The sequence below is a fragment of the Pipra filicauda genome, unplaced genomic scaffold (assembly GCF_003945595.2).
Source record: "Pipra filicauda isolate LSUMZ 115617 unplaced genomic scaffold, ASM394559v2 scaffold7_size6619720_pilon, whole genome shotgun sequence".
Classification (NCBI taxonomy): domain Eukaryota; kingdom Metazoa; phylum Chordata; class Aves; order Passeriformes; family Pipridae; genus Pipra; species Pipra filicauda.
The window spans coordinates 4,491,777-4,780,134 of record NW_024104976.1 but is presented as its reverse complement, the minus strand read 5'-3'; the positions used below and the strand labels follow the sequence as shown (position 1 = coordinate 4,780,134).

General features: G+C 38.8%; 3 protein-coding genes and 1 long non-coding RNA gene across 17 annotated transcripts; 1 reads left to right on the top strand and 3 right to left on the bottom strand.

The window, feature by feature from the left end:
• Positions 1 to 10,347: 10,347 nt before the first annotated feature.
• Positions 10,348 to 66,128, bottom strand: CGNL1 (cingulin like 1). The gene is given in 20 exon segments (XM_039390111.1): positions 10,348 to 12,555; positions 13,192 to 13,355; positions 14,077 to 14,185; positions 14,741 to 14,865; positions 15,960 to 16,043; positions 21,757 to 21,846; positions 22,661 to 22,822; positions 23,846 to 24,016; positions 24,661 to 24,813; positions 28,231 to 28,335; positions 28,639 to 28,845; positions 42,930 to 43,142; positions 43,938 to 44,073; positions 44,551 to 44,699; positions 45,089 to 45,126; positions 45,228 to 45,290; positions 46,574 to 46,695; positions 47,625 to 47,719; positions 48,272 to 49,871; positions 65,905 to 66,128. Coding segments are annotated over 19 exon segments (3,921 nt in total). The 5' UTR covers positions 49,859 to 49,871; positions 65,905 to 66,128; the 3' UTR covers positions 10,348 to 12,407.
• Positions 66,129 to 68,848: 2,720 nt separating this feature from the next.
• On the top strand, positions 68,849 to 91,559 carry LOC113996165. The gene is made up of 3 exons (XR_003543647.2): positions 68,849 to 68,965; positions 90,590 to 90,701; positions 90,918 to 91,559. It is a non-coding gene; the product is annotated as an uncharacterized LOC113996165 (long non-coding RNA).
• Positions 91,560 to 102,243: 10,684 nt separating this feature from the next.
• On the bottom strand, positions 102,244 to 264,243 carry TCF12 (transcription factor 12). 14 transcript variants are annotated; one of them, XM_027736942.2, is made up of 22 exons: positions 264,225 to 264,243; positions 262,488 to 262,587; positions 261,616 to 261,688; positions 221,021 to 221,094; positions 219,084 to 219,152; positions 208,331 to 208,433; positions 172,846 to 172,910; positions 157,126 to 157,261; positions 153,752 to 153,804; positions 132,515 to 132,620; positions 131,236 to 131,375; positions 130,767 to 130,911; positions 129,194 to 129,258; positions 124,938 to 125,016; positions 120,245 to 120,318; positions 119,249 to 119,320; positions 118,314 to 118,520; positions 111,627 to 111,741; positions 110,626 to 110,797; positions 109,110 to 109,342; positions 105,734 to 105,887; positions 102,244 to 104,533 (listed from the first exon to the last, which is right to left on the bottom strand). In XM_027736942.2, the coding sequence occupies exons 2-21, from the start codon at positions 262,560 to 262,562 to the stop codon at positions 105,745 to 105,747; spliced, it is 2,199 nt and encodes a 732-aa protein (XP_027592743.1). In that variant the 5' UTR covers positions 262,563 to 262,587; positions 264,225 to 264,243; the 3' UTR covers positions 102,244 to 104,533; positions 105,734 to 105,744. The 14 variants fall into 14 exon arrangements, with proteins under 14 accessions (XP_027592743.1, XP_027592744.1, XP_027592747.1 ...); XM_027736943.2 differs by lacking the exon at positions 264,225 to 264,243 and adding an exon at positions 263,626 to 263,738; XM_027736946.2 differs by lacking the exon at positions 264,225 to 264,243 and adding an exon at positions 262,950 to 263,022.
• A 1,336-nt stretch (positions 264,244 to 265,579) lies between these two features.
• Positions 265,580 to 269,949, bottom strand: LOC120325010. Its single transcript, XM_039390083.1, has 4 exons — positions 269,805 to 269,949; positions 269,271 to 269,391; positions 268,354 to 268,834; positions 265,580 to 265,843 (listed from the first exon to the last, which is right to left on the bottom strand). Exons 1-4 carry the CDS (start codon positions 269,947 to 269,949, stop codon positions 265,673 to 265,675), a joined length of 918 nt encoding a protein of 305 aa, XP_039246017.1. The 3' UTR covers positions 265,580 to 265,672.
• Between the last annotated feature and the right edge of the window lie 18,409 nt (positions 269,950 to 288,358).

Here is a 288,358-nt window from a genome sequence, read left to right as displayed (position 1 = left end):
TCTTGCAGCCCATTGCCTGTCTGCACACGTAGCTGGAACACAGAGCTGGGCATAAAAGTTGGTTAGTGTAAGTGAAAGATCTCATTCTATTATTTATCTCCTTCCTACATAGTAAAAAGAAGTTTATTAGAAGTCATGTAAAAAGAAAATAAGGTGGAAGGAGAGGTATTTTAACTATAAAATATCAGGGCGTGCTGACTCTTGAAATAAGGGGACCTTCATCAGGAAAACTTTGGTCCCTCCAGTTCAAAAAAAACATTCTAGCAGATGTATCTGTATCTACAGTATAATGAAATTTTCTTCTCCTGTCACCAAGAACTGCCTTATTTCCTTTGTGTGCAAGTCATTACAATAATAGAAAAAAGTAAAGTCATAATCAATACAGGAGATAATGTTGGGTCTACTGGAGTAAAGTTATTAGGAGGGAGTGTAGGAAGGGCTAAATAGTTATGAGTACTTAATAATAGCTCAGCCACAATGACTAATTACTTAGGGGGATGCCCCTCTAGGGATAAACCCAATCCTAGGAAGGAAATGGTTTACACACCTCACCTCTCACAGACCTGGTCACACACTATCTGTGAATCTGCATGGCCACTCCCCAGATTTCCCATGTGTCATTCTCCAGGATGCTGCAGACTACAAGGAGAATGCTTTTCCTTCACCTGCATGTGGTGCATCATCCAGTCAGCAAGAATGCAGCCAAGAGCAGCCTGGTTCTGTGTCCTAATCACAGAGCAACAGATGTGAACTATTCCAGATGTGAACTATTCCAGGAAAGCACTTCCAGTACTGCAGACTTTGAAATACATCAAACCTCCACCAGTGACTTGGACCAGTGGAGCAGGATTTCCTGACAATCTGTCTGCCTGTTGATAATGTGTAATCTAAATAAACCTGTGACTTTTGAGTGACAAAGACTGGTCAAAAAAGGAAATAAACCAGTTTACAAGATCACTCATAATTCAGAAATTAAAGTTTCTATGATGAAATTAAATTGTTTTTGCAGTGGAACTATTTCCATCAGGTTTCTCTCTCCAGAGAAAACCACAACAAAAAGCAGTGAGTGCTTGATCAAAAGATCTATTCAATTCCACTGGGTTTTGACTTATTTCATAAATTTATTCTAATCAGGAGATTTGGATGGCAGAAGTCTCTGTAAAATTATTCTTCTTTCATTATTCTGCTTTCCCTACATTTCATTATGTGCCTAAAATTTAGAGCACCTGACAAAACCAGGTGCCAAACAAGAACAGAAAGACACCAAAAATCACTAAAAGACAATTGCCCTACTTGTCCTCTCATTTTTCACTGCATCTGTCTGATCATAACTGAGGAGTAAACAGAGATGCTCTGGATATTAATGTGGGTTAATAGAATTAAAGTAGCACAAAGGAACTGTCTTACTGCTTTTTATAATTAACCTGGAGATCCATTGCTGCTGCAGGTCACTGAATGAAGTTATTAGGACTGAAGGAAGAGACTGATACACAGGGATGGGGACACAGGATCAGGTTTGGGTCAGACAGAATGGTGGGGTAGCTGCCATGAAATCAGCCTGAGCTGTCACTTCACCTCATGGCCAGTGACAATTTGAGAGAGATTGACAGTGGTCTCCTGGGACACAACTGACAGTAGACAGGGGGGGAAGGAAAGGAGGGGATTTGCCTTCCTATGGGGCCCTGGGAATTAGCCACTGCTGAAAACAGAATGTTAGACCATCACTCTGCCCCTGGAAATTTTTATATTTTTACCTTTTAGAGAAATATTTACACAATGATTAGCACAGTAACACAAGATCCAATCTTCCTCCCTCTAAAGTCAATAGGAAAATTCCCAGTAATTTCTACAAACATTACACAGAGGCTATAATATATTAATAGCATGCACTGGGTACATTGAAAATACCTGATGGTTGTTCATTTTCTAGCTTGTTTTATTTTAGTAAACTATCTGGGGGAGTAACACTTTAGAAATCTTCAATCCACTGTCCTAGTACACTCAGTGTACTTTTGCTAAAGCATTAGAATGAAAAGTACACCAAAATATTCTGACAGATATCAAACCCTTAATGAGGGACTTTGGTACATTTCCCACTTCTCATATGACTGGAGTTAAGCAGTCTCTATGAATTTTAGGGTTCTCCTGTGTTCACACACATTTAGTTTTTTGATGAATTAACAAAAGAGAAAACACTTAGACAAAAGGAGCCCATAGAATTAAAACACCAGACAAAAAATGCTAAAGTGCCCTCCAGAATTGTATTCCTGCTGAACATTTCTGTCCCTGTCCTTAGGAAGACAATGTTGAAGCAGATTTCTCAATGGAATATTGTTTTCCTCTCCTTGGCTTAGGCAAAGGACATTGGCCAACGTGGGCGTAAATTGCAAAGGAAGATGAGCACAACTAGAACACTTTCTGCATCCTACCCAGTCAGTCAAAACTTCCTGTTTAATAGTCTGCTTCTTCTGCATAAATCTCATCTAGCCATCAACAGAATCTCACCCTCAGATTTGGAATCATTTCAGTATAAAGGTGATTCTCTGAAAACAGAGGAAGGATCTAGAAACAAAATGACTTGAAACATATTTGGATATTTGGCTGAAGTTTTGACCCTGACGGGAACGTGACATTAACTTCCATGTCTCCTAGCTGGATGTTTGCAGTGCAGAACAACCACACAAACAGATGAACACCAGCATAAAGATACCTGAAATAAGATGGGGGTTTTCTGGAACATTGCCACTGGCCCATGTTCACAGATTTCTGGAGTGCATATTGTCAACCACCCACACCTAGCTTTAAGATTGTTTGGAAGTTGTTTCTGTATTGCCAAAACAGCATTGCTGGCATAGCTCACATGTCTTTTGCTTGTTTCCCCCATCTACAGAACCTAAACAATTTCTTCATTTTTCACCTTTTGTGGCTGATGTTTATTAATTTTCTGTTAATGCCACAGGTGTTTGGCAGAGTTCCCACAGATCCCATCAAATTCTCTGGAAAGTTTTCAGCCTATGCTTGGTTTGCTCTTTGTCTGACAGTGCCAGAAACAGCTGGTGTAACCTCTAGGTCAGATTCCTTGCCTATCTTTAGGTTACCATGTTTGGGTGTCAGCAACCACTTTGCAACAGCAACATAAAGGGTATAATTTACTGACTCACCTTGTTTGTAGATACAACCTGAATTCCACTGTTTCGGTAGCCACATACAGTCTAGACACTTATAGATGCTTTGGCTGAATTTTTATCTGTCTTTTGGTAATTAACATCTGATCATTTTAATGTAAAACCCTCCAAAAAGATGGGGTTCCATTGGGCTAGAACAGTGTGATTTTGTACACAGGTTGGTAATAGAAAGTGGGGAACCTGTAGAAATTGTGGTCCTGTTAACCTGTAAAATTTTACAGATTCCTGAGGACATAGCTAGTGTAGGCCACCAGTAAATAAGCTACACACATTTCCACATCTTGTCAAGTCAGATGAAAAAAGGGAAACTCCTGAGAAAGATCCCAAGAAGTAGGAGCACTCCAGTCCCTTAAAGAAAGCGTGAACAAACCTGTTCATACTTTCCTTGTACTGCTGACATCTTCATAGGCCAGTGCCTGAAGTTAGGTGGAATGAACCCAGGTCTCAAGTAATGTTGAAAATAATTTGTTTGAGATTACATTAAAAAGTTGAGGCAAAAGACAATTCGAATGCCAGTAAATACTTTCTGTCAAAACACAATCTAGCCATAGTCATGGACTACCTCATGTTGCCTCTCAGACTCGGTGTTTTGCAGAGTAGTAAAAATGCCCAGGCTGCACAAGAGCTGCTGTCTGTCTTCTCTGCCAGTGGCCAGAATTTCCTGCTTCAGAAGGATATGTAAGAACTGCACAGGAGGTAGATGTTAATTATCCTCCCACTGCCTCCAAACATCTCCCTGGTTTTCTAATTGTTAGAGACTGGTTTATTTCCTGAACTATAGGTTTAGTAACTCCAGTCAGCACATTTTCATGAATAATGGGTATTCTTACCAGCTATGAACTTCTGTATTTCGATAAACTATCAGCACCACAGTGTATGAAAAAGTACCAATTTTGAGTCTCATTGCTCCCTTCTGGTGATTGTCCCTTGTTACAGTTACAGAACAGTAAAGAGTAGGTATATTCTGTGCTTTTTCTGTCCTTCGGAAATTAATTTCTTCAGACTCAAACCCACTCAATTTTCTGTGCTCTTGCAGAGTCATGCAAAAGTACCTGAGTACTTAGAGCAGCAGCACTTTTATAGGAGAGCACCATCCCCTTTCTCACATCAGTCACTTTGTGCACCTTAACATCTTGAATGCTGTTTTGACTGTGGTTCTATACTGAAAAGACTACTTCTTGAATGGAAACCTGGCTGTTCTGTATTGTATTTAAATCCAGAGAGGATTAAATAATTTCCCCTCTCTTGCAAGAAACTTATGCTCTGGCCGGAGCTTAATCTCTCAGGATTCCAGAGTTTTGAGATCCCCTTTAGCTTGTCAATCTCTCTTTTAGGTTGGTTTATAGTTGAACTCCCCTTGCAGCATCACAATTGGTTCCACACCAATTGCTGCCCGGGAAAACAAGACAAAAGGTGCATTATTACTAGGGCATAATGTACCCAAGCCAGCAGGGAGTTTGCAACACCTCAGCAGCAATGACAGCCACTGCAGGACTGCCAGGCTGCTTAGCAGTGCAGAGGGATGAATTCTGACATCCTCACTGGACTGAAGGATGCCAGCGACAAAGCAAGGCAGTGAGCAATTTTATCCTGCCCATGGGAAGTGACCAACAGCTTCACAGATATAAGCGTGAGATTGTTCACAACAAACCGCTGCATTTTGGTGAAGTGCTTAGAGCAGCGGTATCCAGCCGGTGTGGCGAGGGCACGGCGTCATCAAGCGCAATTTCCGATGTACGAGAACACCCCAGACGGGGACCAGACCCGCAGCTGGGGCCGGGACGCAGCACAGCCGCGCTCTGCTGCCTCCTGCGGGCCGCGCTGCCCCCGCATCTCCCGGGCATCTCAGCCCCGACTGAAGTTTAAGATTTTCAAACCTGACACACTTACCTGCACCTCTGCAGGGCTGCTGTGCCATCAGCTGGGCTTTGCTTCACTGGCAGGCATCACCTTCACGAGGTGACAGGTCTGATGGAAAGCCAGTTTTGTCTTTGAAAAAATACTTTGATGGGTCTTTAAATGGAACCTGTTTCGTTAAAAAAACCCCAAATATTCAAGTTTGAGAGCATTTTGAGTTGGTTCATTATATTTGTACAAATTTACAGCTACCTTTCTCCTGCAGAGAATGTGAAGGACTCCAGATTACTGAGTAGGGGTTTTCCAATGCTACTACAGCTCATTTTCTCCATAGGAAGCAGCAACAGCAACAAGGGCAGAAGAGGAAGGAGGTTGATCAAGCAGAGTGAAGTTTTCCTTCTGCTATCCCCACTCTGTATCAATAGCACCACTGTGGTACATTCATACAGAAGGCTTATCAAGCTCACACCTACAAAGGTTCCTATCCCCTCATACAAGTAGCTGTTGCAGTGGCCCTATATATTTCTCATTCTTTTCTCTGCTGATCCCACAGTGCTTATTAAATTCCATCTGAATTTCCTAGCCAAAGGATGCCAGGCAAACTGAAGAGAAGAATCTCCTGAGCACTGTAGGAGGCTCAGACAGCTGTAGGCATCCTTACAAATATTTATCCTCATGCAGCATCACAGACAGCCCCACACAGACCATGGTTCCACTGTGACTCGGTAATACTTAAGAAGTTCACAGCTGGGAGAGACATTTTGATCTAAATTGCAGATTTGATCTTATCTTTAGAATAGCTGGATACCACATACAATATGTACTGAAATAGCAAGGCACAGTGGGCTGTGTTTCAAGTAAACATAGCCTGATTCAGGAAGCTTCCCTTCTTTGGTTGGCTCATTTACAGCTTTTACATAGTTTCATTTGACTTAATTTATTCTTTTCCTTCCCAATTTTCATAGCCATTCTACCTGTTACACCATAAACCCTTTTCTTCTTTGGAGAACCCCAAATTTGAAGCTCCCTGTAAAGCAAGGAAATGTAGACTTCAGGTTGTTGTTCTGCAGGAAAGACTCCACAGAGCCTGCTGGTTACTGCAGAGCCTGCAGAAGACCTTCAATCTCAGATGTATGGCAGGTAAAACAGCTCCTTGCTTGGAAAGCATTGCAGCATGTCACAGACTGCAGGGCAAAGGATAAACAGAGCAGAGAAAGCACAGAAATCAGATTCACTGTAAAAATCAGATCCCTGCCATTTCTTCCTAACATTTTTATCCAGGAAGTTTCAATGCAGACATAGTATCAAGTTTTCAAGGTCTAGTGCTCCATGTTTCTAGGCATGTTGACAAAAGTACGAGGAGGTCAAGGACTGAAACAGCAGCTCAAACAGATTAAAAACTAGAATCCTCCTGCTTCTCTGTGTTCTATTTCCAACTATTAGACCACCCTATCTTCTCTAGATGGTTCAGCTTCCCTTATTTTCCTTTTGGGAAAGTGTTTATAAAAGACAAATTAATAGGCTTGTTAGGACTCGGCCAAAAAACTTTTTCACACAGCAGATAAGCAAGAAAATGCTGGAACTCAGATCAAAGTGGTCTGCGCTGGGAAGGATTTACAGTCCCCACAGTGTGACCCCAGCCACTGAATTTGTGTATCAACTTTAAACAGCTGGGATTGTGTTTTCAGGCAGGAACCAAATCAGCTGATACAGCACTCCCAGAGATTCACACCCATCTCTCTCTGCCTTCAGAATGTGTGCACATCTATTTGCGCTTACATGCTCTAGTCACGAATGCCCAGTGAGTCCTTTTTCTTTAAACAGAATTTGCTATGACTTAACCAAAAGACTTGAAGAACAAAATTAAAAGTATACAAATCTCAATCTCATCTGTAGTACAGAAATCACATGCTGGCAGCCTCAGCCAAGTTCCAGGCCTCAGTCCTCAACTCCCAGGAAAAGGCCAGGCTGGGATGAGAACAGCCAGCTCTGTGGGTGTGAGGGGTGAACTTCCAGGCCCCAGCCCAGCCCTGCTGTGCACAGTGGAACTGCTTTCCAGAAAAGTAAATTTTACTTCCGGCACAGACTGAGTTTTCCCAGGGATGAATCCTAAACAGTCTCATCTCTCTTTCCACTCCAAGGTCATAAAAGTAAACACTTCTTTTAACAAAAAGCCAAATCCAATGGAAAACACAGAACTACACACATAATTTCTTTCTGGAAAAAATATAAGATAAAATATAAGTCACACAAAATAGATGCCTCTGATACTGGCAGACACTGAAATATCCAAAGTTGGAAGATTCTGAAAGCATTTCTGCAAAACAGAACTACTCCTGCTGCCCAGGGATATGCAGCTCATCAGTCTCCATTACCAGTGCATCCACAGAAATACCAGAAACATATGCTGCTCCTTTTCTACCACTGTCATTTGTCTCAGCTGGACTCTCTTGAGAATCTTTGCTGCAAATACACACAGGAAATAGGCATTTCCTCACACTACTTTCATATGCACTGCTTCAATGTGCTCCTTACCATCCTGATCTTGAACCTCTACTGTCTTTCCCTGGAAATAAAATCTTATATTGATCCCAGCTCAAGGTAGGTATCTGTATGTTTATGATGGTTTAAGCAACTCTTTAAGAAGAGTGAAGGGATGGTCGAAATCAAAATTAACCAGAACTAGATCATGGGTTGATCTTGCCTGCTGTCTGTATTTTTCCCTTACTTCATATTATGACTTTTGGCAGGGTCCACCCTAGCCAGACTGCATGCAACCAAAGTGAAAGGAGTGCTTGAAACTAGTGAAAATAGCTTTGTAACCTAATATATGAAGCCCTGTTTAGAAAGCCCATTCTGCTGAAGAAGCAGAAGTGCAGAGAAGGCACAGCAAAACTCAGGTTACCCATAATGAGTCCCTTCCCTGCATTCACAATGGACTGTTCCTACAGTTTCCTACTGACAACTCTGAGAGCTTAAACTTTCATTATATATTTGTGCCCCAAATTCAAGTAAAATTTTTTAATTGCCTATTCTTCTGCTAATGGCAAGCTTCAGGATCTAAGCAAAACACCAAATTGTTATTAGAAGTGGAGAAAACAGCAAATGTTCCTGTTTACATAAAACACAGTCTCTGCTTATGTCACCTGAGGTTCACTGGTACCAACCACTGAAGGGCCAAACTGACTACTGGACTTGACCTTGTCTGCTGAACTTTACTCTCCTTCTTAAGGCTTTCCTTTCTTACACATTAAAAGAAACACTGAGAATAAAAAAAAAAAAAAAACAAACAAAAAAACCAACCAACCAAACAAAAAAGCCAACCTTTCCATTAATTTCTGTACCTTTTTCCTCAATAGCCCACTGCTCATGATTAAATTTTGAAACAACAATGAAACTTCCCCCACTATAGTACAGTCAGGTCAGAGGGTTAAATATGTGACCTAGTCAGAACCTTATGCAAAAAAAAAGAAAAAAAGAAATTAAATGTGTTAGAAACCCTGGAAATCTCTAAGGAATGTTCCTCTTTTGGCAAAGTCTTTGAACATTTTGCAGTTGGTAGAAATTAAGCAGCTGAAATGCGTAGCTCTACTCACAGGATAGGAAGCTCCAGTAAGCTAAAAGAATCAACATCTAATTACTAAAATATGCTGTGTGATCCAGGAAAGGCTTAAAAGCTATTGCACTGTGTAGCTCACTCTGCAAAGCACACAGCTGGTCTGTAAAAAATAAGGAAAACACATGGCTTCTGGAACAGTTTAGAAAATTATCTGTAAATCAGAACAGATTATTTAATCAGGAAATGGGAAAGAATCAAGTTGAGAAGAAAGAGGATAAATCAGAGGAATACACAGATTAGTCAACAATTTATAGTCTATTCACCAAGAGACTACATTGTGAGGGGGGAACCTGTGTGGTGATTAAACAATAAAAAGCACAGTGCTGAACTAATGAGGTATTTGCATATATAGGGCTTTCCTTAAATGAAGAGCAGGGAAGCAGGTAGGGGACAGCAAGAAGACAACAACTTTTCCTTTTCTGTTTTTCCTCCGGGCACTAACAAAAGATATGATGTCTGAAAGACCTTAATGCTTTTATGAATAGGGATGCTTACCAAACTCAAGGGCATTAAAATGCATTATTATGATGAATATCCTTAATTTCATTACTTGGACAGTGAGCGAAGAGTCTATGGAGGACAGCAGGATTTTGTTCACTCGATTGTTTAACATTCATATATTTTGCATTGTATAGCAATTGCCATGGAAAGATCTTGGAGCACTTGCCCAATGCTGGTGTTTTAAAACATCAAAACACTCTTGGAGAAGTTAACTTGTATTCTCTTATCTACAAAAGAAGGCTCAGGAAACCAAGGCCATTAATTCCATAGAGGACAAAAAGTTCATTGTTCACTGCAGATTAATGAGAGAGAAGCATCCACTATAAAAGTCATCAGGTTAGGCTTATAGAAAACGTGATTTAGCTTGGGTCTGTTTGTTTAAGAGATATTATAGTACCATGGAAGAAATCTGAAGGACTCTACAGCTCAGAATTCAAGCCACGTCTCTGTAATCCACCAGAAACTTTGATGTTTATACAAACTTCTGGGGACTGGATGTCTCACAGCCATGTTTCCTTACATATTCTCCCTCTTGCTTCCTTTTATGGGTCAAGAGCTTCTTCTGAAATTCATTCAAAAACAGATTACCTGAAAATATCAGGAAAATTTTTCTAAACTAAACCTTGACTTAAGATGAGTTTTGATAAAAATAAATAGGAGATGAACAAATCAGATGTCCTTAAACTACTATCAATCTTGTTTGTGGCAATCAAGATGATTTTGCCATCCCCAAAGCCAGCATGTATCGGGAAACAGAGCTACCAACTGGTTTGTGAATGAGTTGAAATACTGAGTGTCTTAAGATTTTCTTTGATTTTAGTCATATGATTTGAGACTCTAAAGAGGAAATGCCATTTCCAAGTCTAAATGAACAAACTGAAGATGAGTTTTTTCTGAAAAAACGGGTGGGGAGGGATGTGTAACAAGAAAGGTCTCTCCCAGTAAGAGTCTGCAAATAAACAATCTGTCTCTCTCCTTCTAAGCTCAGATGAGGAGTCTTCTAGATGTTACACCTGCCACCTCTTTACAAGTTACAAAGAAAGCAGCCATCCAAAGAGAAGAAAATGCAGAAACTTGTTCAGAGCATCAGTATTTCCTGGGTAATTATTTTCTTGTTATTTTTTAAACACATTCATCTTCTATATGAAATTCGATTGTCATATCAAGCTATATGCACACACAAGGTAGAACTGAGAGAGCTGACTGTTTATTTTAAGTGAATTTTAGTTTACAGTTTAGTGTAACTGGAGGTAGATGCAATATTAAGTGATTTTCTTCCAGTGGTTTGAAATAAGAGTCATCTATGAACATTGTAGGATAAAGTTCTGGGGGCTGGAATCAGTTGTTTAAAGATAAGTCTACATAAACATGCAAATAAAACAAGAACATGTAAATCACAGGACGTTCTCTGATGATTGTCAGTACAGTGTAGTGCAGGTCTTCTTGGACAAAAGGCTGTTTCAGTGTTGTCAAAACAGTAAAGCTACTGCAAAAAACACACGTTGTTTGCTACTTGAACACATACAAAATACAGAGACAGTATTACAACTACGCCGTTCATATTATTTCCCATATAATTCAAATGATCAAACTCAAGTTGAAGGGAATTCCATGGCAAAAGAGTCTGTGATCTGCTATGCACGAATACATTTCTGATCCCGCAGGCAGGAGTTTCCTTCCACGTAAGTGCATGAAAAGGGATCCTGCCATTGTCAGGAGTTTTGCCCTAACCCAGTCTATCAGCCTCACTTTCAGAGCTGTTAAATTTGCTCTCTTCAGTGGATTCCTTTGTGGGAATACTGGAGGCTCCCAGTGACTTCAGTTCAAAGTATTTTTTACAATTACACTATTTCTTGACTGAATCAGTGAAGAAGTGCTCACTAACCTGCTCACTAACCTGTGACAAATACTAAAAAATGGACAAGACCTAACTATTGTAGTAGTGCCCCTTCCTTAGAATCCTAGATTTGCAAAGGAGCAAAACCAGTCTAGTGTGATATAAGTGGCAAAAAAAATATTTTTAGCAACAAAATGGAAAATGTTTATAAAATAAAATCTTCAATGCTCTTTCTTTTAAAATTCCCACAAAGTTTGTTGAATAGATGGATTGCCCAAAATACTTCTGTAAACTGAAATACTAATATATATCTGCAAATATGACCACACACTGCAATATATCACAAATAGATGCTCAATAAAAACCAGGTTACATGTTTTGTGTTTCCCTGGTGCAATTTCTTGCAAGCAAGCATAAAATTTTGGTATCAATTACTGAACAGATTTAAACATGTATTTAATTCAAAGACCACAACTAATTTTACTGAAACGAGGGGGACTCTTTAAAAACTTGAAGATAAGACTGTCCCAATGTCCTCAAATCAGCAGGCTGCTGATTTAACATTCTGCCTCTGGTAGGACTGACTTCCTTTCAGGAAATGAAAGATACCAAGTAATAACTGACATCATTCTCACCCTTCCCTACGAAGAACAGAAAGCCTCCCAAATGAAGTTGATGAGGAAGTTGCAGGCAGGCCTCTCTCATCATGCAGACGTGCTGGTCCTTTTAAAGTCAACAGGCAGGATTAACATTTGACCTCTAATATACAGAACATACAATAAAACTTGCACTGGTTTTTAAAATGTACTTCCTGGCCCAGGAACTGTGAATCTGCTCTGTAATGCACAAAAAGTATTCATTTTCATTTGTTTTCCTCTTACTGAAAACTCAAATATAGCATTCAATATAAATTTAAGGACTTTACATATCAAACTGATTTATATAATATTAGAAACTTTACAAAATAGTACTAAAGTAGTCAATAAAAAGATCAAGTTTAAAATATTTACATTTTATACATCATTTCCCCCTACTTACAATTATTAAATAATCTTCTGTGGTTTCCTTAATTTTAGGGAAAAGCTTTTAATAACTAAAAACTAATTTTGAATTACTTTCAAATGGCTTTTTACTTAAACAGAATTTTAGCAAAATCCCATTTCCAATATGAAACATTATCCCTGTGTTTTCAGTAGCTGTTATATACATCTTGTGTTTTATAGCTGTTTTATAAAGCAATCCTATAATAAACAGTGGAGATCTAAATAAGAAAATGGCACAGTATGGATGGAAACATTATATTCCCAACTCTTAAATCCCTTTATGTCATTTGGCTTCTAGAACATCCAGATTCTTGATAATTTATGTTATTCTTCCAGTACTTTCAAGGAATTACATCATTACTTATTTAGATTTTTGTGTCATCATCTTTTGAAAAGTTATTTCCTGAAGGTACTTCACAGAGACTGTCACCATCTGTGCTGAAATCATCATCATCATCGTCGTCGTCATCATCATCAGAATCAGCCAACACTTTACTTGGTGACTTCTTCAGTCTACTAAAACAAAAATACAGATCTTTGCTATTAAAACAGCACATCTACATGCACAACATTTATACAAAGCTTAAAACATCGACTGGTAGGATTTATGTTTTTAAAGGATGCCAAAGAAACTTGTGCTTCAACAGGGATAGTTTTTCATGGAGTACACCTTACATGAAAGGAACGTGCAAGAGTGTGAAGAGCAAGCAACCACATTTTCAAGCCCCTCTAACTAAAGGGACAGACAGGGGAAACCAAAAACTTTGCACACTGGGATGTTCAAAGACAGCTAAGGAAAACTAACACAGGATAACTGTACACCTCAGCCACTAGCAGGAAATTTTTATTACTACAAACAATACCAGTGTCAAGTCCCACATTTTTTCCATTTTATATGCCCTGCCTCAATGACTTTATTCAGCAGGGAGACCCTGGAAATGTTGGGACACCTAGAGCACACTAGAAAGAGTCAGAGAACATCTGCAGAGAAAGGAAATGCAGAAGAGTTTCACAGGTCTGTGTCTTAAACTCTGCCTGCTTACAACAAATGTGTAGAGGAAGCCCTCAGTTTATGGACTACAGGAGCAAGAGGTCAAACTTGTGAGGGGTGGTGTGATACACAACTGTAGGTCTGACAAGCCATCCTACCTTAACTCTTTCTTTGCAGTGTTCAGCTGTCCTTGCAACTGTTCATTTATGTCCAGTTGCTCTTCAAGTTCTCTCTGAAGTTTCTTTTTCGCGCTCTCCAATCTATCTATTTCTTCTTCAGCTTCTTCCACTTGACGTTTCATTGCTTTCAAACGCAAACTCAACTGAAATATTTACATGTCAGCTGATTAGAGGACTGTTTTAATTAAAGGAATTTTATTCTTCCAGCATCTATGAGAGGGAGAATAAAGATAAAACTGTGCCAGTGTAGTGACACTGTAATCCTCTGCTTCAGAAATATCTGAAAGTCAGCATTAGACTTCAAGAGAAATGATGGGATACCATTTTTTTTCTTAAAGATAATCTTAACAGATGTCTGCAATTTGAAACAAACTGTTCATTCTCTGGGCAGAACATTACTGTTTGACTCACGGGCTGAAACAAGTCAAGTTTTAAGCAAGGAATCAACAAAGACCATAGGAATGGTAGAGCATATTGGTATTAGAACATCAATGTATGCTTAATACTTATAGCCTATATTTAACAGTAAACAACTTGTTTCTTTAAACAAAATGTTATAGTGGCAAAACAGAACATATTATTTGTTGGTGTATTTATAGGATCAATTACTGTCTGTTATCTGCTTTATATCTTAAAATAATTATAGCATTGCTTCTACAAGTGCTTTCTTTTCCTAATTTCCAAAATTAATAACCATTTAGTACCAGACAAAAGCACATGATGACAACGGCAACTGCGAATCTCACTCAGTGGGAGTTCACAAACAACAGAGTAATCAGCATCTACCTACATTCTTCTCATCTCTCTTATACATGATGATTTATGTTAGTAGGATTAGTATCAGATATTGGCATATTAGTCTACCTGGTCCTTCTGATCAGTCAGTGACAGATGTTCATCATCTACTTGCAACATTAACTCCTTCACTTTTCTCTCAAGTCTGCGGTTACTTAGTTGGAAATTTGCTCTATCCCTAGAAAACAAACAAACAAAAGACATGTTTGTTAAAAAGGAACTGAAATACTTCCAATCATGATATAATTCCTTAGCAATCTTCTAAGAATCAAATAACTACTAATGGTTGGTCCCTACTTTGATTTACTGATTCCATGCAACATATTAAGAACTTTGTTCAAAAGTATGAAGGACTAAGTAGAATTTCTTCTGTCACCAGAGCAACATTTAGAAACAAAAATTAGAGACAAGATTAGAGAATGAAGTGAACATGCAAGCAGAAGTGTTATAATACAGTTAATATTTCTAAGTCTATGACTGATATTAGCCATTGATAAGACAAGGAGCTATGGAACCACGTTACAGTGCCCACTTTTAAATTTATAAGACAACTTCTACTGTGCTTTCAGTCAAAAAGAAAATTTGCAATGCTTTTATGAAACAGTAACCATTTTAATTTTGTGCTTGTGAGGAAAAAAAAATTTCAAGTTAATTGTAATAGAGACTTAATATTAGCAAGAGGACATAATAAAAACATAAACACACATGTTTTGATCTTAACAACTAGTTTCACCTTTCCTCATTTGCAAGTCGCTCTTCCAGCTCTGTGATCCTTGCTTCCATTTGAGCAACAAGTCCCTCTTTACTGGACCGGTAAGAACCCTCCAGGTGAAGGATTCGGCTCTTCAGGTCTTTGTTCTAGGGTTGGAACACACTTGATTACTACTTATATACTCCAATTAACACATATCACCTTAACAAAAAATTAATTTCTTCAGGAAAACATAAGGTGATCACTATATTTTTAGTTCAGTAAACGTGGAAAAAGAATGTGAGATTTTACAGTTTACTACAAACAGATTTTCTATGACTGTGCCTTATCAAAAAGAATTTAGTGTTCAGCTTCAGTTAGGTTTTAAGATTAAATGGAGCCTTGAATTTCAGAGAGTTGCAAGCCCCTTCCAACAGTATTTTTTAATATGCCAATTTTTTTTTCAAATACTCTGTCAGATCTGTCTTATGCTCCACACAATTCTTTTGTCAAATTCTGTGTTCTTCTGTAACTCCCTGGTGTATGGCTACAACAAGCAGACAAAGAAATTACATCCAATATCGTTTTACTCTATCAAAGTACACCTACTACATAAATAGTTTGAAAAAGATTTGTAAAAGCAGAGGTTTTTGCTCAGATTCACACTTCCATTTTTCTGAGGCCCGGTAATTTAGGTTTTCAATGAGGACCTAATGAAAGAGTTGCCAGGAAAAAAAAAAAAAAAAAGGCAAAAAAAGAGTAACATGAGAAATAGAAAATAAAGCTCTTTGTTACAGAACTTCAAACCATGAATTCAGGTTTCAAAAAGGACTATGATAAAAAAGCCAGAACTAAAGTATAAGAATGTACCTAGTATATACCAGTAGGTGGCATTCTTTTTTCTCAAACGATTTGAGATTAATTTCACATAACCTAAGGCACCAAATTAGGTGTGTGGTAAAAATATGTTCTCTAAATTCCCACTACAATCTGTTTTACATTCTTGTGCTTGTCAACAATACTATGACTTGCTAAGATAGCTTTCCTCTGGATCTCAGCTAAGGGCCACGATAGTAATCCTGCTTTCAAAGATCACTGAGCTGCAGAAAACTTCTCTACTCCTATGGGAGAAAACGCTCAACTAAAATCACAATTGCTTGAAATTGTATCTCCAACAGTGTTCCAGAAACACAGTTAAGACTTTACAGACTTTACAGCTCTTCTGAAAGCGGTCAAAGGATTTACAGCCAGATATAGTCACCTGTCTTTCCAACGAAATTTTGTCACACTCCAAGTCTTGCTTTATAGCTCTTTCCTGAAGCAGCTCTGTCCTCATTTGTTCAATCTATCATAGAAAGAAAAGAGAAATTTTAATAAAAGATTTCATTTACATTTATCTATATGATACTTTGTGTATGTATATATATAATGTAGGCATACCTAAGCAATGAGAAGAAATGCCCTTTCTCAGAATTCAAGACATCCACATGATTTCAGATGAGCTTTACAGTTACAATCTTGAACAAAATTTTCCACTTCAGGGAGTTGATGTTATTCCCAGTACTTACCCTAGGCATTTTACAGTCACAGTGGATATTGTTGATGTTCAATATACATGTTCTGGAGCAAGGAACCGAACTCTAAACTGCTGCACGAGAGATATAGCATGTGGCAGGACAGAGTTCTGCATCACATCAGACTTCAAACACCTTTCACAAGTGTTGTCTCCACACTTAAATCTGAACCTCTGAAATGACATCTTACCTTTAAGCTGCTGACTAGTCTAAATAAAGTTTCACTTTATTAAACACAAACTTGTAGCTGCAGAGAAGTGCCCAGAACTCAGTGAAACACTCTACAGACAATTGTAGTTTACTATATGAATGAGAACAGTAAAATCTCTTTTTCAACAGACTCTGTTGCATAATGGACATGAACATTTCTCCCCTCCTCTGATCAGTGTTATGTCTGTCATACTGGGAGCACCAACTTCTAAGTTTGGGGAAGGGGATGTTTTTGCCTGTCTTGTTAAAAAACAACTTTTGCTCCAGTTTCTGTAAATATTTCAGTTGCATATTCAATAACCACAAGAAAGATGTTAAAAACTACCTGATCCATCCAGAGTCAATGTAAGAATGCAGCATGAGTTTGTTTCATCTCACTATTGGACTTGACCGGAAAAAAAATATTAAATTTGAGGCTCAAAGAGAAACTCTCAACTGCTCAACAGCTGCTACTGAAACTTTAGAGCTGAAGGAAAAATCTGCAGTGCTGAAATACTTCTGTTGCCTCTCATTTCCGCTGAGACCCTCGAGTCTTCACAAAGACCCTCAAGTCCTTGCAGGCACAGCAAATGTTACCACAGCGTTTGTGCTATTTCCTGCACAGTGTTTATGATGCTGAATCACCTGGGGAACACAGTGAACATCTCTGCCAATCACTGTACCTGCAAAAACACTGATAAAGATTGCAGTGGCCACAGCATTCTTCCCTGCTCTACATCAGCTACATATGAACTTGCATAAACACACCATCCCAGCTAGGCAGCTCTAAGTTACACATTTATCTCAGTAAAGGTCTTACCAAAGTCATTGGGAATTCTTGCATTAAAAAAAAAATCCAAAAGCAATGCTAAGAATGTGAAGGTCAAAAAAGTGCAGCACATCAAAATTTACCTTAGGCCTTTTTTTTAACCACATTATAATATTAAAAGATATATTTTTAGTTAATCACGTGTTTAAAGGAAATAATTTACACTGTTTCTGTAGCTTTGAAATTAATATATGAATACAAACCACAGTAGCAATGCATGCAGTTGCATATGTTATGTCACACTATGGTTTCAGAAGAGTAGAAGGCATTTCTGAAAACTAAGGTCAGAACAGCTACTAGAATACAAATGTTAGCTCATGGCTGTGTTCTCAACAGCCAGGTAATTTCTCAAAAGCTCTCACTGTCACACAGAAAGCTAATAATCACAAAATTTTATACATTATATAGTAAAATTTTATTTTATATGTTAAAATATTATTTTATAGACACAAATTAAAATCACGCATTTGTACAATGGCTGCATTTATTCATTAAATAGGTGAAAAAAATTTATAATGTGAGGGATTACCTAGAATTTATTCTGCTGTAATTGCTTTAGCCATCAAGACAGACACAGAAAGAAATAAAGCAAAATTTGTGGTAAAATGAATGACTAATTAAAAATGTAACTGCTAACTGAAGAAAGGGGTTTTGTTTTATGTAGGAACTTGCTTAATGGACCACTCCAAAGTTCCACTGTGCTCAAAGGCTGTGACAAATTTGTGCAACCTTCCCAAGATTCAAATTAAGGAATTATTTAGAGGACAATTATTATATTTCCAAGATGGCTGCTACTGTTGTTGGACACCTCTTGGTAAACACAACCTCACAGAATAATAGGAGAGAGAAAAAGTGCTGTATGTGATCAGGCTCAGACAGCTACGTGCAAATATATACGGGAGGTTGTAAAAAGAGAAGGACAGCAGGACACAATTCTTGCTGTTTTCACTTATCTCCTCCCATTTTTTCAATAGTAGACTCATAATTAACAGGCACAAAGCAAAAAAAAAGCAGCTGTCTGCCAAAATGTGCTCAGTCTCACTTATTTCCCAGCAGTGAGAAGAACACACCAGTGTCACAGTACATACTCCATGTACACACCATGTAGAACTCTGCTTCATGTTCTACCTTTCCTGTATCTAATATATTTTAATTACAATAAAAGAACAAACTATTTCTGCAGCTTAAATTATCACAGCTGGATTTGAAGAATGCTAACAACAAAAAAAATGAGAAAAACAACAGTATCAGATTTTAGAAAGCTTTATCAGACATACCAGCATTTTGTGCCAGCTTTAGGATTAGAAGCAGCTGTTGAGTTCATTATTAGAGAAAGCAATTTGATTTCTAATAATGTTTTAGATGCTGTCACTATTGTTTACCATCTTGCACTAGGTTTACAGCCTATGTTTCTTAATTCCTAAGTAAAGTAATATACATATATATATGTATATATATGTGTGTGTGTGCCTATATAGACACCTACATACACAGTTTCCAAGTATGTGACCAAAACCCCCAATGTTTAACAAACAAGTTAAAGCCAAACAAACCCCTTTGATACTTCATAATTGAAAAGTAGCCTTCATATCCACATTTTCACTTGCTTGCTTCCCACACCTGGAGCCAGCTCAAGAGCAGGTATACAGCTCTCCATTGGGAACACTTCACCAAAAGGAAGTGAACGATGCAGTCAGCACAATTTTATCCTTTCTCATTTATTGTAAAGTTATCATGAAAACTAATTAGTCCCTTTTTCACACTTATTGGAAACAACTCTGAAGTTAATAGACTCATGTTTGCATTTTCACAGAATACAGGAACTGATGAAGGAACGTTAAGCACTTTTCAATTATGTTAGCAAAAACAAAATGGCAAGAGGCACTTCATTTCTCTTGTTTGTAGGAAAAGAATCCATCATGTAGTAAAATGTGTCCTGTCCCTGCTCACTTTTGACTCAAAGAGCAGCTGAGCACTCAGGCTTTCCATATGTGTGTGTGTGTGTTGATCATTTTGGTCTTTCTACAGTTACTAATACCTTATCATTTTAAAACTAATAGGATATGACCCACTTTTCCCTGTTTCCACTTTGCTGTGGAACCTCCTGAGAATGCAGAGGAGATGAGAACAGTGTCTCATGCAACCATCCAGATTCAAAAGGGTGTTTAAATTAAAAAAGAATAACATTTTGTGGTAAATGAAATGTGAACTGTTAGTCCTGCCAATGTTTATTCGAACATTCAGCTTTATGTAAAATAGAAGAGGTTGTATAAATTTGTTTTTACTGGAAATTTGAGTATTATAGTTCATTATTGGTATGCTAAAATAACACATTTATAATAATAATTTGAAAAATGTACAGAAATACAGATATTACCAAAACAAATCCATTATAGTTTCTCATGTCATTATAAATGCTTAGCAGACCCTGAAATACTCTTTAGTAATTTGACTACTTAGTCATTCTGGCATAAAATCAAAACAAAGCAACCTTTGTAACTCATGTGTGAAATGAGAAACTCCAGACCTCAAAATAAACACATTTTTTACCCATTATGTAACATTTTGGTCACCAAACTGTATTTTTGGTTTCCATTCAGTTAGCAAATTAACTTACTATAGTTGTAGTGCAGCTGTAACTAAAGTTCTTTTATCCCAGGTTTACAAGACAGGCACAGACTCCAGTATTAAAGGCTTCCTGATTTAACAATGGCATAACCCCATATTATGATGGTCCTTTACATTCTACTTCACCCACTGCCTTGGGCTCTGTACAATATCAGTGCAACAATAGCAAAAAGTCTGTATCAGAGTCAAACAGAATCTCAGTAACCTGAGTCCAAACAAAGCAGTGATGGTGCCTCGGTGCTTCAAGGATGTGTGAAAAGAAAGCTGAGCTCTAACTCACTTTAAATTCCCCAGCTGCCTCAGTGGAACACACAATTGCATCAAAAAGGCACAGAAACTAAGATTTTACTTTCTGTTCTCCCTCTGAAGCTAAAGCTATTCAAAAGAATGTCTGCAGTTCTTTTTTTTTTTTTCTGGAGAAAGAAAGAGAAATGAAAACAGATTATTGTTGTGCCTCAATGTTAATTGTCTCCTGGACTTCTAGGAAATTCCTGTGAGCTCTAGCACTTCATGCAGAGTTACATGAAGTTCATGTAGCAGTAAACATGCTGTAATGAGTTATGCAGCAGTTTCACATCTTTCAGAATGCACAACTAAGGCAAGGAACATTGTCTAGACCATGATATTCCAAGGCAGACACATCACTGTATTCCTTTTCGTGAACTAATAAAAAACTTGCATAATCCTGACTACTCAGCCATAGGTGCTCTGGCTACTTCTGCAGTAATCAGGCCCTATACTCTACTTTTCTGGTTTATTATAAATCTTTGTTACAAGACCTATAATTCCTATGTCAGTTCTTTCAGAAATCTCAAATAATACTAATAAGGATCTCCTAATTCTCTTAACACTTAGTGATTTCCAACTCAAAGGTCTCATCTGCAATACCCTCCCTCTATTTCACCCCACCTGCACATTCACTGGCCTTACAGAAGACAGAAGCAAAATATTTCTTTATTTGAATATAAAGGAATATATATATATATATTTGAGGGCATACCTGGTGTACTTTTTATCTTGATTGAGGCCTCATCATACAATCTCCACAACTTCTCTACTTATACAGTCAAAATCCTTTTTGTTACTTGTTTGAATTACTATGATAGTTGCTGAGCTAAGTGAGACCTATCACTTTATCTTCACATTTTCTGCCCCATTAGACACAACCTCATTAATAAATCCTTCTTCCCTTCTTTCTGGACTATTGAACATAACATTTCTGGAACAAAAGGTTGATGTTTTTATGTGGAAAATGCTTTCCAACTATCTTACCTTCAATATACCTTAATCAGTTTTTACACTTGTAATGAAAACAAAGCTCTCTCTCTGGTCTAGCATCCTCAGTTCAGCTGATTTCACTCATTAATTCCACAGTTTCCTAAGCTCCTCCTCCTTCTTTGAAATCAAGACTCTATTATGCTGAATTACTTACCAGTAAGAGTAAAATCATGATCTTTCAATTTAAAAGACTCTTCACAACAGCCTTTCTCTGACAGCCTCAGCACCAAAACTGAGCCTGAAACAGCATCATCTCTGCATGCATCAATGATTACCTGATGAAGCTCATCAAGAATATTAGAGTATGATAATAGTCTTCAGGCTTTATATACATTCTGTGTCTGTTTTCCAATTAGGAAAACATGAAAAAATTGGTCTGTGATGACGTGAAGGAGCATATTTACTTGTAATGGGAACTTGGGGGTTTTGGGTTTTCATACTCTTTTTAAGTATAGCAGATAAGTCCTATGCTAATCATTATTGAGTTGATCAATATTGATTGTGACCCTAATAATACCTTTTCATAGAACCATCATACAAAAGGAAACTTGTTCAAGTACCTGTTCTCTGCATCTGCTGATCCTCTCAGACAACAAATCTGAATTAGTCTTTTCTTCATCAAGCTCAAGTTCCAGGTTAGACAACTTGTCCTAAGTGGAACAAAGAAAAGTAATTTCAACATACTACTTCCCATCCTCTTCAGATTGCTATTCCTTAAACTTCAGGACTCAAACTATTGGAAAGACTAGGCCTGAAAACTGAAATGCCTCTTAAAACATGTGCAGAATCTACCAAAAAAGATGGCAGGTAGAGAAGCCTTTAAAGTGAATTTGTCTGACAGAAGTAAAATAGACACTTTGCTTCCTTTTTTTAATCACTCCCACCAATTTCAAGAAAATAAGAGAAATTCTGTAATGTTTCTAGAGACTGTTTCTGAGTGTCTAAATTACATTATACATTTGGAAGACAATTTTCTTTTCACATGAGTACAATGCTACAGAGGTGTTTGTTTATAAAAGTCAAGTGGCAGCCTAGTTGAAGTGAACAGTTAAAAAGCTGACCCTGTAACCAGGTGGTCAAAATCCTGATGTTATCCAGACTCCTGAAATGAACTGATATCAGATGCTAAATAGAACTTACACTTCGAAATACTCTTAAAGTTCTCAGCGATGGGCCTATGAATGAAATGAATGCAAATTTGCCTGATAAACTCCAGATAAAATTAATTAAAAAGAAGTCAATTAAAATGAGAAAAGAACAGCTGTAATTTCGAACACATCATGCTACAACAGATATGCTAACAGATCACCTTTAGAATACTCCAGAATAATTCCTGCTGTAATACTACGTGGCTTTTCAACAACATCAAGCTATTTTGAGTCTTCCCTGGCAGAAACCATATGAAATACCAGTATTATTTTAATTTCTTCAAATAAGAAACAAACCCTTAAGGATGTCTTTTACCTCCATTAGTTTGATTTGTCTTGCCCGATCGTCTTTTAAGTGGTGTTTGGCTTCCAGTTCATACTCCAAGCTCTTCACAGTCTGTTCCAGCAACTGAGTTTTTGTTATTGCCTCATCCTGAGCTCTCTGGTGGTCCCTCAAGTTTTCTTCCATGAGACGCATCTGAAAGAGATTATGGTCATATATTTTATACTGTACTTTCTATAAATAAGTGATGTCAGTAAAAAGGACTTACTGCAAACACTATAGATCTGGAAGCTTGACAGGAATTGCATTGAGTTCTGGGCTTTTCACAGTAATTTTTGTTTTATCCACATGATGGCACCAAGAAAATAAACTTGGATGAAATATCAGCTCCAAAGAGATGCTTCATACCACAGGTTTTACACTGACAATTCTCCACAGTGGATTTCTTAAAATTTATTTGTTTTTATCAAGTTATAGCAAGCGAAAATGTTGCCTAAATGTTGTCTAACCATTTTCTAATGGTTATTTGGAACTTCTGCAATATTATTCCTTTTCTTTTCAGACTCTGAACACTTTAGCTTTTAAATAACTACGTAGCTCATATATATGCTTGATGCACTTTGATGACATCATTTTACTAATGACATAATTGCGTTTATATATGTATGTGTATGTACGTATATACATATATATGTATTAGTGTAACTATTAGATACAGTGGGCTATCTGCTGAAGACAAAAATTTCCTATTCAACAACAGCATGTCCTCAGCAAAATTATCCAAAACCTTCACAGTACTTTAAAAAAATATATAATGAGTGAGAGAGGGTTTAAGTGAAACCATGACCACTCCTTGCACATGTAACTTGTAATATGTATATAACATAGGATGAGAGCTTTTTTTCTTCAACATATAGTTTTCCATTTTCTTCCTTTGTTTAGTCAGTTATTATTTTAGTGATGAAGCTAAAATAATGTGATAGTGAATATTTGTCAGACACTGCCTAGATCTGTCACAAACAGGAAAGCCCATTTCCCTGGCAGCAATAACACACTGATCACCACCATGAAAAATGAAACTCAAGAGCACTGACTGAGATCCTCTCTCATGATGAGGTGCACAAAAGCATGATAGCAAACATTCTTTATCTTGAAAACTATCTGAACTGAATTCTAGGTCAAAGGTTAGAATTTGTCACTGAACTTATGAGTCATTACCTCATCTTGCATCCTTATGGTCATCAGGCGGGATTTTTCTACCTCCAGGTTCTTCTCCTTTAATTGCCTCTGCAGATCTGCAAATTCCCTGCGATTTTTCTCCTTGTATTCATCAAGCTGGCTCTGAAGCTCCAGAGCTGATGTTCTTGAGATCTCTACCATTTCAGACATCTGGGAAAAAAGTACATATAATTTTTTTCCTAACATAGTGTTACAAAAGGTTCTGTCATGTTTGATACATCAAAAGGTTTTTTCCTCCAGCTTCAATATTCAGCTCAGTATTTCCAGACAGAAAAATTATCAATTATGACATATTTTCCTAAATAAATTAATTTCTATGCAGAAGTGTGAAAACACAAAACCAGAAAGGCTATTTTCTAATAGTATGCATGGCAAGACTATTCTCTTTCTGTCTGGCAGCAGTTCTTCCAGCTGAGTGATGCAATGAACTGCATGGTCACACTTCAGTGTGTCAATATTAGTTGTAGGGTTTACACACACATGGCACAGTAAGTCTGATGCAAAAGCCTTTTGAGAATCAGCTCTGAAATATCAATGACATTAGAACTGATCTGAGATCTTGTTTAAGCAGAACTGTTTTACAATGCTATTCTGAGATACTGGTGTTCCAATCACTGTTCCAGCCCTGAAAACTTTCATTGAGAGCCTCTAGGTTAAAGAAACTAATAGTAAACTTTGCATTTCACCTTCTTTTGTACATTTCCAAATAAATAATTCTTTGCAATTTGTCAGTTCATTTGCTTCTGTCTGTCAGACATTCAGATTCCTGCAGCCTCTCTGGAGTGAACTCATACCTCCTCCTGTAACTTCTCAACAGTCTTGTTTAGTTGCCATCGTTCATTCTCCATTTCATTCTTTATCTGCTTTAACTGTTCCTTCTGCTGAGTTTCATCCTTTAATTGCTGAGTTAACTGTTGCCTTTCCTGTGAAATACAACGGGTGTTCTCCTGCAGGAAATTAAAACATATATATAATGAACTGAATAATATATAATGTAGACCCTCTGCAGATTCCTTAAAGGAATCTTACTTAACACTCTGTGCAGCAGTAATACCAGCAGGCTGCTGTGACATTAAGACAAATTTAAGGGTTTTTTTTTAAAAGAAGGTTATGGAGCTACAGTTTGCTAGTCAGTATTTATTATTTTAGTGATGCAGTGCTTTATCCTTCCTATAAATTCCTTAAACATTGTTGCAACATTTGTAGGACCAATTTCATTATTCTGTTACAAGCAAAGCATACATTCCTCTGCAGCTGCACACCAGCCAGGAAATCCCATCTCCTCTACAAGATCCAATATCCATTCCAAGTTTCACATTTTCCTACATGCTCCTTGAAAAGTTTTCTCAATAACCACCTGTTTTTCTAGGTGAAAACAAACAATCCAAAAAATCCCCACCACACACACCCAAAACCTCTACGACAACAACAAAACAAAAACCCAAATCTGTTCCTATGATGAGTGAGAAGTAACTAGTGGTGTTTTTCCCCATTGCTGTGCTTCTGTAGCACCCAGAAGCCCTTATCAAGATGATGATAAAGAGAACTTTACAGCTGTCAGCACACAAATCCCCTTCCTGAGAGAACTTTTGCAGCTAATGTTCAAACCAGACCTCAATGTTGTGCATTAAATTTTGAATGACCTGCAGAGCTATCCAGTGTGCTCACCTACCAGGGGGCTCCCAGTGTCTCTGCTATCACAGGCAGGATGTCTGAGAGCTTATCACCCTCCTACCTCTACATAACACCTGTCACTAGTTTGTTCCAACACAGGCATGATGGCATGGTTCACATGCACAGCTATTCTCTTTGGAAAAGTGTATAATAGCTAATGGTTCTCTTGGCTTGATGACTTCTACTTGGTTGGAAATGGTCGTTTTCTTACCCCACCATTCTGCACGAGCTCCTCCACATCTATTTAAAAGGTGCCCATATTATGATAGTATTATTTACCCAGTAACTATGCCATAGAATCGCTTATTCTTCAAATAGCGAAATTACCATTTAAAGCATAAAGAGTTCCTTGTTGTTTTGCTAAAATCTAGCCAGCAGAAACTTGATAACATAGGTAAAGGGTAAAAATATTCCTCACGAAAACCGAGCATTGCAAAAGAAATTATCTTTGTTTTAATAAAAATCCTGCATTACAACAGATACTACTTCATTCTTGTACTATTACTCAGGGGAAATAACATGTCCTATGTAGTTTCTCACCAACAGTAATTAGGATATTGGACTGCCCTTTGCTAGATTAGCTGATAAATGAGAAAAATACTGATAAAATTAGCATTCCTACTTTAACTTTAATATTTGAGAAACACTAATATATCATGCTAGAAACAACTGAACTTCAACTTACAGTGCTCTGCAACTCTCATTCTAGTGCCTACCATTATTTACCACAATGAAAACAGAAATTTCATGTTCTTCCACCCATGGAAAGGATCCCATGTTCTGAACATTTAATTTAAAAAGCACAGATTACTTGGCTCTGCCATCAATCATGTTGGTATAACTGATATTTTTTAAAAATATGACCATATATGCTATGGTCAAGGGGCATAATAATTATTTCCTTTCCCAAGAGAGTTCTCAAGAAACTTCAGAAAGTCTTCTCAGTGGTGCAAAACTGTTAAGATGTATTTCATTTCATGAAACACTGCACTACGTGGAGGAGGCTACTCTAACCAGAGGTTATAACACAACATGAAACTATACAAAATTACTCCTGGCTTGACCATCCATAAAGAAAATTTCAGTATAAAGCACTAACACAAACTGGCTGTAAGAATGAAGTGTATGTCAGGTTTAACTTTTCTGAATAGAAATCTGGAATGGAGGAGGAATAGATTTGGCCATGTTTAAAGTAACTGTTACAGTTCTCTTGGTATTGTCAGTCTTTCTTATGCTAATCCACCATTAAAAGTAATTTGTGTTATGTAAAAAGCAAGATGGGACAGTCGGGAATTAAATTTCCACTGTGATAAACATTATTATTGTGCCAAAATTTGTCGTCTAAATTGTCAATGGTAACACAAGGCCAAATCAACCTACTGCACAACAGTATTCATTAGAACAAGCAAACTCTAAAGACAGAAAGGCTGAATTGTTCTAAACAAAAGGGACCACTGATTACATCCTGAAGTCCATTAGTGCTCATATCCGGTGCACAAGAGTGTAGAATCAGAAAGAGGATTAAATTTAGTGTTTCCCACTTTAGATGTAAGTTGTGAATAAAATGACAAGACTGACTCTTCTATCTGTCACCTTTCCCAGAATTCTTGAATTTGGAGACCCTGCCTGGAGGCAGCATTATTTGGCACAATGCCCTGAAGGATGCAGAAAAACAGGAAGGAAAGAACACACTTTTCAAGCATCTTGACCCAAAGCTAATCAAGATGCAGGAGATGCATGTGCTGCATTGATTCATGTTACACAGGAAGGGCAAGTCAGACTGTGACAGAAGGGAAGTGTGCTCAGTGCAGGGCAGTGAAGAGCAATGGGCCACCTGTAGGGCTTGTGGAACCACCAGCAACACATACAAGCAAAGGAGGGGTATCAGTGAGGTGATAAAACACTTCTTGATGTAGTTACAAGGAACATCAGCTTTAAAACATCATTTTGTAGAAACAAAACTTAGATACCCATATTATTAAAATCCTAGAAGCACATTCAATTTTAAAGACATAGGAGTATTTTCTTCTTGTTTTTATTTTTTTTCTTTTTACTATAATGAACTGAACCATGAGACCATGCTAGTTAACACAGTCTTCCCTTGGTTTTTAGTCCACTTAGAGACAAATTTCATTTTCAGAACAATAAAGTAACATTTATGTTGAAGACAACAAGGGAAAACATCTGTTCAACTAAAAAAGGGTCACTAGCAATGTACGTGTTGCTCACTTTTGAGTCTGACTTGTTTGACAGAAACACTTAAAAACTCAGCTTCTAGACTAAGATAATTCTAAACTGATACCACTGAAATCGATGCTTGTTTGGGACATGTAAAAGGTGAATTACAGAGAAGGAAAATTAGGTTTGTAACTTTTGCAGATACAGAACACGATGCCAGTAAGAACAGTTTTAAGAGGCTGCAAATCCTAGTGATATGTGTTAAATTTCTCTGGGTTAGCGATGACATATTTCAGTTCCCTGCAGCATTTGCAAATATGACAGGTTTATAAAAATACAGAAGCCAATTTCCTGATATATGTGTATTGCCAATATTTTTGTTTATGTTCGAGCACAGCTTTTTATTCTTTTACATGTAAATCACACAACCTGAGTTGCATGATCATTCAAAATAATAAAACATGTTTATAAAACCTCAAAATTTAAATATTCCTAATTGTTCTTGTTCTTACCTGCATATCTTCTAGTTGGCTTTCCAAAGCCAATTTTAACGCTACCAATTCTTTTGCCTCCTTCTCAGCGCATTTCAAAGCTTCTTCCAATTGTTGCTTCTCCTCCTGTAATGATTCAATTTAATATTTTCAGAAATAGTGACAAGTAAATTGAGCTATAAAGTCTCTTCACTCTGGCCTATCACTATCTCCCCAGTTGCAAGCTGTGACTTGTTCCTAATCTGGTTTGCACTGGGGAAATCTTTCCTATATATGTCAGCAAACTGCATCCTGCTTCTTATAACCTGCTGGTTTTCCTTCCCCTTCCCGATGGCATTATCCATCCTCCTCTTTGTCAGTTTTTACTCTACAGTGAATCCACTGCAAACAGGAAGAAGACTACTTAAGGGGCTTGTTTTCTTAACTTACCTCATATGTCTTTAATTTTTCCTTCGCTGAATTTTCTTCTCCTTTCATATTATCAATTTGTTTGTGCAACTCCTCAATTTTACTCTCTAACTCAGTAACTTTTCTCTTCAACTGCTCGTTTTCCTCAGTCAGCTCCTTGACTCGATTTTCTATACTATTTCTCTCCTCTTGTGCAGCATTTCTTTCACCTTCAAGGACAGCAGCACTCTAGAGAAAACAAATTATGTCATGTTAAAAAAAAGAAATAACTGGTGCTGTTTTCCAACAGAAGTTTCATAAAGCACCACAGCAAATATAGCTAGAATATAACATTAAATATCAGTGAAGACTTTTACATTTAGCTTTTGTTTTTCCTCAGGCATATCTACAGATAAAGTATATACAACACCATTATCAAATCCCATTTTTAGGTAATTCCAAGTGATCTAAAAAACTTAAAGACACCAAAAGCCATAAGGACCTGTAAGGAAGTACCTATTTATCAAGAGTTTCTTCCACAGCAACACAAAATTAAAGCAGCCTCACCCCACTGCTGATTCCAAGAACTAACATACAACACACTACATCCATGCAGCTGTGTGTGGGGCTGCAGAGTAAATGACAGATAAATCTAAAGAGGTCTTGATGCTGAAAGAAAAGAGGGGAAACAAAAAAAAGGAGAGGTGGCACAATTGGAATAAAAAGCCCCAGTGGATTTCAAAACATGGTCCCACAAAGAGCTGGGCCAGCACAGAAGAGCAGCAGAGACTGGCAGTACCTCCCAGTGGTACTGGTACAGCTCTACCTGCAGATCAGGCAGCCCATGCCTGGGCTGTGCTTAGTCAGCAGTTCTGCTGGGGCTTCAGTTCCTGCCTGAGGGTGGAAGGAGTTCAACTTGTATTCAAAAAGATACATCTTGCATTTTTCAGAAACTCAAATCAATATATAGCACAAACAAATTATAATAAAATTGTAATAAACTACTCATCATAATTTAGCACATGTGGCAATAGATTTTTAAATTTTTTTTCAGGGCAACTGGCTGCAGGATGTAACTTTTCAGAGCTAATACTCACCTTACCACTTACCCTTTAAACACTCTACCATTTATTGTTGAGACCACGAGTGGAAGTATGTGCCTGTACTGTTATACTGTCTATACTGTTATAACACAGACCAGGTATGTACTTACAAACATGTGGAGTAAAGAGCTGGAAGGATTTAATCTTTGCTCTTCACTGACTTCTCATTCAGAATCCCATCCAAAGAAAATAGAAGAACCCAGGATATTTGTGGTTCTTGCTCCTGGGCATTCAGAGTCTGACACAAAGCAATGCTCTGTACAAAGATCTGGTTCTGATGTGCAGGCCCACTGCCCTTTATACTAAGCCCTTAAACAACAGTAAGAACACCAGAACAGACTCAGGCTAGACCAGTATCCTCTCTTGTGGCCACAGCTGATGCTTACAGGCAAAGAGAGGAAGAACAACTATGGGACAAGCCTTTCCCCATTACACACTCTCAGCTCTCACTAGTTTTCCTCCAGGAACGTATCATCCATTAATTTCTCTAATCCCTTTCAAATCCATTTATACCTTTCACGTCTACATTATCTGGTAACAATAGGTAATTGCACATTAACTACTGAAGCATAACATTTTTGCACGTGAAATAGTGTTTATCTGGGTGAAAACAAAAGAAATTCTACCAAACTACTCAGTAAGAAACTGTTTTGTGAAATATTTTATAAAAGCATGAAAGTCACTTTTCAGTTACACTATTTTTGATTGTTGCTCCTGATTTTCCCTTCCCTGTGCCCAAAAGGAATAAGCAAAGTTATATAAAAGGGTGTTTACAAAGAGTGCCCTCACTAGATTGTTTTCTAGCAAGCAACAGCTTTAAAATCATGCAAATTAGTTTGATAAAGCGGTAACTCAGAAAACACTCAGACTGTCTACAGGGTCAATGAACTTATTATACAAAAACTGGCAGCATAAGCAGGCTGACAAGTTCTGGTCTTTTGAAAACACTGAAAAAACTTGTTCCTCTAAGTACACGACTGGTTAAAAGCTCTGAAATAAATCTGTTGATGCTTTAAGTTTTCACATACTGAAACTTCAATAGCATTTATATATTCCTTTAATTTTTGCTTCCTTCATGCAGCGAAGTTTTACTAATTAGCAAGCACTCCACCGGTGGCTCCTTTTAGTCTCATTTCCCCCTTCTGGAGCTGAGTGAAAGCAGCTGAGGCACGCTGGGGAGTTCAGGGAAAGGAATGTTGATTTGTCTGTTCTTTTTCATCCAACCGCCTACTCGGGGCTGCACAGTGAGACAGGATTGCAGCAGCCCCACACTGTACCTGAGGATTCCACTACTTCACCTGCCATGCTTTGCTCTGCTTTCCCAACACAGGAGACGTTGTTTCCTTAGAAGTGGATGCACACACACACACACACACAAAAGCAAATAATCCAACAACTCCCCAGACCTACACACATAAATATACACAGAAGTAGCATCCATCTCTATATATGATTTAACTAAAGAGGCTCAAAATTAAGTTCAGACTGCACTGATGCAATCACATCTAGAGATCTGCTCCTGCTTTTTGCTGTATGTATCTTAGGATACAGCCCCTAAAATGAAACTTAACTGTTCCTTGCTCTCCTTTTTCACTGTGTATTTCAGTAAGTAAGCAAGAAGCTACATGAATATATATGAGAGGTAGAGAGGTATAAAGGGCAAGTTGTGAGTACTATCTTTATTAACCTAATGTAAAATCCTGGAAATAAATTGGGTATATAAATAAAATCTGCCTGAAGTTCCAGCTGCTTGAGTGACCAGCACTTTACCAGCAGATCTTCACAGGTCTCTAATGACCTTGGCACCATTACAAGGGTTGCACCTTCCCATGAACGAACTGTTCCCAAACAAATTTTCTAACATAATAAGTAAAAAAAATTCCTTTCTTTTACCTGAACGAGGTAAGTCTTCAAAAATACCAACAATAAATATATACACACACATATACTTTTTTGAGATGGTAGAAAACCTCTGTTGGTATATATGGGGAGCTGTGCTGTGTTGTAGTTGGAGAGTGAGCATTTTTCCTACTTCTGGGGAGAGTAGGAGGAATTTTTTTCACAAGTGCTTTCACTGTACACTATTGTTTCAACATCTTTTCAACTTGTTTCAGATACGACTGAAAAGAAACACAGGAGTATCTATCCTATCAGTTTACCTTACACAACTGTACTTGAGGTAGGAAAGATCACCCCGAGGATATTGTTCAGGAGCGTGATAAACAAAAAAATACACAAGTATCTTCAATTTGATAGTGAAGTTTAAATAAAGTCGAGCCACACAAATACAATTTAGATGTTCTTTGTGTAGAAAAAGTACATAAAGCATCACTTCTGCAAAAGAGTCAAATTACACAGCTGGGTCTAGATTGAAAAAAGCTTATGTCCATTTTCCCCCGTGTACTGAGAATTTCATGCAGAGCTTTTCACTGGCATGCCATACCCTATAGCATATTGGCACAGGAAGTTTGGGTATAAAAAGTCTCCACAATTCTTCCCTTCTTGTATTCTCCACTGTTAATCTCATGTTACCTTCTGCTTCCCCTCCAGGCCTGCTCTTAGGAAGACATGTGAGCATGACAGGAAAGAGCCTGGGTATCACTGGAGAGGATACACAAAGAAAACAAGCCCTGAAATGCAGTTCTGACAGACCTTGTAGCAACACCATTAGGGGAGAACCTGGTGGAGAGAGATCCCTATCCATATATTGAACAGTTACATAAGGGTCAGGCCAGCAGCCATCACATCATACATGGGCACTGATGAAGCAGAAAAAGCTTGTTGTGCCCTTTGCCCATGGAACCACAGAGGCAGTGTGCCCAACCAGTCCCACACAGCTAGAAGGCAGTATTACTCACACAGAGACCATAGGCTGAATTTACCACTCGGTCATTAGAGATGGCTCACTGTATTCTGCAGAAAATGTCCCTATTGAAGTGTGGCTGTAGAAGATATGAAAACCACTGCACTGAAATTACAGAGAAATTATTACATACATTGATAAAGTTTGAATGGCAATTGCTGCACTTCATAGGCTAAAACAAAGTGGGGACAGCAAGGGCAGTTTAAGCTGCCCAACAGTACAGCCCAGCAGAGTTCTGTACAGCAGGATTTGGAACAGCCAGCAGTGATCCTGCTCTGTGCTTCTGTCTGCATGAGCAGGGAGGCTGCCACTGAAAATTCAGGGACTGGCTCACAATTCAAACAAGGAGTTGAAGGCTGTTTGCAAAAGCATTCAATTAGAGTGGGTTAGAGTGATGATGAAAGCAGAAGGATAACTGAACACTACAGAGCTCCTAAGTACAAATGAGTTAAAAACCAGACAGGAGAACACACAGGTAGAGATTGTGCTGTGGATCCACAACCCTCAGTCCACATGGGACTTATTTGTAATGGTGCTGTACATAAACAACACGAGTTAACTGAAGGTCCTTAATGACACTGCATCAATTAATGACTCCTGTCAGTGCCCATTCATAAATCCCTTACATTTATTTATTTGGGGATGTTGGAAAAGTTTTGGCAAATATTTTAACTAAGTTTATATCATTTAACCCATGGTAACAGAGCCGGGTGAAGGTCACAAAGTAATGATTGAAGTTAAATATGAAACATTAACAAACCTTGTTAATATAAGAACTTCAGAGAATTGTGGATCAACTTCACAGAGTTTAAAAGAGATTATGAACATAAACACATAACAGAGCACATATCAGACAAAACTGGTTAAACAAGATTCTTGACCTGGAATGAAATACTGTATATTCAGATATATTTGCCATACAGAAGAAAAAAAAAAAAACCAAACAAAAAAAACCCCAACCAACAAAAAACCAACCAAACAAACAAAGAAAAAACAACCCAAATAAACAAAACAAACAAAAAACCCAACCTGCAAAAACCCAACCTTCTTGAAAAACAGGAGAAGAGGGAGGGAATTGTATCAAACATTGAAGTGAGCTCTTTGGATCTTAAAATTAACATAACTAAATTCCAATATTGCAGTTTCTTCCCTATGATATATAAAACATGCTTATTTCTTTTTACTCCCACTTACTAGTTGTGACAGCATGTTTTAGTAAACCAACATTTTACTATTACTATTCACTGCATTGTATTACAGAATTATATTTATGTAAGGTAAATACCCTATAGCATTTTTCTTGTTGTGTTTGTTTATTTGCATTTGCTTTGTCTTTCCTTTCAATCTGTCTGTCCTCACTGCCTTCCAGAGCATCCAGTGCCCTCTATTCCCTACATTTAGCCTGCTTCACATTCAGATACCCATCTCCTCAATCTCTGAAGGAGTAATACCTTCCTCTTAATAACCACATCCTTTGCAGACTTCTTAAACAAACTGATACCACCTTTTCATTTATTATTTTTGAATAAATGAAATATTTTATTATGCTTTCTCAAATTTTATCATGTTTAAACTCATGATTTAAGACTGAGCAAGCCTTATAAGCAAAATTAAGCTACAGAGATTAGGTAGAAGGAGCTGGAAATGGGTAGCATATTTCTGGAAAAAGTTGAGAATAATAAAAAAAAGCTTGTCCAGAAGAAAGAAAATATAGCTGTGATGAGAAAGTCCCACTATACAAAGTCCTCTGTGACTGACTGAAGATAACCTTCTGCATTCTCATGTTGTCACTGTGCCACAGTACACATTCTTGTCTCTGCCACAGATCTCCTGAGGCAAGTCACTCAGCCCAAACTTTCCAGAGGGGTTCAATAACTGCATGTTCCTTAATTTCCCTGGTGCTTGATTTGAGACACTGGGGTTTGGTTTCCAAAGACTTGAGTGCACAGTTGCAACTAAGTCAGCAAAAACTGTACCCTGAATACATCAAGGACTATATAATGGCTAACATGGTGTTAACCAAGGCACTTCAGTTTGAACATGCACAAATAAAGGATCCTTTTAACATTAATGTCTCTACCTCTTCATTTCCTATACTTCGTACAGGGCTAACATGCCTCATAAGCTGGCAGCTATGCTGGGAAAACAAATCAGAGTTTGTGAAAAAAATCTTTCTTCAGAAGAAGTTTTTGGTAGTATGTACTGAATCCAAGAACTGATCAAAGTTTGAAAAACATTGAAAAATGAAATATTTTAACATTGTGTTTAAGTGAGTACAAGCTACATTTAACTCAGAACAGATGAGAAGTGAGAATGCATGCACATATACATATATATATGCACACAGACAGATATATATCTCTGTATTGTTTGATTTGCTATGTACACCTGATCTATAATGTTTTACCTAGCATAGGTCTGCTTCTCTGAGCCCACAATCACAGCTGCTGGAGTTTATATGCATGTGGCATTTGGCTTTCAGTTTTAGGCCTAAAGAAGTTCCCCTCCATAAGGGAACTTCAGCAGTGAAATTCATTTCCCTCACTTCCCATACTGCTCCTTTTAGGTGTTTTGCCTAACAAGAAATTAATCTAATAAAGTCTGGGTTTGTGTCCTTGTATATTGTTATAATGTGTTCAGAAGAATTTTAAAACATATTAAATTTGGTCAAGACCAAGTTTAAATAAAACAGTAAATATTGTTCCTCAGCAAATATATTTATATACTATTCTACTCTCAACTTTGGTGCAAGCAGTGAACAGATTTAAAGAATTGAAGATAAGGCTCAGATAGTCCAACAGGCATGAAAATCAAACAAAATCCTCGAGATGCAAATAAAATGTTCTATTTCAACTTGAATACAGGAAAAAAATACTCCTGGATAGGAATGCAGAAAATGTTCTGTGGCTCCACACCTTTTTTTTTTTACCACACCCTCCACCCTGGCGAAGACATGAGTGTGGTTGTGTAACTTATCATTAAAAAATGGTTTGGGCTGACTGCAGTGCTTCAGCTCATGGAACATCCCTTTGGCAGTGACTTCAGGATGCAGGAGTGTCCTTTTACAAAATACAGGAAGAGCTAAAGTGTGTGGGAGCTAAGTATCTCATTCACAGCATGTCAGAATCATTAAATTTTGGCAAAATCCAATGTTTATCAGGCACAACTTGGAAATTTTTTCTAAAATGTTTTAAATTTCCTTTCAGAATCAAGCTCAATAGAGTAAAACTAGTTCAACTAATTAACTGTTTGTTCTTTAACAGCCATACTTGAAGTACAAATCTAAAGGATAAATCTCCATTCAAAATGAGCTAGAGCACAAACCAGAGCATTTTAATGGAAGTAAAGGCTTTGAAATATTCTTTTCATATTGGTATCAAAGTAAATGCCATGATAATCTTCCAAAATCTTCTGAAAGAAAGGGAATGGTGTTGCTGCTCACTTCATTCTATTACTGGTGTAGAAGACTAATATCAAGGATGATACTGGCTGCTGAAACCAGCTCTAATGATCCACGGGCCACCTTTTTAGGTTCATGCTGGACAGTTGTTTAACTTCTCCAACTACACGTAAAAGGTTTCATGTGGCTTCAAGGATTCAGATCTACCCATCTCAGCTCCCTCTGATGATCTAGAGGGGGCAGCAGTGATGGGGATATCAAATCCCTTTCTATTGTCTTTTCCCCTCCTTTTTGTATACAAACAAAACAGTTTCTACAAGACAACTAGACACTGATTTCCCTAGGTAACATGTAAAAAAAACCCCAAACCATTCTACACCCAAGGACTGACACCCAAGGGAAAGAGACAAACATGGAGAGCCTCAACACAGGGACAACCCTTTAACTGCAATCATTATTAGCTCTTCTGTAAAGGCAGCTTATTTTGCTACAGTCATCTACTTTTCCAAGCTCATGAATGTAAATAACAGGTCTTTATTTCTGTTTGTAGTTCCAGTATTTTTACCCACCGTGCACCTTTAGGCAACTCTTCCAACCTCAGATACTATTTCTTAAAGCAGTTGAAAGCCCTAGGATGAATAACACAGTAACACTGGATACTACAGGTAATAAAATCTCCTATCTCTACAAAAGGAATATGTGAACTCCACAAAAGCAAACTGGAGTGTCAGGCTACCAACCCAACCAGAACCAGCCTTTGCCCCCCCACCACTTCAAAAAAAGGGGTAAAAAACATTAAAAAAACACCCCAAGCTTCTTGAAAAGAGAAATGGTCCAAATAGCCTTACCTACTGTTTTCCTACTTTACACTCATTATATTAATTCTTCCCATCATCTCAAAATGAGGCCTAGCCAACTTTAAGACATGGCTATGCCTTTGAAGTTGACTATTATTAGTTACCTATTAAAAGGGTCAGTGGTTTTTTTGTCTCTCAGTGATGTATGCTGCAACCAGTTTAAATTCTCAGTTGTATTTCAAGAGATTATTCAGTAAACAACTACACAAATTTACAAGCAATTCAGACTGTCTTTCATTTCAGCTAGAGCCATTCTATTAACTGGTTAAAAATTCACTTGTGACAGTTTAGAGAAAAGACTTGGTTTTTTCCAAGGTCATTTTTGCTGATCAAAATGGTATCATATCCTTAATATTATGTCCAAAATGATTTAGGTTTTCATTTGTGAGAGGTAATAAAAGATTTAAATGCCTACATTTTAAGACTAAGAATGCACTCCTTTTTTACACAGAGCACATTAAACAAAACTTTCCAATTTAGGCATGACCATACATTTACACAGTTATACAATCCAGAACCAGGCAAATATTAACCTCTCTCAGCCAGTACTTATATCAATGTCACATTATCCCCCTGGCTATGTATCATGACATACTCAGACTGGCTTATATCAACAGTTTTTTCAAGGTCAGAAGTTGTTGCAAAGACGAGAGTAAAATATTAACTAATTCTGTGTTCACATTGTTCCCTACTGTTTGACACAGTCAAATACTTTGCATACATCTACAAATAAACATATACTTTCACAGGAAAAACTAACTGAATACATATACTGTCTTCTGCTGATAAGGATTAGAGATCCTCCTGAAAAGGATTAGAGATCCTCCTGATGGCATTGAAGAAGGACCTGACTGTACAGGCTCTTGCCAAATTTCAGATACACAAAAAAAACCCCACCAACAACCCCCCCTTCCCAACCCAGACTAACTGAACTAGTCCCAGCAGAGCAAGGTTCACAGCAGGGAAATTACTATTACAGATAAAACAGAATGATTTTTTTAATTATTGTCGAGATGTGGTCCAATCCAACTCAAATACAACTTTGCAGGACAGTTTTGCTCAGAGGTTTTCTTGACTCTACAGACAGTATAAAAATAGTTTCATGGTACTGTCTGCATCCAAACACACAAATGTACCCACTAAATAAATGGAGGAGTAAATTGCACAGAAAAGAAAGACCAGGGCAGGTAAAACTTAAAAGACACAGTCACCAAGTTACATCTTCAGTGCACTTGGGAGGCACATTTTATATTGTTGTTGACAACACAGCTAATACTCCAAAATTTGTTTGGTACTTCATTTAATGGGTGCCTAAAAACACACATGATGCTATTACCAAACAATTTCCTTTCCACACACAGAATACAGACACTTAAAGCAAAACAAATCAAATCTGTCTCCCAAATTTTCCATATATACTTCTAAACTATGTGTTTCCAATAACAATGCCCATTTAAGGAGTGCCTGCAGCCTTCCCTCCACCATCACACTTCTGTCTGCACACCCTCCCTCTCTTTCCCCCACTCCATCTGTGTTTGTACCACACTGAAAATCAATCAGAGCTGTACCAGGCTTTTAGAAGGCTGGTAAAAGAGGACAGAAAATGCAAGGAGGAGAGTGTTATGTCGTGAAAGATGAAACACTGACTTGGACCAGTCACTCCACCATTTGACTCTGTACAGTTTGGATCAGTTACCAACCGGCTCCTACCACTGACACCAAACCAGTGTTTTGTCAGCAAAGGCTGCCCCAGGCAAGCAGAGGAAAGAAAATACCCACCAGAGGCATCTGAAAACCTGGCTCATCTTCTCTAAATCTTTTCCAATTGTTGTGTATCTTGCTTGAGATGAACAGACTAGTCTCAGAGGATTCAGGATGCAGATTCAGAGGAGTTACAGATGTATGGATACAAGGGCATAACAATGTTCTTACGTCCAAATAATTCTTATCATATAATTTGTTTCTTTTACTGCTATCAAGACTATGGGTTTTTAGTGTGATTTATTATAATCCCAAAATTTCACCTTAGCATGGCAAGAAGTAGCTGGGATTCTACTGGGTTTTTTCATATATATAATTTTACAGCTATATACATTAGATCTGTGTATCACTTCCAGTACCAAAATGTCTCTGCAGTGCTCCACAGTTATATCTTCACTTCCCACTGAGGAACTTGGTTTGTAAAGCATTATTCCAAAATACGGTCTCAGAATATACTAAATTATGTTTCATTTTACATTTAAACCATGTATTCCATCCACTACTACAAAAAAGGCAGACACAGTATATATCAGAATCATTTACAATGGTTAAGTTTTTGTTAAGCTTCTGCTCCGTGAGGGAGATTTTTATTAGCTTTGAGGAAGAAGTATAATATTATCAGGCTGGGTAGAAAAAGATTGAATAGTTACTTTCATTTCAAAGGTCTTTACAGCTCTGTGCTAGATTCACCTAAATTCACAAGATGGGAAAACCCAAACCCCAAGCTTCCTATCATTTATAATACTCAAAATTCCATATTATGTTCCTATCTTAAAGGAATACACTTTTAGTTCATAACATGTGCAGAAGGCAACCACTGCCTTTTGCTGTTCCTGCACTTGCTGTGGTAAAATTCCTTCTTCTCTTTCATCATATCCCATGGCTAACACATACATGTCAGCTAAAGGCCATGTGACTACAAGCTTCCTGGCATTCTTCAATGTGTTGATAAACTAATCAGCTCCGAGCTCTGAGTGTCTGTTTTACCCTGCTGAGAACAAGGTCAGACGTACGACAAACGCTGGCTAAACCCGCCAAGGTCAGGCCTAAACAAGCCTCTTCAAAAGGTGATGATTACAGCTTCTTCTGAACAGCAGAATTTGGGCAGACTGCTGCTCAAAATACACACACAGGTTTGAAGTGCTGTGCATTTGCAACTGCCCTCTTGAGCTGATACAATTGCACTGGAATTTGAACAGCACTGGTTGCAATAGGCTATAACCTTTTACCTGCAGTATTACCTTCCAAAAGCTGTTTCCAAATTTTACTGAAACAGTGGCACTTCATCTACACTGACAGAGCACTCATGGTTAAGGTAGTACAATTCTGGACTGTTGTGTTGTAGAGTCAGATTAAATAACAGAAATTTTTTGTACTACATTAAAAACTGGAGGGGATCCATATTTATTTCTGTTCTAGCATTGTGATTATGAAGAATTCCATTCTTAATCATAAAGACCTTCATTTCTTAATTTATTATTAAATTATTATCCCACAGCTATGTTCTGGAAGTTTTACTATTGTTAAATGGAAATAGTCTGATCCCAGTCTTAATAAACGAGAAATGATGTCAAGAATAATCGCAGCCATCTCAAGACCACCACGAGCAAAAAACATAACACAAAAGTAAGTTTAAAAGGTAAACTGTAGCAGAGAAAGTTAATATCTTGATATCTGTGACTTTATGTAAAAATCTTTATTACAAAAACCAAAAAACAAACGACAATAAAAACCCAACCAAACCCCCCAGCCCAGCACCAGAGCAGTGAGCATGAGAACAGAATCATACATGACAAACAACCCTGCCCTGTTCTTCTACCAGATAACCTTGAGAACGTTTCTAACATTGCTGCAAAACAGATCTATGTGGCATTCTACCCACACAGACCAAAGGCACTCTACATTACTTGCCAACCTACCTGATGTCTCCAGCAGCTGAAAACTCTGTTCATTTAACACTGGCATAAAAACTACTTCCTTTCTCTCTGCAAAATTTTCCTTAACAGCCTATACACATCACAAAACACCTTTATTCACTGTACCAATTTGGATGATCTAGAAGCAATAAGTACTAACACTTTGTACATACAGATTCCACATAACCTGATCTATCCAACATCAGTATCCACATTCTGTGTGTGACACACCTCTATTACAGCATTTACACACCTGTTTTCCTCACCACATACAACAGAACGGCCCTTTCCACTCATCTTTGATGTAAATTTCTTGTATCCTACCATCCAGTATGAACCTTTCCAGCTTGCAATAATATTAAAAAAAATAAATTTAGCAGGTCAAGCAGCTTCCATTGTATAGAACATGATTTTCACACACTCTGTTGGGTATTTCAGAGGAATTATAAACCCAATCATTAACATCCCAGCAGATCACACAGTTAACTTACTGCAGAGATTGGTTATATTTTCCTGACAGAAGATATATCAAACTCAACAACTGATCTCAGCCAGCAGGCATAAAGATAATGCTGTGCTTAAAAAAAACCCAATCATTAAGAGTATAAAAACTAGCAAGATTTAAACCAAGAAAAAAAAACCACCTTACAATTAAGCATGTTTTACTTTAAATAAAAACAAAAATCACTTGCATTAAAATTATAAGAGAACTGGTGCTTAGGGCAACATTAATCAAATAAATTTCACTTTTAAACATCTTATTAAATTTACTATTAAATTTACTATTAGACTATGTCCTGCAAGTAAATAAATGCTATTTATAACTAATCTCTAAGCCACAGCACCCCAATCATAGAGCCATTTCCCAGACTGTGGTATTGTTATGCTGAACAGACTACTCTTTCATTTCTTGTCAGTCGTAATTACAGCTCCATAATTGAAATACAGTAAATTACCAGGCACTAACTTTGAAAGATGGTTCATTGAGGTTGAGCTGTCACTACAATTACTGTATAATAAAAAATGATCATTTAAATGTTCTACTTTTCTCTCAAAGAAAAAAATTAATTCAATTCAAGCAGCTCAGACGAGTCAAATATCTTCATGATGATGTAAACAAAGAGAAACACATTTAAGCAAAGTGAGCAATCTCAAGCACAAGTCCCAGGCTGCATAAACAGCTCAGCATACATAAAGTTTTCTGACCTCTGAAGAAAATTGCATGTTTAAAAACAACCCTTTAAGAGGATAATCTTTAACAGAATTCAGTCCTAAAATATCTATCCAGCATCTTCCACATGTGCTTCTATTTTACTCATAAAGCATATAAAGCTTTGGAAACCTCTTTCAAGTTTCAAGCTTAATTTTAACTCAGTTCTACGTTACGTTTCAGGTCACAACTAGTAGGATAACTACAACTCACCTAAGCCCAGTGAGGAGTAACAGACATGAATTAGAATGGACATTTCTAAGCAGAAAACTGGGCCTATAGTTCTGACTTCTATTGGTCAAGCACAGTTTGCCTGCAAAAATTTTCTCAAACATGTGACAGAAATAAAAAGAGGGAAGGGAAAAGATACAAATAGCTATCACTGTAAAAATAATGCTCAAAATTTTATGAGAATATCCCCTTACCAAAAGAAAATTTTTCAATGTATTTGTAGCTGCTGTCTCTGCAAAGACAACTTCACAAAGGACGTCTTTTGGAAACCAGTAACAGATAAGCACATGTGAAACCTGTTCCTATTCTCCCCCTCACACAGACTTCCTGCTGATGCTGGAAGAGGCAATTCCTTCAGTTCTGTTTTCTTCCTGTCTGATTCAAAACACCCAAATCCCTGCTGTTTCCCTTGTGCTGGAACTCCTTTGACCATTCGGTAAACAAACTAAGTTCAATAAATGAAAAGGACACAAAATAAAACAAAAACCCCACACTAGTACTAAGCAGTTGAATGGGCAAGATGGGACAATGTAATCAGGGAACAGGATGTGACACAAGGAGCTGAAGGGAGGAATAGTGGGCTGCAGAGAACTGCTAGAAGTTCCAAAACTATAATTTCAACAGCATCACTGGCCAAGCACACTGAGGCTCTTCAGGGCATCCTCAAGGTTTTGGTGATTCCGTTTAACCCAAGACAAGCAAACGGTCCTCTGTACTACACTCCCATCTATTCTCTCTCAAAGTTTGCAATTAAGCACACGTAGTCAATAACTGCTTGAAGAAAGGGCCACAACTTCAGCTGCAACAATCAACCAAAACATCAGATGAGTGTATGAAATAAAACTTATTCTCAGCAGCTAAGAATCCCCAGCCCAAATCTTTTCCTATTTATTTTGCTAAGAAAATAGCAGTATCTGAAAGTATCTAGTGTATGACATCTGAGAGAGGTAAGATTTTTCCCTGTAGAGATTAACTGTAATCACTTTTCTTACCTCTGTTGCTTTCTCCAGGCTCTGTCGTAGATCGAGCAATTCTTTATCGTGTTGCTCCTTAACTTTGTCCATCTCCATGTCATGGCTGGATACTTCTTCTTTAAGTGCTCCTTTTAAAGCTGTAAGCTCTCTCTCTCTCTTTCTCAAGATCTCTTCCTGTTGATCTTTTGCTATTAATACTTCTTGCAGATCCTGCTTCATTTGCATCAGCTCCTGAAGCCCAAAATTAAAACACAACCGTGTGACACATAGGGATGTTCTGTCTGTATTTCACAGAAAGAAAGCATATAAGCTCCCCAAGGCCAACTTCGTTTACTATGACTGACATATGTTTTATAGTAAGCTAAAAATTTACTAAACCCTAGGATTATGAGAAGCTGATGTTTTATGTAATGGGTCAACATATCTGATGCTGTAAAACTATCAAAAGACTTTGATGGTGTATGTTAAGCCATCGGTAAATAAAGGAGTCAAACAGAGGCTGCAATTTAACAGCTCCCTAAGTCCTACTTTCAGTAGCAAAAAGGTAGATAAGAACAAAGACAAAACATTCTTTCTCACATGGCAAGAGAAGCAAACCCAATGATAATTCTTTGTTTTATTTTCTGCTGAAAGAATAAAGTTGCTTCTTCAAGTGCTGAAGACAAAACAAGTGCTTCCCAACTGAGTTCACGTGTTCACACCCTTCCTCCTCCTCCCACCACGTTCACCCTAGAAGGCATTTCCCCTCCCCAAATTGCTGGGAAGGAAGTGGGTAGTCAGTAAATCTGAAGACTAAAGACACATGCATATAAACACAGAATAAAAACAACAACAACAATCAAAAATGTACAGCTTCAAGAATTATCTGATTTGGTATTTCTCAAGCTGTGAATAATTGCACCTCCAAAACCCACGTAGGCTTCCTCCTCTGCCCCTGAACCATCAATAGAAAGTCAACAATTTAGAGACTGCTTTGGTGCAATTCTTCTGATTTTTTTATTCTCCTTCTGGTACTTTATAACTAACCTCAATCAGAATCTCTTTCTCCCCTTGATCAGTATGTTTTGCATTATCCAGTTCATCATGCATCTCAGAGAGCTGGTCCTGAAGATCTCTGATCTCAGACTGGTGCTGTTCCTGCTCCATCTTCACTTGAAAAAGCCTCATCAGTAAAAATCAGACAGGTTTTTTTAATTTGTAGAAATACTAATTTGTTCATTCAAGTACTAAAAAGACATATGTGTCTACTCCCACAAGAGAACGGGATACAATGAGACAGAAAAATTAAATGTCAGAGGGGTAAAACTGAGAAATCTAAGTAGGTATTTAAGTGGGAAGTTTATTTTATTTCAAACTTGGTCATTCAAGTGTTTCCACATTTCAAAGACTTGAACTGTATATCATGACTGTGAAATATTAAAAGCATTCTGCACTAAAAGGACGACTATAATTCAGCAATCTTTCTTTTCCTTCCAGATATTCTAAAAACATGCCACTTTTTAATGGTAGAAACACTTGCTATGATAACAAATGCACTCATCTGATTCCACTGAATATCTTGCAGACACAGGTACTTTTAATCTAAAAGGTTTAAGGAAAGGTACAAACCCCAATGACAACTTCTCTAGAATTAACTCACTCCTCCAGGTTTTGCCTGAGGTCCTTCTCATTTTCCTCCAGCTGCTTTTTCAAGGCTTCCTTCTCACGTACACTTTCATCAAGCTGCAGCTGAAGATCTTTCAGGCTTGCTCGTGTAGCATCTCTCTCTTCTTTGGAATTCTGCTGATTCTGAATTTTGCACACCAAAAGTTATGCAAGGTAATAGCAGCTACATGAGTAACACAGTTTGACTCTCAGCCCACGTCTGTCTTGCTGCAATTAACTGATTAACATTTAGCTCTGCAGATACCCAAGATATTTTATGTGCAATTGCTTAACAGTTTTGTTCATTTCTCCAAACTCCTTCCCAAAAACTGAGAAGAAAGACATTTGTTAAAAAAGCATAACAGCGCTGTGAGCAACCACACTTCAAATAAAAAGTCTTCTGAAAAAGCAAAGGTACATCTGGATTAGGAAAAACATGAAGCAAAAGAGATTCAGCTGGTTGATCAGTCATCACTTATTTAGGAAAGCATATTTGAAATAGTCAAAAGCTTTATAACAACAAAGTGCTGTACCCTAATTTCCAGATCCAGAAATCCATGCTTTTACTTTTCTAATTAGTCAAAAAGACACTTTAACAATCAAAGCTGCTGTCACCCTGATTTTCAACCAATGATCTTCACTTTTGTTGAAGAATTACATATCTTCACAAACCTTTGACCTAAATTTCAAGTTCTGCTTTTTATTCAAGCAATGCTTTTACTTCAACTGAAGAAGCTAAACCTACAATTAAACAGAGACATTTATTCCCACAAATGCAAGACATTCTTTTTTTTAAATCTAAAGCAAAGCTACAAGCAGGACTAATAAAGTGTAGCATCAACTGTCTGAGCTCACCAGGGACTTTTCCTATGGGTCAGGCCCGGCTAAGATTTTCAAAGAAACCATGATTTGATTCTCATAAAAATTTCTGGATAACTGCTCAAAGCAAGTTGTCAGTAAAACAGGAAATACACAAACCTAAAGAAAAATTCAAATTAGGCAACATATGAAACAATTCACAAGTACGTGGGCCCAAATTTGACTGAGATATTTCTAATTATGCAAAATGGACATCAAAGGAATTCATGCTCATGTGTCAACAGATTTTCAAATACATTTTTTAGGTAATTTTTAAGGATGTGTTTTGCAAAAGAAAAAAAAAAAAGCTGTAGTTAATAACAACAGCTACATGAGTCTCTCATTCCACATCTGTCTCACTGCAATTAACACATTAACATTCATCTGTGCAGATACCTAAGAAATTCTATGTGCATGTGCCTAACATTTTTATTCACTACTCCGAACTCCTCAAACACTAAGAAAGAGATGTCTTAAAAAGGGTAACTGTGCTGTGAGCAACTACACTTAAAATAGACTTCTGAAAAAGCACAGGTATATGTGGATTAAAAAGAATATGAAGCAAAATAGATTTTCATTGTGACTAATTAAAGCCCAGAATAAAATAATAAACAATAAGGATTTAATCATTCTCATGCCATCACTGCAACAATTGGGCATTTCTTCAGTTGGCTTTAGAACTGATAAAAAAATGTACCATTTAGCAGGAACCAAAAACTTTTCAGTAGGCAGACTGCCAAATGCTGTTGTTGTAATGTGACTTTTGTACAATATCCTAGACTACTGCTTTTCTAAATTACAAATTAAAATACTCTCTCCACTTAGATATCTATTTACAGCACTATAAGGAGAAGATGCTCCACCACTATTTTTTAAAGTTAAGCAGAGTAGCTTCTTCTTTGATCTGACAACTTATTATGTTCATGTTCAAGTTTGCATCTCTCTCCTTCCAAAATGCAGAAAAAAAATGTAGATGGTTTCATGGTAGACTTCTTTACATTCTTTTTTAATTTTTAGCAAATAGATTTTCCATAAGTCACCTCAGTGCATGATCAAAACTAAGCTATACTCCTGAGGGGCCACAAGAACAGCCTGGTTGAAGTCAGTAAGGGGAATTCAAATTTTTCAAGCCCTATCTGAATACTGCAGCACTTTGAAACAAGCCAAAGCAAATTAAAAATTCTTTACCTGTGTCTTTCCAGCAGCTCTTGACTTTAAAGTCTGAATTTTCTCAAAAACTAAGTTGACTTTCCTCTTTGTTGCATCATCATTATCAGGACTTCTAAAACAGACAGTAGAAGTAAGCAACGATATGATCAAAGTTACTATTTTGTTAACAACACAAATTCAGAGTGCCCAAACTACTGAAAATCACCACAAAACCCCCAAACTAATATGAACCAATCAGAAATTATCTTAACTACGATTTATTAAAACCTTTAAGGAGAGGAATTAAAAATTTATATCCCAAATGTTTTCTGAAAAGGCAACCAAAAAAAAGATCACTGAGCTCTTTAATTGCAACTCTCTTCTGTAAGGCTGTAGCTGTGGCAAGACAGATAGTCAGCATATATATATATTATTCAAACATACCGAAATTACAAGTAATTAGTACTAGGTTTTTCAAGTCCTGACTTCTGCACCATGAAATAGCATTTCAAACAGCTCCCAGATCCTGCTACAACAGGAATGCAAAGAAACTTCAATGCATTTTATGTTTTTAATTAATTTCTCCTTCATCTTTCAATAAGTTATCAGTAGAAAATACCAAGTAAAAGAGTTACAGGTGGACAAAGGATTAAATGCACAGCAACAAGAGAGCTGCTGTCAAACTTTAAGATACAACATTTTTTGTTGCTGTTTAAAAAACCCAAAGGTTTAAACTCCCATAAGGTACCATTTGAATTCTGCATTAACCTCTATATCATAAGTTTAACTCCAGAAGTATTTAAAAGACCAAGCATATTCCAATTCACAAGTTTCAAGTACATTTAATCATATCCTGCACAATACCTTCTGTAAGTCCTCATAGCCTGGGTATTTTGAGATCCTGTAACGCCTTAGAGGACACAGCTGAGATACAGAATTATCAGACAGACATTTCATTTAGTTACACCTTTGACTTCACTGTTCCACATTTTAAATGCAGTAGAAAATAAACATTGAGGAAATACAGTCTCCTCTCCAAAAGTTTTACTAATGTTTACTAACCCTTCCTTAAGGTAATTGTAAAGTATCTGTTTAGCAGTCTCTTCATTCGTTTGCTGTGCGAGATCTTGCTGGCCTTTTAAGAGATCAGGAGTTGCCTAAAAGGACAAGAAAAAATGCCAAAAGATACAATCCTATGAAAGCTGGAAATACAACCTGTACAACTGAACTTCTCCATTCTATTCTATTATGAAAACATTCATGTATTGTGGACCTCAAGTTCTCAAAGATCCACTGGAGTTTTGGCTTACTGCAAAAAGAAACCACACTCCACACCAAAAGAAAAGAAACAAACTTAATTTTGTGTAGTTACATATATTTCCGTACTCTATTTTTGTGCATTTTTGCTTACATATATTTCCATACTCTATTTTTGTGCATTTTTGAATCATCATAATATCATTTACAAAAATCTGCTTTGGCCCCACCATATTGCTTCACCCACACAAGAATAAGTTGCTTTACAAACCATGTTTTCTACACTTACAACAACAATAATTTTTATATTTACATTTCTCCAGAACAATCCCACTTGGAAGTACGCTGTGATGGGAGTTTGTTCTCGTGAAGACCAGAATACCCAACTAACAACATGACAGTTTTCATACATGAGAGTGCAAACGACAGCTTAAAGAAAAATTCAAAGTTACCTGAATATTAGGGACAGATGAACATGTTCTCACAGAAATCTTCTTGGCCCCTGAATCAGGGGAAATTGTGATTCGGTTTGGCAACAATAAAGTGGAAGTTACTGTTCTACCTTCCTCCCTCTTACTCTGCCCTGGGAGTGTAGATGACCTACACACCGAGCTCTCAGTATCGGCTCCATTTTGTTTGTGGTGCTGCAAAGAGCTGAAATTGTTGCTGTCAGTGTCTTTGACAGGCATTTGCAGTTTTCCAACACTTCGAGCAGAAATCTTCATCTCTTTGGAAAGTGACCTCTGATCCCTGGATAACTGCTTGCGAAGGCAAACTTTAGATGGTCTCAGCAAGTGCTCAGTTGACTTGCCCAAGTTTTTACTGAATTCACCTAAATAATCTGAATTTACATCAAGACCTGACGACAAGGCACTATCAACACTTCTTGATCTTTTACGATCATCTGGATGAATTCTATTCCTTTTTCCTGACCTGCCTCTCCTGTGAGGATCAACCTTCTTATCAAACTTTTCGATTAGCTGATCTACTCCTGGAAGGGACCCGGTGTCAATATCACGACCAGTTCCCGGCAAAAACGGAATGTATCTCCTGTTTTCGTGCCGATTGACGTTGTCTGCGTAGATGGCGTACTCCTGGTCATCCAGCAAGAACCTGTACAAGGAATTTGCAGAAGTGGGAGTAGCCGAGGAGGACGACGATCGCCGTGAGTCATCCAAGACCAGCCCAGTTGAATCTTGCCTGCGGAAGGGAAGCACATCTGGTCTAGGTTTTCTTGTCTCTGGATAAGAAGTGGGACTGACACACGGGGATCCTCCTGCAGGTGAAAACGGCTCTGAAACACCCACATCGCTGGGGCTGATCTTGCTACTGGGACAGTCCAACAACTGCTTATTTTGATCTTCTACTGACCTATTCAAATGTATCTTTTTTGAACTTGCTTTGGTTGGCTCTGCATGGTATGTATTTGTTTTCTGTAGGGACACTACTTTAGAGGAGGAAACCCAAGGCTTTGCTTCAGTTTTTTCATCTGCAAAAGACTTAGATTTACTGCACACAGAAGATTGGTAATTATCCAAGTTCAAGTTATTTTTTTCGGGATCATAAGGCTGTAAAAGTTCAGGATGTCTTTGAAAGTTCAACAAACTGGAGGATTTCATTGCTTCATCTTTAAAATTTGACATTCCACTTTCCTTTTCATCTACATTGGTTATCTTCAGTTTTTTAAGCATGGAAGGTTGCATGTGCTGTATTCCAGTAAATTTTGTGTGTTCGTTGATTTTATCCTCCAACTTAGAAGCAGTAATGGAGTCTGTGGCTGGCTTGTTTACAGTCTGAGAAACGACCTGCTGCTCTTTTCCAAAAGGAGGAGGATTTTCTGATAAACATCCTTCTGTATTGTTTAGTACTATGTAAGGATGTCCATCGATTCCTTGGACTCTAATACTGACACCATAAGACCCCGTCCTCAAATTCTGTGCACTTTTAGTTTTTTGAGTCTCCTCACTCGTGAGTTCAAGAGTGACTTCATAGTCTGGCTGCACGTGCTTAAACCCAGCAAAATATGGCTCCATGTCCATCAGAGGATTATAGCTGAATAGGAGAAAAATTACAAAATTGTCATTGCTTTAAATAATTTAATTATTTCATTAATTACTTTATTCACTATTCAATGTGACTATGAAGACTAATGGCAATATGCAGAGAAATCAATGGCCAAGGTAAGCAAAGCCCAAAGCAAATGTTGTGATACAAAGACAAATGTCTGACTGACAGATTCCAGGATCAACATAATGTTATTTTATCATGGCAAATGTTACCTTCACAGAGTTGGTGCTGGTTGCTTTGGAATCAAGTGACTTCAAATATAAGGAACTCTGGTTCAGTCTTCTGAGTCAAAGCAGCTTTTACTTTGGGTATCTCCACTACACTTACTGAAAGACCGTACCCTTCACAAATAATGATCATTTCATAGCCAGCAGTTAGTACCAGCCACATTAACCTTTAAACATAAGCCCGGGAGAGCAAAACACAACCAGGCAGTTTTAAGTTATGAGTTTCAGGTAACTAAAGCACTACAAGGAAAATCAATATCCTCAGTCCTCTGAGTTGTGCTTTTATGTACTTGGGTTTCAACGTTTGTTTCTAATGACATCTGAAAATAAACTTTTTCATTATCTCGTTGTCATCCCTAAGAATAAACTTAAAATGGATTAATTTAACAACCTCCCAATTGTAACCTTGTTCCAGAAAACTCCAGTTGCTATCCTAAAACAAGGTACTTTCCTGAGCAACAAAAATGGAAAAATACTGCCAGTATTTCCAAGGTTGATAGTATCATTTTCAGAAGCATTGTTAACTCCAGTCTAAATGTACCAAAACTGTTTCAGTTCTAGAAAACAATAAATTAAACCCTACCTGTGTTTTTAATGTTAAATGCCATTCTTTCTTTCTCTAAGAGCTGGGTTTGCAGGGAGTGTTAGTTTACTGTCTGATGCATATTATGAGCCAAGTGTCTACAGGCAGTGACAGTAAGAGCTGTGTCTATAAAAGAATGGAACACAAGACTGTCAGACTGATGCAAAACCTGGAGGAATAAACTTTTGAACTGAGCTGGAGAGTTGAGTAACCCCTGAAGCCTGACAAAACCAAGATCTCTAACCAACAGTGAGTAATCATCAAGAGGAGACCGAAACAAGAGGATGTCTCATGGCAAAACAAACCTCTGCAGCCAGTTTCATTCTCCGTTTATCTTGGCATGAACCACCTCCCTCAGATATTTGTCAACAGCAGAATTCTCATTTTTTCCCGATAGGGAATGAAAAAGTTTGGCTCAATATTCAGAGTATACCAGTTTCCACCCAGTTCTTCCTTCTAGCAGGACAATTCCCCTCAAAAACCTCTTCTTCTCTCTAAAAACCAACTCCAGCTCCCCCTCAACAGCAGGCTTACTTCATCCCAAGGAATCAGCATATATTTCTCTAAATACAATGCTAGATATCAAGTGATTATTTTCATGAGGAAAAAAGCAGTATCATTGTCGAAGTCTTCCTCAGCTATTAAAAGATTCAGTGAACTAGCTAAATTCCAAAACTAAATCAGGGGTTAAATTCACTTCTTAAAGTGAAGTAAACGGACACTATGAATTTGATCTACATTTAAGAACTCCTGGGGTAGGAAGAGAAACAGAAAAAGTGAAGAGACAAAGAAGGTTAAGGAAAGTGGAAAAATGAAGGAGTAAAAACAACAGAAGGAAACAGCAAGGACCAATACACTTCACGATCTCAGGCCTCTATTCTATGTATTTCTCCATACTTTTTTACCTTCTTTTCTGAATACTCACAACATCACACATTAATTAAGCTGAGACAAATATAACAAAGTAGATTCTAATCACCCAGAGTCAATGAAGACATTTCCATCAATGTAGAGGGGTTTTGACCAGGGTACTGAACTGAAATCAAGCTTCTGAACTGCACTGATGGTGACTAAGAATTCAAGGAAGGGAAAAGAGAGAGCACTGTGCAGAGTTCTAACTTAGAATATACACTGCAAAGGGACCAATCTAAGGACTGGATGCTGAGGCAGGAAGGAAACCAGGCTCTCCACTCTGGTCTTTAAACTGTCCAGCTACATTCATCCATGTCTCAAAGTTTCTTTGTTTGCTCAAGGCAACAAAAAGGAGATACTTTTAAAATTTCAAAAGTTGTTCTCAAATAAAGTAAGCATTTTGAAGCCCTTATGCTTTCCATTTTTATATTGCTGTTATATTACACAATGTTGATCTGAAGTTACTTCTCTGGGTATGTAATGAAATAATAGAAATTTAAATATTTTCCAGTCTTAGCAAAATAAAAATTACAAAGTAAAGTTTCTCAGACTTCTACATCAAATCAGCATGATGTCTAGGGAGCAAAAGACATGATTTTGTAATTGAAAATTACTAACAAAGAGACTTCAAACAGCCTGTGAAAAAAAGCAACAAAATACCACAACTTCTAAAGAGCAAGCATTTAAATTCTCAATTAATGTTATCAGAAAATACAAATTATTCAGAACTCTACTTGAAAAAATCTGGTTTGCAGAACAGTGTGCTGATACTACTCTGAGTAAGTTAAAATCACAGATGGCATATTTGCATGTGACCATGGCAGTGAAAGAAACCCCCTGATTTATACATAGTTGGTGGCACATCTGCAGAAGGTGAATATGTGAACATCTTTAAAAAAGGCTCTCCAGTTAGTGATTCCAGCAAGACTAGAAATGCCACTAAGACAAACTGCTTAGTGTATGAAACTTAACACTACACCTTCAAGCTATATATTAGTATAGATTAGCAGACCTATAAAGAGAGTAAAGTTCATCTGAATTTGCCATTAATGGTAACAATTAAAAAATACAAGAAAAAGGGGTCAATAAAAATAAACATAAAAGTTAAAAAAAGGGATTTACATCAAGCAGCATAAAGAACAGACAAGCAATAAATTACAATATGTCATATGCAGGGTGACTGCAGAAGCAGTGCTTTCAAACACGTTGCAATGTTGCTAAAAATATTAAAGAAGTAGAAAAAAAAACCCAACCCCAAACACCATCAAAAACAACCACAAAACACCAAATCCCCTACTACATAGTGGAAACAATATTTAGGTTAATAATCTGCCTTAAATTAACCGTTAATATGCTCCATTTGTCTCTAAAACCATAAAGAAGTATGTGTATTTGTCTTCTTCACGTGCATTATATACAATGAAACTCTGAATTTTACTGTAAAAAAGGATTAACCAACAATTTTTTTAAATAAAACATTTTATCTTTATGTAACTGTGGAAAAAATATATATATATGAATTCCCATTACATCAACAAGAAAGCAGCACAGATGACCCTACTGTTTAAATAGTGAAGGCTTTACTTCGAATCCCTATTTTACAGGATGTCAAGCTGCAGTGGATAACACTCACATGAACTACAGAACATCAAAAAGTTGTTTTACAACACACAAAACCATTGCAAACATTTTCAACTTAAAAATAAAAGCCTTACTGGCTTTCCTCATGCACAGCCTTTCTGAGGAAATCCCTCAAGTATGTTAATTGATTAATTACAGTCGCAGTCCCGTTTCCACACACACGTTGGTCAGCTGGAATCTCCGGCTTTGGCAGGGTTCCAGCAGCACATGAGGGTGGGAGCACTGAGGCTGCTCCTCTCCCATCTGTCTGCCCCACTCCTCTGCTGGATGTCAGCGGGGCAGAAATGCAAAGCTCTGAAAGCTCCGGTGGCTGGGTACACACCTCTGCCAGGGAACGCTCAGGTAAAGGCAACCAGCCCCCTGCTCCATCCCACGGCTTCTGACACAGGGCAGGGGGCACAGCTGGGGGCCCTGACAGCCACAGCTGCCCCCTTTTAATCTTCTCTAAGTCTGCTGAAGCCCTCAAATGTTATGACAAAACAGCTTGTTTAGTCTTAAGCTTATGAGAAGAGATTAGATATTTAAACAGTATTTGGGAAGATATTTTCCCTGTTTGTGGGGCTCCTTATTAATTATTTTAAAAGAAAATATTTTTTTTTAAATAGAGGGTGATATAAATCCTAATTCCAGGTTTTCTACAAAACTAATACTTTAAATTTTAAATATAACTTGCTAGTCATTTTATTTGCTGTCTCAGAGTTTAAAAATACAACTTTCAGAAAACACAAGGAAAGTCTGAAGCTAAAGACTTTTACCTAAAGTCTTAATTAGGTAAAAGACTATCATTCTATTATATTATAAAATCAGTTCTTATCTCCTATCTGTGAAGCAAGTATCATTACAACATCATATAAAAATTAATTGGGACTTAAGAAATGACTACTTCAATAATTTTTTTTTTAAATATTCTACTTGCTAAAACAACAGGGAATATAGTCAAGGCCACACAATCACCAGTATCTTGCAGAGATTAAAAGTTCTACGCAGTTTAGAACCATATAAGTATATTGACACCTTCTGATTGGTATCTTCACATGCTCTTCATACCAAGCTACATTTTTTTTGAGCCATAAAGTTTCTCCTGAAAACTTGCAAACAGTTCAGAAAACAAAGAGCCAGATTTTCTACAGTTGCACCATAGAAACTTAAAGAGCTGGATTTACTGATCATCATTTAAAGCAAATCCAAAAGAACACTAATAAAGATGAAGGAAACATAGTCAAGCACAAAGAAAGCAAGTTGACTCCACAAGGTAACACATGAAGTTTTACTGAGACCACTGAAGCGTATTGACTGTGTGTCCCAGATAAGTTATTTTATTCAAAAGTTCAACAAAAGAGTAATTTTCAATCAAACATAGCCTTGGAAAATGTCAAGAGCTGAAAAAAACTTGCGTAATGAGTTTATCAGATTCAGGCTGAGCCTGCAGGCCCAAGTCTTTGGATCTACACAGGCCCTTTCTCCCTCTGACACCACGAGAACCATGTGTAGTCCCTGTGTGGTCACACCTCCTTTCACCAGGCTACAGGCTCAAGTTCCTTAAACAGTTGCCAATATGTTGGTTTGAGATGCTTCACTGGATGTATATTACCAACTGACTCTAAAAATATAGGCCTTAACACACTATCCCCAAACCCTAAAGTTGCAGCACCCCCTTATCTCAGCTTGGACAACCCTCCCTGCTCCTTTCGCGAGCCCCCAGCGTGCAGCCACAGCTTTACTGATCCGGCAAAAAAAGGAGCAGTTTTCTATCAGATCAGCAAGAAAGGCAGCAGGGAATGATGGGATCCCCTATTTTGTCAGCAGCATGGCCTTGGACTGCTTGAGGCCATCAGAAAATTTCAAGCTGAATTTGTGTTTTAACTCCATTTTCAGGGATAGAAACCTTTCAAAACTTCTACAAACAAAGACACCTGTCACTCAAAGCTCTTCAGGCCTTTCAGTTTTGGGATTTCCTCCTAAAATAAGACTTCAAAAAGGTGTTAAACCATTCATTTTAAATACAGGCCTCAGTAGATATGGAAGTCCCATATTTTATCATTACTCAGAAAAGGTTTCATTTTTCTGAACAACTCCTTTTTGCCAAAAATGATGGCATTTTTGTTTATAAAGAGAACTTGTCAGCAGAGGTTCTCATGTCTGAAAATCCAATACTCTGCATATTCTTCCGTAGCATTTTGTTCTTCAGTGGTGATACGATACTTTACAAAGAACCACAGGAGATGAACACTGAAGGTTTAACAGGCAAAAAGCATTTTTTTTTTCAAATTCCTTTAAAACATTTTCTTTCACAGCTATTTTACAGTTAGCTAACAGCAGCTATGTGAGACCTGCCTACAAAAAAAGAAAGTCTCTGTCATCTGGAACCCTGACTGCTCTCCCTGACAACATGAGCAGAAAAGAGTGCTTTTGAGAAACACACTCCTGTGCCAGACTTGTCTGTTCCCTTCTTAGCATTACAGCATCACAGAGGCATGGAATGTCTCCACTCATCCATTTCAGTTCTTCTTTAGCCAAATCTGCAAGAGAGATTTATCCAAAAAAATTGCCTTCCCAATCCTGTTAATGCCAAACTCTGCATGTGAAGCTTCTCTTCTGTATCCTGCCCACGCACCCTCACCACAAAGCCTCCAACACATCTGTCCCACCTTCTGCTCCAGCCTGAGACCAACCAGCTGCACTGCACACACAGGCAGAGGTGCTGACCAGCATGTGGGGGGATACACTATCCCACCAACAGACACGTTCCTTGACCTCCCTAAAGAGCCACAGACCCCTTACAGGTATTGCCTCACACCATACGTAGGCTCCTTTTGTACACAAGCAGCAAGGGAATATGGAAGAATAAAATGACATTTGGTTCCATGTCATTTATTTCCAAATTTTCTTCCCACAAGAAAAAAAAATAAGTCACTGCCCATATTATTTAATCGGTGTTTTTTTTGAAAAGTGGGATGTAACAGTTTATGGATGTTTACTCCAGATTTTCCACATGCACAGCAAAATGCCAGGAAGGCACTATAAAATTTGTCCTCCGGCCTTACGTAACATTGAGCTTGCCCTCCAAACTAAATAATGGATTCTCTGTGCAGCTGAATATTCAGAAAGTATCAGCAATATCACACAAAGTGGGTGTGAGGGCAATAATAAATGACAGAGCTATGGAAAAAGGACAGGAAATAACTTTAGGAGAGAACAGGATGGAAAACTTACATACTGTGAGGGTAAAGAAAAGGAATTGGACAGGATAACTCATGGAAAGACCAAAACTGCAATGTTTTTATACTTGATGGAACACAGTTTCGCAAACATGCCTTGCAAGTAGGAGGGGAAACTTCCTCATTGTCAATCCTACCTAAAATTTGCTTCTGCACAAGACAAACGGGCCTGGGTTGCTGTCCCTTTCATGCCATATGGAAGACAGCTCTGGGGTACCTGATAAGTTTATTTGATCTACTGCTCACAGGGGAGCAGAAGGCAGAAAAGTGAAATTTTAAAGTTCTACATACGAGACTGTAAAAAAAGTCAGTGAAAGTCATTGAAGAGCAAACTGACAATATCCAGCAACAGAAAGATACCTGAAACAACAATTTTACCATCTTTTAAACAGATTCCTTATCCCCACTGAAGATTTTTTTCCTACTTCAGGCATATTGTTTTGTGTATATAAAATTATATTTGTATCATATCTGGCAGTCACTCTCCACAATTATTAGAAAGAAAATTATGACAGTTACAATATACAATGAAACTTCCACATAATTTATTTTTTCCCCTGTACTGTCTGTAAACTGCCACTCCCTGTCTAGTGGTCAAAATTCAAAACTTTCAAAAGGCCTAACAAAGGATTTTCTATAATACAGTGTCATAGTATATCTGCAGGCACTAATGGGGAAAAAAATTACTCAGAGAGATTTCTTTTATTATTGGTCAGCTGTTCTGATGTCAGCATCAAAGACCTAACTAAAACATCTACAAATGAAGAACTGGAAAAAAGACTGCTGAGTTTTCAAATATTCATTCCCTTTTAAACCAGCCCAAAAGCTTCATGTCCCACCTCTTCTTCCTGCTTGTCAGAAGGAAAGAGACTGTGAAAAATCTTATACTTCAATAAAATCAGGAGTAACTGGGAACCTAAGCCACATGGCATATATTTTTCAAAACTCCATATACCAGTGTTACACTGCAAAGACTTATGCTTGGTATCACACACACACAAAATACCAAATCAAGGTAGCTCTTCAGCATCCAAGACAGGGCTGCCCTGTTATTATAGGTAGAATCACCCTTACACAGCTCATACAAAGCTAGCAGATTTTATATTCTTTAAAAAATACTACATATAAATGAATGTACAAGCTATTTTTAAACTTAGTACTAGATCCCATCCAGCACCTCAGACACAGTCCCTCTGTGCATCTCTATGACCAACTGGTGCAGTGCAAAGAGAAAAGGCCCAGCTGTGACCTGCTGCCTTCCACTCTGGCCCCAGGACTGCAAACCCAACCTGCAAACCCAACCTGCACTGCTCTGCCACCACACTCACACCCCCGGCCAGGCCAAGGCGTGCACAGGGCCCAGGGGGAAAAGCAAATGCTGCAGGCCCACACCCCCACGCTGCAAGTGGGTCACTCAACCCTCCCTTTGAAAGCAGGAATTCCAGCCTCCACACCAGAAGCCGTGGAGGTCTGTGCTGTGCCTTCCGTAAACTCAACGTGAGTTTTTTTCCTTCGGCCAAGTTGTGATTAACCATGGTAGTCATACACCTTTGGGTGCATAATGGAAAATGAGGTCCAGCCACGAACACCGACCCACAGAAGGAAGCACTCCATCACAGTAATGCATTTTTGTAGGAAGTATTTCAACGCTTCTGAATCAATTACTTTCATTTCTATTCTGTGAAAAATACCATTCTCTGTTCTGATTTCACGTGGCAGACTAGGGATGAGAAGTAAGAACTTCCTGCAGGATGAAAATTCAAAATAATGCTTTTCTTCCCTTAGGTATTAGTGGAAACAAACAGCCATGCTTCAGTTAGCATGGATTACAGATATTATTTTATCAATTTCTCCTGAAACACAGTATAGCAAAGAGCACAATCTTTGGGTTTGCTGCCTTACAGCTTCAGTTCTGCCCAAATACTAAACAACATTATTCAGACACGCAGCCAATAAAATAGAACATCAGCAGCCACCTTTCCAAGGACAGGAAGAGGATTGTATTTAATAAAGACTGTCTGTGGAGAGAGCTATTAAAAGCACTTAGAGCAAAAGATACTGTTCACTTGCTTACAACATGGTTCATACTCCCTCTGGCTGAAAATTGTTGTGTGTAAGGAAGTCTCAGTGCCTAAAATGTAAAACATCTTGTTAGTCCTATGAAAGTATGTGACAGATCAGCCAAGTACTGGAGCTGTGTGACATGCAGCAGGTTTTGTTGGCTTATTTATTGCTTGGGGTTTGTTTTTTTTTCAAAATTAAAATCTGCTTCAATGGCTGTAAGTCAACAACAAGATATTTTGGCAGATCCTCAGGTCTCATAAATTGTCAAAGTTTTATTGAAAACAAGGACATAATATATAGATCCAATTTTCTTTATCTGCTATGTATGAATGCATGTAGCAATTTTACAGGATTTATCCCCAAAGGAAATAACACATGACCTACTAACCTTGCTTACTGAGTGGAAATTAAAGCCTTAATTTTTGCTAATGATGAAAATACTAAGAAACCCCCAAATTTCTCATGGAATATTCTAAACTATATTATATATACTGCATCATATATACTTTGTATCGTTATTAAAAAGCTCTCTTTTTCTTTATTGAAATAGTTTGTTTCCAGATTCTCCCAAATCATAAGCAAAACGGAATCAGAGACAAAAAAAAGGCAACATTAAAAGTATACTAAAATAGAAGTCAACCTGTATCTGAAATATAGTTCTAAGAAACTAATTCATGTTATCTGTAGTGACCAGTCCCAGGTCCTGTATATTGTGACCCAAGTTAAGTCACTGGAGGGAGATGGAGAGTTACATTTGTTTATTAATAGTTACTTTGGTACAAGCTCTATGTGGACACAAATACCTGTGTTATATCCTTGTGCCGTGATACTGTTTCATCTCCCAGACAGGCTCAGATACACCTCTATAAGTTCTTTTTTGCCACTAAAAGGAAGTCCAATTACTGGGGTTATCTACTTGCCCTTTAAGTATCTCGACAGTAGTGCACTACAATTAACATTCATAAACTTCAAATACAAAATGTAAGTGAACACCAAAACCTTATAAACACTTATCACAGAGTTAATTATATACACGTGAGACAACCACGCTCAGTTTTCCTTCATTTTTATGAACTTGCAAAGGAGAAGGTTAAAACCAAGAAAAAAAGAGTAATAAAGTCACCAAGAGGATATTTTATTTTATATACTTTCTCTTAGTTCATCAAATTCTAAATGTTCCTATCTGTTGAAGTATTGACAGAAACAACAGCTGAGTGACACAAGAACACTTACTCATTCTAAAAGCAGTTTGTGATTTCAAAGACAATAGCTGGTTTGTATCCAAACATCTGACAGGATTACACTCACTCCACAAGAGATTCTATGTTGATTCACTACATTTTCCTCCCATTGTCAGTGTTAGAAACTGTATTTTGTTCCAAAGGAAATTATCTTCATACATCCCAATAATATCATTATTGTTTCAATCGAAGAGAGTATCCTGTTCATATTTTTAGAGGCTTGAGCAAAAAAATCTCAAGTTTGTTAAGAGTCTCTTAAAAAGCCCTTCTCAAAGAAATGAAGACAGAGTTAGGGCAACTTTGGTTAAAAAGTTTTGCAAGTGCTTCAAAACCACAAATTTACTTGTAATACTATCTAACATAAACAGATCAATAAATAATAAAAGGTTCCTTACCCCAAAAATTATTCCTTCACCTTAAATGTGGCATTTCATTGGACTTTCTTCTCACTATTCCCACCCCGAAATATAATCTTGTCTACAGGAATTACAGTTACAGCAACACAACAGATGCAATCAGCATAACCCTGATTATACATGCATAAGTTATTCCTAAATAAAATTAATGAGGAACTGTATGAGCTCAACTGCTTGCAAAGAGCAAGGTCTCACCTATATGAAGAGACACAGAACCCGGTTAATCCCTATGGAGATGCCAGTATTCAAGTACAAAAACGACATGTAAAAGAGGCTGCAGGAGTCATATTTACACAGCCAACATAAGGCCACAGCTTCATGTGTATTCAAGCTAGTTATGCCTCCCACTTTTCTATTGTTAAACTTTGTCTTAATTACATTGTATTCTTTAAACTCTTGGCTTCACACCCATCTGGTTTCTTTCAACTAACTCAACCATGCGTTTTCCAACTTAAATATGCAGCCAGGACTGCAGGCCCTGAGCCCAGGCACCACCAGACAAGATGATATCATCACACTCTGTCTGAGACACGAGCTGAGGAGAGGAGAGGCTGCAAAACTCCAGAGGAAAGGAGCTTCCCAGTGTGCTGCACTGCAGCGCCACGAGCTGCAGCACTCAGAAGGGCTTCCAAAGCCTCTGAGGTCAGCGTTGCCTGGTGTGGGCCCTGCCTGCACGCTGAGCACAGGTTTAACCAGCTCCCACTTCTCACCTTCACACTGGAATAGCGTTAATTACTGGGGGGAAATGAGAGAGGTAGGGCTGCTTCTTTATGAAGCTTGAAGTGTTTGTGGAATTATAATGTAACATTACATGCCATTGTTCTTCTAAATAAAGGCTGCTACTGCCAAACATTTGCTCCCTGCGTATAACAGCTAATGGTGGGCAAATGAGCGTATGTGGGATACCCCAACCCATTACCAATTTCAACAAGGCCTCAAAATATTCTGAGCTTAACTCACATCACTGAAAACATTCCCCATCTCTCTGTAAAAGCTTAAATTTTCCCCACCACGTCCACCTTTTGCTTTCTGATGAAACAGAACACAAATAACTACCCACTTCTACGTGTGTTTATGCACCTGAAAAACATCTGCCATTCTAATAAACTTCAGTAGCTCTCAGAGATCTTTCAATAGAATTTAAAATGAGGTTAAAACATTCCTAATGGCTGGTAAATACTTATCAGGCTTCTGCAAGTGTCTCTGAGAGTTTATGTACACACGCACAGAAATACATAAGCACATATGTAAATACGTAAGCATGGGCAGCTCAGACAATGCATCTCCTTTTCATACTGTATTTAGTTTCCACATCCACATTTTGGCTCCTTTTAAACAGTGTGTGTAATGTACATGCAACTAAAGTATTATGAAGTGCTGCAAATGCCTGGAGTAAAAATCTTGTCATGCTCAGACTCAGAGAGTCACGGAGCTATTTGAATGGTAATGACTCTTGCACGCCTGGGGACCCTCACAAAAAAGGACCATTGTGGTAATAATTGAGGCATCTCCCAGTCTTACCAATCTCCCTGATGTTTTTTTGAAGGCTAAGTGCTTTCTGAGATGTTCCTCCAATCACATTTATTCCTCATCACTCTCTGTCTTCACCAAAATCAAGTAGAACTTGAAAAGGTTCTTATAGAACACTGATTTTAAATCTCATACTGTCAACCTGGTTAATGAATCTCATAAACACAAAAGATGAACCAATTTAATTTAAAACAGTTAATTTGCCTAAAAATTTAGAGGCATTCACATGTTTGGCTATGGATTTTGTCATCCGCTCTATTTCACATAAAATGGAAGGTTATAAGCCTACATTTGGATAAACTCCTTCAAGGAGGCTGCCAGCTCTGTTGGCAAAGATGCTACAAGACCACAACAAATACACTGCACTCTAATCCCAAACAGTGGTGACTCCATGACTACCACTCCACTAAATCTTCAGTACATACATTCCTAACATGTTCATTTCTCAGGTTTGAACATTAAATTTTCACATTTGGCTATACTGAAATGTATTACCATTTTAATCTAACACCACTCAGAGAGTCAAGGTCAAAGCAGTTTCTGAAATGTGTTAATGTTTCCAGATAAACATGCCTGGAATAAACATTCCATGAACACGTAAAGCACTTTCCCTCACACAATAACCCGGTAATGGAGTGTTCTCAGTGGGCAGATTCTCTATTCTGCCAATTAAAAATAGAAATAGCAAAAAAAAACACCAACCCTTTTTGGGGTTTTTGCACATCCTACCAACACAACATTTTTAAAAAAGTTGTAAAACTATCAAACCTAAGTTCAGGATGCTGAAGTCTGTACCATCTTCCTCAGTATGCAGTTTGTTGAGACCCGGCAACAAAACAGGAGGAATTCTAACATCTTCACTTCATCCTGGCCATTCAAGTCGGTCGTTAATCTCGATACTGTAAATAGGCAATTCTTTGCAAAGCCTGGCTCTGAATGGTCTCTCTGAACTGATCAGGTAGATGATAACCTCCTCCTACCACTAAAAAAGGAAGGAGAAGGGAGACAGACAGAAGAAAGAATAAACACAAATCTCTTTAGCCTGCTTTATCTGAACACATGAGCAGTAGGCAGCAGGTAGATGCAACATTTCTGCTGACATTCAGAGTTGCACTCAAAGGGTGCAGAAGTGTAAAAAATGCCCCATTATTTTATTGTTCATTGCCATTTCTCAGAAATCTCTTTGTATCACTGATCCTGACCAGATTCTTGCCGGTTCCCTCCTAACAACACAGGTGGATGCTGCCACAGGCTGAACATTGCTTTGCATAATCAGAGTCATGTGCTTGATATTAATATGCACATTTTCAGGTTACCTCCATAATAGAAAGGCCATATGATAATGACATTATCACCACTATGACTTCAAAAAGCACAAATGGTAAAACAGCAGACTACAGAATGAAACTGGGATGGTCTACTTTTTATTTCTGACATTGGCAGAATTATTTGGCCTCAAAGTACCTAAGTAGCTATTTTTAAATAATAACCTGCCCGCCATGGTCCAGGCTGAATAACTCCTTGCACACATGTTCATCCTGAATTGCTCCATGACAAAAGATTTAAAAATTCACATTTGAGGTCATGCCATTTCACCTACACATTTCAGATGACACTGCAGAACCCAGACAAACCAGTTTCACCAATACTCCCAGAAAGATCAACTTCCTATTACACAATGTAAACCAGAAGAAGGAACTGTCACCAATTCTTTCCTGCACCTTTGTCATCCTCCTTACACAGGATATACCTGTGTATTTTTGCAGCGAATTAAATTCCACATCCCCTACACGTACCTTCCCAGGGCAACCTAAGTGCATTTTGAGACATTTTACTACTGACAGGGAGATCCAATGATGCAATTAACAGAAACTAAAATCAGCTGGTTTACTTGGAGGCAGTTCAGGCAGCCTAAGCAGTCATCCCATTCATTAGATTTAAAAGCAAAATGCAACTAAGTCAGATACTGAGAACGAAAAAACCCCAAGCCAGTTGTGTGGAGCAGATAGGCTCTTTAGAATATTCCTGCAAATTCTGTAACCAAAGAGGTTAGCAATGATAAGGCCTGGTTTTTCATTACTGTCCTAACACTAGTTATGTTTGCTAAAATAATCCCTTCTAGTGTGTATTTGCATTGTAGTGGGATTTAGAAACAGTTAATGTCAGCTGCAACTCAAGGTGTATGTAAACCAACTAGGAATACTTTTCCTATGATTAACATATTTCAGAAACACCTCTAAATTGTAAATACATACACATAAAAATATCAGTCCCTTTGCAGTATACTTCATTTGAAGCAATGCATTTTTTATCTCATTTTAATTATAAAAATACCCATGACTATTAAACTGGAAAACTATCTGCTACTAACAATTACCTCCTCTTACGTGAAAGATTATCTTAATAACCTCAGAAAATTTTAATAAAAATTTGAAGCATTGCTTTCTTATTTTACAGAGTTTTCTGTTTAAAAAGTGTAGCTGTGTCTCAAAAAGAATAACATACATTAAAAAGCAGTGTAATTGCCTTTCATTACATGACAAACTTCATCTCCTTTGTAAAACATGCTGCTTATTACACTGTTAATGGTATGCTCCAATACTGTATGAAAAACTTTCATTCCTATTTATAATATTTTTCCAAAAGAAAGGACCCAAATTCAAACTAACACTATAATTATTTTTTAAAAAAAAAGCTTACAGCAACTTGGTACGCTTTTACATTAATCAGCAGTAACCACATCTGGCTTAGTACACACTGTGAGCATAAGCAGTTTTATTCTGGGTCTAACATGAGAAAAAAAACGAGACAATTCAACAACTGACACTTCTAGAAAATATAATTGCAAGTCAAACAAGTTCTTACAAAGCACCTTTAAAAAGTAAAGAGTGGTTTGGTTTTGCCATTTTAATTATATTTTTATACAGGTTTTAAAGTTCTGTTAAAGCCAGCTATGAAAGAGATTTATAACTATGAGACGTGACAGTTGTCAGCATAAGCGTCAGACACCAAATCCATCAAATTCCCACGGATGTGCCACAAATCAGGATATTCCAGGGGCTTTCTGATTCACCTACAGGATTCACTTTTATGAGTCCAAGCAAGTTAAACATAGTGTAGATGTTCAGAAAAATAGAACAACTTTCAAGAATAGGTTTCTACTATTTCTATTTTGACAATTATTCAATGTACATGGCAGTAATTTAAAAAAAAATACTTACATGCTAAAAACAGGAGAAAGATAAAAGCTGCAACAACTATTCTTCTGTCAACTGCAAACGTTCATGCAAACTCACCACAAAAGTTATATCGCAGCACTGATCTCCCCATAAAGTTGTCATCAAATGGGAAGGATATAAATTATATCAGATGCAAAGTTAATTGGGAAGAAGAACAAATGGCAGAACTGCCGTTCTAAGCTTTTCCCATGAAGAAGGGAACACACACAACGCGGACACACCCTTTCGCAAAAAATAAAAAAATAAAAGAAAAAAAGAAAAAAAGAAAAACAAACGCTAATTTGCGGAATAAAAGGCAGATGAAGAAGTCAAGAGTGCCCTGAGCCCAGGAATGCCAGGAATCCCCGGAGGAATGCGTGCGGGCAGGCGGTCCTGGCGCCCCGCGGGGGCTCCGGCCGCGCCCGCCCACCTGGAACCCGGGGCGGGCAGCAGCACCTCCAGCTGCGGCTCCGGGGCAGCCGCTCGGGGGGAGAACCCCGCTCCTGACAGCCCCCAGTAGAAACGAAGGCAGACTCGGGTCTTACCGGAGTCCGCTCTCCTCGCAGCGCCCTCTCCCCTCCGCCGCTCAGCCCGCCCGCCCCGGGGCGGCCCCGCCGCCGCTTCGCCAGCACAGCCCCGAGGAGCGCCCGGGGGAAGCGCTGCCCCGGCGCTGCTCCAGCCGCTCTCCGGGCGTGCGGGGACAGCCGCGCTGGTGCCTCCTCGCCCCCGGGAGGGCCCGGCGCCCTCGGCCTTTGGGAATGCGCGTGTTTAACGGAGCAGAGGGAAGCAGCGATCCGGGGCGCCTCAGGAGCCGCCCCCACAGCCGAGGGCGGCAGTCCCGCGCGGCCACCGACCCCGTGCCCGCCGCGCTCCCGTCACAGCCCCGTGCCCGCCCGGCCCCGGCGGGGAGAGCCGGGCGACGCCGTGCCCCCCTCAGCCCCCAGACCGCCCGCCGCCGCTCTCCTCACCCGTCCCGGGCCGCGTCTCTCGCTCTCCCTCAGGGAGATCCGCACCAACTCCGTGCCACTCTCCCCGCCAGCCGCGCTCGCCGCCGGAGCCGAGAGCGGACTGCCCGCCCCTCCAGCGGGGGAGGGGGCGCCGGGGCCGGGCCGGGGAGGAGCCAGGCGGGGGACACTCCCGCAGGTGAGTCCGGGGCTTCCTCTTGCTTTGTTGCCCGCCCGCGGCCTTTTCTTTGCGTGAGTGGGAGTGCGGCGCGCCGGGACCTCCCCGACAGACACCTATAGCCCGCAAAGGGAGGGGAGGGCGCCCCGCGCCTCCTCAGCTCGGGCTGCGGCGAACCGCGCCGGGACGGAGCGGGGTGACCGCAACAACCCGCCGAGGAAGAAACCCGCGCGCTGTCGGTGGAGGCCGCCTGACAGCCGGGTTTGTTTTCCCTCGCCGTGCGGAGGCGGCTGGCGGGGTTCCCGCCGCGGCGGGAAGGGCTGAGGCAGCACAGGGACGGGGCAGGGCGGGCGCGGCGCTGGCCGTGAGGAGGAGGAGGAGGAGGAGGAGGAGGTGAAGGTGAGGGAAGCGCTGAGGGAGCCCGGCTGGAGCGAACGGGGCAGTGCTCCCAGAGCGGCGTCACGGGCACCCCTGGGCACACCTAGGCTGCCTTCAGCACTCTGGGTGATTTCCACAGTGTCTTCAGCTAGACTGGAAATATCACAAGGTGATTCAAAAATATTCTACACGTGTAGTGAGAACTGAAGTGCTGCCGTACTGCAGCATCTCTCTCCCCTTATCCATGAGAGAAGGAAAGGAAGGTGCTAAGGACTTGTGGTTTACAAGTGTTATCCAAAAAAAAATACAGTGTCTACAACCACGTCACAAGAATTGGGCCTCATATAATTTTTTTCCATGCTCACAAATCTGTTCTCAAGCTCTGAACCACATAAACCAAAGGGCACTGTCAGAAAAAAGGTTACAGTGTATGTACAGGGAAACAAACACAACAAAATATGATAGATCCCTATCTACAACAGAAAAATGCAGTGAACATGAGAAGGAAGAATTTAATATATGACCCATGAAAGCCATATCAGAGATGTTCTATACGAGGAGTAGGGATAGGCAAACATCCTCTTTTCAAAGCTGGTAGCGCTGGAGGTCACTGCTCAAATTTCTGTCAGAGCTGCTCTGCTACCTGCTACATGTCTGTCAAAACAAGCCCAATTAGCAAACACGTGTGTGTATGTATATATATGGAATTGTATATAATTTTATAGATATTCTGTAAAGAATGCCCCTGTCTTAGTTAGAATGTATAAACAGAAGAGGTCTGACTAGATAAGGAGCTGTTCCAAATAAAACATCAATATTAACACTGCTGGGGCACTGTATCCAGTTTTGGGTTCTATGCTGGGAAAAAATACATCAGAAAACTAAGTGCATTCTAAGAATTTTAAGGACATGTATTTCAGTAGTATTCCAAGTCAGTATTTCATAAGGATCTATTGACTGCTGCAAGAAACAGTCAAAAGCAAAACAGAGAGACAGAGAAGAGTGCCTGACAGCAATTGCTTGTGATAAAATACTATACTGATGGTTAAGCAGTAGAAAGAACTCTAAACTGTGGGAATTGGACAAATTATAAACAGTTCTAGAGAGGAAACCAGTGAGTTGTTTGCAGACATATGGCATATGTTTGCTAACAGGAGGGAAGTATTAGGTGTGACGGTCTATAAAGACTTCTGTTGTGGAAATATGCACCTCTATGTAATGTATTAAGTTGATTCTCCCTCAAAATGGTTGTTGGGAGGAAAGTCATAGATGTGCGGATTTTTCTGGCCCTTGGTAATGACTTGTCTTGTCAAAAAAACATTCATGAGACAGAACAGCCCAAACTTGTGCTGCCATCTTGATTTTTTATATACTTTGACATTTAACATTTGCTTTTCATATGCATTTTTTCACATAAGCAGTCCATAACTAGTCTTGGAGCTGTTTAAGTAAAAGATGTAAGTTAAGTAAAAATGTGTAATGTTTAAGTGAAAGTTTGCTTAGCTCCTCTCACTGTAGTTTTCAGAAAGCACATGAAGGTCATACCCCCCCAACTGATAAAACTGGGAAACAACGAATGGAAAATAAAGTAATTAAACTTTTTTTTTCTCAGTTACTACGTGAGTTATGTGGCAAAGTTTCAGTTGAACTCACAGACATTTGTATATATGACTGTATTTTATTCCAATTAAAGTGTTAAGAAACATGCTGACACTTTGTTCAGCCTCATATTGTAGTTTTGTAACATGTGAAGGAATTGCACTAAATAGAAAACAAAATGCTTCATTAAAGAGGTGTATACACCTGTAATTTTCAGGTTATTGTTAGAGATTAATTAAAACAGTGTTAATAAGTGATGCTGTACAGTAATACATTTCCATTGCATTTAGAAACAAACCAGAAAAAAAATAAGATTCAATTCTTGCTAAAACAACCAGGCTATGATGACTACTGGTAATTATTATATAGCCTATAATTATTTTTTTTCATGATGTACCTCTCAGATAACAGCTCGAGAGACAATTCAGTTGCTATCTGGTATACTCAGCATTAAATTGCTCAGAAAACTGTTCTTTTGCTTGGTGTTGAGTTTCAGAAAAAATGTTTCATATGGTAATTAAGCCAGGGCATTTTTCTTTCTTTTTTTTTAACTTTCATTTACTTTTTTTTTTTTTTTTAATTAAAGGGGGAAGGAAGGGGAAAATGTGGGACCAGCACAATTGCTAAAACTCTTGTATTGGCTGTGAGCATCCGAGACTGGAAAGGAGAATTTTGACTGGATTTTGACTCAAAGCTCTATCCTACACTTGGATAGAGGAAAGTTTACTTTGAGCCTTTGAACATTTAATTTTTCATTAAAACTGTAGTTTAAATCAAACATTTTGTCAAACCGTTTCTTACAGATCTTTGGTACGTTCTGAACCTGAGTTTTACAAGTACTTGATGTACTAATGCTACAAACAGGAGGACTGTTCCCTAAGAGCCACAGTCCAGCTGGAATACTGCAGGAGTACAAGGTTATCCAGTGAGGTAAGAATTTTTGCAGGAATGTATACAAACCCAGCAATAAGCTAAAATTGCACTGAGGACAGAGTTAGGTCATACACAGAATATCATCTCAGTGCAGGCTGCATTTCCTTTCCCACCCCTCATCCACTTATTTTTCTTTTCCTCGCCTGTAAATTAAGGTTTTGGTCCTTGTTTCCAAGACTGGCTCGACACTGTGATTAATGTTTCTCTGTCCAGGCAGTGTATTATCAGGCAGTTGGGAAAGACAATACAAAATGGAGTTTGCAGCTAAAGCAAAACCAAACAGTAATGCCCAGCAGTTTGTGCTGTAGATTAATTCCAGCTGCTCCAGCACACCTCGGGAACTGAACAGCACTCCTAAATTCAGCTCTCCCCTTGCACTGAGTTAGACTGTGGTGAAAGCTTGGCCTCTTAGTGCAGCGCTTGGCTCCTAGCAAGATGCATCTCTCTCTCTCTGCTATTCCACTACACGTTAAATTGAATTTTGACACTTTATTATAGTCCCTGATTTCCTTTCAGGAAAGGATCTAATCCAATAATCACAGTGGAAAGTAGGAAAAAAAAAAGTCTTTCTCAAGGTATATAATTTCATTGAAACACTGCTTCTGACTCATGTTTTACAATACATGTTGCAAATTTTCTTTATTATAAAAGATTATAGATGTCTCTTGCTTAAGAAATAATGGTTATCCCTGTTATTACTGTATTCAGTAAGCTGTTGAACAGACATTTTTATCTATTTCTTCTTTCAAGAAGCAACCTTCAAAATTCAGGTTTTCTTTCTAGTCTCTACTGTTATTTTTACTGACTTGTTTCTCAAAACATTTTGTCTTAAGCAGACTATTTACAGAGTTGATTCTAAAATTATATCTGTAAAATTGGATCTGTATCGCAACCATTTTAATAAATGTAAAGCACTTTAGAGTTATATGAGCATGGGAAAGTACCCTTTTATAAAAACCAGACCACTTTGGCTATCCCAGAACACCAAGGAACAGTTCTATTTTAAATATTAAATTTACTGTGGTAAAAATTTACTTTCAGAGAGAGATATGGGGTATTTGAAGAAATGTCATTGTACACTCTTATCAGATGCTTTTTAATGTGTGATCTCTGGTTGTTCCTCAAAAGACAACTAACCAAAAAAGGAGGCCCTTCATTTTCCACCTTGCTTGTATTTTTCCCCATCTTTTCACAGTGGTTTTTCTCTCTCTCCTCTCTCTTTCTCTCCTCTGTCTCTTCCTCCCTCCCTCTTTCTTTCTTTTTGGGGGTAGCCCATCTTTTACACTTCTCCCATGTCCAGCTGTCAAACCCTGGGTACTGCTGACAGAACCCAGGGCACGGGGTTCCCTCTGTCTCTAACCCAAGCACACAATGTGCTCTAAACCAGCCTGAATAATCCCCCCCATCAGGCCTAGCCATATATTCCAGAACATATTGACATGGCAGGAGAGTAAGGCATGGCAAATAAAATGTATAAAGGGACAGACTGAATTGTAAACCAAGAGATTCATATTTTCTTCAACAGTGGAAAATACCTGGGGTTTACTTTATACGAGCTAATGCATGATAAGGAAAGAGTTAGGAGATGAAGATTTAAATTGAAACTTCTGTAGAATTTAAATTCATTTTAGTGAGCTCAAGTTTACAGATACTCCTCCTGCTGAATGTAATGGTACGATTATTAACCTTACTTTTGTAGAAATCAAGAGTAAGATACAATATTCAAAGGTGCAAAGTGAGATGAAGAGAAGGTACCACTGACTTTAACAGCTGTTGAGGGGAAAATGTACACAACACAAAGTTTGATCACAAATAATATGATACTTTCAATATTCATTTAACAAATAATACATTGTCTAGTAATTAATTGAATAATTAATCTTGATATGAACTTTAGTTAAAGATTTTGGACACTGTTCTATAACTAACCATGGCAAGGCTTTCTGAGCTCCCATTCTTCTCCTTGGACAACTTTTGGCTGTATCCACGTTTCTTCCCTCACCTTAATGACACAGTCTTGCTCCCACTAGTCTTATTCAAGTAATCTTAGCAATGACAAAAGGAGGTTTTTTCCAAGAAGAGCCTGCAGAAATCCTAGGTACTACCAAGTGCATCTACATTAAACTTCCAGGTCCCATTGTAGCTGTTACCTGCTCTGCTGTGGTCCATGTGGCTCTCCTTGGGAAGTCCATTCTCCTGGGATTTGGCTGTGCCCTGTCTGCAGGAACAAACTGATGTTTTAAGGGTAGCATAGTCCCAGCCTCTATTTCCACAAAAACATAAAGTTAGTGATTTGTTGGCATTGTCAATGTATTTATTTGAAGAAAGATTAAAGGGTGCATTGTTGCAGTCATTGCAGATTTAAACTCAGTCATTTATCACAGAAATAGTAATGTAGTAAATGAAATGGCTTCTATGTTCTTTATGCACATAGCTCTTAAGAACTACTACTTTTTTCTAGTTTTTAATAATGCCCTCAGTATTAGAACATTGTAGAGCTCCATGCACATATAGATCTATACCAGACAATGCTTTCTAATCTTTTTAATCACAAAAATAGTACAGAAAATGCTGTGTTGAAACCAAAACCATGTATCAGGGCAAGATAATACAGAGACTTTCTGAGTAATTTAATAATCCTGTCTCTTATCCTGAAATAACATCCATGTGTAACAGTAAGCAAATGTACATGTTATTGATATATTTAAAGTTTAACCTAACACATAAGTATTTGGAAAATTAAGGTCTACGTTCTTAAGATTGGCATCCAAGGGTTGAGTCCTGAAGGCAGAATATATTCTGTATCTCTCAGAAATATTAATTTAAAATCTTGGTTTACCTTTATTTAATTAGCTTTCTTTTGTTTATAATGTATATGAAACATAATCTTGGTTTAGGGTATGCAGGCAATTTAACACATACCTAGTGTATCAAGGAAGACATCACAGAAGACCAAAATTGTTATTTTTCATGTTTTAAAATCTACTGTTGATTAAAAGTATAGCAGGACAAATTTTTATTTAGTTTACTGTATCAATTAATCCTTTCTGTCACATGAGGATTTGCAGGTATTGCATCTGATATTCAGTTTCCTTAAAAACATGTGTGTCTTTGCTGAGAACTAAGGCCGATTGCCAGGAAGGAATTTAGGCTCCTGATTCCCACTGAAATAAAATTATTTCATTGGAGAGGTGAAATGTTGAATTACCTGGGTCTAAATCCAAGCATAAACTTCTGGAACAGAGATAAAATCATCACAATCCCATGTAAAAATTAACTTTTTTTTTCTTACGGACATACATGGATCTCCTATTTATTAATGTTTTGGGTTTTTTTCTACTTTGGACAAAAAAAAGAAATATTTGTGGAAGTCTAAAGCAGTACCCGATTCAAACCCTTTCTCTGGAATGAATTTGAGCGTGTGGCCACTTTTATGCTGTGGTGCAATAGCACCACTTGGTGGCTACAGTAATTTTAACAGTTTGGTCCTCTGACAAACATCTAGCTTGAAAGTAAAGACCAGGAAAAAAGGATTATCTTTAATATTTTTACATTTGTTTTTATTTCTAGACACTTTTTTTAGTCAGGCGAAGTAGTCCCATTTAAATCGTTCTGTGAAGCAATATTTTCGAAGAGATATAAACATTTCAGTAATGTTAAGAATATTATATAAGAATATAGGAAACTTTAGGATTCAACTTAAAGGTGTTGAACCTTCACCTTTAAAGATAAAGCATCACTCCTGATTCACCTGCAGTATCTTAACTACTGATGAACTGAAGACTTAACAAAATAACTGTATCTTTGCAAGTCTAGACAAGACCCAGAAAGACAAGTTAAGAAGGACAGGTTTTATGGGATTGGAATTTCCAGCCTTTATAGGTTTGTTTGGTCAGGACTGATGCAGAAAGCTGCTTAAGCATGTGTTTAACTTAAAATGCCTTCTTCAAGCCTATTCATTTCAATGTGACAAACAGTTATTCATTAATTAAACATGGAAAATTATTCAGGGCTGAACATACCAGGAAGAGGGATGGAAAACGAATGAGTTACCTGGAAATCCTTTGCTTTTTCTTTTTCAGGGGGAAAAGAAATGGTAGCAAACAGATATGGAACTTTTTTACTCATTTGCAGGGTGTAAACCATAGCAGAATAAAGTCAACTCTCTTCTATCTGAAAAAAATATATCCATTGTATATTTAAAAAATAAATAAGCAACAGAAGAAAGACTTTTAGCCTATTAAAAAAGAAGTTATGCTGCAATAACAACGAATTATTCTCCCACAGTGTCAGATGCATCATGTCAGGGGTCAATAGAAAGGGTCTGCATGAAGCTGAGAGGTTGCTGAAAAGCAGTAGTGTGTGAAGGTCTCTCCTCACTTTGAAGCTCCAGGAAGGAATTCTTGTGTGTTTTATGGGAAATTTTAACCAAACCCCCCAAATCAAGCAAGACGTTTTGCTGTTTGCAGACTGGAATGTACACGTGTGTAAGAAGCATTTCACTGAAAATTAAGGGGTTTTAAATTTTTGAGTTCCACTTGTGAACTAAGTACTTCACAACTCTTAAATTTTTCACAACTCTTACAAAAGGTACTTTGGAATCTAAAACCATCAACAAACAAATTAGATGAACTCAGGGAAACTGGTTCATTCTGGCCTTTACCATGGTTTGTTCCTTGCTTTTCTTTGAAAATAAACAGTATGGGTTTCCACTTCGGATCCCACAACCATCCATAGTTCTAAGAGAAGAAGCTTCCAGCCTAATTATGAATCAGCCCAGAATATTTAGGGTATTTCAGTTAATGCTGCTTTCTTTAGGAAGAAAAGCTTTTCTTGGTTAGTGTTTTGTGACTGTAGAGGGTGCTCTTAAAATACTGGTGATGGTAATAATGTATGGCAATCAAAGGTTTCTTTTTCTGTAAAGCTTATCAATGTTAGGATGTTTATATTTAGCAAAGAACACTGTACAGCTCGTGTGTTTTATTTTTGATGTGGGCAAGAGTCACTGTCCACATTCGCATCCAAAAACATCCCTGGAAACTTTTCTGGATTTAGTTTATTTTGGCAAGCATGTTTCTGCTAAACAATGATAGTATCTTCTGAGAAAACTATTGATGTGCTCTAAAACAAGTTGAAAGAAATACTAAATAGGGTATATTTTTAGTTGCAAGGCCGTTGAGAGTTGGATAAGAGCTTATTGTTCCAAAGAAGCCATTTAAGTATTCAAAAAAATTCTTTAGTTACATGAAGTTGATGCTCCCACATTGTGCTGGTATTCTGTTGGGAAGGATTTAACTGTATTTTACTTTGGTTTGTCTGTAGTTTTATTGATTGCTTCACCATATTCCCAAGCTATCTGGTTTTTTATACTTCTTTAACTGAATTAGAAGGGTGAAAAAAAACCCTGGATACAATAGACTAAATCAAAATTTATCCTGCTATGCTTTTCCCTCAACAATACAATATTTAAAATATAAAATTTTATGTTCCCCTCAGTGCAGCCAAGAAACAATTGAGTTAATTCTGTATGCTTCAGAAATGTTGCTTCTTTCTAGAGAGAGCAGAGTCTATTAACCTCAGAAAGAGAAGAATTTTGTTTTAATAATCAGAATTGCAATGAGCCCATTTTAAAGCAGTGTAAGGAGAGCTAACATTTCTGAGGGCAGGACCTTTACTATGAGACCCCTGCTCTGTCAGTCCTGGATGGGATGAGCTGTGATCTCTGACTGTCATGACTGTCAAGAAAAGTCTTTACCATGACTACACTACAACCTATTCAAGAAAAAGTGTAGTTTTACTGTTGTAGTCATTTTTTTACAGTCATGTCAGTCAGAGATCACAGCCCAGCCCATCCAGGACTGACAGAGCAGGGGTCTCATAGTAAAGGTCCCAATCCAAACTTTTCTTGGCAACAATTCCTCTGCTTCTCATACTGGATTTATGTACTTACCCTGGGAAGGTGCTTGTAGATGTGAACTCAGAAAATCAGACTTTCCCCAGTGATCACTCATTGGAGATTCAGGGTGTCACAAAGGCTGTGATTCTTTGCTTCACTTGTACAGCAGCTCTGCTGTGGGCCCAAATGAGTGCATAGAAGTCAGTGCAGCTTGTTTGCCTGGGGAAACCCTGGGAGCTTTTCTGGCCAACTTCAGCAGCATCTATTTTAGGGAGACTTTGCCAAGATTACTACATTAGGAAACCTTTTAAGAACAGACCAAGCTTAACAATTGTTTGTTGGCTTCTAGTGAGATGAACTTGTCCTGTTCCAATCTCCAGCTTCCACATCAAATTCATCAGTAGAACTTGCAGGTTAGGGCATGTCTCTTGACATGTTTGTGTGTTAGGTCATACAAAGGGGACTTTAGGTTACCTATGACTGACTGCAGGCTTGCCATGTGAATAGTCACATGAAACTCTGTCTTTGTGAGAGCTAGCAAAATGAACTATCCCCACATATCAGGCAAGGCTTATTCAACAGAAGAAATGTTACTGCCTGAGGCCTGATGGTAGAAAACATTTCTGTTGTCAGTCTCGTAATAGGAGAATGCAATGATATGCAAAAGACAAGGGTTTGTCTCACAGGGCTTTCCTAACTCAGGATTTAGTACTAAGTAGTGACTTGACCAAACAAAACCTAGGCCTCCACTGACCTTGTGAAGTACATAAGCTATTAAAATAAATAGTCATGCTCCATTCTTTCTATCACAGTATTTCTGGTGGGCAGTGCTTTCACTTCCCTAGGAGAAACTAGAAGTGTTTCCCTTAAGCATCCCTTACACTGAGGTTCTTAAAATGGGAAGTTAAAAATGCAAATCTTATACACAGTCAAGACTTGAACACAGACTTCCTCTGATCACTGATCCTCTATTCACTGAGCTATTAGATAAAACAGACAGTACTTTTCCTCCCATTTTCTAAGAAAAAGTTGGCATAAATTTCTAACTCTGGAAGAAAGTTTAGAAATTTATTTTGTAGATTTTCACACCTCTGCAGCTCACATTAAAGGACCAGAATGTCAGAAACAGATGGAGCTCAAGACCATCATCTTTTCTTTAGAATGGCCAGTCTGGGTGTAATTTATCAGCTTGGGTCATTTCTGTGGTGGATCCTCTTTCCCTGAAGCGTGGAAAGAGGCTGTGAATGCTCTTCATTCTGGGCTGGAGACTCAGCTACACAGCAAAGCATCACAGTACCAAACCCTCTAACCTGCAGCCACTTAAAAAAGTTACCCAACACATTCTGAGTCAAGTCTGCCTTTACTGGTTCACTTTTGACAACACATTCTACAATTCTAGAAAATCTTAAAAGCTCAGGAAAAAAAAAGTATTGTACAATACTTGGATGTTTCAAACAGTGAAAGCTGTGAAGGATGCACATGTTGGAATGACAATAAGACAAATGAAGCTTTCATTGGGAAGATGCAAACCAGAAGACAGATAGCTTGTTTTGCTTTAGGCAAAGCATGAATGCAAACATTTAAACTGGAGAAACTCCCCTTTCCTTCTGTGGCCCCTCTGAACCATTACATTAATTACTTGGAACTATTTACCTACTTCCCTTCGTTTAGGCCCCAGGTGCAGACACTCTGGGTACTGAAAATTATTTTCATTCTTTTCTCTGGAGTGAAAAAACAATATATGGAAACACTCATCTTTTCCTTCCTGAAACCCATGAAGGTGAGGAGATGGCATCCTAATATATATATATATATAGTGCTGGCCTATTTTTTAATACCCCATAACGAAACAGGAGAGTGGTAGTGGGTGTCAGCAATGTTTCTTTTCTGAGGTACAGTGAAAATATTTGTTTAGTTTTGTTGCACTAGCAGGGGCAGCTGGCAATGTTTGCACTTATGTGTCTTCTGACACTTCACCAAAGAGATACCCCTAATCTTTGAAGAAAGACAAATATCTCATTTTGTGAATGTGCTGACCTGTTCTTGTGCAGTGGCTCTGACAGCCTTCTTTCGTGATCAGTGCTAGCCTGTCTTTGAAATGAGTCTAAATTCTGACCAGCCAGATCCAGCCATACACTTTTCCATATGTGAAGCTAGAGAGTTAATGGAAGCATTAAATGTTTAGAAAATAAACAATCAATCTATCACATTAGAAAATTTGAAAAAAAAAAAAAAAAATCACAGCGGAGGCTCAAAACCTAAACTTCTAAATTGGCAGCAAAGAGGATCAGTCTCAATATCTATCTATGATTCTTTTTGGCAAGATAACCATGTCTCAAAGCTCTTGCTTAGAGTTTCATTTCCAGCTTCCCTCTGAGGGAAAAACGAATTAAGCTTTTTCTAGTGCTTGTACTGAGAGGTTCTTCTGCTCTTGATTACTTTGTAATACAAACAACAGACTGTGGAACACGGGCTGCATAGATATCTTTAAATAAAGATTAACAAAATCTATGGCCATTTTCACGAAGTGTATTCAACTTCTCCCTCCCTAGTAAAGAATATCAGTCAATCCCAGGGTAGCCCAGGTCATCACGGGGTGGCTACCGAGTCTGGCTCCCCCTGTCGCAGCTGCCTGGCAGCAGGCCCACCCCGAGGAACAGCCAGCTGGCTCTGCTCTGGTTCAGCTTCCTCCAAGTTCTCATGTGGACCTGTGAAGCAGCTGAGTGTATTTTGCCCGATCGGCTTATTTGTTGTCAATCCAGAGAGTTTCCCCATTGCCCTGACTGCTGATGGTGCAGTCAGTTTGCACTTCAGAGTTTTCGGCGTGGCCCCTCTGCTCTGTCGTTTCTGCTGCTCTGCACTGGCTCTTCAAAAGATCAGATCTGTTTCACAGATTTTTGTGCTTGTTTTTGAGTCAGTTCAGCACTTCTCTGTTCTGATATGTCTTGTCCAGATGCACGAGTTTCTTTTCCCAATCTGCCAGCTTTTGGCCCCAAGCAGACTCACTGTGAGAAAGACAAATCCTTCCTCTACTCTCTCTTCTATTCCAGCTGCACATCTATGAAACTGTACAAGTCACAAGGGTAAATCTTCATTTAGAAGATTTCCTTAGAGCACAGGTGCCCATGTTCATCATTCGTGATACATCCACCAAACTTCAGTGGGAAATACAATTCCCTCCTAGAACTGTGAGCAATAACAGTGCAAACAAAAGCATCCTCTTCCATGTTCCTCCTCTGATGTCAAAAGGAGAGTATAAGTAGCATCTGCCATAGAAACAGAACTTTGAATTCTAAGGTGTAAATCCATGCATTCAAGGATTTTTCAGAGGTGATTTTAGGACTAATTCACTGTTAAAAGTAAGAGAGTACCTTCAGAATAAAAAATTATTTTCTAGAACATCTGTCTATTTTTAAATTAAAAAGATTATGTATACCCAAAGTATGTAGCAACTTGCTTTCTATTACCAACTAACAACCAAGTATTTTTCTGGAAAATAAAGTTACTTGGCCTAGTGAACATAAGAACATGATATTGTAATTCATTCAACTATGTAGTCATGTTTTTAATCCCATTAGATTAATATCCTGTTGCATTTAGTTACCTAGCTGAGGGAAAGAGATATTTGTCAGACAGTATTTTAATATCTGATCTTTTTTATTGTATGCTGTCTCCTTTTTCAGTAGGACAGCACTGGAAACATTTGTAGTGATATTCATTGCTCCATGTAACCTCATGATCTTAGTTATTTGCAGCCTCAGGTCGTTAGCACAAGTTTTCCCAAACCTAGCCTATTAAAGTCTCTTCAAATTGTTTTTAATCACTCTCAGTGTCTGGACTTTTTCTGTGATTGCAGTGTCCTTTCTGAGAAGTGAATTTGAAGAGGAAAAATGGTCCATTCCCAGAGTTCAGTATCCAACAGAGATGAATTTAAGACCTCACCACATGTTAGTGGTGGCCTCTCTGAGCTGGGCTACTGCTAAGTGCAAGTCAGATGGTTACTCCAGCTTCAGCACTCCTCTCAGATTTAAACAATGGCATTTACAGGCATAGAAAGAGACATTCAGCTACTGGAACAGCTATTTCTGTTCACTTCTGAAGAGAGAGTATCAAATTGGGTGCAGCCCTGCCTACTGGCCACATGCTTAAACAACCTCAGTGACAGGAGCCGTGGCCATCCTCACCTTCACATCGGTACTGCCTCACAGAGGCACCAAGAAAGTTCATCCCAATGCCCTTCCAAACCAAGTAATTAATAGAGCCATCTCATTCACTGTGAATTAGTTTGTTTGCAGTTGTACCCAAACCCATCTGCTTTAATAGGTTCTTCATGACCTTCCCAAATCTTGCTACAGCTTGTCAGGCATAGTCCATGTCAGCAGTTAGCACACTAACATTTGCTGGCAGGTAAATTTATTGACTGTAACCTAGTCAGGTAGCTGAGCTTGTGTCCAATTTAGTTGGACAGAATTACTCAGATACTTGAAGATGCTGATACTATTCCTGCAAAAGTACCTTCTTGAAATGGGGCCTCTATCACCTGCAAGGATGAGCAGCTGCAGAGTTTGGGAGAAAAACAAAAATTAAAGAAATCCTCTGATACGGAAATCTGTTTTACATTGCCCACTCAATGTCTAATACTTAGCTGATTCTACTTATACTGCATTCACACATTCTGATACAAATACCTGCTAAATATGGTGTCTGAAACTTACTCAGGATTAGTATGGAAGTCTAAAAAGTAAATATACCCAGGAAAGAGAATTAATTTTAAATTGTAATGTTGAGATTGAGAGTCAGTGATTACACCGTGCATGAAATCTATTTAATTCATGATTATTCCTGCTATTTCTGATTTTTGCTTCAAATGAAATGGGGCTGATTGTGAGGAATGTTACTGAATTCTTCTGTTTATTTAAAAAGGAAGTTGGAATTTTTGAAGGATGTTGAGTGCAATCACTGTCATAGTGTTGGAGAGCTAAAGAGTCTGAGAGATCTTTCCCATAAATACAGTGTTCTTCAGGCACAAAGACTTGGGAAGGAAACAATTCCATCTAATTAGGAAAGTAATTTTAAGCAGAAAAAAGATGTAAAAGCTTAGGGACTGTTCTTGTCAGAGAGAGATGTTTCTGAGAAGAATTAGGGCAATAGAGGATTATTGTTTTGTTAAGCCTTTGATTGAGATCTCAGACTTTCATCAGTTCTGTAGCAATGCAAGCAAAGAGATCTAAGGCTCAAATGCATCTCCAGGAAAGAGATCTTGGAGAAAGAAATTAAAATAAAATAAAATTTTTAAAAAAAACCACAAACAAACAAAACCAAAAACAAACAAACAAACAAAAAAAACAAAAACAAAAAAACCAAACAACAACCCAGAGTAGGATTTAGCTTTTGGGTATTTTTAACACCCAGTTCATAGCCAAGGGGAAGTTTTTCTGTCATCACCCTATTACTTTTAAAAATGAAGGGGAAAAAATATTGCTTTTGATTTCTCAAAACATAGTGTTAGTTACTTGAAAAATTCCAGACCAGAGCATGAAAGATTCTTTAGAGGAAAACTCTAAAGTTGTTGTTTAGAGGCTGCCCTGAGTATAGTCAAGATTAAAGCCCTTAATGAAGGCAAAGCTTACTTATCTGATCAGATTCTAGCATAATGGTCTAGCATGTGATATTATTTTGTAAAAGTTACATAACTTTTTGTTTAAGAGCATGCTTTACTTTCAGCAGCACAAACAACATTTTTAACCTGTTCAGATCCTTGAGAAATGCAAACAGATTCAAAGAAAAAAAAATGGAATATTTGTTCACAAAAGAAAATCAAACCTTTCTGTGACTTGGTTAAGATGAAAGCAAGACAGGAAACTAATAAAAAGGATCAGAGAACTTGGAAATAAATGTTGACAGGCTTGTGCTCTGGCAGTCTAAAATTCACATACTACTAAGCATTAGCTTTCTGCTTAAGTGTTTGCCCACAAGATTGCCTTTCCCTAGGAGAGGCTGGAGATTACCCACAACTCCTTTGTGTTTGCAGCTCTGCTGTGAGTGTGTGTGGGTACATCCTACCATTTATCAGCCACAATCACTGAGGTCACAAGTCCCCAGCCTCATTAACAGACAGTGAGCCAATTGAAAAACAACCCTGCTCTCCCTCGGAGCATCTGGACATCTGGTGCAGGACTAGGATGCTTAATTTTGAAACAGTCAGATCTGGGAAGAAACTGGGCAGTTAGGCAAAAAATAGGTAATAAAACTTCAGATACAGAGAGTCCTAGAGTTTTCCTGTTTTGACAATAGAATTTGTGGATTACAGCTTAAAGCTTTTTAGGGTTTCTCACACACTGAGAAATAAAGTTTAAAAGTTACAATATTAAAAACTTAAGTGGAACAATGAAAAAAAGGAGCATAACCCTACTGCAGTGTGGAAGAGCTTCATGAAATCATTAACTGAATGTTGCTGGCAGTCTCAGCACACCATGGTGTAGGAGCATTCTATCATCACGGTGTTTGTTACTGTCAGAAAACAAAGACAGGAGAGGAAGTGGTTGCTTGGCTCCTTACATGCCTGATATAATGCAACCTAATATGTCACATTAAAGAATTGTTTCAAAATCCACAATACAGGCTTGTAGCAATTGCCATTGTCCAACTTACAGACATAGTCTGAGTGTGACTGGTGCTGTCTGGTGTCATGTCATCGATCTCACCTTCTGCATTGCCATGAAAATACAGTGCTAATTCCTGCAGCTCAGACTGCTTTCTGCTAAAACATTTACTTGGTTAAACTTCTCACTAATCTGTTCATCCATTGGCACAGGGAAACTGCTATTGTATCCTGAGAACATTGCCATTATGTACAGCCTTTCCCAGACTAAGGAACCACTTGCTGTACTTTCATTCATCTTTAAACAGAAAATAGTCACTAAAAATTTTATAATTGAATGCAGACTTCGAGAGTTTTGTTCAAAATGGTCCTCCAGAGAACACAGTGAAAACAGTATCTCCTAGGGCAGCAGTGGAGAAGCTTTCATCAGCATCGAGAATGCAAATATTCATTGCTTCTGTAGCCAAGGAAATGATTGGTATTTTGTGGCACCATATATTTAATCAAAGTAAAATTAGCATTACTTTTCTTTATTGTTTCTTTTCCCTCTCAAGATGTCACATTCCCTGCTGAATATTAGATTTATTCTGGTTAACCAGAAAACAGTAAAATTATCCAGCTTGGAATACAGCTTCATGGTCAAATAAAAGGACACTGCTCTACTGCACCATGACATGGTCTCTTACTGATGTAAATAATATAATAAATGGATGGCAGCACTTTTCTGTCATCTTAATGCTACAAGTTCAAACTTCTGCATGAGGAAAAGGCCAAAAGAATGTTTAAACACTACTACTTAAACTAACTTTCCTTTCTGTGTCAGATAAACGAGCTAACTGATTTTTTGTTACGTTCTTAACTAACAAGGTAGAACGAGGCTTTGTAAAGCTCTTCCTACCATATTTATATAATGAAAGAATAATCCCCAACAAGGAAGTGTTTCTGCTGCTGAAAGAAGAGAGGGGAAAAGAACCCCAAACCAACACTGAAGTAGAATAAATGCCACTTATCTTTTCACCCTCTTCCCCAGCTGTACAGAGCACAGGGATGGAAAGAGGGTGCCACATTCAGTTACTTCCTCACACAGCACACTAAGAAGCAGAGGAGCTGATTTTGTTGTCCAGCTCCAGAAACAGATGTGGTTTGAATTTCTGTGCACTTGGGGCTGAGTGCACACACAGACTGAGGCCTGTGTATATGTACCCTGCTGAGTTCCACATGCTCAGACCTGATGGAGAAGGCCTACCTGTAGCTTTTGCAATCACCCACAGCCTGTAAGCTGCTCAAGCACAGCTCCAGAGCCAGGGTTATGCTTTGTCACCAGGAGAAGGGCTGTGATAATGCATGAATAGTCCAAATCCCCAAGAAGCAGCAAGACAGCTGGGACTACTAAACCTGGCATCAGTGGTTTGTAGTGATCAAGTTGTGCACTGGAGGAGGGAGACACCTGGAAGCCATTTCCTGCTTGTGAACTGTTCTCCCTCCCCCTTCCTCTCAAAGATAAGTGTATGCCATGTGGCTTTTGGCCACAGGGAGTTTTTTTGGATGTGTAACGTCAGGAAGGTTTGCTTTAAAGGCACAAATCCAGGTCTTTCTTTACATATAAAACTTCAAAAGACAATTTCCCCCCCCCCCCGATGCTTTCCCCCCCATCCTCTTCTGACTTCAAATTTTTCCAACTCTGAAAAAGCCTTTGCAATTTCATCTTGAAACTGTCAAATGCACTTTAACAGACTAGAGACTGCTGAGGCACTGACCTGAGTTTTTCCAGTGCTAAAGCCACTGATTGTTGCTTTCTAACCATCCCTCACTAACATACAGCAGGTTAAGATCTCCACACATGCACACACCCCCTTGAGTACTCGAAGCTTCCTTGGCTTTGCAAAGTAAGCACATATTTTGTCCATGAGAATGCCTTTGAGCAGTATCTCTTCTGTCAGTTAGGTTTCTCTGGTGCACTGTAATTCTTGACAGGAGACATCTCCAAACTTCTATTTTTTTTTTCCTGCCTCTGGAAACATTTCATTTGACAGAACGGTCTCTCTGTTTTAGCTATTGAGCAAGGTGTTGGTCCCCTCAAAATCAATAGGAGCCACCAAATTCTAAGGCACCAGAATTTTTCACCTCCTGCCTTTAAAACCACTTTAGACTAGAAGCACACAATGCTTTGCCAGTTTGAAACTACTCCAGCCTTTTCTTGATGTTTTCTGTGGAACTGTTGGTCTTAGAATAGCAGAGGTAGAACACTCCTATACTTCTGACACAACTTTATAAACTACTTCCAAAAAAATCAATTTTCTTTCTGCTGAAAGAAATCCTAGTTTTACTAACTGAAATCTGGAAGTTTTTGAAAACAAATTCAAAAAAAGAGATTTTCAAATGTTAGGAGGCCAATAAAAATGGGTTTGTGAAGTCTCACACAAAATGTCACCCATAAATATTCTTCAAGGTTTTGAGAAAACGACTTCTTACCTAAAGACAGTTCTTTTAATGAACAATTCATTAGTATTTCATTACTATACTCTTGCAGTAGCTGTAAGATTAAGCAAAAGTCCAAATACCAGGCAATCTCCCAGCGGCCAGGCAGGTCCAACATGAAGGCAGGCAGGCAATCTGCAGACCAGGGGCAGCCCAGGAATCAGCAGGCAGAGCTGAGATGGAGCTGGGAGGTCAGCCCAGCTCGTGGTCTGACCAGCAGCGTGCTGGCCAAGCACAGGCACACCTAAGACCTGGCTCAGGCAGGGACTGAAACCCCAGGGCTGAGCTTAAATGAAGGCTCGTGTCCCATGGGCAGGGGTGTGGGGAGAGGCCCCAGGTGAGGCTGGTCAGGGCCATTAAACCTTATTGGTGCACTCAGGCCCCTGACATAAGTCACTGGAACATCCAGAGTCCTATTTTCATGCATAAGCAAGAAAAGAGGAGAATTATGATTGTGGTTTGACCTGTGCTGCATTTTCTGACCCCCGAGTGCCTGATTGCTCAACTATGGTATTACAGTAATGCTGTGTCTACTCATAGTTTATATAAACACAGAGCATGTTAAACAACTGACTTATGATGTGATACTTTTGTTTCCACTGAATTCTAGACCATCTGTGTACTAAAAAATCTCAAGACTTGGAAAGAAGATCTGATCTATTCAGTTTTTTCACTAAGTAGTTACAGATACTACTGGAGTATTCTGTATGTACTTTGACGTTTATATTTCAGTCCTTTTCTCATTGCAATTAAGCATCAGTTGGATCCCAAGGCTTGGTTGATTTTTAAATGTCTTTGCTTATCTTAAACCTTTAAAATTCTCTATTTATGTGCTGTTCAAATTATGAAAATTAATGCAAGCTTTTTTTCTGAAGACTTAGATTTGCTATAGCAGAGTTTCAGGTTGCCTGATTTCTGAGAAACAGTTTGGTCCGTGTCTGTTGACAAGCAGTGTTTTCTTTTCCATCTTTCCTAGCTGAGGTATTACATATTGCTCTCTCACACTCTGGGACACAGAGCACTGCAAGATACAGGCAGTCAACAAGCAGTCTGTGCTTCTTGGAATAACTCCTGAGTGCAGTTTTAAGTGTCCAGTTGGCAAACTGTGTACCCCACTCTAGAATTAAAAAATACACGATTCTCCTGTCGGCAGAGAGAAGACTCAAAGCATATCAGCTTCTACCAAGTTCTCACTGGGTAAATTCTGGCAGAAAGGATCCATTTCAGTGCCTCACACAAAGGGGTTGGATCCCAGCAGGCTGTTGGAGTAGTTCCTGCAGCACAGTCATTTGCTTCCTTAGTTCTGGCTGACCAGGACTAGAAGCAAAAGAGTAACAACAGGCAGTGATCCAGGTGACAAGAGGGAATAGGGAAGAAGTTGAGGGCACCTGTGCTGGGTCAACCCAAAAGTCCATCTAGCTCAGTATCCTGCTGTGAACAGCAGTCAAGGGTGGGTCCCTTGCAAGAGGGAAATAAATGCTTTTTGGCTTTTCCTTGCAGGAACCGTGTCCTCCACACCTCTTGTTTAGAGAACCACAGTGGGCAAGAGAACTGCATAAAAGCTAATAATTGGTGTTTAAAGCAAGATAAAAGGGATCCAGATCTTGCTGATATAAACAAACAGTGTTGTTGGCTTCACTGCCAGTTGTTTCTGCTGAGATTATTGCCCAAAAATTTGACACAGAAAGAATAGCCTGAATGAAGACATTACTCAGTAGCTGTATCAGACTTCATAATCTGCCTATATTTTATGTCTCCTAGCAGATCATAGCACTGCTCTGTTTCTAGTCTGACACTTTGTTTTGATTTTAATAACCTAATATGAATTAAAATAGCAGGTGCATAGCAACACCTCTTTAGAATGAGTGTTTGATGCTAATAAGCATGTTTAGCCAAGATGTTGCTGAGCCATGGCTTTCATCTCAGCCTGTACAATACATATATGATTTTTAAAAAATTAACCACTTAGCTGCTGGCTTAAGGATTGTGAAAAACATGTATAAAATATCAACACAAAAATTATCAGTCAGTGAAGTGATGGGAGATCATTAGGAAAACAGGAAAGATTCTATGTGGTCAGATGACTAACATCACTATACTCTGTATTTTTGCTAATAATGCTGCCAACATTGGAAAAGCTGGATGTGGTCTGATAAGAGACTGATGCATGTAAAAGGAACCAAACACTACAGAGAAGGATTCTTGCCCAACATAAAAATGAAACAAAAATCTGTGCACAGACACAAGCAAACTGTAGTTGCATCTAGTGGAAAATTGAGGGCTCATTGAATGAAAGGGTTAAGGAAGGGATTACAAGAATGAACTCCAGGCAGCCAGTGGATTCAATTCCCCTAGATTGCTGGGAGAAGGAAAAAGCTGCATATCTTTGTCTCTTGTAATTGCTTTGTTCATTACCCTCCTAAATCCCCAAAACAAACAACCAACAAGCCAAGCCCTCCCTTCATACAGGCATGGTCCTGCTATTACAAAGGTTCCACTTGTTAAAACCACTCTTGTCTATTTTGGGGCTTTTTAACCTTTTATCCTCTTACCGGGTTGAAGGTCAACAGAACTCACAAAGAAAATATTGTAATTTGTTTTGCTAGTAAACTAGGACTTTACTGGAGGCACAAACTGTATCAGACTGGGATAGTGCAGACTTCATATTTGACCTGGGTGAAAACACAGCTCGGTTGGACTCGATAATCTCAAAGCTCTTTTCCAACTTAAATGATTCTATGATTCTATTATGAGTTCTGCTACAACAGGATCAATGTATCATTTAATTTCTCTTCCAGCTTCTGGGGCAAACACTGTACACTCCATCATTATCTTAATACGTGCTGTTGCACGTGAGATAAATTCCCTGCATCACTGAAGTTTCCAATCTCTCCATGATTTCAGTACTTGAACAACATTTCATGTCTCTCGTTCTGAATCATCAAACTCTGCACCTTCTGATAGGAAACACCAGCAAAATGGCAAAAATTAAAGAGAAATCCAACACACACGGCAGGATAAGAGGGATTTCTGAAAGCTGCTTATTAAATTCTGGTAAAAATATTGTTGGTCTTGGATATGACTTTGTGTTAAAGGTATAATTGCATTAATTCTTAGCAAGGAAACAGAATTTCTTAGGTGAACACTTCCCCCAGCATCTTGATTTATTCTCAGTTTGGACGAAGCTGTTAATAGGCTGAGTTCTGCAAAGTCTGTGACTCTGGTAAGTCTGGATGCACTGCATGCATATTTTCCATGGGTAAACCTATGCATTTGGAGTCAGTGAGCCTAAACTGTGCAGCATAATTAGAGGAATGAGCCTCAGGTTGCTTTGTCAAAACATTCTTTAATTGCTGGATTTTAGGATTATTGGATTAGAAGATTAGATGGGATGCCTGGAAATCTTAAACTGGAGCATCCACTAAAGTAAGGCTTCTCATGAATCTGATTTACAATGCATCTATAAACCTCTCAGTTTCTATAAGTTGCTGTAGCAATTATCCAAATATATTTTCATGGTAGGAAAATATGGACATATTAACTATGTTTTTTCTGACCTCCCTTCTTTTCTAACACATGTTAAGGAACCTGGTAACTTTTCTCCATGAGAATCAATTGCCAACTCTGATGTAGCCAGGGGGGATAGAGTGCTCTGAGCTTGGTCTCTGGATCACTGAGCTTCCTTGCCCATAGGATGCTGAAGGAATCCTGATACCAGCCAGACATGGCATTCACCCTGCAGTGGGTGATTATTACTGAATTACATCATGAGCAGTAAGCACAGCTGCATTTTTGTGGCATTCTTACAAGACTGACTGTTGTCAAAGCATTTTGCTCAATGTCTCTGAGTCACAAGAACAAGGTGCACTACAGGTCCTCCTCCTTTTTCTTCAGTGCAGTACCAAGTGCAGAGACTTCACACGTGGCACACAGGAAGTTATTCCATCATTCCTCACGTGAGCTTATCTCACTTCTAGGGCACACTTAGTACTTCACTCCTAAAGTGTCTGTGAGAAGGATTTCTCCAGCTGCTGGTGCTCTCCCTGCTTGGCCCAATGTGTCACATGCCTCACAAGAAAGACTGTCTGTATGTTGTATATCTGTGTGTGTGGCACAAGGATAAACAGGTCACCAAACAGGGAGGGAAATTCAGGCCAAGGCTCCAATCCCTCTTAAGAAAAATGCTATGAAGTTGGTCATGTCAATATTGAGCAGAATTGTCTGGTAAATTCTGCTGGAGGTTCTGAACCCACGCGTTTGGAATCCGGATGTTTCAAGTGGGACAATTGATATAACAGTGCCATGTTGCTTTTTCCTGAAATGGTTTTGTAATTATTAGGAAGATGACTTGTAATTCGTTTACCAAAGAGTTTTGAAAGTTATTATTAATAGTCTGTCATCAAGTTTTGTGAAGCAAACGGGACTTCTGTTCACAAGCAATATGGGGACAGCTGTGCTGGCCATATTCTCAAGATAGGAACAGAGTAGTCATCCCCACTTCAAAGCACCATATTCCTATATCACTTAGTACTTGCACTGCTGAAATGACAGTATCCAAAATAAAAGCCAAAGCACTGAAGTGTCCCAGTATGATGAAGATCATGACTGCCTGAACAGAAGGATCGATATGGGAAGGTGTAAATCACATTCTTATTTTCTGGGGTAAAAGAACAAAATACTTTGGTACAATTTTGGCATCTTCTAAAGTCAACTGGTATTTCTGTCACTGATTTCAGCTGTGCTTTTTGGGTCTGGCAGTCTTGTCAGGATTTAAAATACTTGAATAAGTATAATTATATCTAGTCAGAGCTTTCATATTTTCAAATCGAAACTGTAGGAATAAAAAAGGTAACAGTTTATCACTTTGTTCTTTGGTAACAGAGCTCTGCGAAAAATAAGTGCTTTCACTAAATTCCCACTATTTCAAAAATTTCTGTCTGAGGTAGCACAGAGCTCTCCAACTTCCCTTAAAACAGTGATCTGTGTTTCTGTTTAACCTAGGGACTGATAAAAATGGTTATACAATTGGGTAGCATAAAATAGGGAAATAAATAGCTCAACAGATGTTCAGTGGGATACATTTTTTCTCTACTGTGAGTGGCTGCTCACTACTGTCGAACTAAAAAGAAAGTACCTGCAGGGGCCCTTTGCCTGCCTAAACTGAGAAGGCAGCCTGGCTAAGTCTTGCCAAGAGTCAGAAGCAAGGGAGTGTCTGTCACCGACAGGAAAGGGAGCTCAGTGTAGGGCAGGCCTTCACCAGCGTGGCCTCTCAGCTCACCAGCAAGGGAGTGCAGGTCCTGTTTTCCCACATTCTACCCCAGTGGAACTATGATGTCTTCAAAGAATATTCTGCACATGCACCAGTTGGAGCCTGAGCCTTTGTTTAACCACATATCCTCCTGAAGCACTTATTTCTGTGAGACACTGCAGCAAAACTCCTCTACAAACAGCCAGAGCACATGGCCTGAAAATAGGGACAGAACTGGACATGAACCACTTCCCACCCCCGTGCTCACCCTGTGCTCTTAAATGTAACTATAAACTGGAGCCCTGGAAATCTCTGGCCTCTTCTGAATTGCTGTCATGGGTAAAATTATCCCCAAAGAACGTGACACCAACCACACACAGTTTGGGGGTCACTAGAATTGCTGCTAACTTTGTGTCGATCAACCCCTTTTTGTGTGTCACCCCTTTTTGTGTGGCTCTAAAAACTCAGCTGGCTTTTTTGGCTTCTTTACCTCTTAAAAGACATGCAAGATTTATTTCTAAAGGGTTTTATACTTATCAGAGATTCACAGAAAGAGAGAAAAGAGTAGAAGGTTATAGTAAGTGTGTGAATCCTGCCATTTGTATTACCGAAATATTTTTGTAATCAAAAATATCCTTGCCAGAAACAGTTTCAGGTTTCTTTGGTATTTAGAAATCCTTTGCTAAACAAAGTAAAAATGAATGATAAACAAAATTGAGTTTCCTTTGAGCCTGATGTTCTTGCAGCTGCACTCCACTTTTAAGAGTAACCTATTAGCAATTAATTTAGAATGACACTGGCAAGCAGTTCCCAGACTTTAATTAATATCTTTTTGACAAGCTCATAATCTTTCTAGTTAATAAAGTCTCCCTTAAATTAGTTTAACTCTGATTTCACTTACCATTGTAAGCAATCAGCATCAAATCTAGGGTACTTAACAGTACTTTCTCATTTCAAATGCCTTTAGACAGAGAATTTATAGTTACATTTTAAAGAGTAAAAAGAGTATTTGATGAAGGTCACCCTCAATCCACTGGCAGAGCTGGAAAGAAAATCTAGGTGCCTGATGCCCTTCTGTCGTGTGATTGATTAAGCAGTGGGGCTGTCTCCTCTCTTAGCATCTTGCAAGGAAGGGATTAAATTCTGATTCCAAGTTACATAATTGATCCTTTTCCTTTATGTCAATATCAAGATCTTTGAAAGTTATAGTACAATGCTGTAGCTGTAATATAGTGAATCACTGCCTGTTGTAAAAGTTACTGAGATAATAAGTATCAGTACAGGACAACTTAGGGGGCAATTTCTCACTTAAATTTAATGCTCTTAATATATTTGTCTATCTCTGAAAACTTTGCCCTTAGAATTCTGTGTAATTTTGCCCACATGTCTCAAATGCAGAACCAACCTACATGAGGGTGTTTTGCAGCCACGTTACCAACTGTGCTGTGCAATAGGAGACAACACCGTGAATTAGAAAAGATGCTGAGATTGAATCTCCCTTTTCCTCTTGGTAAGTCAACAACTTTTATATAAATGCTCTGAAATGTGCTATGTATATGCCTATTGCATATGTGTATTATGAAGAAAAAAATTTTAGCTGTAATGAGGTAATTTTTGATATGTAAGATCACATCAACCTTTCTTTCTGCTTTGCCTACAAAACAAACTAAGAGGTGCACAAGTTACTGTCAGGCTTTGAGTCTGAGAGGTTTTTTTCAAAATTTAGAAAACTCCAACTTCCAAGCTGTGAAGTTTTAGTCTGACTACATCTACAAAGAGAGGAGATCTTTTCATTTTAAAGGTAAGCAAAGTTTTGTGTCTAACAGACAACTGTAAGAAATACTTGTGTAAGCACTGGATGACTCTACTGTAACACACTGCCAAGGGAGACTGAAGGTAATCATTTTTGAAGGTAATTTTTGCCAAGTGAGGATATAACACTTTTTTTAATTTGCTGCTTCACAGGGATGGCTGGTTTTACTTTTTATTTTTCATGTAAAATGAAGGTTGATGTGAAAATGAGGTATGAAAAAAAACAATATTTGCATATTAGTCTCCTTCATCTTAAATAAATGTAAAAGCCTAATTTAAAAATCTGTCTCATTAACAAGGACTAAGATAATCAAGGTGATTGAGAAAGATCATTATGTTCTGCAACTTGATTGGGATCCCAAGACCAGGAGACATCTCACCACCTCTAGAAGTTGTGAGTGCTCCAAAAGTATTTGCCTAAAACATATAAAACTGAAAATAACATGTCCCAAACACCCTTTAGAACAGTTTTAGCAGCAATAGGCACCACCTTGAAATACTGACTTTGTACAAAGGAGTTATTTTAGGTTGCTTCTTTGTTCTTTGTTTTTTTCCTCTTAAGTCAACGCTGGGGGGGGGGGAAAAGAGATGAAAGAGATAGCTAGCAAGGAAAAGTGCAAAAAAATGTTTTCAATCAGTAGTTTGTTCCTCAGCTGAAGTTCCACAGCTTTTCCCTAAGAGCCTGCTGCCTGTGACAGCATCAGCAGCCTGGAGGCCTTATTGCTGTGACAGTTCCTACAGTTCTGTGGCAGAGATAATTCCATTCCAGAAGTCACAAATTAGAAAATGGTTTCCTACAATAAAACACCAAATGAAACCCAACATGATCTTCCTCCTTTCTCATGCGTGTCAACTGTAAAAAGTTTCTTTGGCCGGAATGTGGCTCTGATTACATTTCTCTATCCCAAAATAAACACGGTGCAAAAGAAAAGGGTACAGGGAGGAGGGGAAAGCCTGTCAATGGGCCACCCTCAGGAAACCTCACAAGATCTACTGTCTGTCTCTGCAAGCCAGGGAAGAGCTAAGGAAGTGATCCCAACTTGGTGGTCTTATTCTTAATTAAAACAAATGAGGCTCTTTCAGCTGCTGCAGATAAATATTTGATGAAAAGGAACAGGGACAGATGTCGAAAAACTGTAGTAAATAAAAAAGAAGACCAGAAGAGCAAATGTTACAACAGTATTTTATATTTAAAAAAAAAAATCATTATACAGATTTCTGTTAAATGTCTAATTTTACAAAGATCATTCCAAAAATGGGAAGACTAATTCTTCATATTTGCTTTGTTGAAGTAGAATGAAAATACAAATGCATATAGATAAAGAAAAATTTTTAAGTCAACTTGTTGCACATTATGTGGTTAAACAAAAGGGTGAGGTTTTGGGCCATTGATGAGACAGAAGACTTGAAAGTCATCTGTACACTTCCATGAGTTTATGTTAATTTTAGAGTGACCGATAGAGTTTTGCTCCAAAATATGTGTTAAGGATTCACAGTGAGAAGCTGCCCAGCAAAATCCAGTAGAACATCCCTGTTGCAATAATCTATCTTAATATTTGTAAGCCACAGCCTTTCTGAATGGTTAATGTTATCAGGTGAATGTGATGCCACTCAACCTCTTCCTGTGTCACAGTTGTATTTACAAGTACACTTGGATGTAACTTCAGACTTCATAGTGCTCACAGTGGGGATTTACATGAGATGAGCTCCATTTTAGTTACTCTGTGCCTTGACAGTGCTGGGTCCAGATTAGTTTGTCTTTTAGCAAATTCATTGATAGCATTCTATGAAAAAACTGATCTAATGGAGTTGGCTTCAAAGTAGGCCATAAAAGAAAGCTGAGTCATGAAATCAAGGAAAAATCTCAGTATTTGGCTCTTTCAAGATTAACATCTTCACTGTTAGTGTTATATTGGCATTGCCTGCTGGTTTAAGGTCTGATTTTGCCATTCCTGGGTAAAATGGATGTTTCCATTGAGTCCAATGGAATTGCACATCTGAGTGTGAAAGAACTGATTTTATAAGTAGGCTTTACAAAACTGCTGAGTGAGCGTGAACCACAGGAGTGTCAATGGAAATACTTCATGTGCTAACATTTAAAAATAGCATGGTGATTTGGGTCATCAGAAGCTGGTTAAACTGATATAATCCAAATTCTGAAAAAAAATATATGTTAGAGTTATGAGTGAATGGAGTCCTGGAATATAGACCTGACTCTGAAGATGGATAAGAAGAAAAAGTTGATTGACTGCAGTGCATAAAAGGGTCTACATGGGGATAGTGTAGAGCCAGAGAGTCCAACAATGGGCACAGGTGACAGCAGAGCAACATGCAGTGACAGCAAATAAAAGTGAACAGGTTCAGATGAGAGATGAGGAACAAATTCTAAACACTGAGGAAAAGTAACCTTGGACTGCAACAAACTTTCTGTAATTGGAGGTAATGAAATCAGCCTAGAATTCTAATGACTAGGTATGGGTTAAATTGAGAGGTATGGTCCTCTATGAGAACTGCAGGAGGCACTTTCTAGCTTGCAGAAAGTCAAAATATATTATCATAATTGTATCTTCTGGACACAGCACCTGCAAATTTGTGGTGTTCAGCATAACATTGTCTCCTAAGCCTCTAGAGGTTTTTTGAAGCTGACATAAAACTCCTGATCCATGGGTCACACAGAACACCTGCCCTTTCCACTGCAAATTTCAGGCAAAACTAGGTAATCTCAAGTGCACTTGATAGTCTCAAGTGCAAAACAATGAGACAGGTAGCTTTTAATTTGAGGATCAAACATAAAGAACTCAATAGCAACCTTGCTTGGCACCAATTTACTTGTGATCTGACAGAACCAATCTGAACCCAACAAGCTCCCAGAGATAACAGTTTGTCAATTTTCCATTTCAAAGGCAGCATGATAACTGAGAGCTTCCAGATATATCACAGGGAAATCAAACTTTCAGCACACAGCAAACTTTCTGATAAAGGCCTAAGCCTAATTCCATTGAAGTCAATGACAAACCCCAGCAGATTTCAATAGAAGCTGAGCGAGGCTCAAGGTGAGAAACAACTCACCTAAGAACAGTTATGATCAACTCAGTCCCCAGTTAGGACAGAAAAAATGTGAGAGGATTTTTTTTTTTAATGAGCAGTGCCCCCAGTTGAGAATTCCCAAAGAGTGAGTTACAGGGATGTGTGACACTGAGCACTTCAAGGGACCTTTGCAGAAGCTGATAGGATTTGGCAAGGTCAGCATGTCCCCAGTTAGTGTGGCATTGCCATGCCCAGCTGAGAACTTCCATAGAACCTGACAGCAGTTACCCTCTTTATTTAGCCTCCAGCAATCTCCAGGCTGTCAACACAAGCTGCAGCCAAACGTTGTACTGGAGCATTAACAGTGAGAGTGTGGCTGATGAAGCAATAAATAAAAGAAGTAGGCAGAGGGGGGGCAACAACTTTGCCCCTGTTTTCTGAGCAAGTGTAAGGACTACAAAATGTACAGGGCCACATCCATGGCATGCCCAGTGCAAGACATGAGAGAGACAGGGAACTGATACACATGCTGCCTCTGAAGCCTGGCTGCAGCTGGAATGGGATTCAGTCTTGGATCAACAACGACTGACTGCTCTGGATTCACATGCTCCAGTCCCAAATAAACACCCAAAATACCTGTACACCAGTTCTCTGCTACTGCAGCTGTGTCCAAGCAGCACTGGCCTTTACACGGGCAGACTGAGCAGCTTCTCTAAGGAACTTCCCTTCTATTTTTCAGAGTGCAAAGAAAATGGGTAGGATACATGTTTTGTGTTCCTAATCATGAGTGATATATTTTATGGAGCTCTACTTCTGTAAAGACTTCTGTGATGGGTGAAATAGAAGCAAAGAAGAAAAAAACAAGTTTTCTCCAATTTCTTGTTAAAAAAATGTAAGAAAGCCCCAGAATAATGTTCATTTTTTCATCTCCTTTACAAAGTGAAGTAGACAAAAAGGAAAGGACCGAGGTTATGCTACACAGTCAGGATTTAGACTCAGAACTTCTGGATACAACCCCAGTGCCTGAGCTACATGTTCATTTTCTTCTCTGTATTCCCCCACAATCTTAGACCATGTGGCCACTGTTGGTGAAATGAAAAACAGGTGCAGATCCATGAACAGATGGGAGACCAGCCCTGGCTGATCTCTGGAGGATAATACAACATTGTTTTCCAGCAAAGAGGATTCCAAAGAACCACAGAGGCAGCACCCCTGCCCTAAAACTGAAGCTGCTCTGCCTCACAGTGAATGTTATCTCCACCAGCCCAGCAAGAGGGGGTTTTGAGGAGTGGTCTGTTGTCTGTCAGCAAAGGACACTGCCTTACTGACCTCTCAGACTTGCAATATTGGCATCTCTGATTTTCAGGCCTGCCTATAAGGATTGTAGAAGACTAATTGCAATTCCATTCTTTGCAGTAACTGCAGCCAACGTTTCTAAGTTGCTGAAACAAGAAATTTCTTCCCTTGAGTAGACAACTTTGGAATGTCTAACCCTCAAAAAATGCTATTAGTCATATGCAGCATCTTTCTCTGGGAAAATCACTAGTGATAGGGGACAAATCATCCAGGTAAGATGAATGATATATTTGTTCTGGATCCATAAGGACAGATCTACTTTTGATTTCCACTTCTTGGGAAGCTGATGGCTTAGTCCACAATAAGTGCTTGAACAAAGAACTTGGGCTGCTTTCTTACTGGGGGAGTGGTGGTAGATAACTAACAGGGCAATTGCCTGGTCCTGAGCACAGGAGGGAGTGCTGGGATGCAAAGTACTTCCCTGCCTTGTGTGACCCACAGTTACCATCCCTGCATGGCACAAGGCACATTTTGCCTCCACATGTCACCTGTCACAGCAGGAGTATTAAAGCATGGCACCCCTCAGTTCCACAGAGCACAACCCAAGGGGGAGCACACATGGGAAGACAGGGTGTGTTTCATGGGATCACAGAATAGTTTGGATTGGATGGGACCTTTAAAGGCTGCCTGGTCCAACCCCCCTGCAGTGAGCAGAGACATCTTAATCTAGATAAGGTTGCTCAGTACCCCATCCAACCTGACCTTGAATATTTCTAGAGATGGAGCATCTCTCACCTCTCTGGGCAACCTGTTCCAGTGTTTCACCACCCTCAGCATAAAAAAATTCTTCCTTATGTCTAGTCTGAATATACCCTATTTTAGTTTAAAACCAGTACCCTTGTCCTGTCACAACAGGTCCTATTAACATTTCAGCTTAGATACTACTGGTTCCAGCTTTGCCATACATCTCTTTTGCTTCATGGAAAAACACTCATTTAGTGCTGTGTCCAAGAGAGATCACTTGTCCTTGCTAAAGCTGCTTCTACAGCAGAAATGCATGTCCACTTGGGCCAAGAAACTTGAAAAAGACCTGTTTCCTTAGACTTTATTTAAATTGGGGGCACAAAACCTGGTTTGCACGTTGACAACATATGTGTAATTCTGCTCAAATTCATTGGGAAAATCTATCTTGTCCAAGTTTTAGACAGGGTTTGAAGGAGAACATTCTCCACAGATGACATTTAGATAGATAGCATTTAACAGCAAAGACCACCCAGGACATTGGGAATCTAAAACTGCTTGGCCTCAGTTTCTCTGATTTGTTCTTCTCAGCTTCACGTGTGCTCTTTGAGACAGAAAAGAACATTTCCTTCATTTTGAACCTGTGTTTCTCTTCCAATGAAACATTTGTGAAAGCAGCTGGTCCCAGAGGTGGAACGCTCCCAAACCCCACATGGAGCCAAGTACGTACGTTATGGAGTCAGTGGTGATACCACGTTACAGAGAACAGCCAATGAGTTTTGGATCTCGTACCTTTTCTCTCTGCAATAAGTTCCCTTCCCCCATTCTTTTGGAACCATCTCAGTCTGTACTGGAAACAGAGGATGTAATTTATTTTTATCGCCTTCCCTGTCAAACTGGCCAACTGCCACAGGGCTCTGCTTTCAGATGGAGCAAGAGGCAGGAGAATCACAATGCAGAACCAGTCATTTCAGTGGCTCCTCCTCTGTTTCCTTATCTTGTTTTGAGGCTACCTACTGTGCTGTCTTATCACTCTTTCTAATCCTGCAAAACTTCTCTGCAACCTGACCCCTTTGCAGAAAGAGCTGACCCACTCAGACCTCCCTGCTTCTCTAGTCCTGCTCCCAACCTCACAGAGCATCTTGCTCCTTCCTTTGTTACTTGAGGACTCCTCTTTCAGTGCCTGTTTCACCCCCTCACTCCTCCTTTTCCTAGCTCATTACACTGCATTTCATTTCCTAGCTGAATGTACATACAGCTGTGTGGCCTCCTTAGGGAATGCTTAATTTCTCACTGTCCAGGCTGCCCTTTGATGTCTGCTGAAGAAGGATACATCTTCTTTTCCATCTCTTCACATGTGCCTATTAATTACTCTCTTCAGAGAGACTGTTTACTGACTATCACTCTGTTTACAGTTGAATACAGCTAAACATTTGGTCTTCACAGTTCCCCTCTTCTACACCACCCACCCAGTTTCTTCCCAATTGTTACAAAATAGATGTCTCCAAATCACTGTATAAAGTCACAGATGCAACAGACTCACGTTCCCACACCCAGCCCCTGCTCCAAAGCACTAGGTTTGCTTCACTTACAGAGAAGTAGACAGACTATAGTAGTGAGTTTGTCTTCAGCTCTCTAATGGAAAAGAAGCAGTGAATCTTCTCTTGCACAGATTCCTACCTTGGGTACTGTAGAAAACTCAGATCTGCAAACATCAGGCTCCTGACCTGTGAAGAAATAATACAAACTCAGTATGAAGTGCCCACTGAAGTGAGAAGGGCTGTCCTGTGCATAAACTGTGCATATGGCTTTGTGGGATCAAGGGCCCTTGGGCAGAGCGAATTTTAACAGGCCTGGGGGGGGGGGGAAATTACTCCAGCAATGTGCAGAAGAGAAGAATTATATGGTTATAATGTAGCAGTTCAGATCTAAGATGAAAATTCCTTCAGATGTCCTTCTCATTCCATATGGAGCTTAAAATATTACTAAATAATATGAAATAAATTAAAAGCAAATGTGGGACAAAACAGGTTTTTTTTTTCCGATGAACAGATTATTGTCAATCAGAGAATCATGGAATAGTTTGGGTTGCAAGGGCCTTAAAGATCATCTCCTTCCAAGCACCTGCCATGGGGCAGGGACACCCTCCATTAGACCAGGTTGCTCCAAGCCCCATCCAGCTTGTCCTTTAACACTTCCAGGGATGGGGCAGCCACAGCTTCTCTGGGCAACCTGTGCTAGGGCCTCCTCACCCTCACAATACAGAATGTTTTCCTAATATCTAATCTAAACCTGCCCTCTGTCAGTTTAAACCCATTACCCTTTGTCTTGTCACCACATGCCCTTGAAAAAGTCCCTCTCCAGCTCTCCTGGAGCCCCTTTAGGTACTGGAAGGTCTCCCTGGAGCCCTCTCTTGTCCTGGCTGGACACCCCTGTCTGTCTCAGCCTGTAAGAGAGGCAGAGGTGTCTCTGACTCACCTCTCATGCTGGAAGGGACCTGGCATTGTTGAATCTCACCACTGCTCTCCATGCTGGAGCAGCAAGCCTGCACCATGCTAAGGATTCCATCAGTTAATTAGCAGAGGCATGTACCTGGGAATTAAAAGTTTTAAGCTTGCTTACAACTGATCAAGTTTGGAGACTGTGCCTCGTGCAACAGAAACTAGGGGTGGGGTGGGGCAGGGAAGGGCCAAGGGAGGAAGGAAGTCCAGGAAGACCTGTGGAAGCAGGCACAGACAGCTCAGTTTACATGGTCTTCCAGCTGAAAAGTCACCAGGGAAACATGGGAATTAACCAGTGTGTGGCTGTGGTAATTTTTCATCAGTTACCCCGGACAGGCCAAACAGCCACGCCAGGAAAACAGCAAAGCTTGACATGTGTCACTTCTGGTTTCACTCACACTCTTTTCCCTGATGCTCCTCTAAATGCAGAATTTGCATTTATATCCCAAACACTTTATAATGAGAGCTTTATTGACACATTTGTTCTACTTCTGTATAACAGGATAATGACGAACAGCTGGCTACAGATAATGACAGGCACTAATTTATGGTGGGTTACTACCTTCATATTCTGGAGGCTGGTACCTTTTTTCTTTTTCATTTCATTTTTAGTATTCTTGCCCTCCTGTTGTACTTGCATTTTATGATGCTCACATTTACTGTTCTTGTGTGCTGGGAAAGGAATAAGCATTTAAAAAGCTTTATGTTTAATTACACTTTCAGCTATTAATTAGACACACAAACAAATTAAATGTACATTTAATTAAATGTTACCCATTTAAAAGGGTAAACTGGAAGCAGAGTCCATCGACTTAAAACCAATATTGCATGCATTTATCTTAATTAGTCAGGTAGTGTTAGGGATTAATGAACTTTAGCTGTTATATTTATAATCAGATGCATTAGCATTTGTGTCTGTAGCACACAGAAAATGAGTTCAGATGTGAGCTCTCTGCTGCTCTGTGCTGTACAAACAGAACGTGAAGAGTATCTGCAAGACTTACTTTCCCTGTCACCTTTAAAACAAATGTTGTGATACCTCTTTGGCTTTTGCAGGTGTGAACTGAACATTCAAAACGTGATCCAAAAACTTCCCCTACCTTATCATTTCATATTTACACACAGGAGATTCAGTGGCGATTCAGTATTTGAGATGTAGATTCTTTATTGAGGTTCAGTTCTGGTCTGAGCAACTGAGGCTGATGCAGGAAATATTAAGCCCACAAATACAGCACATCTTTCATGAAAATGAAAGAACCTTGGCATTCCTCTGTCTCTAGTTTACCTGAAATAGCCAGAAATTCAAGTATTTAGCCCGGCCTCTGACTTTCTAACGGGTCTGCCCTCCAGGATCACTTTTGATCAACGTTTTGAGAAAGATTTTTATCTTGGTATAATTTTTATAAGACTTTTTTTTTTTTTTAAATCAGGTCCTTTTTAACAGACGTTTTCAATTGCAGCAAAACATTTGAGAAGTCAGGATTAGGAGGGAATTGAAAGGGACTCTGTTTACAGCCCAGACTTGCAGTTCCAGAGCCTGGTGTGGGCAGTTCATGACTCACACAAACAATCCAAGGTGACTCCAATCAGCAGCTGAAGTCCCTCTGAACATGTACCCGCAGTGCTTGAGGTATCAGTGGATTTGTATCTTCCCCGGGAAATAAACTCTCCCTGTTTTGCCAAGGTGTCCAGGTTGACAGAGGGATTAACTTCAGTAAAACAAATGCAGGTTTAACAGTACAGAACAACCCCTAAATGGCACCTGACTTACCTGCTCTTTGGCAGCAGGGACCTGAAGGGAAGAGAAAAAGGATTGGAGCAGCCTTCCCACCACAGCCTGGGAAGCCTTTCTCTGTGGGCAGGTGAGCAGCAGGAGGGCAGGAGCTGGGGGCTGCCTTTCCCCAGGGCTGCAGCCCTCCATCCCCTCCCAGGCTGTGGTGTGCTGGGACTGGGGGAGCACGGCTTGGCTCTCAGCTCTCTGCCTGCACAGAGGCAGGAAAGGGCCAGTTTGCTCATTCATTCCTGGTGGGCCTTCCCCAGCCCCACTCTGGACATGCTGCCAGGCTTTCAAGTTGGGACAAATTATTTCTTCCTTTTACAGGACATTTTATTGTGCCCAGGGGAGGTGTATTAGGAAGCATAAGGTGGTGGTGTTACAAACTCCCACCAATGTTCACCACCCGCTATCTCAGTTGTCTTTTGCAGACAGTTCCAATTTTATTTTTGGTCTCCCATGACTTCCAAATGCTGTGGGGAAAATGTTAATTCATTCTTGGGAAATGTTAACTAATAAAGAATCTGAAACCTTCTTTTTAACAACAACTACTCAGTAGCCGGAGGAAAAAAGATAAAGTCTATTTTAAGACTTTGCCAATTTTAAGAGCTATTTTAAGAGCTTTCCTACAATATTCCAAATGCTAAGTCTAGAAGAATTGCATTTAACAAAGGTATCCCAACGTGCATCTCTTCCACACACACAAAAAAGAGCAAATGGAAAAAAAAGAAGGAAACATTAAAAAAAAAAGGTGAAAGACTTGTGATCAGAAAGTAAATGATAACAGGACAGCAGAATATGGTAAAAGAAAGATGAAGAAGGGGAAATTGCCATTTTTACTCTCTCTGAAAAAGAGTGACAAACTAGTAGGTCTTATTCAGAAAAGGGAAGAGGAGTATTGATGGGTGCTCAGAGGCTGGATTTAGAATTGTTACAGGAGTAAGTTCAAACTGGGAATGTGTGCTGGGGAAGGCACTGGGCACCTCTCCCACAGCTGCTGCTAAATGCATCTGAAAGACAGACTGACATGGCTGAGTCTGACCTGCAGGCTGGCAAATCTTGTACAATGTCCCCTGGATATCAGTGTAATCCCCAGAGTTTCTAAGGTCACAAAGGGCAGGATCGGGAGCTGGAAGCGCTGCTGTGCACAGCAGCTGTACTGACACCACATTCAAACATCAGCACCTTACAGATATATATACATACATACATATACATATATATATATATAGTGTCTGTATCTGCTTTTGTCTTTGATGTGCTTTTCCCTGGATATTTATTTAGAGAAGAGTTAAAAAATCTCAAGCTTCCCCGGTCTGCTCGTTACCTGAGGTTTTTGGCTTACACAGCTGAGGACCAGGAACTGCACAAAGGTGTCACCTCTGTCTGTGTGTGCCTTTGGACATTGTGCACTTCCAGTTCCTTTTGTTTGCACTCAGAAGGAAATACTGTAATTTCAGGCTTGAACTACAGACTTTCCCCCCTATTTTTCCATAAAACTTATATAGAGGTAACTTGGCACTGAACTTCACTGCACAGAGAGGCTCAGATATGAGCACCCTTTCTTCAGGACAGGCAAAGGGAAGGAACAAAATGAAGGAAGAGGATGTGCCTTCTGGAATCGGCTTCTGCTCCCAGTTTGTGTCTGCCTGTGCAATCCCCTTCCTGCCCTGCACAGCAGCAAACACAGCTCAGGCACTGCTGCTCCTCAGCTCACTGGGAATTTCTGTACTGGCTTCCAGGGAGGAGCAACAAGCTTCTTGTGCCTGCAACACGCTCAGTTCCTTGGGAATGTATGTCAGGCTGTGTTCAGATACAGGCAGAAGAGAGCTTTCTAGTGTTTTTCAAGCAACACATTGCCCATGAGGAGAGAAATTTAAAAAACTCACTGATTTACCATGTTAAAAAAAGATGGCACATTTATTGCTACATAAATGTTATATACATAGTGTTTTCTGTTACATTGACAGAAATTTTTTGAACTTCTTGCTGCTGGTTGGAAAGGTTTATCAGCAATACCTTGAAATTTGACACAGGGTACAAATCTGCAATAAACCAACAATGGAAACTGGAGAACAAGATGAGAAGCAATTCATCTCGGACAATTAGCTCTTACAATACTCCATAGGTACTACACGGTATGCTAGAACCCTACTATGGTCTTACAATGCTATTGTAAATTTCTGATATTAATGAACAGGTTATGGTAAATAACCCTACATTTTTACTACCTAATATAGTAAAATAAAGTAAGAAACTTTTTACTGAAAACTTTTTTGATTTCAAAAATCTAGAAAGAGTAATATTTAGAATTCAAGAAATTTTCTTACAAGATTATTGTATAAAAGACTAGCTACAGTGAAAAATAAGCCAAATGTTTTTTTCTTTCTATTTTATGAAGGAAAGCTTCTGGGCATACTGCAAAGTCTAATATAGCCAAAAAGACAACAAGCTTAGAAGGAAAAAGGCCAGGCAGTGGCACGTGATCACTTTCACACGTCATAAGCAACAAATTCCGTTTAGCTGATAAACACTGAAATGAAGAACAAGGCCACAGATATAATCAGGTGTTATTGGATGATATATGCAAATTAAAGTAATAGAAATGAGTCCACTAATTCCACAAACTGTTTTGTTAGGAACCATCCAAAACATGAGCTTAAATTCATTAGTTTATTTTATCGATCCATCTTTTTGTTCTTTCAAATTAAATGACTTCATAAAAATTATAGTTTTGTTCCTGTTTTGTGTGTGAACCAATTGCCAGTGATGAAAGATGCACTATATAAACAATAGCTCAGACAACCTTGGCTTAGGAAATTTCCTCCCATGGTCATTGCAGTGGAAGACAGTTTCCATGGAAGTTCAAAGGGATTTGAACCATTTCAGCACATCTGTGACAAAGGAATACTTACGGACACTGTTCTGGGGGAGAAACATTTAAAGGTTTAATGCTAATATGGCTTGGGACATTTGGGGGCATTTGTTTGCATTTGATTCACACTGGTTTTTCTCCACTGACAAGCCATACAAGGTGACATGATCATTAATGTGCACAGGAAGGAAAAACTGGTGACCATTGCTCTCAGATTCCATTACGTAATTAGCCCACCCTGCTGGTGGTTATATCATCACACTACCTGCCATGGTGAACTCAGGATTTTATATTCACCAAAGTTACAGCCTGAAAAAAATCTCCTTTGTATTTTAATGCATTTTGTGCTTACATACAGCTAACACTTTACATGTACTATATGTAGTACTTACTGCTCGGAAAACAAAGCAACTCTAACAAAGTAGATTCTCCCCACCCAATTTACACTTCACGTTACAAGCTTTACTATGAAGCCTAGAAGCCTAAAAAGGTTTTGTTTATAATTAGAAAAAAAAAACGTTTGAGGAAAGTCTGAGGGAAAATAAAAATCACTTTTTAAATCCAAGAAATGTTATGGTCACAGTATTGCTCCTGCCTGCAGCCTTCATGAAGCCTCTGAGGGGCTTGAGGCACAGAGCTCAGTATGGAAGGGGAACTATGACCATAACTGTTCAGATTACCAGAGATCAAAAATAACATAAAAAAAGCTATACCAAGGAATAGTTTCCTATTGCATGGAAAACACTAGTCATATGGCAAAAGGAGAGGAAAGGACAACAAAAGACTTTTCCCTTCCTTTTTTAAGACACTAATAGGTATGCTGGGAATGCTACGGGTCGACGGTTGTCACTGCTTTGTTCTCTGAATGTGAACAGCTTTAGTAAATGCTGGCATTCAGCTGAAGTTTTATCAGCCTTTAACATGTTAACTTTTCCCTTTATATGTAGACCTTTACAGTTCCATAACAATAAATAAAATTTGTAGTTACAATGCATTTGTCAATTCAGTTTAGGCACAAGGCAACTTCCACAATGAGTGGAGAGATCACAACAGTCTCTGATTGTGCAGAAGCGACACACTGCTTGCAACAGAATGATATGTTCAGAGTATCTCATGGGCTGAAATTCTGTCTGAAGATCTTGTATCTTCAATCCTGATGCAGGTGTTGACCAGTAGCTTTGATCATAAGATTGCATTTGGGTTTCTTGCTTCAAGTGTTTTCTCCTGTCATGTTTGTGTCTTCATATAATGTTAGTTGTCTGTGTCCTTGTGAAGAAAGGTCACCTTCTGTGTATCCTACCAATAATTCTGGAATTCTAGAAGGAAATTTGGGAGAAGAAAGGGGTATTAGGAAAAGAACCACTAAAAAGCTTCCTATTGACATTAGAGAAATTATTTCAACTGGATCTGGCGTCATTTTCAGTCTGTTAAGTGCAAAAGAAAATCACACTGAGAGGCCTTGAAATCCTTCTTCCCAGAGATATCCATACTGAATATAATATATTGAACAATTACTCTCCAGAACCTTCTGTTTGGCCTCTTTGGATATGGGAGGAAGAGTAACCTGCACATTTGCTGCTTTCTAAGAACACCAGGGAATACTAAACTTCCGTGGGATATATCCTGGCAAGACACCTTTACCTTAAGGTAAAGTAGAAGCAAACCAGTCTATAGACACAACAACAAAAACCCTCTTGAAACATAAAATTTAGTTAAACTACTGATTAAAATAAGGGCACTGAACCCAATTTTTTTTTTCAAAGTGGCAACAGCTCTGCTGAAATATTCAGAATTTTTTCTTTTTAAAATCAAGTTTTTCCCAACTATTTAGAAACCCAACCAACAAGCCACAGTAAAGCCCAAAAGACTAATATTCCTGTAGGGCCTCCCATCAGCAGGTTTAAATGAGCTGTTACATTCTGGGCCACACGGGGCTCTTGGAAACACTGATCTACCTTGCAAAGCTGAAAACATCACTTTAAATCTTCACTGTCTTTACTAACACAGATTGTGACTTAAGACAGTTCACAATCTCTGCTGGGCAAATGAGAGGAGTTACAACGACTGGCCTTGAGCCAGACAGCAAATCTCTCTGGGATGAGGAGTCTCTCAAACTGTCTGTATCAGCACTGGGAAACAATAGGTGGATTTTTAAAGGAACTAATGTGATATTTAGACCATTTAAAGATGTACAATTCATCTCTATTATGCTTGGCTTATCTAGCAAGCTGTTCACAGCTCCTCTGATGTCATGCCAGGAAGGCCACCTGAGCCAAGAGATGTAGCCATTGGCAACAACACATGGAAAGACAGAGACTTTGACGACAATTTCTTCGGGTTTTATTATAGAACTAAACAAATCTGGATGCTTTTGCTTATGCTCAGCTATGAAAGGACTTTAGCAGCACAAAGAAGTTTGGTGCCTCTGGCAGCTCAGTGACTACAACCCAACATACCCAGGTACCTCCCAGATTGCAGCCAACACAAGAAGAGCTGTTCCCCGAGAGGAGACGTACCTGGCTGGTGTTCACATATGACCCATAGGGTTGGTAGTTTCACTCAGGCCAGGGTGGCTTCCTGGGTGTGGTGTTGGCGGCTCTGCCGATACGGCAGAAACTTTTTCTTCTTCCCTTCTCTTAAGGCAGGCTGCTTTAGGGTTTAGGTTTCGTTCTGCAACAGAAAACATCACTTGTAACATCCCATCTGCCGTCACCAAGGGGAATATCCAGACATGATCTGCTGGAGTAAAAACAGCTCTGCAGCTTCCCCTCCTGAGCTGACATCCCTGTGCACACATGCAGGTGTCTAAAGCTGCAGACGAGCACTGCTGAGAGTTCTACCAGACATCTCCTCAACTGATGTTTAAAAAACCCAAACAAACAAAAAACCAAACTCAACCTTTACTGGCTGACTACATACGCCTTGAGAAACTTTGAAAAGGTGCCTCCTTTATCACCATAAGTCACTGAAGCGCAAAATGGGAACTGTCTGTAATTTACGGTGTAATAAAACGGAGATTTCGGCATTTTGTTGGTATGCTGAGGTCACACCAAGCTCACTGACATCACACAGCTTTAGTAATGTTGCTGCTCCTTTCCTCCCCATAAGTATTACCCAGTTGTTAGAACAGGGGAGGCAGAATGCCCTGAACTGATAGTTCTCACCATCCCCTCAAGCCTGTGAGATCACCTTGTGCCCATCTCAGCTCAATCAAAACAATGTGATGACAGTCACATAGAGCAGGAGGATTAATTTTTTTCCAAACCGTCTTTCCTCTTGCATTAAAGTCAGTACTTTATAATAACCAGCTGTGGACCAGCTATCAAGGTATTCCATCAGTATGTTTTCACTTCCCCACTTAAGCTTCAATAGATGTAGATTTGGATCTCGTTTTCAAATAATGACGGTTTATAAAAGTCGACTGTTTCTGTTCTTCAAAATGGCTTTTTATGAATAAAAATACAGAAGATGTAAATCTCACTGGCCCAGCAGACACACAAAAAGGGGGTAATATATTCCACTGTTGAATTTAATCAACATTTTGATGTATTTTTCTCGCTGTCAGTGAATTCTGTTTTGCAGTTGGAGATGGCAGATACAATTATAACTGTAAGAACACTGCCAAAACTGAACAGACAGCAAGAGCCCTTCTCCTGCCCTGAACAAGCACCCCTCTAGAACTGCAGTTTACTGACCTCTGTGCATTTTAAAAGGGGTAAAATCCATCTCATCTGACAGAGACTATTTTGGACGGACTTGATAATTCTGCTGTCACCAAAGTCATTATCAACAGCCTCCTACTGCATTTCTTTAAGGATGAGCACTCCTAAAGAGTCTACTGGAAAAAAAAACCTGCTAACTTTTCTCAGTCACAGTTTTCTTTGTCTAACTGTGGCTTGCCTTGAAGTTTTAAAGAAGATTTAATTATGTGGAAACTTTGAAAGGAAGTTAATTTGCAGTGATTTAGGAAATGGAGATAAAAACGCTGGCCCGCAGTGAGAGCTTCAGTTCGAAATGGTTGATTCTGAATAGCATCAATCACAAAATGAGGAGCTTCATTACCAGCAGGGAGAGGAAATCGTTGATGCAATTATATAATGCGCTGGGAAAGCTGCTCTGGGCGCCACACAAAGCTCTGGTCAGTCACTTCAGGAACAGGTGCAAGGGAAGATGGGCGGGATAAATGGGGAACACGGGCCCTGTCCTGACAGGCACCGGGAGCTGCCAGGGGCGGCTCGGAGGCACCCGGGGTGACATGAGGAAGGAAGAGTTCTCAATTTACAATGCCTGTACAATGGGTCCAATTTAGCTGTTAGCACATTTGGAAAAAAGATTTCTACCAAAGACACGAGGTTTGGAAGCAATCTCTGACCAAGGAAAAAGTGATTAATTATCACATGAAGCTTTTTGTGGATTACAGAACCCGTAAGAGCAGGGAGATGGACTTGATGATTTTTAAACATCAAAAAACATGATTAATGTTATTCTGACTTCCTCATCATACTCAGCATTATCTTCTAGACCATGGTAAGCATTTTCAGACCAAAACAATTCCCAAGATCTAAGTCTCAGAGATGCTAAAACTGGGTTTTACAACGGCCCCAGCTGGTGTCTCATCTGCAGAGCAGAGTTGCTCTCTGTGCCTTGCAGGAGCTCAGGCTGGAGACTGTGTGTTTCTTTATTAAAAACTGGATCAGTAAAGCTCTGCCTGAAAACACAGCATCTCATCCTTGCTGCACAGTAGGTAAGCTTGTCTAAAGTTTGTCACTTTGTCACTGTCAATAAACTCTTAACTAATGCTTGAATCTTCTGTGCAAAATGCAAGCAACAACTGAGGAAAAGGAAGTAAAACAAGGTACACAAAAATAAAACGTTGGTATCACTCAGTGACATCAGTGATTCAAAGATACAGAGACTGAGCAAACACAGTCACTGACATCATCCACATCTGCCAGACTTTTCCAGTCACTTGCTGCCCTTACACCAGTGGGACACTAAGGAAGATGGTTGTTCACAAGTCCCAAACAGCAGAACACGAGGACACTCCTCGGTAAGTGCCAGAGACACAGAACAGATGAGATTATTTCCATTGGAAGGGACCTACAACCATCATCCAGTTCAACTGCAGGACCAGCTCAGGGCTGACCACATGTTAGACCAAGGTGCCCCAGAACTTCAATGTGTCTGTGACAAAAGCTGAAAGGGAGATTAGAAGTCAACTGTGGTTTCACTGAGACACGAGAATGGAACAGTTAAAGAACTGAGTGTGACTCCCAGAACCATCTCTCCTTAAAAGAGTGAATGGCACAAAGCAGTCTTCCTTCTGGACCTACCAGGAGGCCTATTGTTTTTTCCTGGAAAAATTTAAAGGAATCGGGAAGAAAATTCATGCAAACCCAGCTCTGATTCAATTACAGCAGAAGTAAGTTTCCTCCATCCTCAGTATACATTTAATTGAAAAATCTAAGGAAACACACATAAAGTCATTCCATTTTAACATTTCAATTGTGTGGGGTTCATCTTAAAAATAGATCTCTTATTCTTGCTAAAGCCTTTATATCACTAAACAAGCAGTGGTTACAATTTAAAGCCAGATGTGTCAATATTTTAATTAATCAATTTACCTTGAAAAGTGTAATCACCTTTACCATCTTCAGGTAAAGAGATGGCTAATTGTGCAGGAGAAAGAAAGGTCAAAGTATAAACTTCATATTCACTCCTTTCCCCTTTTTTTTTTCTTTTTGTGAAAGTAATTCTTTGCTCTTCTTAAAGAACTTCAGCGTCGTTACAGAACAGAAAACATACTTTTAATGGCTCTGCACTTGGTTGTGCAGGTTTCGAGGGACCAGCACTGCTCCATAAGCAAAGGTACCACACAACCAGGGCACTGACCTCTCACTTGCTGCTCTAGACTGAGGATCACGGCCACAGCCTGGTGGAGAATGAGCAGCTTCGTCTGCGGTTTCTCGCTCTTCAGGTGGAGCTGACACATCCTGCCCAGCTCCTTGAACGCCTCGTTGATATCTCGGACACGCAAACGCTCCCTGGCGTTGTTTGCCATCCTTCTCTCCTTTTCTCTTTCTATTTTCTGCTCTGGGTTTAAATCCTCATCTTCGTTAGTACTGCTGCAAGAAAGCAGAAATAACAGTATATTGAAATACCACTGGGATTCCAAACAAGTGACCCTGCTGCTGGCTCAGAATTTTCAGTTGATGAAATTAAACTTCCCACCTAATCCATTCCACTGAAGAATATTTAACTAAGGAAATGTTAGGTATCAATCCTTAATTTTCCAAGGCAATTCTTGGTGTTCCTACCTGTTCCTGAAAATAAATGTTAAGTGGCTTCTGCCTGAAGAATATCCACAGAATATTGCCTACAGCAGGTAAACATCTCTAGGAAAACCTGTGGCAATGCACTGCTCCTTGAAGCAAAAGATGTACCCAGACTACCACTTCACTCAGGTATTGATGACTGGTCAAACAGTTAAAGAGGTAACTCAGCCACCTTCTCAGGTGAAGAATAAATAATTTTTAACTAAGTTTTTGCTACTTTCCAATACATTGGCTTATGAAAAAAGGCATTCAAGGGATTTTCAATTTCATGTGCTTATTAAAAAGTTTCAGTTCTGTTCAAGACCTCACTGGCCAATTTTAGAACTATTTTTTCTTCTGTTACTCAGTGTAGAACTAAACAGTTATATTTACAATTCCTGAACTGCCTCAAATGATATCAAGTTGCAAAGCCTTTTTTAATATAGGACTGTCTAATTTAGTCTAAGAACTGTGCAAAACCTCTGCTCCACTAAAACTAACACACTAAAATGCCATTAGACATGTGTGATGATACAGACTCTTGCTGCCTGTATCTTTGCCTGTGGTTGCAAAATTCTGATTGTCCACTGTTATCTCAAATTGCAACACTTGTGTCAGGCCTATCAGGCAGATTCAGAAACCTTTTACCCAGTGTCAGCTCCAGGTTTTTTGTCCGTGGCTTGGGAGGGGCAAAGTGTTTCAAAGGGATATTCAGCCCTGGTGTTCACCCCAGGCTCCAGGTTATCAGCCTGGAGCTCTCCATCGCTACAAACTTACATTGAGAGGCAAAGCCCAGGCCCAGGTACAAAGTATCACAAATTTCTAACATTCCTCATCCTCTGTGCTGGGCAGGGCCCTCTGAACCTGTTACTACTTAAATGTACAGGCAGACATCAGGCATGGCACTAATCTAAAGGAATGTATACTTTTCAGGTGATTTTCCCAGAAAATCCTCTACCTTTTCTCTCTTTCAGTGCCTGTTGGTACATGCACTGGTTACACAAAAGCCTTGTAATAAATTTATCAAAGTTAAGGACAACAGGCTACAGAGCATTAACAAAGCACAAATTCTCTGGGTCACGTCAGCAATGCACCTTGTTCTGCCTCTGGAGGAGACCTTGATATCCTTCTGGGAGGACTCGTCATCTGATTTCATGTCATCCGATGAGGGCGGTTCATGGATATTCTCATCCTTCTCCTTATGTTCAGACTTGATTTCTGTTGGACCTATAGCCACAGACTGGCTCTGTAGGCCACCCGACAGTGCTGCAAGAACCAGGGAGCAGAGTGAGTGCCACAGCACTGAACATTTCACAGAACCTCAAGCAGATAATGTGGATGAGAGGCCAGAGCCAAGCAGAAGCCTGGGAACACAACAGGAAATACTGTGCTCTGGCAACAGACACGACAAATCCTGGTAACACTGCTGCACTTGGACACGTGTCATGGGTTATAAAGTGACTGCAATTCACAGAGAGGCTTGACTGGTAACAGCTTAATCTGAGAAAAAACACTGTTTAAGACAAAAGGACCTTTAGTGAAGTAAGGAAATTTGCACCTCATGTCTGGGCTGCACAGTTAAGGGCAGAGCTGCACTGCCGTGGAGGCTTGGGCTGAATGTGCAACACACCCCTCCGTCAGTGCTGCTGGCACACTGATAAATAAGCTGATGTCTGTTTTCTGCAGTTTACTTGTTTAGGCTAAAACTGGAAGGAACCGTAAACACTGGTGTGGAATGGCTTCCTTCTTTTGGCTGGACTGAGCTCTGGTCTCAGCTCACTCCACAACCCTCCCGGATGATCCGGACATGGCCACAGCTCTGCACGTGGATCGTGGCTCCTTAAGCTGGAAGAAATGTGGTTGTCATGCAGTTCTCTCTTGAAACTGTACTGGGACAAGTCTTAGACAGGGATGCACACAGAATTGTTGCAGGAATCCCTAACAGTGCTGGTATATAGGATTTATGATTAATTTCTATTTTTCAACATTATCTATGTCCCCATCCCCTGCACTGCTGCCATTTTAGTACGATCTACAGCCTCCCTGGCTCTGGACTGCTGCAGACCCCATTCAGCATTTAGGACTGGAAAGTTACCTCTGTAGCTGTCTTGTGTTTTATGATTTAGTTCTGTGCTCTGAGCAGAAACTGTACTGGGAAGAACTGAGTGGTTGCTGTTGAGGCTGACACCTTCTTCCCGGTGAGTCCCAACCTAAAGTAAGGCAAAGCAAAGGTTTCTATTAAAGACGTGATTCAAAGAAACAATCAAAAAACAGAAGTTTAAAAGACTTCAAGTGTTTGCTGGATCAGAGACCTGAGTTAAAGTCCTCCCTCAGGAAAGGAAACACTTGGTTGAAAGATGCTGTTACACTAAACCGCCTCTTACCCCTTGCTGGACTGAGCTGTGTCCCAAGCAGTGACCAGCAACTGTTTGAAATTAAGTAGCAACTTGTCCAAAACTTTTTTCAGTATTTCCCCATAGAACACTATGGAATTTCCTCCCTGCTTTACACCTGAGGGGTTGAAGATCTGATTAACTTCTGCTTGCAAGTACTTATATTTTGATCCTTAAAAGTATAGGGAATAATAGCCTTCACCCCATGTGAAAGGTGCGTATGCTGCCCTACACTCATGGATACAGATAAAGACACACGTACACTCATTAAACATATCAATAGCATCACTTCTTGTTTGCTGAAACAGGATTAAGAAAGTACTGGATCTAATATAAAAACATTATTTTATTCACTTCAATAATTCTCTCTCATTTTCCTACTTTCTCAGCTAAACACATTTAGTTTATTCCCATTACAGAATCATATCATACAAAAATAATCCAGGCATCTAACTGCTCTTACCACCTATTTCCTAATCTGCTCCTTCATAATAAATTTGAGCAGCAAGCATTGAGATGAAGAGTCTTGAAAAATTCTAATTTTGCATAACTTGAATTAATGGTACTTATGTAAGACAGCCATGAGTGTGCATACCTAACTTGAAGAGGCAATTTGTTAAAAAACTGCTGCTCAATACAGAATACTGGTTATCAACTTCTATTAAAAAAATATTTTTTGTTTGAGAAAGAGGTAAAGACACACTGCATGTAGTTAAATGATTTGGAACACAGACTATTTAAAGCTTTTGATTCCTAAAGACACAAAAGTCCTTAAATATTTATACTATAACCAATATAATACAATTAAACAGTTAAAAAACTGAACAAAGATGAGAGATTCTACTATTATTTGTATAGTTACAAAAATTGGCTACAGATGAAGCTTTTTATTGGAACAGTAGCAAACATGTCAACTAGAAGATTAAGCCTTTAATTAAATAGGTTTATTGCCTGGAGTTACACATGAGAACCACTGTTTTTCAATAAATCCTTCAATCCTAGTAAACTGCTGAGCTTTGAATCCCTCTTGAGTAATTAATGCAGCTTTTACCTTTCATGTCTTAGTATGGGTTTTACCCAGAGAGAGATAAATACCCTTATGCAAGTTTATCCTTTGTTTAATATACACTTGTTCCTGTAAGCTAATGCACAGGAACAAAAAAGGAAAGGGGGGAACCCCCCCGGCAACCCACAACTAATATCAGGTCATTCCGGGCTGCTATTTGTATCTATTGTTCTGCAGAAAATCTCCTCTTGTATTCTGTGGAATATCTGTTGCTATTTCAAGTATATTTTATCTTCCTTTGCGTGTAATAGGCTTTGTTTGTGAGAAGTTCTACTCTGGATACAGTTATCCCGGCTCCTGAGAGCCATGAACTCGCTGGGAGGAAGGAGCAGAGCTCAGGTCTTTCAGCCTGAAAGACAAAACTCTTTAACACGGGAACGTCAAGCTCATTCTCCACACCGAACTTTCAAAAACGAGTCTTCCCCTAATTCTGCCCTGCAGGTTGTGTGTTTTATTTTATTCTTCTGGTCATGCTTAGTCCTAACACTTGAGGGTGCTTTTATTCAAGCTACAGACTATTAATCGCTTCAGGGCCAGGTTTGTTCTGAAGTCTACTTCTTAAAAAAGGCAAAAATTTCTTAAAGCTACGTACAAACATAACAGCTGCCAGAACCCTGGCAACTTTTAAATCTAGAGCTAATCTAAAGGCGATAGATTAGCAAATCAGTTCTGACAAAGACAGAAAATAGATTAGAAATAACAACTGAATGCAAGTCCATGTTCCAGTCCTTTGAAACCAAGACAGACATACAATTCAGATTAACAAGATTAATACAGAAATCTTAAGAGATAAAATGTTACCAAACTGACCATAACAATAATTTTTATCTCTGATCCATGATACACTAGAAAATCCAAACTGGCAAACAAAAAAACCCAAATCAAAAAGACTCGCTGAAAGTCGCAGAGGCCAACAGCTGCTTTCTATAGGCACAACTGATCGGTGACTGCTTCGAGGTAGCAAATTGGGTCTTTAGTATCTTATAAGTATCGAGTTCGGAAAATTTAGTTTGCTTTCCTTCCCCCGGACTCGCACTCACAGAACAAGGGCTGTCCCCATCTGCATTTCAATGGAGCAACCTCGGGCTTCCTTTAAGTCTTCTGAAAGGCGTCTGAGCCCCTCAGCTCCGCGGCCTCGCAACAAACGAGCTCCCGACATGTTTTATCGCCGTTATTTATAAGCAATTCTGAGTCAAACCCTTCCCCAGCGCCAAGGTCCGGCCCCAGGGGCGCCGCTCCAGGGCAGGACCCGCTCCCCGGGCCCCTCCGGTCCCCTCACGGCCGCCCCGCCCGCCCATCGCCGCGGCCCCGGGCCCCGCACGGCCCCTGCAACGCCGGGAGTTCATTTCATAAGCAAACAAACTGCGAGTTAATTCATTCTCCCATGCGCTAATCCAGCCTTGTTTCCATGATCCCTCGCAAGCAAACCCCGCAGGCTCCTCAGCCACACAAAATGGGAGACGATCGGAAGGCTGGGCTGCACCACAGAGCTCGCGGTTGTGCGGGCAAAATACTCTGTTCAAGTCTGAGGAGCGACCAGCACAGACACCGCCTTTGTTACAAACCTATTTAAATCACTCCCCTCTGCATGTTCCCTCTACACAATGCCAACCCAGCATTCGGGGTCACAGCAAATCAAAGCAGCCACAACTCGGTAAACCCAGTACAACAGTAGCCCTGCATGCAAGTCTGTAAGTTGTAATTTACCGGGGGAACTGTTATTAATTTTTATGCATTTCAATTAGAACTTGTACATAGGACAATCTGCAGCCCCGCTCACAATTGCAAGTTAAAAAAAGAAAAAAAGAGTGTAGAATGTATTTTGGTTGATTTAAGTGGTAACATTTGGGATCCAAAACCAGAAAACCAGTGAAGTATTTTAGGCAACTAAATAAAAACTAGACAAATCATGGGCACTGATGACACACGAGTGCGTGTAGGAGAACCGAGAGTGACACGTGGGGAGAGGACAACCTTTGTCCTGTTAACATCGGTTCTGCAGCTCACACTTCAGTTTGATTACTCATTTTGAGCACCTGGCAATGAAAGCTTTTGAGAACTGGAAAATAAAAATACCAGTCTTGCTCTGGGTCTTTAAAACATGCACCTTTCAAGCCATACTAGCTGGTCGATTTGGCTGTGGTCATTAACACCATTTTAACTAGGGTGCATAATTAAGACAATTGAAAAGGGCTTTGGAATCAAGATTTTTACACTTCAGACAACTCAAAGTTGTTCAGTGGGAGCATAATCTCTGTAGAGAAATACCCAGTCGGGAAGGGTTTGAGCAAGAGCAGAGGTTGGTGTTGGCAAAGCTGCTTAAACTGCCCTTTGGTGCTTCTCCGACAGCAGGCACAGGGCACAAAGAGGGAGATCACCACTCTTCTTAGATTCCTGTTATACCTGAAAAAACCCTGTGACTTAAGGATTGAGTTTCATCCTTAACTAAATTTCCAGGCCTTTTATTTATTTATTTTTAATCAGTTCAGGCTGTTCTTTTTCCATTGTATTACAATGACAAATAAAAAGCAGCTTGAATAAGAACAAAAAGTATTACTTCTTAACTTTTCAATAATACATGAAATAAAATACAAATCAACTTCAAAGGCCAGTTAGCAAATATTTGATGAGTTTGAGATATTAAAAATCTATTTGAATAAGTCTAATGGCCAGCCCAGCTAAAAAGAAAACAAGACCATTCAGAGCAAGCAGGAAATGAAGTCAACTAGAGTTGTAAAATAAATCTGGCTCAAAAATTAAGCAAATGTTAAAATAAAACCATGCCTGGTTACACTAATTACATAAAAAGGAGTTAAATTACTCATTTCCTAGCTCCTTCTGCCAAGATCATCATCTTCAAGGGAAATTAAATTTATTTTTTTCCTTTTTTTTTTTAAAGAGCAAAAATGTTTTGTGTAAAGATCCCACACTCCCTCAACAAGGAAGTTTCATTTAGTGCTGAATTCCAATGAACATTTCTTGACCCTATGTCAAACAAAACATCAAAAATAGGTAATCATAGGTAATCATCCTTATCAATGTTGACATTTCTCACTGTTAGCCCAATACTAATTATTTTCCTAAAATTTACTGGAGGTCATCTACAGTAAAGTAGTATTTAAATCCTGGATGGAGTCTAGACCTTATAAGTTCAGTTATTTGTGTGTCAAGTTCTCTGCTCTTCCACATTTACTACTTAAAAATACCCCAACCTAAGAGTGAATAATAGTTTGAAATTAATTGGTTATTGCAGAAGAATTACCCCTCATACTTGGGGGGCATTGCTGCAATGCAGTCAGCACTAATAACCACTCGGTCTGCTCTGCAGCCAGATGTGCCAACCTCTGCTCTGGACCTATCTCAGGACTCCATCCTAAGTCATGCTGAGTTCCTGCAATTGCAAATGATGTCAAAGGGCACTCTTTGGGGACTGGGCAAGGCCACAACAGGATGCCTTCTGTTGCAGCCAATTATTCTGATGTAACAAAATTAAGGTTAATCCAAGAAATTCTTCAGCTGACTCACTTTTCAAGCCAAAACTGATCTGGAAGCTTGTTTCACCCAGTGAGGATGAAATGTACAATCAAGTATTTTTTTGATTTGGACTAATCTAAGTTTATTTCTAACAGACAACAAACATCTGCCAGTCAAATCATTAGATGATAAATCAAGTCTATATTACATCTGAGTCACACAACCACATTAAACTTGAGAAAATCAAGGAACCTTGGTCCATTCTGGAGAGTCATTTTCCGCTTTCAACTATTTTAATATAAACTGAGCTGATAAAATATTTATCACAGCTTAGTTAAAAGAGAAACTGAGATTTTTATATACATTTTGTCCCTATCTGCGTTTGACTGTGTCTGGCTGAGCAGTATAGGAGGGTTCCTCAAGTCAGAGAACAAGTTTGTCACTGCAGTTTCAGTCACTCGCTTTACCCCACAGCATCAAGATCAGGGGAAAAAATAGACTAAATTTCAGTCTATCCCAGAAGATGGTAGAATTTTAACAACATTCTTTAAATATTAAATCTCAGTCAGTATTAAGAAAAAAATCTACAGTACTTATGCATCACTTCCTTCATTACTAAAAGCAACTGTGAACTTGTATAGAAACCTAAAGTTGGATGTGCATTTGGAAAGTCCCCCCTCCCCACAGCCCCCAAACACACACAGCTTATAGAAAGTCCCCGGTTCTTTTTGATGTTTACTGCAGTGGTCCTGAAATTAATATAAATGGATGTGTGACGTGCGAATGGGAGAGCCTGGAACTAATTCTGTTTTATAGAATACAAACCCTTCAGCAATTGGGGTACCTAATTATTTTGATGATAGGTGAAATTTTGCCTTGATCACACAGTACCCAGCTGTGAATCTGTTTTATAACAGAAAATTTCACAGCATGTAACTGGTCTTTAAAATTACGCTGTAAACATGCAAACACATGGCACCACTAAAACAAGCATGTTTTTAAAAGCTCTTTTTCCTTTAAGCATTTTTGAGAGGGGAGGAATGAAAAGGAAGAAAAAGGGAAGTGAGCAATGCTACAAATAGATTCGTTTACTGTGTAATGCTTTTAGCATATTTCTGATCTATAAAAAGCTCAACAGCATTTTTTCAGAACAGTTCACATTTTTAAAGAAACTAAAAGAGATGGATTGAATTATTTCACTCTTCTTGGGGATTAATCTAAAAGTTGTTTCCTTTCCATTGTTACTTACACTACAGCTGTGCTCAAACTCTTTTTCATTTATAAAAAAAAGTTCAAATTTTGAGCCTGCGCACACTATGGCTCCACATTCCAACAGCTTCCTCCCAGTCCTCCGCCAGCATCTGCTATTGAAGACTAGTTCCAATTTACAATAAACAGCTTTTCCAGACCAGAACACTTGAAATTCAGTCCTTCTTGACTGCTTTTCCCATTCAATCTCCCTATTCACCATTTCAAGGAGAAAACGGTTCTGCCAATTATTACACATCTGGAAAAAATGCATGTATAAGCTGAAACGCTCTCAGCAGAAAGTTTCAGCTTTCTGCATATGGTCACAGCAGGATTTTATGGGCCACTGACCAGGCCAAAGTCTAAGTTTTCCCATCTTTTTCCTCTCCCTCATTTCTGTCCACCCCCACCCCAACAGTCTAATTGGAAACCCATAGCAGGTGCAAGCTGTCTGCCATCTTTTCCTCCAGTGGAATCTCGAGTGGTTTCTTCCTGGTAAACATTAGTCTTACAGCCCAGTTTTAACTCACTAGGCTCTGCGATAACTTAAAATGCATCAGCTGTAACTGCTTTGCATAAATATGTTTAAAAGCATCATTACCATGGATGCTTGTCTGTTGGCTGTTACAAGGCTGGATGCTCCATAGTTGGAGTTCAGGCTCCCAATTGGCCCATTGTGGGATGGTCCCAATAAACTGTGAATATCTCCATGGCCACCTGACAGGCTTGTTGAAGGCCCCACAGCGTGATTTCGTAGAACATGGATGGCATCATCCAGTCTGTCCAAGCGATCCTCCATCCGGGACTGCTGTTGGGATGCAAGAGGGACAGGAACAGCCATTACTGGATAAATCTGCAGGCTCCTTACGGTGTAACAGATTCTACCTCAGAGATATTAAAGGCAGAAGATGAAATGTAGTATCAAAATAGTATCAGAGAGCACCTACCAGCACTACAAACAAACAGGAAAAAGAAAATATTATCTGGAGATTTTTGCTCAAGATAGCATTCATTCCACAAATAGGTGGCAGCTTTAAGAGTGAAGCTTATTATAAGGTTAATGCTACTCAGCTGCTATTACATGGCATGAACAAGAAAAAAAGAATTGCTACAAAATAAGCTATCTAATGCAGGCCAGAACGATCACAAAATCAGCCTCACCACTTTGGAAACAATTAAGAGAGGCAGTGGCTTTTTGAGAACCTGTATTACAAAAAAAACTGGACAAAACTTTAAGTTATCATTTTTTAAAATGGATCTTCAAACAGATTTGATATTTCAGAAATAAAAGTGAGTTCTTTGTGTTACTGTAGAAAAGTTTGTCTTAAAATTACTTTCCTTTCAAAGGAAGACCAAAAAAAAAACAACTCCAAAGCAAAACCAATTCTGACACTGCAGCTCTCTAGAAACTGAAAGAGCAGGATGTTGAAGTAAAAAAGATGGGTCATACACTACTCTAATTTAAGTTTTTAATGGGGAATCCGAAGGAAGCGTTAATTGAAACACAAAAAGGCACCATCTAAAGTGAAATAGTACCTCACAGACATCCTTTAAGAAGGACATTGCATCTTGCAAATGCTCGTGAAGTTGCTGTTCAACTCGATTTTTCTGGCAAAGTCAAGACAGAACAGGAAGCAAAGCACAGGTTAAGATTAATTCAAAAAAGAGGTGAGGAAACAGCTGATGTGCATGTCAGCAATAAATTGTTAGTCAAGTTAATGCAACAGAGATCTGATTATATTAAGATAAGAAAAGGCTAATATTTAACACTGCAGTTATGTTAGGATTGTAAGATGTATATAACAATTATATTTAATTGCAAAAATACTGAAGAAAAGAAATCTGACTTAACTTATGTTTTATTCTTGTTAGACAGAAAAAAAGAAATTACATCTGTGGAAACTAGAAATATTAAACAGGTAATCAAAACCTTCCCTCAAATTTTCCCCCTTTCCTTCCCGATGCTGTATCATAAATGTAAGTAGGAAGTCAGTAACTTAAATCCTCTGCTGAATCCTCAAAAGAAGAAGATTTACAATGCTGTAGATTACTGCCTGTGTGTTTTTCTGTAAGATGTTTTATTAATGAATGAACATTCCCCAATAACAAACAATAATTGCAAATAAAATGTATTAATATTTTAATAACGATGTAATGCAAACAAGCCCGAGAGACAACCATTTGAGGGAGAGAGAGGGAAGGACAAGCAAATGCGGAGGCATGAAGTCTTTATCTTTCTCCAGACTGAACTTTAGATAAGAATTAGCTATGGATTTGTGAAAAGGTACCAGAATCTCATAACAGCGCTTTAGCACCAGCTGTCCTCAGCACAGAAGCCTGATGCCCAAGGAACAGATGGTGAAAGACACACCCTGCACGTCTTATATTGTTCAACTGAACAGGCCATTTGTTAGCAAAGAATTCATTTGTAATGCTATCCTACTGTTTCCTTTAATGATATGCAGGATTTATACAAAACCGAGCCTTCAACTCTTAAGCAAAAAGTACTATGTTGCCTTCAACAATTCTTACCAAGGAGTGTAGAGAGTTTTCATAGTTGGGAGATGAGGGGGCTTGTCCTCCACTCCTGGACCACTGACTGGCACCTGCCAAAATTGTCTAGGTTAGTGCACAGGTTCACACAGCAGAAGTGGGAAGCAGAGGCACAGTGTATCTCAACATAATTAAACCCAACATATTCTGCATAAAGGTGAGCTGGCATATGGGTATACAAAGGAGGACAAATTCCTTCATTCTGCCTTACTGAGAGATAATTTTCATATCCTGGCATCTGTAGGGTTGGACAGACACACTGTCAAGGACAAAGCAGTGACATCTTCCAAGTACTTCAACATTAAAAACGTGGACTAAGCACCCACACCCCATACTGAAATACCTGCCTTCTCCCTGTGTCACCTGCTGAATTCTGTTCACTACATGTAGGTGTATCTTTAACAGTGTTAAGATATACAGCAAACATATTTAAAGAGATCAAATACACACAAAATTAAGGATAACTGGAAAACCATTTTTATGACACCTCTCTACTAAACAAGAAAATTTAAAACTAGATCTAAAAGCTTCCTTTATCTTGTCTAGTTCTACACTACACCATTTTAGATGATAATGCATTCCAAGTTTAGAAGAGTAAAAATACACCTAAGTTATTCTCATTTGTTATTTCAGATATATTTAAAGGAGAACAGCAGCTTAAACTCATTGATTGTGCAACAAATCAACAATTAAATCCATATTACCTATACACTGCAAATTCAAATACATATCCATTCTAGTCTGACATAAATATACCTAATTACCATGTAAATTTTAAAAATAATTAGATGTGAAATGCAATAACTAATAAAGCAGTACTTTTAACACAAAGCCTGAAGTAGTACAACATGCATTTTTCTCACCAACTAATAATGCATCTTTTATAAAGATACTACATGAAATTCTATGGCCATTAGAGACAGCTTCCTTTCAGCCATACAAATGTAATAATAAAGCAATTACATTAATAAATTATGGACATACAATCCAAAGCAGCTCATTAAAGGAAGAGCCTGTGGGCTTGTTCTTTCAATAACAGCCAGGGCTGTACGTCTGGAAAACTGGGAAAAGCTTTAATAACATTACAGTTCCTTTGTTCAGAGAGCTGCAAGTAGTTACCTTTTAAAGACAAGGTTTTATTTAACAAAAAGAGAACAGCTTGCATGGCTATTAAAATACCTAAATATTTCATTTCTAATTAAAAAATAATAATAAAAATCTCCTATTCCATAAAAGTCCAGAGCTGCCATAATTGTGCTGGAATTCTCTTTTAAAACATAAGGAATTCAGTGAGTAAGTTTATAATTACCAATTTTCACTTCACACAGCTATTCTGGGTCTGGATCTGTAGTCTCCTGCATTATTTTCATTCCTGAACTTGGGAATTACGTTTGGAGTCCCACTTATTTTGCAAAGCATTAATGAAACAACCTGAGAGTATTTTGGCTCAGCAAAACGTTCAAGTTTTTATCTAGTCAAAACTCCATTTTTAGAGACAAGAGGGTGGGCAGGAGCTCTCCCTGGGACACAACTGAGTGTGCTGCTTCCCGCAGGCCGGCACCGCTGGGCATCGGAGAGCAAACACACAGAGAGCCTGTGCCCCTCGCCAGACACGTTCCTTGGGGTTTTCCACATGGAAGCAGGGACTGCTTCTGCAGCAGAACGAAACTCCGAGTGGGATTGTGAGCCAAAAAGCAAAGAGGGGAGGGAATAACCAACTCCTCCTCTCCAAGGCCCAGCCCAAGTGCAACCTGCGGTTTGCAGTCACCCCTCGGCCCCGGCGGGGCTCTTTCCAAGCGGTGGCACTGTGGCACTGTGGCACTGTGCCGCCGTGTCTGCGCAGGTTGCCAGATGGCACCGATTTCCTGCTTGCCTCATTCCACTCCCCCTCCTAGAAGTTTGTGCATGAAATCCACCAATTATGTTAAAAAGCATCCTGGCACCACAAGCCCTGCAATTAACAACTGCAGCTTTTAGTGCAGCACCAACATAGCAGCATGAAAAACACAAATAAGCCAGGCAAGTGTTAGGATTTACAGGGGTCACCGACAGCAATCACTGCAGTATTGTTCCTACTCTGAGTCTCCCCAACACTAATCCTCTGGCTCCCCTTTCAAACACATACTGAGAGCCACAGAGGGCTGGCTTTGCATCCTCAGAACCCACCAAACCCTTCTGAATACCTCTGATCCTGGGAGAAGGATTCTTAAAATACCAAGGCTCCCACCATTCAGATCCCTATATAAACTTCACATATGTATACACATACAATCATTAAAACTATGCAAGAAGCTCAGCTCTGGGCATGTTTATGTAAAATTAGAAATTAAATGAGGGCAGGGAAGATGAGAGACACACTATTGTCTCATAATACTTGGGGGTTTTCATCAAGTTGTTCTTCAAGCTTTTACTTAACTGAGTATGTCGTTAATCCTCATTCAGCAACCCAACAGCCCAACAGTTCAGTCACAAGATCATGAACCCCAACATCTCCTGATGTTCCTGTCTCTCAGTGCTTTCCCTGGTAAACAGAGCACTCCTACTGTAATTTACAATTAAAGGATGGCTAAATTAGGACTTAGTCAAATCTGCAATACTAAGAATGCCAACTAAACAAATACCTGACTGCAAAAGGGGAAAGTGACAATGAAGGCTAAAATGCTCCAAAATATATCATTTTAGTACACATAAAGCATTTGTTTTATCTGCAATAACTTTTTGGGTCAAGACGGAAAATGGCTACCAGGAGTATAAATAGCAATAAATGCAGTAGTAATTACTTCACATTGTGCTTCACTGTGTTCTTAGTGACTCATCTGGGAATAAAGATAAAAGTCCAGATTCATAAATGAAGGTAATTAACTACTGGAGCAATTTACCACAGGCTTGATAAATTCTATATCACTGAAATTAAAGGGGGTGGGAGGGTATAAATGTGAAGCAGATGCTAAGTTTGAGCCTGAGAAGGATTTCAGCATTATTTGCTTATATCTACTATTGTCTTAGCCATCAGAATCCAGAATAAGGAACACAAATCAAAGTGTGAATTTTGGGGAGTTTTACATTTGACACAGGTTGCAATAGGCAAAGGTAAAAACAGCAAAGGGAAAACACTGATTTTAGGGACCTCGAATTTGTATTTTAAACCCAGAAATTAGCTAGTGCTTTCATGCTTACAAAATGAGGTGTGGTATCTAATCAGGGAACTCTTGGAAAAAAACCCCTTTGGGATCTTTAAAATTTTAAATACTTTTAAATGTCAGAACTTATTTCTTCCAGCCATTAAATATTTTCAGTATTTGCTTTGATGTTAAAAAGAAAATAATAATAATTTTCGGGTCTGATCTGCCTTTTCAGTACAACAGAATAGGCAAAACGTTTTTTTGTCAACTGTAATCACTAAATCAAAAATCCCATTAATCCCATCATTACTCAATTCAACATGGATTATTCAGTAATAGAAAAGAAATGCCCAAAGCAGCTGCTCAGGTAAGCCATGTCAGATATTCATTAATCCATTATGTCCACAGAAAACCAGAACAGTGTCCATTAAACAGGAGTGAAGTATGAATTATGAAACTTTTGAGTGACATTGCATATATAAATATCCATATTCCCATCCATATGATTGTGACTGCATTTTGCATGTGATACCTCTACTAATTTATTCACCTAAATTACAAAAGTGTTCAGCTAAGCTCATTCTGTACCCTCTTCTCTTTAAGTTAATGTTATTGTTTTATAAAAAGCAAAACACCCTTGCAAAGAGGTGAGCAATGGCCAGAAGCCTGCAGGGATATATTAAACAGCGGAGAATGGGGAAACAGACTGTTGTATACACGTTAAATAATTTAACAAATTGCACTATAGGAAAGAACAGGGTTAAAGTTACATCATCTTGCTTGTAATTCTAGTTCTTTGTTAAACAACAAATTTAAGTCAATGGAGCTTTCACAGCCCTCTCTATATGGAGAACAGCTGTTCAACTTTTACTAGACAGCTGAGGCCACAGTGTCTGTGAAAGCTGCACTACCCACTAATAGCTGGAGGCAGCTGCCCACAGTTCATCTCCACACTGGAATGCTTCTTCCCACATTCGCTCTCCAAACACACAAAGCACAGGTGACAGAGGTGGCTGCAACACAGGGCATTTATTTTGAAAAATGCCAGAAATTCTTCTCCCATAGAATGAAAGCATTCATGAAAGATATGAATGAAAAGCTATCTTGTGGAAAAATTGGATAGTCTCATAGCCTACTATATTTTCATTAGAGGGAACACACATCTGCTGTGTTTGTCACCGAGAGTTGCCGCAGAGTTTTAACATATAGCTTTAAAAAAGAAAAACAACCCAATCAAATCACTCTTATTCCTCCCAAACAGTGCAGATCTGCACAGATATCTTTACAGCTGTGATAGTGTATGGTCAGTCAATGCTTTCAAACATTATTTTAAGATGCTAATTTTCAAAGCCAGTTGCCAGGATTTAAGTGAATGCCCATAACAAAATATATTTCAGAATCTGGATTTATAAATCTCAGTTTAGTACAATGGAAAAACAAATAAAATATACAAGTAATTATGCAAGGCAGCTAGTGCTGATTTCACTGTGATTCCAAACAGGACGTCTGCAAAACAACAAACAAGTTATTGACAAATGACTGGTCTGTACCTGTAAGAGGCGATGGTGATCCAACTGGTGTTGATGGATTTGATGGAAAACTACTGCTGGTATGATCAGGAGAATAAATCTGACAACAGACAAAAGAGATTGTGTATCAGTACATGTTATAATATACGGGGGGGGGGAAAGCACTTTTAGGATTCCTTTTCATGCTTTAATTGTCACTCGGTTCTGGATCAACAAAAAACCCAGTTTGATCCTTCAATCACAGCTCTGCTTTATTACACTCAAGGCTCTAAAACTGTCCAGAGAACTTTCATTTTCAAGCAGCTGTCCAAATAAGCACAGCCTGTATTTGATAGGGACACAAGTATAAGTGACCTTCCTTCTAATTCAACAGCAGCAGAAATTACAGCCTTTCTGTCACTGAAGGGGAATGATATAAGTGAGAGTTCACAGTACACAGATAATTAATTATATCAAACAAACCTTCAGGAAAATGCCAATGAATAATGACTTCCTAAACTTTAGAGAGACAAGACATTTTAGCAGTCAACACATGTTATCTTCTAAAAATTAATCTTTCACAAGAGAAAATATCAAGAAATCATTCAAGTTCTTTTCATTGGTACCCACCAAACAAAAAACCACCTGAAATTCTGTTCCTCTTACAATGTATTGCAGCATGTTACATGTATTGTAACGTTTCTCTCTTATTTCTGAATCAGTTGGCCCCTTGAGATACTAACCTTCAACTTACAACAATTCTTTCCCTGCTATTAATGACATTAAAAACTACTGATAAACGCAAAAGACATAATGCTTAAAAGCTTTAATCAAAAATTAAAATCCCAAGACCCTGGGAAAATTCATTTTATGAAGGGAATTGAATAGATTTAGAGGCTGACTGTGGGCTTCAGAACATATTTTTATAGGTCATCGGTTCAAACCTGTTTTACTTGAGCAGAGACCAGGATTTGTTAGTCATCAGATGGCAGTCAAAAAAATCTTCACTGGCAGTGTGGTTGATGTCTCTTCACACAGACAATATGACATTTCAGCATTTAGCTGACAATAAACTGGGACTTCATTAAGTTCCATATTGTATTTTTTGAACTGACAAAACCAGGACTTGATAGACCACATGCTCCTTCCTGGTCTATCGTACTTGTCCATTAGAAAAGACCATCGGTTCCCTAATGGAAATGCCTCCTCCTTTTCATACATGCTAGAAAGAAAATATATTTAGAAGAACAAACTACCTCAGAACTACTGGAGGAAATTCATGCATTGTACATCAGTATAAAAATAAGTCTTGAGTGTCAGTATAAGAACTGTAGAGAGTTCCAGACAGATAAGATACAGAAAATTAAAATAACATCAAAGAAAGGCCATGAAGTTTCAAAGCAAACTGCTTATTTTCCACCACTCTACCTGCCAGTTTTATTTTGCTGTACTTTTTAAGAGGGAAAATCTCTAGTCTAGCAAAGCCACGACTAAAACATGGGTCAGAATTCATTCTCATGCAGTCCCTGGCCGCTGTGCTGTTAAATGACCAATGATGAACAACCCTGACACCTTCTGCCAGGCTTAAACGGTAACATGACTCATTTTACTGCAACAAATGAGACTCCTCCTCCTATCAGTCATGGTCCATTCCAATCAGCGGGGTGCCAATATGCCAGGGTCTAATGAAAAGGCTCTTAGACAAAAGCTGCACAATTGAGAGCCTGCAGAGCCAAACCTCAGAGCTGTTAGTCCAATTTTTTAAACACTACAGTGTACATTTCAGTTAGGCTTTGTTATGTTAATGTTATTGAGTCTAAAGCAACAAAGAAACTTAATTCATGAATTACTTTTAGAAGTCAACTTCCCTACATTTTCTTTTCTTTTGTGAAGGGACCAGTGGCTATTTAACTACCGAGACGGTACAAAGGCCTTTACCCCAGTGCTGAGGTAGGAATCAAAACATAAGTTATCACAAAGAGGTCTGATATAATCAACAAAGTTAAACAGTCCTCCTGTTTGATCTCCTCTAAATTAAAGACCAAGTGTTTTGATTTGGCATTAGGCAATGAAATAAACCAGATGTTTCTCCTGCCATATAACCCTCCATGGGCACAATCTTAAAGGGTTATTGTTTGGCAAATGTTCAGGGAAACACATTAGAAATGGCACGAATACCCAGATTTTCTTTTCTTTCTATCTATACTAGTTCATTATCCAAACTAATGCATAATCCACAGGGCTTTGGGAACTTTGTGTAAATACTTTCATGTACAATTCTCTTTCTTGCCTACCCTGAGATTAAGACCACAATTATCCAGGCTTAAACCTAAAATAAAAGAACCTTTGCAAATGTATTATCTGGCCTTACATGTTTAATCACATACTATTCTGTATGGTCTTTAATACCTAAACTGAAGAACAAATGTCGTATCCTCTGATGTTTCGCACATGAAAGGCCTATTGTCAGATGTACATCAACAGAATTTTAGAACTAGAAATTCCTCTCAACAGTTGCAGCGGCAGCATTTAAAATCCCAACAGAAAGGAACAGTGTCATCTTAAGAGGGGGAAAAAAAAAGGCAAGACAATTGCAGTATTTAAACAAAACTTTGTTCAAACAGAAGAATATTCTTGATTTACTAGCCATCAGAATTCATGTGTGCCAGCTTCACCTGCAGGAGAGCCCACCTCCCTCCTCTGCACAGCCCCGAGCTGTGCTCCCTGCTGAACGAGCCCGAGCAGTGTGCGGGGTGCGCGTGGTGCGGGGGAAGCAGATGGATGAGGCGAGGGATTTGAAGTGTGCAGACTATGGCATGCACTGATAGAGCAGATGGAATGCATCACCATCAGCTATGACAGAAATGATTTATGGAATGACCTGGCTGCTCCTGCCAAGCAACAACACGGGATGACAGAAACAAGTTTCTATGACAACCAGGGCCCACCCACCAGTTAGATTAAACATTTCTGCCCTGACTTCCACTTGCAATATATTTAGAGTTTTTCCTCAAAACATCAGCCTGGCTTTCTCAGCTAGTGACTTGGACAAAAATACCTGAAGGGACGAGAAAACCATTTAGAAAAGGAAAGCAGTGGAAAATGTCACCAAGTCCTGCAGGTCTAACTGGCCAGTGCGTCAGACTTACAACAAAATTTTGTTCCAGCTGCGGAACAGCAGACACCCAAATACATCTGCAGAGAAACAGCCTGGAGTATGTAAGCACTGCTATTTCTAGGAGTCAAAATGATCCCTGTTCTTTTCTGACAGGTCTCAAACAGACAACAAGAGAGTGTTAACTGCCCTCTGGACTCCAGAATTGTTATCTACTTGCTGAATCCCCAAAAGCAACAGGGACATTTTTCTCCTCAAAGCCGGCAGGTCAGAGTTCTCCTCCCCAATATGGACATTACAGACATTATCAGATCTGGTAATCTTCTAACATATGACCCTCTGAGGGATGCAAGGGTAACAGGAGCTGCAGGGATATGCACATTTGCATTCACTGGTATGAGGTGAGGGATGCAGAACCCAAGGCAGGAATGGTCATTCAGGGCTGCAAAGTAGTCATTTCTACCCTTTATATCAGACTTAGTCTCCCTCTTTCCTCCATTCAGGAAATAGAAAAGTGCTTCCCCAGCCACCATTCCCAACCCTGAAATTTCTGCTACTCTTTTCTAAAAAGTACATCTGATTGTATTAATGAAAAAATAATTGCTGTATGCATGCATATGGAAACAGAGCTTACAGCAGACTGAAGATATTTGCCATGTTTCAAATTATTCCAGCAAGAGTTAAGAGTTTAAATTTACGCATATACAACATTTTAAAGGCTGTTCCATAAAATACAGCTATACAACAGACCATTCAAAACCTCTCAGTTTTATAAGGCCACTAAGAAAACATTTTAAACCTTGAGGCAGGAATTGCTCTAAGAGTAACATTAAAAATATTTGGCTTTAAATAGAACACTACAGAAAAAAATGAAAAATAAATCCCTTAACTTTTTATGATTATCTTTTACTTTGTCTAACCAACTTTTTAAACTGTATCTGCCCTAAATTTTTTGATCACCTGAAGAAAAAGGAAGTCTGAGTGACTCTTCTACAAATAAATGCATTTTTCACTTGCTTTTAAAAAGGTATTTTTCTAGTATATGAAATTGTATCGTAGTACATTGTTTTAAGTTCATACATGAAAACTCCTGATTTGATATTATAAAATCAATGATGCATAAATAACGGATGCAGTGATCTAAATATGTGTTTCAGATCTGAATATTCTAACTGCTACTTACAGATGCCAATGCCTTTCCAAGTGCATCACCTGTCTGTGAGCTTCCAGCACCATTTCCTCTGTTTCCTGTAATGTGGAAAGCAAACCCAACACTTATTTTTAAAGCTGAAATTTTATTTACTTTTATTATTTTATTCATCACATAGAGTTAAGCAACCACTTTTTAAATGGATTTTCTGAGGAAGTCAGTGTCAATAGAATCAGTTCTCATTAGACTTAAAAATTTAATTAAAACAATTAGATTTACATTTAGATGGTCTCCTCTTTAAAGTCAAACACAGTATCACCGTGATAACTTAAGAACCAACAAGTGAAAGCAGTTAAAAAAAAGACAAATTATTTTCTAGGATCACAGTCTAATTTTAATGAAATGTGAAAAGAAAAATCAAAATCAGAAAATCACATTATTGCAGTTTATTTCTAAACTGTTATCACTAAAGTGCTGCATGTTTAATTAATTCTTAAAGCCAAATTCACAGAACAGTTCCTTGTGTGCCTCCCTGCTCTAATTCCCAGTGTTGTACTCTCATCTTTATTTTAAAATGTCCCTGAAAAGCTCTTATCCACCACGCTTTCTGTCATCCCTGCTCTTAGTTGCATGTCAGCAGCTTTGCGTGCCCTTTTGCTCCACACACCATTAAGCCAAGAGGAAGTCTGAAGCCCTGCCAATTGGAAACACAGAGAGGAACTGAATCCTCCGAAATATCTGCTTTGCTGGAGAAGACAGATCCTTTAAAAGCAAATCCTCTTTCTCCAATTATCAACTTCTAAAGCCAAAAAATAAAATGTATTTAACATGAATGTAAGCAATTCACGTCAGAAATCCAAACAACGCAACGCTTGTTGTTGCAACTTTGTGGTAAACTTGCATTTTCCAGCCTGAATTTCCCACGTAGATTCATTAACCGGGTTCTGTTTAAAGATCTTCGTGTAAAACATGTTCCCAACTCAAAGTCAATATAGTCCCCCTAACTAAGTGCAAATCATATCGAACTGATAAGGGGCATCCACGACATTTGATTTTTACAGTAGTATCTTAAAAGGTGCAACTATGTGCAAGGCACAGCTGATTGGCCTGTATTTCATGCTCCCTAGGTGAGCACAGAGGAGACTAAACCAGCCACCATCCTGGCTACTCAGTAATCTCTAAAACAGTTAAGAGAGGAATTTACGATGCACTTTATCGAGCTCCCCAAAGGAACAGCCTTCCTGCCTTTCTCTGGCAGTGCTTTGGTGACACAGCAGCTCTGAAACCTTTAACACCAGCACTACCTCAATGGACATGTGCATGCACTGAACTACAGAAGGAGAACTGCTGTTAGGTCAGATGGATGCAATCCCTAAGCATAGGATTGCCTGGGAAAGCAAGTAAACCAGTACGTCTTAAGCTGACTGAGAAATGGTTTGCCCGATCTCGGCCATCCTGAGGACAGAAATATCACAGTGGTGAATCTCCCCTGATCTAAAAGCAGGCCATACCTTAAACCTCACTAATTTTGTGCGTCATGGAGCCCTAAATTTCATTGTCTTGTAAAACGAAAAGAAAAAAAAAAAAGTCAGGAAGAACATTTTACCCAGAATATTATCTGATCCATTGACAGGTGGAGTGTGTGAGGCAGCTACATAAGGTGAACTGCTGGTACTGCCACGGTGGAAGCTGGACATTGGAGGAAGACTGGCATTTATATCTGTAGGTGAGACTGAATGTGGGGGATAGCTCTGGAAAGAAGAGAAACAGGGATAAGACATTAAGTAGTCCTTAAATAAATGTTGATAGTTTAACATACCAAATATACAACACCCACTTCTTTATTACAGAAGGAAGGGACTCATCCATCCTCTGAACAGACCACTACACGGCCACAGATTTTTATTTATACAACAGACATAACTAAAAGGACATAAATCTAATACACGAAGTTTGAGATTTCCAACGACTGGGCTTTTAAGTGACACACAAGAGCAGCAAACAAGAAGTTAATTCTTGTAAGTTAGATCTCCCTACACAAGTCTAAACAGATTAATCCGTGCTGTGTGTCTTACCAGACGGTCATGTGTGTGCAGGCTGCCGTAACTGCCGGACTGGGACATGTGGGAAGAGGAGCCTCCCAGCATCCCACCATAGCCAGGCTGGCTCATGCCATTGGATGAACTCCAGAGGTCAGAAGAATTGTGGGTCCCATCTTATTTTTAAAATATTTTTTAATTAAAAAAAGAAAAACAAGAAAAACACATTTAATGAAGAAGAGTACTGATTTTTCTTTTCCTTTACAAAATTATTTTAAACAAATACAGTATTCAGCTACTGAGACTAACATCAGCAGGGAAATCGTGACCAGTTTACACTGTAACTTCTATTTTCATGCCATCACCACTGTTGCTATATTTATTAAAAAAAAAAAACAACCAACAAAAAACCAACAGAGGCTTTATAGCTGAAATATAATCCAACCACAGCTGAGAAAATACCAAGCACTTCTGCTAATTACACAGACCTTCAGTAAGGCCAGATTTAAATCAAGAGGGTTGATAAAAATTCCAGACTGAAAGAAATAATAAAAAATGAGGTGGAGGGATAAGAAGTTTGGCTCAACAGAACTCATCATAAACATTCCGAGCAAAACATCTATTTACCTAAAACAAGCAATTTATAGTCTAAAATAAATTAGCACCACAAAAATATAAAAACATTCCATGCTAGCAGATTTAAGTAACTGAAATGACTACATTACATAAGCCTGTGTGTCAGTGCAGTTTCCCTTCTGTAGCACCAACTGAAGTGCTCTGTGAATTCCCGCCCTGAGAACTGAGCTTTCAGTGTGCTCCAAACCCTCCTCAGGCTGCAGCACGAGCTAATTGTGTGACGTGAGGCTGAGGAAATGGATTCTGCTCTTGTTTTGTTCAGTGCAACCCCCTTTTTTCTGTCATGCTGGATATACAAGCTTTTGAGAACTCAAGACTGTTAGCTGATATTGTACAGTCAAATTCCAGAACAGTCAAGAAGCCCCCACCTCATTTTTCTCTATCACTCCAGAGCGCTGCTCTGAAGGCCCTACAAATCAAAGGATGGGAATTCTGTCCATCTGGCCTGCTCTGTAATCCCCTTAAATTTCAGTCAGCAATTAATGTCATGAGAAAAACTTTACATCAACAGACAGTTCCCTTCATCTAACTGTTTTAAAAGTATATAAAACTCATTCACAGGCTCTAGCACAATATGCTCCCTTTACACATCTTCATTCACTCAGCAGAACAGTGACTGCAAAGTTCTGCCTTAAGGACAAGAGACATCTACCCATATATCTAAAGTCATTTTACCCACCTTGCATAAAGAAAGTGCTAGCAAACATACTGCTTGGTGGCTTAGGAGATGGGTAACTCGGAGATTCTCTGTTGAAATCATCAGAACTCGGGGATGGTGCATACACCTAAATATTGGAGAGCAATAAAAGCACGTTAGTAATAACTGGGTGTCGTGCATTAAAAAAACCCCATAACAGCACACAGACACAGATAGAAAGCACAAATAAAAAAAGAACAGTGTAGCAAGCCACAGCATTTGTTGCCCTTGTTTTATTTGCTTTTTAGCAAGTTGCCACAGTACAGAGGAACTACAGTAGAATGATCCTAACAACACACTTTCTGGTGTGCCAACTCAGCCAGGTGGCCTGATAAAAGCTGAATGCTGATTTTGCTTTCTAAGTGCACGACTCGCACAGACTTGTTGCTCAAGATAAAAAAAGCAAGATAAAACAACTGGGCCCAAAACAAATTTTATTTTAAAACAACTGTATGCCTGTTTGAATATTTAATTAGCTGGCATCCCAACAATCAGAAAGAAAAAAAAACATCCAGTGACAAATGGAGAGGTTTTAATGCAACCATTGTGTCATCCATTCAGAAGCTTGCACACCCTTGGATGGTCATCAGAAATATATGCATGCAAGTGCTGAGGAATAATCTCAGAACTGCAACACGGAGCACATAATTTTCACACTGGCCTGGCATTAAAGAAAAGCAGCATCATTGTATTTTCCATGTAACACCACAGTGGAATGGTCATTCTCAACTTGAAAACAATGAATTTTCAAGTTAAAAACTGTAAGATGCCAAGTAAGCACAATGATTAGAAGTGTTTCACTGCAGCAACTTTAAGAAATATAAAGTATATTCAGGAATAAGTTAAGTAAAACTAGCAGAGCCAACATTCACAGAGTCAAGGATTCTACCCATAGTCAGTTGTTCTAATCTATGCTCCTTCTTAATACCAGTACTTTGGTCAATATACTGAATATTGTGATGATTAGTGTGTATTAAAAGATAAATTGCTTTTTTTAAATTCAGTTTAACATAAATAGCAGCAAAGAATATAAATACATAACACTGAAACTGGAGCATCTCTTTGCTATGAAGTAAAAAATGTGGTATTTTTATTTTTAACCGTTTGCTTTACTTGCTAAACACATTACTTCATAAATGCATATATGAAGAACAATTTTAAAACTTTAAAGCTTATATAATGCAACTTGCAAAGTGCACTAGGCCCCAAAATTCAAGAAGGGAATATTTTGATCCCTTCCTATGCACATCCAGGCACACGCATGTTTGCCCGGCATTCACATCCCTCCCTTGTCTTTCGGGGATGTTGTTTACCAAGCAAGAGAAGGGCCACGAAAACCAAGCCGGCCAACAAAAAAGCCTAAGTTCCCTAAAAAAGCCCCATTGTCCTCCCGGAGGGTGACTATTCTGATAGGGATATTCAGAAAGTGAAGTGGGCAAGGCCTGCTCCATTTGCATACCAATACCCCTCCTCCCCGCTCCCAAGCGCTTTTCCAGCCTGCTGCTGTCGGAACAAATGGCCGGGCATGTGCCTGCAGCCAGCGCGCTCTCACAGCCCCGGGATCGGGCACCGCGCTCTCGGCTCGCTCTACACACCCAGTCCCGGCACAGTGTCCCCAGCCAGCACGATGGATCGGGACAAGGGCACGGGGCACCGAGCCAGGGCACGGCTGCCGGGGCGAGCCCGCGATGGAAGCGGCGGCAGGTAAAGGCACACCTGGGCAGGAGTCAAGTGCAAAGCTCACAGCTTTCAGCTGGGTGCTCGTTAAACGTTATTTCTTCATCAGAACAAATGAAAAATTTTCAGGGAAGAAAGCTTTTCGGAAAGTATTTTTTTTTCAGTATTTTACTCGAACTTTTTCAGTTTATGGAGTAATTGTGAAATAGAGATGCTTCCCAGGCCTGAGTGACAGAACGACAATACGTTCTGAGCAATGTTCGCAGTACATATGTATTTACTCTATATGATGAATGCACGTATATTCCATGCCCGAGACATATTTTAACAGAAATGTCACTCTGTCAAATTGTAAATACTTGCACTCCTAAGACTGCAAACATATTAGGCAAAACTGGGCCTAATTTACAAGTTCTCTGTTGTGCAGAATAACACAGCATATGCTATAGCTGATGGATAATCTATCACTGTCACAGGACAGCAGTGGAAACAAAGCTTTATGACATTTAGCACCGCCATGGAGATGTTCTGATTAATGCCAAGTCACCTACAATGACGAATTATACTTCTCTTAAACTGCAACGTGATCAATGAGATTTGTAAATAAAAGCTTCACTGAAATTTTAACATTTTACATAATTGGGCGATTTATAAAAACCGATTAAACGCTATCTCAAAAAGGGGATTAAACTCAAAAACTCCTGCAAATATATCATTTACAGATACAAATGTACAAGCCATTAACATAATAAAAATGTTACGAATTATATAAACGCAAAAGAGGCCCTTCCAAACAGCTACATGAAAGTCCTAGCACAGACACATAACTTCATATAGTTTCTGCTTGTTTTGGTATCTTAACTATAGCTTGCAAAAACATAGCTGCAATGTTATGAAGCTGCACTTGTGCCAGTCTAGATTTTTCAGATCAAAGGGTTCTTGCGGCAAAACACAACTGATGTGGTCTCAAAGACTTCATTAACTCCAGATGTGGGGAAATAGCCAGCCAATTCCACAAAAGGAGCGAGTCTCTTTTAGTTACAATCAGAACTACCCACAAATTAAAACCAGGCCTCTGATGTCATCTGATCACCTGCAGATGAGCGCCAGGTTTTTTCTGGTTAATGACCTAATCATAATTTTTATGTTGTGTTACTACAAACAAGATTTAAAAGCAAAGGAGAAATTTTACTAAAATTAACCCCAACACCACGAATGCAAAGTCCAAAATAAGAAGGCTGACCAAAAAAAAAGATGAAATGTTATTTTCAAGTCGGGAAGCGATGTATCGGGCAACTGGTTTGTTCACTCCGAATGCCCCACATGCACTGGGACCCCTATCCAGGCAAACACAGCCCCTGTGGCTGCTGGCCCACAGGAGGCTGGCATGGTCTGCATCCTACTTAAAGGGCTTTCTCTTCTGCAACAGCTGAGTAAGGCAGTTATAAATATGACGTGGCTGCTCAAGACGGCCTCTTTTAGCTATTAAACTGATAACACTGACATCCAGGAGGCATCAAACCAGTTTTTCCTGGCTGACATTCCCACTTAGACAGGGAATACTGTTAAAAGGTCAGCCTGTTTGCAGAGTCTCCTTGGAGAGGGCTGTCTCTAGCAGGTAGAAGAGGAGCCCATCTTATAACCCCCTCTAACACACTGCGCCCAAAGGCATCGAATGTGTCTCCAGACTGACAAGCAAAACACTCCCAGGTTATGAATGGGAAATTCCCTTCCGATAAACTCAAGCCAAAACCAGTTTTTCACATGACTTATCAAGTCGTGGACTCGACTTTTTTGGAGCTGTGCTAATATCTACATCAATCCTAACACTGCAGTGCTCCCGAAGGGTGGATGGCCTCCGCTGAGGGAAGCAGGACAAACGAGTTGCTGAGGAATCAAGTCAGAAAGCCACATCAGTCTCTCCTGCACCCTGAACTGGTTTATGATTCTCCAGCGGGAAAGGCAGGAGGATGACAAGCAGAATTCCTTTTTGAGGGGTAGTGATGTGGGCTGACTTCAGACCAGAGCTGAGAAGACATCAGCTGTACGACATCAGGTTTAAGCAAAACAAAATCATCATCCTGAAATCTGCCCTGGTGATTACCACAGGTAATGAACACTACTGGAAAAGTTACACGGACCTAATGTATCTAGAAAATTTCAAAGAATTACACAGTGTACTTCTGTTTACTAACAGCAGTGCCAATAACATCAACATTAATTTGAAGATCTGGGTTTACCAAATTTTATGCTAAGTAAAACTTCCAAGTTGCATTCTATAAATGCACTTAATAAACGTAACACTTGGAGTCCTCCTGTTGGCATCCATCCTCTCAGGCAATTTTCCTGTAATACGTTTCAAATTCTTAAATATTTATCAATGTTTAATATTAATGTTAAAAGCAGATTAAAAAAATAGCAACGAAGCAACTAAACTTACTTCCGATGCGCTCAGGCAATCTCAAGACCAAGGCTCCCATCACACATGATGTTTATGAAATTATGAATGTTACTCATTTAAGCACAGTTATTAGCAATTCTTGGAAGTTCAGGAAAATATTTATCAAGCTGTTTGAGACAGAGAATTTTTTGAAACCAGTAAAGATGAATAACCTATTCTGTAGCCTGTAAACTCTGCTAAGTAGCCTATCTACATTCCATCAGCATCAGTCATGCACTAAGCAAGTGTGCACTGATGAATGATTTGTACATGTGGCAAAATTTTACAGGGTATTATCTACAGGTTTGGTAGCAAAAGCTAATTTTGCTGAAAGGCGGCTCTAGGAAAAGGAAACTTGTTTTCATGTTTACTGTATTTCTGACAAAACCATACACACTAAAACTTCAGGAATGAAGAACGGTAACAGAGTTTTCCATACTCCTCTTTACAGCAAGACAGAAGCTGCCATAAAAAACCAAACCAAACCCAAGACCCAGCCTAAATCCTTTTTCAGCTGATATTTAAGCAAGATGATCAAATGAAGAGCCCTGGTATACAAGTTCAGTATAACCATATCCTCAACCACACTTTTGTGTCCAATGCCAGGTGTAAAGGTTCATACATTTAAAAAGCTCTTCCCACCATCCAGAAGGATAATAAAATGCTCCCTTAAGAGAACAGAGTCTTCTCTGCAAATCCAACCACAGTTTTTAAGGATGGTATAAAATTCAAACTTCTTCAAGTAGCTAAATTGAATTCCATCTTAAATAAATGTTTATGCAGTTTAGGCATGCTATACATGCCTATTTGGGTATTTTTGAAATGCAGAATCCCACTGCAATGCTGCATAGCACTACCAGCAGTACTTCCTAGCTTCTTCCCCAGGAAATGACAACTTTAAAGTCACGTTAGAAAGTGATAGGCAAACCTAGCAAAAATCTCAAAATCAGTATATAGAAACCTTCGGGTCGGTTCTTTTGATTTTTTTTTTATTTTTTTTTCAATTTGTAGTGTAAACTAGAGAGGGGAGGAAAAAGAAGGTAATGCAGCAGGAACAACATTAGAAATATATACTTATATAGTGCTGAAAGATTCTTTTTGTGTTTTATTTGCTAAGCAAAATCTCCCCCACATTCTTCAAATCACACTGTCAAAAGAGGACACATACAACTATGTCTTCAAAAATTCCTGATTAAATTCAGATTTTCAGGAAACAAAAAATAGAGAAGTTGAAAGCACTCTTGCCTGTTTCTTAACCTGCTCCCTGTATTTCAGAAGGCTGTTTTAGCTGTGGGAGGAATCCCCACCACCAGCACTGTTCACAGGCAGATGCAGTGGTAGATACAGGCCATCTTTTGCATTTGTTTCTCTCTCCTCTGAACTCAGAGCACTCTGTTTCTGTACCTCCACCACAGACTGTTCTATTCCTACAGCCAGACTTCGACAGGCACCTGATTATGAAAGCACAGGCACTGAGCAAACGGGGGCTGTTCCTCTTTGGGGCTCACGTTTGGAGAAATATAGATCTGTCCCCCCCAGCACCTGATCCCAGCTCGAGCTGCTGTCATTTGCCCAAGGAAATGGACATAACCTTCACTTGAGAGCATTAATAAAGCTTGTTGCAGACAAGACACCCTTCTGGCAGGGGACCACTGCTCAGCAGATTGGCAGTTCAACCCAATGGAGTGGAGCAGGGAAAACTCTCTGGGGCTGGTGCATTGTAACTCATCATTTTATACTGGGATGGGGAGGGGACAGAGAAGGGTGAGGAACAGACAAAAAATAAAAATCCAGCTGACCAGTGTTTACTACCTCTCTTTATTCAATGTCCACAGCCCTGTACCCCTAGAGATTTTCCAGATGATCTTATATTTGTCCTGACTCACAAACGTTAGCTTTGACCTTGCCTAAGTTGCTGTGGGCAGCATATGGCACAGAACAGCTTTAATTGTACTTTCCTCCCCGTGTACTAACTGGCCCAACAGTAATAAAAGCAAAATTGAATCGTTCTTTGGAGCACCTGGTTGCTCCAAAATTTACAAACTGAAAACATTTTACATGGATGTCAGAGGACTAAGTACATTATTTATTGCATACCAGCTCCAGCAAGGCGTGCTGGCGTGTCACCCGAGCATCACGCAGCATTATTAACGTGGTTTGCTCTAACTCTGACAGTGACGGCTGCAAGACGGGCATTTTCTGCTCTAAAAAATACCCAAATATACAGATATACTCACACCTGTGTGTATTTGTTCATCTATACACACGTGCCCATCAGCAACATGTTTACAAGAAGCCTTTTACGCTCTCAAAATTCTCCAGAAGGAAAGTGTTTTCTCAAAAACAATCCCAATATAAGCTAGTTCACGAAAAAGCAAATCACAAAGCATTACACATATGCAAAATACATGTATGCCCTGACTTTTTCCTCCCTTTTTAAAGTAAGCATTGTAGAAATCCACTGTAAAAGATGCAGTAACTCCACCCTCGATAAAATCTCAGCCAATAATGAGAAAAACAAATATTTACTCAATAATAAAAAATACTCATATATGGACTGGTTTTTAAATCAACCCACACAACGCACAGAATACAACAATTAAGTGAATATATTCGCAAATTTATTGCCATATGAAATAGTAGCCATAGGTGATATAAACCAAAATAGAATCAATATTTTTCTTTAAATTATTTATACTGGTGATAACTGACACAGCACTTTATTAAGATAAAGCTAACAAATAATTAAAATAATGCTACAGTAGATTTAGAAAATAACCAATCTATTTCTAAACTTGTAGCTGAACTGAAAAAAGTAGAACTCATTCAAGTCCATTTCAGTCTTTCAGAACAAAGACGATATCAAACTTCTGCTACTGAAATATTATTTTGGTACCACTGCATTTTCTACAATCCAAACGAAAAGGCCCCGGTGAATGAAGAAGGTTGCTTAATTATTTATTGATTTTAAAAAAGAGTAAAATAAAAACACTGAAAAGCATAATTTCCATTTGTGCTATTATTTCTACCTAAACATTTTTGCAGCTTTATTTTTAATGGAGATTAGGTATTTTGATTTTTTTTTGGGAGGGGGGGTGTCTGTAGCATGGCTCTCGAATGGAAGAGAAGATAAAACTTAATTGATAGAAACAGTTTTAAAGTATAATTTTATTTTTTAAAAAAACTCTATATGACTGAGAATATTTTCTATATATCAAGAGGGGAAGGACAAAAAAAAAGAAAAAAAACAGGCTACATCTTCTAGTTCAGTGCAAGTGCTTTGTTTTCTTTATGAAACAGATTAAGATCTTTTTTCTTTTTGATTTGGTGGGGATTCTTGGAATATGGGGTTTTTTATATAACATCTATTACACATAACAACAAAATTTTACTCTTCAGCAAGGGATTTGTATTAAAACATTACTTTTCACGTTCATGTGTCCCTCCTGAAACATACAGAAATTACAAAAATAGAACCTCTTCTAATAGTAAAACCCCCTGATTGATATTTCAGACTTTTAACATATGTGCCAGACCACACTGAACCATCTACTGGGGTGCTCAGATACTTGTTTTTTTAGCTTCATATTAAGCTTTGTTTTCACTTACAAATTTAGGAAGATGAAAAGAACAAAACATTTTCAATAAAAAGTTTAAACCACACATTTTCTACATGTGATTTTTCACTCATTTTGTGAGTAAATAAATCAGATTTTATATACATCAGCAGTTATCAAGGAATGTCAACATCTAAAATCTAATGTGATCTAAATAAAAATCTCCAACTTGAACAATGAGGTTCATACTATCGACTACTAACTTATCAAACAATACAAGTAAAAGCAGTAAGACATCAAAATTAGGGTATGTACTGTTCTCTCACTGAAGAAAGGTTCATACAAAGATTTGGCAGACACACCAAGAGGTGTGCTTCAAAAACTATAACACAAAAACCAAGCCCCAACTTCACAGAACCTCCTTATGTATATTTAAATTAGTAATTTAGGCCAACTTACAGAATTCCTAAGAGAGAAAGTGCTAAAAGTTACTAAGATGTTTTTAAAAAAAAATGAAATAAAACCTTGGGCAACATGATATAGGATGATCATATGATTTGTCATCTATTTACTAACTCTTCAAGCTCATAAAGGTCACCTCTGACCCATAACAGGCACATGCTATCAATTTTCAAGCCATGCCCTCCTACGGTACCAGCACTTCCATCTACTCTATGCCTGGAAATACTTAATAAGATCAAAGCCTTTTTTCCTGCTACAAGAACAAAGAGAAATGTTGTAATAGAGTGATCTGTGCTCTAGAAAGAAATAAAATCAAAACTCCATGCAAGTTATATTCCCTTTGCTTCAGGGGTATTGTATAGTTAATTTTACTTAAGTCTTATATATATCTTCACATAAAACTTCAAACAGATTGCTTTAGCCTAGGAGCAGACATGAAAGAAAAATCATTTCATATTTGAAAGACAGCTGGCATTTATACCAAAGGAAATGAAATAGAGACCAAGAGATTTTACTGATTCCCCAACCTCTCCTCCAGTGTCTTTTCTGTAATTCAAGAAGCTCATACACAGTGCCGTTAATGAATATAAAGATCCATAATTTAATTACTATTGAACAAAAATCTTGGCAAAAAAAGTTTACTAATGAAAGCAAAACTCACACAGGCCCATGGGAGGAGGACCTGCAGTAAAGAAACAAAACAAAACCCACAAAAAAAGATCAGTATCAGCATCTCTCCTTTTCCTACTAAAAGCTATTTTTATAACTGAAGAAAGCCAAAACCACATACAACATAAACAGACTGGAAGAAAAACACGGTGTTAAATGTACCATCACATGCTAATTTTTAACACACACACACACAAAAAAAAATCAGAACCGGTGCGCCCTGCAAGTTTAAAAATTGTAACTATCAAAAACCACGAAAAAGAAATACACCCCGTTCCGTTCCCAGAAAGTTAAAACGCAGAGTGGAGATTAAAAAAAAAAAAAAAAAAAAAAAAAAAAACGAAAAAAATTCTGTATTTTTTGCCCCTCTGGTGTTTGCAGGAACATTTGATTATTTATTCCGAATTCCCCCCCGCGATCGCCGGGCAGGGCAGCGCCGGCGGCCGGGGCGATGCCGGGGCTCGGAGCGCTGGGAAAGCGCTGCTCGGCAGCCCCCGGGGAAGGAACACGTCTAAAACAAACCAAAAAAAATAAATAAACCAACCCAACACAACCCACCCCAAGGAAGAGCCGCGGGCACGCAGGAACACAAACTTCGCCGGGCTCGGCGGTTCTCGCAGCGCCGCCCGTCCCCCGGCACACAAAGCAGCCCCGAGCCCCGTTCCCCGCACAACCCCTTCCCCTCACGGCCCCTCACGGCCCCGGCCCCGCCGAGCGCCCCCGGGGAGCTCCCGCCCCAGCGCGGCCACCCCGCGCGTGTGTGCCCGGACAAAGGCGGCCGCCCCTCACCGTCTTGCCGTTGTAGTAGTACATGAGGGAGCTGCTGCCCACGCCGGGCACGGGGTACGCGCAGTACATGGCGCGGGCCGGGCCGAGCGCGCCGCCTCCCGCTCCCCACGGCCTCCACCCGCCGCCCGCGCACATGGAGCGCTCAAAGGCGGCTTATGCAAAGCAGGACTGAACCATCTCCGGGCGGCGCGGGGGTTGGGCGGGCGGGGGGCGCGGCAGCCCCCGCTCCGCGCCCCGGCCCCGGCCCGGGGAGGGGCCGCGTCCCGGCCCGCGGGCTCCGAGCGCTCGGCACACGCACCCAGCGCACCGCGGAACCCGCACATGGGCACGTCCCGGGCGGGGTAATCGAATGCTTTTTGTTTTAATTAAATTAGAGCGCTTGTGGCCGTGCAGGCGCTGCTCGATGCGGCTCCAGCCACACGGCCATCTGGCTCTGCCTGAAGTTGCTTCCAACTTTGGCAAACGCTTCCCAGAGCCACGGGGAGCTGCTGGGAGCGAGTCCCAGGGGAGAGCCCGAGCACCCAGCGCTCCCGGGGCCCTCCGGGCAGGGCAGCCTGGGACACGGAGTGACCCTGACACAGACAGCACCTACATGAGGTGCTTGACTTTAAAAAAATATATGTCGTGTAAATATTTTCACTTCATAGAATCATCCAAAATCCTTCCTTAAGATGGGGTATATACAAAGTATGAGCGTTCTCTTGGAAACACAAGTCCAGGCTCCCTTTATGCTGTATAATACGTTTTTAAGTCTGAATAAGGCATGCATAGGTGCCTATACAAGAAACGGAGGGGATCCCCCCAACAACTTTGGCACATGACAAAACCAGACTGCAACTCCCAGCATAAAGATCCCTCAATATTTGCACACTATCGATGCCTGGTAGGTCTTTTTGCTCTCTTCAGTGAGCAGCGGCATTAACTAACATTAACTCTTAATGAGGCATACATTTTTTTTATTTTCTACAAGTGAACACAGCTGGTTGTTAACTGAGCTTCTGGTAAGTCAGCTACTCATTTCAATCCAGGAAAAAAAAGGTTAAAGCATAGCCACGTTTCTCCACCTCTCACTGTGTCGACTGCCAATGCTGTGAATTCTCCCTGCCTTCCTCCTTACAAAAGCAGGAAAATACTTCAGGATAAGGACAAAAATGGGTAAAGTTCAATTCAGTCATTTACAGGGAAAGAAAGCGAGTTGCAGAAGTTTGGTTCATTCTGTCAAGCACCTTGTGTGTCAGTGAAGCATGTTTGTTCTGAACATAAAAGATCCAAAAGGGTGACAAACTGACTGCAGTCTAATACTATCATCAGATAAAAATCTCTGTATAACATCCATTATCTCAGGACGTAACTACTGTAGTGTCTATAAATATACAGGATATACACACACTGACAAAAAAATATTCACATCTCCACTGCTTTTTCAGTGAACTCTTCCAGTCAATTAGGAGACTACTGTGCTCAGAGTATGTTGGCAAATACATCCTGAAGTTTCCATCTGCTGAAGAACACTTGCATTTTTACTGCGAGTCAAACTACGCATCCAGAACTATTTAACTATGCAGCAAAGCTAATGATATCTGAACTGAACTCTTCTCCAATACAAAAGGCGTAGCAGCAGCAGCTGCAAAAAAGAACATCACTATACTTCAGACTATTAAATTGCCAGGCCTGCAGAGTGACTGGCGGCTTCCTTCTTCCCTAGGGACCACAAAGACCCATTTCAGTCCCCAGAGAGTCCGTAAGAAGCTTTGATTTGCAGCTAACAATGCTATTCCTTAAAGCTTCTCACTAATGTTCAGGACTCTACAGACGAGATATGCTAAAAGATCTTCAGATCTTTGCATGTGCTACTTCTCGTAGCGCACTAGATTAAAATCACTACTTCAGACTAATGTACAACTTAGGAAAAACCCCAGACACTGGAAAAGGCTCTTTCAGCTTACACTTGAAGAAGTAGGAGAACCCTTTAAAAAAATGATATAATTTTAGCATGCAAACTTGTAAACCATTAAAAATACTTCCAGGATAACTGAAGTCAGTTCTTTGATGTAAAGACTATCATCAACACAGCTGTAATTGCTACTGCACCTCCACGCACACAGGCCCAATTTTCAAATTAGTTGTATTAGAGACGAAGAGCATGTTCAACTCCCCCTCAAATAATAACCATTATCCGCCTGCATACAAGCAATTGGAAAAATGTTAAAAAAGAGAGCAGAAAACCCTGACTTGACTGTGCAGCACTGGGAGGGGCCATCTCTGCATACAGCGGCCCTGTGCTTGTACAGAGCAATTGTAACAAAAAATATATAGGTAATATTAACTACTAATGTTTACTAAACACTATTAACATTTATCAGTAGAAGTAAATCATTGACCTTGTTCATCATCACATGGGTAAGACAAAAGCAACAATATGATCAATAAAACTAAGTAACACCACTGCAAACGTCTGTTTGCAGACAAACTGGTCCCTCTGTAATGAGTCACTAAATGAATTTGCTCCTGAGTTACTTCCCCACAAATCAAAAGGATAACAATTGCATTTTACCCAAAAGGAAATTATTTGTCCTACCCTCAGTTACATCACTGGGAATAAAATCTTAGTGAACAGTACTTGAAATCTATTACTGTATCTGGTCTACATGTTCTATACGAAAACAGTGTTTCCCACAGGACATTTGCTACATCAATTCACCTTACAGGATCAGCCCATAATTCCATCCAGCATATCAAACTTTAACCCACAGAAGTTTACTTTCACCAGATTAGATAAAAAATGAACCTAAATTGGAAGAATTTGAAAGACTGCTCAAAAAAACGTGATGTTGTTACCAGTAACTGTATTTGCAGGAACTACTACCAGATAACTATTCCAAAAGCTCCTGAAGTCCAAACAAGTTTTTGTTTTGTGGTCACAATTTTTCTAATCCTCATCTAAGCCAAGGAACAGCTGCTCTGAAATTTGTTTTCTTAAGAGAATCATGTTACAGTGAAATGAATCATGGCTGGATCAGCGATACTGTACGGGCTACAGTTGTTTACTCCATTTTTCCTTGGTGACAAGTCAAGGGTTAATCTTATGACTCAGCCTGACAAAACAAGTCAGCTGGAGACAGGGCCAATTTTTTAAACTTGATTTCAGACAGACATGCCGTCAGCAGAGGAGCACTGAACTGACATGCACTTTGTAGCCCGAATTGTTTCCACTCATGACCCTGTACCGTGTGTCAAAAACAATAAACTGCCTGTTCCTAAAGTATGTAAAGAGATTATGAAAGCTGATGCAGAGTGAAATACTGACCTAAAAATAAACCAAGCTACCTGTAAGAGAATATTTTCAAAGATGATTTTAACACTAAGAGATTTTGTGAATGAACCACATGTTCTCCCTGAAAACAGACTTTTGTGAAATACATTTTTGTTCAACTTGTCAGAACCACAAAGCAAATACACAATAGAGCATATGCAATTCATCATTTGAATTTATAAATAAATAAACATAATTTCTCAGATCACTGAATGTTATACCATATGACAGTTATGTAACTGTCTCAACAGATGAGAGCCATCCTCTTGTCAAACATATTCCACAAAACTGATATAGAAAAATGCTTTAGAAAGGTTAACGCTTTTTATCACAGTTTTATTTTAAATGGGTCTATTCTAACGCAACAAGCACTAAATTTTTTTAAATTATGTGCAACTAGAAATTAAAGCTCCTTTTTGACCAACAAAAGCAACTGTGATGTGCAAACCCAAGCATCAAGTATCTCCTTGAGGAGAATTGGCTTCAATCTCACTGAAAAAAAACCAGTAATGTGGTGAGAGCCCAAGCCTGCTTTTAATGGAGAAACTAGTTCTTTTGTCCTTACCAATTTCTTAGGGGCTGGACTAACCTTCTATCTCTGGAAATAAAACAACTGCCCGAGAAGTCTCTCCTTTCCTCCCCACACTGTCCAACTGATTATCAATTTCAGCCACATTTGACAGAGGAACAGAAGTTTCACAAGTGATTAAGTTCTTATCTGTTCTAAGAAAACTGAAACCTGAACAGAAGAGACAGGCCCCAACTGATACAGAACAACCTGTTGCTAACTCAAATATACACAGTAATTTTGAGCTGCTTGTCTAGCAATACAGAGAAAAAAAACCCCAACAATTCTACATATCTTAGGTCTCTCAATATATTTTATATATTTATATAACTTATTTTAAAGCCTAATATTTATGATGATTAATAATAGCAAAGCCAGAGTTGGGACCATTGCTGAAGGATGCACTGAACATGATGCATAACGTAGTTGTTAGAACAGAAACAATTTCAAGCCTTAAGAAACAAACCTGGCTCTTTTCAGGGGAAAACACAATGCTTATTATACTGTCCTCTATGTAATTCATCAGTTAAGTAAAAGTTCATTTATTTTAAAATCCTGGAAGGATATCCTCCTGTGTTAACCAACCACTGAGCACGCTGTTCAGCAGAGATGGAGCAGACAAACTGCATGGAAGGCAATTTAAAATAACCCAGTGGACTCAATTTGATAGGCAACCCCCCTCCCAATATCCAAAGGAAGATGTATTAAGCAAATTAATTTACTCATCTATGCAAGAGCTAAAATGGTTTTCCTTTTAAAAGGGTTTGTCTTTAACTGCATATTTAACATTCATGTTACTATAATCAGAGAAAAAGGAACAGTTTGAAGGGATAGAATATGGACAGCAAATACTAATGAAATTGCTATTAATTGCTATCCTCTACTTTTACAGGGTTGGGGATGTTTGTTGGGATTTTTATTGTTGGTTGGGGCTCTTTTTTTGCTGCAAAAACACCAGTTACCTATGGCAGGTATGGGTAAAAAATAATGATTGTTATTTTTACTTGGAAACTACAGCTAGGACCTTTCTGTTTCAGTAGTTTTCCAAATAATATTGAATTTATTCAATGTTAAAATTTAACTTATCCAATGTTATAGGAGATATTTAACTTATTACATAAATATTTTCCAAGAATGGAAAGAATGAGGAAAAGAGTGCTGTGTATCACATTCTTCAGAATCAAACACAATATCATTTATTTGAGGAAGTTTTACAACTTGTTTCAAAATCTTTCAGATACAACTTTGATAGGATATTGCTCAAATTCAGAAAGTTCTATTTGCTGAAAATATGAAGTGCTTATGGCTTGAAAGCCTCTATATGAAGGTCTTAACTACCCACATCTGCATTTAAAAGTAAACAAACATGTTTACTATCCTGAGGCAATAAATTATTCTATCAGAAGTCAGATAATCATCACCCCGAAACGTGTTAAAAACCTACCCAGCCTAAAAACGTGTACACGCCTTATAAGGATTTTTAAAATTAATTAGCAAGGCTGCTACCGAAACTCACAGGAAACCATCTGAATTACAGATCCCTTCACATCAACTCAACATGGCCAAGCAAATTTACGCGACCAGCTGAGAAGTGACTGCGGGGTCCCTCTGCCGGCCCAGCCCCAGCCCCAGCAGTTGGGATTTCCCGGCCCCATTCCCGGCTTTCCCGGCGGGCGGGCCCTGCAGTTGTGCCAGCGGCCTGCAGGGGGCCCCCGAGGCACAACGAGCGCCCGGCCCGGCCCCGCCGGCCCGGCTGTGTTCGGGAACAAGGGCCGGAGCTCGGGAACTCGGCCCGGAGCAGCTCGGCGGGATCGCGACTCCAAACGCGGCCAGGGAGCTGTGGCTCGGCTGTACCTCCTTGCATCGCTCCCCCTCCGCTGTGCTCCAGCTCGCTGCTTGGCAGAACTGCTTTGCAAATGAAGCCCAGAGCCACCCAAAGCCTAACGGGCAACTCTCGTTAGGAACCTACTGTTACCTTACAGAAAGAAAAAAACACTAGCAACTAATCCTAGCTAGCCCTGCAAATGGAATAAAATCCCATAACTACCTCCCCAACACAGAACAACTTGCTTGCTTTATAAGTCCTGACGTCACATGAAACTCTGTGGCGCTAAAATAGGAGGCAATTTAATTCAATTTTTTTTTGCTTTGTTGCGTAAAGACACATCTACATCTGAAATTTCATCTAACGACCATGCAATGCTTTAATTTCAGTGCCATTCTGTTGGAAAAGCATTTGTTTTGGTTTTGTATTGCCCATTTCTGACTGATGGCAAGCTCCCAGGCAAAGACACCTGCCCCAATTCGGGCTGAGCAAGCAACCAAAGGGAAAGCTCTCACTTCAACAGCACATGAAAGTCCAGCAACACAGCGTTCCTCACTACTTTCCTGGCTGACTTCAGGGATTAGAAAGTCTTCCCACCAAAGCCACAAGTATTATGAAGCAAAAGATATTAAGAAATAGTTTTCAAAAAAGCTTGTATCCTTATCTCTTGTTATAAACCACCACGCTAATTTGTGGCAATGCACACATTCATCTCTGAGGTAAAGCAGAAGTTGCAGAAATTCCATATAACTTCTGCCTAAACTATATGAGCTACAATTCAGTCATGGGGTTTTTTTAGGTAACGTTTTCTAACTATGCACAAATTTAAGGTTCTTCTATGCAAAGCTACACTCTAAGAGCACTAAATGCACTCATTTTGATATGTTGTGAAAACTTAAAAAGAAAAAAAGTATCTCCAGTAAATCCAAACAGAGAAATAATGTGACATCACTATATATCCCTCATATATGTATGTATATGCAAGATTTTCACTGAGATCTCTCAATTAAGCAACCTCAAAATAGTTCACAACAGTCAGATGACAGGACAGTTTGGAAAAATGACCTGATTGCAACTTTTAAGAAAGCTGTAAAGAGAGGGTTACTCAAGCACCTTCACCCTAATTCAGTGAGAACTCGATCTGAACTCTCACAGCAGGACTTTGCAATGGACTGCTTAGTTGTTTAATGACAGCTAAATGTTCTCATGTAGCAGAAAGCAGGTGGGATGCTATAATCTGAGGCTACTGCGGTTTTCAGATGGATTTCAAATAAAGGCCATGTTGAAAAAAATCCCTATAATAACCTAACCAGAAAACCAGATCTTTTTCTTAATAAACATAAAATCTCAAACACTTTAACTTAGTTTGTAACATAATTTAGGGGTTAGATGTTTTACATATTTGCATTTTTTTCAGGCTCATAGATGAACATGGTGCTTAAAAAGCAATATAGAGCAAGCCTCTAAAACCCTTAACCCTTCAATCAAGTGACCAAAGAACAAGCATAGAGGAGAGATGGAAGACTGAGTCATGAGGAAAAAATTGCAAGTTCTGTGTTGCATTATCCATAAGGATTTATTTACTCACTTTTCTTATTTAAAATTGCCTTCTAACACACAGCACAGCATCAGAGGCAAGGGTCAGGCAAGTTACTGCTGTCTTTGAGAGATTTAGATACTAAAGACAAGTGACAGTTGAATGTATCACTTGACTGCACAAGGCAATTCAGAACAGATCTGAGCAGACTAAATGCTGCTTTTTACATTTGGGCACCATTTGTGGACAGTGGGAAAAGATCTTACCAAAAAAGTCTCGCTAGAAAGCCGGTTAAGCACAACATCAGAGTCAGTTCAACATCACACTAAGTATCTACCCAGGATGCTCCAAAGTTTTTAGTCAGAGCCACAGATTTCATAAAAGTATTCCAAGGATATTGCTTTACACCAGGTCACTTCAATACACATTGGAATTGCTAATATTGAGAATGACACTCTAAAGATAAAGTCCACTCTGTTAGTGAATGTTATATTATTTTGAATACAATCTAAGCATTGATCTCTCAAAAACTGCGTTCCACGTGATAATTAAGAAGATACTTCCCACTCCACCATTTGAAAATAATCTCCTTTTACCCTTTGGGAGGAGTAGAGGAAGGAGAGAGCACAGAAGGGAGTAACATCTATTATTTTTCTTCTGGTACCATTGGTATCTTCATGTGACATGTCTTGAAATATCTCTAGAAGCTCAGTCTTAAAAGACTAGCAGGAAACTAAAAAGAAAAGTGCCTTAAGTGGGAGGTAGTTCCATGCATGCAAACCAAGTTTTCTGCATCTTTGCATCATAAATAATTATTGCAATAAATTAGCACCCATGGACTATATACATACTGTAGAGGGTGATATATGAGGAACTCCTATAATCGAACTACAAATTGTCTTAAATGCATTGAAAAATACAAAATATAATGAGTTTGACTTTAGAAAGAGATCACTGGTATCAGAAAAAATTACTTTGACAATCTCTTATTAAATAAGTGCAATCTAAAGGTTAATATTAACTGATCATCTCAGGTACTATGTAAAGTCTAAAATACTTGAAATATTTATTAGAAATGGCACAACATGGAAAATAAGCAGACAGTTGTGCCTGTGTGTCACAGCTCATCTTCTCTAACAAAAATCAGCAGATATGATGTATTTCAGGTTATTTCTCTGATATGAGACTAATTAAATGGCAAAAGAATGATGATAGATATTCACACTATTTTTTTTTAATGATGACCTCATGAGAGCCACTGATTATGGTACTAATAATAAATATTAGTTTGAAATATTTTCTGACTCCACATGTAAACAGTACATTTCTGCTCACAGCCCATCCATTTTTGGCTGGCAACCCCTGGGCATTGAGTGAGCCTTGTCTGTCTTCTCCCTCTGTAGACAGAGCAGTTCTTCAGAACCCCTGACACTCTGCTCTTCCTGACTCAGCCCCAGTTACAACTGGTCTGAAGTCACACCATGTTTTTGGTGTCTGGCTTAGTTCAGGTAACTCCCACAATCAGAAAAATTCTCAGAAATATAACAGTTTTGAATCTCTGAAGACCATGTAACTCACTGAACAGTATCTCCCCCCTGCTATAATATAAAGAGCATATCATAATCTTGCTTTTCTCTCAGACCTGGCTTGAAAAAAAAAATAAACCACTGATTTTTTAGTTTCTATCCTCCCCTCAAGGCTTTAAATTTAGTAGTTGTAGTTCAACAAAAATGCTTGCATGTCAACATTCAAAATGTTTTGGGCAGTGAGTCACCACTTAGCAACTTACAACACAAAACCTTAAAAATGCATTTGCCTGGTACACTTAATTTTTACAGTAAAAGGACAAGTTTAGAATGAGTTGCATTCCAGAAAGTATCTAAACAATTCACCAGCACTTTTCTGTTTTTACTTTGGGCCCTGATAAGAACACATGAAAGAAGATAAACTTCAAAACAAGTAATTTCAGAAAGCACTATACAAAATCAAGAGAAAAAAGAAACAAACTAGAGGAAGGGTTGTTTGGTTTTTTAAAAATCATTATTTCTTAAAAGATTGTATTAAATTACCGTTATCTAGGAAATTAAATTACTGCTGAGTATCCGTTGACATGGCAGCCCTATACTAACAAACACACTGCAGAAACCAGTATTTCAGAAACTGAAAAATTAAAAAATACAGATTTGTATAATAAAATTAACATCTTTCCTTTGACTTTTCATATTATAATTAAACTACTGTGCACTATCTATTAGCTAAAGCAACTTCTGTCTTTCCCACAATACATTCCGATTTCCTACCAACGTATATTTAAAATAAAGACTACACTTACATAATTATCTACTCAATTTAAATTTCTTATGTGCTCAGTGAAATTTAGTTTTGTGTCATCTTCCAAACATGTAGTATCTCATTTTTTTTTGGGGGGGGGGGGTAACATGTCATTTCATTGCAAGGCTCTATTCAGCAGTGAAACACAGAGAAACGGTGCTTAAAACCTGCAGCATCGCAATCATTGATTATTCACAGTAACTGCACTTAATTGCACAGATTGGTACAATGTTAATACAAATAAAATCTCTCTGCATTTTATTGTCTCCACTCTTACAGAAGAATTAAATGAAAAGCACTTGAAAAATACTGTTTGTTAAAATTAAAACCTTGCAAGAGGAATGAGAGAAATCTTTCATTCCCCAAAATGATCTCTTTACCTGGGTGATGCTACTAAATATTAAACATGTAGTGTAAGCTTTATTACTGCCTAGAATTACAGTAATAAATTACATGAAAATTGCACTGCTATGTGTTTTAGCTTCTCTGACATTTTAAATACATTTTTGTTAATCTAGCATAAATCATCTGCTAGACTGTAAAGCCACCCTACATAACACGCAACTGTTAAAATGTAAATTGCCAAACTATTTTTAGCTGCTGCTGAAGGGAAAAAAAAAAAAAAAAGGAAGGGGGGAAAAGAAGAATATTCCTGGCCTCGGGAATAATGATTTGAGGCATTGTGTTCATTTTGTTTATCAAGCAGCTATTCAGCCTCTAGTGGGGCCCAAGTGCTTATGCAAGCAAAAGCTTTTAAGAGTGCCTGCAGCTGCAATCCTGGCTTCCAGGTAGGCTGCAGGTTCAGAGCACAGCTGCCCCAGGCTATCTATACTATCTCAGCTCCATCTGGAAGTACGGTTAATATAGGATTTCAGATCCCACTTTCTGCCTGTATCATCGTGAGCAGGGGGAGGGAGAAGGGAAAGAGAGGGAGGAGAGAACAGGGGAGATGCAAGGACTAGGAGACCCCATCCGTACTTCAGGCTCCACACAAAATAAAAAGATCAGCCCCATTTTGCTCCCACTATATTACGGTTGCCCGTGCAGTGTGTTCTATTCAGCCTATCCGGCTTTGAGTTATGACTCATCCAAGTGCACCTGCGCCCATGTGTTAAGTACTGCCAAATAAAAGCCCAACAGCCATTTACACAACAAAGAGATGTATCCCGCAAGGCAGCGGAGCTTCCCCCTCCCCTCCTGTTTGTTCTGAGCAGGGGAAAAAATAATTCTGTCCTTCACTTCACTGGGGATTTTTCACTTCACGTGGATTTTTAAATGCAGATTCATTTATAAACAATTTTCTTCCTTTTAAGAATAAAGCATATTTAATACCACAAAACACCCCTATAGCATTAGATTATCACAGCCATTAATGATTTTTTCCACCAAAACCCTTCCAACCTTTTTTATCAAAGCCCTTTATTCTCGAAGGATAAATTTTCAAGCAAAGAGGGATCAACAAACTAGTTGCTTGAAAGCTTTCCTGATGCTAGGCTGAAGTTAGGAAAGGCTTAATGAAGGCTTTAAAATCCACCAGGGCTTCACAATGAACATCTGACTCGGTGATTTATGCATATTAATAACCTCAGTCCTACTGAGGCAAGCTGAGCTGTACATGTCCTCCGAATCTTAATGTCTTCAGCTCCACTGGGATTATTACAAATGTAAATTTCTAAGATTCTCAGCTATTAATCTCTGTCTGTCCTCCTGTTCAGCAACATAATGACTAATTAAACATCAAAAGACCTGTACAGGAGATCTTCTTTGACAGCTCCTGGCCCAGCTCTCTTCCCAAGAGAGGAATTCAAATGACAGGGACAAGTGGGTAGGAGCATATGAGCGAGCTACAAATCACTGCTATGAAATCTAAAAATTCCACATCAAATGTGTATTTAGTCCTGCAGAACCACTCCCAATTACCCAGCCTAGCTGTTCGTGTCCAGCACACAGCCTTCCTAGAGCTGAAGTTAAGGCATTTGTTTGTATGGCAGGTAAAGAGAGCACAGTCTGAGCCCAGTTTTTTTACTCTAAGTAAAAAAAGTAGTACTTACAGAAGAAGGCAAACCAGGGGGCACCTTTCTTACTTTCTTTGTCTGTAGAGGATCTGTACACAGAAAAATAAGGTTTCAGCAGGTATCTACGTTATAGGTGAAAAAGAATAAATAGCCACACTGTACAGTTTTTTCTTTCCATGATGAATTTATTTTCCAATTTCATACTTTTTTTCTTCTCTGTCAATGAGATTTGTCTTTCACATCAATACAAATATAATTCAACATACCCATGTTCTTCTCTAAAATAAAGCTTTGCTGGATAGTTACTTTCAATTCTTTCCATAAGGAAAGCAGTTATTCCTAAGTACAGTAACACTGATCACCTCATACACTTGCTATGAAACAAAATATGGTTTTCAGATATACAGAGAGGAAAATGAGACTGACTAGCAAGAGAAATGCTTTCTTTTCTGCACTTCATAGTAAAGACAGAACTATCAAAAAGGAATTTCACACATTAAAGTATGACAAACTCTAAAAATACTAATATGATGTAAATTTTATAGTTTTTAGACTATACCAAGGTTGTAAATAATCAGCCAATCTAATGACCTAATTATTTTCTTTAAGTAGTAAAAGCAATACAACTCAAATTTGCAAGTCATAGTAAAGTTGGAGGCATGATAGCTGCTTCCTTCTCCCAACAGCTATTGTAACCCCACAAAAGTACCCAGTGTGATGACCCTTCCCCTCAAGGGTGGGTCCTCATACCCAGCAATTTCACTGCCTAAATCAAGAACCTGAACCAGTTTAATCAGCTGCTAATAAAATCCATCTGAAAAGTCGGCCTGCAAATTAACTGATGTTTTGAAGACGAGTATCTGGCAAGATTTCCAGTTCTACAGTTGACCATCGAGTCTTCAATTAAAATACAAAATTCCTATTTTTCTACTTTCATCCAGAACATATGACAAGATAAAGGTGAGATAAGGTGAAATATCTGCTGGATATCTTTACTTTGATCATTTCCCATAGAGCACACTCGAAAAGAAAAAGACTTCTGGAAGAGATATTTCCATTGCATTGAAAGTGTCACCTGGAGAGAACACTGGTTGGTTTCAATGCAATTTAGTATGGAATTTAATGAGAGCTTGTTATAATCCTGTCAGACAACTCCTTCTCGGGGATAAAATGGCCATAATTTGATTTTGTTTTAAATTCTCAGGCAGCAGGTTTGGAAAACTTAGCTAGTCCATTAAAAATAAAAAAAATCACACATACTTTCTGAAGCCATTGGAAAAAAAGACCTGAGATAAAAGTGTGCTTCCTCCTCCTGACATTCCTGGAAAAACATTTCCATAAATTTTCAACCACCACCAGCCATATCCCAGGTTACAATCCCCAGATTCAACCATGACAGAAGGAGGAATATCACACTGTTACCAGTTTGAACAGGGTTATATCCCTTGAGCTTCTCTTTTGAAGAAAAAACTGAATACTACTACTCTGAAAACACCACACTTCATTTTCTTTAATATCTGGAAAGTACCAAACTCCATACAGTTTGCACAAAAAACCGAGTCACATATTCAGGTATATGTTAGAAATCAGATTATGTTTTTCAGGACTGCCTTCACACCATGACCTTTCTGCACATGTCGTGAGCACTCTCTGCCCAACACCAAAGTCATGTTTAACAGACCCCTGTTACTCAAAACCATAGCAGATCACTACAATAAGTAGTTTTTCACTAAAACTGATTCAACACGGGCTAAAACATCATCATCATGTTAAAAGGCAGCTCTTTTCTATTCAAGTTCAAACACCCTTTCAAGCAGTAAACAATTTTACTGAACTTTCCTAAGACAGATGTGAAGAACTGCTGTGTTTGTTCTCATATTCTGAGCAACATGAATCCTCACAACCATATTGATAAAGACAGGCAACCCCGAGTTAAATGGTGGTTGACTTGACAGCAAGCTAAAAAGTTACACAGAGATGGTATTTTAAAATACATATATACACACATATAATAGAAGAGGAAATGGCCTCAAGTTGCCTTTCCCAAGGAAGGTTTAGATTCGGTGTTAGGAAAAATTTCTTCATTGAAAGGGTTGTCAGGCCCTGGAACAGCCTGTCCAGGAAGGGGTGGAGTCACCATCCCTGGAGGGATTTAAAAGCCATGTAGATGTGGCACCTGGGGACATGGTTTAATAGTGGGCTGGGCAGTGCTGGTCAATGAGTGGACCCAGTGGTCTTAGAGGTCTTTTCCAACATAAATGATTTGATGATTCTATGATATAGTTTTATAATTTATGATTTACCAAACCATTTCAAGCATGTTCAGGACTATTTTAGTGCCCAAGGAGTTTGCAATTCTAGTTAATATTAAAGTTACTTTGGAGAAGCAATTTGCATTTGATTAAAATCTTATTTGGGGTAAAGTATGGTTTGAGTTACATGGTTCCAACAAGCAAGATTTTTATTATGGAATAGAAGTGCTATACAGAATGAGGGGCATTAAAAACTCAAACATATAACTAGAGAAATCCTAATGACCTATCATACTAAGACTGAAATATATGGCAACTAGAGTATAAGGTTATATAACTATATAACCAGATATATAACTATATAACCACAAGATATGGTAAACTAGAATGTAAGGTTTCAGTCTCTCTTTTTTTACCAAAAATATTTTTTCTAATTTACACACCAATTATTCACAATATTCTGACATAAGAAACTACAGAACATCTGGCTTGTTCTTGATTCTCTGATTCAACAGAATTAGAGGGCTATAGAATATTACCACTGTCTATGACCAAGTATGACCAAGTATGAAAGAGGGATACCTCTAAGTATCCCCAGAATAAGATACTAATAACTGTCATAGGATTATAACAATTTTTAAGCAAGTTCCTGCCTGCATATTTTGCAAGGTAGTTTATTTTAGGATAAGCTACTAGTCTCCAATTGCTAAGATCTTTAAAGGCATGTTGAACCAATTACAATGAACTATATATTGCCCTGAATAAAGTTACTTTTAGCATATAAAAGGATAATTGTTTCCCCTTTGTGTCCTTCCCCTACTAACTAATGGTAATGACCTCAGGGTCAGGCATTTCCAGGAGTTAATGATGGCACGGGTTAAGGGCACTCAGCTGGTCATCAGCTCCTATCCATCTGTCATTATTGCTTTTGCAATTAAGGGTTTTATTAGAGTTTCTTGTTTGTTTTGTAAGCCATACTGACCAGTGTTGAATCCAAGCTAGTGTCTCAGAGAAAATGTTGATAATTCCAGTTTGGTGTAATTTCAATTGCTCCACCCAGAGCAATCTGCAGTATATAAAATCAACTGTCAAAGAAAATAATCAAGTCTGCAGAAAAGCATCATGAACAAAAGTTTAAAACCTGTCTATATTACCTACCAAGAGCTGAGGAGTCATGAAGTGGTCTCCTGCGCTGATTTGTGCCAGAAAACGGGTAGTAGGGTGTTCCAGGTTTTCCAGAGGATGACAGCTGACCTGGACTTCCAAGCCCCATGTCGGACCGAAGCAGACTAGACTACAAAAATATAGAGAGAAAAGTAAAATTAAGCTTTATAACAACTCAGCTGTTGACATACCAGGCTAACAAACTATTAACCACATATACTGCTCTTGGCATTTATAGGAATTTACTGGGCTTTCAGTGAAGGTTTTAAACTTCAAAAAAAAGTTGACTTTTTTAAATGAGTGTTCAGAGTGTAATTCAGAAAGAAGGAGCAAGTTTGGCTGTGAGCCTCCAAAAAGCCATAACCATTTCCGTTGAAAACATCTGAAAGAATCAATTCATATTTAAATTTTAAACAAAAATCGTAATACTTTGTTTAGTTTGCAATGTAACACCTCTTCTATTACACAATATAAACATAATTGATAAAAACTGCGAAGAGTTTATAGTGTGACATTAGGTTTTAGCACATACTTAGAAATCCAGACTTATATTACATTCATAAAAACATGGAATAGAACAGTCCAAAAAATACCAAATGCAGACAAAAGAGATAAAAGAGTAGATTAACGAACAGAACATGAAAAATTATATTTTAAAAACTTGAAACTAACAATGTAATTGAACCCTACCTCTTTTGTTCCCTTTTCAAGCAATAAATACAAAAACATTCTAAACACTTAAAAAGGCACTATATATTGCTTAACCTCACATTATTTGGATTTCCTCTGTGAAACTGAAATGAATGCTGGTGATTTAGGAGAACACAGTTTTTCCACAGTTGATGCTATGCTGAGCATTGGTTTAGTCCGAAAATCCTGACTTGGAGTGAAACCCACAGAACTGTTTGTATAAAAAACATTTGTACCAGGTGGCAAAAATGTGTTCACTGCACTTCACCCCAGCAGCTGAATCCAGCTTTCTCATGGAGCTGCAGCCACTCTGCACTGCACACACCTTTAATGTTTGCCAAATTGGACAGTGTTGGATCACCATGGATCCAGCAGCCTTCAGAGGGCAAGAGATTGGATTTCTTCATACTTGATCATTCCACAGTGCAGTGTTCCCATCACAGAGGGGCCAAGCAGGGCTGTGGGATGGCAGGACAACAGGGATGTTCTTCTCACATTCATCTGCACTGACATTTCATTGTCAGGGGATGCTAAGACACAAACTCTTGACTAGAGTAATTTTTATTTTATTAATCAAAAGTCACCCTAGTTAAACTTTCTCCTTCAGCCCCACTGCTCCCAAGCCAACACTCCTCCTCCCCACTCCCAACAACGAGCCCTCAGGTTCCCAAGGCTGTCACACAAGTCCACTTTGGGCTGGATTATGGCAGGAACTGTTTGCCCTCCAGGGCTAGAGCAGCCCACTGGAACAGGGGCACAGGCCGTTGCTCCTGGCTCTCCTCTCCTTTCCTTCTGAGGCCTAATTCCCAAATTCATAAACAAATTCATAAACAAATGTACTTTTTGGATTACATTCTATCCTTCAAGCTGGCTCTTTTGGTGTGACGACTTGTGAAAGGTGAGACTAACTCAGCTCTCAGGAAGGTACTAAACCCCTTCTGCAATGCAGTGGGATTAACAGAAAAATCCAGAGTTCATACAGAGTTACAAAATACATACATAAAATAAGCATTTTTCCAGATAAATGGTTTTGCATCATATCACTACTGAAATGTCTTTTACTTGTTTGATGACTAATTTGAGCATGAGAAATCTTATGTTCTAATTGAATAGAGTGGGATGTGAAAGAGTCACCCCACTACAAAGTAAAGGAGGGCCCAAAAGTGTTAACTATTCCATACAGAAGTTTGAAGATCAAAGTTAATTATTAAAAATGTTACAGCAAATAAATAGCTTCCTCTCAGCTCAATTTTTTCACTGTTATTCTTACAATAAAACAGCCTTTGAATCAGAATTGTTAATGTAAAACTCATTCTGAAATGAGATACTCTGATAGGGAGTGACAAAAGTATACAGCAAATGCATGGAAAGGGAAATCTGCTTGCAGTCTGTTTCAAGGTTTGCTAATTTTGCCTTTGTCAAATAGTAAAGATTTTATTGTTTTGCAGAAAACATCATGAACATCAGAATATTTGGCTTACCCAGTGTAAATCTGAATTTAGCAAAGATATTATTCTAAACATTTATTTCAGTCCTAGTGGTGAACACTGTGCAGGAAACCCGGGCAATGTTTTGTGAAGAGCAGCTCCTCCAAATCAACACTGTCCAAAAGAAGTGACACCAGTTCTGCACTCAGCTCAAGACCTGACATTCTTGACCAAGAACACCAGGACTGAAGGAAAGTTTCTTTACATAGCCTGTGGGTCAGGGAGGCAGTACTGTGATAGCTGTCACTTCAGGTAGCTGATGCCAGGTCCCAGTCACAGGCCCCCACGGACCTCTGGAGGTGGGATGGTCCTGCCCCACTTGCTCAGAGCTGCTGTCAAACACCATCAGGGGCTATGTCCCATTCGCATTAAAGATAACCCTCCCTGCTACCCCCCAGCACCTCCTCCTGATCCTTGGCAGGGATTTTGGAAGCACAATGGGATCCATACAGATGCCTCCGATAAAAGGGAAGTGAGGGTCCTTAGTTCCTCTGTTCCCCCATTCATTAGGAGAGGGGGGGAGAGATTACCAAAAAAAAAAAAGAACCAATCAACCAAAAATCCAACAAACTCATCAGCAGAAACTTTTAAATTCATTTCCACAAAGTCATTCCAAAAGGCAAGGATCTATATCTTTTCTAGACTTGAACTCCAACCTTTACTCCATGACATTTGCCACTCTTGCTCTTGTCCTAAGCATTCCAGTTCGTGACATTTTCACTGGGCCCTGAATTTCAAAGCAGGCTGGCTACTACAACAGCATAAACTTGGTGTATAAGTAATATAATACATACCCAGTAAATCTCAAGATGTGCAACAGACTCTAAAGAAGTTTTCTGATCTATACTATGTTTGGGTAAGAATGTTTTATTAAAAAAAAAAAAAAAAGATTAAAAAAACCCAAACAACACAAAACTACAATGCTCTTCTACCATTTATACAATCAAATGAAGCATCTGTTTAAAATTTTATAATTGTTCCTCAGTCTTCCAAAACAATATAAAAATAGATGTCATTAGTTCAGCCCATTGATTTTTCTGCCCGTTTGAACCAATTCAGAAGCAATATTGATTAGGACTGATCCTTTCCTAAGGGCACCTGATAAAGAAAGGAATACAAAAATACCACTGAGGATAGCAAAAAAGCTTTGTATTATCAGCATCAGGCTTCTCCTGACTAAGTGCCCGAGGTCCCTGCACAAGGCAGATCACTTACATATGTAGTTAGCTGCGTTCTCCACAGAGAACCTTCACGCTCACTCTGAACCTCATCTGCCAAGCACGGATCCAATTACTAAAGAATAATCAATGACTGGTTACTCTCCTGAACGCTGTCGAGTCCTTGTCTGTATTACTGTTGTAAATAAACAGGCATCAGCCTTCAAAATTTGCCCCTTTGGATTTTATAATGCATATTGCTGGTTTCAAGAAGTTATTTAAAGCAATATTTTCCCTAAGGAATGAGTGTTCGATAACCAACTTTAAAAAAAATTAATAAAAGAAAAAAAGGCTTTTATTATAGTCAACTAAGAATGCAGCAAGCCTGATTCCAAAGAGAACAGAGTAAAAGAGGTAAACATGACTGCTTTACTTTTCAGATTTATTCCTTTCAGGGAAACCAAGGAACAGTTTTGACAGCCTCAGGGAAAATGGCATGGCCTGACCCAAACAGGAAAGGCTTTCACAGGGGCCACTATCCCAGCAAATGCTTTAAAGGGATCACTTTCCTAAAGAGTATTCTCATAAAAATTAAACGCAGAGGAGTCATCTATTCAAGCATTGCCAGGGTGAGGTGGGTGAAAAAGAGTCATATCTGGTGTGAGGGGTGTATTTATGCACCTTTGTCGCAGAAAACAAGTAACTTTGCATGGCAGCTGCACTTTGGTGCAGGCAGAGTCAGCTTCCATTCAAACTAACAAGCCAATCAACCTCATGCTTATACCAAAATTATATGCCTGAGATAAAAAAAGCTCCTCAGTCAACTTATTTTAAAATGGTTTTTAAAGTGATTCTTTCGAAGAATTTAAGAATAAAAGTAAAAGAGAGTTTGACTAATTTGGAAGTTTTCTTTTCCCCGGGTCAACTCTGTGAATCTTTAGATACAATTTGATGCCAAAACACTGCTCTGCCTTCAATGATCTTCTAGGACACCAGCCAGCAGAACGCTAATATGTTGGTAAACATTTCTTTCATTTTCTTACTTTGATATAAAAAAAAAATGTGGACAAGTAAAGGCCTACAGATGTCCTTATGTAATATTCCTTGCAGCTCCCTAGCCTTTAGGGTATATGTAGAGAGGAAAGCCAAGCAATCCTGCAAAATACACAAAGTTTTAACAAACACACTCCATGCACTACACAAATAAAGCTTTACCTTTTCAAAAATGTATTTGCTACATCAGTCAGCCTTGTGCTTCTTGGTCTAAATCTTGTTCACGTGCTTTTTTTAAATACAAACATTGGCAAATGCTTTAAGAACTCAGATTTTCCTAGTGCAGCCATAGCCAAACTATGCAATAGTTTCATCCAAATACAACTGTGTGCCTTTACATTATTCATTATTTTCTATCAAAAGAATAATATGGTTGAGAATAAAAGCATTAGCCCATTATATGCAACTGATTATGACAGGCCCATTATGCTGGCATAATAAGGCAGGCTGCTTTGGCAGTGAAATGAGAGCTGCAACCTACCAACTGCAAACTTAGATCTTGAAATCCTCCCCAGCAGTCAAACAGATTCAGCTAGATTTTATTTTTCCTGGTTTTTTTTCATTACCTTCCTTTTCATAAAGTTCATGCTTTGAGTCTTAGTAGTCAAGCTGTCCCTGTTTAAAGCAGAAAAACTGTCTAGAGGTTAAAAAAACCCAACTGAGCGTTTAGTTAAAAATTGGGAGCTTGGATACTTTACTTTTACAAAATAATGCAATGCAACACCACCCATCTCAATCAGATGCCTCCATTATCCCACCACAGCCACGGACAAACTCACTGGGCATTTCTGTGTTCCTCAGAACCACACAGAGCAGATGGCAAGTGCATTCCTGGCCTTACTGTAAACTTGAAATGGTGCCCTGGGTAGAGCACAAGTTTCATGTCCATGTCCTTACACTCAGGGAGCTGTTTGGATGACTTAGAGCACGGATATAATGTGTCTCTGATTGCCTTATAGGAAAATTTGCATAAGACAATTTAAAAGAAGGTAACAAAATGGAAAAGTCAAACTCTGCTAAACTTGCAAAATCGCACAGCTAAGTTGTGTATTTTGCTACTGTGTTTCCAAAGGAAAATCTAGCACAAAATTAAAACATTCACAAGTAATTGCTCTGTGAGATCCTCGTACAGCACAGAGGTTTGGGCTGCAAAAATACCATTCACTCGAGTTCCACGTCATGCAGCTTAAGCCAAAAATATAACTAAGATATAAAGTGTTGCATTTCACTTTACTCAAGTCTCCAATCTCTGGAAACTGTAATGAATATGCACTACAAAATAGGAGCTGGATTTGGAAAAACACTGACATATGATGTAAATTCATTTTAAATTTAAATTTTAGAGATATGTTTGCAATTATCAGCATGTTGTTAAAGAATCTCATCCTGAGAATATCATCAAATAGTAATGTGAAATACAGTGTTACCATTTTGAGAACAAAGGGACTCTGAATGAGTAATCAATAGCAACTGGCAGAAAATGAGGCATTAATTATGATCCTCTCTAGTGTTTTGTCTCAAAAAAGGTTTCATTAAATATATTGTGCTAACCTGTACATCTTCAAGCCATTACCAATAGATTTGATCAAATACATTTTTGGACTGTTTCTGGAGGAGGAAAATATCAGAATCAGAAAAACCAAAACAACATCTAAAGTATTATATGATAACTTGAGCTTTTTTTCTTGATCAATTTAAAGGAAATGAGGGGCTGCTAATAAAACATCTCAGGAGAGGATCATCTAACAACATGTTGATAATTGCAAACATATTCCTCATTTAAAAAAAAAATACTTAGATCTTATAATCTCAATGTAGTCTCTCGAAAATTTAATTATCATCTCCTATACCTAAAGTATCATGCAGGTTTGAGAAGATAATGACAGTCATCCATCAACTGCATCCTGCCAGTGTAATCAGGCTAATCTAGCTCACTGGATTAAAAACCAGCTACCTAGGGTACTAAATACTGAAGTGATGCAACATCACAAACAAAATAACATTTAGCTTTACTGTCTTTCCAATTATTGTTAACGCTGATGAATATCAAGTTATCAATATATTCTCTTCTTACACCAAAGCTTTTCCAGATCACCATGAGCTGCTTATTCATGTGTGTACTAAGCAGAATCTGCTACTATGGCAAATTCTGTTTATATGTAAATATACTGGGACTGAGCACAGGGGCAGAGGAGAGAGAAGAAAGAAGTTTATTCAGAATTACATATATGGGGTTTTTTAAGCAGTCAGAAGAGTAAAGATTAAATGCGAAGGGAAGGAAACATTTTCTATTCTTTCTACATCTAAAGGGCTTTAAAGCACCTGATTAACACACATATTTTGAAGAGTCCCTTCCTTCTCTTCTGCAATACTGGCTTCCCTGCACTGATAGTGCCTATTGGCAGGACTACAAATTCTGTTTTACGCTTCTAAAGCAGCCCCCTGCTGCTGTTGGTGTCCAATCCCGGAGGTTATGCTGGCTCAGCTTGTCTCCGTTCATCCCCCCGGGCAAGGTATTTTCGCCTTGCTGACTGAATTGGAGGAAGGCATTACTAAGCATTGTGATTACAGGTCAGCCACCCCTCCCTTTGCCTTTGAATCTTCTCGCTACATTATGAAAACAGTAATTTGAACAGCTTCCTTACTGTGATGATACAAAAGCAGGTTTTCAGAGAACTCCAAAATGTAGAAGAGAAGCTGCTGAGGGCTTATTCATCTACTTTTTAATTTTTTTGGTACCAGCCTCGCAGCTTTTCTCTATGATTTCAAGATATAAGCGTGAGGAGTCAACATTATAATAAAAGACTTCCCACTACATCTTATTTACAGAAGTCAGACTACAAAGGATACTATAAAACTCGAATTATCCTTGCATCTGTTTCTCCCTCTGCATCTTCGGTAAAATTATTTATTTCAGACCATTGGTAGAATGTTTCATGTATCCAGTACTGGGAGCTGTACATCTCTCCCACACAACCAAGAGAAAAATCTCTCTTGCTCTTAAGCAGCAAGTCAGAAAACGTGTAACATGATGAGGGTTCATTAATATAGCAACCAGATAATTGTTAGGACTTAACATGCAGGGCCCATATGTTTTCACATATGATCAAGTGAGAGCTCAGTTCAATACCAGGGGGCTAAGAAAAGGATAGACACACCCAGGAAGTATCTTAGGCTAGAATCAAATCCCCCTAATAAATGTTGCCCTTCTCTCCCTGCTCTTCAGAAACCTGTGCCATCAGGAACACTAGCATCTTGAAAAACACTCCACAACACAACTGAAATGAAAGCAAGTTGGATGGTTTAGCTCCACAAAAGAGGAATCAAAATTGGTCTTGTGCTTCTTTCCATCCCTGACTGTCTGCCTAAACTGGAGTCTCCCCCAGCCCATCCCAGGAAGCAAAGTAGCAGGTTGCCTACACCACTCATCTCCTCCTTCCCAATTCTACTCTTGGCCTGTATTCTTTTTGAGAGCAGTTATCTGTGCAGATGTGAAGTTTAGGAAGGGACTTCATCTCCTATGAAGTAAGAGAGGAAGGTAAATGGGGGCTTAGCATACTAGAGTAGTTACAGACAAAAGGAATAAACACTTAAAGAAAATCCAAAGGGCAATCCAGCTCATTCAGACACACAGGCATGGCTGGGAGGACAGAACTGAGCTAATATTTTCCCCATCCTCCACTAATACCGTAAATTTGTAATTGAGAAGCACCCAGCTCTGAGGCAGCCAGATTAGCTGGACACAAACAGTAATTCACCACAGAAATTATATCTGCACTCCATGGTGTAACATGCTTTTTACTTCCTCAGGCAGCAGTGTGCAAGATACCATATACTGATTTACAGGATATTCATAACCTTAAACACAAGTAAACACAATCAAAAAAATAAAGGTGGCAAGAAAATTTGCCAAACCTAAACAGCCTGACAAAGAAGGGCAAAGACAAGAAACAGTTTGTCTGGTAAGACATTCAAAATGATTCCTTGCAGAACTGCTCCCCCTTTATAAATAGCATCCCTCCTCCAACTAGAACGAATTCCTAACACCTGCTACCCGCTCCAGTCCGGGGGGAATGTCTTCCCTGATTAACTTCAGGTGGTCACCTCCAGCTTGATACCGAAAAAAAGAAATCTAGCCTGTGCCCAGCACATTTTTACTTTCTAAAAAGGTTCTGCAGGCTCCTTATCTGCTGAGAGACAGGAGATATTTTCCCAATAGCACAATAAGTAATTCATTTCTAATAAATCATGATCAAGAGGAAGTTAATATTGCTTGATTCTACCCGAGAAGTAAAATGAAGCAAAACAAACTGAAGTTCTGGCATTCCATCTGCCCTTAAACTATATATCCCTCTCCCCATCCCAATCTTTTAAGATGGTATCAGCTGGCAGAATCCAGAGTCACTGCTTCAGTTAACATTCTGTCAGCCTTTCCTTCGGCAGCTGCATTTCTTAGAGATTGAGAGCTCAGCTGTAAAAATCTGCTTTGGGGAGACACCTGATATCAAAAGTGTCAGAGAAGAGGAGATTAAAAAGAGAAAATTTACCAAATAAAGTCAGTTTGTCAGTTTTAAAGTTATATTGCTATTAAAACCCACACACATGTAAAAGCCTTAAAATTTTTTATACTTCCATAACTCAGTATTGCTCAGACTTAAATAGACATTATGTTCTCTAAACTGTTGCTAAAACTATGTGAGGAAGAAAAGTAACTGGTGCCACTGTTTGTCATCTTTCTGAGGCCCCGCAGAGAGGAAAGGTCCAGAATCTCATACAATTTTCTGCCTCATTGGAAAGATCCATCTAAAGCATCTTCAAACACACACCTGCAGTGAGGAGGAAGAGCTTCCTTGTTGCTGTTTAATAGACTCTGTTAAATAGAAACTTTAGCAAACATCCTTGGAGCAACTGCAGAGAATGCAGCTATTGGGGGCTGCACCTGCAGGAAGACTTATTTGGATGCTTTCAAACCCATTTAAAGAACAGCCACATTTTAAAATACAATGTGCTACAAATACCTTTTTCTACTCTGACTCTTACATTCCAAGTAACATCTCGGCTGTCAGATACCACTGAAACACTACTGTGCCCCACTAGTCACAATCATTCATTTCTTTCACTCTTATCACTTCCAAGTTTTTTGTTCTTACAAAACTTGTATTTCCAATTACATTTTTCATACTGTTCTTGACTTGGCCATTTTTGTCAGCAAATCTCATTTCTGCTTCCCACATACATTTTTATATGCTCTCACCTCCTAACACTCACGTTTTTGTCTCTATGCTTATTCTTCCAGCTGTTACCTGATGCTTTACTAAAAAATTTAAATCAGGTAATCTTCTCCATTACACTCTGTAAGTGTCTTACAATTACACAGTTTATGAGCATATTAAAAATACTTCTAGGTTGGTGCTGTTCAGTTCTATTAATTCTTCTCTATGTATTAAGCTGGTATCTAGATCCTACTATAGATATTTTCACTTTTGCTTGACTAATCCTCAACATCCTACCAGTAACATAAAAAAAAGTTGCCATTTTTGCCCATGCACAATATGAGCAAGGTTTTCTCTTCTCCCTAGACAGCTCAAACTTCTGGAATTGTACTCTTATTACACTTCCTTAGCCTGTGAGATGGCTGTTAGAGAGTGTACTCTGAGATAACACTTGCCCCAACATTGCAGATTTGAATTCTGCTCAAACTGTTCTAAAGTCTCTTTAAATTTTAAAGAGGCAAATTACTGACTATGCAAAGGCAAAGTAACGTACACTTGCAAACATTTCTTTTGCTAAAGTGATCATTTGTTAAATTGCCCAAGAAATTGGTGCTAAAGGCATTTTTTGAGTTTATTTCAAAAGTTTTTAAAGTGTTTGTTAAGAGACATTTTTTTTTTTTCACAAAAACATCCCCAAACTTTTTAGTCTGTGAAGGATGTAACAACCAATAAATACAGTTGTTCATGCTATAATTTTATTCTTTAATACCAAATTTGCAGACAAGATACAAACTTTTAAAATTCCACATTAAATTGTGAAGAAAGGAGAAATTGGTAAAGTCTGAAAAGCTGTCTGAAATCATGTCTTAGTATGTTTACTTGAAGTATATTCCCATAAGGAGCACTAAGTGTGGTGCTAATGTGCATAAAATCTTACTGTCATACTGCAAAATTCAGGCTAATTTAATAATGCCTGATGTGCATTACATCATATTGCAGTGATGTAATAATATGTTGCTAAATGAGTCACCTCCCATTAACTTCAGGGCAACAGCAGAGTTGATGGCTAGTGAAGGAAAAATGGTACAGCAATATTACTGGAAATATGGATGGGCCATCTTTCCACTGGATTTCTTTTTCATCTAAAAAAATCAAGATTCTGAAGGAGCCTTAGTTATTACCAATATACACAAAACTTACATAACAATAGCAGCATAAATGAGTTAAAAATCTATCTGCCACTAAATAAAATATATGTAGTGTACAGATTATCATATAGATTCTTCATATGCTCTCTGTGTAGTACTATATATTCCATGGAATATGTCTATATATCATGGACTATAGAGTAGTAAATATTTTATACAGTATTATATATATATAATTGTGCATAGTCTAAGTTAAATGTATTTAGTATAATCAATCCATAGCTCCCTACAGCATTCAAGTGTACTACAGATTTACCATCAAAGTTTTTTCTACGTGAATTTTGTAACTTTTCCTGTGTCCCACCATCATGCAGAACATAGAGATAGTGAGTTAGAAAAATAAATAAGGATATGTCTCTTTGTAGAAAGACTACACTTTAAATCAAAAGTGCTGAATGCCTCTGAAGTTCTTGCCCAGCATCCATTACATTTAGTAGTTGATTCTATCTCCTTTCCCACACATGGGACAGCATGCAGACTTGAAATTATTATGAAGGAAGGGTAAATGTGTTATCTCCACATGGCAGAAAATCCATAATGTCTATTTTTCATGCATGATTGTTTAGAATGAAAACAGAATGTTAAGGAGATAGTCACCAACAATTTACTGTCTTGAGCCCAGAGATGCCAGTGGGGAGAGACTGTGCCTGGCACACAAGAACAGGCCCTGGGAGGCTGAAGGAGCAGCCCCCCCTCTCTCCACCAATTATCCAGGGCCCTCACGGGCTCCTGGGGATAAAGTTCGCCTCTGTGAAGACCCACAGAAACAATTAGAAGAATTAGTGTAACAGCTACACATGTACTGCACATTTATCTCCATTTCAGTTTGGAAATAGTGCAGATTCCTGGCTTTCTTCGAGCTCAGACCTGTCAGAGCCACGAGCAGGGACAGCTGGGTACCTTTTGATGCCACTGGAAATGGGAGTCGTGCATTCAATATCTGAAGTCTAATCTTGTTTCCTTTACATAAGCAACAGCTTTCAGTACTAGATGGCACAAATGTGAAGAAAATCTCTTATTACAAGAAGCTTTCTGAAAGTTTAATCTTTACCTGATTTAAGATTAGTGGAAAGATGCCCTTCCCAAATCTGCAATTACAAGGCCAACAGCAATTGTGGAATCCCCCACAAAAATCACAAACCACCAGGCTCCCTCCAACTCAAAGACACAAATAGAGACTTTATGTCAAGCCATGTAGCATTGCATTTCATTCTGACAGCAAAACAGAGTTTTTATATTTCATCTAAGAGCTGTCATTTCACTATCCAGGCAAAAGTTTTCGATAGTCATCTCAATAAAGCCTCGATTTGTCATCTTATCCATCCACTTAGTCTATATACTCTTAGATACTCCTTTTTGGCTTGCTTTAAACACCTGACAGGAAGAAAACCTGAAAATCTGCACTTCTGTTAGACAAATATTCATAAATTAGCCACATTTACATTCTTGTGACTAAATGTTATATCTGAATCACAGTTCATTACCTAAGTTGCTCAGATTCTTAAGTTACACTGAAAATCAATCACACTTCAACTCCTACAGCCTAAATATAAAGCCTGTAGGTAGCCAACAGTCCCTACCAATCACTGCTTAGATTATTTTCAGTAAAAGGTGAGAAGTGATACTAAGATTCTTAAACATTGCAGTTTACAGTGGTCTTGAAAATTTTCATTCCAGCCCTCTGTAAACTTAACAGGAAGTAAAAATTAAAACTCATCACACACTCGCACCAGGTTATTAAAATCATTTACACCAGTGACATATATAAGAACTATGGTAGGAGAAGGACAAGTTTAAGAGTATTTGGAGAAGGTAGGTATTTTCAATTAATCTGTACCCAGAAGATATACTCAGAAGACCAACTGGCTCTTGCCATTCCTGCCATTTCAGAAACCTTAGCCACTGTCTTTGAAAAACCCATGGTTTGGAGAGAGTGCAGAGGCTAAAAAAGAGTAGGATTGCCTGGTTTGAGAGAGGAAGAAAAGCAGTGGCTTGTAATTCCTCAACAATTTAAATTTCCTTTTTTTGAAGAATACTGGAAAAAATAGACTGCAAATGTCAGAAGATAATGAAGAAGTGATTCAGATTCAGCTGGAATAAACTATGTAAAACCAAACTCATTTCCTTCTCAGATTGTATAAGAGATGTTTTAATGTGGCTTTTACTACTTTTGCATTTCACAGGTGAACTAAGGAATCAAGGACAACTAAAACTAGTGCTGAATACAGAGCATAGCTGATTAAAAAACAGCTAAGAGTTCATGATCAGCAGTGGGTGAATGTATTAACTGAGACTTTGCAGGCGTCTGTTTTGGGCATCATTCCACCTCTTAATTAGTGAGTTGGATGAAAAATGAAGACTACATTTACTAAATTCACAAAACAAATAACCCATAAGGATCTCCAAATGCAGTGCAAGCCTGGAATTCAAAATTGGACTCACAAATTTCGAGATGGTAGAAGCAATGTGTTAAAAAAGTGAATACATTTTCGTACGTGGAACCTGTAAACTGAAAAATACAGGGTGAGGAATGACAAGCCAGCCAGCATTACCATAAAAAGGTATTGGGAAATTTTAGATCACCATGATTCAAACAGGTATCAGAGACTGGGTATTTGTTAGGGGAAAAAAGTAAATACCATACAGCAAAAAAATCACAGTATTGTCAGAAAGATCTAGAAAATTTCTTTTTGCCATGGTGGTCAGGCCTTAGATGAGGTACCTGATCTAGTTAAAACACTGGAATTTCCTGGGGTTCTGAATGTACTGAAGAACATTCAGAGTAGTGCATAAGCTTTTCTACTAATGTTTCAATCTGAGACAGACCCTGTTACATATCCACTATGAAAATATACCTATACAAGGGCACTATACACACCCATGTGAAAATTAACTCCAGTTATGTCTTATCTTTTCTAGGGACTCCTTATCATCCTAATCATGTAGTGGATTTCCAGCCTCTACAGACTTAAAAGAGAACAGATTCTTCCCTGTGTGCACTGTCTGTAAGACAAGAGTTAGCTACTTTAATTACAATGATATTTAGATAAAGCATCAGGGAAACTTTTTAAAAGTATGTTTAAGTAATGGAAAACAAAAGCCAGTGTGGTCACACAGCCTCCTCCACCTCCAGACATCTTTAAGAACTACATAAGCATGTCAGGGACAATGCAGCTGATTCTTCATTTGGATTGTAATGACCTCTCATGACCACTTTTGACCTTCTCTATGACAGCTTTCAAATATTGTAGCTACAACGAGAACTGTATGTCAAGCACTACCATGCATTTATAGAAAACATAAAAAAAACACCAAAAAGGTTGAGAAATCCCATCACATTTCAAGTTAACAAATTATTTCAAACACTGGAAGATTTACCTGATAAGACCAAAATAAAGTACAAACTGTAACTTATCACATTAATTTAAATTGAATTAAAATTGAATTGAAAGTTAACTTTATGATAATTTTCTATTATCCTGAATATAAAAACAAAACAGATTTACCTATAAAAACACTTCCCCTGTATACTAAAAATGTATACTAAAAAACTTTAAGGAAAAAAAATTGTGACAGAGGAAATAGTAGGAAGCTTATCAAAGGGATAAACAGAACTAAAAGTGCAAAGGTATAAAGAGAACTAAAAGTCATTGTAACAGAAAAAAATACATATAAGTTTTTGGTTTTAAAACAGCTATATGTAAAAAATTGATATTAATGGTATTACATAGAAACAATTATAAATACACAGATATAAAAGGATTTTCCTCAATGAGAGAGAAACCAAACAATAAAAATTACACTCATTACCACAAAGCAAAACAGAATTTTATACAAAATTAACCCATTTTCCAATACAAAACATTAACTTAATGAAAGAGTAAAGTGGAAATTAATTTCCTTCAAAACTAATGTCAAGTTTAAGTTATTATACTTAGGTACAGCACATCCAGAGTTATTTGAACAATTGTAATAACACTAATACAATGTTTTACTGTCTAGACTGGCACTAATGTGAAGCCCATGATTAAGGTGAAGAGGTATGACTGCATTCTGGGAGAACATTCCTGAAAGCTCACCCATGAGGTACAAATAGGTCTTTGTTTGCCACATCTGTGTTGCAGAGAACCAGTAAAGGCTGTGAGAACAATCCTTTCTCAATAGAGGAAGCACTGCCACATGGTGCTGCCCATTCCCACTTCCCAAACTACGAGTTAAAAGACTAAAAACCAAGATGTCTAACTCCTATGCTAAGTTTTATCCTCTAGAAGAGAGATATTCCGGAAAATATCAGTTCAAAGCCAATAGTCTGCTTCGTAAAATTAAAAGAGGATTCCTCTTTGAAAAAATAAGCACAAATTAATTTCTTAGAACTATAAACATAATATATTAGTTATTTAAATCTTTATCAACAGACACTGAATGTAATCAAATGTTAATTATACTTTTAAACAGTCAAACTTCCTGTACATTCAAAACAGACTTTTAAACAATGAGCAGAATATTATTCTTAGTGTGGCTCATTAGAAATAACATGGAAGAAATTGTCACTCTAAAATGAAGATTTAGAGACACAAAAAGAAAGTTTTTCTAATCAAAAATCACATCATCAAAATGACAAAACAATACAACGTTACACACTAATTGTTACACCTAATTGTTAAATCAAACTCAGTATGTTCAGACCTGTAACAACTTCCCTTTTACTCCAAACCTGAGCTACTTGCAGAAGTATCTCCTCTAAGTGGGTGTATGTAAGTACAAGGCAATCTGCAATCTGACCACATGGAACACAGAAAATTTATTCTGCAAACTGTGGAATACATTCCTCTTTATTACGTTTGGTAGCTTAAACTAAATTTTAGTTCAGCTTATTGCATTTGCTTTCAATCATCCCTGTACTTACCTGACAGCCTGGTAAGCCTGTATCTCTCCCATACAATGGAAATGGACCTCTGTCTGAGGTTTTTCCTATAAAAGAAAGACATTTGAAATGAGGTTATTTTTACAATCTGCTAGATATCTGCATCAGTTGTCCCTGGATATGCAATTGAGAAAACCCATTAGCATCATAGTAAATTTACAAACATTAAGTCTCATGAATAAAAGCAGGTTTTTATATATCTGTGTTTAACACACTCCAAGAGCACTACAGGAAGAGATTACATACTTACCTAATTAAATTCCTAAATAACCAGTCAGATACTATAAAATATGCCTATTCAGTATGTTTAAATAAAAAGGGTCCATTTTCATTTCCATGATCAATGAGCAACAGCACAGACACTTTTAGACATCTCTCCTTTCTACATGAAACCAACACTTAGCTGGTACCCACCTTAGGCCACAAATATACTGAGCAGTAAAATAAAAGCACATGAAAAGTAAACAAAACCAATTCAGAACAAGGAAACTCACACCAAGAGCTGAATCATTCAGCTCTTGACACTCACCCCTAAATCCTTAGAAATCTTTTTGCCTCGTGTACAGATCAGTACAAAAAATCAAACAATACAAGCGGTCAAGACAGTAAAATAGACCTTTCTCTTCTGCCATATATGCAATCTTTGCCTGTAGGTAGCACACATAGAACACTCCTGCAGAGTGGCTGACTTCTGATATTGCTGTCTGAGGTCACAAGACATTAGCAATGGATTTGTCAATCCCAAGAAAACTACGTAGTGCTTATTTGTTAGATATGCCACCAAAGTGGGATGTTTGGATATTAAAACTCACTGTGAAAGTTCTCCAGTAGAGCTTGGAAGTTTATCAACCAACACTTTTTAAAAAATCTTGAATACAAGCTTGCTGAACAAAGCCAAGCATCAGAGAGTGATCAAGTATGTGCATAATAGAAAACACCAAATGCATGTGCCTGCCCTAATTATGACACAGGTAGAACTAAGAAACACCCTGTAACACCACTGAGAGCCTTATCCAAAGGTAAGCATTAATAAATCATGATATCTACCTATTTGTAAATGAATGCTATCTTACCAACTAGGCATTCCCTTTTCTAAACAATGTGTGTGTTATCCAGTCCTCATAAGAAGAAAAAGTAGCCCTTCTTACACGTTCCCATTTCAGTGACAAATAGCTCCACGCTATTGCAATTGCACTTCTAGAACAGGACTTCCTCCGCTTTTTCCAATTTTCTCTTTTACTACCAAAACCCCCTAAATGCCATTTTGTAAGAGGAAAAACTAAAGTATGTTTGCTGTTCATTTAAAAAGTGCATCTTATGTAAGCAGGGAGGAAGAGGAAGTTTGAATCTCTTGGAACAACATCTCTGCAAGATTATCATCTTGATAACTACAGGTATTCTGGTCAAGAATAGTTTGTTTGAAAAATGGCAGCTCTGCTGTAACAAAGGGAGGAAAAAAGTTGACATTTTTCTGCTGAAGCAATTTGCCTCTCACAACTATCGAGCACCAAGCAAATAAAATACCTACCATGCAAAATTATAAGTAGTAGGATGAATCATGTTGTTCATATTAAACCAGACTCAGCATTTTCTTTCCAGAAAATGAGAATCTCATACCATATGATAAACAACTTTGACTGAACTGTGCAGTATTCCAGGCAGGCTTTAAAACAAATATTTGTACAAGAGTCAATTACAGAGGCTAGAAAAATTATGATTTAAATTATGGTTTGTGCAGCTAGCAAGAAATTGTTAGATATGAATGCATAAAATCATGTTATTTAAATGTTATAATTTTTAAGTTTGGCAGGTTCATACCAAAGGAAAAAAGCTTACCAGAATGTCTAATCTCTAGTAAATTCGGTTCTAAGAAATGATCGAGAAAAGTCAAGGCTTCCTGATGCTGCACTGCCCAAGTATTTATCAAAAATTAGAGCTGGAGCAAATTAACATTTAGCCTGTGTTCAAACTCAGGCTCAGCTTTTCAATGAAGGGCTTGGAAAGCGGCGTAGGATCAAGTACAAGAGGGTGCCTTTCACGGAGTCTTCCAAACACATCCCCAGTGCAAGCACTTAGATACGACTCTCAAACCTGCAGCAGTGTCACAATGTTAAAGGCACCTGTTTTAAACGAGAATCCACAGGCACACACTACAGCAACACACACTGAGCCCACACTCAACTCCTGCCCCTGGTTCTCTCTGTGCTGTGGTCCCTGGTGCAGGGCTGGAGCAGTGCTGGCGACAGCAGAAGGGTGGGACAGGGAGGTGAGCGATCCCAGGCACCACTACAGCACATCTCCTGATAGACTGACAGAAGAGCATAAAAACATAGAGGTTACTGTAAAAACTGGAATCCCAGTGCTTATGAGCACATAAACTTCAAAAATACATGAGACTGAGAGTCAAAACAGACCCTGAAACATCTTGCAGGTTTACCCCACAAGGTTTGCTGTTGTGTATTTCTGTTGTGTATTTTATACCCTCTCTCAATTTTTGCCTCAGTGCTCACTACACAGATGGCAATAGTCTCTTTTTCAGTAAAGCTGAAAATTCAGAAACATTAATGGAGATGTAAGGAAACTCATTATGGCACCTGACATTAATTGGAAGAAGGAAGAGGAGTTTGCAAAAACACTATTAAATGACAAAATCCTCACTGAATGCTTCCATTTGTGCAGGTTTGTGTAGACATGGCTATAAGGCAGTGTGTAGATATACCAGTTGGGAAGGTAAAGTAGATGCCCAGATGAAATTTATTTCCTCACCAGATCTAATTTCATTTTCACACAATATTCATGAGAAGTAAAGGAACTTTGGCCACTTTTCCCAGCCTGAACACTTGCCATCAGACCTGTGCAGGAAGGCTTCCTACGCAAGGCTGGTGGGAATCATCAGCTCCCTGCTCACCTTTATCTCCCACCTCCTAACTCACATTTCAAAAGTTACATGCTGTCATTTTAGGAGCAAAATCTATGCCTTGCTTACAAAGTAGCACCATGGTAAACTTTTCTTCAGGTTACATACTAGTGGCTTCATATACCAGATCTTTGTATTCGAACCAGATCTGGAACAAAGGAATGGGCATTTAAAAATAATTTAGTGGGCTATATAGAAAAATCTTACATCTGCCACAGGTCAAGTCACAAGGCATTTGAATCTTTTAATAACTTGGAATTAGTGTGTTTTGTTGGTTTGGGTTTTCTTTTTTTTTTTGAAGTTTCATGAGTTTTCGTCAAAAAAACCTTCAACAACCTAATTGCTACCTAACAGGCCTCATGTCCAAGGACTATGGAGTTAAAAGAAACCTAACCAAGAAAATCCCACTAGGCATTCTGAACCACAGATATTTCCCAACTGTATAAATTTAAAACCTTGACAGATTCTTTACCAATTCAAACATTAACAGGCATTTAGTAAACCGTTATTTTTCTCTTGCAATCACTTATCTAAATGTGATACGCTCACAACTTCACATAGATTTTGAATACCACACAAGGAATTGTCTTCCATAATATCTCTATGTGTATAACAGCTGTGCAGCCTAAATACTCCTAACACAGAACAAACTGAAACAGCACGATGCAAAGTGAGAGTGAGCTGAAAACAGCCCTACATTAGCTCAGCTGAGGACTACTTCAGTGAATGTGCTATAAATGCCTGCCAGTAGTGAAACAGCCCTTTCCCACTGCTTCTAGATAATGCTTGGCTTCAGAGAAGATGACAGAACTCTCCAAAAAATTACTTCAATTCCCAGAGTTAACCCTTTGCAGACTGAAGATCTGTCTGTGCATTGCTAAGACTTTGGGTGGCAATCTGGAAAGTGAGAGTGTTTCTGACCGAGGCCATGTTTGTCCCCCACATGAAGGCACAGTGACCACAGCTGGCAGCTGCTCTGTTTGTCACACATGAAGTATGGTTGCCCTACTTGCACGGACAATCTGCTTTCAGTGAATCCTGAAGCATGTTTTTACAGTTCCTAATCATCATTTCATCACTGACAACACTGTTAACCGTATAGACAATCTACCCAAAAGTCAGTTTATAACAAAACATTGTTGACATCTTTGAGATTTTTTTCTTTTAAAGTTATTAAACTGGCATTGGTAATTTGACTAGAAATCAATTTTTATACTGCTTTCTCCTCCTCCACATCAAGCAAAGTGTGTGTCTTTGTTACTCACAGAATTAATACATCCAAATAATTTTTCATATGCAGATCCAATATAACAAGGAAGAAGCTACACAAGCTACACTGACAGGCACAAACAAATGATGCAAGAAAAACATGCAAAGTAAACATTTTTCTACTAATCAATATCACTTTCCAACTTATCATGAAGTAGAAAGTACATAAAGTTTATAGAATAAGATCCTTACCGGTCCATTCTTTATTTTTTAAAATTCTGTCGGTGTTAAAAATTCTAATTCAGCAAATATTCAGTACAGTGTAATAAAATTATGTTTTAATCAAACAGAAAACTAGCCCTGCTCTTAGGATTTTGTGTGTTGCTTTCTTCTTTGAGGCAAGACTGACTGACACACGCAGCCATAAAAATTTTATATCCAGATATTTCCCACAGCACCAGAGGAATAATTTCTTCCTTTTCTATTGCTATAATAAGCCTACTCATTAATAGAGGTTGTCACAGTTTTAGTCTCTGTCTCATACCTACAATGTCTCCTCTAACATTTTAAAGATATATAATGCACACATGTATATATTGTGAATACATATAAAAATACTACACGTATTTTTCCGTACAATACTTGCGACCAAAACTCCTGGAAATGAAACAGAGATCTGAAGCAACACAATTTGAAGAAATGGCTTAAAACCCATGACCTCCCATTCTCTCCAGGCCAATGTTTAAGTACCCCTGGCTGACGTGTGCCAGGCACACTGCTGGCTGCACTGGGCATGTTTGACAAGGCAGTGCCAACAAGTGCAGCTGCTGGACTTGCAGCACCCTCCTCCTGTTCATCCCCAGCCAAATTACTCACTCAGCTATGAACAATGAAGCAGCAACACAGGAAAACGCCAAGTGCAAGTGAGATTAGTGATAAACTCCAGGATCCCTACAGAGGTCGGTGATTAGCAGGTCCCCAGTTGTAATCACTTCCCTCACCCAGCCTTTATCTCATCACACGCTCCATCTTAGCTCGGGCTCCTCCTGACTGCCAGCAGCTTCCCAATCAATAGCCCTCCCAGCCTTGCAAACTCATCCACACTCTCCTACCGTTTAATAAAGCAGCCAAATCTACATAACACCGATTGCCTGCAAACTTGTAACACACGTTTTTAACCTGAAGTTTAGTAAGTAGTTCAAACATGATAAAATCACCGTTATTGGAAAATGTTGTAATAAAGTAACAGAAGAAAAACTACAAAGGTAACTTAAGCAGGAATGCCATGCCCAAGTGGTGCTCAGCAGTGCAGTCCATACAGCTGAGCATAAGAACGTTGATCTATGTGTTCTAAGGAAATGGTATGTGCAGACTGTGACTAGTGAAAAAAATACATTATCTTAGATTATTTTTCCCCCCATACTGTGACATCTTCTAACACCAGTTTTCCCAGACAGCAGAAGTAAGTGTTTTAGCAAAGCATGGTTTTAACAGTACAGATTTGCCCCCTCCTCCTTTTCTTGGCCACAGTTTTGAAAGACTGTGATCCTACAGAAATAATAATGAGCAAGAAGTAAAAGTTTGATTTTGAATGAGATTTATGAGATTTAACAGTCCAGTCTCAGGTCTGCCAGAAATCTCCTAGGACTCTCCATACCATAAATTCTCATTTGTAAGACAGCATTATACTTCTGCTATCTAGTCCTATTATTTATTTGGAGCAAGAACTGTTTTTCACATCAAAATGATTCAAAAGGTGAAAATTCTGAAGTTGGAATTACATGGAATCTACCTCCCATTATAAATTTTGCAATTTAGGAACAATATTTCAGACAGCAAATACTGAATTATTGCTTTCGTTAACATTTGGACAAGATCATCTGCAAAAAATTTCTTTATTGTGTTTTCCAAATATTAGAAAAGTTCAGAAGTTTTTATACTTACAGTTGTGTAGGCATTTGAAGATGTCTTTCTCTGTTAGAATTCTACTGATTGAACCAACCAGGCAATAAATCTCAGAGTACATTTATAAAGATGTTAAACACAGAAGTCAAGGGATTTCTCACAACTTCTTTAACACAATATTTTAAAAAGAAATAATGTCAACGTGTGAAGTGGTATTAAAGAACCTGCTTCCCAAAGAGATGTCTTTGACACTTCCATTCCATTGATTTGTAAGTACTTCTAAGAAAAGATGGAGTATTTTGTCAGATTGCAGAGCACTGCACAGATCTTGTGCTATAAAAACAATTTATTAATGCTCTCATGTACTTCAAATATACAGGAGATAAGGGTGGACTAAATTCCACATTATATTTGGATTGACCCTATGAACTTGTAATTTATATGCTCATGTCAAACTAAGAACATTTCTATTCCAACAGAGGCTGAGCCATGAAGGCTCCTTGCTCAGTACTATTCCTGTCCCTCCACTTAGCAGGCTCACACTGTGCTAAATAACAAACCAAATGTTTGCAAGGCTAAAAGGGACTGAAGGCTCTGGCAGGAAGAATGCACATCAGTAACTGAGGGCAAGGGGAAGAGGGAGTACAAACCTGAAGAAAGAACTTTCTTCTCCTCCCTCGAGCATATGTGGGCAAGTATCTGCGAACCAAATAATCCCTGAATAGCTGCTCCATGGATTTAGTTTCAAATTCTCCACTACTGTGTCTACCCCAGGCTAACCTTCCCATAAATAATGTTAATGCTCTATTAACCCATTAATGTGTGTTATGCACAGAGAGAACAGCCAGTGTGAGAACAGACTAAAAATATACTAAAAATGGGGGAAATCAGGGATATCAAATATCCAGGAGACAATAACCAAATTGAGTTTGCATTTGAATACACACACGTTCCCCACTGGTGACAAGAAGGCATTTGTCATATACATTTACTCCCCTCACCCATCTATCCCATGTTTTTCTAGAATATTCAAGTGTCTTCACTTTGTCTGTGAAAGTATTTCTCCCTTTGCCACCTTCCTCATCTCATTCCCAAGGGTTTTAGTTAAAATTCTCAAGCAACTAACAAAGTTGCTACTTACAGCGAACATGAAAAGCATCCCTTGCTCTCCTGGTGTGGAAGTCGTCCCAGATCTAAGGACAGAAATTACTCAGCTTCTGCCAGTGACTTTGAACATCAAGTACATTCTTAAGTCTAAAGTCAAGAGGATTTTATAATTGGAAATGAATAGAGAATCCACACTTTACAACAAAATGCTACACCTGTTTCCAATTAAAAGATTATTTTGGTGACGCTACTTACTACAGATTGCTACATTACTCCATATATATATATATAAAAAATATAAATATATATATATAAATTCTGTAGGTATCTACAGCTTCTCTCACCATCCAAGATCTATTAATTTTCATTAGACTTGAAAAGTCAGCTTGTCAACAAAGAAAGATTCCTCCCTTGCCCATTCTCTGTACGAACACAGGCACAAACACAGCAAACATTTATAACCATCTTCCATAAGGCAACTGGCAAACATATACAATAGTCCTCTGTCATACAACACTTCTGACAGCTCTTATTTGGATGACTTGCACAATTCCCTGAAACTTCACCCTTCACAGGCAACATGGCCATCCCAATCACACAGGTAGAAGTTTGTGAATCAGGAATTCCCAAACTGTGGGCTCCAGACTAGGAGAAGAAAAAAAAAAACAAAAAAAAAAAACAAACAAAAAAAAAAAAAAAAAAAAAAAAAAAAAAAAAAAAAAAAAAAAAAAAAAAAAAAAAAAAAAAAAAAAAAAAAAAAAAAAAAAACCAAAGAAATCCAAACCTCAAACACCCATTAGATGCTAAAACAGATTTTGAAAGAAAACAAAACAATATGTTACGTGTTTTCCCAGTATTACTTCTTCAAGACACAATTTCTGCAGGCACCACAGAATAATCCAGTTACCTGTTAAAACAGGAGGGGAAATCCTCACCAGACAGTGCCTGAAAGGAGCCACCTCCTGTTCAGGGGTTGCAAACTCCTAACTATTCCCATGCACTGTATGTAGGCACACAGAGCCAAAAGGTGAAACAGATAGCCTAGATAAATACAAAGCACCTAAAATGCTAAGAGTTTAAAACAGGAGTTCTTATTTCAGTACTTACAGTAAGGGACTTCAAAATGTCCAGCAATTGAAAGCAATGTGCCCAAACCCTGAGGAGAACTGCACAGAGAACATCACTGTGCTGCACAAAGGGAAACTGGAGCTACATAGAGAATGAACTTTTAACTACCCACTAAAAAAACCAAAAACACTCAAAAAATCCAGATCTTCCTATACCATCCCCTCATCTGTAGGCACCCCATGTCCCCATGCATTTATGAAAACACTGATACCTCACTGCCAAGGCATCTCAAGGGTAAATACTGGGGGGGTTAAGTCATATACAAAACAGAACAACAAAACAAGAGTTGCAAAGGAAAACCTGTTTGCTGTTTATTTTGGGAGGTGAGACAAGGAGCATCCTTGATAGAGAAAAAAAAGTATAAGAAATAATAACAGTCATGGGAATGTGACTGAAGAAACATTAACAATAATAACCCGAGTCCAGACATAGTCAAGGTGAACATAAGTCTCAGATTTAAAAGCACCATGGAACATAGTGTGCTGTTCAATGAACTAAAGAATAAAACTTCATATATCAATAAATACTACCTCTCTGCTTGGCTACCCATGCTTTCCAAAGGCTTTAAATGACCTAGAGCAGATAAGGAAAACACTTTTCCCCTGCACGTTAAGAACAAAAGGAATACTCTTGGCAATATTGGTAATTATTTTATAAAAATGATAACATGAATAAGAATGATGAAATATTTTCTATTTCAACAGCAAGGAGGATGTAAAAGCAATTGCTAACATTCTGCACTTCTGTATCAGCAGGTCTAGATAACTTGACTCCAAAAGGATTAAAAATAATTTTTAAAAATACATATAAAGGAGTTCTCTCAGATATTAAGACAGGTTTTTACTTAAGTCTTAGAATACTCATTAAATGCAAGATCTCATTGTACATTTTGTACAATATTTAAAATAAGCAAATAGGATTATCCAAACAATTTATTCCTCTGATGGCAAATCATAAATAATGAAATCACCAAAATGGAATTTTATTAATAAAGGATTAGGCAGGTTAATGGTAATGTTCTGCAACCTGAATTTCTGGGAAAGATGTCTTTTTACACTGTGAGCTGGCAGAGTACACTATCAGTGTAGCTGATTTTTGTAAACTATGTGCATTGATACAATAAACTATTTGACAAAAAAGGATACATTTTAGAAGAATAACTTAAAGCAATAACCTAATCACTCATTAAAACAGTGATACATTAAGGGAGTAAAACCTAGGCACCAGACAAGGTTTCAAATGCAACTGTAAACAGAGGGACGTCACTGAATATTTTTCAGTGACATCAACATGACTCAAACCTTGCCCCTACATTTAGTCTTATTTGTCTTTTTTTTATTTCTTCCTCAAAGCTTAATCTAAACGTGTTACTGGAACTTCAGGGTTTGTTGGCAGATTGAAACAACTGAAGACAGGTCACTGTCCGGAGCACTCTGAGCTGCAGGGAAGGAATGAAGGTGCCTCTAACTCACCTGAGTGCAGGACTGGGACAAGGCCCTGCAGCCTGTCCCTGGATTTATCCTGAGGAGAAGGGTGGCAGCTACAGAAGCTTTCCATGTTGTCCCTTTATCCCAGCCTTTCCTGTTGGCCTCCCTCAGCAGCTCTGCAAAAAGCTCACCAGCCCTGGCAAATCCCAGAGGAATCTCCCCAGGCACTGAATGAAAAGCCCAAATGTCTGCCTTGGTGTTTGGAATATGTGGTTATGCACCTCAAAGTATTGCAAAGTGTAAATCTTCCTTCTAAGCCTAAACAGTATTAAAGAGTGAAAGCAAACCCACATGGGTTTTGTATCTCTTTATCTATTTTACCTGCTTGTACTCCAACTCCCTGACTACAAAACAGGTACTGTGGAGCTTGCATATTATTAAAGTAGCCTTTTATACACAAACTAGGATTAATTTCAAAGACACTTTCCCATTTCATACCTAGCTGTTATCTTTGCTCTAAGCTTTCAACTACACATTACTCCTTGATATCAAACAGTCATAAACACTTATAAAACACATTTTTCTTGATCTTGGTCGGAGTAACTCATCTGTGTCTCAGCATATCAAGCACATATTTTACTTCACATGCAGTTCTTTTCAACTTAAATTTATGTTTTTATCAATCTCCTCGCATCTAATTTTGCTATAACCAACTATACAGTTTATATGGAACCTGTCCTGCTTCATGTCTTTATCAGCCTGGAGCAGAAGACAGAGATTGCAAAAGACCCCACTCTGGGGTAGGCAGGTGGTGTATTTGAAGGCAGGACCACCATTCAGAGGAATGGGGACAATCTAGAGGATTGGGCCAACAGGAACCTCATCATATTCCACTACAACACATCCAAAGCCCTGCACGTGGCACAGAGCAGCCCCTTGGAGCAGTGCAGGTTGGGGTGGGAGGAGAAGGAGTGGACGGCACGGGGAGGTGAGTGACTATCCACCTCTGCTCTGCACACATCACAGGACAGCTAAAATATTGCACCCAATTTTGGAACCCCCAATTAAAAAGAAAAGAAACAAAACCCAGAAAAATAACAACTCATAAACAACACACAAACAAATCTAAGCTGGAGAGCAATAGAGTTAACAGAACGAATGCCACTGCTTCCAGGGGATGTGAAGGAGGTCTCACAAAGATCCCTTCTTTCAACTGGTATCACATCCATTCCAGAATCCTGGATTCTGAGATCCTGCAACTGGCAATTTTCCCTCCAGCTTCCTTTCACTCAAGTCAAATCACTTCCAATTTTTTCAACTTCCTTTTGCAATGACTTTGTGTGTCTGTTTTTCTGTACTGGTTTTTATTTTCATCTCATACATTGCCCCAACATCAAAATTCAGTGAAACAAATATAAGCTTTCCAATTCAACCGAATTAAGTCTTTTAATTATTCTTCACACCCTGGCTCTGCAAAAATGCTCATGCATTTAAAAAAACCCACACACCGATCCATACCATCTTTCCATGAGAACATTCTCACTTGGTCTCTGCGGTGAGTTTTAGGATTTTCTCTATGCTGTATGAAATAGTAAATGATACTGAATGATGATCAAAACTATCCTGTTTTGAGCAAACCATTTGAAGAAAAGTAATAAAAAGGATTAAGACTGATACTGAAATATCTGGGTCTCTCCATTTTTAGATTAAAAATTGCACAGTAAAGTAAAACATGGAATCATTGTAGGAGTTCCATGCTACAGCTGTATCTTGAAACTTTCACTACTTCTGTGTTAATTTAATTCTCACATATATTCTAATTAAAAACCAAAGTAGTACTGAGGTCATTTAAATTGCTGCACTTTTGCTTCTAGGGTTATATTCACAAAGTCTATTTTAAGAACTGCTTTGGAAGCAACTGATGTTTTATGCAGTGAACTGCTATTTTCCCAGATGAATAGAATATCCATTCTTTGGCTCACAGTTTCCATGACACTAAAAACAAAACATTCATCGGCAGCAGCTCAGTGTTTGATGGTAAATGCAGCTGCAGCTCACAACAGCTCACAGTGTACCTCAGCCCGCCCCAGCTGAACACAGGCACTGTATTTCCCCAACGCAATTTCATTGTTTTACAGACAAGCCCTTTCTTGCCAAACTCAAACATTTCAAATCCTGCTGCTGTTCTGTCTTGAAATGAAAAGTTATTCAATTCTGCAAGTAATGATACCAATGCAAAGCCTTCCAGATTACCGAACAAAGTACGTAACCAGAAAGAAGACTTTGGGAACAGTAGCATTTGCCCCCACGGTTATAATGAAATTTTTGGCCAAAGAATTTCAAAATTTGCTCCCTGTTACAATTCCAACTCACTTCCTTCAAGTGAATTTTTGAGAAAAAATTACAGGGACTATTTTAAAACTGGTGAACGGAGTTCACGGCAGTCCAGAGACACGAAGTGCACTGAGATTTCAGTGCGTTTCCCTCCCCAAAAGGAGCATTAAAGTGCACATCTCTCTTGAGAACAAAGATATAATGAGAGGCAGTCTTCTCTTTTAGGGCAAGATGCAAGAATCCTATTTAGTAATAATTTAATCCTGTCCATATCAGTTAACTTTTCATCTGTTTGAGATTTAGTGTAAGTATGTGGTCACTCACCTTTTCACACTGCCCAGCACCCCACAGTTACACACACCTTAGACTTAACCACATTGGTCTGATCCTAAAAGCTCCACTGAGAACAGGACCTAATCAATACTCCACAGTTATTAGAAGTCAGTTTAGGCACAAATTCAGTAAAGCAACTAATCACATGTGCACTTACAAGTATACAAATGGACTAAGTTCAGCAGGGATTGTATGAACTGTACACTTAGGAGACTGTTGATGGACTGCAGACTGATTACAGAAAAACTGACAAAAGAGGACACACTATTTCAGTAGTAGCTTCTAAAAAATTCCACCAAAATTTCTGAAAATATTGAAAATGTAGTAAGTCAATAATAACAAATTGGCAGCTTAAGGGAATCGCTATTTTAAGCTAGAAATTAATTTCTTTAAACTACACAGACTGAAATTAACGTCTGGTTTTGCCACAAAACACAGTAATAACACATACCCCCTCCCTAAGGGAAGAGAAGCACAGTCCCGGCTGGCAGCGTGCCGTGTTTAAGGCCAAGAAAGGAGCCAAACATTGCCATTTCACGGTGACAATGACTGGCGGGGCGGAGGGAGCCGCTGGCACATCGCGGGGCCCCCCGAGCGCTCCCGCCGTGCCCGGAGCGCCCCCTCCCGCCCGCCGGGGCTCCTGCAGCCGAGCCGCCCCGGCCCGGACCCGGGCACGGACCCGGGCGAGGACCCGGGCGAGGACCCGGGCGAGGACCCGGGCACGGACCCGGGCGAGGACCCGGGCGAGGACCCGGGCGAGGACCCGGGCGAGGACCCGGGCGAGGACACGCGTGTCACAGTGCCACGAAACGAGAATGCACCCACGCTCCCAACCAAGTTTTCCGTTAAAGCGCAGCTCCATAAAGAAAAATATTAATCCAAAGACCGCGGTAATGTTTATTAATAAATCATTAGCAAAACAAAAATTAAATCATTGCTCTTTATACCCAAAGCATTGACTTCAACTTGAGATTCAGCAGGCCCTTCAGGATCAAAGGGTGTTACAGCAGCTTACTGTCAGGGGCCAGTGGAATCCACTTTCAAGCATTACTCTTAATAAATTTCTACTGATGGTCTTTCTACTGACAATCTACTGGACTTTTATCACATCCTTGCACTAAGCCATTAACAAGACTGGATCACCAGTGCACTCCCCACAGACCATTACATATTACAAGATCAGAAAAAAAAGTGAAGCCTGTTTCTGTAGTTTTTCCAGGACCTGAATACAACACATACACACACACACACAGAGTGCAGCATTTTTACTGCCAACACAGCACTTACACCTTCACAGAACTCTGCTAACTGCAGCGTCATCTGTGTTGCGGGTACTCATCACTGTAACCCAGGGAGAACATTCATGTCCTACTGCAAATACAGTCCTGCAGAAGTTCCTCAGTGGGTCAGTAAACACTGATACAGGACACAAACGTTATCTTAAAAATTTCAGTTTTATTAAGTGTTTGCTGAGGGTTTGACTCTTATTTTCCTTCTGAAGCCTAAAAGGAGACAAGAAGTCCAGAAGCAGGCAGAAATAATCAACTCCCCTTACAGTTCCTGGAAAGAATTTTCTTATCTACAGATTTAAATTCTTCAAGTTTATTGCAACACTGGTGGACATTTCCCTATCCTAGCGTTTCCCAAAGAGCAGACAATAAATTAAAGATCCACCAGCTGACTGGCACATTAGACAGGATATTGTTGTTCCTATATTTCAAATATGGAGCCAGTTTTATTAAAAATGTTAAGGATTAATCCTGTGTTTTCCCGAGACTGTGTTTTTGCAACTGTAGTGGCAGTAGCAAATAAGGGACTTCATGGTAAGAACACAAGCAGCAATGTCCTTAAGCCCACAGTAAATTCCCACCTGGCTGTGATTATCACTCATACCTCCGGTATGCAGGGGAAAGATGAATAAACCCAGAGAAGCTTTTTCAAGTATAATTTGCAGCATGAAAACCTGAAAGAAACCCCACATCTTAAGCTAACACAGATCCTTCATAGGTCAATAGTTAGTGATCCTTTTTATTACACCCTTCTCAAAAGCAGATGCTTTATAGCTGTTTACTTTCTGAAACTTTGAAAGATGCTAAATTGGGATGTCAACCTATTTAAAGTCAGCAATAGAGGAGGAAGACTGAACAGACAGATAGTATCTATTATAATCACAACCAGTACGCCTCTTCTCCAACCATGAACCATGCCTTGTCCATCTGCTCAGGTACTTACCTTAAGAGATAATTAAAAAAAATTAATAAATTCATATCCATGCGAGAGTGGTTCAAAGAAAAAAAATTAAGGCAGCTATTTTGGATACAGAAGGTCAAGATCTCCAGTCTCAAAAAAAAACCAAAAAGGTGCTTTAAAAACATCTCCAAACCTGATATCTAAAAGATGTCTGCTTTGCTCAATTTTACTTGAAGTATAACTCAATCACAAGTGCACAGGAATGCTGAAGCCATCTCATGTAGCTGTATTCGAAATCCTAAATATGGATTTATGACCCTGATCCTTCAAACAGCTACATACGTGCTTAACGGGATTATGTGCTTAAAGTCTCTTAGATGCAGAAGTATTCGTAAAATTAGGACTTACCTTGGGCACGCAGATCAGTAGGACACATTAGATTTATACTGACTTTTGTTACACTTTTCAGACATTTGGACATTTCCCATTACATCAGGCAAACACTGCAGCAAAACTATTTCAGCAGTATTTTCCTTCCATATATCACAAAAAGCTTATAAGGATTACTGTTTTCCTACAAGAAAACAGGGTACTATGGGAGCATTACCAAAGCACCAGAATGCTAATTAAGTGGTCACTTTGCTTATGACAAAAACAACCATTAAGTAAAAATCAGAGATTTGTTATAAATAGCTTTTTTTCACACTGTCCTAGAACACTGTGTATTTCTAGAACTGGAGCTATACTGAAACATTCTGAAAAGTGAAGCCACTTAAGATATTATTTCAAAAATCTTGTGTATGTGTAAGTAACAACACTTTACCTATGCACGTTTTAGTGTATCCCAAACAGTTCAGCCACACATATACACAGTTTCACTGAGATTTTTCTTCCCTGAATAAGACCCATTCTTTGTTTACTACTTTTTAATTCTTTTTTTAAAAGTCTTTTTTTTCCAATTACAGGCAGGAAATAAAAAGATATGCAACTCTTTTATGTAAAGTAAATCCATCTGGATGTTTGCTGCATCCTATATTATAAACTTGTGATCCCCAACCAGAATGAGTTATAGTGAAGCTGCAGGCAAAATTGTCTCCATATACCACAATCCATTATCCCTGTCAAGTTAATGTTCCATGTTGAGCCATATGGCGTGGGTACACACTCAACAAAGGAAATTCCTTAAACTTGTTATAATCAGCACTTACAGTCATCCAAAAAAACTGACATAAACAGCTTTATTGTGTTTTGTGCATTTCAGTTGATATCCATGACAAAAAGAGGAAGCTTCAGGGGGGAAAAAGAAAAAAATAGGGAGGGGGCAGAAAAGTTGCAATAATAAAAAGGGAGGAGGGAGACAGAGACTGTACATTTCATAATTACACAACATTTTCCTTAGCAAGTGATTTTCAATTACAATAAAGCTCAAGCCTCCTGACACAGATACAGTGTGCCAGATTAACAAGAGACAAAAAAAAACCAAAAAACCCTACATCAATATCTCATTTTCAATGCAAATAAGACATCCTATGGTTTCAAAGTGCCTGACTCATGTAAAAGATTATCAATTTAAAAAAAAAAAGTGAATAATTTTTAGTTTTTCTGACTTTGGAAAGAAGGTTTGCCTTTAGTAGTTATATAATTATCAAGAATTTAACAATCCATCATTAGCAATATGGTAATTTAAGTAAATATCTTCCTATGCTTTAAGTGCAGGTCACAGATGAATTAAGGACTCCCAGAAGCCTCTGGTACCTGGCACAACCCATCACATCAAGCCTAAGTCAAGGTACAAGTAGAGCAGAACTTCATTCCGGCCCCCGCAGTGACAACAATAAAACGCTGAGAAAACACACTATCAAATACTGAACTCAGCATCAATTTCTGTTAATTACAGCCTTGTCAGCAACGTGATTATTCAAACAGCTCATGCAAATGTTAATGAGTCCTTATTTGCATATTTATTTTTTCCTTTGTTGAAATGTCATTGATTATTACATTCTACAATGATGAATGCTGCTGATGATGTGCTCTGATATGTAATTAGTCATTAAGTGGAATGAATAGATCAATTATGAAAAAGGAGTGAGATTAAGAAATATCAAACAAGACCGCCCAATGTAACCATAGAATTTTTTTTAAAGGAACTAAAATAATTTCTTGGCATTTAAAGTGCAACATCAGTAGTTTTCAATAAATAAACTACTACTTTCCTGAGGTTAAATAAGATCTTCCACATGCACTGCTACTTGGGTAATCTAATTACAATAGCAGAGCGCTTTTGTGAGATCAGTAAGAAATCTGCAGTGACACGGAGGTTTTGGGGATCTGTTGTTGTATCCTGTCCCTCCTCCAGGTTTTTTAAAAAATTATAATGTCCCGAAGCTGCTGCTGAGCACCCCTCAGCCCATCTGAGCTCTGAGCAGAGCTGAGAACAGCTCTTGCTGCACTTGCAGCAGCCCCACTTTGTTCTCAAGGCACTGCCTTTTGCGACTGCCTGCTCCGAGTCCCCAGCCAGCGCTCGCTGCTTGCGGATGAAGGGGAAATGGGAGAGAAGAGGAAGGAAGGGAAGAAAAAAAAAAAAAAACCCTAACAAAAAAAACACATTACTGCAGACCAGATGGGAACATTCCACATGACCAAACCAATCAATCACCTCGGTGGGGCGCAGGTGCAACACAGCCGTGTAGCAACACACCATTTCACAGTCTATCGGGCACAAACACATGGTCACCAATCAATGGCACCCCCAGGACCTGGGGGGGAGGCTCTCTCGAGCCTTACTGGTCCATGCCTGATGACTTCATAATCACACATCATTTCATTCACTGGAGGATACAAACCAGCATTCTAATAACCTTCCCCCGAAACCGGTCATGTTGTGCATATTAATAGAGTGCCGGGTAGAGCCGAACCACCGGCTCCGCGCGGCAATTCGAGCAGAGCCTGCGAGAAGGAAACAACCTGAAGCGAAGAACTTCTGCCCGAGGAAGGAGCCGGCTCAGCCTCTGACCAATGGCAACATTATTCACTTGGCCAAAATAAACTGTGCACGACGCTCGCACCTTTCACCGAGCAAGCCCCGAACAATAGCGAGCAAGAAAGAGAAAGGACAAAGCGGGACGAGAAATCGATGAAAGAACGCGCTGCTGGACCCGGTGACATGCGAGACAAAATTCTGAAACAAACAGCAACACCGGTAACAAAGGGAAAAAAAAAAAAGTTAAAAACTATTAAAAAAAAAAACCCTATCAATGTGCTTACCAATGCTCTCAGGGAAAGAAATAATTTTATTTCTTTTAGGAGCGAGTCTCACAGACAGTTTTAAAACAAGCAGATAAAAAAAATTACGCGACACGATCCCAACACACCAAGACTTGGATCAGAGCCGTTGCTGCTTTTGCCTACAGTTTGCAAAAAAAGGTCAATTACAAACGTTAATTTATGTTTGTGTTATTGATGACTCAGGAGTATAATAAACATTGTGGACATAAGGATATGGAGACATTTTGGTCAGAGCACATCATACTATACTGTTAAGTATTTGCACTGTTAAAAAGATATTCAGGAAACAAATGTGACAAGGAGAGCAGCATCTCTTGGAATTACATTATGCCTTGCAACTGAAACGTAAAAGACTAAAACTACTAATAGACACTTTTAATGTTTTAGAATGTTCTAAGTGCCCAGGTAGGTAGGACTCCACCATTTGGTTATCAGGGCAGAGAGCTTAGTTTCATTTACGTTTTTCTTAAATTGATTATACGAAGAACAGACATCTCTGAATTTTACAGTTAAAAATCAGGCAAATGTAGCATCTACTGAACCACCTCACCTTTGCTTTTGGGTATGAATTGCTGAGAATTTGGAGAAATAAGTACAGTAGGCATGACAAGGGAACGGTTGTTAGGTGCACTCCAGAGCACTACATGTTGCTTTAAGTCAATGGCAATTCCTCCTTCCCCACACCGGAGGCTACACAAAGGAACTACAGGATACTCTATTTTATTAATACAGGGAGGGGGAAAAATAATGTCAGAAGCAAAAAGCACACATTTTTATAGTTAGCATCCAGATAATTTGGTGATTTGCACTGCCGCAGGCCCTTTTATCTTCTTTCCTTGACCCTCTCTTCCTTATCTCAAAGACCTCAGAAAAATGCACAAAAGCATTTACATTTTGCTAACAATTCAGAGTCTGGGTACAATTCACAGAATCACAGGAGCAAATCTGAGTCCTGTAATCCAAAAACTACACACAATAGAAAGGTGGCAGATTCGGTGCTATTAGACAGAAGAGCACGGAAGGGTTAAAGAACAAACATGAGTAATATCAAAGGAATATTCACATCCTTTTGCAGAATTATGTTGACCATCAGCAGATGAGGAAGTGTTCTCCTTCACTAGAATACAAAAATCATTAATCAATAAATCATTAAATTAAGGGCCTGATGACTGGTTCTGTTCTGGGCACTTAGAGAATGCTAATTACTGCAGGGTTTGGGGAATCTATAGTGTTAAAATCAGCATATCTCCTTTAATAAGATCCGTTTTTTAGATTAAATTCAGCTTCTTTTATTTTGAAAGCTCTTGAAAAGCAATGAAAAATGTCATATAATGAATTAAGTACTAATATTCATCCCACTTCATATGCAACACAGGGCAAGTTGATGGCTACGCTACAGACTTGACATCTCTTAAGAGCCAAAAAACTAACAGCTTGTGACATTCCCAATGGAAAGTGCTGGGAGGAGTTTGACAAAGAATCTCATCCAAAATGAGAAGGTGTCAGTAAAGCTTACCCTTACCTGGAAATATGAAGCAAGATGGAGAACAAGGAGACAGTCAGCCCAGATCCCCAGGTCAGTCTGAGCATCTCAAGTCCCTTCCCTGAGCTGAAATTTTGCATGAGGGAAGCCAAGGACACGGGTGACTGTGGTAGGTGGCACAAAGCAGACGTTAAACCTCTTCTGACAAACCTGAGCCTCTCATAGACCAAGGTGGGAAAGCAGAGGGGCTTCGTTTGTGCCATATTTACACCTTAAAAATGTTTAGCTCAACACATGGAAACCAGAGCACAAAAGGATTAAGATTTCTCAGTGAAACTTCAAAAAACAGGTATTCCAAGATGGCAAAAGGTGGTAATCCCTGTGAGCAAGGGTATTCCACAAGGACACCAGGAAAGGCACCAGAGACCAATTTAATGAACTTCTGAAAGCAGTTTTTAAGAAGTGCAACAGGTACGAGGGATCCAATTGTTATGTTATGTAGAAAAACATCAAGAGAACAGATTTTAATCAGTTTGTTTAAATCAGTGAAAGAATCATGACAACAGTAACACGGATTTTAATCCCTAAAGAAAACAGTACATAACTTCTGAGATATCTTCTGCAGCAAAGGACTCCACTGAAGATTTGCTCATACTATGATTCTTATCCCCAAAATGCACAGAAGCAAAGTTATCAATAATTATATATAATTCAGAAGTATACAGTATATAAATTAGCAAAATATATCTTGCAAAAAGTAGTTTTGATTTATTAATTTACTAAAAATTAGACAAGCACCACTGTTTGCAAAGAGGGAACTAGAAATTCATGAACAGAACAATTACTAAAAAAACCCAACCTCATCTTGTCTGTGCAATAAGCTGAAATGGATTTCTGCAAGAAGTACTCACAGTATCACAAATAAAGCAAAATTAATATTTACAATAAACAGAGGCAAGGATGAGTTGAAGCTTATGACAGTTGATAGCTAAGACTGAAAGAGTTCTGCAATTTGAGTAAAACTGGTTAAATGACAAGAAGGCAATGCAAACATTACCCTAACAAAAGGTTATTTTTGCTCAATATTAGAAGCCTTACAAAATTCATTCAACAAATGAAACTTCAGACTGAAAACACAGTTCAAATTAGGAATATACTTCCCTCCATAAAAGCAATCCTTTTAAGCACTCAAATCCAAAGAAAATCTGTAATGCTACTAAGAATTTTTTAACTACTTCAGAAACATTCAAAGCCATCTCCACTGAATGCTTTAAAGTTTAGACACTGCTTAACTGCTCCCTTCTATCTAATCAACTCCACTGACATTGCTCAGCTTTATCCAGGGTCAACAAAAATGATTCATTTTGCTTTTTGCCCAACTGGATTCCTCCTGATCAGCTGTTCATGTCAAGCTGTCTGATTTCCATTCAGCTTTCACAGCTGGATTCATTATAAAAAAAAAAGGAATATTAAACCTTGGGCAGGCATAACTGGCTTTGACTTCCAAATAAGCATTTTTCTAACTAATCATGCCATACTTTCAGGTATTAAATAAGACATTCATTCCAATACAATTTTTTCAATGTGACACAGACTGCATCTGTTTAAGAGTTGCAAATGTAAAAAAGCTAACAAAACCAAAATCTTTAATGAGGAAAAAAAGAATCAGGGTAGAATTTATCTTCTATGAGTAAAAATCTGCTTGCAAAGAGTTGGAATGACATGGTGGCTGAGGGTGGGTTTGTTATTATTTTTTTAAAAAGCTATGAGGAATAATTTGGGCTTTTTTTTCAGTAGTTACTGAGTTGGTTCTTAAGGAGTTGACATCTTTTACATTTTCAACAAACAGGATTTTTAAGTTACAACAGAGAATGCATACACTACATAAAACTATTTTATATTAAAGGATGTTCTTGATAATAAAAATACTTTCTGCAAGATGGATAGTTACACTGAAAAAAAAAAATAATTCAATATCCACAGGGGAAAAAAAGGGAAGTCTGTGGAATTTTTTTTTTTATATTTGTCTTCCAAAACAGAAAATAGATGAGCAGTTCTCCCATCAATGCTTATTTAAGCAAATATTTGAAGAGGGTCAGCAGGATAGAAAGGAGAAAGGCAGCCTAAGTTAAAAAAGGTGGTTCTGTGTACAAATACAAAAGCTGAAATATGGCCATCTAGCAGTTTGCAGTTACACTGCACCCCCTTTTTCAATCTCTCCTGAAATCTGCTCATGGGTCTTCTCAGGGGGAAGGAGCAGAGCAGGCAAAGGGCCTCGTCCTCCTCACAACAGACCTTGGACAGGCTACAAAGGGAGGTTGGGACTGCACTGATCACACAGCGAGGGGAGAACACAGGAACACAGATCATCATAAAGACAAAGGCAAAAAGGCAGGAAGGGTAAGAACATAAATAATTTAAAAAAAGCTCAAAATAAAATTTACTTGCTGTAGTTTGTCACTCCCTGTCTCACTGCTGACAGACTACTTCTACAGATTTGCATCTTGCCACAACAAAGTGGTCAATACATATTCTTTTAGTCACTGAATTTGAAAAATGAACAACCTAATTTAGGTTTAGCTGCCACAAATTTTGAACTATTTAAAAAGCATGAATTTATTAAATCCTTACTGAATGCAAAGTCATTAAAACATTAAGATAAAACTTTAAAACATTTAACACATATATATTTTAAGTCTTCTTCTTAGGGTGGCTACTCCCACCTCCCCACAGAAAATTTATGGACCCCTGAAAGGAGACAGTCAAGCAGATATCTGCACAATATCTTGAAACTTCAGAATTTTATTACCAGCTGCCACTAATCCTGTCTTACAGGCCAACACAACCAAAGAATGTATCCAAAGAGGGACACAGTCAGAAAAAGGAAAGCTACGAAACTTATTATACACACTGCTTTATTGGCAATATTAAGAAAAAAAAAAAGGAAAATCCAGGAAAACACATCCTGCAGTCACGATCACTTGACATGATTCTTGTGACAAATGAAATTAAAAAGCAAATAAAAAGGAAAACAACTTCAAACAAAACAAGTTCAAGGCAATACTGCCTTTTTAAAGCCTAACTAATTCTCTGCATATGACCCCTTCTGTTTTGTACAAACAGAAACAAAATGGGAAGAAGTTTGGATTCAATACTTTACAAACTGGTCACAGCAGAGTTAGCTCAGATGGCCAGTTGAACGGAACATCCTTAGGGAGACAGAGTCACCCCAGAGGCTCTGTGGGCAAAAAATCTTCAGGCAAAGTGATTCATCATGTGTGGCAAGATGACTGTGACATCCCAAGACTCTTGCCTCGAGCTGCGTGGTACATGCTACGAGGGATCAAGCGTTCTGAAAAACATCCACGCACATCTCAGAAGTCACAGTAAAAAGGACACGTTTCAAATAACAAAACACTGGACACAGTAGATGTGTTTGTGAATTTGCAACCCATGCTGCTGATCTAACGTAGAAATAATCAAAATTTTACTAGTTTTGCATTCAGAACTCTTTCAGGTCTAACCGAAGGATGTTTTATCATCTGGCACATAGTCCTTCCTCCAACATAACTAACCCACAGCCCTGCAGGTTTGACAGCCTTTAGAAGTTGGCCATCAATAAATTAGTATTAGTCCACTTTAAAACGTATTTCCTATAGCAGTTTTTATTATCCTCTTGTCCATTCACCACAACTTCTAGCATTTCTAACAGAGGATCAGTAGATGCATTTCTATAGCTCATTTCATCTTCCAAATCTAGTGCCCAATAATGTGTCCTGTGAAGGAGAAAACTCACAGTACTACACAGCACCCCTGGTCAGAACCTGCACTTAGAGATCTCTTAGAAGATACTGATTTTGAGTGTACAAATGCCTCACAAACAAGCAAAAAGACCCACACTGGAAAAGGATGTTTTCCATTCCTCTACCGTGGTGCCCCACCCACAGCACTGCCCAGTAACAGGTGCACAGGGGAAGAACCACAAAACGCCCCCCCTGAGAGAACATGACAAAATTATATGGTCTGAACTTCAAGTCAGGTTTTATAGCCAAGCATGTACCTTACAGAAAGTAACAACAGAGCAGAATCAGATTTCAAACTTACAGTTTTCTTTATATTTAAGATGAAGGAAACACAAAGAAAATAAATCTACAAAAAGCGACACATCTGCACAAAACCACAGAAAATGGTCATTCTTAAAAGAGCCAAAACAAGTCAACAGACCAAGGAAGACAGACAAGCCAGGTAACAACAGGAAAAATCCCAAAGTGCAGCTGAGCACAAGCCTGATGGAAGTGCTCAGGTGGAACAATGTACTGATCCAGATGGGTGCATTCAAGGGACAAAAACACAACTTTAACTGCACAGTAAGACTACAGTAAAATTATACTCTATAGATTTTGAGGACAGGTGATTCTTCTGAAGATTTTAATATAAATTCAAGTTTATGTTATTCTCGACCTCTGAAGCTTTGGCATTTTTTGAAGAAAATAAATTGGACCAGCGACACGTAATTGTGTTGCCTCAACAAACAAGACAGCAACGTAAAAGTAGCATCAAGAAAACAGGAGAGACTGGGTAGAAGGGCAGAGACAACTCTAAAAACATGGCTTTCAGTTCAATAATGGTGCTGAAAATGATTCTCAAGGGAATAACAATGCTTTAGAGAACAGGTTAAAAGAAGAAAAAAAAGTTACTGGGGCCTGGATAACATTTTCTCCTGATGAATCACTGCCTTTCCATTTGGTGTTTTATTTCACATTGGTTTCGTGGCATTTGCACTCTGTCTCTCTCATGAGCCCAAGCTGTGTCTGTGCTGGGGAAAGAGGGGGAGGCACAAACCCCAGAAACTCGGCACCGTGCAATGACAGGGAAGCTTTGCCTCCTTCATATTGCAGAGTGTCAACCGAGCCGACTAAACCCAGTATCTCAAGCTCAAGACATTTGTGCTCCAAATTTTCTTGTATGTAGGTAAAATGGATAAATCAACACGGAAACATTTCAATATTAAAAAAAATTATCGTTTTGCTTTACTCTGTTCTAAATATATTGCTGAAAGCCCCCTGTTTATTGTGTGTACATACACGAACTATCCTAGATAAAATGGTTACCAACTGGAGAAACACATGGGCTTTTTCCTCCTGCCAACAAACTATATTCCTTTTCATACTTTGCAACTGTGTCACTGAACTAACTAAATCCAGCAGTATTTTTCTTCTGGCCTCTCCTCCTTCACCCTCCCACCCCCCAACTCCAAAATAAGGAAGGAATAGGTATATACTCAATTCCTTTATCAGATTTACAAAGGTGGTTTGTTTGTTTGGTTTTTTTTTACCGTGTACCTTTTGAATCACATTTCTAGAAAGAGACATTTCTAATGTAATAGCAAAAATACACTGAAATAAAGAACAGGCATGTATACTGGACAAAACTATTCATTACAAGTGTGCACAGGGCTTAGTGCCAGATAGCTGTCAAACAAAGGAACAAAATCATACAGTTGTTTGGCACTCAAGGCTGAAATCATTGCGAAACATGCACTGTTTATAAATTGTCATTGATGAATAAAAGCAGTGAACAAAAAAAATTTTAAAAACGCAGCCGAGCACCAGAAAGACGAGGCAATGATTGCTCCTCCTCCCACCACTCTGTGATCAAACAAAACAAAATAACCCTCAAGCCCCCAGGATGTTGGGCAAGAACAACGTGGCAGTGCAAGGCAAACAGAGCATTGCATGAACCAGTGACTTGGGGTTGTGTTCCCACAGCTCAGCCCTGCCAAGTACCTACAAAAGTGATAGATTCAGACACACACACACACAAAAAAGGCGTGTGGATTTCTCAGCTTTGTTATTTATAAAATAATTTTGAAACTATAGTAATGCTAGTGACATTTATCTTAAGCTTAAAAATATCAATCCCAGAAGATGCAAAGAAAAATTGCCTCCGTGATGGTAAAATGTAAAAACTGATCTTTGACCAGAGAACACAGCAGTGCTGGAAAAAATATCACCTCACCTATCACTGAGAAGAAAGATCTAATTCACGCCAAGTGAAAGGATGACATTTCTCCAAGTATAAAGTAAAAACTCTATCCTGAAAAATAAGCAAGAGCTCAGTTTCTGATCTTGCATATCTGTACCAATTTCAGTATCTTTCAAACTTGAAGCTGTATGATAATGCAGCACATCCATAAGGAAACAAAAGCTCCTCTAAAATGAAAGAAAAAAGAACTTACAAATGGGGAGAGGAATTTCTTTTTTTCTGACTGATAGGTAGAATATCAAGGTGTGCTAAATGCTTTCTATACTATAACATGCATAAGGGCTTCTGCAAACTCCTTTCAAGTGGAGCAGAAGATTCTCTACAATATTTCATAATGCAATGCAACTTTTAAGACAGGTGAGGTATTATTTAAGAAATGTGGTTCTGTAAGGAATTTATTTTTGTAAATCTTGATTCAAGCAGGTCAATCAGCCTGTAGTTTAGGCTGGGAAGTACATCAAGGCTCCAAATAAATATATAAATAAATGAAATCTGAGGTGACAGCTTGTAATGGACCAGCGATATGTGAAATAAATAAATGATGTAACAGGAAAGGAATTCAGTCAGAAACAGAAGTGTTATTTATCAAGTCAAAATAGTAAGGTAAACTTCTCTTTTCTCCTACCACAGAGGAAACAGACTTAAAATTGCAGTATCCTGATAAAGACTGTACAAGTACACTCTTTCTATCACTGCAGAACATTTTTTAACCATGATACAAATTTATTTATGATACAGTCATGCACTTAGGTATTCAATGCAGACCCCAGGGATCAGCCTCGAAGCTTACAAGACTGTTAACAAGTCACACATTACTCTCAAGATTTCTGCTTTCTATGTCCCATTGTGTAAGAAGACATTGCAAGATGCCTTATTTGTACTGCATGTGTCTGAAATTCCAAGCTTGTTTTAGAGGTCCCTGTTACACTGGGAAGGAAATTAAAATTTCATTGCAGTTATTGTGACAATAGTTCAAGCTTTGCACACAGTCTGTACAATTCCAATTTGAATTTACACATTTTACATTTACAGATATTTTATTGTGTTTGGTTCCCAACTACCTTTAAGGCTCCTGGCCAGCCCTTGTCAGATTTAGGAGAAACTGTAAAATCAGTCTCAATTCATCTCAATAGTAACCACTGTGTTTCTTTCCCATTCTCATTTCAATGAACCTTTTTTATTTCATCACTGAATTTAAGGTTCCTGCTTTCTTTAAAGGAATCAGTAAACCCAAATACTGTCAGTGCCTTTAATCCTGCATATAACACATCACCACATAAAATTATGCATCGATTCTCTCTCCTATTTCATCTTCAGATGGGGAGGACCCGTGTGAGCACCTTCCAAAAAAGCCCCAACCAAGCAGCACCCTCCCTCCACCAAGTGCCATCCTGGCAAAGCTTCCACACTTATGGATAACAGGGTTTCTATTTCTCCAAGTGCCCCTCCAGCTGGATGCCAAAGAAAGAACTCCAGAATTTTCATCTGACTTGCCGATCCGTGTTCATGTTGGAGGCAGAGAAGCTGCACACCTGAGAGCCACAGTGCTGGCAGCCTCCACAACGAGCTTCAAAAGCCAGCAACCAAGAAAACCTTGCTCAGAAAATGAGATATTACCATCACTTCACACAATGAGTTGCTATTTCTCTGGTTTTCTGTGCGTTTCTGTTACGTGAAAATCTTTGACCCATTTTTCAGAAACAAAACTTGGGTGCAATATTAAATTGACGTGAAAGTGCCAATGTCAAAATTTAAAAAAAAAAATTGTTTTCTTTTGGTAATACTTGTTTCATCCATCTATTATATAGCTGAAGAATTGCACACTTACAGCAGGTTATAGCTCTAGGGAAAATGCAGTGGCTGCTCAGGCAACTCACAGAAACAATACTATTAGAGGTCCAACACCTTCATGCACCTCAAAAATAGAATTACATCTTTTATTTTCATCGGGTTTGTTTTCCCCTCCGAGTTGTCTGTGTATCTCAACAAAGTCAGGTTTCCAGCAGCAACAAATATTTGACTCACTAAAACCCAGCCTCTAAAGAAAACTATTAACAACTTCAAATCATATTAATGCAAATGCTATAATGCCCCAAATCACAAAAGCCACTTGTTTTGGCAGGAGCAGCCTAGTTAGAACATTTTGGTTGATCAGTTCAGAATTTAATCACTGGACACAGGCTGCTGCATTTATTAAAAACTGGACTGCTAGCAACTCACAGGCTACAGCTACAATGCATGCAAGAATGAAAAAAAATTAATGGAATGAAATAGAGATTAAGTAAATGATTTTTATGCACCTGGCGATAAGCAAACATCTTTATTACAAAACAAAGACAAGCCATGAAAAATTACAAAATTATCTTTTAATCACCAGTGAGCTTTCTACAGTCTCCTATTTGAACAGGATAATAGTTATTATGTAGATCCCTAAGCAACTGCCTCATGGGGAAATTACATCACCAGTATGGGAAAGAATCACCCCCTCCTCCCTAGAAGGGAGCTTGGTGCCTTCAGACAGACTCAAATTTAAAATCCTACAGCTTCACCCAGCTGATCCCATCCACTGGAACACATCTACAAGTGCCCAGGGATGGCAGGAACCACAGGAGAGAAATATGCCCTTTCAGCATTTCATGCACTGATGAGCCTTGTAACAGATAAACATACCCTGCAGCAGCTAAACTGACATGTTATAACAAAGAGGAAATGCAAGACTTAAAAATTTCATCAGATTACTATTTATTCCCCTTTTCAGAGGCAGAGTACACTGTGAATAAATCAACACTCAAATGTATCAGACTGCATTAACTAAAAACCAAGCTTGGCAGAACAAATTTTATCAGAACTAAAATATTTCAAAACGTAAAAGCCACAGACTTGCATATTTAAATTCCCAGACTGGCAATTCAAAAGTACTTAGTATGACAAAAATTCTGAGTTCAAGTCTGAGACCATTTTGAAGAAGGCAACATTTCATCTTCCTCCAACACAATTAGCACCAGGTCCCATTTCTCTCCCGTTAATGCACAGTGCAAGCACCACTACTGTCCACGGGCCACCAGAACTGCGAGTTCTGCTCATGGGACACACGGGGGGCTGTGAAGGAACCTGTGGCATGGGCACCACCCAGCAAAAAGGAATCATCAGCTCTTCCTTGTGTGATGTCAAATCATACAGCTGACGGGTTTTCAAGAACAAATTTATTACTTGTCAGAAAGAAAACCCTTCTGATCTCTCCCTTGAACCACAGCACTGCAGACTAAGCCTGCAAACGACTCCATTACAGAGTCAGAGATATAAAAACCTTCTAAAGTTGCCCAGCTCTCCCTGCAATGCTGAGGATGAAGTGCCTCAATGCTCCGGCAGCTCTGGCAGCTCCTGCCGGGAGCGGCTCACGGGCAGGGAGGGGGGGCCGAGTGCTCTGCACCTGCTCCCCCCGCTCACCTTCCCGCGCCGGGAGCTGCCGGGGAGAGGGGGGGCAGCTGAGCCCACGCTCCTACCTGGCAGCCCCACACCTGAGCACCACCTGAGGAGCACGGCCAGGGCCCCTCTGCCACAGCTGCTGACTGGGAGAGAGAGCAGAGTCTCCGGGGGCACAGAGCACAAGCCGACACCTGCTCCAGCAGAGCCTTACAGAGCACACGAGCTGCATTCCGAGGAAGCCTCCAGGTATTACTGTATTTAAAGAAATGTTAGCAAAGCTATTTGATTGAAATATTACTGTAAACAGAAGGGAAAACTAAGCTTAACACGTACTCTTGTGAGCAAAAACCCAAGGGTAAAAATGCCCTGCACTTAGCACTTTCACTAAATGACTGTGTAATTTAATTTCCCAGAAACCCATTAGCTTTCACAAAAGGAAAATTAAGAGCAGATGAGAGCAATTCTTTGGTGTGAGTGGAATTTATTTAATGTAATACCTGGGGAAAAAAAAAAAAAAAGATAAATCTGAAACTGTATGAACAGATACAAAACATTGCAAGTCTAGAAAGCTCCAGCCTGCAGAGCAGCAGCTCTGTGCTGGCAGTAACCAGCACGTCACATCCCAGAGCCTGCCTGCCCAACACACCACCCCAGAGCTGGGACACAGCCAGGTGCACAAACAGCCCGGAACAAAAGGATTGCTGGCATTCAAAACAAACAAACAAACAGGAACCTCCATTTATTGATGGAGGTTTTTTTATATTCATATGTGAACCAAATGAATCAAACAAATTATCTGGGAGAGATGAAGAAATAATTGAAATTTAACTTAAAACATTACTCTGGGTTTGAAATTTTCATTAGAAACCCCAAAATTCACATTAGGCTTTTAGCCAATCTATAATATCATAAAACCCAGCATCAATTAAGCACAGTGACATGCCCCAAAAGAAAAAGAAACAATCTTAGAAGGGAGTTTAAATGTAAATCTTCCATTTGCCAGATGCACTATATGCAATGATTTGGAAAAAACTAATTTTTAAAAAAACATAAGCCTATCTGCAGCAACAAGACATGAAGCATTACTGGCATTACTTTGGGAAAAGTAGCCACAGTGTATAAAACACAGGTGAGCCAGCATCTTGATATTTTTAGCTTTAACAGCCAAACCAATAAATGATTCAATGAAATATAAACATAATGCTGAGAAACTGCGTGATCCAATTACTGGAAAGGGAACGTTAAGGAACTTTTCCAGCATGGGAAGTTTATGGCTTGTGGTGGACTCTACCACTACCCCTAAGTCTTTATTGGAACTGGATGACCTTACACTTACAGGTTTTTTTCTAGGGAAAGTTTTTCTGAACTCTTAGCCCACAGTAATATCTGGCAGATAACTATGTATGATGTGAAGCTTATTAGCTATCCTTTTACTATTTTCTTTTTACTTACTGCCCTATAAAATGAGATGGACTGAAGCACTTGTCATAATCTTTGCTGTGCCACTGTTTTGTCATTGTCTTCCTTTATCATTTTCCTCTTTCTTCCTAATGAATTCTCGGAAGGATACAAAATACTCTGTCCCCCCCATTCTCCAAGTTAATAACAATGTAACTGCATATGAATTATTTCAGATCAATCTTGCTATTAGTCATTTCTCTGGAGATAATTTCCATTGTGATGCCTATTTTTTTTCATGTGTTAAAATATTAATGACAACACAAAGCAATTCAAGGAAATCTAACTATTATTTTGGACAAACAGAGGGTCTGCCAACTCCCTATTTGCACCTGCCCTCTCCCTTCCTAAAAGGTAATTAAAATAGGATTCCTGACAAAAACTATAATGGTATCATTCTTTTACCCTTTACTGTTTATCCTTGCTGGTTTCCTACCACTGCCTTCACCATTATAAAGTCATTTGATAACAACTTCTATTTCTCCAAGTCCAAAATTCCTTTACTGAAGAGCTACTGAGGAAGAAATCCAGCAATTTCCCTGAAGATTAGTTAGATTCTTAACTGGGTAACAATTCAGATGCATGCCTTCTTTTAAGTGTATTTTAAAGTTCAAAAGCCTCTCCTTCTACTGAGAATAACCTTTCCCAAATTAAGGTTTAAAAAAGGCTTCTGTCACCTGTTCCAGAACTGTATCAGTACTGGAAAGCTTGCAGAGGCTTCAGCTATTTACCATGTTGCTTCCAAAAGGCCCCTCTAACGTTCATCACTGAAAATACCTACTACTCTATCCAAGCCAAGTGCAGTGCTGAAATTACAAGTCAAATAATAGATTTTACAATAAAAATTAAGATTAATTTCACCAGTTTGAAAGATGCACTGGTAGAAGCACAGCCATTCCTAGAAACCTGCACAATCAGGCACTCAAGTCACTTAACTGAACAGTAACTCTCAAAGCAGAAGGCATCCCAATCCAGATATTGATCTCGAATTTGTATGATTAATACACAAAACGCATCTTTACTTTCACAGAAACTCATAAGACCAGCTTTGAAAAGTCATAAAATTTGGCTTCAACCCCTCAAGCACCTCTTTGCTCCTGCCACCTTCACTCCCCATGGCCAGCACATACCCATTAACCCCCTGCTACCCTGGGACAAGACAGAGAAGATAAAATAAAGCCCAACATGCATTACTCTGCTTACATTTGACAGTACTACCTCTGCTTCTTTCACCTATTTGTTTCAACCAGGGGAAGAATCAGGCTTACCCTTTATATTCACATTACAAACAGAGTAAAAGAAGCTATATTTTTATTAACAATCTGACTAATTTATAGCTCTAATTATTTTAACAAGCTTCTACTCCATGCCTTGTAAATACCAACTGATGTGTCTTGACTTCCCTGCAAGGTCAGTGCCTCCTTTCTCTTAATGCTGGCCCTAAGAAAGTATCATGGCATTCCCTGGCATAAAGCAGAAGTTTGTTAGGAAGAGGAGCAAAGTCACCACCTGGCCAGGATATTGAGAGGTGAGTGTATGGTAACTGGTAACTCCAACCCTGCACTGATCTACAAGTCAGTGGGCAAGTGAGGTTGGGAAAATGCAAATGACCTAAAATCTTCCATTTCCATACAATCAGAGTTTCCAATTTCGTTGACAAGCCTGTGGCTCAGAAACACCCAGAGCTCTAAAATTCAACCCAACTCTAAAGAGATTAGTTAAAGAAATAATGAGAAAACAAGGAAGTATACCTGAAAGAAAACTTGGAAGAGTGATCTCTTTCTACTTTGAGAGGCTGATTTCAACATGGCAAACTTATATTCAACCACTAGCTTTTCACTCACTGTGGAGGAAACTTTTTAATGACTTTTTATCATGTACAACCTTGAGGAACTGTGTAGTACACAGATGATGAACATGGAGCACAAAAGTTTTGCCTTTATCCTTTCTACCTCTTGTGGAAAGACAGACACACAAAAGAAAGTAATTCACCCACTTCAGATTTTCAAGACAGACCAACAAAAACCTCTTTAAGTCATATTCAAGAATAATCTGCTTTCTTTCTTCCTGGTAAGTAGAAGTAAAAAAGCTCAGTAGAATAAAGTGCAGGGAGCAGTGCAACAGAAGATACAATACCACATGCTTGAAGGGTCCTAGCAAAAACTGACCTCTCCTTGCAAGTGCAGAGTACTAAAAGGCAGCATAATTACAGAGAAAAGAATCTCATATCCTTGTGAATAGTTTTCTAGAATGTAATTAAAGCAGAAGTGTTGAATAAGCAAAGATTATCAAGTCTAAATGGAGCTACAATACCACCAATATATCTTAGCCTGATTTTCTTCATATCTCTATGGATACCAACAGACTGTGCTGGTCCCAAGAGGATTCAGTGGTTTTACTTAAAATATAAGTAACGTCCCTTCTTTTTTTATACTACCAAATCAACAGGATAATTCTGGAATTCATTAGTGAAGAACACTAACCAATCCAACATAATAGCTTTACTTCCTCTGCAAAACACTTCAAAAAATATCTAAATGAATATGGAAATGCATCTTTCTGTGGTAAATTGTTCATTATTGAATCATTATCAACTCTTGTTAGACAAAATTTCTCTCTTTTGCAATGTACAAGATCATTAAAATGTTTGAGAGCTCCATCATGAAAGACAGTGGCACTTTATAATCCGCTATCTCTTCAGGCAAATATGCTTATGGCTGAGCATAATACACAAAATAACAACATCCCCTTGACACACAATTCTTCCTTTTAATGGTGCTCTTAAGTGTTGACAGCAATGGTGAAATATGTTGTTGCTCTTTTCCCTTTTTTTTTTTTAATAGTTTTTAACTATTTCAGAGATGTAAATGTTGAGAAGGGATGTGTTTCTTAGATATTCATTGTGGAACCCCACAGGGTAAATCACTGCTTTACCCTAGTGAGGCATTTCCCATAAGCCCATCAGTTCATGTTCTTCACCCCATCTCCTTTTAACCTCCAAAGATCACAGAATAACCAATCAATGCCTTAAATATCATCTCTGCACGTTAGCTAATAAAATGGACATTTTCATTCTGTACATGGGAACATGTCCACAATTCGATATTAAAAAAACTGTATAACTTTTTTTTAAGAAAAATTTAAAGAAATATAATTTTTCTTTTCAATAATAGACAAAAAACTATAAATACAGATAGAAGTACTGTTTAGGGAACTAGTACTCTATGTTTTCATATAGTTTTTATCATTCCTCTCTCCAAACCTTCAGCATCAATTAAGATAAACTGCAAAAATTACTGATGTGCAAGTATGATATACAAAGCTGCATCCTATACTGTAACATCAGTAAAATGAACATATTTTTTTTGTTATGACCAAAAACCACAGGTGGAATATTTTTAAAAGTACATTTAGGGTTTTGATGTGTAAATATCTTAGAGATATATACTGAAAGCCTTCTATAATTCTTTGCTGCATATAGAAGGAAACTAAATACTTTTGCTCCAAGAAAATAAAATCCCTAAGAACTCTTAGCCATAAAGCTTTACAAAACTCTTTCAGTTCTCAGCTGCTTTGGGTGACTGACATATACATATCTTACAATTTGTTAATCCTCTCTACAAAACCATCTAAATGGAGGCTTCTTCTCAAATCTGTATTAATGATTTAATTCTATTATGTCTAATAGAATCATCTCTTCAATAAAACTGAAAAACTAAGAAGATACAGTTGCACCAGTTATTTTCTTCATATGTTTGAAGGCATACATTGTTTAATATAAATTAAAACATGAGCAAATAGTTTGCCTTTGGTAACAAATTAACAATAAAATCAAACTTCGCTATGCATTTTTGTAAAATAAAATCAGTCTCAGCCACAAAGCCTGGAGACATTCCATACATGCTACTGAGCAAAATACTGGAGAAGCAACTGAAGTAACTTATCTTTTTAGTTTCCTGTATTTGAAAAACAACATATTTGAGGGAATATTGGGAGAAGCTCTAGTCTGCTTTATCAAAATAACTACTACCTTTGAACTTTACTGTCTTCAGCTAGAAGTGTCACTGACCAATTGTACTCTCTCTAATCAAAGCCTACAGAGATGGTCATTTTAAAATCACGTTTTCAGCTTCATATATGAAAGTTTCAACTCAGCAATGGCTCTGCTTAGTCTGCCTTCGTTTCAGAGAAAATTAAAGTAGTAAACAAAGACTGAGCAAAGTAGAAAGATTTCCAAAAGAAATTGCAGACCACCAGGATTTGGATTTAGGTAATCCACTTAGATTACCATGGCTATGTCTTTAAAGGACAATACTGACATCACAAAATAGGTCATGTCTACAAGATGCAGAATATAGAAGTGAAACAGTGTGAAATGCACAAATTCAGAACAAATACTCAGAGTCATCCTTATATTTAACATACAAAAAAAGTCTGCAGACTACATATTGCCAAACAATAAATATTTTGAAAACAACGTTTTTATGCTCCAAACTGGAACAGGGAAAAGGAGATTTTCAAACAACTCCATCAATACATTAACATTTTTCAGGTAACACAAGTGCAGGCAACGAAGAAAAAGCTTTCAATAGCTAAGGCCACAATATAATGCACAGTTTGCTTGCTTTTCCAGTTTCAAATTAAAAAAAAATGTTAAACGCTCACAGGCCTGAAAGCAGTAACATTTGCCTAGCAAAGCAGGAGTTTCCATCTATTCCTTAGAAGTGACAGAGTTTCTAATACAACAAATATCAAAGAAATTAAAAAATTAAATATAAGAAGCAAGCCCTCAAAGCATTAACTGAAGAAAAGCCTAAAGTAAATTGGTAGGTAGTTCAGGAATTGAGTGTTAGAAAAAAGTTTTTTTTTAACTGCACAAATTAAAAAGTGATATAAATGTCTTTTCAACAAAAGTAATTTAGTAATTTCAAAATTAAGCCTTAAAGTAATTTAGAATTTACATCAAATCAAAATAAATCAGCTTTCTAGATCAACTTGAGGAAAATCTAGATAGTTCCTTCTTCTAACAAGTCCTGGACAATGGCCTTTATGAGGAATTCACCCAACACAAAAAGATTTGAATAGGGAAGTCAGTGTTGCTATGAGAAACAGAGCAACTTCCAGATGCTTGACATGTCAGGCCTAGACAAGGGAATGAAAAATGTCTCTTTCTGACCAAAGAGGCTTTGAGGGGATACTCGTAAAGAATTACCTACTTACCCATCAGATTTGAGTTCATGAAAGGTGTCGGGGACAATCCTTCATGAGGCCCTAATCGACTGTCATTCAAGTGATCACTGTAATGAGGACTGTCTGCAAAACCCTAGAGAAAAAAAGACCAGAGTATTAAACAGATTATTTGGCAGCCCTGCTAATTGAGTGTAATGACACTTTCCTAATTAAATGTGCAGAGTCACAATTGGTCATTAATCACAAAAGTTGGCTTTCAGGTCTATCTCACAGAAATTATTCTCTGCCCACATTTTACTTTCTCCGCCATGAAAAAGAAACCACATCGTTTCTTAATAAGCTGTGTCCTCATGGACAATATTTCTAAAAATTGAATAATATGGAGATATTTTGATATTTGAATCCTCTTAGTGTTAAGTCGCTCACCACAGAGAGTAAAATTAGTCTGAAGAACTTGCAAGTGATTTTTTTTTCCTAAGGTTTCTGTTTGCATTAATAAAACACAGTAAAAAGGCCAGGAAGAGTCACTAATGTTAACAAAAAACTATTTGTACAAATGGGAAGAAAAAATTCCATTTTCTCCTTGCAGCCTGCTATTAATATTACAGATTGGTAGGCATTTTGACACTATCACACTACTAACCAGCACAGCTCATTGACAAAGGCTTTACTTCCATACAGTGATTAAATAAACAACTTTGTCACCCGATTTGCAACCAAGCACTGAAATTTAAACACTTTTTTGCACTTTTTTAGCATTAGTACAGCCAACTTAACAGGCCTGGAGTGACCTTATGCAGTCAGGAAACACTGACTTATTGAAAGCTTACACCAATGGTATAGGAGAAGGAAAACAAAGAAGTCCTAGGATGCATATATTATTTAATTAACCCAATTACATGAAACTCTTCAGTACATTTCAAAACGCCTTCAGCTTTTCCATATAAAGGTATGAAAATGGTATTTGCCATTCAGACTTATCAAATGCGTACTAAATCACTTATTCTGTACCACAGCCAAAAATTGCACCTCCTTCGTAGCCAAAGTTTTGAAAACCATTTTGTAAACCTTATCTTACAACTCACACCCAGTCACTTCTTGTTCAGAAACCTAAAGCTCAGGCCTAATTAAGGGAGGAGGGAAAAACTGTTCACAGCTACCAGGAACCATCCCGAGTGCCCTGGGACTATAAAATCATCAATCACTGAACATTTCTCATTTCTTCAGACCGCAGGCTCCCGCTCAGACAACATTGATGGGGCTGGAACAGGCCTCCCTCTCTTTGCCGGCGCTGTCACTTGCCCCGAAGGGCTCTCACTGAGGGCTGAGGAACTGTCAGGGCGCTCCTGCTGCTCACTGAGGGCTGAGGAACTGTCAGGGCGCTCCTGCTGCTCACTGAGGGCTGAGGAACTGTCAGGGCGCTCCTGCTGCTCACTGAGGGCTGAGGAACTGTCAGGGCGCTCCTGCTGCTCCCGGCCGCCTGGCACAGCCCCACTGCTGCTCCGCTCGCCCACTCAGCGGCTGCGAGTCCCAACTCCCCAGTGCAGCTTTGGCTGACTTGATCTACTCCAGCATCGGCCATACACATGTGATGGGCATTCAGAAACAATCTTAAGTGACATTTACAACTTGGTTATGACCACAAGGGTGTCCTCTGGAAACCGTGACCTAGCCCCGGCTGTCAGACAAGCAGCATGGAGCAGCAGCTGCCGAGGAAATGGAGTGGCTCCTAGCTAAGGTCACCACATGTGGGTTATTTTTATGCTGAAATGAAACAAGAAAGAAATTAAATCTGCTGAATAAAGGAACAAAAATTTGCAAATACAGGACCAAAACCAGAGTTCCTAAGTAGGTGCCTTCCTACTTGTGAGTCTGCGTGTGCTCGTTATTGCGGTTGGATTTTTACTTCAGTTATATTTTATTTTTTAAAAGAAAAACTGTGAAGGACACTGACAGTGATAAAAGAGGATCCCTATCTCAGACATTCACAAAGTGGTGCCCAGATGAGCCCCAGAACCTGAAATCTTCAAGACATCTTTATTTACAAAGTAAATAACAAAACGACTGAAAATATAACAGGAGTAAGACTCATTTCATACACGGTTACACATCATGCAACACAACCTACCAAATGCACAGGATTCTTAATGCTCCTCCTCGTGTTAATATTGCATATTCCCCCACAAAATGCAGGAACTGGAGAACTGGGGGGTTGGCTTACACAGAAAGGAATATTTTCCCTTCTATCATCAAAATTCCTTCAAAGAATACTTGACGTCATGTTCTTTTCATACACCCTCTCAGTTTCCCAGACTGCATTTGCCACCAATTACCACAGCAGCCAAGTTCTATTTCTACACCACTAGACAAATCTACCTGGAAAATGCTCCAAGTCACCCTTCACAACACCAAAGCCATTGAAAACAGAACATTTCGTATACAGGGGGAAATGTACTAAGGCATATGCAAGCCTTTTAAATAGAATTGGTTTTTTCTGTACTTTAATGCAATTCATAATCAAAATTAATTGTGTCAGGCATTTCATTCTTTGCCATTACAGAATTTACACCTGTTCAAGTTGTAGCCCAAGCCTTCATCTACAGTGGACCGATGTAAAGGGGTCTTACCTTGGCCACCACCCCTGATGCCAGTTATTCAGAGTCTGAGTTATGGATTATCAGCTCAAGTAGCAGTTTTGTTTGGGATTAGAAACCTAGGGCTGATTCCCACATATAACTCACCCACACTAAATGAATACAAAATAACCATGAACACATGCAGTTTTGATTTAACAAACAACTTCTGCACTTCACAAAAGCAAATTAAGGAAAATCAGAAGAGCTCTAAGGACAGTGATTTAAATTACACTGAGTTATTTCAGAGCATTCTTCATATTTAAGCTGTACTTCAAATAAAATTGCATTCCTGATACCAATCTTTGCTTTTGCATCTATTGTTAACCTACATAATAAACAGCATAAAGTTCTACTACTGGGAGAGAGCTGTAATCAATCATAGATGAAAACTTTAGAAGCTTCCAATAGCTTCTGGAAAGCTACTGGAAGCTTCTAGTCATACAATCAAAGCCTTAAAAATGTATTTAATAAATATGATAGTGCAAATTGACAATATATGTTTACTGTTTAAAGAAGAACAGGGTTGAGAGCCTTAAAAAGTCTATCTGCAATAACAATACAGGATAGTGCTTTTTTTAAAAGTCACCTGTGTGACTGAGTAACAAAAACACCTTTGGCTGGCACCTGAACTCATCGCTCATGGCAAAAGCAACAGAAGGTGCTGGTGGGGATTTATATGAATTTCTATCAGAGCCCCTTTTCAAATCTATGTTTGAAAGACTCAATAATATATACTGCCAAATTTCGATCTTCCTTTCTGAGAAAGGAAGGAAATCTCAGTTCACAGCAATTCTGAAGACTAATCTAGTGAAGCTCTCTGGATGGAAGCTGGATTGATACAGGCTCCAAGCAGAATCAGGAACTAATCAGTCATGCCAAAAGTTACTCTCCCTCTTGGGAAGAGCTATAACATGGTACATATTCTGGCTGGTGATGTCATTTCTTGGACCACAGGTGGGCTTCCAAAGCTCTTTGGAGCATTTCTACCTACTGTTCCCTGCAGGGCAAGTTTAACAGAAAGGCTGGAAGGAGACACTCCATGCTGAGTGCACATCCCCATTTCTGCCCTCGTGGCTGCTCAGCAAACATGCCAATGGATTAGCACACATCTGAGTGCACAGCTGGAGTGTTTAGCAAATAACTGGCAAGAAGTCTGCAAAATAGGAGTTACTGGACAAATTTATTTTCTGGTCTAAACCCCATTCTGAAGGGACTGCAGACAGCTCAGGGCACTTTTCTCTTTACAGAAAGCAAACTGATTTTGAACATGATTAGATGCCATACCTGTAAACTCAAAACCATCTTGTTTGTTCCAACCTCTTACATAGCTATTACAAAAGCAAGCTTTAACCTTCCCAAAGGAAGACAAAACTTCTCTTTCTGTACTGTTATAGCCCAAATAAAGTGTAATTGGGGTTAATTGTTCCCTCACAGCGTTTTGTAATGTTTTCAGTGTTCATTTTGCACAGGCCTCTCCCTGGATTTCAGTCTGACTGCATGTGCGTGATCAGAAAGACCAAGTCAGATATGTCTACAAAGAAAAGCAACAACTATTGTCTCTTAATAATACCTGTCATGAAATCCAGCTGAAAGACTACTACTAATTAGTGCTGCAATTTAACTGAGTAGTGAAGGCACTCTCAGCATTGAATGCTCCAACTGAGTAGTAAAGGCAAACTCAACATTGTACACTTACTTTAGTAGTTTTTCAGGTATTCCATTGGATTAGAGTGATGTTCTCCTGGTATTCCAAAAAAATTAAGTCCACCAATTACAAAACTCTACAGCTGCAATACTTCTTCTTCCTACCTCTTCTGGGTAAGATGCTCCAAGCATCCAACTGATTTGGGCTTTATCAGGAGGATTTTCCATGCTAACATAGCCAAACCAATTAGAAACCTGAGACTATTTACAAAATACCTGTATACAGAACACCTGAAAATTCTTGCAGAATGTATTATTCTGTTCCATTTTGTCCAGAAGACCAAATGGAAAAAAAAACCCAACCAAATCACCCAGAGAAACACATTCCTTACTGGGTATGTTTATCCAAACCATAAGAGAAGGCCTGACACAGTGAGTCTATGCCCCATTTTACAAATAAAGTGGTAATTCACCTCCTAAAACTTAATGTCTTTCAATGACCATTAAAGTCTTGTCATTTTGGTTAAAGTTAATTACAGAACTCACCTAAGAATAAGACAAAAACTTCCCCAGTTCACTGTCCCTACCTTTTTCATTGCACTGGTTCCAGGTCCTCTGTAGGACTCATCTTCTCCTTTTTACTTCCACTTCAAAAATATAAAACTATTGCCCTTAGTAATTATTTTCTGAAGTCACACCTGGATTTTGTCTGTAAGTAAAACTGTACTCCTGACCCTAACTCAATTTATGGGATTTTTGGGTGTGTTTTTAAATAAGCACAACATCCTGTTTTCACTTCAGGGTAAAATTTGAAGAATGAAGGAGACACTGTAACTACAGGGCACACAATTTTCCTATGCATTTACTGAGTCCACAGAATAACCTCTCCCTGTACAGTTTACTACTCCACAGCATTTCATTTGCTCAAGTCCACTAAATGAGAGATCATTTGTTTATCCTGCCTTATCCCTGAGTCCTCTCCTACACAAGTCCCCGGGAACAGACCAAAATCTAAGGCTTAAAACCAAGCTGCCAGATCAATAAGCACATATTTGCATTTTAGTAATTTACAATATAGCTCAATTATTGCCTTTAAACTTAAGACATTAAAATTCCAGTAAAATGAATGGTTGACTTCACAGTTTGACATGGCTACAGACCAAAGGATTAAATTTAATGAATGCTGCTTTCAATTTCTTGAGTTTTATAGTTTGGCTGACTTTAAATAACAAATATTAATTATTTAATGCTCAGGAATACTGAGTTCCCTTGCAAGCTAAATTTGGTGATGGTCTTATGAATCAGACAACAGTCATCCAAATGACTAATGTGTAAATGAAGGACAGTGAATCTACTGCTGAAATCCACTTTATTTTGGACTATCTGCCTCTCCAAACTAATCTGAGAATTCTAAAGACAAACAAGGCAGGAAAAAATCACCAGAAGTGGGGGAAGTGGGGAGAGAAAGCAAGACACCGGCAGTGAGAGGCAGACAGACAGACCAGAGAGACTGACTGCCCCAGGAACACTGTGCTGAGTCACTGACTCAAGATTAGACAAGAGGCTCTGGGAAACAGCCATGCCAAGGTGTCCTAGGGAATTTAAAAGATTAGGGATTATGTGATCATGTAGGTTTCCGGAAATAAACAACCTGGGGGGTTTGGTGGTGTTGGGGTTTTTTTAAGAGTATTTTAGCCACTGAATCCACGTATTTGTCAGTGGCTCCCAGAGGAAAGACTAAAGAGCCAAAACCTGTCCGGGTCTACTGAACACACAGATCAGGAAAAACGTTGCAAAAATGAAGGTAAGGTAAAAATAAATCCAAGGAAGAGTAATCTTCCTTTCTGCCTGGAGGATCACTTGCACTGTATTCCCTGATCTTAACTGAACACAAAGAACATCACATTGTCACAGGTATAACTTCATTTAAATCGCTGACAATCTCATAGCAAACTATTAGTGGGAACAATATTGCTTCCAAGCAATGGCCAAAATGATTTTCCAAAACATGGAGCAGATGGATAATGATGGGACACTCCCCACACTCCTTACACCGTTTCATCCATTCGTATCAGCTGCCCTACCATGATCCAAAAGCTACGAGATCAAGCTGAGCCTTGGCTCATGTGCCAGGAAGCAAACACCTCTCCCCTCCACAGGCTCCACCTCCCCTCCACAGGCTCCACCTCCCCTCCACAGGCTCCACCTCCCCTCCACAGGCTCCACCTCCCTGCCTGCTGAAAACAGGCAGTGCTTCAACCTCATCTCCCTTGATTGTGCAAGAAACTTGTACAATACTTATTAAAAAGAGCACTGAGTACAGTTTGCTGGTGGAGATCACCCAACTGCACCAGCAACAAGGAGCTTTCTAGCTCCACTTTCCAGCCTTAATTCAGATTCACTTCCGCTGTTAGCAAGTGTTAACACTCTACTACAATATCCTAAAGGCAGAAATGCAGCTTTGTATGTTATTTGTTCAGTTGCTACATGGGGGCAAAAAAAAGCAGGTATCACTACCTCAAATTTCCCATGTTACTGGGAAAAGTCAAGAGAGCTTTCAGATGTATCCTCCAAGTGTCACTGTAAGTTTTGTAACAAAGCTCTAAAAATATTATCTTCTTTTCACATATCAAGTTGAAATACATGAAAACTCTGTGTGCAGAAATGGAATATGAGAACAATGGAAAACATCGTTTATCTATTCTTGAAATTTATTTATTTTGAACATCACTTATTTTTAAATAATCACCATTTTCTCCAGCTCTAAATCCAGTTCCAGGAAGTTAACTTACTGAATGACAAATCTGATTTTAGACAGCTAAACCCAATAGCCAATTACACCTCTAAACTCCTGTGAGATAAATATCAACATAATATGTAATGGGACAATTCCCTGGCCACTTGGAAAACTAATTTGTGACTGATTCCAATGCTAATTTTAATATGATAGGTAGTGGCAATAAAAACAAAAAGCACAACCAAAAGATCCACTTCTCCAATACAGCTGACATAAAAAATTCATGTGATGGAAACCAGATTTTTCTAGCTCTTATCTAAGATATAAACCAGGAAAGAAAATAAAACAAGTATAGCCAACAGACTAACAATAAATGCTTAAAGGCAATACTTGAAAACCTAACGAAAGCATTCAGAACTTAAAAAATCAGAACTTGCTTGAGAAGTGCTGCTCATAAATCAGATTACAAAGTATGCTACATTTGCAAGTGTCCTGTGCACTGAATAAGGAATATTTAATTTGGGCTTTGATTCCACAGTGAATCATCTGCTAATTTATAGAATACTTCAGGAAAAGCAAATAACCAGCAGCAGAACCACCAAACAACCTCCCTCCTCTGCAAAAAGTATCAACAGAGTTAAAAAGGATACAAATACAACAGACTTGTTAGCACTTACTGCATTTCTGTGTCTCTCTTGTTGTGCTTTGCTATATTACAGGTTCCTTTCTTGTTATGTACCTGAGATTAAGAGGTATAAAATACTATTTCAAAACCTGCTATCTCCTTACTACTTTTTGACTGTTTTGCAAATTAAAAGTACTATTTGGGGGAGGGGGGAGTAGTTTGGGCATATTGTATTTCAGGTTCTAATCCATGGATGAGTATTTTACATACAGGAGAGGGAATAACTTGCTGCTACAAAACCATCTAAATCGAGCAGTGGTATCTTGATCAGTTCAACTCTGCCTTCAAGTATTGAGATACAAAGCAGAGTTACATAAATGAACAGAAGGACAAACTGCATCCTCAGTACTGGAACTAGAGTCTATGTTATATCAGGTCAGAATGTGCACTCACAGCTTTTAGTGCAATGTACATGCTGGAAGTTATTTGAAACACCCACAGTTGGGATTTTGGAAGAAAAATACCTCAGCTAATTTATGCTAATTTTTTAACAGTTAAAACTATTACGTGTGTATATAAAAAAAAAGGTTATCCAGCAAGGAAATGTCTTATGAAAAATATTTCAGATATGCTTGATTTGGAGACAGCAATCTAAGCAGATCAAGAACTAACTTGCTCCTTTTATTGCAAAGACGTGTTACAACAAAGTCAAAACAAGGAAAGAAAACCTCGCAGAGCATTATTCCTCATAAAAGCAATCACGAGCCCCACCACAATAACAACTATGGGAGAAAAATGCTTCATTACAATGCAATGCTTATTCCCAAAAGGTGATCATACCAATTTGTTGCCACATGATGAGCATAATTTAAACTCCCAACTATAGCAGGAAAGCTCAGAAGTTCTGGTATCGTCTCACGACGGGACGCCAAAATCCTCAAGTTCTGTAGGGCAATGTATTATTGTGCACCAGACGTGGTACTTGAGTCAAGTACCTCAGAATTTGCTTCAAAGAGCTCAGGAGAGCAAGACTTTCAAAAAGCAGGTTTACCTTCCTCTGCGACACACACCCAGAGCCAGCTGCCCTTCCAATGCAAGGGATTACAAACGCTTGCAAACATCCCTCCGGCTCTACAGCACTGAGATAAGGGAGAGACCTGCCCACATCAACCAGAGACAGGCACTGAAAACCCACCACTGCTGCACATATGGAAGCAGAAACAGGGTTGGAGACTAAGAAGAAAAACAAGCACCACAAGAGACACAAACTTGTACATGGACTTGAGTACAATCATTCAAGAATTAGGAGACCATCGGCACTAACAGAACTCCCTGACTTGCTAACTACCATTCCTGAATTACTCCTATGAACAACAAACCTTTCCTACTTTTTTCTTCCCCCCCAACATATATTTCTTCAAATTATTAATTTCTTTAACAAAACATTTGGTTTATGAAAGACATCATGCACACGGAAGTCACTAATATCTCAATATGTACCTTTTCACAAATTTAAGATCATCACAGCCAATTCAAACACAAATACCCACTGGTCTTGCAGTGTTAGAAGAGAATTTAACATTTCAAAATAACATCATGAAAAGACAAGGCTCCTATCTAAGGGTTTCTAGCCTTCAGCATCACTTCAAAACACTACTGAAGTAAGAACAGTTTAGTTTTTAATAACTATTATCAGAGACTCTAAAAATAAAATAAACTGCTATCAGATATGAGAGAAGGTTCTTTTCCAAATGAATTATTGATCAAAAGTTTAAAATACACAACAAACACCCCCCCCAAACACAGGAATATGTGTCTAGTTTTCACAGTGAAAAGAAGTTACCAATATGTTTTCCCCACTTTCCCAAAAAACTGTACCCATCCCATACATTCTTCAAAAATTCCATGAGTAAATCAAAAAGAGTGGGTGAACAAAGACATAATAAAGTTAGCAAAAAAACGTTTTAAAATAATCCTAACTAAACATTACTGCAGAGCTGCAAAGCCAGTTCTCCATGAAATTGGTAATAAAAGAGCAGATAAAATTTGGTGTAAATAAACACAGAGTAAACATGTTAAAAAATAACTCAGTGTCATAACAATGTAACTACTGTACAATGTAAAAGAAAATCTTATTTTTCTACACACTTTTTAAAACAGCATCACAGTATCAACAGTAAGCACAACTTAGTATGGAGTAAGAAAGGAACAGAAAATGAATGTATCATTGTGTCAGGCAGAAATTTATGGTACACCCTCATCTTGACAAGTGCACACAGCCATAACCACCCTAAAGCTGCAGTTATACAGAAGAAGCAGAAAGATTCAGAGAATGAAGAAGCAGAAGATTCCAGAACTAACCCCAGGTTAGGAGAAGTCATTAGACAAGCAAATACCAATAGATTACAATTCTTCAGTTTGGTTGAGAACAACACAGAAGTAGCATGTAAAACACAGATGTTTGTGGGGGAAAAAATAAAAATTACCAAGTACATCAGTAAAAACCAATCGTTACTATTCAGAACACTGGAATACGGTGGAAATCAGTTAAATCACCGGTCAGCACACTTAGGACAAAAACACCAATATTTTTGGCACAAACTGCTTGCAATTCTTGCCAAAACTGTAATCAAAGTCAGAAAAATTCACAAGTCACAGAGAGCAAGTCCACCAATAGCTGTAAGAACCACGTCCAAAGGTTGGCTCTGCCCAGGAAATCTAAGCCCCCAAGAGCTGGGCTTTTGCCAGCAGAGTACACAGCAAAGGTGGCAAAACATTTGCCCTATATTTACACTCTTCCCTAAAGCATCATTGCTGGCCACAATTGAACCATCTGTACTGACCTGAACAGACCTCCAGCAGGAGTTGGGAAAGAAAGATGTGCTTTAGCCAGTGTTCCACCATCTTCTTCCATTAGCTTTATGTACTAAACTATCACCAAATTCCAACTCTATTCAACTGAAAACTGCTTATGTTTCTGTGCCTTTGGAAATTCCAGACAATTCTGAACCAACAATTTAAATTCTCAAATAATTTTGTCACTATGTTTTGACCTTTAAAGAAAAACTCCAGTAGTAGGCTGCTCACGGATTTAAAAAAAATTTTAAAAATCACACACAATATAAAAAGAATAAGTGGTACCTCTTGAGATTTCAACTTTTCTATGTCTGTGGAGAGGTCTGAGCTTTTTCCATGGAGACTGCCATTTTCCTGTGAACAGACAAGTAGTAGGAACAATTAGGACAAGACTAACATTCTACATTGAAATCATGGGGGAAAGCACTGGATTAGGAAGTCGAACATGTAAAACAAGTAGAACTTCTTTAAACCCCACGTTAATCACCACAAGGAATAACCTAAGAATGTTAAAGGCTGTGTATCCTTTGCTCTGCCTCCTGAGAAACTGCTCTGTATTCTTACAATACAGACCCACACACCCATTTTAGCTCTTCCTCAGAGACATCTGCTCTGGCAGCCCATGTAGGAGTACTCAGAAGTTCTCGTTATTCAAAATTCTGAATCAGTAAATGTGCCTCATTAGTTGAAAGAAAACCAAAAATGAAAGACCATACATCATACCCAAAATTTATGCATGTAAGTTTGATTTAGATTGGTAAATGAAGTCCAGTGCTTTTTCAGTGAATTCAATGCAGAAGAGAAATTCCTGTGTTCTCTTTTTGCAGAAGATCACAGCCATGGGCCAAGTTAATTTGTACTCTTAATCTTTATCAATTCTATCTACAGAGAATATATATTTTTAGTGTTCACTTTTCTGGGGAGAACACAGGAACAGAGTTTTCCTGGAAAAAAGGAATTGAGTTTTCTTTAAAAAGTAAACTGTTGTCATTTAAATGACATTCCGGACTACTATTCTTTATTGCCTCATATAAAAAAAAAGGCTAACACACAAGGCTCACTGACTTTACATTATTGGAACGTTAGCTGGCTGATCCTCTAACACAAAACAGTTGTGATTAATATACCCACACAGCCAGTGAATTACAAGCTCAAATTCCAGTTGGATCAGCTTAACTCATGATTGATTAAAATTAATCAGCAACGTCATAAATGACTGTCAAAACACCAAACATGTACAAGGAGAATATGAGTTACTTAAAGCTGCATAATATGACTCCATTTCAAATGTAGAAGAGGCATTTGAAGGCTGAGTTTTATGCCTCAAATTATGCAGGATGTTTAAAAGAATGCCTAATTTCCATGTTGCACAGAAATATTTCTTCCACCCATAAAGTATTTCTACATTTTTATTATAATTCCTTTACTAATGATCAATAGAAAAATTAGGACTTTGTGATAAATCTTTTTATCTATTGCTGTCTTCCAAAGTCAGGCAGTATCCAGTGAGCTGAACAAGATTTTGCAGTCTACCCATTTTATTCCACGGCATGAGAGAGCTACAAAGGTGCAAATGCTAACACAGCTCTGGCTCCAAGGTACTGAAACCAGAACATCAGGTGTGCTGGGTATTTCTCATTCAGGTACTGAGCTCGTTGGCTTTTTAGGGAGTAGATATTCAGAATATTGAGTAGATGAAAGGGTTACTGGGAGAAAGCTTGCTTTTGACCACTGAGTTGGGGTTTAAAAGGGTAATGTTATTTTAGGATATTAGATACTATCAAAAACCTTCAGCTCAATAAGCAGGATGGATGAAGTGGGAATGATAACCGGAGGAAGGTATTTAAAAGAGAAGCCTCTCCTCAACATCATGACACAGCACATATTATAGCTGGGTAATGTTAACAGAGAGCCAAGTGCTCCCTACATTTTGCCAATAAATCTGTTCCTAAGGAACAAGACTTTCTACTTCATTTTCATGATCATCATTCATTCAAGTGCACAGTTAAATATGGTTTATTTTCATGAATTCTTAACCCATATATTTTTTAGCTTTAGAAATCCGAATCACTATTGCAGCTCCAAGTCAATAAAGTCTCTAGAAGATGCTAACCTGTGTATTTAAAAGAGTTCAACCTTCAAAAACTTTACCAAATCATGTGCCAACTTACATTGTACATTCCCATAAACTTTTACTGTGAGTTATTATGTGGGTATCTTACCCTTGAAGATTCGTATGAAGGACTTGGCTGACCACTTGTTCCCCAGGATGTGGCACCTGTTCGCTCATCCATACCTAGGAATGAAAAGAAAAATACAGACCTATAAGAAGTGATAGCCAAAACAATGTTCTCTGATGCAACCTGAAAGAACATTCATCTGCTTCCACGCACTTAAAGCAAATTCATCTGCTTCCACATACTTAAAGCAATATTTCTAAAAACAAAATTTAAGATGAACAGTTTCCTTGTCAATTAAGCTGGCTACAGAGGAACCTGCTCATTTGGACACCTGCAGCTGCTGAAAACAGGAGCATAAAAAGCCAAGATTTGCCAATCTGCAGTGTGTGCCCTACCCAATCCATAAGAAATTAGCATGAGGAACAAAACAAGCGCAAGGATGCGAACACGGGGGCTGTTTGCACAGCCCGATTTCTCCTGCATCTTAAGCACGGAATGTTGCAGCACATACTGTGAAATGTATACTTGTTATCTACTCTCTGCTCTTGTGTCTTGCTTAAGTATTGTAAAATGTGCAAAATTATTTCCCCTCCTTGGCCTTCACATGACACACAAGATATTTTAGCACAAGGGGGGGAAAAAAAGGCAAGACAGACTGGTTATGTTTCAATGGCTTAAAAAACCCACAGAGGCTCATGGTGTCTGCCCTACTAAAACAGTAATGTTTTTTACACTCTGTAACGGTTCTTTTAGAATCAGTTCCTTTTATGCAAATCCAGGTTACAGATCACAAGAGAAAGGGGAAGGAAAAAATAGGGAGATCTTTAAGCACGGTATCAGAATACATATCCCACGTAGCATTCCATTTCCAGTCAAATTTAAATGGTCAAACGTCTTTAAACCACATTCCCAAACAACTCATTGCAAAAGCACCTGAATTCCTACAGCAAATTCCTTCCTACAGGATAAAGCTACTATTGTAGCAAGTAGGTTCCTGATTAGCTGTATTACATGATTTTTTTGGAAGGTGTGGAACTTCCATCCTGAACTGCACACTTCCACGCACTCTGGCCTCCAAAACACAACTCATTGCTTCTCTGTCACATGAACTTTTCTCACAGCTCTGATAAACAGCATAAATTCTTTATGTGATATATACTATAAAATATTTATGAAGCTTTATAATGTCATAATTTATAAATAAGAACTAAGTGTCACGATTTATAAATAAGAGCAGAGCACAAGTTACTCCATACGATCATCTCTAAATCCTAACTTTATATTGCAACTATAAAATTTTCATTAATATTTCTCTGACTGACCATACTACAAAGTAGAATTTAAGTCAATACTTCAAATAACTACCTATGGACTACTAGTATTCTAATCATTATTTCCTTAAGAAATGTGCTTTATGAAGCTATAAAATACTGCTTTGACAAGGACAGCCTGCAGAAGGGAAGGTCAAATTGAAAGTACAGTATAATCAGCCAAATAAAAAAATATAGACACCTTTTGTGTACTGCAGGAAAGATCCTCAAGGTTGAAAACATCCTTTGAAAATGCAAAACCACCACTATATTGAGCCAGCACTTTGGGGAAGTTTGCTGCATTTTGCAGCTGACAGCATTGTTGTTGTTTCATTGTAACTGGTCCAGGAGCTGAGTAAAGAGTCGTGGCTGGCACTGACAAAGGCAAAAGTAATCTTTTGGCACAATTGACTCTTTTCTGCCAGAAACAACAGCTCTAATAATCCAGTGATTATCATAACAAGTCTTCCATTGCTTTAGTTTAAAAAGAGACATATGGTGGGGGGGGGAGGAAAAATATCTTACTGCAAGACCAAGTCCTTGGGAAAGTTTAAGACACAGTACATGATATCAAGCCATTTTAGGAAATATGTCAGTAGATAATGGTTATGCATAGAGTGTTCAGAGGCATGACCCCTGATCAGTAAAACATGCTACTCATTTAAAAATTGGAGTCAGTGGGACATAAGGACTTATGTTAAGGTTCTGCTATATCAGCACATGTACAGCTAAAAATTCTTGTATTTTAATTCTACCATTTGAATTATGCAAATAATTTAAAGAAACTGCCTTCAAACAAAATGTAAGAGTTTAAGATGGGAAGGAAAACTGATTTCTAAATAGTTCCTGTAATTTTTTCTTCTAAAAAAGTCTAGTACAGTTAGCTAGAGTAGTCAGGAGTATCAAAACTTCCTTTTTGCTGTTAGGTGTCTTTTTCCTCCTTTTCATGCAGCATTTTTTCTTCTTACAAGACTCAAACACCAAAAAATACCCTTTAAAAAAAATCTGCACACAAGGAACGTACTTTCACAGTTTAGATGTTCTGTGAAGGCTACAAGAAAAAAAAATTCATATACTGCACAAAGAGCACCAGCAGTCTTGCTGCTGCTGCTTGACATCTGGATTTGACTTGGAATGACACCCCTGCTGCCCTTGGTCTCCATCAACATAAGACACCAAACAAGTGCAGACCCAGGCAGGCAGCAACACAAGCAGGAAATCAGATACGTGTCTATGATGGCACTCAAGGAATCTGTTCTGGTTTGGACACTAATGTGTCCTTCCACAGATGACAGGTAAAAACCAACCAAATACTGCAAGAGACAAAGACCCAGACAATTTCTAGCAGGCTGGGCACAAACAAACAACACGTACTTTAATGCAACTAAAGGTAACTACTGAATGAGCCAGGACCATAAGATACACCTTTTGAATGGAAAGCTCCTGAAGTGGGGAATACTCAGCAAGAAAGAACACAGGAGTCATCTATGGGAATAAACTCAATATAGTCTCAGAGCAGAAGGGTCATGAAAAGAGTTCCAGCATTTTCCTAGGAAATGCTAAAGAGAATGGAAGAACTAGGGGAATCATCACCTTTGTATAACACCTTCCACAGGGAAATGTGGGCACCAATTCCAGTAGCCACTGGATAAGGGGCACAGCAAAGCTGTGACAGTTAGAAAACGTGCTACACAGGGAAGGGCTGCAGTATCTCAGTCTCTATAGGTAGTGCAAAAAAGCAGAACATTGAACAACCGTGTTGTTCTAAAGGTCCAATAACAGACACGTGCACTCAGGCAGACAGGAGTACAACGAGGTTCTACCCACACTTCCTTTTTTTAGTAGGCATTGAAGATGGAAAGTAATGGAAATGACTCACAATTTTATAGTTCTCAATCAAAATCGACTGTTTCTACAGCAGAGACTCTGTAGCTTAATGAGGGGGTGATTCAGTCAGCCTGATGCTGCTGGAGCACCTTGAGCCACCACGCTGGGGCTGGGCTGGCTCACACGGCACCTCCAGGCACTCAGAGCTGTCCCAGTGAGGACCAGCAGGACACAGCCCTGCCCTTGGCCAGCCCCAGACAGAGCACAGCCCAAACCCTCCAAATCCAGACCCTGGCCAGGCTGCAGGAAAGGCTGAGTGTTCCTCACTCACCTCAGGAAGATGGGCCAAGTCACAAGGACACTTTCTGGCTTTGTGCACTGAATTCTAAAAAGGCTTTGCTTAGTTGTCACTTTTATGATTCTGCTGTGAGCATTTCAAGCTATTCTAGAAGAAAAGCTGAAGAAACTTGTTGCCTCATTACTTTGACATATGTATTCATTCTGAAGAAACAGGTCAAAACATTCATCTAATAAAAAAAATTGGATCTCACAATCAAACCAAAATGAAAGTTATTCTTGCTGGCATAAGACAAAGAAGACTATATTTAAAACTTATTTCAAGAGACACAGGCTCTAATGTTCGTGTAAACACGATAATATACTTTATAGGGTTACCATCTGCTATGATGTTGATCAAATAAATGATTTGACAAAAAAAATCACATTGTGGATTGTTATACTAGGTACTCAAGGTATGAGTTTCTATCTTTTATAGTTTTTTTATCCAATTTTGTTTCAGAGTAATGATATTCCTTCAGATAAGATTCAACCGCTGAAATCAATTACAAAAAACCTACAGCACAAACCATAACAGTGCTGATTGTGTTTTGCATCTTAGACACAAACAAATCAATCTACCATTAAGCCATATATTGCAAAGGTCTATTGTGAAGTATGATAACAATTATTACCTGAAGTTATATTTTAGATCTAGACTTTCTAGTAAGGGGGTACAAAGAGTAGAATTATTTGATGGAAAAACACTGTACTCAAATATTTTAACTTTCACTAGGCTAAGACTAGTTCTCAGTCTCTTCTTATTGCTTCCAATAGAAAATATTTCTCTTTTTAAAATAGACTCTATTTTTAATAACATAATAAAACCATTTATATTCTAACAAAGAACTCAAAATCCACAAGTCAGATAAATAAGTAAAGACAAGATACAGTGCCATACATTTATTACTCAGGGAGGGGGTGGAAACATGGATGACGGGGGACCAGAATGACACTCAAACCAAAAGCAGCTTTGACAATAGATGTAATGTGGTGGGTTTAAAATATACAAAGTTAAGGGCATTAATCAAATTGAGAAGAGAAATGAAACACAGGCAACCTATCAATAGTGTAACCACTTCAGTGCCATTGGCATAAATTCAGATGCGACGTTATAATTAGGTAAAAGACAAACCACTTTCATTTCAAACTATATAAACAGAGGACTTTCCCTCCATCCACCCCCAAAGGAAAAACAAGGGGAAGTACAAGCATGGGGGGGGGGGGGAGGGGGGAGAAATTTCAGATCTCCATCCATACTCTTTCTTAGAATGTACCGATGGTCTTACAGCATATGGATACCAAGTCACCACCGACATTCCAGACAAAAGATCAAAGTTCCTCCCCAGTAACAGACCTGCTTATTAGAGGCACCAGTGGGAGTAGCAGAGTATCCCTTTCTGTACCTTTTGCTCCAGAGAAGATGGATGGAAGACCTAAGGATATGTCACACAAACACCATTGTGAGTCAGGGTTGTCTGGCACAAACCCTGAACTCCCCAATTCCTTCAGGACACTGCCCAAGCCAGTTTTATTAAGTCGCATGATGCTGCTCACCCTCCTCACTGGATTGAGCCGGGGGCTCACAGATCAATTAATCCATCGTGTGGTCTAAAAGTGAGATTCCTCCTGGGCTTAACTGTTAGTTTCCATCTCTTCCCCACCTGTCCAGTCAGGTTCATAACCATGGCAGTGGGAGTTATTAACTTCCAGCCTCTAATGGCAGGGATTTAGGAGCACAGGGAAGCGCTGCAGGGACTGAAGCCCCTTGAGGAGACATCGGTTACCTCGACTGGTGCCCGTAAAACACTTGCTTCCATCTGAATATCAATCTTTGCAAAGATCAGTTTAGAAAATCTGTTTGAAATATCAACAGTGATTATCAATGAGTAAATAAATTAATTTTCATTTTTGAAACACTGTTTATCCTGGAGAATTCCAGAGCAAAGAATAAACATCTGCTATGCCAGTTATTGTGGAAATTATTTTAAGAATTGTCAGAATATGCATTATACCAAGTTCACTTCTATCTACAGAATAGGCAATCACAATTAAAACTTCAGTAGAACAAAATTAGTCAAATGGGAGGAATGTACAACAAGTATACAATTTCCCTGGGCAATAACCAAAACTGAGACCAAGATTAAGATTGAGAGATGTTAAAAATTAATTGTAACCTAAAATATCAGCAAATTGAATACTCCCTGTACGGAAAGCTGTTTAAAACCTATACTTTCATATGGAAAATTATTTGCAAGAACAGTATTTTCTCAGGTAAGAATAAAACTTCAGGGTGTACACTTGAAGAACTTTTGCTAATGCAACAAAAGACTTACATCATAAAAATACAGAAGAACATGGAAAAAAATCATGTTGGTTCAGGAAAACTAATGAAAAGCTTGAATTTGTTTTAAAACTGTCTATTAGCATCAAAAGCCAGTACCAACAATACAGTTCCTGCATAACTATCAAGTATTTTTTAGATTTGTTTCAACTCATTACCTAAATACAATTTGCTATTAAAAAAAAGGCAATTACTACTTTTAACTTGATTTCACAAACAGTCCTATTCATTTCTTGCAATAAGACCTATGTACTCCCTAAGAACAAAATTAATTCCTGTAATAGCAGCACTGTTACAGAAATGTCAGAAATTACCTGCTTCTCTTTCCTCATACTCTCTGCTTCCGAGACTCTAAATCATGTCACCAAACACTCCAAGTGACCTGGCATGACCTGGACACTTTAAATACAATACAACCCATTCAAAATAAAATTGGAACTGCCACTCCCAACACAAACTGTACTAAACCAGAAAACTTCACACTGCTACACCCATCTTGCCAGAAAAAGTCCATCATGTACAGTTCAAGGAGGAGAGCATTATTTACAATACTGTATGTAATACGCTGTATGCAATGCATTTGTTCTTTGTCTATAGTTATTCAGACAATTCAACCCTAAGTTAATGAAGAAAACTATAAAAATTAGCATTTAAACTATTAAAAAAAGGGAATTTCCTTAGACATCCACAGAGGTGCTCAGAGCACTGTACAGTAAAGCTGTTCTTCGCCCCAAAGAAAGAGTATTTCCCTACATTAATACAAGCTTTAATCTTATTCTTTGATCCAATTTAAGGTTAAAATTCTAAAAGAAAAATTAAAATGTGAATCTCCCTAAATTTTCCTGTGTATAAATAATGTTGACATGTGTGCACACACAGAGTATATTTTGAAGCCTCCCTGGTTACAAATGTGAATAAAGCAAACCAGCTTAGAGATCAAGCCTTTAGCAGGGATACAACTCAGAGCTTTTATTCACAAGCCAACACACACCCACAGTTAAACTGCTATTAAATTGCATCATGCTGCTTATTCCCCTCTCTGTGTTGAACCATGAAGTATCAGACTGAACAGCTCTAACAAGCAAGTCTCAGCCCTGTGGTACTGCCTATCATAACAATCCATTCTACTGGCAAATTTTCCTGTGGTTACTTCAGTTATGACTCAACAGCTTTATATAACCACACACTTTAAAATATATATATATATATATTTATATACACCAAATCAAGGGCAGTGTCACAAGACTGCACACACCAGGTCAAAAATAATCAAATACAGCCTCACGGGCAACACTGTTACCAACTGTATTACAACAGCACAGGGAACTGCCAGTTCAGGCACCAGAACACAATAAATCTGAGTTACACAGTATATAACTTAGGTGCTAACCCTCATGAGCAAAGAAAACGTTGCAAGTGTGATAGCTTTCCTCACAACAGGTCTAAAAACGTTAAGAAAAAGTACTTTCAGTCATTTACTGTATCACAAGGTGTCCGGCAAATTTTGACCCTGCTGAAAACAAACTCCAAAAGATCAACCTGGTGTCAGTATCCTTTCATGGTTATGATGATTGTCATGCGTCTTCATGCAATTAAAATAATCAAACTGCAACAAATTCAAAGTACTTTGTTGATATTTAGAAGATCATTAATGAACACCCAGATCTCTTAAGGAAGAAGAGACCATCTGACATACCAAGCAGAGAGGGGACAAAAAAAAGACAAAGAAAAAATTTGTGAGAAATATCATATATTTTGGATTTCCGACTTCATGAAGGTGCATCAGTGGAGAAATCAAGCATCAGACAAAAACCTTGCAACTTAGTGAACCAGAATTTTGAGCCTTAAGTATAATGGCAAGTATAGTATAAAGTACAGCCAAGTAAATGCCAATGTAATTCCACATTTACAATTCTATGACTGGGAACAGTCATTGATCACAGAAGTCTGAGTGTGAGTCTGAATTTCAGAAGATCTACACCAAGCCATTTCCTAAAAGCATGTGGAAGAAACCTATACTTTGCTAAGGTACATAGTGTCTCTGTATCTGATTTTTAGCTACCCTACAATACTGAAATCTTAAGGAACATCTTACCAGCAGCACCTCACACTAAAACAACAATACACACAACAGTCTAAAACATCTTACACTTTTCATAAAACAGAGCATGTAGAATACAAAGACCGAAAGGTTTTCAAGTTTGCCTCTAGACAGGCATATCTTTAAAAAGATTTCTTATGATTACTTGTTCTACAGAGCACATCTAAGTCAGCTGCAGGAATCAGCTCTCAGTACTGAGCAAACAGAAGTTACACATCAGGGTTGTGTGAACTTCAGTTTTTCATGAGAGAATTCAGGTTCCTTCAATACAGCTGGGGAAAAGTGTCTGTTACATGAACATGTCAGCATTAAACATCCTCTTTGAATTCTAAAAACAAAGTTTATCTGTTCAGTATTTAAACAGGGAAGAATGCTTAATGGATAAATGCAGGCACTGCACATCTGTTCACCTAAGCCAGAGCTGTGGTAGGCTAGTTTGTGAAAAAAACAATAGAATAAATATAGCAAATGTTGACTTAGGTAATTATTACAAGCTGTCTCACTTATTTCTCTCCTCTTTTGCCAAAAATCATGAAGAAACCCTCCATACTGCTTCATTTGCCATCGGGAAAGAAGCTTTTTGCCCTGCAGCACAATGAAGTGCCTACCAGTTTGTCCAAGGGAAAGACAGCACCTCTTCCCTCAGTAAAAAAACTGACTAGGGCAAATGTGTTTTCTTCTATTATTTTAGGCATGGAGAAAAAAATGTTTAAAGTAAACTATTAAAAAATTTCTAGAAGCATCTCTACCTGCATTTATATAGCTGAGAATTTGAGCTGATGGAAGTTAACACTAGGCTGCAAAATCAAGGACTACTTTTTTCCAGTATGCATTTTGTACCATCAAGTGCTTCCCCCTCCATAAGCTGGCTGGAATGTAATAAGGCTCTTGCCAGATGTTCTGCTTTTGCAGAGGTCCAAAACCAACAGTTCTCAATAATTCCATTACTTCCAAAAGTCATAGCCAGAATCCAGTCTGAACAAATGGAGACCTAGCACAGCCCGTGCTGCCAGCAGGGCCCTGAGACATCTTAAAAAAACCTCCAAACAAACAAAAAAAAACCCAATAAACCTTTCTTCCCTCAATGCTGAGACATTTCTTTCAACCACTTAATTGACAGAGATTTTACTGGTATTGTTAAACTTCATTCCCAAAGTAAAAAAAAAAAATAAAAATATGTTCTCTGACAAAGGAGAGAAATCTGTCTTTAAATTTCCCAGATATCATCACATCTGCCCAAATATTTGCTGAAGCGAGCTCCTTGCTGCCTGGGCTGTTAGCTGCCTCCTGAAGCAGGCAGGCAGGCTTTGTGTTGACAGCTCCCTTAGTGTGAGTGGCAGCAAATGATGGTGTGCCCACAATGCTGGAAAGCTGATATGATACAGCTCAGTCTCCTCCATCAGCAAACCAGGTGGAAGGACGACTGCTGCCTGATGTTAATGGGCCTTGTGCTAATCCACAGCAGCGCTGCAGCCACAGACACCTCAGGGAGCCTGGTTTGCCTTCTAGCCCCAAAAACACTTGTTTCTCTTCATTAGGTGTTTCCACTCTTTCCCTTCATTTAGAGGAGAGTCTGTTCCTCCCCTTGACCTAAGATGTGTCACCACAGCTCACTGAAGTACAAAGCTGCACAAACCCTGTTTTCACTGGTTCCTGCCTGCATCACCAAAAGGTATCACCTGACCTACTGATTTCTGCTGCACTTCAGAACCATCCACATTTTAACTATCTTCTGGTAGTATATCCATGTTGTATTATCCGATGTTATTCAGCTTATAAATGTGGAAAGACTACCTTTCAACAACGAAATTACACCAGTAGAGGATCAGGAACACAGAAGTAACAACTTTAGAGTAGTCTTGTGATATTTAAATGCTAAAGAGTAATTACAATAGTTCAACATTGCTAGTTTAGCAAAAACATGCAACTATTCTGAAAATAACTTGAAGTAGTATCACAGTAACTAAACCCAAAAAACTTAGTTTTCTATTGCAGAAAATAACTACTAAATCTGACAGGGTCTGGCTGTGGTGGAAGTGAGTTGAGAAACATCTCCATTCGCTAGTGAAGATGTTGATATTTCTCTAACCTTACTTCTTAACCAAGGACATTTTTTTCCTGTTTGAAGATTTCATTGATCTTCCTTCTATTTCTTCTGCTAGCTTTTCATTTAATAGTCCATAGTCTGGTCCGACTGCATAACACTTCTCCTTGGCTTAAACCCTAAATATCACACTTTTTATAGAAATCTGAGTTTTCAATGCTTTTCTTGTAACAAGTGTTACATGAGTTAAAACACTCTTAATAAAATCCACTTAAAAACCATGCACACTTCAGAAGCAGAACTCTGACAAAATAGTTAGAACTGGAATTTATAGTCAAGTAACCCCATTTTAAATTGCCTTCAAACTATAACAGCCTTACAGCTGGAACTGACATACCTGTTGCTGTTAAAAGTGCATTCATGCCATTTTTTTTTAAATGAGGACAAGTTGCACTTTGAATACAAAATAAATTTGCTGTTGCTGCTTCTCCAAGTTTGCTGTTACAGCAGTTCTGTAGGTTATAGCTAGAAAACGCTGAAAGCCAATAAAATGCAGTAGACAGTCTTTCTGTGGTGAAAAGCACCCTTACCTAGTAATTATCCTTCTTACAGTAATAATACAGCATTAAAGACTTTAAAACATTTACTTAAGTAGTCAGAAAGCAAATAGCAATCAATAACTAATTATTTTTGTTTAATTCCTCCTTCCAGGATGTTTTAAAAGTCCTTCTACAAAAGCGCAAAATAGTCTTATAACTTCATTCCTATAAAAATTACTCCTTAATTTTAAGAACCGATTTCCAGGGATACTTAATCAGAACACTGAAGCTAATGATTGTACATTAAAATTAGGACAAGTACTGAAAGTTTAATATTACAGTGAGCAAGACAAAGAAGTGGATGGATACCAGGACCCTTCGAGTCCCCGGCACCGCAGAGCAGCAGTCACTGCCAGCACAGCATCCAACCTGCAAAGCTCCAGCGGCACGAAATCTCCTCCTGCGATGTCTTCACCCAGGCCAGCAACATTTACCAACTCCTCACAAGGGATTCTGCTGCAGGAACCGCTGCCAAACAACAGCCTATGAGTCAAGGTTTCTGTATGCAAACACAGCCCATCTTCCTAACGACTGAGGGCTGGCTGCCCCCCAAAGGAGGCCAGCCCGCTTCCCAGAACACTTCACTGTCCCACTGCTCCTCTGGCCTCTGCCCTCAGAGCAGCACCAGCGTGTGGTAGGGACCTGCAGGAAACCTGCTCACAAAGAAACTTGTAGAAAACAGAACCATACAAAAAAAAAAAAAAAAAAAAAAAAAAAAAAAAGAAAAAGCCTTGTTGGTTTCTGGCCAGATGAGCCCACAGAAGTATTTCACTACCAGGCCAAACACCACCAGTGTTGGCAGAAAGGAAAGGGAGAGCACGAGAATCAGACAAGGCCAAAGTCAGGGTTGTGTGAAGGGCCAGGGAAGCCAGCCCAGCACTTCTCAAGCATTGAGACTGGCTGTATTTAAAAAACCCAATGATTTCTTCAGGGGAAAAAATAAGAAAAGAAAAAACCCAACCATCATTGTGTGCTGATGCATAAAATCCTGCAGTCTACTTTGGCTTTATTGAACTGTTGGTACTAAGCCAGTGTGTGAGAAAAATAACCGAATAATATTTGAATTACATCAAACACCAATTAGCTCATAAAGATCTTTAAAATACTGAATCTGCTCAGTGTTGGGGTAGAAACAGGTTACCAGGAAGTATAACACTGCCAGAACTCTCACACACATACTTTACTGTTCACTCACTAGAATTTTAGCCAGAAGTTAGAAGAAGAGTAAATTACTTCAGAGTAAATGGCAACAAAACGCAAGCATTTTCCTTCCCTCTCGTTCTTCCGTAATTAAAAAGACAAAGAGTAAGAATCTTTATTGAAAAATTTCAAAGTACATTTTGAAATTTAGCCAAAACAAGTCTTGGGTTCCATGTGCCAAATAAGTCGCTTCTATAAATTACTGCATCCCATTTTTTCTTTTGTATTTTAGACCCTTGAGCACTGCCAAAACAAGCCAATTTAAACAGATTGCCCCTCTGGGTGGTGACTTTAAGTTTAAATTTTGTTGGTCTTAAATCCTGCAATCAGTTCTCTATATTGCTGCTTTTAGCTCTGGCAACAGCTTTCAGACTTTGCTTCACTTTGTACTTTACTTGTTCATACTCCAACACTCCAATACAATGAAATTTGTACAAGTGCCCAGATTTGCTCAACCACTCAAAATAAAAATGTTACCATTTATAAGGTTATCAAATAATTTTAACACAAGACAGACTCTTCACATTCTTGTGAAATACATAAAATAACAACGAGAACAGTTTTTGCCTTTCTGGAAAAGAAAACCATGACTTGGTATTTGGGGAAAAATTTCTTATATTCCAACCACAAACAATATTATTACCCTTCAATATATTATCATCTAAGTGTTTTGCAGAGCACACTTTGTGAAGGTGTAATAAGGCATCAAATGTCTCTTTATATCCCAGTTTGTAAGTGAAGAATTACTGACACAGGTTCAGAGGAAAAACATCAACCCTCCCTCCCAGATGCAAGGAGGTATTCTGAAGATCTGAAGGTTCACAAGTGTAATTAAGCAATTCAGAACATACATCACATCCAGCTCCACAACATATGCTCACATGAACTCAAAATGCAGAACTTACTCCTTTAGACAAGGCTGCCCCACATACTTTTAAGAAAATTAAGAAATACTTGTAAACCAAAGTGAATTCGTAACTAAACACTCATCACCTGAATTCTGTGCCCATTCCACAGACACACGTGACACTTCCCTGACAGCCAAATCCACACAAGTACTGCATTGCCACAAATTATATGAAGGCCCAGTGAATTAAACAAATACATATTAAGGCACCTGGCAGGAATCACGTGAAACAAATGTACAAATTCAAGTACAAGAGCTCCAGTAGCAATTCTGTCCTACTCCACTGCACATACCTTAACATGTAAAGCTTATATTTAAAAGGTCACACAAGGGAAATAAACGTGCATCACTCAGGTGTATATGTGCAATTTGGCCTTTAAAAAAAACCTGTGTAAACTACCAATTACAATATCAACTTTGCCTCAAGGAATATAAATTTTTGTTAGGATTTTATTTATTGCTTTTTTTAAAGAAGAGCCAAGTAAAGAAATCTGAGGCCACTTCTTTTTACGTTTTCAAGTTTACTGTTGAATTTTTAAACATCAGAGTATAACTTGCTCTGAGTAAGATATATATTCTTAACTAATTAGCAGGAAACTCTAACATTGTGTACACTTCAGCCCCTAAGATCTCTTTAGCCTAGTTTTCGTTTTCCTAGAGGACTCAGAGTGATCATTATCTTAATGTTTAATCTATTAAGAGAGAAACAAGAGAAAAAAACTAAAAAAAAAAAAATCCTATGAAATATTACACTAAAAAGAAGACAAAATAACAGAGTAAAACGAGCATGGAGAAACAATCAATACCTGCTTTTATTAAAAAAGGTTCAAAGTGAACAAAAACTTCACACATGGTAGAACCTCTTAAGACCTGTGAAGACTCTAAGTCATCCAAGGACTAATAAGGTTTTCAAGAAGTCTTCATATCTAACACACCCCATGCCTGCAGAATATAAATTCTTAACTCCATCACTGTAAAACCAGAGTTTAGTCATTCACAAAAGATTATAAAAATACAGATGAAGCTAAGCCCTCTCACCTTATTTTCTATTATGAATGAAGTACATTTGAAGTCAAAATTCTATACTTGCTGTACTTGACTAAATCCAGAGTAATGCCATCTCTAATACCAGTTACAGAGAAATAATAGAAGAATCTGCTGTGGTGCCTGTATTGATCTAGTGTTATCCTGAACACTTATTGAGTGTCAATTACATCTCCTTCACACCCACATCCCTCCTTCTAACACAAAGTCTACAAGATTTCTTTAAATCACGGTATATAAAAAATACAGCAGAAACTATAAAAATCATAGAAGGGAACATCAGTATTTTAAACAGGTCTATTGGACTTGATATTTGGCCTAAGAAAAATACTGACTACAACTACAACAGTGTCACTATCATGTGTATGCCATCTTTTACACAAGAAAATCCACTCAATGCCATTTTTAAAACAGCTTCAAAATTAGAGGAATGTAACTGCAGCAATCTTAAGGGTGTTAAGCTTCCAGAGCACAGCCTGTTCAGAGCAGGGCTGATTAGCTCAATCACAGCACCTTGCTCACAGCAGCTGAGAGCCCCAAACTGAATCTAAATCACACCAAGCAACTAAAAGCACAGGCAAAAAAAGTACTTCATGCCCAAAGCATCGAGGATACGAAAATAAAAAGAATGGATAACCTACACAAGTTTGTGAGTTAACTAAAATCCTATGATACGTGTTCTAAAAAAGTATAGAAAGTCTCAAAATCAACTTCATGAACACTCTTAAATTATGGAATCCTGTCTGAACTTACTGATTGCAAACGTGGTTACAGCACCAAAAATGTTATGAGGGGTGGAAGGCACTGCTATTGATGAGAGATAAGGGGAAATACGAGCCAACTGCTCTAGCAAGGTTTTGATTAGCTTTTACTTTGTCCCTTGATGTTGTCAGACTCATTGGAATGGAAAAATTGCAGGATTTATTTTGTTTACTTTTCAAATGCAATCAAAGTAATTCAAGGCCACCAAGAGCCTAAAGAGGGAGAATGAAGCACCTGTAGAGGTCAGCATTCCAGAAGCGTGTCAGTAAAAATGAAGCAAAATGTCAAATTCTCTGTTCAGGAGGAACATGATACTATATGTGTTGAATAATGATAATTTAATGCATCTATACACATGCATGTATCCTCTGTCCTTTAGACAAGTAGCATGGGAATAATTTTGCTCTGATGAATATAATGTGGAAGAAGATGAAAACAAAATTCCTGAACTGGTTCATCACAGCGGTAATACTTGAATAAAACCAGTTTCCTTTGGCAGAAAAGAGGCACCACTGTGATTAACTGTTTCATGAATTTAATATAAAGAATTTCTACAGAGAATTAAATAGGATAATTAATACGTAGATGGCACAGGAAACTTTTAAATTTACATTAAAAGATTTCCAAAGGAAATCAAATTGTAAGATTCCTTCCTGGACTTGAGTTTTGCTCATATCATACACTGAATATGCTATAGCAAAGGGTATTTCTAGGAGACTGAGAAATATGTGCTCAAACAGTTCAAAAATTTAAAATACTGTACAACAATTAAAATATCTTCTACTAGATCATGAAAATGCATTAGAAATAAAAGCATACTTGTTTTATTATTATGCTATGAGGTGAAAAGGATCATAAGAATTCTGAACACTGCATCTTTTCTCTGAGTGTGTGCCAAGATATCAGGTTTAATCAAAATTTTCTGTTGATTTCAGGAGGAAACTGGCACAGAAAACACTTGCTACACAAAATCTCTGATTTGTTTGGTTTGGTTACGTGTAGTTCTTCTGTGTTGACCCAGGCATTTCAGATGGGGTTGCTCCTTGCAACTTGGAGAAGCTGCTTAAGTTATGAAACTAAAAAGGGAAGGTCTTTTTCATTAAAAAGTTAGTTCCAAAAACAAATGAAAAAACAAACAAACAAACAAACAAAAAAAAAAACCCCTAACAACAAACTAATGAGCCTGCAGCAATAAAACTAATGCCCAGCCCATCAAAAAACTTGGATTTGGAATTCAAAGGACCTTTCGAAAAACAGTCAGTTGACATCAATGCAGGAAAAAGTTACCACATCTGTCTATTTATCAAGCAGGACACAGAAACCATATTTTTGCTCTGAAATGGGTCAATATGAACTGAGTGGATTTGAATAAAATTGTGTTTCACTTTGGAGTGTTAACTCACTGTTTTTTAAATACTTTAACCTCATTGTCCTGTTACTTTACCGCTGTATTTGGTCTTTAGGACATGCTACAGATGATTATTTATTTTCTGATTGCAAATCCTTCCCTTTGGGAAATCGTTTTTGTCCAAGGCTCTCCAAGTTTCCATCCTCCTCAATACACATGCAGTTGCAGTATTTGGCTCTGGCTGGGAGCTGCACAAACAATGCAGCCTCCAGACAATCACTCACACAAGGGCTGGCAGCAATGGCCAACACTTGGATCTGACAAGTCACACTCTTGGCTCTTTGCAACTTTTTGCATTAAAAACAAGGAATCCATCTCCTAATCCAGAATACTCATGTTATCCAACTATGCAGACAAAGCAAGCCAAAAGGTCTTGGAATAACAGGACCTTTGAGAAATCCTATGAGCAGAACTCCCTGCATCAAGGAGCTCTGCACTCCTCACCCTGTTTAAGCAGCCTGAGTGCGAAGGAATTACTTGAGTGTGTGAGCAGAATATTAAATATCTTACACTGTCCAGGTTCACAGTGGGGCTATCAAATAACAGAGCAACTACTTCAGAGAAAAACTTTTTTGCTGACTCCTGACCACCAGTAGTACCAATAACAGCAGCATCCTCAGTCCATGCCTGGTTATACTCTACTCTGAATTGTTACCACAGCTTGGAGAAAACACTGCTAAAGCTGCAAAACATGGTCCTTCACTGGCACTGCCAGAACCACTGGATGCAGTGACAGAGATTGTCTCCCTACAACTTCACCTAATTTTAGGAGGCACTCAAGTACCCAGCCATTTCTGAAAGCGTGAAATGGATTAGCATGTATCAAAAAACTCACTTGAAATCCTATCTCATAAAGGATGTCTAAGTCTCCAAACAAAAAATACTTGCAGTCACTGTGCTACAAACATTGCAAACCTCAGACAGAAGGTGCAATTTCCTTGTCAATAGATTTCTACTGCATACCCACATCTGTATATGTGGCAGCAACAGCAGACAAGATAAAACAAGGAAAGAAAATAGGCTGAAATGGTTCCACAGTCAAGAAAATAAATATATAGATATACACATACAAGTGTGTGCATAAAAATATATATTTATAGAAGTATCATGTAAATAACTGACTACTTCCTTTGGGCATTCCAGATCAAGAATCTGGGTTAAAAACAGAAAGCAATAAAATTTTAAAAATAGTTTAAAAATTCCTCAAAATTCATGTCATTTTTAAACTGCAGAAGAAGCCATTTTTCTATTGATATTACACAGCAAAAATATACAAGTCAAAAAAAAAAAAGCCAAAGAGTTTCAGCAAATTTGATGTCCCTGGGAGGGAGAGTAAACAAGTAAAGGACAAGTTAAAATAAGAGACAGATATAAACAGAGTACAAAGATTTGAAAAGCATCAAAGAAAATATTTCCTAATAATCAAGGTCTGCTCAGACACAGCTCCCTGCCCTGTCCCCTCCCACGGGCAGGGGCTCCCTGCACGCTCCAAACCTGCAGTTGAGCCACCAGGTGGGAGCTGCTGCACCAGTGCTGGGCTCCCTCCTACTGCAGCATGGCAAAATCAGGCTCTGGTCTCACCTAAGCAAGGCTCTGTTTTGGGATGACCAAACAGGTAAGGCAACCTGCATTACCACCTTAAATAGATTGGGCTTTAAAGATATATAAAATTAAATTAGAAAAATCACACAAATACAAAAACCCACACGCAACCTATTGCCTCCATTTTAATCACGAACAGAAAGAAAGGAAAAATGAGAGAATATACTACTTATATAGATTTAAAGAAAAACGACATTTCTTTTCAATAGCAGGCTCCATTTCTCAACTTGACCATGTTCCAAAAGATCAGATAACAGTATCAGGCAACATCAGACTATTAATGACACAATCTTACAGAATGGAGAAAAGTATTTAGGCAAGATATTGACTTTGTAACATTTAAGATATCAGCACACAAACAGCCCATTCTTTTTCAAGACATTAACATATTGGTATTAAATACTTGGATTAATGGATTACGAACGAATAACACCATAAATTAATTCTGATACATCTCAGCAAAGTTGCTGAAAAAAAAGAGAGAAAGAAAAAAAAAAAGCAAAAGGAAGAGCTCAGCATTCTCGAGGTATCCCCAGGGGAAAGCAGCAGCCGATCATGGCACACATTACCTCTGCCCCTTGTTCATCCATCTGCTGCACCCCAAGGAATGCCACGGGGGAAGCAAACATGTGGAGCACAGCTAATAACAGCAATTCTGTCCATATTAGAAACTAATTATCACCCTTTCCTATCAGGATCAGTGCTTCCAGAATTATAAGCAATTTACCCTCCTAAATGCAGTCTAGAATTTAACACTCAATAACTCAATAGCTTATTTTTTAAAAATGCTGATTTGGGCTTATATATAATACAAATTATATTTCCTTTCTTTTCTGTAGAACTCACTCTTGCATCTGAAGATTTTATTTATTTATTTATTTATTTATTTATTTATTTATTTAGTGAAGAGATGAAGGGAAAAAAAAATCTGCTTAAAGACAATCCTGTACATTTAACTCTCGGCTCAAAACTGCACAATTACTGTGATTAAGTCTATGTAAATCTAACAAAAAAGACAAACACTGAGTTTGTATTTTATTACCAATCTTCTGGAAATAACAGCAAGAAATCTCATTGCTCCCTACCAAATATATTACTTTTCATTAGATACACACACCATAAAACTACAAAATGAGATAAAAAGCTGTGAATAGCATTTTATGTAGTGACCTTGCAAAGAGAAAACAGAGTTTCTCCTTGCTCCACTTTTATTCTACTAAACTAAAAATTAAGACCTTGGAGAATCATTGATTCTCCTCTGCATTAGGCTACTCTATAAGAACCTAATTATTTCAAAATCATCAAGTAAACATTGTTTTGTTTTAATTAACACCACCTATTTGAGGCACTACTTCTGCACACAAGCAGTTCAGATGTTTTGCAGCACAATCCAAAGAAATGAGAAACAGGGAACACCGAGGAAAATCATACTCTGAGTGCAAAAAGCTGAATACAGAGCATCAGATACGACTCAAAACAGTGCTTATCTGCCAAAATCTTAATTTCTCCTTGTTTTCTATTCATCCCTTCCTTGAGCCAAGTACTCTTTAGCCCTCACCCAAGTTTTGTATCGCAGCCTACCAAGACCAAAGTACCTTCTTCCATTCCAAATTCCCTAAAAGCCCCTCCTGATTAGCCAGCAGGTGCCACTTTTATTTGAGGAAGACAAGGTCAGCATTCCCCTAAGGATGTGAGCAAAATGCCTCCTGGAGCGAGCAGGCTGGGACTGGAACTTGGGTCTGCTCCCTTGAGACTGCACGCGCTGGCTCCACGCCTTGAGCTACCCATGTCAAGAGCTGTTAAGGATTCCCAGCAAAGTCTCACAGATTTAAGTGAAAAAGCATTCTAATGGAAATCACTCAACCCCTTGGTTTGCACCTCTGAAGAACACACATTGATATTACACTTAGAACATTTTTAGATGAAAATGAAACATTCCCCAAAATATTTAATTCGGAAGTAAATAGAACTTAGCGTCAGATGCTAAAGAACTGTAAAAACAAAGCAGAAAGTTAGTTTTTAGACAAGTGTAATACCAGTATAAATTCAAAGTACTTATAAATCCATCTTTTTTTTTTGTTTTCCTAAATCAGGAATAGTCAGGGCTATATTTATGATCAAGCATATCCTTCAGCATGAAGGGACACAAAGCACAAACCTAACACAAAACATCAGCAACTTGGCTTAATAAGATTACAGTACATTAAAAGGTGCTCATAAGCATTTTCTATAAATGAAATGTAAAGCCTGATGACTCCATACGAGCCGGAAGACCAACCTAAGCTCATAATGAAGGTATTGTGACAAAGCTTAGTACCTAAAACACCAACAGAATGGAGTATTTTTGATGTAGTTGAACATTTTACACCGATTATAAAGCAGCCATGTTCCAGTGACTACTTTTAGGATAGTAGTGTTCTAGTTTCTATGATCCATGTAAGAGTTATAAGGCAGATAATACAGAGTTTATCCAGTAAAAAATATTATTCCTTACTGCAAATCTCACTTCTCAGAATGACAGCATATTTACAGTGTAACAGCACATGGCTGGAAAATTTAAGCCACATGCCAAACACCCTTAAAGAAATCAGGAAAAATACATGTACACTTAACCAAGTACAAATCAGTTTATTTCTCTAATGCAAAGAAAAAGGGATATTATGATCTTTTACAGGAAAAGTAAACAGGCAGACTAAAAACATCAAGAACTGCAACCATTAATTCATTAAGTAACAACAGAGGGAATACCAAAACCCACCACCCCTGCACTCCAGTCACACATGCCCTCACCAGCACAGAGGAATAAGTACTACAGTGACTCCAACAGCACCAGGCAAATTTGGGTTTGTTGCCTCACCTTTGCAGTCCTAAGCACACTTAACCCCATGTCTACCATACACATACACAGCTATTCTTCTATCATCACCTGTACCCCTTCAGAAAGCAGTCCTACAGAAAATAAGCTAGACTAGTAACGACACTAATTTGCCAGAACAGATTTGTCAACAGCAATGATTAACAGCATAAAGGCTGTTCTACCAACATCCTACTTACTTACCTTATCTCTCTTAGCTAAATTCAGTAACTAAATTCACATTAAAATAATTGTACAGTGGTACTTCAGCATTCAATAAATACTATGTTCCTACATTGTATGCCTGTATGAATCATTCCCAGGATTAGAGGGGAAAAAATTAAAGTATATAACATAGAAGCCCACACCCTTTAACTTCACACCTGGTTGTCTGCCCAATCAAAATATCAATTAAGTCAACACCAGTCGAGGTGTTCATTTCTCTAAACGACATCTCAAACCACAGATACACAGATAAATTCCATTTTATTTCTGAGAGGTACCAGGAGCTCATTGTGCATGCACAATGCATAGAGTGTGCCGAGGAGGAAGAACTAAAATAAGGATACTCTTACACAAGCCAGTCACCCATTCTTGCCATCATTTACTAAAAATAATTTTTTTTAAAAAAATCCCTTCTGTTAACTGAACTACCTAAAAGGTTTTTTTCTGTTTGTTAAATTAAAAGAAAAACTCGATTCTGCAAAAAATATATTAATTCAAAATACATGCAAGCCTTTGAGCAGATTATAAGCCTACAGTCAGGTGTCTATTTCTAATAATCCTCATAACAAAAGCAGAGTTGTAAGTAGAGCTCCTTTCTGAGAGATTTTTTTTCTTAAACATTAGCAACTTGGTCACAAGCCACAATACAAAAACTAAGGGCAAACTTCTTAATCAATTTGCCACTCCTTAAGTGTACAGATTTAACTAGAGCCACCCAGATATATCCAGCTGATTCAGGAGCTGTGCAAGAAAAAAAAAGGGGGGGGTTGTCACTGTTGCTTTTAAATAATTTGCAGCAACTTACTACCTGGAAGTACCTCCAGAGTCAGCACTGAAACATGAAAGGGAAGCCACATTCACAGAAATGCAGACACATCCAGCAACCTTCTACTGCTCAATATCTCTTACCAAGGCACTTCCTTCACTGCACTGCACCCTGTGTTACCATGACATTCACTTTTAAAGTTTTCCATTCCCAACTCCAGACACATATTACAGGAAATAATTTTAAGGACATGTGATATTATCAAATTTTATTTGAAACAAATGAGCACATAACCCTTCCTAGGGCTACTTTCTCTGACTCTGATGCTAAGGAGAACTAGAGGAAAGTGCTAAGAGAAGTCATCAAAATCCCCAAAGTTTGAAAATTTGTCAAATCAGAAAGACTAAATACAAAAAGGTCAAAATGTGTTATATCCAGCACAGAAACACTTGAACAGTCATATTAAAACAGAGCTCCAACTTGAAGCAATAAGTTAGAGGCATATTGAAAAGAGTCTACTTTGAGAGCAGAGCCAGCTCTCTCTGCACACACAGGCATCTGCAAGGCACTTCCAGCATCAGGCCATATGCATGTCCAAAAAGCAACAGAGCAACTTACAGTTTATGAAAGCACAGCTCTTTTGGACTTCTACTTCCCTACAAATAATCTTGTAAAAGAGTGGATACTACTGAACAAACACAAAAGGTCAGAAACAATTTCCAAGTACCTGGCGTCGCCCTAAGCCATTACACAATTATGGACAGGCAGATAAAGTTTCTGAAACTAAATATCCACACCCCAAAAAAGCTCACCATTCTGGCTGAACTCTTTCCCTCCAAACAGACAAACCCTAACAGTCTCTTTCTGCTCTCCAACCCAGGCTGGCAGTAAATGCAGAAAGAGTTTGTTCACTGCAGAACATAAACCACAAGCAAACCCCACCACATGTGCAGCGCTGTGCTCACATGGCTCCCGGCCAGCCTGACTCCTATCACTCACAGGCAGGAAGAAAACCAGACAGGCCACTTCAGCAGAGGCTTGTTCACTGTGGGACAGCAACAGAAGATTTATTTGCACAATTGGAGCCATTATGCCAATAACTTCTGTTCACTGACACCCTTGACAGAAGTCCTCGAGGAAAAAGAGATAACCAGAATTCACAACAATAGCCCCAAAATGTCTGAGACCATGTGAATTTATCTACAAGGTGTATAAAGAGAAGAGTAAAAACTACCAGCATGCAAGTGGCTTCGATACAGACATAGGATGGGATTGTTAAGCCAGCATCCAAACTAAATTTCAATAGCAAAATCCTGTCCTAATAAAGGTAATGCAACTACTTGAAGTGTATCATTCAAGTAGAGAATACTTAGTCTTGTAGGAACTTTACAATACCAACATTTCCTCTGCAATCTCTACAGGATTCAAATGAACCCCCCCAAAAAGCAACTGTTTGACTTTTAGCCATACAGAAAACATCACTGATATGTTCACTGATCTAAAGCTGTATCTTTTACCAAACTGACATAAATTATCTAAAATCAAGGAATACTAACAAAGGAAATACTAAGGTCAGAGAAAGAAATAATCAAGACTAAAGAATTCAGAAAGATAGCCAGGTATTCCAGCACTGACAGAAGTGGGACACCAGATGCTTCTAGTACTTTTTCACTTCCAGTTTGTTCATTTCTACAACTGCTACAGAACACAACATGGAATTTCACATGTGTGAGCTTCACATTAAGTTTATGAGACTTCTGAGAAATTAAGTCACTCCTTGGCTTCCTAAATTTTATCTGAATAAGTTCAACAAGCTTCCTACAAAGAAATAACAACATAATTCTCACTATTAATTCTGGATGCATGCAAATTAGTTCTATATATTGCACATTTCAAAGATCCAAACAGACTGGAAACAAAAAATTATCTCTTTTTTACTTTTTTAAATCTGTCTGCTTTTAAAGTTAATCTGTCATGAGGCTTCAGAGGAAAAAGCAGGCTAAAAACATACTCCAAAGCCTATTCCTAGCCCCATGAGAATGCAAAGTCTCAAAACACTAAATCTGTCACTGGTTCAGGGGTGATTGCAGACACTGCTGTGCCTCCCACTTACATTCTTACATTTTCAGTTGTACATTTCCAGAAATACGTGTGTGAAAAAAAACTTTTAAGACAAGTGATTTTTTAAAGGAAAAATATTTGAAACTTAAAGGTGATTATGACAATCTTGAGGCATCCTGGAAGAACATCCTTGCAGTAAAAGGCAATCAAAGTGTATCTCAGAACAACCACTGTTCTTAATATTTATATGCACACTTTCTTTTCTATGTCCATTTTCTTTTCTTGTACAAGACATCTCTATTGAAAAAAAAAAAAATCATACCACCAGGAACAGCAATGAAAGAGAAAGTTACTGAATTGTCCCTGGACCTTTTGTCCATCAAGATATGTTAGAAAGATTAACTAAAAACACAAAACAGAATACAGTGTTCAGGACTGGCATTCCTTTGGCTCATATGCCTGGAGCAATCACATGCACCTAGAAGCAGTCAATTATATTAACCACACGGATGAAAGCAAGCCTAGGACTATGCAAATGACCAAATAAAATTAAAAGATTAATAAACTTCAGTGAACATCCAAATTCAAACCTACCCCAAGCAAAACAAGTTAACTGTACTGTTTTCCTTGCTACCCAGTGGCACTTAGGTTAGGAAAGTTTTATTTATGACATTTATATTCACTATTAGAAGCAGCATAACTAACAAACTAACAAAACACAATAATACTTTAACACCTCATCTTTAGTTTTTAATTCCAAGTAAAAAAATAAGTTTGTATTAAAAAACAATTAATTCAGAAATTAAGGAGAACTCACATAAAGGCCAGAAGAAAGACACCCTCGACTACCAAAACAAGTAACCAAAAGCTGGTAGTGGACAGTAGCAAGGACATAGGAAGGGCAGTGACCATCTGCATGGAGAACACCAAGAGCACAGTGGTACAGTTCTTGATTTCCCAGCTTCAAAGCTGAACAGTATTCTTTCTAAATGCTGATGCTCTTCAGATTTGTTCTGAGTTTTTGGATAACACAATCATGCCAAAATAAACACCAAAGTTGCCTTCACATTCTGTTTTGTTCCCACTTAACTCAGACAAATACTCTTCGAGAACACGTTGGAGAAGGCACCTATCTACACTAATAAAACAGGATCAAATACCTTTGAAGGATCAAATGTATACTTTGCACATTAACAACAAATAGAGAGACAAGAATCTCCAGAGTTCCTTGCACATCAGGCACATGGAAAAGCAAACAGTCTTCCCACACTAACAGTTTCTATTGGATCAATCTTAAGGGATCCACTGGAAGACACCTCTGCCTCCCATTTCCCCAGCTTTCTGTGTCACCCCAAACACTTGCTTCAGTATAAATATCCCACTTCTCATAAAAGCTGCTGTGAAGTTTAAAAATAAGTACCTCAAATCACTTGAGCTGCAAAAAGACGTGAAACTTGACATGAATAATAAAAAAAAAGCCTCACAACAAGTAGCACATTCAGAAGCTGCTGAAATGTAATCTATAAATTGGGGTCAACAGTTGGTTCACCTTCCTAAATGAATGTTTAATTCTTTACATTGATTCACACTCCCCCCCTTTCAGTGTTTTCTAAAACATTGTTCCCACTGGCTACATCAGAAATTCCATTTAAAGTAAAAGAAGCGAGAACAAAGCTACAGTGTTTGTAACACTTGTTTTTATCTCAACCTGGTTGTTTTTCCTCAGGTTTCTAGAATGTAAAGCAGCTTCTCCCCCCCCAAAAAAAAACCCTAGAACCAAATACAAAACAAGAGTCATAACAACCTAGTTTGGTAAAATACACTTGTTGAATTTGGCATTTCAAAGGGTTGTTTGAGGGCCAAGGCCCTGCTGTTCTCTTAAAGGAGATTTACCTACAATGCAGGTTTCACTAATCAAACCAACAGAGACCAAAGCACACCGCTTATATGTGAAGGATTTGTTTTCAAAATATCTGTAGTGCTTGAAGTCTTCCCCTTTGACACGTATTTACTCATCAGGATTTCTTAAACTTCCATCTCAGAATTATAAGAATCATCTGTTTCACAAAAGGCTTCATTTAATGCTAAACAACTGGGTTTATGACAAAAGAAACAAACAAGTTAAAAAGCACTTCAGGGGGAAGGAGAAACTAATGTTTTGAAACTAACTTCTTCATGAGCATTAGGTTAAATCAAATTTGTTTCATAACTTTAAAACCCACACTGTTGTAGCACAATTAGCTTTTCCACTGCTGTTAAATTGGAGGTTCTGTCTACAACATCCCAAAGGGTATTTTGTAAGTACTCAGAACACAGGCTCAGTAGCAAATGCAGTCACATTTAACACAGCCTCAGCTCTTGTTTCAGTCACAGTAGGTTTTGTCAAAAAAACCACTTGATTACTGAATCTTTTTAGACGACTTGTTACCATATCCATGATTATTAGATCATGGCCATAGGCTAGACACTGGTACATATATCCAGCTGTCACAGTGAATTTAATCCATTAAATACAAAGGATAGCTATAGACAGGGCTGTTTGCTGTTTGTGTATCAGGAAACCTTTTTAGACTAGAAATTTTCTTCCTTGAAGAAATTTAGGCAAATGTATTTATCTGTGTTTTCTTATTTGGACAAGATTCAAATTAAATTTACAGAAATGAGAAGCATATGTAATCTGTGAAGGTGTGCTCAAACAGTTTCTAGAATGCTGCTATGAGCCCCAGAATGAAATTTGCATTTCCACATTTTTAAATAACAGAGTTTACATTTAAAAGCCTGTATAGTAGATGTAGCAAGAACCAAATTGAAAAAGAAAAACCCCATAACTCCAACAATGTAAGCAGAAGAATGAATTAAACAAGCAGAAACATCAAAACTATACACAAAAGCAGGGAGTGGTATTGACACTGAAAATACGTGCAAGCTAATTTAACTCTGCTTAGGTCATATGAGGTTATTCCTATTAACCCATTCCAAAACTTCCATTTCCACGAACTGAGGAAGTTCAAAAACGCTTCTTGTCTCTTTTACAGCATGAACACTGGCCCTCATTTTACAGCTGAGGGAACCAGAAAAGAGAAAAGAGAAACGCACTTCCTCAACTGTGCAGCAAGATAGGAACAGAAATTTTGCCTCTGCTATGTCCCTCAAAATTCAAGAATATCTTCTCTTCACTATGCAATAATACAACCTTGGCAAAAGTTTTTGATGGAGATAATGCCTGCTTTAACTTATTTACAAAAACAACAGCACTGAGTAGCAAGTAAGTAATAGTATTTCCTAGGACTTTGCTATTCCTAGTGAATTTTTAGATATTAATTTGTTACAGTAATTCAGATTTTTTTTTTAAATCACATTTTGAGAATTTTGTATGTTGTTCATAATTCACTATTCCATATCTCTGTAATTTCACAGATCCAGTACAACAGATGAGAAAATCAGAGACTATTGAAAAGTACTTAATATCCCAGTACATAAACTTGTCACATGAATTACATGATCTGCACTTTTTATTGAAGAATTAGTCATTCAAGTATAAAATGACTTCAGAATCAGAATTTAAAAAGATAAATACTTCTCCTACTATACTCATTTAAAATGCTACCTTTCCTAAGCCTGATGAGATCAGGCCAGTATTAACACACACTTACATATTCAGAACACAGTGAGCTTATCCCAGTGTATGTCAGTGACCCCACTGCCACAACCCCAAAAGCAGGGCCTATCCAACTGGTACTGACTCAAAGGCTAACAGGACACATAAATAGAACATTTGCTGCAACTGGGAAAGGCCTTTTTTCCCCAAATGTGCCCAACTGGCACAACAGTTGGAGGATACTTGGGTTATTACTGCTGTGTTCATGCCCAAGGAGAGCTGGAGAGCTCCAGGACACACGTCCGCTGATGCAGCATTAAATTTGCTTCAAAGGGGAAAACAACAACAGCAGACACCTTGCAGAGTGTGACTGCCTCGGTTCACACTCTCCTTGCAATCAGTGCTGCCCTCTCCTTGGTGCAGGATCTGGTCACTGTGCCAAGGCCACTCACACCCCAGCTTGTGTGCCCAGGTTAGGCCAGCCCCTGGAGCAGCTGTGAGGAACAGGTCCTGTCGGAACAGGTCCTGTTGGAACTGCTCAGAGCAGCAGCTCAGTAATGCTGCCCAAGGCCAAGGCAACCTGAAGCTGTGCTGCCTCCCTGCTCTGGGGAAGGGGGCAAGGGCAGGCAGGGACTGAAAAACAAAACCCAAGCTCAAGATCACTGGTATGGCACGTGCACACATCTGCTCCAGCAGGCAGGAAGTTCTTTTCAAGTACAAATAAAGTATTAATTATTTCATTCGTCCTTAATTTCACTTGGAAGGAGAAAAAAGAAGAATGAAATGTTTGCTTAATTCTCATTTGTATCTCCTATTTCAGAGAAAGTGATAAAGCTAAAGACTATGTTACATAAAAAGCTGCAAAGGATAGAACAAGCTACATGGGTAACCTCAGAATTTTTTTCATCTAGAGGCTCTTTCAGTAAAAAAAGAACACTTAAACATGGAAATCCCAGTCCACATGAAAGAATGCTGCACAGTGTTAATCACATTGTCTCCTGACTCAGAAAAGTCTTCACTTTTTCTTTGTATTCTTCAGCTTCAAAATTGTTTGATCTTTTTAAATAAGCAAAGAATTAATCAAGTCTGTCCTCACGGCACATGTAGAAATGGACATTACTGCTGTCTGGAGAATCTGTGCTCTAGAAGTTGTCTCTGATTTCCCACACTTCAACCTGAGGAAGAAAAACCTCACTTATAAAAAAACCCCCAAAACTATATTATCTGATGGGACACAAGAAATTCATAGCCTTTTCTTAATTTGATAACAATTAGCCTTTGGTAACTACGGTTACAGAAAGTATTTATACACAAAGATCTAGCTGACTTTGCTGAAAAGGGGATCCTATGTAAGGGATATTTTCCAAATAAATACAGAACTTTACGCCTCCACAACTGGTTCTCCCCCATTAGTGTCACATTTAGGGTTGAGCAATATAAATAACATGATGGCAAGGCAACCATTTTACTTCGAAGAAAGGAAAACGTGAAGTAGAAAAGGATAATGAATGAAGCAGCATCTTTTCACAACTTTTTTGCACTAACCAAAAATCATGAAGGAAATCTCACAAAATACTTTTTCCAGGTACTAAAAGGGACAAGTTCTTTGGGAAACTCAGAAAGCCATACAGTGATACTTTTGCAATAAACATTAGTTAGCTGTTACAAGCACACAACCTATATGTGCATTCAAGCCAAGTATGTCAAACACAAAAAAAAAAAGTTCACAGAGTAAGATTTTAAAAAGCTGCAGCTTTACGAACAGGGCGTTCAACTGACCAAAAAAGAAAAAAACGTATTTCAAGGAAATCTCTGCTTCCCGCACTTTTTGCTCCGGCTCTGTGCTAATACTGACAAGGTACTTGCAGATCAATGCACCAGCACTTCAGGAGATGCAACAGCTCTGCCAAGAATCCTGCCTTCAAAAGGACTTCCATTGCTATGGCAACAGCATGTTCTCCAGGATCCAATTCGGAGACAACCTATGACACAGCCAGGAGAGATGGCCAAACTCGGGCTGATTCCTCACTGCAGCACAAGTGCATTGTCACACAGATGCCACTTAGCACTTGCAGAAATAAAGGTACAAAATAGGGGGTTTTTTATGATAGTCCACAGAGCACTAAGATTACCTGCCTATAAACAGCTGCATCTAGGAGAAAAAATACCACTCACCTTATAAAACAAATATAGACTATTCAAAGGTCAAAAGGAATATAATCACTGGCATGCAGTATAAATTGCATTACACACCATCTCCTAGATGCAGGTATTTACCTAACAGGATAGGGGAAAAGGAAAAGTAAAATGTTAGTACATAGTGAATAAGCAAATTATTGAAGCCATTACTCAACAAGTATCTTGAAAATAAAATGGGTTTAGTGAATATAAGAGACAGACATGTATAACTAAAAACCTCTGGTTTTGCTACATCCCTCTACAAACCAAAAAGCAAGCTCTTAGAATGCTTCTCCTTCTACCCAGAAGTGTATTCACAAACACACACCCTTGATGTCTTGAAATTTAACCACCTAAGATGTCGGGTTCTAAGCATCCTTGCCATACACGTCCCTCTTACACTTGTAAAAGTTTGTGTACTGCTACAAAGGGACCAGCCAGTAATTCGAGCCATCAGAAAGCATAAAAAAGAAATTTAAGTTACCTGAGTTCATTCACCCCAGATGATCAGATATATGAAAAACATAACAATGTGGTTGTTCTCTACATTTCTGACAACCTTAAAATCATTTAGCAACTCTGAAGATTACTTCTGATTGAACTGTACAGTCCTTATATACCAAGCACCAACAGAGGATTAAAGCCTTTTTGTAAAGAATCACAACCTTCTTTAAAATCTTGGTGGAAGAAAAAAAGATATTAACTTTTACAGAAGTTGATTACTCCCCATTTTAAAGGGGTGATTTAGAAAGAGGGAAAAACAAAAGGCTCTTCCCCTGATTAATGAAGGTCTGTAGGATTGGTCTGGAGATGTGGTCTCCCATCCTTTAAAACCTCTCTCTGCTTCCTTTGGAAGTGTCAGGCATTACCTGACTTGCTTTGCAAGTAGCAATATTACAGACTGTTAAAAATCTTCCAAATAAACTAATAAAATCAACAACTGAAAGAGGAAAAAATATGAGGGCTTTGGTTTGTTTGTGTTTTTAATGGGATTTGGGTTTTTTGGGAGGTCTTTTGTATTGGTTTCTTTTTGATTGGAATTTTTTTGTGGTGGTGTTTTGGTTTGGGGGGGTTTTGTTGTTGTTTTGGTGTTTCGGGGGGTTTGGTGTTGTTTTTTTTAGTTCAGGAGCTTTTAAAATTTTTCTTTCAAGTACTTCTAAGATTTTGAATATCTAATTCAGAGATTCCTGTCATAAGTAGCATTGACAAAGTTCATGCTCCATTTTTTTTGTATTCTTACTACTGTCCTCTGGCAAGGGAATATGATATCAGAGATATTTTCAAGGTTACCAAAATAAAAGTATTACACAGAGGAGAGAAAACATGAGAGACACTCCATGCATTCATACACAAAGTGGCAGAAATGTGCATTTGTTTTCTAAAATCCAACCAGGGGAAAAATGTTTGCATTCCCATTCCATTCAATCTCTTCACATCTCAGCACCAACCGTGCAGAGACACCCTACACAACACAGCCATTTGAGCTCTGCACTGCTAAAGCACCAACAGCACTTTTAGACATACACAAGCTTTTCATTACTCCAAAACTCGGTCATCTTCATTAAATCACCATCTCTTCATAAAAGCCTGGCCTTCATTTAGCATTCTGGAAGATGAAAGAGCAGCTCCCCTCCTTATGGATTACTTCTCTATTACAAGAGAGTGTTTTGCACGTCAAAAGCAAACAGTAAAGGATTAAATGATATTGTAGTTTCTGCTCTTATTTATTTGCAATGGGCAGTGAACGGAATTGCAAAGAAACAATCAGTGATTATTTTAAGCTGTGTTCTTTTGCAAGGATTATGACTCATGAAGATGCTGCAGAAAAAAACTGGAAGGGGATAAGGTGTCGCATTGAAAATGGTCAAAACATCACGATACGAAAAATGTTTGTCCTACAAGCAAAGCTGTCTGGTTCAATCACTTCATGGAGTAGCCACAATAGCTCTTGGGGTAACACCAAGACAATAGGATCTTGCATTCAAGTAAACACAAAAATAAAAGTACAAACAGTGAATTCCATTCTCCTACAGAAGGCCAAAAATACTTTAGGATTTTTGGAGGTATGTTTTCCTACCAACACTAATCCAACACAATAGAAAACTGAAGAGATGCCTGGTTACAAGACATTCCTGCAGAGTGCCAAGTGTGAAATTCAGTGACTTTATCATGGATTTATCTACATATTTTAGGCTTCAAACATGTTTTCCAACAGAACTAGAGAAAGCAAGTTTGCAAATCAATGTTATTTCAAATTAGACTCTTCATATTTTTTTCCCATACATTATATGCCAATAGGTATGAATCACACCCAGTAAGCTTTGTGTTTCACTAAGTCTTCTGTCTGGCTCCCTTCCTATTGCCTCATTCAAGAGAAAAACCAGTTTATTTTGGACTTTTAGATAGATGTTAAAAATGCAGTTAGTACAAAAACCACCAATGTGCATTCAGTTTTTATTTTAGGGAAGAAATACAACCACTCAATACATGAAAGATTTTGTCTGTAAAAACTGAGCATGGAAGAAGAGAGGAGGACTACAAATTGATTTAATCTCCAAAGACAATGATATACATACTAAAAGCAGTAACATATTTTGGACATACTCTAAACAAAATAAATACAGATACCAAGTAATGCTCCAGACCAAATTCCAAATTCTTGTTTATACTGAATTAAGGGTAAACCGTGCTTTAAATTCAATTTAACAAACAGAACATGCACATTCACAGTCTGATCTTCATTTGTATTTTACCTGTAAACTGTACACAACTAGAAATAACCAAATTTGTTGTTTGTTTAACTAGGTATGCTTTTCTAACAACTATGTCTGCCTATTCATGTTTATATTTAAAAAGAAGGAAAAAATACACCACCTAAAATGTAATTCTCACAAATCCAGGCTCAGAACCCATAAAACAACATAAAACTCCAACCCAGCCTAACTGAAGTTTTGCTGTGTTACCACCACTTCAGCACCAGCAAAGAGCCCTTCCAGAGACAAGGCAAACACGTTTCCTACAGATTTGTTCATGCAAAGGAAAGTAAAACAGTGAAAGCAAGTGGTTCAGCTTCTTACTAGAACTCCATGTAACTGATAACCTGATCAAGACACAGAGACCACCATTTCTGCAACTGTAACTGGCACAGAACAAAAACACCCAAAGAATCTGCTACCCAAAAAAAAAAAAAAAGCTAGACTTGAAAAGTGTAACAAATATTTCACATGCTTATAAAAAACAATATAGACAATCTCTGTTGAAGGTCAGGAGAAAGAAATCAGGTCCACTGCAATTAAAAAAAATTAATTCAGAAAAAAAGGAACACAAAATTGTCAGCTCTATGTAAGAAAATATCTACTTATTTCCTTCTTAGCAATAAATTGCAGTAATACCAGAAATGTACACTTTTTAAACTTTCTTTTAAATGCATTTCCATAGCACTAATATGGAAGTGTACAACTTCCCTGCCCAAGATTAGCCTTCCTTAGTTTTATGCTAAGGTTTTACCAACATCCAGAGTATTACCCTGCTAACAGGGCTGCAAACACACTCAAGCCTCTTTCTCTCTCACCCCCCATTCCACACACTTTAAAACACCAGCAACAATTATTCTCATGTGATCAAGCAAGATTTTTCTGCATTACACTGGTAAGAACATGAAGTTTATGCATTTTAAAGCAATTTCAACCCCTCCTTAAAAAAAGCAGTAAATCACATCTCCAGCATACAAGAATCTAACAAAGTCCTGAAGATTGATTGGGTACATTTTAGCCTGATTATCCTCTGAAAACAGTGAGATATTATCAATATAACAAAAGCTGCTCTTTCTGGTCATTCTTGGTATTCAGTTAACATCTTCACCAAAGAAGTACGTCCTTTATGTTTTTGAATGTTGTGTTTACAAACAGAGTTCTGTTTTACAAATGAAAAAACAAGGCATTCATTCAAGACATTAAAAAAAAATTACCATTATCTCATCTTCAACTCATAATAGGGGAAAAAAAAAACCTTTGCCCCTACAATCACTAGTAAATAATGGATGGTAGTATTTAAAAAGTCCACAAGGACCTCCAAATCCTCAGGTTGAGGTATTCAATTGAACTGGGGACTTCTAAACTTTCATATTAATCTTAAAAAAATCCAAACAAAAAAATCAAGCAAACAAAATGCACAAATTGAAGAGTGGCCATTACTACTAAAGACAGGAAGAAAAAAATATTAAAAATAGATTTCCTGTCCTTAGAATGATAATTTTGAACTGCACCAATACTTCCCCCCCCCTTTTCCTACAAAGTTTAATAACTGAAAGTGATTAAGGTGAATACACAATTTAAAACTAGTTATGCATATTCAACAACAATCTTCAAAAATGCAGAAGAAAAGACTGGCTTTGCTTATTTCTTTATTTACTATTTAAATTTAGTGACTTCCTCATAGGATAAAACACAAAACCACTCAAGTTTTGCTTTACATTTCTGGGTAGTGTTAACTCATTAAACTACACAATGCCTCTAAAAAAAGCCTTTTAGAGAATATACTTGATTTAATGAAGTAATTTATTGAAACTGAATTTTCAAGCATGCAAACTGATATTTGGTTTTAAGAAAATTTAAGATTGGAGATTTATTTATTATATCACATGGATCACATCTGGCTCCATGTGTAATTCAAGAAATTTTACAAAGCTTCTGAAAATGCTCAGTGATATTTCCTCAAAAACATGATCCTTCAACATCAAGAGTAACAAAAAGAACTGCATCTCCACAGTCAAGAGAACTCAGCTCAACAAGTCTGGCAAAGTATTTCAGTTTGTGCACAGCTTTCCATCTTAAAAACAGTCTCCACCAACTTCAATCTCACTAAGAGATATGGTATTACATTAGTGCCTTAAACATCTTTCTCTTCATAAAAACACACAATGTTCAACCATGAAGAATTGCACTATCCCTTTAGCAGCCTCAAGAAAACACAGTTTACCAAGTTTATAGTACAGTCTATAGCACATTACCAGAAATTCATATAGCAGTATCTCTAGGCTCAACCATGGATAAAGTAGAATTACCTGAGACAAACAGCTGTCATAGCAACTTGAGAGCAAAATGACTAAGGGGTTAAATCCTCTCTGTGTGACAGCTGGGAAGAAGTGGGGAGAAGGGAAACTTTGGCAAGCATGACATTCCCTTGTTAAAGACCAAAAAAACGATCATTAAAAAAAAAAAAAAAAAAAAATGAGAAACCTTAGCAAAAGCTGCAGACATAAAAGTTTTATAGGGACAGAGAGTACAAGTTCAGCTGACATTAAAGGACACACAAATCTCATTTATACTTCTCTTCCTCCACTTTACCCAAATCTTTAGTCCTCATATTTACATTTATATCAACACTGCTTTCTGGGTAAACACAAAATTTCACATCATATTCCTTCCCACATGCCATTAAGACCACTCTCCAAAGCTTCTGGATACTCTTCATCTCTGATGAGAAAAATGTGGCAGATCACAAAGCTACTGGCTGGGGTGGAGACTCCTGGTGGAAGGTGGCCCATCCTGGGTAGCTCCACATCAGGAAAGGACAAGGTACTCCTGCAATCCCAGATCTGCTGGAGCCACCCAGAAACAACATTGCAAGGACCTTCCCTGTGCCCTGAGACAGTAACATTTATACAGGGATTGGGGGTTGGACGCTGTGCTTGTAACACAGTGACCACATCCCTGCTCTTACCCTGGGAAAACTCATGGCTGGAAATAGAGGATTAACTTTTTGAAAGAACACTTTCTGCACACCAACACAGCCAGAGCCACAGCTTCCCTTACTAACGGTGTCAAATGTATCTCTAAACAGAAGACAGGCCAAACACTACTGAAAATTCTCAAATTAGCTATTTGGAAAACAGCAAAAGAATTTCTGACCAGTTTACATGGTCAGAAGCCACAGTCAACAGCAATAAACAATGGATGAACATCTACTTATCTGCTCCCCAAACCAGATTCAGAACACTGAGCTGTTCTAGTAACTTTTCTGTTCTCCTCCTTTTTTTTTTTTTTAATCACAGGAAACATCAACACCCACAAGACCACAAACACATTGCAAGAGACTGTTCACTTTAAGGCTGGGTTATGAGTTCTCTCTATCCAACATTTTTTTATCCTTCTCTTTCTTAAATGGGAATATGGAAGCTGTATTAAAGAGGAATATATGCTTTTCAAGACTGCTCATGGATTAAGTGCCTGATAATTTATCTTTCCAAAAGCTAGGGAAAGGGAGGAGGAAAAGAGACAGCAACAGTGAGACAGGAGCAGCCAACTGCAGAGTCACATATTTACCAACTCTGTATCACCCTTCAGGTTTCTAAATGCAACAGGAGAGGGATCCAGACTGAAATCTTGACCTCACTTGCAGTTGGCTCATTTGAAGAGCAATCCATGGGTCTCCCCTACAAACAACTAGAAGGTGAAGGAGCTCTGGACACCTCTCTGCTTTCCAGCACAAGGCTTCTACAATGCTTTCAAGGCTCTTCAGAAGAGGACAGAATTTAGCACCCCTCAGACCCAAGATAAAATATCAGGTTACCAGGTCTGCGGGTTCACCGTTAATGAAGCTAGAGGACAAATTACATATTAAAAAATTGAAAATAATTAAAAAGCCACACAGCTGCATGACCTACTGTTTATTCCTACAGATTTGTAGCATTTAACACACAATAACCTTATCTTCTTCTGAACAGCTAACAAAAACACAGCTAACAAACAGGATAACAACATATTTTGGGTGATAAAACCAGAAATACGTATGAAATTCCTGAAATACCAGCCTTCCACTTTTTCATTTATTTATTTAAAATCTGCCATGACCTAACACATTGGAGAACCTGACTATGTGACTACACAAGATCTCTTGTCAACTCCTTAATTCAGAGATTAGGAGCAGCCACTGGGAATTTTCCTACACCTCAACGGGAGACTGCACCAGAAACACACACAGAATGATATCACAGAACTGATTCTTCTTGGGAATCACAGTTCTGACAAAAAGAATTAAAAATAATGTACTTTGAAAGGTTAGGAGCACTAACTTGCATACATAAAAAGTCTCATGTTTCTGCCGTTTTCTTCAAGGCTGCCAGAATTAAGAGTGCCTTTAGTCTTCAACACTCGTGTAGATCAATGAACAGAGTATTTCAAATATTGCCCATCGAGGTAACTCCTCCAATTTTTTTTTTTAATTGGGACTTTTTGTTTGTTTTACAAGGAACTGCTGATGCAAAATTTAAAAGGAAATGAGAGTTTACAGGAGGACAAACGGTAATAAAGTCAGGTTTTGTTAATTTTGGAAACACTGTCTGGTAACTTAATAGATGTGCTAAAGAATTGCCATTGTGTCCATTCTCAAGACACATGGCCCTAATTCAAGGACACTCAGGTTAATGGCAGCTATCAACTTAAATGGTCTTTGCATCAAGCCACTAATTAGTGGCCTGTCCCAATCCACTCCTTGCAAACTCAGTACATTGGTAAAGAAAAGAGGAAAGGGCAGCCTCCTGAACTTGCATAAAAGGGGACCAAACCCATACAAATGATAACCTAAAGAGGTACATCCAGAAGGTTTTTCTCATGTAGGTCCAGTACAAGTCATGTCTGGGTACACACAAGATTTGTGCCCAAAGCTGTCCATATCCAAATGCGTGTACTTACTTTTCATGAACTTCAGAAGCATCTTTTGGGCAAGAGAAATGTCCTGTTCTGACAACTTGCTCTTAAACTGCACCTTTTACTTCAAACTCTTATCAATCTTTTCTGTTAAACATCCACTTCACCTCTTTCACTGATACTTCACATATGCAGGTGCACAGCCACATGTAAAAATAATGCCACTGGTACACTGAGGAAGCTACTGAATAGAAAATAGTTGGCTACATAGGAAAATATTGCCTGTGATTTACTCTTCCTTAACATATGAGATGTTCTTTGCAAAAGACAAAAAAAGAAAGAAAGAAACGATTTATTTTAGGGTACCAAAATTGAGATTAAAAAAATTTCAATTACAAAAAAAAAAAGATTAAATTGAGATCAAACTACTGAAAGCCATAGGAAAGTTGCACTGGTTTTGCCTGTGCAGGCACCTGTATATTGTGACTGGATGTTAATGGAGTTACTGTAATAAATAAAGGACATTAGGCAAAATCAGTAACCACCCAAGTTTGTAGTGGCATATGTGTTGTGGCTTAGACAAAAGCAAAACAACCCAAAATTTCACTGTAAATCATAAAAGTTGTTGTTAACCATAGTAGCAATGGAAACTTTAGATTTTAAACAAAAACTGAAAAAAGTCTGATTAAAAAAACCAAAAGAGCACATCTCTGACCTTTGCCTTCTCCTACTACAATTTCTAAGACAGAAATGCCTTTATCTTCACCAGTTGGTTTTGGAGGAGAAAAGAATGGCAAGTTCTATTTTAAACAAGAATTAATTACAACAGGTATGACAAGGAATATTTTGTGGCTTAACTTACTGACTTATATATCAGATTACTTTCCCAATATGTTTATTTTCACCAGTAGTCTGACCAAGTTATTTGACTTTATCAGCAGCTTACACAACTTACTGTCATAACATACTATGATATATCAGATTAGTTCACTTATTTCATCTGCAGCTTTCATTCATAACTGATTGACCTGTAGAAAGCAAGCCTGCCCCAACACCAGACTTCAGCTATCTTTTAATCAAAACACAATGTTCATCTGTTAATCCATGACAGTAATTTCTTACGAATTCTAGATCAGTTGCATTAGCTATTTTAAATATGCAATCCAACTACATTTATATTTTTACAAGATAATCAGCAGAAATATTGCAGAATTATAGCACATCAAGCTTGTTACATCAGAATTAATAACATTACCCTAGTATTTCCAACACTTCACAAAGCCACACCTGAAAAACAAACAGAACTTAACCACTCTTGAACAGCAATTAATTTGTCCTTTTAAACTGGGGGGCCTGGGGTGGTAAGGAAAAAATATCACGAGCATTCCTTCCTTCTAAATCAGATTTCCCAGAAATACACAGCCTTAAGAACCAAGAAGATAAACAATTGATTTCCACCTGCTTAATGGGGGCCATTAGGCTGACTCTGGAATCACTGATAGTTTTTTTCAGGAGGGGACAAGGAAGGTGTTTTCAGATGTTTATTTTAAGTTTAAATGAGAAAGGGGTCTATAATAACAAACAATGAACACATTCTTATTCCGACTAAGAAAAGGAAAGCACTTTCCTTTAGTATGCTTGTAAAGACATTACAAAAATAAAACAACTGAGTTTAATGGGAAAGATACTGAAGCAATCTTCACTTCTGTAATTGCCATCAAAATCACAGAAAGTCTCTGTAAGAGGTAGGAAAATCCAAAGGAAAAAAAATAGTACTTTTAAGGAATATGCCTATACTGTGCTTTTCAGTGCTAGACAGCTCAAAGGAATAAATACCTCCTCTTTTCGTGTTTCTCTTTAAAAAGTGACCTCTAGCAGTAAAAAGAAAAAAAAGTTTTTAAACATTGTTTGTCCTAGAACTTACAAAACACTTGAAATTAAAGCAAGATCACAATTAAATCAGAGTACTAGAAATAAAATGCCTGTACTTCAATGATCTTGACATAATATTTCTACAACACTTCACAGTGACTCAGAACACAACTAATATAGAAGTTTGTCACCTCTCACTCCTGCAGAGTAATCCCTCTAGGTCAAGGCTTAGGTCATAACATTACAAGAATTAGGGCATATAATCCCACTAACCAGTAAATCTCTACAACTAGAAATGTTTTTAATGAAAATCTACAAATATATACTACTATTTTTCGAAGAGAAGCTCAGCTGAGGTTGTAGTTTGTTTGACAGCTGCTCAAGACTGATATTTATGGGATGATGCACCATACTGGTAAAGAAATTCCAGGGGTCACTAACACTGTTTCTCTCAAAGAACTAACTGTTCTGGCATTCCCTCTTTTTCTAACTATACAAGGAGAGAAAGGGAAACATTACCTACAAATAGGGCATGCCACATTACCTAACAGTGCCCTAGGACCTGAACTAAAAATGAAAGCTCTATTATTCAACAGAAAGTTATTCTACTCCTTCAGGAAAAGCAAGAACTAAGTGGTACAAAATGCTCAGGTTGTGCTCCCCACAATTAAGTTGTGAGGGGCCCCAATGTCTTTTAAAACAAGCTTCAGGGAAACTACTGTCTTGAATATTTATATTTGAAAAAAAAAATATTAACTACACCATATACAGATCTCCTGTCTTACTATTGCCAATAATTAAAACTTGATGTGCTCTCAAAGATCAAGAGAAAACAAATCACATATTTTGAAGAAAACATAAAAGACTTCAAGTACGTAAAATTACAGCATTTGCTACATATTTCATTAAATTAAATGTGGCAGGTAGTCTCCGAAAAGTTTGAAAAATTACACAATTAAAAACAAAAATTCTCAAGTGTCACTAAAAAGCAGAGTGCCAATTGGACTCTCCAAGTAAGAGCTATGACAATGTAAGAGGCAAGCAGGGGATGTTACCCCACAATTTCAAGCCACTACTTTGCTTCTCTACTGGCATTCTAAATATTTATTTTCATTATCTAAAATACAAACATCACTTTGTTGTCTTCATAAAAACAAAAATATCATTTCACTGTATTCAAACAAGATGAGCCCACATAAAAAGTAACTTAATCAAAAACTTACTTAAGTTTCTCTTTTGATAAGTAATAATATAGCCTTTAGGGAATGATACAAAGTATCTTTAAAATTTGCACTTATTTCCTCTTACAGGCTTATCTGAAAGGTCTCTGACACAGCTATTAGGAAGACTCATGAAAATACACTGAAGCCACAAAACACATGTAAGGTGTAAATACTGTTACTTGTTTTCCAGATGGCACTGATAAAGTTTCAACACCAGAGAATTCTACTTGTCAAGTCTTTGATAACTACACAGTACCAGAAAATTGTATCAAACTTACATTTCCCTTAATAGATGCCTTTAAAAATACATTTTAAAATATAATATCCTGGAGTCAGGAGTATTCCATTATTTGGCATTTTACTCCAGTGTTTTCTCCTTTCACACAGGGGGGTAGAAAATACTTCAGCTGAGCAGGTAGGTTTGATTCTCTCAAAACCAAACCAACACAGTCATTCATTTTTAATATAACAACCAGACAACTTCCATGTCAGTATGGCTACAGAGACTCAACACTTCGCTGCACTGGGACAAACAGTCTAAGACACACGGAGGAAAACTGTGGTTAAAGTTGGCAAAATCCGTTATTAAGATCAAAACAACACATCTGTAACTGATCTGAGGATCTTGTGAGAATATGTACAAATGAAAGATTACTTTGAGCACGTGAAGACTGTGCTGAAACAACAAGACCTAGTGAGGTGAACATTTTGTATCTCGGGTGCATCCTACCTGATCCACTGAACTGGCTGCTTCCTAGCGTAGTTGGTCTGGTTTTTCCACTATTAACAGGTGGGGAAAACATCTGCAAAACAGGAAAAAAATATGCATTTTAATCGGGTTTGAAAGTCTGTGATGAATTATTAATGTAAACTGAAAGAAAGGTTAATATGAAACCATTTCTGTTTTCTAATTTCTGCTTGAAAATAAACAGAATGCAAGATGCAGTTTAGATCCACAAAACCAATAAATGAAGTACTCCTTGCAATTTATCAACACCACTAAAATCTCCCTTCTGCATGAACACGAACAACTTAAAAAATTAAAAGGACACCTACTAGTAATATGACAATTTCAAATAGTTATATATCTTAAATTTTGCTACTCAAATTATGTTTCTTACTGATCTGCAAGTATAAAGTCACTGGATAAAGACAGCATTTAAGAAGCAGTAGTTTTCCATTGTGTTTATAAATCAGGAACATTTTTGCAAATCTGTTAAAAGTATCACACAGAAAATATCTATAATTTTCTAAGCCAAAACCATCAATGAATAAATGCTGTTATTTGTGGGCAATAAATTTTCTTTTGTTTAACCAAAAAAAAAAAAAAAAAAAAGAGTTAAAGTACCAGCGCCACACGCCAGCTTAACAAACGTTAATTATTAGATTATGCCATCACTGGGTCAGCCTGATTTTAACCAGTTAAACCAATTGACCCAGCTGGTATTACCGTATTAAATCTGGAAGTCTAGACATTACATCAAAGTTCAGGTGTCCAACTTGGCTGAGGCAGAGCCAGCCAAGCCCTGCACGCTGCTGCCCCTACTCCTCACTTCGCATGACCACGGAGAAGTCATGAGAAGACCTCGGAGAATATCCTACCGCACTGAAGTCCAGCAAGTCGCTCAGTTCCTTGTCAGTTCCTATAGCGGCCATCCTCTGCTGCTGGGAATTCATCTTCCTCCGCTGCTCCGATCACCTTCTAGGGCACAAGGAGAGAGGCACAGGCAGCACTTCCCCGCGGGAACCGGCCCGCGGCGAACGGGGGCCTCCGGTACCTGCGCCCCCGGGACGGGGTGGGGGCTCCCAGGGGAGCCTCGCTCGGCCGGGCGGGCTGACGGGATCGGCAGCTCCCCCGAACTAACCAACTCTCCTCAAGTTTCCTCAGGCTCCCTTTTCTCCTTCATTCCACTTCTCTCCCAGCCTCTACCGTGCCACGGTCACGCCGCAAAGCGAGGCCGCCGCCGCCGCCAGGAATTAGGTCCCCCCCAGGCAAGCGAAAGCAAACAAACAGCCGCGGCCCCGGCGAGGTCCGGAGAATTAGCGAGAGATTAAGTGACTCACTGTCCCCGCAACAATGGGGCTGACGAGCGGGGCCGGACGAGCCTCAGCAGAGCCATCTCCGCCCCGGCATTATCGCCCACCGCCGGTGCCGGCTGCCCCTCTCCCCGCCCGCCCTCCCCTCCCCGGGGGCCGCGGCCGCCGCTCGGCGCTCGGGACCGCGGCGGGCCGGGAGCCGCCCCCGCGCGCCGCACGCGCGCACGCGGGACCGGGCGCGCGCGCCGCCGGGCGGGGGGGTGCGTGTGGAATGCGCGTGCGGCGGGAGCGGGGGGGGCGAGAGGGAGCGGGAGGGGCCCGCGCTCTTCCCTTGTGCCGGCGGGGGAGCGGCGGGGGCCCCGCAGCCCCGGCCAAGTTTCGGAGCACGCCCGGGCCTTTATGAGAGCGGGGGGGAGACGCCGAGCGCCGCCCGCGGGGGACCCGCTCCCGCCCCGCCGGTCCGCGGCCCGGAGAGCCCCGCACACGCCGCACGCCCGCCCCGCCACCCGCCCCTCGGGGTCCCTCAGCGGCGCCCCCGCGGCCTCCCCGCCGCCGCCGCCCCGCGCCCGCCCGCGGCCCCGTCCCCGTCCCCTCGCCCGCCGCCTCTGCCCCTGCGAGCGCCCCGGCCGCCGCTTCCCTACCCCCTCCCACCCCCCCCACCCCGCCGCTCTCTTCCCAACTTCTGGCGGCCGCCCGCACTCACCCGCTGCCCCCGCGCGCTCCGGTGAGCAGGGCCGGGCCGGCGGCGGCGGGCGGGCCGCGGGCTGGGTGGGAGGCGACGAGCCGAGCGCTCCCCCCCCCGCTGGAAGGAACTTGTGGGTTCCCTCAGGCGGACATTTTTTTGCTTACAGAGCCTCAGCACCACGTTCGCGGCTCCGGCTCCGTATCCCTCCGCGCCGCCGCCGCCTTAACCCTTAAGGCGCCGCGCCGCTCCCGCCGGGCCGGGCGGGGACCCGCGGGAGCACTCGGGGGCTGCACCGGGTCCCGCCTCGGCCCCGGCACTCCCCAGCGGCGGGGGAGGAGCGGGACCCCCCCCGGGCCGCTCGCAGATAACACGCAGCGCACGGGAACGGACCCCTCCCCACCGCTCCCCAACTCGACCGTACCCGCCAGCAAACCTCGACATGTAGCACTGCCGGCAACGCACGTGCCCCAAAATACATGATCGCACTCCCCATCCCCTAAAATATGCCTTAATACTTTTTTATGTAGCAATATACAGCCTTACTGCGCAAAATAAAACTGCATATAGACCACATAAATATTTAAGCATTCATTAGCAGCTTCCTCTTAAATACATACCATTAAAACCACAGCGTTTCAAAGCACAAGAACATGGCTGTTAGTGCAAGAACACACACTCAAACTCTGCAGTTCTCTGAAACAGGTGATGCTAAAGCTGAACCAGCCTCACGGCTTCCGTGCAGAAATGAGAACCAGCGGGTGAAGAACCCGCGCCCTCATTTGGGTCCTGCCACTGCTACAAACAAATCACTCTTTTGTGCTCCGTCTCCCCCTCACCAAACGGCACTGCCAGCCTGTCCTGCTGGGAAGTTTATTTCGTGCCTGAGCCACTCCGGCACAGCAGCGTCCCGGCCTGCGGCGAGGGCGGCTCTCCCCGACACCGAGCGGTGCGGTGCCGGTGCGATGCCCGTGCTCCGTTCCACGACCGTCTCCCGAGCCTGCAGAGCCCCCAGGTGGCACCTACTTGCCACCACCTGGGGCTGGGCCTGCTCTTCTCTGACCCCGGCTACCGAGGGCCACCCACCCCTCCCGCTGAAAGGGAGAATTATAAAGTAATAATCTATGCAGCTTCTGGCGTGTTATTCTTTTGGAGCAAGAGGACTTAGAAAACAAGAGGACAATGAAACAAGGATATTTAAAATCCCGGAGAAACTAAAAGGCTCCAGGGAGGCAGGAGGCACGGCAAGGAAAGGCGTGCTGTGTGGAGCAGCACGCATCCCTTACAGGATGCTGCTTGGCAGTCCCCCAGCTCTGGAAGGCAGGAGGCTGTACACAGGGCTCTCCAGCCACACACCCAGCCCTTCCAAATAAACTCTTCCCCCCCCAGGCCCTGGCTGTGACATCTTCCGGAGGAAGGGGAATGTGGTAACAAACCACCCCCAGGCAAAAACAAACTGGAGACTTTCCTCCATTTTTCTCCCATATATGCCGGGTGCTGGATGATCATTTGGCCTCGTGATTTTATGAATATTCATATATTTGCCACTTAGAAATTCAGGAAGCAATTTGTATTAAAATATCAACACAATGACTTCCATTCTCTGTGCCCCTGAGGGATGTAAGTATGTACTTTTTCTCTTTGATGTATAAATATCACTTCACTTTAGAGGAAAGTACCCAGTGACAGAGATCATTTCGTGAGGAACTTTCTTTAACATATTTTTGTTACAAGGAAGATCTGCTATTTACATATTATGAAGATATTGTTTCTCTGGAAGCGTTACTTTTTAACCAGTAGTGGCACTCAGTGCCAGCACAGCTGCCAGGCTGATAAGCATTGCTCAAAAAAACTGACTAAATGTAAAGAAGGTGGAAGCAATAACGCTAACAATTATTTGTGCTGATGTGTAATTGCATTAAAATTATAACTTAATTTCAAATAGAATACCTTGTATTTGCCTTCTGACATCAGATTTTAAGGTTCACACTTTAAGGCCTTTATTTGCAGTTAGAAACTTCGACTGGAAGATGACATATCCACGTAATTCATGGCACAAGGTTTAAAGTTACACAAAATACCACAAGATGTTCCATTTGCTCCACAATGACATGTCACTTTCTCGTGCAGATGCTGAGTAAACACGCTCAGTACCAAAAGTGACTTTGTAGCAGCCGTTCTTTTGCATTACACCTCCACGGGCTGCTGGCCCTCTTAGAAGAACTTCATTTCCAGGCACCTATAAAAAGTTATCAGAACATAAATGAACTTTCCAGAAGTTATGCCAGACAACTTAGTAAGTACACAAGGCCTCAGGGAAGGTATGCTTTGGCCCAAAATACACTGGGAGTCTGACCTAAAGGAGTTTGCTCTGGGGAGATAAAATTGTAATGAGTTGGCCCATTCAGAAATTTCAGAACATACTCCTGCAGGTAGCTCAACTAAAAGTGCTGTGAAAGATCAGTAACTATCACATCCTCCATTACAGTAAAATTCTAAAGTGATTTAACCTAATGTTTCCTGGGTACTGAAAATATTCTGCCACACTGGTGAGACTTGGGATCTTTAACCTATTCAGTTTTTAACTCCTTTTCATGTAACACTGATTAGAACTAATACGTACACCCAAAACATCGAGGCACAATATTCTTTGTCTATACTGTCTTTCACCTATTCTCAGAATCTCCACCTCTTTCTCAAGGTGTTACTTACTTAGAATCCTTTCAGCTCTGCCACTCCCTATAAATTATTATAAATTATTCCTGTTCACCATAAAGATAGGAGCTTGAAAAAAAAAATGCATTTCACATCCTTATCCTGTCATAGTCATCCGCAGAAACTGAAACAGAAACCAACGTGGTCAACATTCAAGCAGAAAAAAATCCATACAAAATCAAGCCAAATAAAAAAACCCCAACAAAACAACACCCCTCCCCCCAAAAGCCAAAACGAAATCTCTGCTTTTACCTCTCTAGAAGCTTTATAAATATTTTAAAATATTTGCAGAAATCAGTGTCTGAAACCTGGTTCAGACAAGTACAACAGTTTCCAATTTGCAACAAATAAAATACTTCAGTCTGATTCCTGCTGCAATTCCTAGATATGATTATTTCCTTGTACATGTGCAAATGCAGCAAACATTACACAAAAAAAAACCCACAAAAATTAAGAACTTCCAACTTTTCCATGACACAGCAGCATCTTCCTTGTACATAACACACCAGGCTAAAACACCCTCTGCAACTGTTACACCTTTCTTTCTTTCACGTCTTTAAAAATAAAAGGTCTTCACTTTGTAGGGAGCAACAGATCAGATGGATAGTACAGAGATCTACTAGGATAAATGAATTTATCAGTCTTGTGGATAAATACCCATTCCTGAGAGAAGTCTTCAGCCTGTCACGGAGTAGTGCAAGTAATAGGCAGGTAAATCCATGCACACAAAGTCATCAGTGAACTCCAGACACTGACAGAACACACAATGCAACTGTAAATCTTTATGGTAACTGCCCTGACAGCTGATCTATCAACATCAATATGGTCAGCAACCAACCAGAGCAATCAGGGAATTGCTAGCTGCCAGATGGCGATGGCAACATTCTTCTGCATGCTTCACCGTGACCATGAAAATGAGGAATTACGTACAGGACATAAAAAAATTAAGAGGAATATAAAACCCAAATCACTTGAGTACAACTCCCTGAAAATAATCACACTCATACACGGTTTTCACAGCCTTCATGAATTGCTTTCCACCCACTCCTTAAAGGAAAAATATTTGATACAGCAGACAGCTGTTGTGCATTCAGGGATGTGAGAAAATGTATTCTGTATTACTATTTAATGTATCATGCCTGTGTGAATAGAATCATTAAGCTTGCATGTCTCCTTTTGGTTTATTTATTCTTAAATTTACACATGCTGAATTAATCCACTACCACCACCCAATCTGTATAAACTCCTGGGGTGTTCCCCAACAGAGCACTTGACCGAGGATGAAGTTCTCACTGCAATGGCTCCTTTAAATCAATATGTATGTGCTCAGCTTGCATCCACAGCCAGCAATTTGTCCATGATAAATGCTATTGCTCAGCAAATCCATAGCCCTGGAGAAAAGTCAGCAAAGCTTCTTTCCTGCTCCAATTTGTTGTTGTTCTTGTTTGGTTTCTTACAACAAATTCCCACTCTCACCTAAAACACCGAATCCCTTCTACTACTTCCAGAAGACTTCCCAGTACAGACAGCAATGCTCATTTGGAGTCAGCAATAAGGAGAAAACAACCTTGTTTCCTGCAACTGGCGTGGACAAAGCAATTCCATTTTCTCACTGGATTCACCTAGAATCTGACTCAAGCCAGTAAAAAAAGTAAATATTTTTGTTGTAATACATGAAACTTTTGGATGAAGCTCTTGGGGAGGCATTGTGTTCTTCCTACACTGCCTTCCATCCAAAGTGGACTTCGGAAAAGTATCCTACATACAGCTGTGCTCCTGTGCCCAAGCCTCTTGATTGCGCAGTGCGTGCTCTTATCAGTCCAGCCCATCTTACAGATAACTGAATTTGCTGCCTGCTATATTTACCTCGCGGTAATTAAAATTATATAACATATATATTATGTAACTTGTTCTACGATATGGAAGATTCAGAACATTCGCAGAAGGCTACAATGGTGAAAACTCGTCACCAAAGAGTAGTACTTAGGAGGTGATCAGAGAGCACATGCAGAGCGACTACTGCAAAGTCAAAACCTGTTTCTGTGGGGCACTGTTCTTGTTCCTGCTGCTTGTACACTTCACTTGTTCCTGCTGCTGACAAAGTGCTCGCCAAGTGCTTGTGGCTGCGCAGGGAGTGGGTAGAAGCTTTAGCTCGACCGCTTCACAGGAGGAATTCCTACAAAAGTTGACTGGGGGAAGCGGGGGAGGGTAAAAAGGCGGCGATTGAAGGGAGAAATCGCGGCGGGAGGGCCCAAGGGAGACGGCCCCGCAGCAGGACCGGGCCGGGCACAGCGGGGCCGTGACCTCGGCCAGAGACCCCGGGCCCGCCGGGAGCTGCAGGAGCGGCCCCGCCGGGGCCCCTCCGGCTGCGCGAACCCCGCCCGGCCCCGGGGATCTCCGGGGATCCCCGGACTCAGCCCGCGCCCAGCCCGTCCGGACGCGCCGGGTCCCGCTGCCCCGGGGCGGCCCCGCGGGGGAAGCGGCGCTGGCCGTGCCCGCCCGGCCCCGCCACCCGCTCCCCGGCACGACCCGAAGTTGTGCGGGACCGAACAATGCGGGCAGGACTATTTCTCCTTCCGCCGGCCGGGGGAGGGGAGCGGCAGCGGCGGGGGAGGGTCGGGGGCCGCTCCTCGCCGCAGGTCCCGGGGCGGGGCGGGCGGGCTGAGCCCTCCCCGGGGCCGGTTACGAAATGCGGGGGAGCCCGGCCCCGTCCCGGCCCGCCCAGCCCGCGGGCAGGCCGGGCGCGGCTGAGGCACCGAGCGCCGGCCGCGGGCCCGTGCGGGAACCGTCCTGTCCCGTCCCGTCCCGACGGCTCGGCTGCCACTGCGGGGCTGGCAGGGCGGCAGCGCTCCGAACGCCTCGTCTCGGGGGGGAAAAGTCTTATTTCTCGTATTCCCTGCTGCCGCTCCAAGCCCTGCGGCTCCCGGCTCCCCGCTCCCCGCGGGACTTACGCACCAGCACAAGGGCTCCGTACGAGCGCGGTTATCGCACACATAACTGAACATTCGCGGCTCCTGGCCATGTGCGCCTGGAGGGAACATTTCTCATCTTCCCCCAGCTCAAGGAATGAACCTGAACACCATCAATGGAAGCAAACAGTCTAAAATAAAAAAGTGACTTTAAATTCACACAGGAGGTGGTTTGGGTGTTCGTTTAAGCAAGTATTTCTTAAATTAGCTAAAAACAATTAACAAATGCATGCTAAAAGCAACATGTTTTCCTGCTTCTACAGTACCTTGCTAGGTAGAAATAAGTAGTCACAGGAGATTTACACTAGCTTAATAAAATTAATCTAAAATTACACTGTCTTTAAACGTGGCTTAAAAAAATCAGTATTATATAAACCTTAATAGAAACATGTTCAGATGTTTAATTAAAGCGTTCATTAAACCACAAGCAGACTGATATCCCCTGGAGAAACAAAGTTCCTTTCTTCAGTGTATCTCGACCTTTTGTTCAGGAGTCCTGAGCGTGGCCACGCCAACTGCTCCTGGGAGGTGACCGAGGTGGTGTTGGACAGAGCCAGTCCCGCCGAGCTGCGGGCACAGCACAGCCCGGCTGCTGGAGGGACACGCTGCTGGCAAGAACGGTCCCCGTGCTGTGCAGCTGCACCACTTTGAACTGCTTCATTTTAGGAAAACTCATTTGTAAACTCAGAAGACACAGATTACAACAAAGCATCGTGTAACAGATTATAAAAGGGACTTACTTTCAGTGAGGAAATAATATAAAGGTTTAAGGCTGCTGTGTAAACTATATGCCCTCCACTACACATTTTTATGATCGATTGTGTCATGAGCACTTTTGAAATATCCCTAGAATAAGCATTATTGCTGAATGCCATCGGGGCAAAGCATCTTTCACAAACAGGTCTCACATTGAAGGACACTGACTAGTCAGAATAGAGTTAATTTGCAGAAAGGATAAAGCCTGAGCACCACTACTCTTAGCCTGCTTTCCTAGGGAAATCACTTGCAGACAACAACACTGTGTTCTTGGGGATGGATGAGTTTTCTTAATGAATCACAAACTTATTTGCTAATTTTGTCCAAGGAAAATGAGATCCCATTCATGCATTTCATGGAAACAAGGACTAAAGCAGAAAAAAAGGAGACTGCTAGTGCACCTACTGAAGAAAGGACTAGTTAAGGCCAATCCTTGTCAGTGACCAAAGAACCCAGACCCAGGGGAAGGTAACTTTAGGTAGTTCCCTTCTGGCAGGGCAATTTCTGGTACTCTGCCCGCCACCGGAAGCTGGAATCAGCAATTTGTTTTATACAGGCCTGTGTGAACATTTCCTCATCTCCAAAGTTTCACAGGAGCCAAGAAATAATTGCTTTAACGTAATCAAAAGCCATATAACCCATAGATAATGTTTACCATTCTAAAATTGCTTGGATGAATTTAACTGAAGTCTGACTACAGCCATTCATCAGCCAGTCCCAGATGGGCCTCTCACGCATGAGATTCCTACTGAACACTAATTCCCTGCTTGGCACTGAAGGGAACAGGTTCTGTCCTTCACACAGCTAATGGACCATCAGATGATGCATTTTGGGAAACTAAGATGACAGAGAAGACCAAATTTACAGAGGAAAATCACAGCTTTGAAGAATAGTAGGAATTCTTTATACCAGGCACATATAGAACTATACTTTGAATTATACTGAAAAAAGTTTCATTTCTTAAATCAGTAAAGGGATAATACAGGGGGTTTTTAAGGTTTTAGGAAGAAAAAAAATTTCAGCGTTGAAGTTCTATTTTGAATGCTGTTGCAGCCTCATTGTAGGTGGACTCTTGGATGAAGACAATGGTGAACACTAAAGTATTTCCCTCCTCATATATTACCATTATTATTTTCTCCAACAAGAACTGCAGAGCACATCAGATTAATTTTCACTTGGGAATACAATTGTGGGCAGTCTCCTTGTCATACGTATTTATAATTTCACCGTAATTAACATAAATATTTCTGTTAGAAATAAGAGAGTCTTGCAAGTACTCTGTTCATAGAACTACTGACTGACTACATTTAATGTTCTTTTTACATGAATCATTTAGGATTAAGCTCCACAAAATACATCTCATCCCCCATAATTTGCCATTATGTCTCTCTTAACATAGGAAAATCCGGGGGAGTTGATTCAATTATTGGAGATACTTGACTATCCTTGTTATTCTGCCTCAGAAAAAAAAAAAACAAAACAGTGTAAGAAATAATAATGTGACAGTATTACTCTATATATCATATTGCTCTTTTGACCATACAGTGTTTCCATGACAGACATGCAAATATACGAGGCCAGATGACTTCAAGAATGGTACCCATGCTTTTGATGAACTAGTTTGCATTATCTCATCTGATCCCCTCTTTTATCATGCGTAGATGAGCTGTCTTATGCACCCACATGGTTATGACATTGTCACATACAGATACTTACTGCAACTCCATAGCTTCCAGATGCTACAGAACAGTACAGCATCACATTCGGGATCATGTCCAACAGGAATTTTACGACTCTGCACTCAAAATAGAAACTAACATAGAAAAATATATATGTGATACCATGTAGAAGGTAGTTCTATAGAGGTCTCAAGTTTAGAGCTAAAGTACACTTCAAAGACAGAGAACTTCTTAGGTTTAACTTCCTTTTTTGATGAGGGGTTTACTCTCTAAGCAGCATACTTATGCTTTCAGTTCTTCTGTGCTTATACAGCACCAGTTATAACTTACAGAGTCATAATTCTACGATAGCTGCAGGTCCTGGAGAGCTGGATTGTGTCAAACAGAGGCTTCTGCATGAAATACGACCTTAAATCAAGTTTCAACAGCTTATAAGACCAGAGAACATAAGAAAGGCCATGCTGCTCAGAGCAAAGGTCCATCCATCCCAGTAGCCTATTTCCAAAATAACAGCCCACTATAGTGTCTGTTCTTTTCAGTTTAATCTCTCATATGTTCTCCATGTAGTGACTATTCAGAGGGATTCTGGGGAGTGGAAATGGGGTTGGCCCTGTGCCCATTCCTGGTATTGCATCATTTCCAGACTAATGAGAAAGATCAATCATTAGCCAGTACAGGACACTCAGGGAAGTATGTAAGAACCAGGCATGAGTGGAGTCATCTGATATATTCACCCTTCTGCCAATAATAAAATTAATAATTTCTTGAACAAGAAGTTGTATTTGATTATTGTTCTTAATGGCTCTTGAGGGCTCATCCTTTATGAATTGCTTTGGTTCATATTGAACTACTTTACTCAGCAGCTGTACTTGTAGAGATCGTGACAAAAGAGTCATCAAGGAGTGAAGCATTTTAATAGTGTCAGTGGGGTAAGTATACTCCATGAAAGGAGTAAATATACTCTTTGAAAGGCAGTAAAGGAGATGCAAGTCTTGATAGGGAAGACTTGTGTTTGTTCTCCATCAAGTACAGGATAAATATATTGCCATTGAAAGCACTAAGGGCCAAGTTTGATGTCTGGTAAAATATGAGCTTTTAGTCACTTTACATTCCCTACATCACCTTATCTCTAGCTGTAAAACTCGGGTTTTACAAGATGGAACATACTGTGATTAACCCATGGTTTCATGGTTAGTTTGCTACCATATGCAAGCTGTTGCCTCTTGGTTGTTGGGCAGCCCACACGGAATGGTTAAAGGTCACTGTATCTCTGCCTTTACCTTAGCAGGACTCAGGGTCTTCTACCCAGATTCTTATGTTCATGAAACTTGTAGAAATTTACTATCTTTGAGACAAGCATCCTCTGTTAAATTGAATTAAAACTGGAAAATACATTTAAAACTTATTGGAAAGACAAACAAATGAATTGCTAGTGCAACTGCAGAAACTTATTTTCTATAAACCAACACCAGAATAAAAGCAGTTATAAAAGGTTCTTGCCATAATATTGCTCTGATTGAAGTCCATGGATATGAAGCTATTGGCTTCAAAGGAGGACCAAAGTACAGCCCATCCAGTGTCCCTCCAGAACTATTTCCAGCAGAAATGTCACAGCCTGTCAAAATAATTCATATTACATGCGGAAATTTTTCATTATGTTCTCTAAGAAAAATGATTCTTTTAAAGTTGAGAGCTTTTTCTTCTAACATTGTTTTGTATTAATCCCCTCTTTTCCAAACTGCACAAAAATTTAAATTAATTGTATAGCTCCAGGGAATTCCAGAGTTTATGTTCATTGTTGGTGGTGATTGAAGTGGTGGTTGGAGACCTGAGCAGCTGCATTGCCATCAGGGGCCTGGCTCACAACTGAAAATTGAAGGGTTGCTGAGCCCAAGCTGAAGTTCAGAACGTACTTTTATCTCTGGGAAGCAAGAATTATTGCAAAAATTGTGCAAATTTCTTTCAATGTCAGACTCAGTTTAAGTTTCTGAAAGGCTACTGTTGTATAAATAATTCTGAATACTGCCTTCCACTTCACAGCTTTAAATACTACAGCCACGGTTTTTATTTTTAATGTTAAGGAAAACAGTTTAGCAGCACAAATAGAAAACTTGCAGCAGAATCTTGCCCTCCTGAACCATCTCAAAGTTTTAGGTTTCTCTTCAGTGGAGCTATTATTTTCTTTCTGGGCTTTCAACTCAGACAATAATGGAGTTTGTATAGGTCACTTGAATTTTCTTTATCTCAGTTGACTCCCATGTAAAATAAGACTAGACAACCTCACTTAAAGGCTTGCCAGAAGAACTAAACTGTAATTTCTTCAAATGAAACATGTAATAAAAAAGATTTTAAGTAATTTAACATTTAAAACTAGAACTGGGTAATATTCTGCATACCCATATGACTATATTTTAATTTTGGATTATAGGATAGATGTACATAAAAAAAAACTTGGATAATTTATACAACTTACTGCTAGAGATATACACTACTAGGGATATCTTATCTTCATTTTAAAAAGCTAATGATGTTAATCTAAAACCTTCTCATTATTGCTATTTGATACATGAAGATTTAAAGAGACTCTGTCCTACAACTTATTTAAATATATTTTCAAACCTTATGAGAAATACATTTAAAAATTACTGCCTGTACATATATTATTAGAATATATACATATGACCTGCACTTCCTAACAGCTGTACAATACCTAAAAAATATCTTAAGTTTCTATTACCTGTGAAAGTGAGGATTTCCTAAATTTTTTTTTTAATACAGAGACCATAAATTTAACTTTGTTTTTCTATCTGAAATTCCACTCACCGATTTCTCTGATCATGTTTTAAAATATGCATTCATTTCAATAGGAAACAGTTTCTATGTTTCCACTTTCTACCTGATACTATAAAACCACTGTAAAACATGTTAACCTTTAAACTCTCCTTAAATCAAATAACAAAAGAGGAACTATTAGAATATCAGTTAAATGGGACCTGCTTGCTGCAGAGAGGTGGTGTTTGGTGGGTATTTTTGGTTTTATGCTGCAGTTATGTAAGTTTATATTGCATTTGTGATGGTTAAACTGAAATGATAAAATAGCATGAGGTATGTATATCTAAAAATGAAAATGATTTACTCCTTCATCTGTGAGACAAGGCCATTTCTTGGGCAACCTTAAACAAGAAGGAAATTCTTTTCATAGTACATTTTACAGCTAGTTGGGCATTTGTAGCTTATAATTAAAATAAAACATAGCTCTTTCCTATGAGTTATTACTTATTTGTAATTCACATTTTCAGAGCATATTTTTCACCTGTCCACTACAGAACACACAATACCTGAACAGCTTGTAACTGTTAAAAAGAGGACTCCAGCTTTTTTTTTTTCTTTTTCCATAGGAGATGCTTCAGTTTGATTGATAAGAAAACAGTTTTAAGAAGCCTATAAGAGCTTTCTTGAGACAAGAGAAGTTTCCTCTGGTATTGCTTTTCAGACTACCAGTTAATGATAGACAGTGATACTTTGGCATAGAAGCAACTCCACCTGCCATGACACAAGATAATACCTTTATATCATCATATCCTTGTGACCTGCTCAGTGCCACCTTCCTGGTGTGACTGAGCTCTGCTGCATCTGGAGAGCTGCTCATCCCCACATATGGTTTGATTTGTTGACCTTCTGAGGCCCCTTTCAACATGAATTATCCTGTGATCCTGTGATCCTACGATTCCTCATATTAGTTGGTTTAATATTTCTGTTAAGCCCTCACACCAGAGGAATTGCACATGAAAAACTGCTAGAGGTACACAGAGCTTCATCACAGGGGATGGGGTGATGATGCCTCTGACCTACAGTCAGCCTTTGGAAAGGTTAGCAATGAAATATTGGATAGCCTTTCAAATGTAGAAAAAAATCAAAACAATTTGTTTAGCATGATATAAAGCCAAATTAAAAGTAGGACAGAAAGCTTTTGGGGGAATAGACACACGCTAAATAAAAGTGGCTGCTGCCACTGCCACCCTGCAGGGCCTTACAAGATATCATGGAATGTGTCAATGTGATTTATTTTTATGAATTATTCCTATGGGCATGATGTATGTATTCTGTGAAGATTAAAAGGAGTTGTTTCTTTAGAGATACTACATTAAGAATCACCATAACGTTATAGTTTAATGTGGTAAAACAGAAGATCCCACTCACTGAACATAAATCAGTAGAACAGAATAAATACTGTACACAAAATTCATGGCAGAACAATTCACAAGGCTGAATACATTTTACAAAGTCAGTGAAGTTTGAAATGAAACAGATGAGGCACTGAGCAAAAATATTTCCCAATTTTGAAGCAGTATATTCAGAAACATATTTCCTGTATTGTAGGATCTAATTTTCTTAATAATATCCTTTAGCTCTTCAAGAACTGACAAAGTGGTTCCCACTGTTGCTCACTTTTTTTAAAGTTACCTGTCTGTCAATCGCCTGGAGAGGCACCAGTTCCACAAGAATTTGTAATTTCAACCCACACTGAACAAGACTATGATTATCTCAGAAACATTATTTCCAGTGGGTTTTGCTTCTTTCTAATAATATGTTCAGAAAGTCACACTACACTTGATACAGGACTACTATGTAGGTTTCTACACTAATTAATCACAGTAGAGTATTCTGTGCAGTACAGAAGCTTCAAGGAGCACAAGGCCCAGCTGTTCCAGCATCAGAAAGCATTTAATGAGTGGTCTCCAGAGCCTGCACGGGTTGCCTGTGCTCTGACTGCACTTCCCAAATTTCCACTGGAGTCCATGTATTTCTAACAAGCACTGATTTTGGTGTAGCCAGGACTCTCCACATTTCCAGCCTCTGCTGGACAGAACAGCTCTCACTGTGTGCAGGAAGGCTGTCAGAATTCACAGCTTCAGTATGTTGAAAGCTTTAGGCAATACAGAAGATTTCAGTCCTGTGCATGAGAGGAGATGAAAATAATCCATGTTTCCACTTTATACATAAAGCAAATACCTATTTCTAAATAAAAATTATCTCATATAATTGATTTTGAAGACTACTTGTTCATTTAATTTTGTGTATGTGCAGATAACTATTGTTAACTTCTCATACCTTAAGTTTTTTTTTCCTTCCTCTGTCAGTGTGTTGTGATTAGGGTGGGCTTTTGGTTCTTAGAGATGTTTGGTCTTCTTAATTAAATAAAATTTTTTGTGCCAGATCACTTATGCACGAGAATGTATTTAAATAATAGACACGTGACATGCTTCTTTACATATATATTTATACATATAGGTGTTAACTATAGCACAAGATACTTGAAAAGACATATTATAAAATAATTATCAAAAACATCATTTATTAAATCAAAATTTGCTTTTAACAGATATCTCAAGTACTTATTTGACTATAGAGTCTCTTTACTATAGATTTCAGGAGCTTCCTAAAGACATTCAAGGACACAAAAGCAAGAGAAATCAGGGGAATTGATTCTGTCACATTCTGGAGGCAGTTATAAGGCAATTTATCACTTATGAAGGGACTTCAAAAGCTCATGAGCATTTGGGGCATTTGGGAAGTAAAATTCATAAGTGACTCACCAAATGTTACAGAAGGAAGAGAATGATACTGGGCACCTTAAAGAACAGTTATATGGGTCCAAAGATGGTTCTAGAGTAACAGTGAAACTGGAGAATAGAAATAATGTGTAAATATTCTCCTGTCTTATCTACATCTTCCTTCACTTTATATCATATATTGGTAAAATAAAACTGGCTTAGAAATCCCATCACAAAACCTGCATGCTCTGTGTCAGGGCCCTGAGTGCAGTGACAAGCTCTCTCAATAATTGTTCTGACCAGCTTCACCTGAGGTCTCCCCATACCTTTGACCAGGAACTCTATTTAAGCTCCGGTTGGGCCTTTCCCTGCTTTCTTGAGCACTGCCTCAGTGTGCCTGCTGCTGGCCCTGTTCCTGTAGAGCATTCCTCGATGGACCTTGCACCTGAGGGTCACTGCACCACTGATGGGACCTGATGCCACCCTGCTCTGCTGCCTCTGGTGCTGTGGGACTGTGTCCTGCAGGTAAGGTCCTTGCCCCGTGTGCTCTGTGACCACCCCTCAGCTGCCAGCTCAACTTCCCTGGGGAGGAACCTGCTGTTGCTGTGCCAAGGCACTGTGCTCAAACTGCATTCCTTGGGAAGCAATGTGAAAAGAATTCCTGTTGCGTTAGAACTGTGGGAAGCTTGTGCTTAACTAGCTGAAGTTTTCCCCCATCTTATGCTGGAAAGACAAGCTGCAGCTGGACTGGTGGGCCCTTTCTGGGCTTGCACTTTGCACCCAGCTCCTCAGGAATTCAGCTTTGGAGTTCACCCAGACCAGTGCAAAATACCCAGTCTGTGGTACCATTCAGGTAGTTACTGTTCTAACAAATAGTGAGGTGTAACTTTTATATGTGAGACAATTGATATAGTAAACACACACTTCTATTTCATAATAAGGCAGAATACAAGCAATGGGGCAATTACTAGAAAACAGCTACTGCAAGAAATGTGTTTTAGGGCTGAGACTCTTCTTGGCAATTAATTAAGTCTTGACCACTGCATTTCTATTATGCTGCAAGAGAACAGAGCAAACACTGTGGTTTTTATAAAACACAAAGCTCTCTGTGTCACCCTTCAGAGATCTTCAAGTAGAGTAGCGACCGACCCTGTCCATCCATTGCTAAATTTCAACTTCTAAAATGTGTTTTAAAGGCTTAAGTACTACTAAAGACTTTTGCATTCATACAAAGTCAGTCTCAGCGAGTCATTTATCAGTGAAGTGTTAGGAATGAGTCATAATTTCATGAGGTATTTTCATAGTATATTAAATGCAACAATATGTCAAACATATTGCTACTAAGATTTATTGTTAAGTTTGCTGAAAGCATTTTGTTCAAAACAATGTCTTCTGTATCTCATACAGCTTGAAGATTAAGTTAAATGAACTTCTTTGCTGCAGTCAACAGGAAAAAAATAATTATTTCCCTGCCTCAACCCAGCCACGAGCAGCAATGTTGTCAGAACTCAGCTGTGCCACAAATATCAGTGGTGTTAATTTGCAGCTACACCTTGAGCAACTGTGGAGTTTCTTTGACACTTCTGTCCCTAATGGCAGAGCGATGAATGATGATGCTGCAGAGTTGGCCCTTCTCCAGTAGTCTCAGTCTCTCATTTCCTTGCCACTAAACCAAATACGTTCTCTTCTGTGGGATAAAAGGTTTAGATGTCTACTGGAATTTGTAGCCTATCCCAGGTACATATTTGATTAGGCAAGTTAAGTGCTCTATCTCATAGGCATGGTTGTGTATAGAATTAGTGACTTACTGAAGTGTTACTAGGGACAAAAAAATCACAGTAGCTACATGGATATGAAAATATGACTAATCAGTGTTGTGTTTCAGTTACTTTAATCCAGAAGGCTCTGTGAGGATCTGTGTATCACTAAGATCCTACTGTATAATTCAAACTCTTTCATCTAGAGAATAGCTTAAAGAAGCAACACAAGAACATAAATTCACATAGAGACTCTTGTGATCTTTCAGTGTGATCTGGTACTTATAAGAACACAAGGAACCTCTCATTCATGTAAGTGATGATAACACTGTAAGGCATTTCTTTAGGTTTGACCTTCATGCTCTGAATCATGCAGGGTTGGTGAAAGTGGAAACACAACCATTACTTTTTCAGGGTTAATTTAAAATCACACAGTACCCAGCTCACATTGAAAGACCACGAGAGTCTCTATGTGAATGTTATTGACGACTGAGAACCAACTCCAACCTTGTCATGCCCCCTTCTGCAGCCCTCCCCAGCTGTGATTCGTGAGAATCAATACAAGCTGTGCTTTCTAGAAGACAGGACTTGAGGACTTGATTCTAAATGTGGTGCACCTTTGTCTAAGCCATAAAAATACTATGGAAGAAAAGGCCCAAGGCTAAAAGAGCAGGTGTTTTTCAGGCTAGAATTAAAATCAATCAGCAGCACTGCATGGGGGAAGCTTGCACAGTAACTTTCTGATCTCTGTTTAATTTAAGCAAGTGTTGGCAATCACTATTTTCATGAAGTTATGATTATTCTTTTTTTTTCAATAAATTATAAAACATATCACTTCTAATCTGGCCTTTTCATGTAAAAAAAATTAATTCTGGGCTCCTAACAGTTACAATAATTTAATAATTACTTGGATACAAGCAAGAGTTAATATAAAATTGCAGATCTTTTTGAAGTGTTTTGAGCAGTGCCTTTATGATGGCAAAGTCTGTCAGCTTTGTTTAATGGCTCATATTTCAGTATCAGAACTATGGGTGGCATTACGTGTCTAGGTTTTGCACCATTTAAACCTGGCAGCTGTTTAATTTACCTTTGTTGCATAATAAAACCTCCTTGGGATGAAAAGAAAAATTTTCAATGACACTAGTCAGAGTAAGATCACTAGATGCCACTTTAGCTGCATTAGCTCTTCATAGTGTTTCACTGAGTCTAGGGAACACATTCAAAGGGACAGATTCTCCAGGTTTCTGAATTCTTTGTGCTTCTCAGTCAGTGAGGAAAGGCCAGACATGGGTCTGACAGCAAGGAGAGAATGAGCAAAAGAGGACACAACAGCTCACCCACTGTAACTGCCAGTCTTAATGGGGGAAATGACCACGGCACCCTCGAGTAGGAAGGTGATGGTGACCCCAGTCCTCTGGGTCACTGATACAAAGGAAGGATTAGAGTGTTTCCCAGGCTGCTGACATCCCTTATAGCCAAAACATAACTGCAACAGCAGATAATTTGCAGTACTCTTCCAATTCCTCGTCTCCCTAGCCAGCAGAAATTTGCTACAGCAAAGAATTCTGTATCTATTGAACAAGATTTCTTGCAGTTCTTGCACAAAGGAGTGCCTTTACCCTGGCCATGAGTAGGGGCACTGTCCAGGCTCACCACTGTCTTTCATGCTACTCCTCACCACTTGTTGATTTACTACAGGCACTGCTGAGCAATGATCAGGATGGTGAGCACAAAGATCTTTCCTGTAATCGTGTCTGAAGGTTTACCTCATAATTTCAGACCTGTGTTTGTCATTTTGGAGGTAGATTGTATTTCCAGGTGCTACTAAACAATTACACTTCAAAAGGATCAGGAATGTATTTTTCCTTCTTTTCAAGCAGAGAATGGCCAGAGTCTGCTCAGTGAGAGGACAACAGGTAATGGGCATGAACTGAAACATGTTAAGTTCCATCCAAATGTAAGAAAACACTTTGGGGGTTGCAGAATGCTGGAATAGGTTGTTGAGAGCTCCCAGGCCTGGAGATATGGCCCTGGACAATCTGCTGTAGCTGCTCCTGCTTGAGCAGGGGTGTTGGACTCTACAGTGTAGGTGTAACCTCAACTATTCTGTGATTCTGTAATTAGATCCCCTTCCTTGATGCAGTCATCATTTATGCCTTTTACTTTGAGATTGTAATCGATTCAACAGGGCAATGCCTCATGATCACTGAGAGAATGAAGCTGTTAGAGCCTAATGGTGAAAATGAGAAACCCAAAATCAAACAAATCACATTAGTGTTTTGTGTTTATCCTGACTTGGTTGTGTCTGAGGAGGAATCTTCGAGGAACAGGGCTGACTATGTGTTGCACTGGCAGGACTGTCTGCCAGCATCTCTCCTCACTGGCACATCCTCCCCTCTGCTCTTAAATAGGCAGGTGTTGCTAGCTCAAGCAAGTCTCTAAAGCTGCAGAAATTTTACAGGAGAGAGAGGTTGTTGAGAAGATTCTCTTCCGAAATTAGAAGTGTTTTTACTCTTTGAAATGCTCTGAGGACAAGCACTATCTGCTGCTTGCTGCACAGTGTTTGTAGGCACTACTGGTTCATGAAAGGGCAATTTTAAAGAATGAGGAAGATCGTGAGTATTCTGCTTGAAAATATTCATTTTTCCATGTTCCAAATAAACGGTTTAAAAATCAGCTTTTTTAGGCTCTGTTTTCTGCTCCTAAATGTTAGAGATTAAGTGCCATTTAGATGTGTTGGAATATTACCCCCCTTTTCAAAAGCTACCCATACAGAAATGTTTGGCTTCCCTTCAAATGGAACAGTACAAAAAAAAACCTGCTGAGCACAGTGGTAGCAACAGTTGCACTTGAAAATGTTTGATACTTTAAAATGACTGGGGGACTGAGTTTATACTTGTGAAAATGGAACAACAGGTACAGCAGAAAGGCCATGAAAATGAGGTTTATACTGTAACTGGTTGGACTCGTGAAATGCAATTAGATTATTGGCAATAAACTTGCACAGATCATTGAGTTAGACATATTTGTACAGAGAGGCCTCAGCTGTACTGGCTGGGAGGAGTGCATTTGTTTAACAGAGATTTTGCAAGCAAAATAGCTCACTTAAAAAAAGGTAGAAGAAGAAAACTAGAGATTTTGATGTTATGCTTCCGAAGGTGAACAGACTGATTATTTTTTTTAACTTCTAAGTATGCTTTCAGATGATAATAGTTAAAAAAACCCTAACAACAAAATGAACAAAAAAAGAGAATTAATTAATCAGTAATTTTAAATATTATTCCTATGTCATTGGCACTAATTGTATGTATTATCTATTTCAAATGTTAAAGCCTTAATAAAAACTGAGCACGTATTTAGCCAGCTCTATCAGTATAATGTTACATGAGGTTTTAATATACCAAGACCCCAGTTTCCCTATACCACCAAACAAAATTACCCCCTTTCTTATCTTTTTCATTACAGCAAACTTTTACATCCATTTCTTTTACAAGCTGCTGTGTCCACCATTCCCCTCAATGACTCCAGTTGATGGTCACACTTGCACTGAGTGCTGTAGAGGAACTGCCAGACCTGTTTCTTGCTGTAAGTCTGGTGCTCTCTGTAACTCCTCATGAATTTGCTCTTAATATGTATATAATTTCATTATGTAAATGCTATTGTGGAAGTGATGTGTCAAGTCGGGAGAGTAAAAAAAAAAAGGTTTTATTTTTTTTTGCTCTTTTGCTGAAGTAGCCAAACATTTATGAGTTAATGCCCAGCAGAACTCCATTGCACAGCATGGCTAAAACAGGTGAAAAAGATCATGTTTTAAAAGTAAACTTTTCTAAAATAAAAAAAAAATAAAAAAGGAAAAATGAGTTGAGTATGCTAATGAAATAGTAGAAAAAGCCCTTAAGGAAGTATGATGGTGTTGAATGTGTGATACAGGCCAGATTTTGACTGAGGACAGAAGGGCTGTGTTAGTTAAAGCACACGAGGTAGGGGCCCAGAAGCAGAGATTATTGGCAATCGTTGTGGTGTTTGCAGACAATAGGAAGCAGGGTGTGCCTGCCCATCTGCTCTGCACGCTCCAGCTCCAGCTGTGCTCGCCAGCTTAAAGGAGGAGCTGCAGCTGTGTGAGGAATATTTACAGCATAGGAGGGTGTGATTTATGGCAAAGATAAGAATTGATGAAAAAGTAGGACTGGACATGCTTTAGGTTTAAGATGTTGTTTCAAATCTTGTCTGTGACTCAATGCTGGAAATTTCCTTTAAATATTCAGAGACCTGAAAGAAGAGATTTGATTTATCATTTACTTTAGAGTGTGTGTAAATACAATGCTAGGAATTAGTATACAATTGCCCAAGTCCAATTGTTATAAACATAGTTATACAAGCACAGAGTTTTCCTGCCAAGGAAGGCTCGGATAGCTTAGTATCCAAGAATTAGGAACTGTGAACACCTTGACTACAATTAATTTTATATTATTGATGTTAATGAGTCAAACTCAGAGATGGTCTGGGTGGAAGAACAAATTATCACAGGATTTCTTCACTGATGTAACTTGTTGGCATTTATAGTTTAGTAGAAAAAATAGTATTTTTAGATGGGATTCCTTTATATTTACAAAAACATATATGTATAGCAGATGTTTAAACACATTCCACTTACTGTCCTTTCTAAAGAGGTGATGAGTAAATAATTTGACTAGAACTGTTTAAAGATATACCTTACTCTAGAGGACATTATTTATCTGCCACAGGTAAAGGTGTTTGTGATAGCATTTGTGCTATAGCACTGAAAGCTATTTGTGATAGCATTATTTAGCTGCCACAGGTAAAGCTATTTGCTTCTCTGGAAGGGAAGCACTAACCTGCCCACCAGTTACAAGCAGTCAAGAACTAACATGCAGTTGCCACAGCACACAATAACAGCAAGAAGTTAACCTGTAACTGGGTAGAAAAAGAATTGCCAGCAAGATTTCCTCATTTTCCCCCTATTAAAGGAATGTACCTCGGATAGTAGGTACTGTCTTGGAAAGAGTATTCAGCTAGAAGTCCTTGCACAGGAATCAGTCACATTCTTGGTTGCTTTTCCTGTGTCCAGGGGAGTTTGTGACAAGCACAGACAAGTGCGCAAAGCTTTGATATTATATCTTGAGATAACATTCATCTGAAGAGTTGACGTCCCTGGAGCATGGAGGGAAAGTGTTATTCTCTAGTATTCCTTAAAACTCTCAAAGTAAGTGGGTATTATTCTGTTCACGAAGACATTTTCAGAAACCTAAATCTATTAAGTGCTACTGCCTTAAGAAGCGTTTCTTCTGTGAAATAAAAGGGTGCCACAGGAAATCCTTCTATGTGAGGGTGGAGGTAAGTAGCTGGCATTTGTTTCTAATTGGTGTTTATCTTATTGCAAATTCTAATTCATCTCTTCCAAATGAATATGGAACATTTCATTTGCTGATCTTTTGCATTAATGTGGTCAATATAATTGGAGCTGAAGTGAGCTGTTTGCCAGACTTTCTAACTGCTGCCAAGAAAAACTTGGGTGTCATTTTAGAAAAATCCATGGGTGGAGGAGGACGAGATCATGACCATCTGTCTATGCATCAAAGGCTAAATCATTATAGGGGAAAAATAACTCCTCTGTTGTGTTTGCCAGCCATGTTCGCCTTCAAAGTAAGTTCAGTTGGTAACTTTGGAAGACAAACATTTTCAAAATTGTCCTGTGGGCTCAAACATTTCTTGGAAGGAAGTTGGGGAAAAATTTAAAGGTCAAAACTGCACAACTTGGAAGTGGATGAGATAACATGAGGATAACATTAGAGGAAAATTATACAGTCTCCTTGGAATCTTCCCGAACGCTTTCCGTTTGCATCCTTTTAAGTTTCCAGAATCTACCAGGTATACAGAAAAGAAAGCACATAGTCCCTTTCTTGTCCTACAGACAATTTATACATGTTCCATGCCCTATAGCATTTACAGACTTCTTGACCTAACATTTAACAAAGGGACAGGAGAATAACAGCATCTGAGAGATGTGACACTAAATATGCACCCGGAGCTACCCGAGCCTTAGAGTTTCTGTTGTTGGTCAAGATAATAGTCTGAAAAGGAAACAGTCTGAAAAATAATTGCATAGAGAAGAGGGGTATTATCTGTAGCATAGCTAATACTTTGCTCTTTTTATTTGGTTGGGTTTTTATTTAATGCACTGCAAAATTAGTCTTGGCATCGTGCCGAAATCCATCATACGAAGCTAAACTAGAAATGTCTCTGAAAAGCCATCAGTCCTTCAAACCTGGAGTCACTGTTACAGGCTCCTTTATCAGTAGTCACTGTGACATAAATGTCTCTGTGATGAGAGTGAAATGACAACAAATGGAAAATGCCAGTAACCATGGGAGTTCTGTTTAGGCTGCCACTTCCAGGATGCTCCTGTTCTAGTTCAGGCTGCTACATTACTCATTTTAGTTCCTGTAAGTCCCACCTTCTTGCATAGCCCTCATCAAAATATTTGCATTCTGTAGGGTATGACATCTAAGCCCAGACACGGTTACTTAAAAATATCACTTTGGCTTCTCTGAACAGGAATCCTTCATAGTGTCAGTCTTCAAAGGAAACAGTTACAGTTCTTATCAGGATTATGGGGGTTTTCTTTGCACTGAGATTCTGAATTCTCTCCTTCTTTGAAGATAAGAAATCCCTGCTATCACAGCCTTTATCTGAATACGAATGGCTCCCTGGATTTGATAAACTGTTTAGGACTACTAGGATCAAATTCTGATCTGAGAGTTCAAAAGGTGAATTAATTTCACCTTTGTATGCTCACTATTCTTGATTTCTATCTTTCCTGATAAGTAGTGATACTGAAAAACATAATTTGAAAAAAAATTGTGGCTTTTTGGAGTTATACTTCATGTTCCCACATTTTAAAAATAAAAAAAAAAGTAGTGAGTTTTGGAAGAATATCTAGGGTTCATTTCTAATAAATGCAAAACCAAGCACAAGTGAAATTTTTAGATTGGTCAAATGTTAATAGCGTGTTTCACATACTTGAAATGTAACAAACAGTTTAAATCTGTAGTATATTCTGAACAGAGAGCCACAGCATTCTACCACATCTGGAATCTCTGAAGATATATATATATTTATATATATATATTACAAGTTTCTCTCTAATAGTAATTTCTAAGTATTACCTCAGCCTCATGTAATAAAATGCTGTCTTGAGGATAAAAATATAACTGCTGAACAAAGATTTTTAAGAGGTATTGACAATTCAGACAAATTATATTTTTACATTATCCAAGTTGAATGATATCCTGAAAAGAACTCAAATTCTGCAAGTTCTCTTTAAAATCAAAATTAGCTCACTGCAATGACATGGCTGAGTTTGCTAAAATGTTTATTTGCATCAGGCTTCTTGAATGTTAATCATCTTCTTAAGCCTCTAGTCTTGAATTGTAACAGGATCTGTGCATTCAAAAAAAAATTGAAGTTTAAAAGAGTAAAACCTAGTAACCAAGGAGTCCTGTAACACTTGCAGAAGCCTGATGGTAAATAATAAATTCATTTCATTGTCACGAAAATGTACATATACATACTATTTCAGAACATTCTCCTAAGGCTTTTAAGAGAGACAAGAGTAGAAACCTTTCTGCCCCTGCACTGTCTCACAGGCCACTTGCTCAACAAATAGTTGACCACGAGTAGTAAAATTTGCTGTCTGAGATGAACCATAGAACATCCTGTAAAGCAGAAGTGTGGAAATCTGCATGGAGGATTGAATTAGAAAATTGCCACAAGTTCAAGGGCCAGGTCCATTTTGCATCAAGTGGAGCAGATGGGAGCTGCCTTCATCTGTGGTGCCACGGCACAGCCCACAGAGATTATAAAGCCCAGCATGAAATACTCCATTTCTGTCTTGCACTGAGCAGGGGATAAAGGAAGATGCAACATATCCTGCAGGTATTTTGAAAGAGCTACTTTAAGAAAAGATTCTATGATGCATTATTGTTTCTCATCTACATTTTTCTAGCAAGAGTTCTGTTTTTAGCACCTACAACTAACACCATGCAGTTGATTAGCAACAACAACTAATTGGCAGTTTCTTGGCTGTGTTATTGGAGCTCTGCCTGTGCTGGCCCAGATATTCCCCATTTCTCAGGAAGCCTTTTTGCTGTGTTACACAAGCATTTATAAATCTTCCATCATTATATTTGATCTGTCTGATGCCATTCACAGGCACAACCAGCTCAAAGGCTGAGAATCCATATTTGAAATTCTTACACTGCTCAAAAGCTGCTGGGACATTAACATATTGCTAAGGAGGGGACGTCTTAGGTTGTCCCTGAAGATCATCATCTAATAGGTATTTTACATGCCAGGAGTGATTAACTATCAGCATTTTTGATTGAGAGTGTAAGAGATTTAGAGTCTAATTCAGCAAATCTTAAATTTAAAAATATTTCCTCTCATATTAAGCAAAGCAAGTAAACATTTTAAAAATTACTCTGTAGAGAAATCTTAATGTGTACATCAAAATTTCAGGAAATCCACACCATCTACATATGCAGATTAAAAATGTTATGGATTGTATTGAGTAAGTCATTCCCTGTAGACCTCTCTGGCTGCATTATATCAACTTGATATATAATGGGTATGATTTGTGATTTAACTCAAAGGATCTTAACCAGTTTTAGTTCTATTGCTAATGACCAGATACAAAATACTACTCTTAAAATATTGGTATTCCAGACTGAAGAAGGCTAAAGTCTGTAGTGGAAGTACAGAATAATTTTGTTAACTGTCCACAACTTATTAATACAGTGTAAAATCCATTGGATATCTGATAATAAAATTGTGTTGTCCTTTGGAAATACTGATGCATTTTCTGTAATAAGATTTAAAATATAAATGCTAGAACATTCCTAAACTTCTAGAATCTCCAACTACTATACTATGTCTGGAGATATTTTACTTTCACCTATTTTGTAGATCCCTACAAAGTCATATATGAGCTGTGAGAGATTTTTGGTGCAACTACTTTGTAAGGAAAGAGTTCAAACTTGATTACTGATGGCTGATCTTTTAGTAGAAAGATGACTAAGAAGTAGTTATAACTTGTAATTGTGAGTGGGTTTATATCTATTTTTTTCCATAAAAATGAGAATGGACAGTGTTTTGCCATCCAAAGCTATAACCAGCATTACTCAGCCTGTGTGCTGTGCTCTGATCTGCCTGCCCAGAGCAAACAGGAATCCGGGTGGCTCTACAGGATGCAGTTCCCTGCAATTGCTGCTTGAGGTCCCCACCCTGCTGCCCTTCTCCCTGTA

Coding starts and splice junctions, on each gene's coding strand:
- TCF12 (XM_027736942.2), bottom strand. CDS start 262,562: ATGAATTCCCAGCAGCAGAGGATGGCCGCTATAGGAACTGACAAGGAA. Junction 208,434..219,083: donor AAAAGTTGAAATCTCAAGAG/GTACCACTTATT, acceptor TTTTTTCTCTAG/GGTTTTGCAGACAGTCCTCA. Junction 118,521..119,248: donor TCTTAAAGGATGTCTGTGAG/GTACTATTTCAC, acceptor GCATCCCAACAG/CAGTCCCGGATGGAGGATCG.
- LOC120325010 (XM_039390083.1), bottom strand. CDS start 269,949: ATGAAGCAGTTCAAAGTGGTGCAGCTGCACAGCACGGGGACCGTTCTT. Junction 269,392..269,804: donor TCGGTCACCTCCCAGGAGCA/GTTGGCGTGGCC, acceptor GATGGTGTTCAG/GTTCATTCCTTGAGCTGGGG. Junction 268,835..269,270: donor CGGAGCCCTTGTGCTGGTGC/GTAAGTCCCGCG, acceptor CGTGCCGGGGAG/CGGGTGGCGGGGCCGGGCGG.